At 41.6% G+C, this 288,358-nt stretch overlaps 2 protein-coding genes and 1 pseudogene across 2 annotated transcripts; 1 reads left to right on the top strand and 2 right to left on the bottom strand.

The window, feature by feature from the left end:
- Positions 1-5,437: 5,437 nt before the first annotated feature.
- Positions 5,438-156,706, bottom strand: STON2 (stonin 2). Its single transcript, XM_030848686.2, has 7 exons — positions 156,586-156,706; positions 122,137-122,422; positions 120,012-120,296; positions 94,545-94,739; positions 20,027-21,865; positions 14,164-14,366; positions 5,438-12,542 (listed from the first exon to the last, which is right to left on the bottom strand). Exons 2-7 carry the CDS (start codon positions 122,222-122,224, stop codon positions 12,459-12,461), a joined length of 2,694 nt encoding a protein of 897 aa, XP_030704546.1. The 5' UTR covers positions 122,225-122,422; positions 156,586-156,706; the 3' UTR covers positions 5,438-12,458.
- Positions 132,921-134,057, top strand: LOC115848198 (core histone macro-H2A.1-like; annotated as a pseudogene).
- A 28,979-nt stretch (positions 156,707-185,685) lies between the features above and the next one.
- Positions 185,686-242,440, bottom strand: SEL1L (SEL1L adaptor subunit of SYVN1 ubiquitin ligase). The gene is made up of 21 exons (XM_030848700.2): positions 242,261-242,440; positions 237,033-237,070; positions 235,923-236,154; positions 219,563-219,730; positions 217,853-217,958; positions 216,891-217,053; positions 214,074-214,127; positions 213,924-213,983; positions 211,589-211,670; positions 211,070-211,224; positions 207,567-207,623; positions 205,175-205,243; positions 202,404-202,481; positions 201,289-201,351; positions 199,890-199,977; positions 199,418-199,566; positions 198,386-198,551; positions 197,783-197,857; positions 196,521-196,693; positions 192,752-192,880; positions 185,686-189,910 (listed from the first exon to the last, which is right to left on the bottom strand). The coding sequence occupies exons 1-21, from the start codon at positions 242,328-242,330 to the stop codon at positions 189,701-189,703; spliced, it is 2,385 nt and encodes a 794-aa protein (XP_030704560.1). The 5' UTR covers positions 242,331-242,440; the 3' UTR covers positions 185,686-189,700.
- Between the last annotated feature and the right edge of the window lie 45,918 nt (positions 242,441-288,358).

A 288,358-nucleotide genomic window follows, 5' to 3' on the forward strand; every position in this document is an offset into this window, starting at 1 on the left:
CACAACTCAGATTTCTGCCCTACCATGTGTGGCCAACCCGCTGGCGCACTCCCAGAACTCGTAGAGGTGGCGCCAAGTCATCTGAGAGAAAGAGGTTTTTATGGGTGCCCCCTTCCTTCCTTCCACACTCCTTAATAAAGGTGCTTCACTTCTATGGTGGGCCCAGGCTTCCGCATACACCCCTGGTTGCGGCCTGTACCATGCTCCAGCCCCTTCAGGCTGTCTCCACACGGCCAACCCCAGTCCTCTCCTCAGGTCTGTGCTCTTAAGCCCGAGTTTCAGCACCCAGCCGCCACCCACACCAGTGGACACACGTCTCAGGCTCAGGAGCATAGGGCAAGGGCCCAGATCATCTGTGCAGGTCTCTCTCTGTTCTGCCTGCCACAAACCGACTGCTGCGTTCTCCTCCAAGCCTCTGAAACTCCCTCTCGGTCCAGCTGACGTCCCCACCAGTGAAGGAGCTTCCCAGGGTGCAGGAACATTTCCTGTTTCACAGCTCCCTCCCAGGAGTGCAAGTCCTTTCCTGATTTCTTTTTTTTTTTTTTCTTTCTTTCACTCTACCTGGTTACGTGGAGATCTTTCTTGTGATTTGGGGTATTTGAGAAATTCTGCCAGTGTTCACTAGGTATTCTGTGAGAATGGTTCCAGATATAGATGTATTATTGATGTATTTGTGGGAGGAAGTGAGCTCCACACATCCTTCTTTTTTTTTTTCCCCTCCCTCCCACTCTTAATCTACCTCCCTCTGCCAGACATTCATTTATCTGCTTTTTGTCACTGTGGATTAAATTGCAGTTCCTAGAGTTTTATATAAATTGGAATCATATACTATATTCTCTCTTTGAGAGAACAGCATAAATATATTTTAGATTTTTTTTAAATTTTATTTATTTTTATACAGCAGGTTCTTATTAGTTATCTATTATATATATATTATAATGTATACATGTCAATCCCAATCTCCCAATTCATACCACCACCACCACCACCACCACCCTGCTGCCTTCCCCTACTTGGTGTCCATACATTTGTTCTCTACATCTGTGTCTCAATTTCTGCCCTGCAAACCGGTACCAATGCCCTGTACCATTTTTCTAGATTCCACATATATGCGTTAATATACGATATTTGTTTTTCTCTTTCTGACTTACTTCACTCTGTATGACAGTCTCTAGATTCATCCACGTCTCTACAGATGACCAAATTTCATTCCTTTTTATGGCTGAGTAATATTCCATTGTATATATGTACCACATCTTCTTTATCCATTCATCTGTCGATGGGCATTTAGGTTGCTTCTGTGACCTGGCTATTGTAAATAGTGCTTCAGTGAACATTGGGGTGCATGTGTGTTTTTGAGTTATGTTTTTCTCTGGGTATATGCCCAGGAGTGGAATTGCTGGGTCATATGGTAATTCTGTTTTTAGTTTTTTAAGGAACCTCCATACTGTTCTCCATAGTGGCTGTATCAATTTACATTCCCACCAACAGTGCAAGAGGGTTCCCTTTTCTCCACACCCCCTCCAGCATTTGTTGTTTGTAGATTTTCTGATGATGCCCATTCTAACTGGTGTGAGGTGATACCTCATTGTAGTTTTTATTTGCATTTCTCTAATAATTAGTGATGTTGCGCAGCTTTTCATATGCTTCTTGGCCATCTGTATGTCTTCTTTGGAGAAATGTCTATTTAGGTCTTCTGCCCATTTTTGGATTGGGTTGTTTGTTTTTTTAATATTGAGCTGCATGAGCTGCTTGTATATTTTGGAGATTAATCCTTTGTCAGTTGTTCCATTTGAAAATATTTTCTCCCATTCTGAGGGTTGTCTTTTTGTCTTATTTGTGGTTTCCTTTGGTTTGCAAAAGCTTTTGTTTCGTTAGGTTCCATTTGTTTATTTTTGGTTTTTTGTTGTTGTTTTGTTTTTTTGCAGTACGCGGGCCTCTCACTGTTGTGGCCTCTCCCGTTGCGGAGCACAGGCTCCGGACGCCCAGGCTCAGTGGCCATGGCTCACGGGCCTAGCCGCTCCGCGGCATGTGGAATCCTCCCGGACCAGGGCACGAACCCGTGTCCCCTGCATCAGCAGGAGGACTCTCAACCACTGCGCCACCAGGGAAGCCCTATTTTTGTTTTTATTTCCATTACTCTACAAGATGAATCAAAAAAGATCTTGCTGTGATTTATGTCAAAGTGTGTTCTTCCTATGTTTTCCTCTAAGAATTTTATAGCGTCTGGTCTTACATTTAGTTCTTTAATCCATTTTGAGCTTCCTTTTGTGTATGGTGTTAGGGAGTGTTCTAATTTCATTCTTTTACATGTAGCTAGCTGTCCAGTTTTCCCAGCACCACTTATTGAAGAGACTGTCTTATTGCTTTTGGTGCCTTTTGGCCACATGCTGAGAAAGCCAGTTCTCTATTGCTTTTTTTTTTTTTGCGGTACGCGGGCCTCTCACTGTTGTGGCCTCTCCCACTGCGGAGCACAGGCTCTGGACGCGCAGGCTCCAGACACGCAGGCTCAACGGCCATGGCTCATGGGCCCAGCCGCTCCACGGCATGTGGGATCTTCCCAGACCGGGGCACGAACCCATGTCCCCTGCATCGGCAGGCGGACCCTCAACCACTGCGCCACCAGGGAAGCCCTCTATTGCTTTTTAATGAGGATAAACCTAATAAATATAAAACATTAAAAGGCAGCACACAAGTGATAAAGGCAGTAGAAGAGATGTACAATAGGGGTTTGTTCAAAAGAGTTCAATACGGGAAGAAATAACTGGAGACTGTCCCAGTCTCTGAGGTACGTCCCTTTCTGTGCCACTGCCGCCAGATTAGTCTAGGCTGTCAGGACTTTATGCCTATTAGTGAAAAGAAGAGAGGGGAGGAGAGCAAGAGGGAGATGATAGAAAATCTTGACCCCTGGGGTGTGTTCTTGACAGGTGGAGAATAGATTTTATCCTGTTCTTTTCTGTTGACCTAGACTGTGCTGAGGAGGGAAGTACATGTATTTTGATTTTAACTCCTTTTGAAAAATATTATCTGTAACTTTGACCCCACTAGAGAAAAATTGTGAGTTTTTGTAAGTTCTTTTCTGGAGAGCTAAGATATAATTCTCTTCAGTTTGGAAAGATACTTCAGTGGGTCCATAACAGGATGTGATAGAGTGGAACTGAAAATTGCTTTGCATAATAAAGTGAAGTACAATGGAGACATTATACTTCTATTCAAGTTATTTGGTCTGCCATTCCACTCAGTGGGTCTGTGAGGCAGATAAAAGATGCTGTCAAGACTGAAACAGTCAATTCATGTTGGTAAAACTCAGGGAATAATTGTGTGACTCATTTTTATGACTTCCCCACATTGACCATGCACTGGAAGGCATTGTTCAGGTGGCCGGCATTTTTGGTGGTGATGACTCCTGTTGGTATCCTCAATGAAGAAATTGAAAAGTTAATTGAGGGTCATGGAACGACTTTCATTAAAGAAGACTGACACCGTAGTCTGCTTTATTTTATAGACAGTTTAAGTGATTTTCAAGAGTGTTCAAGAGTGTTGAACTTTAGAACTTAATTCTCATTTAAGGTGGGATTTTTAAGAAGAGTTTTGAGTTTTCCCTTGGCAGTGAGACAGTGGTTTGGGGACTTGAGGGATTGGTTCCATTTACTCAGGCTAGAGCTGAGCAAGAAAGATGTTTAATAAGGACTTCCTCCGTGGGGTGTGGGTAATGAACTTTAAAAACAGGGATATCTGATATTCAGTTTTAAGTTCTTTTCCTGTTTTGTGCTGTAAATACTCACCATTGATTGCTAACCTTCAGTAAACATTGGTTGTACCACCAGCCTTGAGTTATTAGTGCCTTGCAGAATGGAGAGAGGGGGCTGCCTTCATTAAATAAGATAATGCATCTAAAATACTTACTACAGGTCGCTGCACCAGAGTATAAGCACTACCTAAGTGTTAGGTCATATTATTATGCTTTGGGAATACAGAAAGCTGCCCAGCGTGGAGAAATACAGAGGAGGCAGTCGGAGGTGATCAGAGGGGAGCTGGGTTGGGAGTTTAGAATAAGAGCTGACAAATGACACTGAGGACATTTCAATCCTCATCCTCACTTCCCCTCATTCTCAACTCCCCCTCCCCCAAATCCTGAGGAACATTAGGGAGCATACTTAGCTTCAAACAGTTACTTGAGTAGTTATTCCACTTGGATATTAAAAGGAAAGGGGGACCTTAGAGGCTAAAACCTTGTGATAATGTGGGACCTAGACAATTAAGTCTCAAAACTTGTTCAAGAGGACTCTGGGCAGATACGGATGGAAGAATAGGGGGAAGGAGTAGAATATTCTTCAGAATCCACAACTTAAGAAAATATTATGCTCTTGTTTGGCTTTTAACACTATTGTGCACCTGATAACAGTTACTAGTATCAGTTAATTTTGTACCAACTAGGCTATAAAATTCTGTGTGTTCAGGATAGAGTTCTCTCAATGGCGGGGGACCACTGAACTGGCCTGAGTTATCCCCTTGTAGATAACTGTACTTTGCAATGTCTATGGTCTGTCTGAACTAAACAAAACACAAAGCTCTGTTTCTTTCTTGTTTACTCCAAAAAACCTTTGTTTTCTTGCGTTTAATCTTTTCCCTAGACCAAAATACCCTGCACATTGTAGACAGATTAGTCTTTCTAGAATAATGCTATATTGCCCAGATTCTGAAGTGGCTTCATAGCATTTATTAGATTGAGTCCACGCTCAACCTGGAGGCCAGCTCTTCCACAGCATGGCCTCACTGTCACTCTTACCTGTTGATGTGCATGAACCCCTCACCCAGGTCAGGCTCACCTGCTAATCCAACCACTTTACACCTGCCTCTTCCCAACCCCAAACTCCCTTCCTCTTGCCACTGAGCTAAATTTTACCCCCACCTCCAGATCTCACTGAAAAACCATCTTTCTTGTGAAAATCTCCCAAGTATTCTAGTCCATATTGATTTTTTTTCTGTCTATGTTGACATTGGTCTCTTGGATTCATCAATCAGTTGAACAGTTATTTGTTGAGTGCTGACAGTATGGCCAAGAACGTAATGCAAATACTGTTATTGATTATGTGCTCTGTTACATTTCTAACTTACTTATATGTGTATGTACTTACTGCCAAAAACAAACCACCTTAGGAACTGTTTGTTTTCTCACAGAATTAGACCCAAAATATCAATGCAATAAATATATCTTGAATTGACTGAAGTATATTCATGATAAACTTAACTAGGATACAGGTCACTTGTTAACTTGTCAGCTTATGATCACTAACTGTATTAACAGGGTGATGAATCTTCTTAATAATAAATATTTTTTATTATGCTTGACCTCATTAAATCTTGCATAGTGACAGATATTGTTTTAAAATTTTTATTAACAGCTCTTTTTCCTAGCTCAAAAAAGGTATTACAGATGATAATCAGCAGAACAAGTAAAAACAAAACCTCACCTCTATAGAGTTAGCCAGTGTGTAGACTTTATTACATAGGCACATTTTTTTTAAGTAAGCTGTTTTTAACATAAAATAAATCACATAGTACAAGCAGTTACATTGAATGAGGACAGATGATGAAGGAAGGAAAAGCCAAGCCTTGGATCAGCTGAATCATTCACTGGATCTTGGGTCCCTCCATCCTGACACATTGAAATGCTCTATGAGCATTACAAAAATGGAGAGTGAGGAGGGGGTGCTTTTTTAGCGCTCCCTGGCTTAAAACACTGATTGATTTTGTTTCATTTCTTGAATATGGTAAACTTTCTCCAGGTTCTCTTGGCAGGTTGACTGACACAAAGGTTAAATGCATGCTGACTTAGGGTCAGAGGAGTTCATATTCTTTCCTCTGTCACCCCAGTACTTCAAAACCCTTAGATGCTTTGGTCCAACAGGTTGCTGTCAGGATCTGATTGCACATCTGCTTTCCCAGAACCGCTCCCATTGGAAACCACGTGTGGGTGCTGACCCTGAAGCACACAGAGGCCAGACAGCGGTGCTTAAGGCTTCAGTCACAGTGCGGCTAGATGGTGTCCACAGCCAGCACTGAGGGTTTGATCTGAGGCAGAAGGTGGGACTGAACAGGAAGAGGATGCTAAAATTCCTTTACTTTGTCTGGCTGGAATTGAGCCATTATATTTGAGCAACTCTTAGTATAGGAATCTAAAATCAAACTAACACATACCACGAAAGAGATGCTCTTTTGTAGCTTGTACACATTTTTTAAAAATAATTACATTTTCATGTTACTAAGAGACTGTGAGGATAGGGAGGACTGACCCTTTCATCTCCTTTTGCCATAACTGTGTTACAGATAGTCCCAGAATGTTTACTAAGTTTGTTTTCCCCCTCGATTTCTGCAGTCTTTTGTATAAAAGGATATATCTGTAAATTGTTGATCATCCCGACATAGCCCCTTGGAGGGTTAGACCGACTTCTGCTTCAGGTAGTACCCAAATCCTATCAGTTCCTCTTCACCTTCACACCACTGTTGTGCTGGGTGATGCCAGAGGAACTTCCAGAGCAGTGTTCCAACTGATCTTCACCGTCCTTTTGATCCTCCATGTTTATCTGTGTTTTGAAGGCAACTACAAAATAGAGGACTGCAGGGTTGTCTGGGCAGATGGTAAAGGATAGAGACATTAAAAGAGAAAAGATGGGCCAGCTGCTTTTCCCAGTATTCAAATTTTAAACTTCTTGGTTCTTAAGATTATATGAAGAGTCCTATTGATATGAAGTATCACTGACAGTGGCACCAAAGACAGTTTGTAAAATAATCCGTAACACTGGAGTTGGAAAGGATCTGAGGGAACAATCAGTCCAGCGTCCTCACTTTTTTAGCTGAGGTTTCTGAAGCCCAACTGGGAAAATTGCAAGTGACTTAACATGATGATTGTCTTCATGACTGTGTCCTTTAAAGATTCAGAGAAACCCCAATTCTCCCTTGATAAAGGGCACGCCCACCAATGTCTTTACATCAACAGTCTTCCGTGTCCTTGTGTTTGGCCTTAGCTCCCTTTAGGGAAGCTGGTTACTGGGACAGCACCTTGACCAAATACTTATTGAACTGAATTAATTCTGTTGTTTATCCCTGCTAGGCAATCTTTTATTATTCCTGGAGCTCCTTACATTTAAGGCCTCTAGTTCAAGTATTTTTTTTTATTTATTTATTTTTTGCGGTACGCAGGCCTCTCACTGTCGTGGCCCCTCCCGTTGCGGAGCACAGGCTCCGGACGCGCAGGCTCATTAGCCATGGCTCACGGGCCCAGCTGCTCCGCGGCAAGTAGGATCTTCCCGGACCGGGGCAAGAACCCGTGTCCCCTGCATCAGCAGGCGGACTCTCAACCACTGCGCCACCAGGGAAGCCCCTAGTTCAAGTATTCTGAGGTTTGGTGGCCAGTGCTGTATTTGTCATTTCTCTATATTTTTTCATATTGCCATTCTGTTTTTTGATTCTGTTCTTTTATAGCTTTTCTTTACATGCAGTTATTATTTGCCTCTCTCCAGGCGCTACCAAACACATTGCTATGGATAGTTTCTGCCTTTACAGGCCTGGAATTGCAAATTCAGAGATACTTTTTTTTTCCCCCCAATTGTTAAAAGGACTAGACTCTAAATCAGGTTTGCTAAGGCACAGTATAAGAAATGTAAAAATTCCATATTCCTACTTTAGTTAATACATGGGAAAATACTACTGACACACACATTTATTTTCTACATTTATGTCTCTTTCACTTTTAATTCTTTAAATACATAAATATGAGTCGCAATGTCCAAAGCAAGTTTCATTTAAAAAGAACATAATTAAATGGTAGAGAGATGGTGACTTGTAGGGAATTGGCACTTAGACATTGGTAATGACAGTATGTTTAGAAGGTGAAAATGCTATGACTAATTTTATATAAGAGCTGTCATGTTTTGAATGACACTTGTTAGTGAAATGTTAAGAGATAATTCCTTTACTAGATAATATTTTTTGTGGATTTAGCTTTTTGGTCAGTTTTGTTTGAATTTCCTGTTGCATTCTTAACATCACCTAAACTCTAGATATGCTAGAATTAACTTATAATCATTCGTAGAAGAGTTAAAGTTACCATTCCCACCTAGGAAAAATTTTAAAAGTAGGCTAAATGGCAGTGCTTCCTAGTCAAATCAACTTAATATTTTAAAGATTTTTAAGAAAAATTTCCGATCATTCTCTCTTTTCCCACCACGAAACTTATTATGAGATTTAAAGCAGCTCTGAAATCATGATGTCACTTCACACGTTTCAGCCTTACTACCCCAGGCCTCCATCTTTCTTACTATGGTGACAAAATAAATGCACAGTAACATTGGCCAGTGGTTAATGTTGGGGAAAACAAAGACCTAGCACACCAAGACTGTCCATGTACTCTATTAAATGCTTTCTTCTCCCTCTCACCATTCGAATGGTCAAGGCTTAGGCTCACAGAGCTGTCTGACTTGCAAGAACAAAACTGAATCAATAATCTGGACTGTGACAGCATCTGTGCTACTGTTATCTTTGGGCACAAAAATGTTTTTCAATATGAATAAGATATACTGTAGTTTAAGTTCAGATGCACATTAAGTGCTTAAGTGCTGACAGTTATCACTAGTTGACAGTGGAGGCAAGGAAAGAAAAATTATTTAAGTTCTCCAGGAAATAGAAGCATGCTTGTGTGCTTTAATGTGTTTGATGATAAGTAAGGTTAGGTAGCCTTAGAGTCTAAGCATCAGTATTCATTCAGCAAACATTTATTGAATACCTAAGTAATTTTCCTTTATTTCATTAATATCTGTTTATCCTATCAGCACAGGATTTAAGGTAGCTGAAACTTATTATATTCCAAACTAACTTGGTGGTAGGTACTAGAAACAAAGAATAAGAGCCATTTCTTGTCTCCATGGATCACATTTCTTGGGAATATGAATTTCTAGGGAAATAAGCTCCTGCCCTCATCTACAGGATTTGAAAGGAAATTACTCTAATTTCAAATAAGAAATATTTTACATTAAAAGAATGTTCTTGGGAATTCCCTGGCAGTCCAGTGGTTAGAACTCGGCGCTTTCAATGCAGTCGCCTGAGTTCAATCCCTCATCAGAGAACTGAGATCCCGCAAGCCATGCAGCACAGCCAAAAAGAAAAGAAATGTTCTCATGGGTTATGAGCCCTGCCAATAATGCAGGAGGGTTGCATGGGGTGGGGGGTGGTGGGGAGAAGAAAATAGAAGAGAAAAAAAAACTGCACGGATTATATTTCATATGAGTAAAACGCACAATTTTGATAAGGCATAACTAGTATATTTACAAGAGTGGCAAAGGGAGTTTAATGGTACACCCACAAAGTACCTCATAGTCTCGTTTGATATATCATGAGTACATTTCTCATCCTCCTTTACTATAAAGTCAAAAAAGGAAGTCACCAGTCTCAAAAAAAAAAGCACAGCTCTTAATATCATGGGACATCTAATTTATATCCTAATAGTAATAGTAAGACTATGTATTGGTAAAATGAACTCACTTCTAATATTTTCACATTACTGATAACATAGACAAGGATTATTTGTGGCCACACACACAAAATCCAAGTCCAGGGTGGCAAACTTAGAATCTGCATATCAAAAAGGTATTTGCCCAACAGTGTTTTCTATGTAGGCTATTAACAAAACTACATAGAAACTACGTCTAAAAATATATAGTATTATATTTCCCACCCCGCTAAATGCTACCCATAATCAACTTCCAAAAAACAGTAGAGGGAAAACAAATCTGATGAAATCAAGGTGGTAGGTTTTTAAAAATGAATGATAATATGATTGCTGAATGTAGATAGCATGGAAGGGATTTCCCCATCCCTTGGTTTAAAAAAAAATGTCCAGGTGAAAGTACAAAGGCAATGAGAAATAACCAACAGGAAAAAAGCGTCCAACCACCGATACACATGTGATGCTAGCAGGTGAAGCAGAGATCTTGAGAGGGTGCACAGGTGCTAACCTTGGGTAAAGAAGGTGCTAGAATGACCTTCACCTTGCCAACACTTCAACCCATTTCAATGTTTCTATAAGGAATCTCATGTGCTTTTAGCACAACAGGGGAAGGGCTAGGCCTTGGAGTCCTCAGTTGACAAAGACCTCTAGGGGACTCCACTGTATTTCAAAGAGCATGAAAAACCACTTATCAAACTAAAAACGGAGTCCTAATACTGTTGAAACGAAACCTATATGTAGAAGGGATCTTGTTAAGAATCTAGCCCAAATCCAATCTAAGAGTCCCTTTCATAGCATTTAGGATGGGTTATTTTAGCCTTTGGGCATTTGCAGCAACTGGAAGTTTTACTGTTTGAGTCCATTCCTCTTTAGAACAACTCATTACAAAGTTCTTTCTTATATTGAAGCAAACATCTGTCATCTATAAAGCTCCTCTTTTTGCCCTTTGAAGCAACACAGGAAAAGTCCAATTCCTCTCCCCTTTTATAGCTCAACAGAGATTTCAAGGCAGCTATTGTATCATTCCCTCTTTTTCCCTTTCCAGCTATACCTTCTGTTCTTCAGAGGAAGTATTCCCCTATTCCATGTATAATCACACTCTCCACAACCCTGGCCACCTGACTGGACACAATCAATTTATTAACATCTCTCTTAAAATGTGGTTCCCAGAACTGAATGCAGCCCTTCATCCAGATGTGGGCTGACCAGTGCAGCATGCAGGACTCCCTAGACTTCTGTTACCACAGGCTGAATGCATTAGTTTTGTGAATAGCTATGATATACTCCCGATTCAAAACTGAGCTCATTTCCCCAAGAAAACATTTTATACAAAAACTGCTGTGAAACCAGGACTTTCCAACACCCTTCCCATTAACACACACAGGTAAACACACACATCCGTACACACATAGGTACCCCATTTTGTACTTAGTGGGCTGCATTTAAGAAACTCAGAATATAGAGTTTCTCACTAATGCCTATTTAATTTCATCCTTTTAGTTTCAGTCTTATGTTCAGGTATTTCAAAAAATTACAATGATTTCTATATCCTAATGTCAATACATAGAATTCAGTGAATATTCATGGAATGAACTAATCCCGAATCTGCCAGTCAACAGACTAGTTATATGTCTATTTCTATGTCATCTACAAATCGGATAACCCTTACTCTATTCTTCATGGGAGAAACAGGAAGGCAGGTTAAAGCTGCTTTAAATTGTTGAGCTCGTATCCTCTTTGGGATGCAGAGGTACAGAATGTGAGCTGGAACAGATGAAGAGAAAGAATATTGAGTGTCCTAGATTCTTGGAATCAGGATTTAGTGTTCCCAACATTAGAAAAATACGGCTTTCCCTCATCTCTACCCTAGAGTCTTCTGCCTTTTAGATCTATTACAATACTGTGATTATCAAACTCTGAATTTTTAGGAAAAGCTCATACAAGCTCAGTTTTGAATGGCTTTTAAAATGATCTTTTCAACTTATATTTCCTGTAAAGTTTGAGTTAAAGAGACACGCAGCTGTCTATTGGCTATGAGGTATAAAAATAGTTCCCAAATGCCCCTGACAAATGCCTGAGATACATGTATCCATCTGTTTCAGGAATCAAACATGGCCTATACTTTTCAGTGTGAATTTGGAAATTCACTGAGATTTAAGCTGTCTCCTGAATTGAAGATAATCTTACAATGAATGTTCTTTTTCCCCAGAATGAAGAAAAGTAAGCTCAATTTTGCTTTCCTTTCAATAGCCACTCTTCGCAGAATGTGGGGCTACTCACAGAATTTAGAAGTGTCCTCTTGTGCCTTTTTTCCATTGTCTACTGTGACTCAGGGTGATGAACCCTGGGACTGATGCCTTAGAAAGATGGAAAAAGTGTTTCAGTCAACACTATCTAGAACCAGGAGGGAAGCATCTCAAAAACTTCTGTTGCACAGTGTTAACATTTGAAGAATGGAGACACCTATGAAAGGTCTAGCAGACCCAAAGAGGAAATCGGTTTTGTACCTTTTCTCAACTTTTTCTAAGGGGAGTGACAGGGATGGAGTCTTAGTTAATTAACTTCTCAAGATTCTTTTCCAGAAACTGATGTAAGTAACAGATGAACATCGGAAGGAAATCACGCCAACAATGATGTTGGGAGTTTCTTTTCCTGACTTTATCAGTCACAAACCATACCCAAGTGCTGTGAGATAAGCAGAGTGGAGAGGAGGCTTAATTATACAGTAAGCTCCAAAAAGTCAGGTGATGCAGGTGCTTCAGGCATGATCAGAGCCTCTCCAAAGCAAGCACCTTAGGGCTTCCTGTTAGAATACAGGTAACTACAAACAGGGAGGTCCAATACACTGTTCCCAACGTGGAGTAGCCATGGTAGGCAGTGCCTTGAACTTCAGCTATTCAGGAAGACATCCTGTCGTGATGCTTAGGTCAGGGCCCCCTGCAGTAGGGCTTCGTCACTGGACCCCACACTCCTTGGGATTTTCCATTTCATCTCCTTCAAAGTCTGGCTTCAAACTCTTTTTTTGCTCAATTTCCACCTGTCAAGAATAAAAGTTGGAGAGAAATATCAGAAGAAATATCAGAAAAACATCCCAACAAATAAATAAACCGAAAGAGAAAAGCTCACTAGGTTCTTTGAGAGTCCTTGTAATTTGGTTAATGTTCTGGGCTTTAGTCACACCAAGCTACTGGCCATGTGTATATTATGGCTCTGTCTTTGCACATGCCCTTTGCTTGGTCTGGAATTCCTCTCCCTCTCAGTCCACCTGGAAAATTCTTATTCTTTGCCTTACACAGATACTCAAAGGTCACCTCTTCTGTGAAGCTATTCTTGACTCACCAGGTAGAGTCAGGTGCTCCTCTGTGTATATTCCCACTACACCCTGGACCCGCTACACCACAGACTTCGTAGGACAGGGCAGGCCCTTGTTCACTATTGTACGCCTATAATATGGGCCTACAGCAGGCAATCACAAAGGTTTATCAAATGAATGAATTCCTTTGCAGCTGGCTCTTTACACTCTCCGTTATTTTATCCCTTTAAAAAGTCTCCAAATGGATAGGTATTGTAGTGTTTACGGTTCTGCCTATATCTTTTGGAAAATACTGTAGCTGTAACTGTAAAGAGATTAATAAATTAATCTTGCCTTGAGAGTGATATACCTCATCTGAAGCCTTTGATAAATCAGGCAGGGAATCCTTTGAGCTGAAGGAGTTTCATAATTAAAGCCGCTCTTCTCAATACCACTTGGATATTTATGACGAGGGAAACAATTCAAGACAGAACAGTTGACTAGGGTCATGTTTGAGGAAAGTGCTGGGTTCTTTCCTGGCCACAAGATGGAGTATTTGTTCTTTTTGGTAGTTTAATGTTTTAAATCACACAAGTAAGGAAATATTTAAAGAACAATTAAATGATCATATAAATCTAAGGATGCTCTTACGAATAGAAAATTATTAAACCACTTTGCCAAATCCTTCTTCAGTAACCCCCTGTTTTCCGTCTTTGGCATATAATCTCCTATTGAATTTCTAACTACTCAGGATACAATACTATTTGTGTCGGAAATCTCCAACTTCATTTCCTCCTTCACAGCCCTGATCCTGTTACTATTATAGAAGCTTGCCTGGCTTTTGAGTTTGTCCAGTTATAGCCCAGTGACCAGGTTGTATGACTTGGTATATGTCATACTTCACTATGACATACTGTCATACATAGTGTCATACTTCACTATGTAAACTTCATTCAGATCCACTTCATCAACACCTGGAGCTGAAATATATGCTTTGGGTTAGCATTTTCCTGACCCTCTCTCCACTTCCAAACTCACTCCCCTGCACATAAATTATATGACAAATGAGTAATAATAATCCCATTACCCCATTACTCTGTTGTTGTTCATGACGACTGAAAGACATTATATACTCCTCCTTCATCAGCCTGTACTTCTCTTTCCAACCTTTCTCTTGCCTGCTAGAGAGATTATTCATTTAACTCAGAGCAGACTCAACCACAGCTATGCATGGTAAACCGCCTGCAAGGTGGTAGGAGAATACCCTGCACCCTGGGCAGGCACTGCTAAAAGGAATGAGAAGGGGGAGGGCATGGGGGTGCACAGACAGACTTGGAAACATGAGCCAGATGCCTCCCGAGGCTACCTTGTAGCTGTAGTGTGCAGAATAATTGACCCACTTCCTGACGTCGGTCTTGTCTTCCACGGAGATGGATCTTACGGCAGCTTTGGAGGCAGAAGTTGTAGGCATGCTGAACTCGACGTTAATGTGATTGGCAAATCTGGAAGGCACTTCCCGGTCAGAGCCAAGTTCAAGATGGCAGAAGAAACAGTGTGGGTGACCAGAAGCTATGAAAGAAAGACAAAGAATCTAGGGTTCAGGTTCTTTGGGGAGGAAGTGGAAGAGCCTCAATAACAAACAAAAGGAGGCCTGGCAGTCTTTAAGAGCATCCAACTGTGAGCAGAGAATCTGCCTCGGCAGAAATCACACTGCATGTGCTTCAGACCCTTTGACATAACATCTGACTACAGTAGCCTGGTATCCTAGCAATAAAACCCATGACCTGAGAAATGGAGTGCTTTCTGCCTGCTCAGGTCAGAGTGCTGTGTGAACACAGTGTAAATACTATGAAATAGAGGTTGTATATTGGCAGAAAGGAATAAAAGAGATCAGCACTTAGCACCTAATAAAACATCAAAGACGGCCACCTGGAGCAAAATCATCAATTTCCTTCGGAAGATGAATTTTCTTAATAGCATTTGATTTTTTTTTTTTTTTTTTTTTTTTTTTTTTTGCGGTATGCAGTCCTCCCACTGTTGTGGCCTCTCCCGCTGCGGAGCACAGGCTCCGGACGCGCAGGCCCAGCAGCCGTGGCTCACGGGCCCAGCCGCTCCGCGGCATGTGGGATCTTCCCAGACCAGGGCACGAACCCATGTCCCCAGCATCGGCAGGCGGACTCTCAACCACTGCGCCACCAGGGAGGCCCAGCATTTGATATTTTTTTTTAAATGCTTTTGGCATGTTTTTTTGGTGAACAGCATATAAAAATGACAAAGCCCTTAGAAACAGCACATATGCTTTAGGGAAGCACGTGGAACGCTGGAGAGAATACAGACTAATAGTCAGGATACCTGGGTTTGACCTGCAGTTCTCCTAAGTGCAGAGATCCCACACCCAAGTCCTTTTTGTTCTCTCCAGGCCTCAATTCCTCATGTGTGAAGTGGCGAGTTGGGCGGGGGTGGAAAAGGGTAGGCTGGATAATGCCAGGCATCGTCCCTTACCGCTATTTAACTCTATAAATCTATGGCTAGTTCTACTGTATTTGGAAGGCAAACTTACGGTCTGATTTTCATTTGAGGATTGTTATTAGATTATTTAAGGGAAAAGAGTCAGAACTTAGTTCTATGACGATCACCACCGCAGCATCGTCCTCGCTCATCAGATGTAACAGGAAACGTTTGTTGATAACTCTAAGCCAAGTACTGTGCTTTATGCAGATTCTCTCACTTCTCTCTCTTCATAACAGTCCCGAGGTCATAATTATTACGCTGCACGAATGAGGAAACTAAGGCTTCAGGAGGTAAGGTCAACTGCCTAAGGTCATAGCTAGAAAGTGGCAGAGCCAAGAACTGGACCCAGCAGTCTGACTCCCAGATGTTCTTAACCCGTTTGTCTGAGTCATAACCTCACAGTCCTCAAACCTCAAGACAGGTTTGCAGGGTGACAGGGGTGGAGAAAAAGGAAGCTGTAAGAAACCCATAAAGCAACTCACTGTGGATAAACCATGTGACTCTGGCTTCATTATGTAACTGAAACAGCCCTTAGTTATCCCGAGTTTCCCCAAATAAACAGTTCCAATTTCCTTTATTGGTCTGGGCAGGACTTTTTAATCTCGGAGCCTGAGGACATACACACCCGCTCTCCAAGGAAAACATAACAGACTGAAGTATTTGTTTTGCTCTGTTTCACAAATGTAACATATTTCAATGGGTCTTTCTAAAGAGTAATACTTTGGAAAATTAATTGAAAAAATTGCAGTTTTTTAGGAAAGGAATTTAAGATATATGTAGTAGTAAAAAATACATTATTTGAAAATGAATCCGATTTTTTAAAATTGTGTACCACAGATGTAATTATATAGCTGTCACTTACTGAACACTTATTACAGGCCAGAGACTGTGCTAAACACTTAAAAACATTACTAATTCCTTTCTTAATGAGCTAGGTGTTAATAACCCTATTTTATAAAAGAGGAAACTTGAGATTTCTCTGAAAGGTTTAAGTAAATTGCCTGAGGTCACACAGCCATTAACTTGTAGTACTGGGAATAAAACTCATTATCTAACTGACTCCAAATTATGTCCTACACTCCTCTCAATAGATTGCTATAGATTTAGATCATTACAAAGTATTTAGAGGAGTTTCTTAATTTAATTCAATAGCAACCTGAACAACAGTTTTATCTAATTACCCTTATTTACACATGGTTGGAACACTGAAAATCATAACTTTCCACAAAACTGACCCCCCTCTTCTCACCCCACCAAAGCATATTCACAGAAAATTCTATGAAAGCAACATTCTCTCTTGAGTTCTAGCATCAGCTAATGCATGTGTAGGGCTAGTGGACAGATAGGGAAGTACAATTTTGAAAGCTAATACAATTTAATTCATGTTAATGAACTAATGAGCTCACATTATGTCATCTTCCTTGATGAAGCTGAGAAAATTTAATATTAAAATTCAGATTTCTATTTTCCATAGAAGGGGAATCATATTAGAATTGTTTTCCCTTCACCTGATCTAATGAGAACTGGAATTCCAGCAAAGAAAGCTACCTATGCAGAACAGAATGTTTTGTTTCCTGGCAGACAATCTGGGAAAGCACAGAAACTTGTTCTGGTGCCTTCTAGGATTAAAGGAAAGCTCTTGGGATTAGGACGGGAGGGGTCCTGGGAGAGCACAGATAGAGGGACCCTGCTGGTGGGAGCCATGTTGGAATCCAATGGCAGCTTGTTAGCCTTTTGATGGCTTGACTGGGATAAGCCTGCTGTGGCTGCAGACTTGAGGTGCCGACAAAGCCCAGGATGCCAGCCTGCTGGCCCATGCTGCCCTGCAGTCTGACCATCCTACCTGTTGGGGCTAGGGTTGCAGGGCCACTGCAGGTGGGAGCAGATGTGCAGAGGTTCAGTCCTTTTTCACTGTAAGTAGAGGTGTGAGGATTATGAAAAATGGCCTATGAAAGGCACCTTCCCAAAGCTATCTCAAGACTAAGAAGAGCTCAGAAAAGGGACAGTTACTAACAGATCATCGTCAATTCTCTGGCTTCATGGATGGAGCAGTGGATGGGGAGGGCAGGGGTGGGCACAGAGAATACCAGCAATGGTAAGAACTTGCATTCTGACTGGAATTCAGATCCTGTACATCTCAAGTTTCCAGAAAAAGGGTGCTATTAATTTCCTGAACTGACACAGAAATATACCATTGGCCAGAAGTAGAAATAAGAAGCTCTTGGGGGGATTTCATGTCTAAAAATACACAACCATGACAGCAAAAGCAGTAATTGAGTGGGGGGTAGGTTTACGTGAGAAATATCCCCAAATATCCTTATGCTGTCCTTATGTATTTTAAAAATCATTCACAAATAAGGTTCCAGTAATCTAGAAATACATATGTAGTATAAAGGCTGCATTTACTTGGCCTTGAGCCTACTTAACACTACCCCGCTGGGAAGCATTAAGGAAAGTGGTTGCTGAGGACTATTTATTCCATGCCCTGCATCTGCTCCCTTTTTATTCTGGTAACAATCTTTTTTTTTTTTTTTTTTTTCTTTTTTCTTCCTCTTCGAGAAATACTCTTCCCCAGCACTGCATGTCATCTTGGTGGTCATGTCAGTCAAAATGCCCTGTCCTCCCTTTTACTCTTGGGAAGTGGCACAAGGACAGAAAATGGCCTGTGATGGTTTGTCCCAAAGGCTGCAGCCTGAGGAGACATCCACAGTTCCTGCTATCAAGAGCTATCCTTTCTGAAGCCTGTTTCTTCCTTCAGTTCTGTGAGCTACCTGTATCTTTCCAACAATTTATTTCTTTTTGCTAAAAGAAGCCAGTCAGTCTCTGCTGCTTATAAAGCCCCTCACATGGTACTTTTAAATATTTGAGAGAAAGAACTTTGAAACAAATGGGGTATGTGTGTACACACTGAGAAAACTGAAAATCTCTGTCCTCATAGTGGAAGTAACTTTGAGTTTGTGTCTGTTTTGTGTCATCTACTAAGAGGCAGCTGTGGTATGGAGAAAAAAGACCCCTGGATGTGATGAGTCACGTCACTCCCGGTCCTTAATTTTCTCATCTGTGGAATGGAGAGGTTTGACTAAGTTATCCCCAAGGTCCTTTCGAGCTCGAAAATCCAATTATTCCATAATGAAGTGATCTGAATACATGCTTAGTAAATTGCAGAGCTAAAAATTCCAGTAAGCATAAACCTGAGGTCTTTTCTCATGTCAAGCCTCTTGCGGGTTAAACAGTAATTTTCCCCGTTACCTCAGTTCTCTTCTCAAGGGCATCCGTGCCAAAGGAAAATTGAGGGTTTCTCCTTTCTGCCATCAATTCACATCGGCCTCATGGCTGAGGCAGAAATCACAGTGCTATCACCAGGAGAATACAGTGCTGATTTTAGGGAAATGAATAAGCAAGCTCAGAGAGGAAGACTTTATGTTAAGAATTCTGTCAGTTTAGAAATAGGGGGTGGCAAATCCAGCCTCAAACACAGAGGTCCAATTGTCTTTTCGGTTTGCACTGCTACACCCAGTGTCTGACAAGAAAGCCCTGGTGTGTGTCCACTGCCTGGCCTGCCTAGGGAGTTGGCCAGATCGTATTGCTTCTTGGCTTCACGTTGTTTTACATTTAGGGTAACACAGCCACTCCACACTCAGAACAGGAAATGAAGACTCCAATCATACTGTTAGGATTTAATAGTGAGAATGGAAAAAAGAATATCTGCATAAGAGAAAGACTTTAACCAACAGTTTTTCCAAACCTCTCTCTTTCTTTCTTTTTCTTTTCTTTTTTTTTTTTTTCTGGCCCAAATACCCACTTTTTTAACAGATGAGCGAAGTTTATTATAAACAAGAAAAGTGATTTAAAGGGTCACAGGATCATGGGCTTATTGCCTACCACTGGGGTCACCCAGACTTACTCTAAGAAACAAAGCTATTAGAGCTGGTTTGATTACTCCTTAGTTTTGTCATTTCACCAAATCTCACTGGACCCATGAGGAAAGTCATTGCCTTCAGGCTCACTCAAGCACAGAAGCACCCCTGCTAGCTGGGAGCAGGCCAGCTAGGGCTGGTAAACTGTCTCCTTTGTTTAAATTAAACATCCCTTCCCTTACTTTCTGTCCTTTTGGATTTCAGTCCTTTTGGACCTTCATGTCCTGGCTGGATCTTCAGTCTGATCAGAAGCCCCTTCCTCATCTCCAGATCCTGGCTCTGAACTTGGGATGTTATGATTGACAGGCCTTGCACAGGGTGACTGGAATCATAGATCTAACTCTTGGCCTGTACTGTACACATGATTGGCCATAAACTGGCTCTTTTACCTATAATTGGGGCAACAGACATCTCTTCAAAGCCCAGAAGCCTTCTAGGATCTGGAAAAGGATAGCTTCCAACACCAGATAAAACTTTAATGAGTCAGAAAAGAATACAGAATCATAAGCTGCCTTGGAAATCTGCTTAGCAGCCCAGCTGAGAAGAATAATGCATAGTTTTATGGAAGAACTGTGATAGTAAGAGAGTACAAAGATGGAGTGAACTGGGTCATGCATGTTTGTTAAGTACTTTGCTCAAATATTTTTGTTTTTCTGGTCCCCCATTCCCCCATCCCTCCCCATCATCATTCCTATCACATAACAAAAACCAGCACTTCATAGGGAAAGAGAATGTGGAACTTTGATCCCAGCTCTTTCACAACCATGTGGCAGTTTTCACAGAAGAGAAAGCTCTGCCTACCTGAGTTTTTGTCAGGCAGTCGGTTTATCCTCCACACAATGGAGTTGAAGGCATGCTCATACTTCGCAGTTCCCAGAGTTACTCTCATGACAGGCTCAGAGCCAGACAAGCTAGTTGAGCCAAAACTTGCCCCCCGGTTCACTTTGGCTTTCAGAGACTTTTCCCCCAGGACACTTTCCCTGCGGAAGTTTTTCACCCACTCACTGGGCACAGGGTAGCGAACCATCACATTCTCACAGGGAACCTGAGTGAGAGGATCACAGTTAGAGGAGAAGCCAGATGACATCCTCAGCCAGCTCTGCACCTCCACCTCTGCCCCACTGATGCTTGCCACAGTCCTGAGTGTGAATGGCAAGGTCTTCTCGGCAAATACTGTCCTGAACCTCATTAGCTCAAGTCGGCAGGCGTCCAAAGGGTTGAACAGAATAACCCGTGAGCTGTTGAATACATCCTCATCCACACACCTGTGAAAATGGCACTCATGGAGCTTGATCCACTTTGTGGTGGTGGTGGGCATGATGTCTTGCCGGGAAACGATTTCGTTCCCTTTGACGAGGACATCATTGAGACCCAAGCGGCACTCGGCAAGGCCAGAGAGGAAACTCAGGATGTGGACCCGTGTCAAGACACGGTGCTGGAGAATCTGGTTGTCTCCTTTGCTCACAAGGCCAGAGAATTCATCTCGGACATCCACTGCAATCTCCTCTTCAAGGTAGTTCAAGCCAACTGTGCACAAGTCCATTGACAACACCGGCAGGTCCATGAGACGGTCCTGAACTGCACGGATGAAGCTCAGGAAGTCATCGTAATTGGTGGTGCCCAGCTTAATCACTTGTTCCCTCTCGGCCACGTGGGCCACGGCAGGTTTAGGCTGGTATTTCTTCTTCTCCTTGTAGGTGACGCGGTCTATCCGCAAGCTGTGGATCCTGCCGTTCTCATCATAGTTTTGGAGCCGGGGCTCTGAAATCTCATGGCAGATCTCCAGCTTGAACTCACGGAATGGCTTTTCTAAGCCCTTCTCATAATACAGCTGCAGATACCCACTGTCTGTCAGTTTGATGTAGATGGGTCCCCAGTGCCTAGAGGACATGATGTTCTTCTTCTCAGGGATCCTAAGCATCATGGGCCAACCATCCTTGGGCTGGGACAGTGCGGAACCTGGTGGGTGGTCATCTAGTTCAATCCAGGCTATTGGGTCATCATCAGGGAGTGTTGTACTCCCTAAGTGATCGGGATCCTCAAGTTGGAGTCGTTTGAGTTTTTCAACAGCATCACAGTGTGACTGGTTTTTGCTTGAATCATCAAAACTGATGGCATCCTTGTAGATGACAATGAGAGAATCTCTTTGGCTTTTGCCTGTGGTACCAGACATGGAATTGTCTTGGGAGCGCCTCTCCTGCTCCTCAAAGAAAGCGCGGAAAGGGTTTATAGGGGAGGGTTGTACATCCTGTAGAGTCTCATTCAGAAAAGGATTGGTTGCCCTCCAAAGAGGAGCCTCAGGCACGGAAGGCGGACGGTTTAAGGAGGAAATGTCCAGCTTCTGAACTTTGGAGAAGTTCATCAAAGTGCTCTTGGGACGTTCCCTCTTCTTAAATGACCCAGTTGAGTTACAAGGTACATCTGGGGTCACAGATGCAAGAGGTGGTGTTTTCGGCTTCAGAGGAGAGGTGATTGGTGGCAAAGGGCTGCTGACTTCATTGTCATCAAAAGTGACCCAGCTAGGGAAACGAGCAGAGGTCACTAGAGTGGCGGGGTGTCCGTTCATAGCTGGACTGCTGGCCTGCCAGTTGATGGCCTCCATCTCTACCTCTTCATCTTCCTGAAGAGAGGAAGAATTGTCTAAAAGGAAAAGGAGAACATATGAAGGGCTGCTATTCAGGACCTCTAGAGGTATAGGAATGAGGGATGACTAGAATTTTATATGGAATCCAGTAAATTCCAAAGCATTTCATTACTTGTCCTCAAGTGTTTCGTCTGGGCACAGCTCTCACAGTTTTGTAATAAGCAGTAAGAATACAAATGTCAATACAGAAGCACTGATAGGACCCAGGTCCCTTGCAATTTAACTCTTATACATTCTCCCTTTATTTTATCGAAGTTTCTGGAATAGATTTTTTTTCTTGACTCTAAAGTATGTATTCTTATATTTTTAAACATTGAAAACTACCTCCTACATAAAATGATACAAAGCTGATCTCATTGAACAAAATAAGCCATATGCTCTAAGTGATAATATGATTGCAAATAATGTAATCAGAGAGATTTTTACCCAAATGTGGTAAATAAATATTAAAGACAAAATGTTAACATCCTTAATATGAAATAAATTTACACAAGTGAATAACAAAAATACAAAAACTTGAAATACAGGCAAAGGACATATACAGACAACCCAGGAAAGAGAAAGGAAAAATGTCTAATAACCATGTAGAAAATGTTCCGTCTCACTAGTAATAAGAAAAACGTAAATTAAACCCCAAAAATCAGTGAAGATTTTTAAAGTTTTAGTATTCGATGAGGGTAAAGGTGCTATAATATGAACAGTAAATAGACCCTTAATGGGACCGTAAGTTGCTACAAACTCTCTGAAAATGGTTTGGCAATTTGTATTAAGGGTCTTACAAATATTCATGAACAATGACTTAGTAATCTCACCCTAAGGAAATAAATCCAAATTAGGAACCAAGTTTTGGGTGAACGTTAAAAAACTGAGGCATACAATGGAATAACAAGCAGCCATTAAAATGTTTACAAGTTCGTATAACATGAGAAAATGCTCCTGACATTAATCTCTTCTTTTTTCTCTAAAATACTTTTCCATCTTGGGGTTTAATTTATGGGAAAAAAAAAAAGATTATTACAAATAAAACTCCACCCTAGCAGGGCCTTCGAGGAAGGAGATACAGGAGTTGAGTTTCGATGCAGGAAGACCCAGACCTTTTCAGTAAAGATGCTGTGTGTCTGCTGGGGTTATAGGAAGGAGGAGGAAATGAGGCCTTTATAAAGCAAGGAGTGGATTCTGAGGAAGGAATGGCACAGAAAACAAATCTGTATCTGGCATATAGTAAATGCTCAGTGAAGAACTGTTAATTGAATGAGTGAGAAAAGAAACTTTGCTTTGGAGCAGTTCTATTCTCTCTGTCTCTGGAGGAATGTGTATGGGGATCTCTGCTGCCATTCCACCCACTGTTTTTACTGCCAGAAATTTGGAATCAAAGAGAAATGAATACTCAAATGGTTAAGTCAAATAGTTGGCTTTTCTTACCATCCTGCTAAATCTTCACAAATATCATATCCAACCACACCAAATGAGCAATGTCACATATAATTAAACATGTAATTACACATGGATGGGATGGCTGCCTCTCATCCATCTCTCAAAGTATATTTATTCAAACAAATAGCAATTACCTCTACTGAAAACATCAGTTTGAAAATATAAGCTAAATGCATGCATGAGTGAGCATACATACATACCCACATTCGCCCCAGAAATATAATGAGCAAAAAGTATTTTCTATATATGCAGCATCACAAAAGAATTTAAAAGCATTATAAAATGAAAGATGAGACTCTCCTTCAAATTAATCATTAATCCACTTTTGTAAATGCATAAGTGATTTATTTTCTAGAAAATGAAGGGAAAAGGGTCAGAAAACAATCCAGGTTTGTAGGACTTATATTTTATTACTACTACAACTGCTGCTGCTGCTGTTGTAATGAAGCCTAAAGGGAACAATGTGGCCCTGAGTAAAATACAATCACTTCCTTGGAACAGTAACTAATCCTCCCTAGAGAACTGGCAAAAGGGGTGTATCGCAAAATGCATCACTTTTTAATGAAGCAGCTCTATGGAGCTTTTGTAAGCAGTATTTCCACCCAGACAGTCTGGTATTGACCCACCCCTTGTGCCAGGGATATCCTTTTTGCCTTGGAGCTCATTACTACTCCCTAGTTCAAAACGTGCCCTAAGTCCTTTTCCTTTGGAGGGTGGCTTTCTGCCAAAGCTGTTTATTCTTGCTGCTAAAGGATTCTCTTCTGTTGGGAGACTTGCCCCCAAAATAGCACTTCTCATCTTCCTCTCCCAAACCAAAAAAAGGGGGGAAAAAGGCCTCTGTCTCCACTGAAGATAATTTTCTTACAATAAATTTGTTTTTAAGCCAAGTTACTTGAGATCACACCAAGTCCTACACAGTTGTGAAGCATTTGACTCTTAATACAATTTAAATGAAGTATCTTTAAATTTGGGGGGAAATTTTTTGAATTAAATTAATTTCTAGAGATTCTACATTCTCTTAGACAGCCATCAAAAAGTTTCAAAAGACTTATAAAGTCTCTCCTTTGGCATTTTCATCTTCCATGATTACAACCTGTTTTAAAAATCCATCCTTTGGGATGATAGTGGGGTATAGGTCAAATTTCTGAAAATGAGAATTTGTTTTTCTACAAAATCATTTATAAAGAAAAAATATCTTAATAAAGACACTTTTATAGGGCTTCCTTGGTGGCTCAGTGGTTGAGAATCCGCCTGCCAATGCAGGGGACACGGGTTCGATCCCTGGTCCGGGAAGATCCCACATGCCGCGGAGCAACTAAGCCCGTGCACCACAGCTACTGAGCCTGCGCTCTAGAGCCCGCGAGCCACAACTACTGAGCCCGCCCCATGACTACTGAAGCACAGCCAAAAAAAAAAAAAAGACACTTTTATAGATGAACAGCAAAAGTGATCCATAGTTCATATAGGTCATAGTGGTTCATATTTTCATATGAAAATAAAGCATTTCTTGAGGTGAACCTAAGGAGCGCCAAATAGTACTTTAAAAAATTATCCCCTGTTAACACTGACTTCCCTATTTGTGAGTTCTAATTTTTTTTTTCATTTATCACTGGCTGAAGGACATCCTCAATTGTTTTTATAAAGGTTAAGTCATATATTTTCTGAACCTCTTTTTATTAAAGAATGGTCTTTGAGACTTTCACGTATAAAAAAAATGACAATCTGTATGTAAAATTTCTTGGGGAAAATATTTGTATAAGACAAAAATTCGACCTCTTTAATATATAATGACAGTGTATCCTTAATAAAAATGATACACCCTCACAATAAAATAGGATGAAAACAGACTATTCACTAATGAAGAAATATAAATATCTAATAACTCTTTGGAAAAAAGAGTTTAAACTTATAAAAGAATAAATACAGGACTTCCCTGGTGGTCCAGTGGTAAAGAATCCGCCTTCCAATGCAGGGGATGCGGTTTGATCCCTGGTCGGGGAACTAAGATCCCACATGCTGCAGGGCAACTATGCCCGTGCACCTCAACTAGAGAGCCCAAGTGCTACAAACTACAGAGTCCATGTGCTCTGGAGCCTACATTCCACAACTGGAGAGAGAGAAGCCCGCGCGCTACGACGAAAGATCCCACGTGCCACAACTAAGACCCAATGCAGCCAAAAATAAATTAAATTAAAAATAAATTAATTAATTAAGTAAACATTCTTTTTGGCGGTACGCGGGCCTCTCACTGCTGCGGCCTCTCCCGTTGCGGAGCACAGGCTCCGGACACGCAGGCCCAGCGGCCATGGCTCATGGGCCCAGCCGCTCCACGGCATGTGGGATCCTCCCGGACCGGGGCACGAACCCGTGTCCCCTGCATCGGCAGGCGGACTCCCAACCACTGTGCCACCAGGGAAGCCCTAAACATTTTTTTAAAAAAAAGAATAAATACAATTCTCCCTGTGTCAGAGAGACAAAGACTTAGAAAGAATAATAATCATTACTGGTGACACATGGAAATTTACACTCTATAATGTAAGTGTTAAAAAGAAATCTTTCTGGAAGGCAATTTGAAAATTTGTACAAAAGTCTCAAAAAACATAATCCAAGAATTCTACTTATAGGCTTTATCTAAGGAAAGAACAAGACAGACATGTAATGATGTATATAGTGGTATGTTTATCATAGCAGTGTTTGTATCATGGAAAAATTGGAAACAAATGTCCAATAATGGGAGATTGGTTAAATGGAATCTCATGCATCAATCAAGACAATGCTGTTGATGATGTTAATTCACTGGAAGCTGATCATGATATATATTGTTGAGTGAATAACAAGAGCCTACAGTGTGGAGTCAGACTGCCTGGGTTTCAATTCCGTGTCTGCAGCTTATTAGCTATGTGACTGGGCAAGTTGTTTAATTTCTCTGCGTCTCAGCTTTCCCACCTATGAAACTAGAAGAATATTAAATCCTACCTAACAGGGTTGCTGTGAAAATTTAATACAGATGTTAGAATTGTATTTGGCAAATAATAAACGTTCAGTAGATGTTAGCTGCTATAACTACTGCTGCTGTTGCTACTGCTGCTAGAATGATACACATTCATGATATAAAGTGTATATATGTACTAAAAAGCTTTTTGATGTGACAACAAATGTCTCATGTGGGGTAAGAGGTGATTTTTAAAATTCTAAATCTGTATTCTTTTTAAAAAAATGCTGTATTGCTTACAAAATAAAGAAATATTAAAAGGTCAAAACCTATCTTTATTCCTCCCACTGATTGACCTTAGAGCAAGAAAGCCAACAGCTTCACTGTAGTCCATGTGGATAATGCAGCAGTTAGATCTTTTCTAAGACACTTATGACTGGTGTGGCTGGTAAGGGAAACAATAAGGGGGAAAAAAGTCTGGCAAATATCTCCACTAAGAAATCGGCAAAAACTAATGATCTTTAGACCAACATTAACTATCATCCACAATTCCGTTTGACTGACTTATTAAAATATAATCAAAACACCAGCATCATTTTAATTACTCTCTCTTCCATATTGCTTTTAGTATTATGAGTTGGCCTCTGCCGAATAAAAGCCATGGATGAAGATTAGGTTCTTATTCTACATCACAGGGAGAATTTCCAGTACCTAAGAGCTTCCTTAATGCCTTTACTGATGCAAACTAAAGAGAAATGGTGGATTCTTTTAATGTTAGACCACTATCTTTTTTTTTTTTTTTTTTTTTTTTTGCGGTACGCGGGCCTCTCACTGTTGTGGCCTCTCCCGTTGTAGAGCACAGGCTCCGGACACGCAGGCTCAGCTGCCATGGCTCACGGGCCCAGCCGCTCCGCGGCATGTGGGATCTTCCCGGACCGGGGCACAAACCCATGTCCCCTGCATCGGCTGGCGGACTCTCAACCACTGTGCCACCAGGGAAGCCCGACCACTATCTATTTTAAATACCACAAAGATTAAATTAATTGATTACAACGGCAATCAAAACCACCAAACTGAAGAAAAAGTAAGCACTATGGGGAAAAAAATCAGATTCTATGATATTTTGAATACAGCAGACAGTCTGCCATCTTCCTCCCCCATTTGTTAACCTAATTTGTTAAACGCAATGACAAGTGCAAAAAACTTATTGAGAGCTGTTCGCTGGAATTTACGAGCAATGGCAAGAACAAATATTCTCAGATTACTGTGGTTTTCTCAACATGAGATAACAGTCACTGTTGCAAGAGAGTATATACACTGTATGACCAGACTCAGATGCACAGTAGGCACTTAAATATTTGTGTAGTAATCTGCAAAGCAAGAGGAGGAACACAGAATTTTCAGGCTTGAAGAGATTTTAGAAATAATAAAACTCGACCCCTTCATTTTGCTGAGAAGACCAAGGCTCAGCGAGTTTAATTCAACTGCCCAAGATGAAATGAAAAGTCAAGTCCCACTTTTAATATTCATTAACTGGTAATTTCTTAAAGCTTGTTCATTAGATTAAAATCCGATTAACTTACCTTTGAGATTGGCAAGAGTCATCTTGACACACAACTTTTTAGGAGCCGTTGTTCAGTGGTAGAAAAGAAGTTAACTAAACAGGATTGACATTTATACAGGGAAGCCTCTGGGCATAAAGTCTTCCCCTGATAATGTGAATGTGTATGGGTGAGAGAAAGGAGTTACTCATTTGAACCTTATCAAGGGAGCTTCTAACTTGGATAAAGTAAGCTGAGACCTGCTTAATCATCACAATACACTGATAAAAAGGAGAGTCAGAGGGTCTGAGTCTATTTATCTGTCCTTCCGCATTGTCGTGGAGAGGGGATGCTTTGATGCTGGTCAGAGATATCCCCAAAGTGAAGAAGTCAATTCATCAAACTACCACTTAACCACTACTTGACAGAATCCCTATCAAGAACATTTTACACTGCATTCTGGGTTTTATTTGCTAAGAGGACCTAAGAAGCTGTACTGAGCACCTTCAAATGACTGGTCCAGCTCACCCTGCCAGCTCCCTCCCTGCTTATCGAGACTGACCTAATACATTTCATCACCCTTTTTTTTTCCTCTCATAAAAGCAAGCATCAGACTTTAAGTTTGATGAATGGCCCAGGAACATCCCCAATATCTTGTGTTCCAAGTCTGTTCTAAATTTTTAAAATCTGGTTCTAAACTTTTGCCTGTTTTACCATTGCCCATTTCCCCATGGCTTCTTCAATATTCAACCTTTGGATCCCTGCTTTTGGCTTCTTCCTCTAACAACTGAACTTCCACTCAACTGGCTTACTGGTTTCCCTGGCTTAAGTTGCCTTTCTGATATCAGCTTCTTATGTTGTCTTAGATGAAGGCTCTATTCTCCCACCTGGGCAGAGATCCCACTGTAACCCCTTGCTGTTGTCTGACAGGCACAACTTCAGTTCCCCAGCAGAGGTCATAGGCAAGGGGCAGGGCTGGATTCCAATATCTACGGTAAATTGAAAAACTGGCAATCCATTTAATAAATTAATCTCTTAACATTTTATATATCAGGGCATCTCAGAGGCTTAACTAGTGATGATACCTGCTGACCTAACCTAACCTGTGTTTTATTTATTTTTTATTGCCATAGCAAAAAGCCCCCTGCATTTCCTTCCCATCCTAAACTATTTTCCGAGCCCACCAAAGAGGAGTAAACAAAGAGGAGTTTCTAGGGTCTGAGCCCTTTTGGATGGACTGTGAAACTCTCTGCTTAATGGCCCGTCAAACTCTTCTATGATGTGACAAGAGTGGAAAGGGCTCTTTTGGTTCAGGAGCTTAAAAGAGAAGGGAGTAGCATCCAGATGTTACTGTCAGGGAGAGCGTATGGTAGAGGCAAGGGAAAAAAGGGGTCTTCATCCTGACTCTGATCTGAGCATAGTTCTTATGCCTAGGAAGTGCCAGCGCTGGGGACCAGGAAAACGACTGCCTGGAGGGGCACTGGGTAAGTTCCTAGAAACAGTGGCAAGCTTACGGTGCTCGTGCCCTTACTGTGACCGGGACAGGTCACGCCCCGGGACTGCCTGTCCCACTGCCACAGTGGAAGTCTCACTTGCGTGTGCCCCCAGGTCCTTACTCACTGTTCACCTGGTCACCATGTGAGGACACACCGCAGCAACAAGCCAGGATACTTGTAAGCTCCAAGGAACCACTGGACCCCTAAGCGGGTGAGGGAACAGACAAGGTCCTGGACTTGAGTGAAGAACTAGGGTGAATCAGTATGCCCTAAATTAGGGTTAAAAGGGACTAAACCGTGCATGCTGTTACATTTGGTCAGAGATCTCAGTTTTTGTTTGTTTGTTTGTTTTTTGCGGTACGCGAGCCTCTCACTGTTGTGGCCTCTCCCGCTGCGGAGCACAGGCTCCAGACGTGCAGGCTCAGCGGCCATGGCTCACGGGCCCAGCCGCTCTGCGGCATGTGGGATCTTCCCGGACCGGGGCACGAACCCGTGTCCCCTGCATCGGCAGGTGGACTCTCAACCACTGTGCCACCAGGGAAGCCCAGAGATCTCAGTTTTTAAGAGCCTCATCACTCTTACATGAACAGGTAAAATCAGGTTTCACGTTTGGCAGGATGATCCCCAAATCCTGGAACTTCTGAGGAAGGTAAAGACACATCTTACTACTTTTACCATTTCTTAACTGCAATAGTAAGAAACAGAGAAAAGGACCAGACTTATGAAGGATTAGGGAGCACCCAAGGATAAGGGCTTGACTGTCCTCCTGGTTATGTTGGTGAGTAACAGAAAACAGAACTATGCCTCAGAGAGCATGTCAAAGCGGCCAAATGGAATTCACCTAGAGGTTTCAGTCTCACCAATGGCTTTGTCATCTCCCTCTCTGCTCCCTTCAATACACGGGTCTACTTTTAACTGGTACTAATGTCCTGCCAATCAGTCTATGCCCCTACAGAGCTGGGACTCATCATCCTCTTTACATATAATACTTCTAACTCTGACGTCCACTGCACGGGTCATGGAGCACCTGCACCATGGGCATGGACCCCTGCCTACTTATTCTGGGGGTGGACCTTGGGAGTCTCACCTAACCCCGATGAACTTACACACTTTTAGCACACACAGCAATGCCTTCTTTCCCTTCACTGTTCTGAAGCAGTTACAGGCAGAGCCATTCTACTGTAGACCAGATTCAAAGTCTGATCATTTTGAACCTTAGCGATGGGAAGTGCTACTTCTCCGCAGCTGATTCTGTAAATTTGGTCAGGCGGCAAAGAAACAGCGCTGGGGACTCTCATGCATTATTACATTTGCTTGTATACATGTGTATTTATTGGGAATGAGAAGAGCAGGCATTCTGACTGAGTCTGTATCAGGCCTATCTTCCATTTGTTAACTTGGCTAGGCTATAACACACCTTGCAGGAGGAATTCAAAAGGTCTGTTGAGATGGGGGTATAGTCAGCTGGGCTAAGGTCACCCATAGAAAGGTTAGGGGCAGTTCTTGCAAGCTGAAAGGATCCGTACAAATGATCTCCTTTCACCTATATTACCCAAAGCTCACTGCTCTTTATGTGGATTTTCCAGCAATGGCAACAAAAACAAAATAACCAAACAGCTCCTGTATGCCGTAAGCCACTTCTTTTCTATTGAATTTCGAGTAGGTAATTTGATTTCATTTCAGTACTTGTCCAGCTCCCTTTTAGTTACCAAGATCAAAGGAGACATTCTTACAGACTGACAGTAGGTGCACTTTATAAACTGTAAACATACCAAGTTAAAATAACCTAGTAGGAAAACAACTAATTTCTAGCATGACAACAGATTTATTCTAGCAGGTAGAGATCTCTTTGTACTCCTGAACCTGTCGAGTTTTTCAGAAGAACTCATAAGGCAAACAGAGTGAAAAGCTATTTCCAGATGATTCATACACAGACTCAGTACTTCTGCTCACTTGCTCCAGGACCCTCACCATCCAGCATATATACACCAGTGTCTCCTGGGTGGACACAAGGCCCATAATAGAAAAGACAGCTTAAAAGTGGCTTGTACTAATGCTGGCTTGAGCTCCAGGCCCCATGCTTGTCTTCACCACCTATTTTGTGCCACTGCAGGCAGCAGAGGGGAAAGCTTGGACTTGGGCTCTGGAGTCAGATTGACCTGGCCCTGCTTCAGAAAACTGTGTGATCTTGGGCACATTACTTAACCCTCTCTAAACTTCATATTTATCACCTCTTAAGGGGGAATAATAACAGTACCCACTTTGTAGAGTTGTTGTGAGGGTAACAGAGATCGTTAAAGGACATTGAATTTGATTAACACGTAGCACAATAAATGTTAGCTATCACAATAAAAAATATGTAAATATTATTATTATTTCAGAATTCTTAAGGAAGCAAAAAAGAGGAGAGAGGGGAAGAAGTGGGAGAAAAAAATGCCTTTGAAGTTTCATTAGAATCAAGGGAAAGTGGGACGGAGAAAGAAAGAAGAATGTTTGTCTCAGGTTATGAGTCCATGAATCCAAATCTTTCCATAATTATTGCAAAGGCTTGGGAATTACAAGAGATGTAAGAGTCTGCGTTCGTGAAGTCACTGTGATTATAACAAAACAGCACTAGAATCTACCACCTAACAGAAGTGCTAAGTCATGAGTACACTTTGGTCAAGACAGGACATGCAACTTTCTATTACCCCTAAGAATTGCCTTTGTAATTGCTGGGCAGGTCTAAGATGTTATAGTATTCCAGAGAAGCAGTCCCCAAAGGAGAGCAGCACACCCAAGGAGTTACAGGATGATCCCCTGGGGTGGAGGGAGAAAATATCAGAACTTCTATTTTTGTTGACTTTTTTAAAATTAATTTTTATTGGAGTATAGTTGCTTTACAATGTTGTGTTAGTTTCTACTGTACAGCAAAGTGAATCAGCTATATGTGTGTGTGTGTGTGTGTGTATATATATATATATATATATATATATATATATCCCCTCTTTTCTGGATTGTTGACTTTTTAACCCATCCTTTAAACATTTCTAACTTTTGTTTATATGTTAGAAACCATATACTAAAATACTTGCTTGTAATTTATAAATATATTTATAATATAGTATATTTATAAACATACAAATATTAGAGGCTCACGATCAAACCTTTGGAGAATCACGACCAAACATTTGGAGAAGGCTAGTTCAGTGCACTAGGCATATTTCAAATACTCAGCATGGGTGCACACACACACAAAGCTATCACCTCTTCCCTGTCCTCTGTAAGAGTTGGCCATTGTAACCAGAAAAATGGCCGTGGTTGTCAGTCCAAAGGGAAAGGTGCTTTGGCAAATAAGAAGGATCTATTACTCCCTTAAACTCTCCCATGATTTGGGCAATAATTGACTCTTACATGCTCCAGCTCCCTGGTGGCCATGCTAACAACCTATCCTGGCCTTTCCTTGTTGCTTTGAATCTAGCTAAGCATGACTTGACCACCACCCACCTTGCTCTCTAGAAAGTTTTAAAACCAGTCTTCCAATTCTGCAAAAATTATAAAACTGACCTAAACAAATAACTATTGGAGTTGCTGCCAGGGCCAAGGATTATGCGACCTCACTATCACAACAAAGGTCTTTTGATGTCCCTTTCTTGGTTATACTCTTGGTGTCCAATAAATACATAGCAATGGAAGGAAGAGGGCCTGTCTGTGAGATCTTGACTCATGCCAGGGTCATCACTAGCTTTATAGCAAATATCTATTGAATTAAATGCTTTAACTCTCCTATTGCTCAAATAACAGGTTGAAACTGTTACTTTTGCTTTCAATAAGTCTTAGAGGAAAAGTCAACCCACACGATTCAGAGGGGAAGAACAAAGTCGATACAGCAAACAATATACAGGGAAGGAATACTGTATTACCTTCCCTGCATCCCTCCCCTGCTCCTTGGGGTAACAGCATCACAGCTGAACTTTTCTCCTCTCATGCATGTCTTTCTGAAGTGTCAGTGAAGGTGCCCCACCCAGGATGCATATGACCCAAGAAAAGTCAGATTCTTGTTGGAAATTTTGAATGGACTAACTCAAGTGCAAAAAAGTGGTGGGAGCTGAGTTATTGACATGGAGGCACCCTGAAGAGTCTGCACATAGGTCCTTGCTGACTTGAGCCTGAAGGATGCTAAGGTTCCCAGCCATCTGTGGGAGACGGCAAAAATGGCCACAGATTCTTCCTTTCTCTATCCATGCTCTTGGGCAGTCCCCCACACCCCCGCCACATTGACTCTGACCTAGCGCATGTGATTACATTGACTCTGAGCTACAGCATGTGATTTGCTTTAGTCAAGATCAAATACACCACTAGCAGAAACTTGAAAAGTGCTTGCATGCTGCGGCTTGCCCTCTTTTGCTCTACTTGGAACCCCGAGACCATCATTCAAACAAGCCTACAGGGAGATGAGTGACCACATGGAGAAGTAAGGCGCCCTAGCCAACCAGGCAGCTGATCACAGACGCACGAGTGAACGCCTAAGGAGATCAGCTCAGCCTAGTATAGACGGGGAATCGCTCAAGCGTGCCCAGATTGCTGATTTGCAGCATCTTGAGCTAATAAACAAAGGGTTGTTTAGGGGGGCCACTAGTTTTCAGGGTGGTTTGTAACACAGTAAAAGCTGATACACCAACTTCCTGAAGCTTGAGTGCTCAGCTTTTCTTCTGATTCTGTAAACAACTATATCCTTAAAATAAATTCCTGTCACTTAAAGGTAGTACAGTTGGCTTCTGTTCCTTGCAATCCAAGCTCCTTAGCAACCAGGCAGAAGACCTTCCAAACTCGTCTGGCTATTGAGCAAAAATATTTCCATTTTATTGCTCCTCTTTACCCTCCCTTGCTCTTTTCACAAGGAAATAGAACAGTATTCTTCTTGCTTATATAATACAAGACACTTACTTCAAACTCTGTAAGTTTGAAAGGAAGGAATTTTAAGACTCTCATCCCTAGAATTGTCATCTTTGGCCCAGGTCACCCTAGGCATAAACAGGTAGGAAGTGGATAGGCCCTGAGTGCATTGTCAAGTGGTCAAGAGTACGGACTCCAGCTTCAGGCTGGCTCATATCCTGGCTACTCCTTCTCGCTCTGTGACCTTGGGCAAGTTACTTAATGCAGGCTTCAGTTCCCTCAACTCTAAAATGGAGATAATAATAGTACTTACCTCTTAAGTTGTGGTGAGGACTGAGTTAATGTATTTAACGTTTGCATAGCAAACATTATATAAATATTTAATAGTGTTATTATCACAATTATTCCTTAGAGTCCAGGTACCCTTGGGGAAGATTTTGAAAAGAGACATTTGGCATTGTGGGAACTTTGATGAAGCCACAGAACAGAAGGTTTTATTTCTAGTCCTGGCTCTGCCGAAAACCCCCTGTGGTCTTGGGTAAGTCTCTCTGTGCCATTTCCCCATTTAACATGGGATAATCATAATCCCCATTCTAGTTTGGAAGCAAATATGAAATAACACATGTAAGCATGCTTCTAAACATTCAGAAGTGCTCAACCACTGTTTGGTAAGGCCTGTGATTACTTTTCACATAGTGAGGTAGTTTTAGCTTCCAAGTGAGTCCTACAATTCTTCACGCTGTGTGAGTGGGTCTGAGGTGGGCAGTTATTGCATTTTAGAGATAGAAGACCATAAAAATGCAGAAAGCAGTCTTGGAATAAAGACTTCTTTACAAAGATATTAAACCAAAACTTGTGTGTTGAGAGGCCATGGCCTTTTCAAAAGTCTCCCAGAAACTGTTAAGTGTTTCTAAGAAGGGAAATGAAATCAAGTAACTAGAGAACAGAGGAAAGTAGAAGGACAAGAACACTTTCATACCTTTATACATCCTGCACTGACAGATGTCCTTTAATTGACTTGCTCCCCAACTGTCCCAGGGACCAAGGTTGAGTGTTCTTTGCCTCAGCTGGGGACAACTCAAGGTTTAAGGCCCACAGAACGTAATGTACTCCCATGTGAGTTCATTTTAAGACAAACCATTTTCATGAATGTTCCAGTCACCAAGTTCTAAAGTAAATAAATTTTGTTTCTATAATACAAAGAAGGTAAAACTTTTTGATAATTTTAAGAAAGAAGTTGTATTTTAGAAAACTTGGATGGTGCAGAAACACAGACAATTAAAAGCACCTGAATCTTGCTGCCACCTGAGATGACTGATGTCACCATCATAGTGTGCTTCCTTCAAGCTCTCTCACTCTGCACATAACACATTCACGAACACACACCTCTCTACAAAGTAGGGATTATTCTGCATATGCAGTTTTAGGGCCTGGGTGTTTTGGCTTAATGTTCTCAGATGAGAATTTTCATGGGACACCATTCAAAACAAGTAAGTGCCGGTAATTGTTGGCAGGATCTGACGGAGCTGTTAGTATGAGCATTATGTTTGCTAAAAGAGTTTGGACTGCAGAGCATGAAAATATATTAATTGCAGTTCATATATTCAATGTCTAGCCGCCTCAGGGGGGATATGCAGAAATTCCATATCAGGGGGGATATGCAGTAAAGTAATAAGAAAGTATGACACCGGATGAAGGATGATCAATGCTGATGATTTGTTTCATGAAGTAAATTTGACTCCTGTTGACATTTAAAGTCAGGGACTGCAGTAGACAGGGATGAGGTAATGGGATTAGGACTTCTATCTCCAAACCTAAAGCTTCTTGCCCCACTGTGACACACAGAGATGTTGACAAACATGCTGCCTTCCATTCTGTAAAAACAGTAACCTTTGTGTCCTCACTGAGGGCCTTTCCTGGGGGTCATAATGAATCTCTTCTGCAGCTGGACACACAGCCGGCTGATCAGTACACGTGGTTACTTGTTGCCTCTTCTTCTTTGCATATATGACAGAAGTCAAGTGAAGGACATAAAGCCAGAAGCATCAGCCCACCTCTAAGCCAGAACCTCAGTTACATCATAGGGTGGGGCGCACAACCTAAAACACGGAGGTTTGCTGCCTCAAAGACTTTTTAAAAGCATGCCATATAGCATAGGAATTGCCATCCTATCTTTAAGAGCAGACTGTGGTAAATACACTAGTCAGCATGGATTAAATAAAGGTTGTTAGCAAATAAAGAATAAATAGTCCCAAAAATATTTAAAGAGGAAGAATGTACTCTAAATCCTTAAGATTTCTGATTAAGATTAAGAGGGGTTAGGAGTGTGTATGAGGAGATAGGTACAAACTGTCTTTAGAATCAGGGTGAAACTGAGTCAGGGAAAGAGATCTTTATGGTGTTAGTTTTTCTTCAAAGCATTTAATTTGGGATTGGATTATCTAACCCTACAGAGCCCATAGGGACTTTTGGAGTGTGTCTGGAGTACTCTGGTGATTTCAGGAGTAGACTTTGGGTTTTAGGGCAGGAGAGGTTGCTGGAAGGAGAGAGGATAATAGCTCACCATGGCCACCACCTCCAAGACAACAGCAGTGGCAAAGCTGACACTCACCAGTCATGTATCACATGTCATGTATCACCTGTCAGGTGCTCTGCCTAGGCCTGTACCAAAACCATCTCATTTGATCCTGGAGACACCTACATGAGGTAGCTCCTACCATTATCCCTATTCTATTGATGGGGACACAGGCATAGAGGTTAGATGACTAAATCAATGTCACAGACAAGCAAGTGGTGGTGTTAGGATCTAAACCCTGGAGGTTCGAATTCACAACCCTCAGCTTGACCCCTCCCGTATACTGCAGCTCAGTGTCTTTAGAACTATCTGATCTTGAACAAGTAACCCAATTTCTGTCTCAGTTTCCTCGCTTTTAAAGAGGATAATAATAATCTAGTCTATCTACCACAGTACGGTTGTGAGGGTCAAATGAGACACGTGAATGCATGCGATTGCCATTTGTAGAATATGGCATGCTCTACAGTTTAAATTATTTTTATTATTACAGATGAAAGGAAGAGAAAGAGAGTACTGATTTCTTCATTTTGAGGGTTTGGGTTTTTTATTTTGGCTTAGTATAAAAGTTTTAATTTTAACAATCAACATAAGGCAATGAAAATAACTGATATGCACTAGTAGGTACATTAAGTATTGATAAAAAGCAGAAAACACTCCCTGTATCAGGAACCTGTGATTAAGAAAGAAAAAAAAAAAAACAGTGATTATTTTGACAGGACAGTGACTTAGAATAGCTCCTTGTGGGGCTTGGTAGCTCTGGTGATAAATCTCCTCTAACTGCTGGCGGACAAGTGACACTTCCCTTTCCGGAAATGGAAATGAACTCTCAAGGATTTGTGACTCTCCAGATAATGACTTCCTGCTCCACAAAAACAAAGCCCAGCCGCTGAAATAACAACCTATCTCTGGTCCCTACTCAACATCCTAGGGCTGCCATTCTTAGTCTGGTCTGAAGGAGGCTTCTCCAGCTCCAGGCCTCTAAAGCCTCACTATTCCAGAGATAGACAAAAATGCCAGAATTTAAAAGCCAAGGTTAGAAAGAGTTACCTCTGGGCAAAGTCACGCTGCACTCAGACTTGATCTGTTGGAAGTCATTCAACTCCCAAGCAGGCCTGGAGTCCCTGGTCCATACCTCTATCAGGCACACAGCACACACAGGCAGGATCCCTTTGTGTTTATTTTCCAAATATGGCCAGTAAGTTCCTAGAGAAGAGAAGCTACATAAAAGCCTTTTGAACTGAATTGCACTAGGGACTTCATCTAGGAACCCAATGTTGGGACAGAGGGAAAAATGAGCCTCTCCTGAAATTAAATGATAAAAGGATCAACAAAGAAGAGTTTAGTCATCCACCATTAAATGGTTTGTGAATGTGCTGCTCTCAGAGATTTAGGAAACACCTAAAACCAATCAAAGGTGACTTGGATATAATTTCAGAAAGATTTGATAGGAGTGAGTCTAAAGTCTACTATTCATAATCTAATTACATAGAAGTTTAAAAACTTTTTTTTTAAACACAAATAATCCATGTCCATTGACGAAAATTTACAAAATACAGAAAAGTGAAAAAAATAATAAAAAGCACCCAAAGTTCCACATTTACCACCAAAATATGAGACATCTCTGCTGTTATGAAGGTTGATGAAGGAGAAAATGAAAATAACAGCCAGGAGTGTTCAAAAGTTAACTGTCATGTGACACTAAACCATGTATAGTACTGGGATCTGGTGGTCACTTTCATATACATGCCTGGACTTCTGTCCTCTTAGGCAACCCCTCTTCACCTCTCAGGAATATTATGAAAGTTATCCATACATGCACAGAATAGTGTTGTACAAGAATATACTGTGACACCATCTCAAAAAATTAAGAAAAGGTATCTAGTAAAATTTAATACCCATTAGTAATAAAAACTTTCAGCATACTAGGAATGGAAGAGAACTCTTCAGTCTGATAAAGGGCATGTATCGCAAAAAGCTCAGCTAACATCATAATGGTGAAATATTGAATGCTTTCATCCAAGCCCACCACTCTATTCCATACTGTACTAGAGTCCTTAGGCATCGCAACAAGGTAATGAAAGGGAATAAAAGAAGCTATATGAATGGCCATATAACACATGAAAAGGTGCTCAACATCATTAGATACCAGGGAAGGGTAGATGAAGCTACAATGAGATACTACACATCCACTAGAATGGCTTAGAAAGTGTGATAACAGAACACCACTACAGTGATAAACATAAGTGAATTAGTTACACATGCAGCAGCATAATGAATCATTAAACCACCATCTGAATCTTAAGAGTCCTATCACACCGTCGCTCACCTTGGTTTCATTCATTCATTTAATCTCATACCAACACTATAAAGTAGATACTGTTATCCCTCTTTTAATAATGAAAAAGATTCATAGAGGAAAAGTAATCTCCAAGATTATATTAGTTCATTCAATATTTACTGAGCACATACTGTTTGCCGACAGGCAGTGGAGCATGTGCTGAGGATATAATGTTAGCAAAACTAGACCCAGTCCTTCCTCTACACAATACTGCCAGGTAATATGATGGGCCTGTCATGAAAAAAAAAATAAGACCATCACTACCTTTAAGTTCAGAGTCCAGCTGTACACCAGAATCTAACACAACATCAACTATAATTAGAAAAAAAAATTTTTTTAAAGAAGTTCAGAATCTAGCAGAAGAAACTGGCAGATAACAATTTACCGTGCAGTAAAAGCAATTACAAATTAACACAAAGTGTTCTTACAGGTATATGCAAAGTGCTGTGTGTACTCAAAAAGGGAAATGACTGATAATTTTGCAGAGTTGATGGAAGCCAACCTGGCAAACATTTGAGCTGGTAATGTAACAACAGACAGAATGCCTTCAGGCACTGAGGTAGAGTGGAAGGACCTGATTTGTAACTAAATACACCTGGCTAAGATGCCTGCTCAGGATTTACATTTGTGAAATGTGAATACCCAACAACTTGAAGGGGTGTTGTGAGAACTGGAAATAATACCTGTAAAGATCCAAGCACATGCAGAAGACACTCACTTCACAGTAGCTTGTAGTTTTGGAACAAATCACTGGTGACAGTCATCTTGCTAATATACATCCCCTGCTGTAAATTTGTGTCAATCCCAGAAAGTCTCACCTCTCAATACAAGAATATGATTCACTTTCTGAGGCCGAAAAGCTTAAGACTATATCTTAAACCCATGGCAATCTGCTGGCTTTTGACCTTTCTCCTCATCTGAACATGACCTGAGCCCCAATATATGAGACTGTGGGTAAAGTAGAGTTGGCTGTCTCAGTTAGACTGGCTTATGGAAGGTTAGAGGCTGGGACCCAGAAACATTCGGACCAGTGGCAGTAGCAGCCACTCTGCACTGTGCCTCTTTGCACAAAACCGCTCAGAACATGCACTTTATCAGCTGTCTCCTCTGTGCCCAGCTCACAGCAACGCTCACTTTAATCTGCATCAGATACCCATATCGGTCTACAAATTTCCGGAACAGGGGTTAGCAATAAGTATTAAATTAATCTGAGAGAGACAGCCCAGTAAGGGAAGGACCAAAATGGCAGAACTTTCTCGATACACAGAGGCTCTTCCCGTGGTGCCTGCATTTTAATATAGATAATGCAATAGGCCCGGTACCCTTCCTGGTGGCACAGCGCACAGGTTAGTGCGGCTGAACACTGAGGCATTTTCAAAACAAGAGCTCAGAAGTTGTTTGCAAGGCTGACCAGCTCTTTATTGACATTTCCAGTCAGAATGGAATAATTACAGCAAGAGCGACCAGAGTGCCGACCTCTCCTAACCACATGGGTTTATATGTGCACAGCTGACTGACAAACTAACGCAGAAGGGTGTCTGCATGGTTTAATCATCAGGGCAAACACTGCAGACGACTCTACAAGGAGCACGGCACACGGAGAGAGAGCGGGCTCGCACTGCGTCACAGGGCACAGCGGCTGTGGGCGGCGCTGGGCAAATTACATAGAGCTCTCCAAGCCTCAGCTTCCTCGCCTATAAAGTGGGATCATGCCCTGCAGGATGCTGTGAGAGTTACATCATGTAGACAGGTGCCTGGCACAGCGCCTTGTGGGTAGTGGACACCTAGTAAATGGTCATTTCTGTTACTTAACTAATGTAAGGCATGGTCATCTATAGTTTGGGGGGAGTCAAGGGAAAGATATATGCTAAGAGTGGATTGTTTTGTTGGATAGAGGCCATGTTAAATGGCTTTTAGCCTGTGTACATGGAGTTCAGTGAAGGGTGTGTGTGTGTGTCTGTGTGTGAGAGAGACAGAGAGAGAGACAGAGAGAGAGAGAGAGAATATGAGAATATGTACTAAGTGAGTGGAGGATATCAGAAGAGAAGGGAAAAAAAGCTTTGAGAAGAAACACGGACGTCTTGTTCCTAGACCATAAGCTATTTGAAGGCAAGGCCTCTGCTTTATTTTATTTCACTTTCAGCCCTGTTTTTAGTCACTGTTCCATGCTCCATTAGAATCTACCATAACGCCTGACACCCAGCAGGCACTCGGTAAACATTTCCCGGACCAGGCGCTGCACTCTCACTGGCAGGTGTGGCTGTGACTAAACACAGGAAAAGGAAGCCAGCGGTGGTGGTGAGGGACACTTGCCAAGCGGCGGCTCTGACACGCAGAAGTGCCCTTTGTCCCAGCAGCTGAGTCACTGTACCACCGCACTGGAGCACTGTGACAGGTTCCATTCACAACAACAATAATGACATGAGGTCATTCCCCCAACAAAGCAATAAACCCCAGATGGAGGCTCCAAATCCTAACACAGGTCACCCTCTACGCTAATGAGCAGATCAGGCGCATTAAATGCTTTACCGGTCCACTCTGGACTAGGTGTTCCGTATACACTGTTCCCATTAATCCTCAGGACAGCCCTATGGGAGGTAATAGTGATAGCTGATAGGTAAGAAAATGAAATTCACAGGGGTTAAGTAACTGGCCTGAGGTCAAATACTTCACCAGATTTCAAACCAATGCCCTTTTCACATACTTGAAGTAGAAGACACATACAGAAAGGTGTGCATAAGTGTATAACTAAATAAATTTTCACAAACTGAGCACATTCATGTAACCACCGCCCAGATAGGAAACAAGTCCCCTGTACTCCTTTCTCATCGCTCCCTGGCTCCAATGGTAGCCAATACACTCACAATTCTATATGAGTTTTACCCAGAACACTCGACGACAATCTCTCCTCCCACTGAATCCTTAGGTTTTTCTTATGTGTACCACCCATCTGGAATTTCCCAATACTCTCTTGTAGTGTCAACTATTTGTTCCTTTACGTATCTTGTCTTTTTAATTATTACTATAAATTCCTTGAGGCCAGGGTTTTTATACTTTTTTACATCCCCCTAGCACATCTAGTATGAAGCAATTACTCCAAAATACATGTACCTGTTATTTTCTGCTTTCTACACACATCTGATGCTATTTTAAGCACTTTACCTGATTTCATTTAATCCTCCCAAAAACCCAATCATCTCCCTTTTACATATGACAAAACTGAGGCATAAAGAAGTAACTGGCCCAAGGTCACACAGGGAGGGATGGAGTAAGGTTCAAACTCAGGCATCATTACTCCAGGGCATGCATGGATTGGAGGCCTCTCATGATTTTGTCCCCTTTTCATAAATTGTGTCCTAAAGTATAAAACACATGTAGAAAGAAAACCACATAAATCACACATTTAAAGTTCAACAAGTTTTCACAAAGTGAAGACACTTAGTAACTCACACCTAGATCAAGAGACAACATGGCCAACAGCCCGGAAGACCCCTTCACGCCCCATCCCAGTCACTAAATACCCCCCCAGGGTACCCACTGTCCTGATTCCTAACACCATATATTAGTTTACCTGTTTTTAAACTATATAAATGAATCATACAGTATGTCCTCTTTATATTCACGAGTCATTCATTCTGTTGCATGTGGTATGATTAATGTGTATTGTGGTATTGTATTCAATTGTGTGAATGTGACATAATTTATCCATTCTGGTGTTATTAGACAGTTGATAGATTCTAGATTTGCATAACTGTAGCTAGTGCTTCTGTGAACATTCTTAATGTCTTTTGGCATATGCATGTATTTTTCTTGGGTACATACCCAGGAGTGGAACTGTTCTGTCCTTGAGTATGCAAAGTGACCACACCAGTTTACATTCTCATTTGCAGTGTTTGAGAGTTCTGGTTGCTCTACATCTTTGCCACTTGATATTGTCCATTCTTTTCAGTTTAGCTATGCTGGTGGATGTGTAGTTGCATCATATTGTGGCTTTAATTGGGCTTTCACTGACGACAAATGATGGTGTACACCTTTTCATATGTTTATTGGCCATTTGGATATCCTCTCTGTGAAGTACCTTTTCAAGGCTTTTGCTGATTGAGTGATCTGCTGTTTTGTAGAAGTTGATTTGTAGAAGTTCTTTATATATTCTGGATATGAGTTTTTTGTCAGATGTATCTATTGTACATATCCTCTTTCACGCTGTGGCTTACCTTTAACACTCTCTTTTTTTTTTTTTTTTTTTTTTTTTTTTTTGCTGTACGCGGGCCTCTCACTGTTGTAACCTCTCCCGTTGCGGAGCACAGGCTCCAGACGCGCAGGCTCAGCGGCCATGGCTCACGGGCCCAGCCGCTCTGCAGCATGTGGGATCCTCCCAGACCGGGGCACGAACCTGTGTCCCCTGCATTGGCAGGTGGACTCTCAACCACCGCGCCACCAGGGAAGCCCACCTTTAACTCTCTTAATAGTATCTACTGATTAACAGGCAATCTTAATGGAATCTAATTTATCAGGGTTTTTTTCCCTTTATAGTTAGTACTTTTGGGGTCTTGTTTAACATGTGCTTTTTTTTTAGGGATTGCCTCATTAGAGATTCCCTAGTGGGACTAAGCAGTCAAGCTTCCCTGCCTTCCTGGAGCCACATGAGCTAAGCTAAGCCACTGCAAAGCTCTTTCCCTGGAATTCGACTCTTTTGAAAATAAAATTGAAGATGGTTACCATTCACTCATGACAATGGTAGCACTGGAAGAAACCATCTGCAAGTCCTTGTCAAAGACCCAAATGCTGTTCTAGCTCCTGTCCTTTCTGCGGCTGGCTTTTCGGTTTGATTTCTTAGCCTTTCCTTCAATTCTGTGAGCACACCCTCCTCCCCAATCCCCATATCCTTTCAATAAACCCTCCTTTTTTATTTCTAATTAGCCAGAATCTACTTCTGTTGTTTGCAAACAAAAAAATCCTATCGATTCCTTTCTTCGCTCTCTCTCTTTTTACATATGGCACTAAGCACAGAAGTATAGCTTGATCCGTTTCACACACTTTCATGATTCCAGTATAATTTTTGAAAGCTATGAGCTTTCTGGCATCCCAGAGCTGGCTCTGCCTTGACACTCACCACATTAGGAAAAACAATGGCATTTTCAACTCATTGGCTCTTAGGGAAATGAAGAAGGGGAAATCTAGCTAAAACTGGACATTCTCCAGTAAAGCTGACAATAAAAAGGTACAATAGGGCATGAACCCCTTAACAAATTATCAAGCAAAGGCAGCTCTGTAGCTGTGCCTAAGCATGATAATTACTATCTCTTCTAGCTGGTAGGTATAATAACGAGCATTGATAATTTAAATGGAAGAGCAAACGATACTTTGGGTGGAATATTGTTTGAATAAGGAGCACTTCTAAAAACCAAATTTATCCTGAAAAGCCAATCTACAGAAACACTGTTAAAACTGGAAGGGTGGGGTTTCCCTGGTGGCGCAGTGGTTGAGAGTCCGCCTGCCAATGCAGGAGACGCGGGTTCGTGCCCCGGTCCGGGAAGATCCCACGTGCCGCGTTGCGGCTGGGCCCGTGAGCCATGGCCGCTGAGCCTGCGCGTCCGGAGCCTGTGCTCCGCAATGGCAGAGGCCACAACAGTGAGAGGCCCGCATAACGCAAAAACAAAAACAAAAAAAAAACTGGAAGGGTGGGCTTCCCTGGTGGCGCAGTGGTTGAGAGTCCGCCTGCCGATGCAGGGGACAGAGGTTCGTGCCCCGGTCCGGGAGGATCCCACGTGCCACGGAGCGGCTGGGCCCGTGAGCCATGGCTGCTGAGCCTGCACGTCCGGAGCCTGTGCTCCACAACGGGAGAGGCCACAACAGTGAGAGGCCCGCGTACCACACATACACAAACACAAAAAAACTGGAAGGGTGTCTGGGGAATCATCTCAGCGATTGCTCTCTTAGACAGTTCACATTTCACAAAACATGAGCACAGGCCAACATTAACAAGAGAGATTTTAAAAAAACAAACAGGGACTTCCCTGTTGGCACAGGGGGCCCGGGTTCGATCCCTGGTCAGGGAACTAGATCCCACATACACGCCACAACTAAGAGTTCGCATGACACAACTAAGGAGCTGGCCTGCCACAACTAAGCCTGGCGCAACCAAATAAATAAATAAATGTTAAAAACATAAATTTTTTTTTAATTTAAAGTAAAAAAAAGAAATAGAAGTTATAACTACAAATGAGTCTAAAATGGTAAGCCATACACATATTGCACTGAAGTAATTATAACATTAGGCATTCCAGATTACATCTTTGGGCAGTGTTTTCAGAACCTGCAGTGCTGTCTTCAGCGTGACCCAAGTGGTGGCAAAGCTTTATTCCTCGAGGTCAACGGGTTTGATTTTTCAAAACAGTCAAAACTCACTTGGAGTCAAAGCTGTTGAGTAAATTTCTATAAATTTATTTCCTTTTTTAAAAAAAGAGACAATGCAACATAGCAGTTAAGAGTACTGACTTTAAGGGCTTCCCTGGTGGCGCAGTGGTTGAGAGTCCGCCTGCCGGTGCAGGGGGCACAGGTTCGTGCCCCAGTCCGGGAGGATCCCACACGCTGTGGAGCGGCTAGGCCTGTGAGCCATGGCCGCTGAGCCTGCGCATCTGGAGCCTGTGCTCCGCAACGGAGAGGCCACAACAGTGAGAAGCCCACGTACCGCAAAAAAAAAAAAAAAGAGTACTGACTTTTAGAGAAATCTGGATTCTGACACTTGCTGATGTGTGATCTTGAATACAAAACAGTCTATCTGAGCCTCAATTTCTTTATGCATCAGAAGGGACTAACAAGCAACAAGGATATACTCCATAGCACAGGGATATATAGCCATTATTTTGTAATAACTCTAAATAGAGTATAATCTATAAAAATATTGAATCACCATGGTGTACACCTGAAACTAATATAACGTTGTAAATCAACTATACTTCAATAAAAAATAAGAGCGGGGGGGCTAGCAGTCTATCTGATAGGTGTGGCTGGTAAATTAGATAATGTAACTGAAGCTATTATATCTTTAACTTCTATTATTATGACTAAGGAAGGAGAATGACTTTTGTTTATGGAATGTGAATTGGTTCTGAAAGGGCTTCCCGAAAAGTTGTTTACAACTTTTATGCATTAGCATAGTCATTTGTGAGTGTCAAGACTTAAACTGTCTCTGGATTTATGCAATCCAGCTCAGACCCAGAAATTATTTTTAAAAGGACTCTGAGCACACAAAACACAATCAGAGTCCATGTACTAAAGCTGGGATATTTATTCACAGGTGGCTTCTTGGTGACCGACAAGGCCTAGCCACTCATGCTCTAATTCTAAGTTCATCTCTAGCAACTCGTGGGAGGTGAAGCGGGCCGTGAAGACAGGTTAACTGTGGTGAAGGGAAAAATGAAAGAACTGATGGAGGAAACAGAAATTCTCAAGGGACAACCAGATTCACCCAGAGACATGTTTTACCCAAGGACGTATAAAGTGAGGGTCTCTGGGAGGATTAGGGACAAAAAGGCTGATTTAATAAGCAAAAATCAGAATTTCAAAGTTCAGAAGGGCTGGTTTCTAGCGTAGTGCTAGCCAGGTAGAACAGGCTGGTCTTCTGGTAGAAAAACTTTATTTGGTTCAGCAACTGGATAAGCAACCTTTCCTTGGTGTTTGCTTAAAATTTTGCTCTGCTCTGCTTCTGTGGGAACAGAAACAGGTCATCAAAACACCCACAAAATTTTGTTACCTTGACCCCTGAGCCTTAGGGTCCTTATCAATAAAATGAGGAAACTCATGCCTACCTCACAGTACTATGCAAGTTAAATGAGATCTCATAAAAAGCATTTATTACAGTGTCTGGCACATAGCAGTTGCCTGATAAATACAAATTACTATTATTATTGGCTTTATACAAAAAGATGCCAAATATTTGGAGCTGAACTATGAGGAAGATAATAATCCATAGACTGAGAGAAAAATTAGTTCTAGTCTGGATAATTCTAGAATTTTCTGAATCCTGAATTTTAAGCAATTGCTATTATAGCTTCAATGTATATTTTCTTAAAATACATTCTCTATACCTTTTTATCTATCTACATATGTCATACAATTTTACTTCGTTAAAAGAACAAAATAATCACTTAATCAATTATCCTTGAGAAAATCTATTCATAAATATCTGGGTCTTATGCTCTGCAGATCTGACACTTTCTTGAAGTTGCAGGGCTGGAGGATGACGTTCCACTGTGGAACCATCAATCCCCTGGACCATGTGTGAAGCTCAGGGATCTGGCTCTGCTTTGATCATGACTGTATCTAAGGGCACAGGGTTTGTGGAGGAGATATCCTTCAGAGGGAAAAACAGGAACTGTTCACTTTGTCATCACTGCCTCTTTCACATAATAGGTAAATGTAAATTTCCTACAGAGAGTCAGGGATAATGTGCCAAAGACAGGAAGAGACTGGGTGAAAGGTGTCATCTTGTTTGAGAATCCCCCACTGATGACCACCCTCACATTTCAAAACGATGGCTCTCAAATCATTTTATGTCCATGGTCACTTTGAAAGAGTGATAAACCAAGAGGCCACATATTCAGGGCCTGAATTACGGCTGGAAGACCTGTCCTTCTGCCACTTGGAGAATCCATTTAATACCCATAGGCCTCAATTTCCACATCTGTAAAGTGAAGGGTTTGCATTAGATGATCCTGAATTTGTCTTGTCTTTAAAACCCTATAATTCATATCCATTCTTCTTCTTTTTTATTGTGAAAGAGAACAGTGTAAGCCACCTCTCTTCGACTAGAACAAAGGATATGACATTGCTTTGATGAGATCACAAATAAAAGAAATGATAAAATATGAATTCATGTTAAAGATAAAAATATACAGTGCCATCCTGCAGTCATTACCAGAGAGCTGTCTGCTCACCGTGTGATGTGCCTGCTTGTCATATGCTCTTTCTCTCTCATCTATGGCAATGATGGAAAAATAGCTGTGAACCCTCAAAAAGGGTCATTCAATACCAACTTAGGAACTGTCAAGACTAACCAGAGCTGCAGACAGATAGAGCACCTCTGTGGTCAACAGGTGAGCAATGGCAGCCTCAGGGGCAGGTGGTGAGGTTTAAGTTATATAGGACTGAGAAGTCTAACTGGCCTCTAAATAGCTAATTATCCAGGTGTTATTCATGAGCTAATCATGGATAACATTTATTGAGTACTTACTATATGCCTGGCCTTAAAGCCATGTGCTGTACATATGTATGTGTGGGTGTGTGTATACACACACCCACACATACATATAATCTAAATATTTGATTATCACCCCTATTTTGTGGGCCAGGAAACTAGGGCTACAGAAGCTCAGGGTCCTGGCCATGCTGCTCAACCAAATTGTATTGACAGCTCTTTCACAGTGAAGATGAACAGGAAATCTATTTCCTTTCCCCTGTGCCTTTTTTCCTGGTCCAGTAATTCACATCCTTTCCTCTCAGGCCTGAAAGGTCCCGAGAGACTGGATGGCTTGGGAAGTTTGATACTTGATCTACTCTTTTTTTTTTTGGTTGCACTGGGTCTTAGTTGCAGCAGGCAGGCTGCTTAGCTGAGGCAGGCAGGCTCCTTAGTTGTGGCTCGCAATCTCCTTAGTTGCGGTTCCAGGGCTCCTTAGATGTGGCTCACTGGATCCTTAGTTGCAGCACTTGGGTGGGCTCCTTAGTTGCAGCATGTGGGCTCCTTGGTTGTGGCATGTGAACTCTTAGTTGTGGCACACGTGTGGGATCTAGTTCCCTGACCAGGGATTGAACCAGGGCCTCCTGTGTTGGGAGCGCAGAATCTTTTTTTTTTCTTGCGGTATGCGGGCCTCTCACTGTTGTGGCCTCTCTCGTTGCAGAGCACAGGCTCCGGACGTGCAGGCTCAGCGGCCATGGCTCACGGGCCCAGCCGCTCCGCGGCATGTGGGATCTTCCCGGACCAGGACACGAACCCGTGTCCCCTGCATCGGCAGGCGGACTCTCAAACACTGCGCCACCAGGGAAGCCCGGGAGCGCAGAGTCTTATCCACTGCGCCACCAGGGAAGTCCCACTCTTTAACTTTTTAAAAGTGTTTTCCTCTAAGTACCAAATGATTCGGCGACTACCTCTGTCTCCCATGATCAAGTCAACTGGTAGCACTGATATCCCTAGAGTGCTTGTTATGTGTCAGGGATTAGTGTATGCATTTGGGTGGAACAGCAAGTGCATGTAAAGTACTTGGGGAACAGAAGAAAGCAAGCTTGTAACTGAGATACCACTTCTTGGAAGATAGAGCTGAATTTGTATTGCTTTACATATTGCACCTAGTTTTATACCAATCAATCAACAGTTAAAGAAGTAGAACAGCATACTGGACAGAGCAGCAGAATAGGAGAGAGTGGAAGAACATGGGCATAGGTCTCCATCACCCCCATTCCTGCCCAACCATCTCTGCTCTGCTCTCCTTCCCTCCCCCAATACCGGGATAAAACCCTGATACTGAGAAGCACCAAATGTCAAGGGGTGTTTCTAATTCTGGAGGGGCAAAGGAGAAAAAGCTGAAATATCTCTTCATGGAATTAAAAACAATAATAATTTTTAAATCATACTATGTGCCAGGCACAGTGAAAAAACTTTTTTTAGTTGATCTTATTTGCCTCTCACAAGAATCCTATGAGGGCGATACTATTATCAATGCCACATAAAAGAGGAAGAAAATGGGGCACCCAGAGGTTAAATAAAATGCCCAAGGTGTCCAGTTAGGAAGCGGCAGAGCTGAGACTGAAGAGAGGCTGAAAACACCAAAACTGAAAACAAGGGGTTTGCTTTGTAAAGAATTTTGTTAAAGTGGTATTTGTTCCTGGCAGCTCTAGAAAAAGGCAAATCCCTAGGAAACCAAGAGATTCCTTATAGCCAACCTTCTCTGGAACTAACTAGCCAGGAGACATCAGATAGGAAAGCACCATAACCCACAGATAATCTTTGTTGTGTCTATTTTTGGTAAATGAAGGAGTGGCCAATTTATATCGCCCTGTGAGACACACGAGCCTGACGGCTTGGCTGCTTGTTATATCCCAACACAGTTATTTCCTGGTCTTTGGCCAGCACAGCATATACCATATTATCTCCGCCTAAGTCCGTGAATGAGCAAAATGGATGTGTGTGTGTGTGTGTGTGTGTGTGTAGGATTTATGCAGTGTAGGCACAAAGCCACAGGCACTCCTTGCATTCTCGGCGCACATTCCTTCCTCCCCATAAAGAAGAGAGATCATGTGATTGTTTTAGTCATTCTTCTCTTCCTGAAACGGCTTTGGGACAGATACAGTCTGGCTGGGGTTTAAGCTCCCAACTGGACCAAGCATAAAGGCAGGCTACTGACACCCTCTGTGTCTGTGGGTGTTGGTGAGAAAAGGAAGCAGGGACAACTCTGCAGGAAAAGGCTGTCCTTTGCCATTAAAGCTGAACTCTCAAGGGAGAGGATCAGAAGAGAAACTTTACCTGTCTCACCCACCCATATGCTCTCTCTATACCTGTTCTCAAGATAAACGGAGGCTGCTTTGGCTTTTTGAAGCTCCTGATTTCATGCTTTCTACTGAAACTTAATCAGTAAAACTCCCTGAAGCCGCCTCCCCTACAAACTGCAAATTCACTGAGACCAAAAGGAGTTGTATCTTCTAATTCCATCTCTTCCCACCCCCAATGCCTCCTGTACCTGGCCGAGGAGCATCCATCACACCTCCAACCTAAGGAATTCCTGCTCTTCCCTCCCGGCGTCCTCTAGACTAGGCTTGCTGTTTCAAATCAAATTGCCCCTGGCTGTTTAATCATGTAGTAGCTAGCTCTGGTTTCATGATGCATTGGCCTGTATTGATCATAACTGTATTGGTCTACAAGAACCTGCCAATCCTTTTGAAAATTAGTACCTTTCTGGTTTTTAAGGCAAAGAGATTTCTGGAGTCCAGTCATCTTTTCGTGTATTTATAATTACCTTTTGGTGGCAACCTCTTTGTACCATCACTCAACACTTCGGGTAAGAATTCTGCTTAAGAAACTTGTCCTTGCTTGTGAAGCCTGGCAGTCAAAAAAGAAAGACACTTACTGGCAAATTAAATAAAAAGACACAGCCCAGGGGCTTCCCTGGTGGCGCAGTGGTTGAGAGTCCACCTGCCGATGCAGGGGACACGGGTTCGTGCCCCGGTCCGGGAAGATCCCACATGCCGCGGAGCGACTGGGCCCGTGAGTCATGGCCGCTGAGCCTGCGCGTCCGGAGCCTGTGCTCCGCAACGGGAGAGGACACAGCAGTGAGGCCCCCATACCGCAAAAAAAAAAAAAAAAAAAAGACAGCCCATGTTTTCACTGCTCTTCTTACCTTCACCTCTTCTTCCTCCTCATCTCTTTCTCCCTCCCTCTCTCTCTTTCTTTCCTTCTTTTTTGGTCCACCACTTCCATTCTTTATACTGTCTTCTAAAATCTCCTTCCAAGGCCTTGCTCCATTTCATGGATGGTGACACAAGAGGCTAATCAGTCCAATCAAGGAAAATGAAAACCTATCGAATGATCAGATCAATGACCAGAACCCAGGGTTTTTGGTTTCGTTTTAATTTCTTGAAGCATAGTTTGGGTGTGGAGTGGGATGGTAGAGAATAAAAACAGGGAGAGCAAATCTGAAGACCCTTGAGGGCAGAGACTGTGATATAATCACCTTGCACTCTCCATAGAGCCTAAGTCAGCCACACAACAGTGTTTAGTGAGTGGCTTCAATATACAGAACCAGTGGTGACCAAAACAGACTGGGTGTTTGCCTCAGAGAGCCCTCAGACTCATGATGAGAGAGAAAATTAACTGAAAAAAAGAAAGAAAGGGAGAAATAGATCACTACAAACTTTGATAAGTGTGGTGAAAGAAAAGAACACACTATCAGGGAACATATGCCCAGTCCTGATCTAGCCTGGGGGTGAGAGTAGGCTCCCTTGAGGAAGGGACACTGAAACAGAGATACAAAGTCTGAGGAGCAGTTAAGGGAGTTGCAAATTATAAGACGGTCGACAAAGCAAAGGGCTTTCCTACTTCTGAAACAACTGGAGTACCACTTTTTTTGTGTGGGGGAGAGACATGAAAGAAATCTTAGGAATGTCATCCAAATCTTTCATTTTAACATGTAATAGAATTCAAATCCTCGTATGAGCTGCCGAAGGCCACTCCACCTAGGACTAGACCCTGGGCTCCTGGCTCCCAGCCCAGAGCTCCCTGGAGCACGCTGTGGACTACACGGCAACAAGAATGGCATTTCAGTGACCACAATGGACTTAAAAGCAGTGACGGATGGGACTCTGAGACATAAAGATAGAGGGCTTATCCCATATTCAAATGGTATGTAATGGGCTGGGGATAAAAGGTTTTTAAAATTGAACTTTTAGGGCTTCCCTGGTGGCTCAGTGGTTGAGAGTCCGCCTGCCGATGCAGAGGACACGGGTTCGTGACCCGGTCCAGGAGGATCCCACATGCCGCGGAGCGGCTGGGTCCATGAGCCATGGCCGCTGAGCCTGCGCGTCCAGAGCCTGTGCTCCACAATGGGAGAGGCCACAACAGTGAGAGGCCCGCGTACAGCAAAAAAAAAAATTTAACTTTTAATAAAAAGAACTCAGCACTGCTTCTGAAGAATGGCTTGATATTGTGCAAGGTTTTTTTGACCAAAAGTTATTTGTAAATCAGGAACAAGGAGTGAGCCAGGCAGATTTCCCCATCTGCATGCAAAGTGAAAACAAGATGTAGAAGTGATAACAGCAATGGGGCAATGTGATAAATCAATCCAAAGTTGATATTTAAGGTCTAGTGATTTCATCCATTAGCCCAGTGAGAACTACAATTAGCACTAAACTCAATCACCACCCCTGAGATGACAAGCGGCAGCCCTGAGTGACAGACGGAGCATTTTTTAAGTGCCTGTGAAGCCTCGTGGGAAGTCAACACCACCTAAGCGCCTTTCTCAGCAGTTTCCCTATTTTCTTTCCTCTCTGTGACACCACTACACCAAGGAAAAACTAACACTGCCACTTCTCTTTCTCAGTTACTTTGTCCTTCCTTCACTTCCAAATGCTGTGGGGTGAGGATCTCTCTCAGAAGAGAGGTCTCATGAAGAAGGGAGAAAAAGATTCTACTGAGTACAGATTAAATGTCAATTCCTTCCCCTCCTCACACCTCTTCAGGGGACAAAAGATTGGAAATGTTCCAATCAAAACAAGATCTCTCTCTGCCTTTCCATGATTCTTAGCCCCTGCTTTGTGTTGGCCTCTTTGTTCCTGCAAAGAAGCTGCTTCATTGAAACATCACAGAAAAAAAACAGTTGTCCCCCAGACAATGAAGTCGCCTGCACACAGGCATCTCCAAAATAGGCAGGCCACAATGCCGGCAGAATTCTCAACCTGTTGCTATAGTAGCAGAAAGAATGTGATTCCAGCAGCTCTGCAGAGATTCATATCCAAATCCCACTAGCTCCCAAAGAGAACATTAACCCTTCGCTGTCCCTTTTCAGGGGCAGAACCACCTGGGACGAATCCTTAATTATTCTAGGAGCTGGATATTGTAGTCTTAATATTCACTCACTCATTCATTCATCCAACAGCCATTCATTTAGATTCTGTTATGCTGGTTCCTAGGTTTTCAGTGGCAAACAATGCAAACATGGCCCTTGGTGTTAAGAGGAGGAATAAGATATTAAACCACTGCTCAAATAACAATATACTATGCAACATCAGTGTTACATGGGAGGCACCAGTTTTCAGCAAAGCCATCACCAGAATGGAAACAACCTACCCAAGAAAACCAGCTTATACATTAGTTGCAGCAGACAACTGCAATTATTTGATTGTTTACATGTGTTCATTTGACAAAAATACCACTAGTAATGTATATTCCAATCACATTATGCCTCCTACAAAGCATTGGTTTAAATGAGCTATTTAATCAAATCAGTTTTCCACATAAAATAGAAACAGGATTGTTTGTTGAAGAACATAGCAAGCAGTTGCTGACTTGTCACCAGGGAACAGAAATAGCAGGTTAGGGCTCAGAAAATACATGAAAGAAGCAAAGTCCTGAGAACCCTGGGAGGACTTCTAAACAGCCTTCACCCCAATTTATTTCTCTGGTCAAGAGAGAGTAACAAAGAAACCTCAGGAAATACAATTTAGAAATGACCTGTAATCCAGCCTACTCTCCCTAACTTTGTGGTGTAAAATCTCATGTTATTGAATACCTTCCTGCTAGACTTCCTTGTTTCCCATGGAGCACAAATACTAGGAAGGCAGGTTATCTTAGGAGGATGAACTCGGTAGGTAATGATATCCTCATATGCTTTTTGTGAAACAAGGCAGCATCGATCGGATTGCCAAGCAAAAGCTGAAAAACCAAGAAGACAGGTAACTAATTTCGATTGGCTAGTAAGATGCAGTCTCAGGGAAGTCACATAAACCTTTGTACCTCAGTTTCCTCAAAGGTAAATTTGATATACCACATAGATCCAAAGGCACATGGATCAACAGCAATACCTGAAATAAAGTACTCTGTTATCATTCTTAGTAGCGCTGTAAAACTGGGTTTCTGCCCTGAGAACCTCAATCATCTTTTAGAACACTGGCTTCAACCAGAGGCACAGGGTACAAGCCTTTCACGAAACACATCAGGGAAAATGGGCCATCAGGAAGGGATATTCACCCAAATCTCTTTTAACCACTGCAACACTGGAGCAGGGTTTGGGACGTAAGGAAAAGAATGGTGCATGCCAATCCACTTCTACAAGGATCAAGTCTTTGGCCACCCTAGTCATGCACTGACAGTGAACCCTGAGGGGAATTCAGAATGGAGAAAAACAGGAAGCATTCTGTGCTTTGGATATACTGGCCCCTATATAGTTAAGATGCATATTTAAGAAAAGTATTTAATGACCCCAGATTCTTGCATCTTCCCATAAATAGAAAACCACTAAAATCATTAATTTGAGATGTCTGTTCTTTGTGATTAGCAGTAATCTTTGGATGTTCGACTACAAGTTTTTTTCCAGGAAAAGAAGTCATATATATCCTGGCTCCTCCCTCACCTCTTCAGAGCAGTTCCTCAGAGCTATCTGAGAGGCTGCCTCCCAAGCTATAGTCCTCAGTAAGGTCCCCAAATAAAACTTAACTCACAACTTTTACATTGTGCATTTTCACTTCAGTCAAAAAGGAAAAGGTCCCAAGTGTTCAGACTAGATGGAAACTGGTTTCTGTTTGCCTGAGAAAAAAGTGATGATAGCAAAGGGATATGGTGTGATGTATCAATAACTCCACCCAAATAATGCCCATCCTGGAAATACACAGCCAAGCCCAGTGACCCAAACCCTTGACATTTTGGAGGACAGAGCAAGAATGGAAATGGAAGCATTTTGTTGGAACTCCAGTGCCATTTCTGTATCTATCAAGTCTGAAGTACCTGCAGGAATTGTTTTCCCTTTAAAATTCCACTGGCTAGATCATAGTAGCAAAGAGTCTGATGCTTACTTCCTCATTACAAGGAACAGGCTAGTTTCAGAAGATGGACACTTTCTGCCTTTTGGTTACTCTGGGATCTACCTATGGTTTCACCAGCTTTTCTAAGCAGGAAAAAGTACAACCCCCCTCATATGCCACTCCCCCACTATGGAATCTTACTTTTAATAGCCCTAATTCTTCACCCCTCTCAGTATCCATGTCCTTTGCCACATGACTTTACAGTTTCTCCCTGCAAACATATATTTCCCTGACCTTTGACAATGGTCTTGGCCACGTGACTTGCTTTGGCCAACAGGATGTTAACAGATTAATGACACAACCAGAGGACTGAAATGAGTTTGCTCATTGTGGCTTGTGCTCTTGTATCTCTGCCATCAACCATGACAAGAACATGCCCAAGCTAACAGCTGGTCCCAGGGGGAGGATGAGGGACATGTGGAGTAAAGCCATCCCCGAGTAAGTCCAGTCAAGACCAGGTGATTCTCCCCACCCCAACCTACAGTCATGGGGGTTAATAAAAGCATATTATGGGATGCCACTGAGATTTTGTGGTTGCTTGTAACTCAGCATTAGTGTATTGACAACTAACTGATACATCCACCATAGCAAAAATTAATCTGTAATTTATTAATTAAAACACTGTTTGCTTTTTTTTTGCTTTGTTTTCTTAACACATAACAAGAAACGGATCTCTGATTTTTGCCCCCATTACACGACAAGGTCCTCAAAGCAGGGTCCTATGACATCCCTAATGCCCAAGATTTATTCATGGAGTCCATACCATGTTCTAAATCCCAGGAGATGCAATGATGAACGATACACAATTCCAGCCACCATCAGTCTGCACCTGTGACTTTTTTCCGATCTAAGACCAGGTCAATGTGCTTTAGCTCAAAGGTGATTATAAAGTTTACTTATGCAGCTGGAAGTACACCAAGTCAGTAGTGAACTCTGAACCACTTGAGTGTTCTTTGCCTAAGTACAGGTGAACTGGAATCATAACCTCTTTCAGTAATGGAAGGAATTGACAAGACCATTGGATTATTGGTTTTCAATCTTAGCCAATCACCAGAGCGTTCTAAATTATAGATTCCTGGTTCCCATCTATAGATATTTAGTTGAATACTCTGGCGCAAGGCCCAGGTGTCTGTGTTGTTAAAAAGGTCTCAAAGTAATGCCGATAATGATAAGCACTGGGACCCCACCCATGCACCCACCTAATAGAACCTCTCCATCCAATGACTGAATCTCTTATGTTGAGTTGCACTAAGCATTTGTGATGACATTAAAAGACCCAAAAGTGACCACAGAGGGACTATTTCCAGATGACCACATGTATCCATTACTTACTGTTAGCATGATAACCCATTCCAGAACTCAGTAGCTTGAAACAATAAGCACTAATTATTGCTCAAGAGTCTATGGAGCTGGATCAGTTTGTCTGATCTCTGCTGGATCCACTCATGTGTCTAAGGTCAGATAGCTGGTCTAGGACTGCTTCACTCACATGTCTGGTAGAAGACCACTATCAGCTGGGGTGACAAGGGTCTTAGCGCCACAGAAAGCGAGTCCAGGAGTTGTCCCTATGGTGACTAGACTGGATTCCAAGGGAGCAAGCAAAGGTATACAAGGCCATTTAAGGCCTAGGCTGGGCTGAGGTGGCTAGTGCACCACAGCTAGCCGGGAGGGAGGCCAGGAAAAAGTCTGGACCTGCCTAAGAGGCAAGAGACCACTGTTTTGGGGTGCACGAGGACAGGGGATTCAGAGCACTGCCTAAGTGAGTTCCAGAGAAGGGCACGAGCTGCGGCTATCAGCTCGGACGCCAGAGACGGCCATGAGACACTAAGGCTGCTGCTGAAGCCACCTAGAACCCTGTGTGCAAGCACAGGTCACTCTCCACACCGCCCCTCCCAGGAGCCTGTGCAGCCTGCCACTGCCAGGTCCCGTGATCCAGGCACAACTTCCCCGGGAGAACACACGGTGTGCCTCAGGCTGTTGCAATGTCATGTTGGCCTCTGCAGCCGCAGGCTCACCCCGCATCCATACCCCTCCCTCCCCCTGGCCTGAATGAGCCAGAGCCCCCGAATCAGCTGCTACTTTAACTCCGTCCTGTCTGAGCAAAGAACAGGCACCATCAGGTGACCTACACGCAGAGGCAGGGCCAAATCCACAGCTGAACCCCAGGAGTTGTGCGAACAAAGAAGAGAAAGGGAAATTTCCCCCAGCAGCCTCAGGAGCAGTGGATTAAATCTCCACAATCAACTTGATATACCCAGCATCTGTGGAATACCTGAATAGACAACAAATCATCCCAAAATTGAGGCAGTGAACTTTGGGAGCAACTGTAGACTTGGGGTTTGCTGTCTGCATCTAATTTATTTCTGGTCTTATGTTTCTCTTAGTTTAGTATTTAGAGGATATTATCATTGGTAACTTTGTTTATTAATTTGGTTGCTCTCTTCCCTTTTTTTATATATATAGATATATATTATTTTTTGCTTTTTCTCTTTTTGTGAGTGTGTATGTGTATGCTTCTTTGTGTGAATTTGTCTGTATAGCTTTGCCTTTACCATTTGTCTTAGGGTTCTGTCTGCCCATTTTTTGTTTCCTTATTTTAGTATAGTTTTTAGCACTTGTTATCATTGGTGGATTTATTTTTTGGTTTGGTTGCTCTCTTCTTTCTTTCTTTTCTTTTTTAAATTACTTTTCTAAAAATTTTTTATTTTAATAACTTTATTTTATTTTATTTTTTTCCTCCCTTTTCTTCTGAGCCATGTGGCTGACAGGATTTTCGTGCTCCAGCCAGGTGTCAGGCCTGTGCCTCTCAGATGGCAGAGCCAAGTTCAGGGCATTGGTCCACCAGAGACCTCCCAGCTCCACGTAACATCAAATGGCGAAAGCTCTCCCAGAGATCTCCATCTCAACGCTAAGACCCAGCTCCACTCAATCACCAGCAAGCTAGAGTGCGGGACACCCTACGCCAAACAACTAGCAAGACAGGAACACAACCACACCCATTAGCAGAGAGGCTGCCTAATATCATAATAAGATCACAGACACCCCAAAACACACCACTGGATGTGGTGCTGCCTACCAGGAACACAAGATCCAGCCTCATCCACCAGAACACAGGCACCACTCCCCTCCACCAGGAAGCCTACACAACCCACTGAACCAACCTCACCCACTGGGGGCAGACACCAAAAATAACGCGAACTACGAACCTGCAGCCTGTGAAAAGGAGACCCCAAACACAGTAAGTTAAGCAAAATGAGAAGACAGAGAAACACACAGCAGATGAAGGAGCAAGGTAAAAACCCACCAGACCAAACAAATGAAGAGGAAACAGGCAGTCTACCTGAAAAAGAATTCAGAGTAATGACAGTAAAGATGATCCAAAATCTTGGAAATAGAATGGAGAAAATACAAGAAATGTTTAACAAGGGCCTAGAAGAACTAAAGAGAAAACAAACAATGATGAACAACACAATAAATGAATTAAGACTTCTCTAAAAGAAATCAATAGGAGAATAACAGATAAGTGACCTGGAAGATATAATAGTGGAAATAACTACCGCACAGCCGAATAAAGAAAAAAGAATGAAAAGAATTGAGGACAGTCTCAGAGACCTCTGGGACAACATTAAACACACCAACATTCGAATTATAGTGGTCCCAGAAGAAGAAGAGAAAAAGAAACGGACTGTGAAAATATTTGAAGACATTATAGTTGAAAACTTCCCTAATATGGGAAAGGAAAGGAAAGGAAAGGAAATAGTCAATCAAGTCCAGGAAGCGCACAGAGTCCCATACAGGATAAATCCAAGGAGAAACATGCCAAGACACATATTAACGTTAACAGCTGATCTTTCAGCAGAAACTGTGCAAGCCAGAAGGGAGTGGCAGGACATATTGAAAGTGATGAAAGGGAAAAACCTACAACCAAGATTACTCTACCCAGCAAGGATCTCATTCAGATTCAATGGAGAAATTAAAACCTTTACAGACAAGCAAAAGCTAAGAGAATTCAGCACCACCAAGCCAGCTTTACAGCAAATGCTAAAGGAACTTCTCTAGGCAGGAAACACAAGAGAAGGAAAAGATCTACAATAACCAACCCAAAACAATTAAGAAAATGGTAATAGGAACATGCATATCAATAGCTACCTTAAATGTAAATGGCTTAAATGCTCCAACCAAAAGACATAGACTGGCTGAATGGATATAAAAGCAAGACCCATACATATGCTGTCTACAGAGACCCACTTCAGACCTAGGGACACATACAGACTGAAAGTGAGGGGATGGAAAAAGATATTCCATGCAAATGAAAATCAAAAGAAAGCTGGAGTAGCAATTCTCATATCAGACAAAATAGACTTTAAAATAAAGACTATTTCAAGAGACAAAAGAAGGACACTACATAATGATCAAGGGATCAATCCAAGAGGAACATATAACAATTGTAAATATTTATGCACCCAACATAGGAGCACCTCAATACGTAAGGCAAATGCTAACAGCCATAAAAGGGGAAATGGACAGTAACAAAATCATAGTAGGGGACGTTAACAACCCACTTTCTTCAATGGACAGATCATCCAAAATGAAAATAAATAAGAAAACACAAGCTTTAAATGATACATTAAACAAAATGGACTTAATGGATATTAACAGGGCATTCCATCCAAAATCAACAGAATACACTTTCCTCTCAAGTGCTCATGGAACATTCTCCAGGATAGATCATATCTTGTGTCACAAATCAAGCCTTGGTAAACTTAAGAAAACTGAAATCATATCAAGTATCTTTTCCAACCACAACGCTACAAGACTAGATATCAATTACAGGAAAAAATCTGTAAAAAATACAAACACATGGAGGCTAAACAATACACTACTAAATAACCAAGAGATCACTGAAGAAATCAAAGAGGAAATCAAAAAATATCTAAAACAAATGACAATGAAAACACGATGACCCAAAACTTATGGGATGCAGCAAAAGCAGTTCTAAGAGGGACGTTCATAGCAATACAACTCTACCTCAAGAAACACGAAACAGGGCTTCCCTGGTGGCGCAGTGGTTGAGAGTCCGCCTGCCGATGCAGGGGACACGGGTTCGTGCCCCGGCCCGGGAAGATCCCACATGCTGTGGAGCGGCTGGGCCCATGAGCCATGGCCGCTGAGCCTGCGCGTCCGGAGCCTGTGCTCCGCAACGGGAGAGGCCACAGCAGTGAGAGGCCGCATACTGCAAAAAGAAAAAAAAAAAAGAAACAAGAAACATCACAAATAAACAACGTAACCTTACAGCTAAAGCAATTAGAGAAAGAACAACAAAAAAGCCCCAAAGTTACCAGAAGGAAAGAAATAATAAAGATCAGATCAGAAATAAATGAAAAAGAAATGAAGGAAACAATAGCAAAGATCAATAAAACTAAAAGCTGGTTCTTTGAGAAGATAAACAAAATTGATAAACCATTAGCCAGACCATCAAGGAAAAAAGGGAGAAGACTCAAATCAATAGAATTAGAAATGAAAAAGGAAAAGCAACAACTGACACTGCAGAAATACAAAGGATCATGAGAGATTACTACAAGCAACTATATGCCAATAAAATGGACAACCTGGAAGAAATGGACAAATTCTTAGAAAAGCACAACCTTCCGAGACTGAATCAGGAAGAAACAGAATATATGAACAGACCAATCACAAGCACTGAAATTGAGACTGTGATTAAAAATCTTCCAACCAACAAAAGCCCAGGACCAGATGGCATCAACGACGAATTCTATCAAACATTTAGAGAAGAGCTAACACCTATCCTTCTGAAACTCTTCCAAAATATAACACAGGAAGGAACACTCCCAAACTCATTCTATGAGGCCACCATCACGCTGATACCAAAACCAGACAAAGATGTCACAAAGAAAGAAAACTACAGGCCAATATCACCAATGAACATAGATGCAAAAATCCTCAACAAAATACTAGCAAACAGAATCCAACAGCACATTAAAAAGATCATACACCATGATCAAGTGGGGTTTATCCCAAGAATGCAACGATTCTTCAATATATGCACATGAATCAATTTGATAAACCATATTAAAAAACTGAAGGAGAAAAACCATATGATCATCTCAATAGATGCAGTAAAAGCTCTCAACAAAATTCAACAACCATTTATGATAAAAACCCTTCAGAAAGTAGGCATAGAGGGAACTTACCTCAACATAATAAAGGCCATATATGACAAACCCACAGCCAACATCATTCTCAATGGCAAAAAACTGAAACCATTTCCTTTAACATCAGGAACAAGACAAGGTTGTCCTCTCTCACCACTTTTATTCACCATAGTTTTGAAAGTTTTAGCCACAGCAACCAGAGAAGAAAAACAAATAAAAGGAATCCAAATCAGAAAACAAGAAGAAAAGCTGTCACTGTTTGCAGATGATATGATACTATACATAGAAAATCCTAAAGATGCTACCAGAAAACTACTAGAGCTGATCAATGCACTTGGTAAAGCAGCAGGATACAAAATTAATGCACAGAAATCTCTTGCATTCCTATACACTAATGATGAAAAGTCTGAAAGAAATTTAGGAAACATTCCCATTTACTAATGCAACAAAAAGAATAAAATACCTAGGAATAAACCTACCTAGGGAGACAAAAGACCTGTATGCAGAAAACTAGAAGACACTGATGAAAGAAATTAAAGATGATACAAACAGATGGAGACATATACCATGTTCTTGGATTGGAAGAATCAACATTGTGAAAATGACTACACTACCCAAAGCAATCTACAGATTCAATGCAATCCCTATCAAACTACCAATGGCATTTTTCACAGAACTAGAACAAAAAATTTCACAATTTGTATGGAAACAGAAAAGACCCCGAATATCCAAAGCTATCTTGAGAAAGAAAAACGGAGCTGGAGGAACCGGGCTCCCAGACTTCAGACTATACTACAAAGCTACAGTAATCAAGACAGTATGGTACTGGCACAAAAACAGAAATATAGATCAATGGAACAGGATAGAAAGCCCAGAGATAAACCCACACACATATGGTCACCTTATTTTTGATAAAGGAGGCAAGAATATACAATGGAGAAAAGACAGTCTCTTCAATAAGTGGTGTTGGGAAAACTGGACAGCTACATGTAAAAGAATGAAATTAGAACACTCCCTAACACCATACACAAAAATAAACTCAAAATGGATTAAAGACCTAAATGAAAGGCCAGACACTATAAAATTCTTAGAGGAAAACAGAGGCAGAACACTCTATGACATAAATCACAGCAAGATCCTTTTTGACCCACCTCCTAGAGAAATGGAAATAAAAACAAAAAAAAATGTGACTTAATGAAACTTAAAAGATTTTGTACAGCAAAGGAAACCATAAACAAGACAAAAAGACAACCCTCAGAATGGGAGAAAATATTTGCAACTGAAGCAACTGACAAAGGATTAATCTCCAAAATTTACAAGCAGCTCATGCAGCTCAATAACAAAAAAACAAACAACCCAATCCAAAAATGGGCAGAAGACCTAAATAGACATTTCTCCAAAGAAGATATGCAGACTGCCAACAAACACATGAAAAAATGCTCAACATCATTAATCATTAGAGAAATGCAAATGAAAACTACAATGAGGCAGGAGCTCACACCAGTCAGAATGGCCATCAACAAAAACCCTACAAACAATAAATGCTGGAGAGGGTGTGGAGAAAAGGGAACCCTCTTGCACTGTTGGTGGGAATGTAAATTGATACAGCCACTATGGAGAACAGTATGGAGGTTCCTTAAAAAACTAAAAATAGAACTAGCACACAACCCAGCAATCCCACTCCTGGGCATATACTCTGAGAAAACCATAATTCAGAAAGAGTCATGTACCACAATGTTCACTGCAGCTCTATTTATAATAGCTAGGACATGGAAGCAACCTAAGTGTCCACTGACAGATGATTGGATAAAGAAGATGTGGCACATATATACAATGGAATATTACTCAGCCATAAAAAGAAATGAAATTGAGTTATTTGTAGTGAGGTGGATGGACCTAGAGTCTGTCATACAGAGTGAAGTAAGTCAGAGAGAGAAAAACAAATACCGTATGCTAACATATTATATATATGGAATCTAAAAAAAAAAGGTTCTGTAGAACAGAGGGGCAGGACAGGAACGAAGACGCAGACATAGTGTATGGACTTGTGGACACGGGAAGGGGGAAGGGTAAGCTGGGACTAAGTGAGAGAGTGGCATGGCCATATATACACTACCAAACGTAAAATAGCTAGTGGGAAGCCGCTGCATAGCACAGGGAGATCAGCTGGGTGCTTTGTGATCACCTAGAGGGGTGGGATAGGGCGGGTGGGAGGCAGGGAGATGCAAGAGGGAAGAGATATAGGGACATATTTGTATGTATAACTGATTCACTTTGTTATAAAGCGGAAACTAACACACCATGGTAAAGCAATTATACTCTAATAAAGATGTTTTTAAAAAAAAAAAAAACACCTAGGCTGGGGACCAGTACACAAGCACACCTTTACTTCTGCACATTCTATTGGCCAAAGTAAGTTATGAGGCCAAGCACAGATTCAAGGGCTGGGGAAACAGACTCCACTTCTTGGTAAGAGAAGCTACAAAATCACATCACAAGGGTCTAGATTCAAAGAGGGAAATAATTGGGGCCATTTTTTCAATCAATTTACTATACAACCTAGTGGAAGAAAAATATCGGCTCCAGCCAAATGTGATTTCTACGTGTGGGCCAAAGTTTTCACCCTAAGCTCACAAAGTTATAAAATTCTCAGGTTGGCATTTCATCTGATATTCCTCATTTCTACTCCTGCCTGGGCGCGCGCGCGCGCGCACACACACACACACACACACACACATCTTAATCCTCACGATCTTGGTCTCAAACTAAAGCAAAAGAAATCTATTAGCACATTTTATTTTATCCTTTGATGTTTTTAAAGATGATGCTAGATGACACGCCACCCTTACGAGGATTTGTTTTAGGGCAGGTCTCTCTGTGATGTCTCTTCCGGGCTGAGGATATGCCTACAGATGAAAGGTGACTGAATGATTACCAGGGCTACATCCTCCAAGGGACCCCAAACCATTAACACGAGGAGAAGCAACGACGCAGAAGAAATATGACAGAAAAAAGATAACACAAAAGTAGCAAATAGTCTTGAGGAGCAGGAAGCTGGAGCTCACTGAAGATTACAGGCTGAGGCTAATTATATTTTTGCCACCAGCTGCTGGCAAAGCCCTCTTCGTTCCACTTCCCTACTTCATCACCCTTGCCCTGACTGTGACTGTTGAGGAAATGCACTAAACTACAGTGGCTGAATCCACAACTATCTTCCTTGCCCCAGGCCCTAAGATGTATGCAGTCTGGCTGGGATGTAGCAGCAGCTATTATAGCATCCCTACTAAGGTGCTGCTTTCTGTGTTTTGGGAAAATCACCATGACCTTTTGGTTAACTCCCCTTGAATTCTCTAAATACCTACTTGTGAGGTCTGGGACAGCAGGAGGTGGTAGAGAAAAGAGCTGCAGAAACCAGAAAACACAGGCTGGCAGAGAAGTGGCCAGGGCTGGGTAGTGCCTGAAGGCTCTTTAGAGAGTGTAGGAGAAAGCAGACTCTGCTCAAATGCAAAGCTGTCTCAAGTGCACGGTTTGGTTCCCGTTTAATACAGCCAGTTTTCACTCTGCTTGGTAGGTTCACTGCTTCAAAGACTAAGAAACAGGAGTGGATGAAAAACACAAGGAAATAAAAAGAAATGATAAATTTACCATAAAGATGCCTCAGAAAAGCCAGGTTCAAGAAGATACTGCACTTATTTTAGTTTATGTAGAAATTCCAGGAAGTTCTGAAAACATTTAGAACAGGCCCTCTATAGGAAGAAATGTTGCCTACACTCTTCAGAACTTTATTCTCTTCCTAAGCACTGGATCTGGGAGAGGAGAAGGTTTGGCAAGAATGGCGATGTTTTTATACTGTAATGCTTAGGATCCAAAGCGCAAGTGCCTGTGAGACCCAGAGTGGCTATCAGTACTGTTAACTCCACAGGTGGCCTGAAGCTGCGTCTGTTTGTTTTTCAATCATCACTGAAAAGAGTCACAAATTGAAACCCTGCATCTCTAGGTAAAATCATCATGAGGGTTCCCACCCCCATCTCTTGCTCACTTGGCAACAAAATAAGTGGCGTTCCTGGACGTCTTCTAATGAGCTGGCTGATTGGGCCACAGTCAATCTATGCTTTTGATTCACTAGCCAAGGGGAATCCAGAGCTGTAAGAAAGCAAACTACTGGCATTATCACCACAGGAACAGTGATAATGACAATGATGAAGAATTACTGATTTCTGCTCAGCAAAAGCCACCCTGTACTTTCCTGAAACTTAGAAGAGAGGTATGCTATCTAAGAAGGGGACAGTCACCCTGCCTGTGCCCCTTCCCACTTCAATACACACATACCACGACTTCATACCCTCTGGGTACAGTACTTTTCAGGGCTATTGTTTACTGCTGCTCTAAAAACCTAGACATGTGAAGTACAGGTTGCTCCTTATAGAGAATCCTTCAGTTGCCTGCAGAGCAGTGCCAAGAAAGAACCTGGGCTGCCTCTGCAGATACCTGGGCACTGGCCAAACTTGCACATGTGTCTTGTAAGTGCCTCCAGTCTGGGCAATTTCTGTTACAGCTTCCCAGGCCGTGCTCCTACAAAATCGCTTAGTGCATCATCTTCACTCTCTAATGACCATGTAATTCCTCATGGCTGTTAAAAAATAGGGCCGTCTCAAATATACAGTACTATACTGGTATAGTAGCAAATTCACGTGACACATACACAAATGCTGTCTTTCCTGTGACATTTTTCTTGAAATCTCCTTAGATATTAAAGTTTGGGTGAGGCCAGGACGCAGAGGCAACAGTTTTATTCCTTCACATGCCAGTGCAATCAACGGCTTGTGTTTAGAATAAATATTTGAGACTCAGAAGCCTGTTAACAATGCAGCGCTTGATTGCTCTGAATTACTCTCACCCACAGCAATCAGGGGAGAAGTCCTTGGCACCAGCTCCATGCAAAAAACCTGCTTCCCAGCCTCCTCCATCTGCCTTCTGACTCTCTCTTCAAAGAATTCTCCACACACCACACAAAGGTCTCAGTTTTCTCCGTTAAATGCCACATGAATCCCACATTGAACATCTGACTTCTTTCTTCCCAGAGCACCACAGATTTAATTCAATACTTCCATGTTCCTGTATATTTAATGGAACCAACTTATCTTTTAACTCTTTGACTCAAACCCTTCTGCTGGTATCTTTCATTGGACACTGAAAATAGGGTTTTCTGTTGACTAGTTTTAGTTTTGAGACAAAATGTCATCTTGGTCTATTTTAAAGCTATGGTAACAATTAAGCTACTTTTCAATTAGTCAGAGGTGCCCATGTATTAAAATGCTCACAATTCTTACCACTTTTCCTTCTCCAAAACCCATTTGGTAAGCAATGTAATTTTTTTTCCTATGGGGCTAAAGGGTAAACTATACTAACCAGAGGTAATTAGAAGGTTAAATTTTGCTCAAGGCCAGGCTATCAGATTACAAGTTCTAATAAACCCCGCTGGGAGAAGAGGTGCCTTTGTCTTGGGACCACTGAGAACTAGCCAATCAACAAAACAAAACGCCTTCAATTCTATCAGAAACTCTCCCATCTAAACACAATGGAAAAGGAAAGCCAACACCAAAGCAAATAAAATGAAGTGGTTCCACTGCTGGCAGCCCTTACCGTGAGGGGCAAAAACCCCCTGTGGACCCTGGCCGGGGCTCTGGCTCCTCCTGGGGTGGGGGAAGGGTGGCGAGGGGTCCAGGACTTGGGTGCAGGTAGAGGTATGCTCCATGCATGCTTGAACAGGACTCGCGGCCTGCCTGCCTGCCTGCCTGTCTGCCACTCAGTTCTCCAGTCTGGGTGGGAAGGGCCAAGATGGAAAAAAAAAAATGCGCAGGTTACTCACTGGCCTTCCCAGGCGGGGCACACCCAGGAGGAGAGAGAGGCCAGGCGCAGATAGGCAGATTCTTCAGAGATCTTGCTTCCGATTCCTTTTGTTAATACTTCCTGAACTTTCAACTCAATCTGCACAAGCGTGGGTACTTTGGGGAGGCAAATAACACTTGGGAAATTAGATTCCAAGAGCTCAATGCAAAAGGTTACTTTGAAAAGGCCATGCTTTCCTGCACATACTTTTACATTTAACCCTGAAATTTGTTTCCACTGTTTTTGAGCATTAATCCTGGCACAGAAAATGAGAGTAACAGGCAACCTTGGTGCTGGGCCTGGAATGACCCGGAGCAGGCAAACCCAGATGCAATTTAGAGAATGAATTTTTCTATCAGGCACATTCTTGAAATAGGTATCTGAAAATCAAGATTTTAGAAATGGACTCACATTGAAAATGCAAGAACTTGTTACCTGAGAGCCTGGCCTTTGATAAATCCTGAAATGAAGCCTTTCATAAATGGAGGGAATCCTTCAGTAATTTGTTTTGGTAAATGTGGGTGTTCATGAACAAAGGCACAGCAGTATTACAATAGAAGGAGATAGAGAGATGGAGAAGGGTGAGGAGAACTAACACCTATTAGAACCAGGTACTTATCTCATTTATTCCTGAAAACATCCTCAGGAATTCCTCTTCCTCTTTCACAGGTGAGCACGCTGAGACCCAGAGGTTAGGTAACCTAGCTAGAGCTCAGGCAGCTAGTGAATGGAAAACCCAGGATTTGGACCCAGGTGTGTCTGAATCTAAGACCCAGCATCATCCCACTGGACCACCAGGCACCTCTCCCACCATTCCTGAAGAAATACTCACCTTTCTTCTACTCGCAGTTGACAGAAGGCTAAGTCACCTTTTCTTAAATTTTTATACCATTTCCAAAACTGCTGTGCCATGAAATGTAATTCTGCAGGATACTAATAGGTGTAATAAAGGTGAAAAAAAAAATGTGCTGTGCAGGTTTCTTTACTGTAGCTCCTCACAACCTTTAATATGCTAATATATATATTATGAATCTCCTAGCTCCAGACTTAGAGTGTCATGTTTCCTTTCCCAAAGGTTGTCTACTTGGGACAAGGAGATCTTCTGGGTTTGGGAAACACTTACAGAAATGGGTTACTGTTGGACTCTTCTCCCCCTTTGCTCTACTCTGAATGTTGATGTCCTCCCAAAACTCCCATGCTGGAACCCAGTTCCCACTGTGATGGCGTTAGGAGGTGGGGCCTTTGGAACATGATTAAGTAATGAGGGTGGAGCTCTCATGAATGGCATTAGTGCTCTTATAAAGGAGCCCTTCCACCACGTGAGGATACAACAAGGAGGACCCTTACCTGATCTCAGACTTCCAGCCCCCAGAATTATGAGAAATAACTTATTTCTGTTGTTTATATAATAAGTCACCCAGTCTGTGGTATTTTGTTATAGCAGCCTGAACAGACTAACACACCTTCCTTTTTCTTTTTTTTTTTAAATTTTTTAAACATAAAAAAACTCATGACAGTTTCAAATAGTATATAAGGATATAAAATAAAAAATAAAAATCTACCTATTCTAGCAATCATTCCCATTCCCCAGGGGTAACCACTGTTAAGAATTTTTTATGTACCCGCTTCAGAAATGTTTGTGTTTGTAAAGCATATATGAATACCCTTTTAAAAATAACACAACTGGGATTAAAGTATAACCAGGGTGTGTTATTTGGCACTTTTTTTTTTAACTTAATAATGTATTTGGGATTTTCCATATCAGCATATAGAATTGCTACTAGCAAGTCAGAGTCAAAAAAAGTAAAAGGTAGATCTATAATATAGGATTACTGCTTTACTAAAGGGTCCCCTACGTGGGTCACAGGATGCTTGGTGACTCAGTGTCAGAATGCCTGGATTCCCTTCCCAGCTCTGTCTAACCCCACACTTGACCCTTGTGTACAGGATGGAGAGGACCCCTAGACCTAAGCCACACTACCAGCCATTGTGAGGATCAACAACGATGATGACAATGACACCACAGCAACCACTCGAGCATATTTTTTGTACATATTAATTCGATGAAGCCTTACTTGCAACAATCCTTTGAAGATGTGCTATTATTATCCCCATTTTCAGATTGAGTGAGCCATCTCAGAGTGCACACCCAGCACTCTGAGTGCACAGTAAGTGCCTGAAGTTCTATCAACAAAGTAAACATGATGTCAGCAACCCCAATCTTTGCCACGATATATTCCTCAAAGTAGCACTAGAAAGTGGGGGCCATTTTCCCTTAGGATAATGTATTGATAATTGGGGGTTCTGTTCCAACACCTGACCTTGGCTTCCTATAAATTCCAGACATAATAAGATCTTGTAAAACAGAGATACAAATCTCATTTAAAATAGCAGAATGATGTTCCATGCCTCAGAGTTTTTGAGAGATTAGTCCCTACAACCCTTCCTTTTTACTGATTAATGAAATAACATCCAGAAAATGTGTGGGTCACTTCTGGGCACATACCCTGTTACATTGTCTCAGTCATGAAACAATTTTTAAATGTGCACACATTTGAACCCCATATGACTACACAAGGGACTCCAACATATTCTATACGTCCATCGTATCACAGAATATATTGTATCACAAACCTGACATAATATTAGTACACAAGTTAGAACAAGCATTAAATATTTAATTAGAAATAGCTTTTCTTGCCTCCTTAGAATTTAAAAGGTCATCTGAGAAATGATTTGACTGACTCATTTCTCTTAGAAAAACTGTCTAGGGAAAAAGGGAATCAATACCTTCTTACCCTCTCAATACATTTTCCTAAAAAAGCCAGAGACCTTCCACATCAGTCCACCAGGTTTTTTCCCCCTAACATAGTTGCAGAATACCTCTATAGTTTGGGAAATCACGCAGGGTCTTAGCTTGGTTTGGGGTGCCCATGCTTTGACCTGGTCCTCCTGCCAATCTCTCTCTCTCTTTTTGCTCCCCATCCTTCTTCCCCAGCAAGGAAAGCCTTGAAGGTGAGGTAAGTCACAGAGGGGCCAACTGAGAGAAGGGAGGAAGAGGAGAGACTCGCATTCCCTTAATGTGGTTACAGTTGACTGCATGCTATGCATTTCACCCTAAGGGTTAAAAAAAAAAAAAAAGGACGGAGGATCTAACTCCTTCCCTCTTCCGCTTTGACTCCCACCCCCAGTGCTAGAAGATAGATTTCAGCACAGCACCTAGAAGATGGTAGGAGCTTACTCAAGTGGGGGGTATTTGTCCCCTCTCCTGCCCTCTAATTTAGCATAACCTTCATGTCCAGTGCATTGTTTCTTACTCTCAATTATATTCAGCAACGACTGTCCATCCAGAAAGAAGTCAGGTAGCGCAGCCCTGCTCCGACAAAGGCACACGTTTAAAAGAAATGCTTGCTTTGGCTGCTGTGAGATCAGGAGTAAGGAAGGAACAGCAGTGCTTAACGGCATCCGAGACAGGGCTGGGGTGCCAGCTCCGCTACGTATGTTCTGGTCAACTCACAGGTCGGAACTCCAGCTTCCTGGTCTCTCGAGTGACGATAATATCATCTACCTCACTGGCTGTGATTGACGATTAACTGAAAGAAGTATGTGAAACATTCTTTAAAGGGCAGAGTTCCAGGTAACAGCATGAATATCAGTAGTGACCATCACTGCTCTCAGCTCTAAATGTGCTGGCGGTAGAGCATGACAATTGCTTTAAAAGAGGAACTAAGTTGTTTCTGCTGTTCCTGATCACCCAGCCCATAGCCTACTCAGCTGCTGTTCCCAGAGCAGGTCCATCAGAATACTAACTAGTAGGTGAACACAATTCCAGCAGAAAATGGACCAGCTTATTTTTCATATGGACAGAGATTTTTTTCCTTCATTCCTCTTGTTTTATCAGACCCTCTGAACTACTTCCTTTTAGCAATAATTATAAAACGTTTTTTAAAATTTTTTGTTATGGAAATTTTCAAACATATATAAAAGTGGAGAGAAAGGTGTAACAAACCTCCACGTACGTATCACCAGCTTATCAATGCATTCAAACCTTGTTTCACCTATATCCCTACCCACTCTGCATTATTTTGAAGCAAGTTCCCAGTATCACATCATTTTATCCAAAAACATTTCCGCATGTATCTCCAAAAGAAAAGGATTCTGTTTATAAGCGTAACAAAAATATTACAGCAAAAAAACTATAATTACTTAATATTATCCAATATCTAGTAAGTATTAAAATTTCTCAAAGATTTTTTTTTGCACTTGGTTCAAATCAATTCTGCAATTAGTTGATAAGTGTTGTCTTTTTTAATATAAAAGTTCTTTTTTCATCTTTTTTTTTCTTTCTATTTATTAGTTGAAGAACCTGGTTCTTTTGTCATATAGTTTGTCCCACAATCCACATTTTAATTATGTTGTGATTTAACAAGTTCTCTGCCCCCCGTGTTTCCATGAATTCATAGTTAGATCTAGAGGCTTGATGAAATTCATATTGGATTTCTGGATAGAACAGCAAATTGATAGGTGGTATTGTGTACTTCCATCAGGAGGCAACTCATATCGATTACCTCTGATTTTGTGCGCTTAGCAGCCATTGAGAATCAGTGCCTAGGTATTATTTCATAGGGATTGGAAAATGGTGATTTTCTCCCATTACTTTTTCATTTATTAATTGGGATGCTATTATTATTATTAAAGGTTTATATTTGCCTGAAATGAAAGCATATATTTCCCACTTCTGCTTTTGGCCATGAGGTTTTATGTTAGTATATCAGAGTTCCTTTCTATCTACATATTTTATTAAAATCTATTATACTGAATCTATTATACTGAAAAGATGATCAAGTTAAAAAAAAAAACTACTCAATTAGATTTCTGGGGAAAACAACTGGGAAACATCATCCAGAAATCTTCACTCCAAGGGTAGAGAAAGACGGGTCCACAGCACATCATTCAGATTCATACTTGATTCTTACGAGCTCTATGATTTTGGTCAAAGTTTAACATTTTGACACCCAGTTTTCTCATCTATAAAATAGGGATACAATACCTACTTTGTGGTTTCTGTGAGGATTCATGATAAAGTATGCAAAGAGCCTGTTCCAGTGTCCAAAAAATGAGTAGATGCTCAATAAAATGTAGTTACTACTAGTTGCAGCACTGTTTCCTCCAGACCTAGTTGCTTAATAAATGCTGGGTGAATAAATAAAGGGACGCTGGGTTTACTTTGTCCCAAGCTGATGATGGCTTTAAGATGCTGGAGACATAGAAGTGAACAAAACAAAGTCTCTGCTCATGAATTTACATTTAATCGTATAAAGGAATGGAAATGGGCATTATTTGTTCCAGGATAATAATTATTCCAGTTGGCTATTTTGAAAATAAGTACTGTTGGTGACCCACAGGGTTGGGGCAAGAGAGAACAGGATCAACTCAATTACATCACTAGAGACGTAAGAAGGAATCAATATTCTCCATAAGAACGATAAATCAGTACTATTATTACATTTGACTTGGCCTGCGGTACACTGAAGGCTCACCTAGCGTACTGGGTTCAACTGTATCTTCCCAAAAGGTAGGCTGATGTCCTAACCCCCAGAACCTGTGAATATGACCTTATGCGGAAATACAGTCTTTGCAAACGTAATCTATTTAAGATAAGGTCATACCAGATTAGAGTGGGCTCTAAATCCAATCACTGGTGTCCTTATAAGGGACAGGGAGACACAGAGATACACGGGGAAGACCATGTGGGGATGGACTCAGAGATTGACGTTATGCTGCCATAAACCCAGAAATGCCAAGGATTGCCAATGCCACCAGATACTAGAAGAGGCAAGAAAGGATTCTTCCCCACAGGCTTGTGAGAGCGCACGGCCCTCCTGACACACTGACTTCGGATTTCTAGCCTCCAGAACTATGAGAGAATAAATTTCCCTTGTTTTAGGCCACCCAGTTCATGGTAACTTTTTCGGGCAGCTCTAGGAAGCTAATACATCCAGTGAACCCATACCAAAGATCTGGACCAGTCAGCCTACTTGCGGCTCAAACTGTTTAGTGGGATAAAGAGAGCAAAGGTGAGGGGGGGCCGTCCTAGACAGGAGAAGTTGAATCAGTTTTAGTTCATCTTACATCAACTAGGCCCATGACGCACTCTTCAAAGCTGTGCAAGTACCAACAGGTAAGCCTGCTTTACCTGAAAAGCAGGTAAACAGAAGCCACAGAACTTGTTGGCACTGATACCTTAGGAATGAGAATGTTCTTTGAGAAGTTTGGCGGGGGAAACAGTGACATCCTCTTCTACGGGGTAAAGGAGAAACATTAACACTGCCCAGACGCAGTGGGAGAAACATTCTACCCTAGGCACCTACCTCTCTACATTTATTGTATCTCAGGAAGGCTCGATGGCCTAACGGAAAAGCTGCTAAGCACTCCCCTAGTTACCTAGCCATGCTGAGCCTCTGCTACTGCCCCCCTCACACTATGAGAAGAGGTCAACACAATAATGCAGTAAAGAACTCAGCCTGTGAGAGGTGCTGGGCTGGCACCCTCTGTAACGTCACTGTCTAGATACCTGGTATAGGAACTAGTGGTATGGCCATTCACAGACATCCACTCAGCCCCTTTTCCGTGCCGGGGAACCGGGCTGGACGCTGAAGAGACTAAGAATGAGCTACACTTTTTGATAAATTAATTGCGTTAGGGATGTGGGATTGGGGATGGCTCCTTTTTTATGTTTCCCTTAAAATGTCTTTTAATTTTATAATAATATTTTATAATGAAATACTTAAAATTAAAACTCTGATCTAATTTAAAAAAAAAGACGTGGGAAAAGCTGCCACACGTGTATGTGTCTATACGCATGTAGTTTATATATATACGTATATATCCACACACACACACACACACACACACATTGCTCAATCTTCCCACAAGGCACAGCACTAGGTACCTCAGGAGACGGGTACCCTCACCAATCTCCAATTTACCCTCACCCCCATTGCACTAACACTGGGTCAGTAGCACATGATTTAGCACAGAATTGGTGGCTAATTATTTCAGGTGTGCTAGTTTTATTTTCCCAGGTTAGTTCCCCCAGGGCAGGAATTACCTCCTTTCACACCATCTGTTAGCACCCACTCAAAAGCCCACCATGCCCCAGGATTAGCTGGCCTTACAAACTAGACGATGCAATAGACTTCTCTGGACCTTTCTGGAAAACAAGCCATAACAAGTTGCCTAGTGATTATGTTAAGGCAAGGAAGGAAGCAGAAGAGAGTATGACTAAGAGTTCTGCTCACATTTAGGGTCTGCTTCTTCATTTCCTATTGGTTTGCCCTGAAATGGCACCACCAAGACCACAGGGCAAAACATGGCAAGAGCCACCTGTGAGGCACCAGCACCTGAAAAAGAGATGTATGTGTATGTGTGTGTGTGTGTGTGTGTGTGCGCGTGTGTACACTGCCATGTGTATAATACTGGAAGGCTAGAGCAAATAAAAGGCCTCTGGAACTTTATTGTTCCTTCACGACTGCCACAAATGCTTTGGATGCTTGCTGGAAGCAACCAGGATAATTTAGCCCCTCCCATCTTAGGAAATGTGGACAGGAGTACTATGTGCAAGCCACTGTGCTAAGTACTTTAGATCTGCTCCTCTACTTACTCCATTCAGAGGCTCTCACCTCAGGGAGCACTAACCCTGTTTCAGGGGTTGGGAAGCTGCCTAGAAAGGGCAGAGCTGGTATGCATTTCCTGTCTTGGTGACCCCAGCATAGATTATCTGCGTGACCACAGTTCCACCCTACTGGGAGGGAGGGGAGAGAAAAGTATTAAATAAAGTTGTTAGTCCCTAGCCCTTTTTCTCCCCTACTTGCATCCATCACTCACCAGTATGAGCAATGAACTCTGACCAGAGACCCTCAAATGATGCCACAAAGCTGCCTCTATGCATCTCTCTATGCTTGGACAGAGGAGAAAAAGATGACCTCGTTGAAGCTGCTGAATGAGGGTTAAAAGCTGCATCCTCCCTCCTCTCCACACAGAGCAGCTAATCGAGGTCACAGCCATAGAAACCAAACAAAAGGCTCCCAGGAGCCCACACATCCTCGCCTCACTGCTGCCAGCCACTGTGGGAAGGGAAAAGGGAGCGCCCGCCCTCCTTCATTCCTCAACAACTTAATGAAGATTTGGCCTGTCATCTTCCCAGGGAACAAACCCCGTGGCTGTCTGAGATTGATTTTTATTCTCAAACAACACAGCAGATCCTCCTTTAAAACCAAAAGTCAGCAATAAAATGGATCATAAACATGTGTATGGGGTTATAACCCCCCAACTACTCTAAAGTGGCTGGATTTCTCCCAGCCCCCCAGGTCTGTCAAAACGAAATTCCTGAGCAAGTTCCCCATGTCACCACTGGGGACGGCGAGGTTGGTGGAGTCCATGGCTCTCACAGGGCTGCTGCCACAAACAGCTCTCTTAGGCCACATCCCCTGTGGTCTCAAAGTAATGGGCGTATTTGTCTGATATCATTTATTAGCAAATGAGGATATCCAGCTGGCTTTGCAGATTTGAGATGATTCTGAAAAGAGTCACATTTACACTCTAAAATGTCCAAGATTCTAAGCACATAAATGACAAAAAAAAAGTACTTTGTATACATCATAAGCAAGCACTATTTTTTAATCCAGCAAAGAAAACTGAACCATTGCCTTGTTAGACTTATTTTATTTATGCGCTTTAAAATCGCTCTTCTGGGGATATAAATTCCAAGAAAAAAGTCATCATTATTCGAAAATTAAACATATTTTACTGTTGAGGTCTCCAAATGGGCGTGAGTATATTAAACCTACCTCAGCGCCTTGAACTTCTTTTGTCACCTTTGTAGAACTAAGCTGAATTGTAAACTGTTTCTGAGACTGAGGATATTTAGCTCTTTTCAAATAAGGAAGAAGATGTCATAAACCCAATAAAGATTGGGTTTATTCTTTATAGATCCAAGGCGTGGTGATAATAACTATAATAACAATTATCATTATACTGGAAGAACTGACATCTATTAAGCACACCTACAGTATCAAGCAGTTTTCTAAGAACATTAAATACATTTCTCATTCACCTTACCAATCCTATGAAATTACTACTATGATTGTTCTAATTTTGTAGACAAAGAAACTGAAGATCAGAAAAGTTAAGTGTTTTCTACAAGGTCAAACTGCTAATAAGTATGGAAGCCCGTGTTCAAACCAGGCAGTTAGTTGCCAAAGGACTAGTGGGTAGATAGTAAACATGGCTTGAACATGGAATGGGCTGCCTCTCTAGTGACTGCATCCTTCAAAGTTAGGTATTCAGGCAGGAACTGCCATACTAAGGACTCATATACACATTATTATTTATAAAATAGATAACTAATAAGGACCTACTATATAGCACAGGGAACTCTACTCGATACTCTGTAATGACCTATATGGGAAAAGAATCTTAAAAAGAGTGCATATATGTACATGTATAACTGATTCACTATCTGTACACCTGAAACTAACACAACACTATAAATCAACTATACTCCAATAAATAATTTTTTAAAAAGAGCTTCACTTGGGACCTTGGCAAACTACCTTTTCTGGTCCCCGGTGATGCTCAGTCCTTCAGATTCCATGATACTGAGCTACTTAGTATCAATACGATTTTATTTTCCAGATTTGAACAGATTCTCTAGTTCCATTTTCCCACATTTATCAGGAAGTTCGTAGATCATTCAAAAAGCAGAGAATCCGTTTGTCGTCACACATGATATTCACATTTCTGTCTAAAGAAAAGAGCTGGGTTTGCACACCTGTTCCCAAATGACTTCCCTTTCTTCTTCTTGGAAGCAGATGGTAAAATATGTCTTGGTCAAAGTTTCTGTTCTAAAGCCAAGAGGCTCATCAGTGAGAAGGATGCTACACAGCACCTGCAGCTCACTCTACTCTTAAGCAAGCCCCAGTTAGAATGGATGTCAAGGTTCAGGCGTGGCAGTGAGGCCAGAGACGATTCCATCAAACCAGCCAGCCAGCCTTTGGGAAGTGACTGTGCCACCTCCAGGGTGTTAGTAGTTGGCCAAATCCGATACCCACTTCCTTTCTGCTGAAAGTGTGCATCTAAGAAGCATCTATAAAGGAGAAGTGAAATATTCGATTTGTTGAAAGACTGCTTATTTTGTCTGGCCTGACTACGTTTTTCCTTCACTTCACTTACTTAAATATTAGGCCACATTTCAAATCCCACCACACACTATGGAGCTTTCAAAACAAAGAACTTGGGGAAGGTGCTAATTTCATCATCCAGGCTTGGAATAATTTAGAATCTTGACCGACTTTCTAGAACCTCTAAAACAGTGACAACCACCACCTATTATTATTATGAGGGCCGACAGCTAGGATTTTAGGCCTCAAGCAAGCTCTTCATACCTTCCTCTCTTTCTACTTCCACGTCTTTCTCAACTTTGCCAAAACACCCTCCCTGGGCACCTGGAAGGAAAGAGGGACATATCTTGTTTATCAGGAGCTGAAGCACTTTGGCTGATGTTACTTCCACAAGCGAGGCTGGCACAAGGAACCACTGGCAAGCCTAAGTCAGAAATAATGCAGAAGGAAGACGGGGAAGGGGCAAGACACGTGGAGTGGGAACACCCTACAGCAACGGGTGCCCCATCCCAGCGAGCCAGGCAGCTCTTCTGAACAAAGACTTGCTGCCGATTTTTTTTTTTTTTGCGGTACGTGGGCCTCTCACTGTTGTGGCCTCTCCCGTTGCGGAGCACAGGCTCCGGACGTGCAGGCTCAGCGGCCATGGCTCACGGGCCCAGCTGCTCTGCGGCATGTGGGATCTTCCCGGACCGGGGCACGAACCCGTGTCCCCTGCATCGGCAGGCGGACTCTCAACCACTGCACCACCAGGGAAGCCCTTGCTGCCGATTTTAGGTACAAGAGTCAGCACTAACGACAGTGACCCATTCTCTGCATGAAGACTGACCAGAGACACTCTCCAAGACACTACCCAATAACCATCTGTGTGCTAATGGAATGGAAAGGAAAAAGGAAGAGAGAAGGAACTAGAAGAAAGAAAAAGGGAGGGGGAAGAGGTCTCACTACAAGCCCTAATCATGTCCCTCTTCACCACAAACGCTTCCTATCATATGCATCTAACAAGATGTGCAGAGATGGTCTAGAGAGATGGATGGAACAGGACAGGAAGGTGCTGAGTGAGGAATATCCACTGCTTCACCTCTCAAGAGCTGTTTCTAATTTTGGTTCTGTGGATACAGCTAGACTGTCAGTCATGCTGGAGAGACTGAAGGGAGAGACAAAGGTCTAAATTAAAGGAAGACCAGGAATTCATACCACGGCTATGGGTTCTGCAAGTTTCATAAATAATACTCTTGGATTTACTATGGAGTCAGTCCTGCCAAAATTTACAAGGGGATGTGTAACCTAGTTGAGGAAAGTCATCAAAAAATGTCAGCATGAGAGGAAGCAAGATCAAAATAAATTATTTGTTAAGAGTATTATTTGTTAATGGAGCATATTTAGGAGAAAGAGAATTTGGGGGTGGTGAAGAGAGACAGATACACAATATGCAAGGCAGATATTGAAAGAGCAAGGTTCTTGAAGAGGCAATAGGATTAATTCAAGACTTTTTGGTTTTCAGTAGAGCTCAGGGGCACAGAGGTTACACATATGTGGTAGGGGTTACTCAGGATTGAGAACTGGCCAAAGGGATATAGTGGCAAGTCAAAGAGCTAAAGATTCTAAGGCTGTTGGTAGAACACTGAAGAAAATTACCCTTGGGGTCCAGGCTGGGTAGGAAGGAAAGTGAAGCCAGAAGATCACTGAGAGAAGTTCCAGGCAGCAGTGAGACCCAAAGTTTGGCATGCCACTGGAAAGCTGAGAGGGCAACTGCCCATAATACCTGCCCTCTACATAGTATTCATGGTTTAGAAGTTAACTTGACCATGCATACCTCATTTTATTCCTCAACAAACCCTGGGAGGTAGTTACATCGAGTAGGTATCATTACGGCCATGTTCCAGATGAAGAAACTGAGGCTGAGAGGCACAAGTGATTTCCCAAAATCTTATCACTGCTAAGTGGGAGAGTGAGGCCTCCAAATGAGCTCTTCTGACTACTAGTCCAATGCTCGTTCCACTAGCCGAGGACTCCACATCACTGGAAATAACATTAAGGGGAGGATGGGCTTGGAGAAGACAGTCAAGGGCCAGAGTCAGCAATGCACATGCACAACCTGGGCAGAGGATGGTGGAAGTGGACATGGAGGTTTATTTAAAATTGTGGAACAGTGGCAGCTCCATAATGACATGAAAGCAACCAGGGGGAAAGGAGATGATGCCAGTCCTTCCAAGGTTGAGGAAATTAGAGCCACAGGGAAGGGAAGCCAGATGACTTTAGGACAAGAGAGTATAAGGAGAACAATGTACAGGTAGAGGACGTAGAGTATTTTCTCACCATCAACAAGAGTTTGAAAGATACAAGATGGCTCAGGTTGGAATGAGTGAATGAATGAAAGGCAAAGGAGCAGGGCAAAGGGGCTCTGGCCTCAGATGAATGATGAGCGACAGCAAGGATGAGGGAGACCATGGGTCAAGAGGGGGTGGGGCTGTAACAGTGACAGGAAAGGAGTAGCTGCTACAGAAGCTGTGGAACATTCCCAAGGTTCCAAGTCCTAGTCCCAGGGTTCTAACTGGAATATTAGTGTGAGGATGTGAACATCACTGTGAGCTTTAGATGAGACAATGTGTATAAAAGTACCTGATGGTACCTGGCAAATAGCAGGTGCTTGAAACCTTTGGTTGAAACTGAAGTTAAGTCATGTGGGCTTCGGGAAATTTTCTCCTCACTGTTGACTTTTGTCTTTCAGCCAAATACTTACTGTATACTATTACAGCAACGTGTTTGAGGTCATCTAATAATGAATCAGACATTGACACTGCTTTTAGCCTCAAGGCACACTGATAGAGACTACAGTGTACTCTGATGGTGAATATTCACTTGTTCAGCAAATAATTATTGAGCATCTATTATGTGCCAGGCACTTGGTGATGCACCAGTGACAACAGAAAGTCCCTGTGAACAAGGAGTTCATGTGGACAAAATAGACAATTAGAAACAGACAAATATTATCAAGTGGGGTTAAGTGCAATGGAAAACACAAAGCAGGGTAGGGAGATAGAGAGTAAATAGGGCACAGAAGGCCCTGTGTCAGATGGGGTGATCTGGGAAGGCCTCCATGAGGAGGTGACAACTGAGCAGAGACCTGAATGGAGTAAGGGAGTGAGATGGGTGACAGTCTTGAAGAACAGTCTTCCAGACAGAGGGAATAGCAAGAGAAAAAGCCCTGAAGCAAAGAACAGCACATGAGCCAGTTCTGAATGAATATGATAAAGCAGAAGGTAGTAAGTGATACAGTGAAGCTGCTGTGGTAGACAAGTTACTTCCGCCTTGGGGTGTTGGTGTATTTGGGGAGAGCATGATGAGGAATCAAGGCAGGCTTCCTGGAGGTACTGGCATCTGAGATGGACCATGATGGAGGAACTATTTGGACCCATGGCAAAGAACACTGTCAATCAAAGCCCAAAAGGAGAAAAGCAAAGGAGGTGCGTGGGGGACAAAGAACCGTTTGGTTTGGATGGACAGCACATCTGATAGAGGGAAGTGGTTGACAATCAGGAAGGAAAGGTAAGATAAGACCAAAATGTGGAGGGAGGGAGAAAGGGCAGAAGGGAAGGAAACATACAATTTTTGAACTATCCATCAGGCGTGGGGATAGGTACTTTATATGATTTCACTTAGTTATTATTTATTTCAGTAAATAAAAATTTCTTCCATTAAACAAAATAAATATTTCTTTTAGTAAGTAGCTCCTAATACACATTGCCAAGCTCATGCTAAAGATGATGAACTGAAGCTAGGTTAAACCCAAGAGTGAGCCATGGATACCACAGTAAGGAGGTTAGAGTTTAAGCAGGGAAGTCATGGAAGGTTTGTGGACACAGGAGGGACACAGGCAGCACTGTGCCACCCTGGGATGAACACAGTGTGGAGTAAGGTTCCAGGGTCGGGGACAAGCAAATGATGGTACAGACCTCAGACTACCAACTGACGGGATTAACTGTCTTGTTTCTTTTGTACAGTCGGCCTTTTTGCATCCAAGGATGAGAAACAGCGGATATGGAGCACAGACTGTATTCATTATATTACGTCATTTTACACAAGGGACTTGAGCATCTGCAGATTTTGGTATCCACAGGGGCTCCTGTGGTCCCTGCAGATACCAAGGGATGACTGTATTCCCAAGGTCACGTGGCACAGTGATTGGTCTATATTAGGTTGCCAGTACTTGATTAATAGCCCACCCAATTTGAAGTTCAGAAACAAGAAAAGCACAGCACCTGATCAATCTAGTCCTTCTTTTCTTGGGACTCATGTTCCATATGAGAGACTTGGGGCTATTCTTTCAGACCTGCCCAAAGAAGGCTTTTCTTAGACTTTTCAAACTGTAAGGCAAAGTATCAAGAAGGTCCTCAATCTTTGAAAAGCTGGATTTGTTTGTTTTTTCAAATAAAGCAAATTGTGGTGTAACAATACAATAAAACACTACTCATCAGTAGAAAGGGATGAATTTATGCAACATGGATGAATCCCAAATAATAATGTTGAGTGAAAGAAGCCAAATTACAGAACCTACTGTATGATTCCATTTATACAAGATTCTTAAAATCTCAAGCAAATCTTTGTAGGCAGAGTAGTGGGTGCCTGGGGCAGGAGATGGGGGGGTAGTGAGAAAGGAGGATTACAAATAGATAGCAGGAACTTTCGGTGGAAGATACATTCATTATCTTGATTCTAGCGATGACTTCACGGATGTAGACATGTTTCAAAGCTCATCACACTGTACCCTTTAAAAGTGTTTCGTTTATTGTGTGTCTATTATACCTCAGTAAAGCTGGAGGAAAAACATAATGGTCTACAGATCTTAAACAGGGTCCCTATAATCAGGGGGGATAAACACTACAGATTTCTATACGTTTTGTGGCACAGCCTCTTGTGTTCATGAACATTTGTGTTCTCTGCTTTCCAGGCATGTAACAAGGCCACATTTTCCAGCCTCTTTGACAGGAAGGCATGGCCAGGCCCTGCGTTCTGGCCAACAGATTGTGCACGTCCACTTCCCACCCACCACCTGAACAGAGGAGACTCTGAGCACAGCAATGGGTCCCTGAACTCTGGAGCACAGCACCCTGTCGCCACCCTGCACTCACAGTCGAGTGGATGAGAAATAAACTTGAACTGTGCTAATCCACTGAAATCCTGGAGTTGTTAAAGCAGTTAGCCGCCTATGTATAATTTGTATAAGGACATTATATAAATTATTTCAATATTATTAATATCAATATATAATATAAAGTATATTAAATATATGAGGTATAATATAAAGTATATTAAATATATGAGGTATAATATAAAGTATTGATATGTCATTAGCATCTGTATTTTACAATACATATTCATATATTAATTGGTATATTAATATGCCTAATACTGATATTAGTATTGGTAGTAGAACAGAGGACAAATCATTGAAAATTAATAAGCCTTAGTTTCCTCCTCTGTGAAAAGGCAGGATATTTTTCTCCTTATCTCACAGGCTATAATAAAGAGTGAATAAAATTATGTATGTATTTGAAAGCTTTTTGAAAACAAGTGTGTTTTTACCTACAATAGAATTACCTTAACTGCCATTAAAAATGTCCATATTTGATATCCTTAGGCCAAGTTCATAGTATTACTTCCAGCAAGGACCAGATGACTTTTCTTTGTTCCAACTCAGAAAGACTCTCAGCTCTAGCAAGTGCCTCATATTTGATATAATCTGAGCAGACATGACCTGCAAACCATTCATAGGGATAATTCTTTCTGGTACAAGATGGGAAATGGATAGGTAGATACATTCAAATGTAAATTCACAAATAATGGATACCTTTAAAAATAAAAATACTATCTGCTCTTCTTCACATTAGGGACTTTATTTATATTCTCTCATTTTATAAATTTTTTACCAAGATGTGGCCCTGAATTCTATTTCTGGAGGGTCAAAAAAAGAGTGAAGCAAGGTAGATGTATTGATAACCCAAACCATCACTACTGGAAAAGGAGCCTCAAAGCGCACTGAATGTTAGCAATTCAGGAACGGAAACGCGAGCAACTGGGAGTGCAGAGGGCACATACCTGCCCAGTCACACAACTCCAGTCAACCCGCGGGATTTCATCCAGGCTCTTCTGGGTAGCCCTACCATACATACGATAACAAAAAGTTCTGCCAATACCATATTTAAAGGTATACAGATATATTTTGTTTTTTACAGATTGAAGGTGTGTGGTGACCCTGAATCTAGCAAGTCTATCGGCGCCATTTTTTCCAATAGCATTTGCTCATTTCATGTCTCTGTGTCACGTTTTGGTAGTTCTTACAATATCTCAAACTTTTTCATTATTACATTTGTCATGGTGATCTGTGATCAGTGATTTTTGAAGTTACTATTATAACTGTGGTAGAAAGGGCAAGAGAACTAGAATTAGAAGTGGAGCCTGAAGATGTCATTGAATTGCTGCAATCTCATAATAAAACCTTAACAGATGAGGAGTTGCTTCCTACAGATGAGCAAAGAAAGTGGTTTCTTGAGATGGAAACTATTCTTGGTGAAGGTGCTGTGAAGACGGTTGAAATGACAACACATTTGCGATAATGTATTTAATGACAACAGCATTCAGAATATTGCATAAATTTAGTTGATGAAGCAGTGGCAGGGTTTGAGAGGATTGACTCCCGTTTTGAAAGAAGTTCTACAGTGGGTAAAATGCTATCAAACAGCACTGCATGCTGCAGAGAAATCATTCCTGAAAGGAAGAGTCAACCAATGTAGCAGACTTCATGGCTGTCTTGCTTTAAGAAGTTGCCACAGCAACCCATCCTTCAGCAACCACCATCCTGATCAGTCAGCATCAAGGCAAGACCCTCCACCAGCAAAAAGATCACAATTCGCTGAAGGCTCAGATGATGGTTCGCATTTTTTAGCAACAAAGCTTTTTTTTAATTTTATTTATTTATTTTTGGCTGCGTTGGGTCTTTGTTGCTGCACGCAGGCTTTCTCTAGTTGTGGCGAGCGGGGGCTACTGTTGGTTGCAGTGCACAGGCTTCTCATTGCAGTGACTTCTCTTGTTGCAGAGCACAGGGTCTAGGTGCTCGGGCTTCAGTAATTGTGGCACATGGGCTCCGTCGCTGTGGCTCGTGGGCTCTAGAGCGCAGGCTCGGTAGTTGTGGCACACAGACTCAGTTCCCCGGTGGCATGTGGGATCTTCCTGGACCAGGGCTCGAACCCATGTCCCCTGCATTGGCAGGCGGATTCTTAACCACTGCTCCACCAGGGAAGCCTCCAGAGGATTTTTAAATTAAGGTATCTATCCTGTTTTTTAGACATAATGCTATTGCACACATAACATACTAGAGTGCGAACATAACTTTTATAGGTACTGGGAAACCAAACACTTTGCCTGACTCGCTTTATTGCAATATTCACTTTGTTGCAGTGGTCTGGAAGGGAAGCTGAAATGTCTCCGAGGTCTGCCTGTACAATCTTCTTTCCTTAGACACCAGTACTGAGGGGTTAAGGAAGGATGACAAAATCCTGGAGTTGAAAACAAAGATGAACAGCTCCCAACTGGTTGCTTTCTAAATGCGTAGTGCAAGCAGCAGACGCTCAGTGTGAGGGAGGTGGGGCACCGGACCGAAATATGCCGAAGTGGAAAGTGCCTCCACGGTCCCAGCATCCTCTTTGGGAAAAGGACAATTACTTGGCAAAGGGAAAGCGGCAAGTCTCCCGGGATACATTCCGGCTCAAACTAATGATGTGTTGCTTGAGGCAACCAATTTGTCCAAACAAACCAATTCTGAAGAGGAGGAGGGGCGAGGCACCTCATGAAAGTAAACCTGGCATGGGCTCCCTACCCCCATCCAGCCCTCCCCCTCCCTCCACCCTCCCTCCCTCCTCTTCTCAGGGAAGCTTTTCTTCCTGATTCTAATTCTGCAGAAAAATGCCATAGACACAAGTGGTTTCACAAAGCATGCTGAGTGAGCCCACCCTTCAGTCAATGAGAACAGAAAGAATAAAAGAAACTGCCTTTCTGTAAAGGCAGTTTACAGAAACTAGCCAAGGACATAAAGGAGAACCTCTTCGGAGTTCCACTTGGCCGTTTTTCCACAACTTAAAAGAATTTTCCTCCCATTGACTAAGTCCTAGCTCTAAAACATGAGGAATTCTGAAAACCGTATTATATCGCTATCATCATAATGACTACTCCTTATTTTATTCCAGAAACTTTATGTTCCAGGTCTCCCTGAACCCTCAAAATAAACCTGCAAGCTCAATTATCATTATTATTTCCATTCTACAGTTGAGGAAACTAAAGGTCACTGAGGTTAAATAATCTGCCGAAGGTCACGGAGCAGGGGAGTAGCAGGAGTGGTCTTTGGTCTGTCAAACTCAGAAGATCATGGCTTTCCATCACTCTATATCTACTTCCTGCAAAGAGTAAGCAACTAGCATCCTGCCAGCGAAAAATCACAAGTATATGACAGCAATGTTTGAAACAATGGCCTCCCCCACAAAGCAAACAGGCCAGCACTCAACCCCCAAACAAACAGGCCAGCCCCCAAACAAACACATATAGCACAGAAGAAATTTTAAAATGCTCTAGTAACGTATTTAATTTTCTAAGTGGAAGTATTTTCATTCTCACCGAGCTGAGGTCCCTGTGCTATACATCATGTTCCCACTAGCTATCTATCTTACACATGGTAATGTATTTATGTCAAGCCTAATCTTCCAATTTGTCCCGCCCTCCCCTTCCCACCCTGTGTCCACATGTCCGTCCTCTTAAACTCCGCCCTGTAGGACTGGGTGCAGTGAAGTGGTCCTTGCAGAGAGCTCAGCCACAGGACGGGCAGAGCTGCACAGCGTCAACAAGCCTGGACATCAATCCTAATTGTGTCCCTTAACTAATGTGTGGCTCTGGGCATTGGTGTTGTCATCTATAAAAGGAAGATCATAACACTACAAAGACCACCACAGAAAGTAATGAATAAAAGGCACTACAGTTGTCACCTCCTCTTCAGGACTAGTGCATTAGCAATTCTAAAAGGAACTTGCAAAATCTCTGGTTGGAGGTCACAGGTTTTTTTATTAAGTACTTCTAAAATATCTAGTTTAGATAATCTGTATGGAGCACAGCATCTTAAACTCTACCACTCTTTCTCATATCTTGGTCTACATAGATGGTTCAATAATCACAAGGACCTATTTCAATATCACAGAAAAGCTTTCCCCAAATCACCTTCTTTGCACTCTCTGAGCTAAATAAATAGGAAAGGAAAATATGGCTGCTTTGGTCAAAGAATATATAGGGTAAGTGAAATTCTGAGATACCCAGACAGAGAGAGAACCCCCCACTGCACCCACACACATACGTCAATTGTTTTTTAGAAAATTTAAAAGACTATAGTAAAACCCAAATAAGAACAGGAAAACAAAATGAATGGACACGACTGGATAAATGGCTAACATGTGAAAACACAGGAAAGAAGTCTTATTTACACACTGGCTGCACCTATCTGTTCCCTTTTAGTTCTTCCCTGTCATGAAGTTACATTTCAATTAGCAAATACACTTAAGCCTAGGTAACTGGAGAACAGGATTGGGAACAAGGGTCTTCTAGCCCTATATCAGAATAGTTAATTTATTCCACAAATGTCCACTGCGTAAGTTCAACGTGCCAGGCAGTGTTCTGGGAATATAAAATGAATATGATGTGGTTCCTGCTTCCAAGAAGGCCTCAGTGTAGTGGGGACTCCTGAACAAGTCACTGCCACCCAATGAGATAAACTCATGAGGGAGGTTTGTACATAGCTCCCGGGATGCAGAGAAAGCAGCGCTGGGCCCCCAGAAGGTTCTCTATAACTGCTGCCCACAACTTACTCCATTCACAAACACCAGCCTCTCATTACCAGGCACCAGGCAGGGAAACTGAGGAGAGAGGCTTGGACTGAATCCCAACACTACCCTTTCAGTTGTGTGACTTTGGCCAAATCATTTAATCTCCTTAGCTGTGTTTCTGCTTCTACAAAATGGGGTAGTAATATCTACTCTTAAGATTATGAAGATTAAATGTGTATGTGCATGTGTGTAACACATTCCTAGCATACAGATGTTCCATAGCTAAAAACTATTTTTTAAGTTATATATAATGATCCTTTTAACAGCAAAAATTTGTAGGTTATCCGTTCTTCATAGACAGATGTCATACACTTCACTCTTTTCTGTATTTGCAACGACTGGCAAAATACCAGTTTTACTCAATAAAAATTTGTGTTTCTGAGAAACTTTTGAACCTCTTTGAAAAGAAATTTTCAAAGAGAGCAATCATTAGAGTTTTAAAATACTGATTTAAATCCAAAATGTAGGGCTTCCCTGGTGGCGCAGTGGTTGAGAGTCCGCCTGCCGATGCAGGGGACACGGGTTTGTGCCCTGGTCAGGGAGGATCCCACGTGCCGCGGAGCGGCTGGGCCCGTGGGCCATGGCCGCTGAGCCTGCGCGTCCGGAGCTTGTGCTCCGCAACGGGAGAGGCCACAGCAGTGAAAGACCCGCATACCGCAAAAACAAAAAAAAATCCAAAATGTACAACTTAATGGGAACAACAATATCAAGGATCCTGGGGCATCCTAATAACAGAAATGGGGCCAAATTTCTATTTGTTAATGAAAGAGAAAAAGATGTAATTTGTTTTAAAAATATGTTCTACTGTTCTTCGATTTTGAGGAGGGCACTATTACTCAGGAGGGATACAAATTATCACTGAAATTCATAGTTAGACAAAAGAATTTTTAAAATAAGTTAGCTCATTTTGTTTTCCAAGCAAAATATATTCAAGGTGAAAAAGAATCATAAAATACAAATGTGCCTTAAGAATAACAAGAATCCCCTGTAGCCCCATCATGCACAATGATAATTACTGTTTACTGGGAATCTGGGCCCCCTGGTCTAGTGTTCTACCAGCTGCAGCAGGATTACGACAAAACAGGCAACAGAGAAACGTGTTACATCTTGTAAAGAGGCACACAGCCCCGGTGATGTTCTCATTCTATCCTTAACCAATCATGACAACAGAAACTTTCTAAGCATATAAAAAGTGCTTGTCACAAAAATTGAACTCCCGAGTCCATAGGTTTCTACCCATCATAAACACTTGTTTCTGGGGGGGGGGGGGGAAGAAGAGGCCCAAATCCCTGGGGATCTCCTACTGCTCTGGCAGAATTCCATTGTGATCAGTTAAATGCAAATAAATCAAGAACATCTGGTCTACATTTGTTTTAAAGCCCACGAGGGTTTAAATACAAAGAACGTTTGGCAAAATGTATTCCTGAGTCTATTGAATTAGAATTTTCAAAAAAGGCCAAGAGGTATAGCAGAGCATGAGACAAAGTAGAGTTACCTTTGTAAATCCAGGAAAGTTTGTCAAAATATTTCTTTCTGGTTTCTCTGGTTTCCCAACACTTTAGCAATGGCATGCACTTCCAACTCAAATTTGCTAATTTATGTATGTTTGGGTTTCTATACCTTGAGATCTGACCAGGTAACCAGATAGGCACTATGGGTTAATGAAAGACTAAAATGATTTGTAGATGTATATAAATATATATATGTGTGTATGTGTATATAAATATATATGTGTCTGTGTGTGTATATATACACACACACATATAAATATAAATTATACATATACATAGATACATACATAAATACCATATCATTTCAGGACTTTTCAAAATCTTTAATAAGCTAATACATGTTACAAATCTCCAGCAAAGGTGGCAGGGGGACTTCCCTGGTGGTCCAGTGGTTATGAATCCGCCTTCCAATGCAGAGGACATGGGTTCGATCCCTGGTCAGGGAACTAAGATTCCCACGTGCTGCATGGCAACTAAGCCTGTGCCCCACAACTACTGAGCCCACGTGCCGCAACTAGAGAGCCCACATGCCGCAAACTACAGAGCCCATGCGCCACAACTACAGAGCCCACGTGCTCTGGAAACCTCGTGCCACAACCAGAGAGAAGCCCGCACACCACAACAAAGAGCCTGCACACAGCAACGAAAGATCCCATATGCCGCAACTAAGACCTGACGCAGCCGAAAATTAAAAAATAAAATAAATACTTTTTAAAAAAACAAAGGTGGCAGGTCATGACCTAACTCGTTGGCCCCAGCATCCTGGCTTTTCTTAGGCGGCTGCATGGGACACACTTGGGAGAAATGCTGGACTCTTACACCCAAATGGGATACAGATGTCTGGGATGCAGATGACTCTCACCACCTGGAATCCCACTCCTTTCATGCAAGGATCCATTCAACAGACAACTATTAAACACCTGCTATGTGCTTCACCCAGCATCAAGTTTCTCAGTTTGCATATACACCTGAGCATTGTCATCCCACACGTAAACCGACACCTTTCTTATGCATAAAAGAAACCCAGGGGCTTCCCTGGTGGCGCAGTGGTTGAGAGTCCACCTGCCGATGAAGGGGACACGGGTTCGTGCCCCGGTCCGGGAAGATCCCACATGCCGCAGAGCGGCTGGGCCCGTGAGCCATGGCCGCTGAGCCTGCGCGTCCAGAGCCTGTGCAACCAAAATGGAGGCCCACTACTTAACAGCAGCTTGTGCTACTGTAAACATTTTTGTGTTTTCTCTTCTCTTGGTTGCAATGGACTTCCAAGGCAGAAGGCTTATTTTTATTCCTTCGACCCTCTTACCATTTATCAACTCAGGTAAAACTAAGGGCATTACAGAGCTACTGTATGTGATGACAGGGTGTGCCTGTCATCTAGGGAAAGGGGACCCTGGGGAGACAGGGGGTGCTATTAGGGATCTTGCCTAGTCCCACTTTTGCCATTTGCACTGGAAAGCCAAACCCCAGAGCAAACCTCTACACTGCTCTCCAGCTCTGCCCACACCCCGTGATTTAACCAAGGTGAGGGGATTGGGGATTTATTTGCCTTCCTCCTGCTAATTATCCCCTTAGTGAGAAAACGAGAAGAAAGTGTAGGCTGATCACAGAGTCCTTCCCTGCACAATTATGCTGGGAATCGGGATTGCCCTGTGGGGATGCCAGCTTCTTGCAGGACTCCTGCCGCAAAGGACAGCGAGGAGGTACGGCTTGCTGTGGCCTCGTACAGAGCAACAGAGCCAGGCAGACAGGCCGGGCCTGGGCCACCATAATCCCGCTCCACACAGGAGATGAATCGCGGAGCATCTGCCCCAGCCGCATCTGCAGGGAAACCCCTGGGCTGGCGGGGCAACTTCTCTTCACCCTCTTCTTCCCTCCGCAATGCTAAAGGACATGGGGGTCGAGAGTGGGCAGATAAATGACAGAAGTCTCCCCAAGGAAGGTCCTCCCAAGGACCCCCAAGCCCTCAGCACAGGAACCCATCATCCTGAAACCCCACAGCGTCTCTCCACTTACCCCGGCTCACTGCTGAGGACCGCAAAGCCCCTCTCTGATCCCATCCCACAACGCGTATGGTTTACAGTCCTCTTTGGGGCAATAAAGGAGTAGGCAATAATTACCCTCATTTCCCATGCTAAAGGGAAATAAGGCACAGGGCTATTCAATTAGGATTGTTTTTTTACTCCTAGGGCGCTGTACGAAACACCTCTGCACACACCCTGTTGCCCTGCCTGTGCAGGGGTGCCCAGCCCCATTTCACAGATGAGGAAGAGAAGCTCCAGGGAGGGGAGACAGAGGTGGATGAGAATCTGCTCCCCAGCCTGAGGGATTCAGTTTACCCTGACTGAAACACCCAGCCTCAAAGTAGGGCTCTCCCAGAGGCTGGCCAGTGCCACAGGCCCGGTGCTGGGCAGAGGATGGGTAGCCACCTGGCTGGGGGCACTCTTCCATGTTTATCAATTTCTTTGAAGCTCTCAATACCTCAACTGAAAGCATCTGTAAATTCCCCATTGCTGGGGTAGATGGGTAAGTGCCACAGGCTTCGAAAATACTTGGTCGTCCTCCTAAACCTTGTTTTTCCTTATCTTCCTTCTATCCTGGGACCCAGGATGAGTTAAAGGCTTTTCAAAGCCAGAACTCCACCCTGTTGGCACCGGTCAGGTATATATATGTATTTCCTCTATACCTATCTGTACAGCAGGTCTGGAAGGTAACAGCAAACTGACAACATGATGACTCTGGCACTGCCAGGTTTGGGAGCCACTGGAAAAGGCTTTGGAACTTTAACTAAGACACAGATTTGTCCATTCCTTAGCGGTGTTCTCTTAGACAAGTCTCTTAACCTTCTACAGACTCAGGGTCAACTAGGATATGAGAATGATGCCTGCCAGCAGGATTCTTGTGAAGGCAGAGATAATCCACATCTGACACACAGCACACACTCAGTAAGTCCTGGCTATGATTATTACTACTTCTGCAAAAGAGGACGGTTGCTAAAAGGCCACACATCTAGCCTCCCTGTAGCTGCAGAAACCGCCTCCTGCTGAAGGAGGGAACCGAGAGCATCACTCAACATTCTCTAGTCCTGGTTTTGCATTTGTGTCTCTGGAGTGACCCCAGCCTGCAGGACATTTAGTTCCTGGTAGGGACCAAAGTGTGTTGGCTATTCTCCATTTGCTTCACCACCACCCCTCACTACAAAGCCATTCTCCACCTCTCTACACCTGCTCTGTGGCCTGGTGGCTGACTGCTGTGGGCTGCCTCACCAGGGCTCCATGCCCTTTGGTTTCCGACAAGATCTGCTGATGCGAAGACCAACACAAGATCTGGGTAGTTATTCTCCCCACTTTGCCAAGTCTCTGGCAGTGGTGTTGCTCTTTCTATAGCCATAGCACCTGTGGGGCAGCCCCTCTTCCATGAATCTAGGTCTTGTTGCCTCTGTAAGCAGTTCTTTCATTAAACTCTCTTCAGATAAACCCCTCTGAGGGCACCATCTGCTTCCTGCTAGGACCCTGACCAAAACAACACAGGGCAGGAGGCTTTCTCAATGAAAAGGGAGATACTAAACATAATTATAAGCTTTGGGGACAGCTTAACAATGTCCAGTTCAGGCTACGACTCTGATCTTCATCATTTGAACCTCTAGGAATTAAAGCAATTTTCACCTAAGTAAAGAGGCCACCAAAAAGAACAGCCTGAGCCTAGAGATCTTGACTTTTGCTGCAGTGAGGAGCCCACCTCTACTTCTCTAAAGCAATAAGAACCCTGGGGCAGGAGAGAGAAGAAATCACATCCTTGACGATCATTCATTCTGTGTCAGGCATTATGTTAAGACGTTGTACATAAACTGTCTCACTTGGAGTGAGTAATAATTTGGCTGAGGTAAGAACTATTATTACGGCCATTTTTCAGATGAGGAAACTGAGTCGTAAAGATACTAAGAATCTTGCCCAAGGTCACAATGGCAGAAGGAGGATCTGAACCTGAGCAGTCTGACTCCAGCGTCTGTGTGCTCTTAGCCTCCTCCACGGGAAGGCTTGGCAAAGAGGTTGAGGGCAAGGAGATGCAAACGGGAGGCAAGCACCACCTCTCTTCCTCACCACCTCAGCTTGTGACTTCCCATCCACAATATGCTCCCATCCATGAAATGCTCCCCAGGGTGGAGAGGGGGGTATGAGGGCATATTTCAGCTGCTGATCAAGATCATCCGTCACAGAGCATCAACCAGAACTGAGTGTGTCAGTGCAAACAAAATGCAATAAAGAACTGTGGCTTGTGAAGAGAGAGAGAGAAACCATCGTAAACTAGGATTCCTTGCAATATTATCAAATACCAAACCAAATCCTGTCTCAACCCTTTAGTCTGCAAGAGGGATCACTCTTACTTGTAGAACCTCCCAGTAGCACACACCGTGAGGACAAATGTTACCCAAGTTTGAAAATGATCCAGAAACAAATTCCTAAAGCACACCTTTGAGAAGGAAAAACAGATATTGTTGGACACACTGGGTAAATTCATCTACAGAGAAACCATCAGTAACTCTATCACTTTCAAAGGAAAGCAATCCCTTGGGCCAAATAACCAAAACACTAACCACACACAACATCTTCCCAATGCTGCCCTAAACCCAACCCATAATACAGTGCTTGCTGACAGGCCCATATTCTACCTGCAAAGCCAGCCAGCATTCCACCCTACACCTACCGGAAATGTAATAAATGAGAACATGGGATGTTATACACTAGTGCATAGCTCAATCCAGGCACAAAAGAAAAAACAGAACTGCGAAATGATCTGTACTCTGGACACAGTGGCTGCATCCTGATTCTCATTCTACTTCACATAACATTTCCTTTTTCTCTGCTTAAATGTAACCTCCCTCTTGCTGAATAGGGAAGGTGCGTGGGTGGTAGGATGAAAGATTCAGCCTTGTTCATATTACACATAGTTTGGTTAACCAAGGAGAAAATAAATTGACAGGGAACCGTACTTGTACAGAACAGTCAGAAAACAGCCCCTTAAGATACACTGACAAATGGTTTCTCAGTATTGATAACCTTGCCAACCAACCAGCCAATCTGTGTGCATGTTTTTTCCCAGTGCAATTTTGAACCACTCAGGATTCTAGCTTTTTGACTGGATGACTATGCCTGAACTCATTCTGCAAACAAAGCTGGCTGCAGAGATTTGATGAGTGGCAACAGGTCACCAAAAGTGATTTGCAGAGCCCTCTGGCTTGGGGCTCCATCTTACCAGTCGAGTCGGCCCTGGAAGCCAGGCCACTCTGCTCCTCAGCACTGATGAGCTGCAGGCCTGTGTACGAAGGGCCAAAACTAGGACTACTGGTGTCTTCAGAATGTGTGGTCCAGCTGCTCTCGGAGGGCAGAGGGCATCTCCTCAGGGAGCTGAAGGAAGGGCACGTCCAGCAGGGCATGGTCAATGATATGGCTGGGGACAGACGGAAAACCAAAAACATACAGTATAAATAGTTGTACTTTGTTTATCTTTAGTGCTTGTCTGACTTTGATGTTATGAAAGTCAGGCAAGCACTAAAACAACACAAGCACTATGAAATCTCAACAGCCGTACAAGGCAAGGAAGTGTCACTCATGATATAGACAGGGAAAACTAATTGACTGAGACCCCACAGTGAGTCAGTATCAAAACCGGTACTACAATTAAGGTCTAATGACCCTCAAATCAAAGGTAAGCTCACCAAAGAATATGAGTGATTTTAGGCTCTACTTTTTTTTTTCTTTTTTGGCTGCATTGGGTCTTTGTTGCTGCCCATGGGCTTTCTCTAGTTGTGGCGAACGGGGGCTACTCTTTGTTGCGGTGCGTGGGCTTCTCATTGCAGTGGCTTCTCTTCTTGCGGAGCACGGACTATAGGCGCGCAGGCTCAGTAGTTGTGGCACACAGGCTTAGTTGCTCCGCAGCATGTGGGATCTCCCCAGACCAGGGCTCAAACCTGTGTCCCCTGCATTGGCAGGAGGATTCTTAACCACTGTGCCACCTGCGAAGTCCCTAGGCTCTACTTTTATTTCTAAACCTAGGTTTCGGTTTCATTCAGACCTAAACTACATGCAGTTTTACCCTTACCCTTACATTTCCTCCATTTTTAGTGGCACACCAACACTCTCAAGAAAACTTACCGATTTGCACTGCAAAATTAGAGCTAAATTGGATTACGGGATAAGAATGTGAATATAGATGTATTTGCATATGAATGTGATATGTCTCCGCTTGCCTTGAGTTTGACTGTAACTGGAGACTCTGTAGACTTTTACATATACAAATTCAGATCTACTAGGACTGCTGACCTGGCATACAATGAAAAATATCTTTAAGGGGGAAGTGCACAGGGCTTGGCTTTATCTCTGTAACCTTGAGCACCAAAGTTGGCAAAAAACACTTCGGAAAGTTTCTTTTTTTAAAATCAAGTTTCCTAATGTTCCTAATTTGTCTTTGGTTAATTGCCTATCACATGGTTTCTCCACCGTGTTGCATAAGAATCTGATCGCAAATTTACTGACAAGTACTGAAAACAAGTGCTGAAAAGAGTGTAGACAGGGAAGGAAGAATTAAAAAAAAAGAAAGAAACTAGCAATTATTGAGTACCCATGAAATGTCAGACACTCGTACAAATGTTATCTCATCTTGCCCATGGGTCCTGAGAGTTAGACAGTGGTCTTCCTTTACACAGGGGGTAACAGACTCAAAGAGGTTAAGTAGCTTGTCCAAAAACATAGAGTCAGTCAGGCCTCCTGGCTGGAGAATCCAAATTATGGTGTTGGGCTCAGAAACAGGAAGAGATACTGAGATTTAAGAGGAAAATGAATAAATAAATAGCAATATCTGTGACATGGTGTAAATATGAAACTACAGAGAATTTTCATTTTATTTTCTTAGGCATTTATAAAACATAGAGATCTTTTCTCTATCTGGAATGCTTATGGCTCACACCCCATTTTCCGTAAAAATGTGACCTTCTCCTAGCTATTCTCTCCAAAGATGCAAGTCCCCTTCTCTGCTTTATTTCTCCTTAACGTTATCTCTAACAGCCTATATGTCCCATGTCTTCCTCGCTAGAATTCAAGCTCCTTGGGGGCAAGGATTTTGGTTCATTATTGTTCACTCTTCTGCCCTGAAGGCCAGAAGGATTTGCTACCCCAAAATATGCCTTTTTGGCATAAGGATTATTTTAGGTTTATTATATTTTAGAAACAGCTGATGAGGGAGAAGCTCTGAAAAGTCAGTGAAAGTTACCCTATTGTAAGGGACATTTACATTTATAAGGGAAATCTCCATTTGTAAAGCTGTCTCTCTGTACCAGGAATAGGAGGAGGTCCAAATCTCTAGAGACCCTTTTCCAGCAGAGAAGGCCTGGACTTAAATCTGCAAAACAACCTTACCCTTGTTTACCAGGGTAACCTGGTAACTTACCCAAACTGGCCTATTCCCTCCCCCAACATCCTCTTTTGTCTTTAGCTGGTATTTAAGGTGGTGGTTTGGGCCATTTCAGGGAGCTATTCATTTTTTTTCTGGGTACCTCCTATGTATATAGGAGTATACATGTTTATTAAACTTCTGGGGAGCTGCTCAGAGCTACGTCCCAGGGACTTGGGACTGCAGGCAGCAGTGTGGCAGACAGGGTCTTGGTGCTCCAGCTGGGTGTCAGGCCTGTGCCGCTGAAGTGGGACAGCCGAGTTCAGGACAGTAGTCCACCAGAGACCTCCTGGCTTCACATAATATCAAACAGGGAAAGCTCTCCCAGAGATCTCCATCTCAACGCTAAGACCCAACTTCACTCAATGACCAGCAAGCTACAGTGCTGGACACCCTATGCCAACCAACTAGCAAGACAGGAACACAACCACACCCATTAGCAGAGAGGCTGCCTAAAATCATAAGGTCACAGACACCCCAAAACACACCAATGGATGCGGTCCTGCCCACCAGAAAGACGAGATCCAGCCTCATCCACCAGAACACAGGCACGAGTCCCCTCCACCAGGAATCCTACACAACCCACTGAACCAACCTCACCCACTGGGGGCAGACACCAAAAACAATGGGAACTACAAACCTGCAGCCTGCGAAAAGGAGACCCCAAACACAGTAAGTTAAGCAAAATGAGAAGACAGAGAAACACACAGCAGAGGAAGGAGTAAGGTAAAAACCCACCAGGGGCTTCCCTGGTGGCACAGTGGTCGAGAGTCCACCTGCCGATGCAGGAGACACGGGTTCGTGCCCTGGTCCGGGAAGATCTCACGTGCCGCGGAGCGGCTGGCCCCGTGAGCCACGGCCACTGAGCCTGCGCGTCCGGAGCCTGTGCTCTGCAACGGAAGAGGCCACAACAGTGAAAGGCCCGCGTACCACAAAAAAAAAAAAAAAAACCAGACCTAACAAATGAAGAGGAAATAGGCAGTCTAACTGAAAAAGAATTCAGAGTAATGATAGTAAAGATGATCCAAAATCTTGGATATAAAATGGAAAAAATACAAGAAATGTTTAACAAGGACCTAGAAGAACTAACGAGGAAACAAACAACGATGAACAACACAATAAATGAAATTAAAAATTCTCTAGAAGGAATCAATAGGGGAATAACGGATAAATGACCTAGAAGATATAATAGTGGAAATAACTATCACAGAGCAGAATAAACAATGAAAAGAATTGAGGACAGTCTCAGAGACCTCTGGGACAACATTAAATGCACCAACATTTGAATTATAGCAGTCCCAGAAGAAGAAGAGAAAAAGAAAGGAACTGAGAAAATATTTGAAGAGATTATAGTTGAAAACTTCCCTAATACAGTAAAATAAATAGTCAATCAAGTCCAGGAAGCACAGAGAGTCCCATACAGGATAAATCCAAGGAGAAACAGGCCAACACACATATTAATCAAACTATCAAAAATTAAAATACAAAGAAAAAATATTAAAAGCAGCAAAGGAAAAACAACAAACAACATACAAGGGAATCACCATAAGGTTAGCAGCTGATCTTCCAGCAGAAACTGTGCAAGCCAGAAGGGAGTGGCAGGACATATTTAAAGTGATAAAAGGGGAAAACTTACAACCAAAATTACTCTACCCAGCAAGGATCTCATTCAGATTCAACAGAGAAATTAAAACCTTTACAGACAAGCAAAAGCGAAGAGAATTCAGCACCACCAAGCCAGCTTTACAGCAAATGCTAAAGGAACTTCTCTAGGTAGGAAACACAAGAGAAGGAAAAGACCTACAATAACAAACCCAAAACAATTAAGAAAATGGTAATAGGAACATGCATATCAAAAGCTACCTTAAATGTAGCTATTTACTTACAATGGCTTAAATGCTCCAACCAAAAGACATAAACTGGCTGAATGGATATAAAAACAAGACCCATACATATGCTGTCTACAAGAGACTCACTTCAGACCTAGGGACACACACAGACTGAAAGTGAGGGGATGGAAAAAGTTATTGCATGCAAACGGAAATCAAAAGAAAGCTGGAGTAGCAATTCTCATATCAGACAAAATAGACTTTATTTTTGTTTTTGTTTTTGCGGTACGCGGGCCTCTCACTGTTGTGGCCTCTCCCGTTGCGGAGCACAGGCTCCAGATGCGCAGACCCAGCCACTGCGCGGCATGAGGGATCTTCCCAGACCAGGGCACGAACCCGTGTCCCCTGCATCGGCAGGCGGACACTCAACCACTGCACCACCAGGGAAGCCCCAAAATAGACTTTAAAATAAAGACTACTACAAGAGACAAAGAAGGACACTACATAATGATCAAGGGATCAACCCAAGAAGAACATAGAACAATTATAAATATTTACGCACCCAACATAGGAGCACCTCAATACATAAGGCAAATGCTAACAGCCATAAAAGGGGAAATCAACAGTAACACAATCATACTAGGGGACTTTAACACCCCACTTTCACCAATGGACAGATCATCCAAAATGAAAATAAATAAGGAAACACAAGCTTTAAATAATACATTAAACAAGATGGACTTAATGGATATTAACAGGACATTCCATCCAAAATCAACAGAATACACTTTCTTCTCAAGTGCTCATGGAACATTCTCCAGGATAGATCATATCTTGGGTCACAAATCAAGCCTTGGTAAACTTAAGAAAACTGAAATCATATCAAGTATCTTTTCCAACCACAACGCTAAGAGACTAGATATCATTTACTGGAAAAAAATCTGTAAAAAATACAAACACATGGAGGCTAAACAATACACTACTAAATAACCAAGAGATCACTGAAGAATTCAAAGAGGAAATCAAAAAATACCTAGAAACAAATGACAATGAAAATATGATGACCCAAAACCTATGGGATGCAGCAAAAGCAGTTCTAAGAGGGAAGTTTATAGCAATATAATCCTACCTCAAGAAACAAGAAACATCTCAAATAAACAACCTAACCTTACACCTAAAGCAATTAGAGAAAGAAGAACAAAAAACCCCAAAGTTAGAAGAAGGAAAGAAATCATAAAGATCAGATCAGAAAGAAATGAAGGGAACAGTAGCAAATGTCAATAAAATTAAAAGCTGGTTCTTTGAGAAGGTAAACAAAATTGATAAACCATTAGCCAGACTCATCAAGAAAAAAAGAGAGACTATTCAAATCAGTAGAATTAGAAATGAAAAAGGAGAAGTAACAACTGACACTGCAGAAATACAAACGATCACGAGAGATTACTACAAGCAACTATATGCCAATAAAATGGACAACCTGGAAGAAATGGACAAATTCTTAGAAAAGCACAACCTTCCAAGACTGAAACAGGAAGAAATAGAAAATATAAACAGACCAATCACAAGCACTAAAATTGAGACTGTGATTAAAAATCTTCCAACAAACAAAAGCCCAGGACCAGATGACGTCAACGACAAATTCTATCAAACATTTAGAGAAGAGCTAACACCTATTCTTCTCAAACTCTTCCAAAATATAACAGAGGGAGGAACACTCCCAAACTCATTCTACAAGGCCACCATCACGCTGATACCAAAACCAGACAAAGATGCCACAAAGAAAACTACTGGCCGATAGCACTGATGAACATAGATGCAAAAATCCTCAACAAAATACTAGCAAACAGAATCCAACAGCACATTAAAAGGATCATACACCATGATCAAGTGGGGTTTATCCCAGGAATGCAAGGATTCTTCAACATATGCAAACCAATCAATGTGATACACCATATTAACAAATCAAAGGAGAAAAACCGTATGATCATCTCAATAGATGCAGAAAAAGCTTTTGACAAAATTCAACATCCATTTATGATAAAAACCCTCCAGAAAGTAGGCATAGAGGGAACTTACCTCAACATAATAAAAGCATATATGACAAACCCACAGCCACCATCATTCTCAATGGTGAAAAACTGAAACCATTTCCTCTAAGATCATGAACAAGACAAGGCTGTCCACTCTCACCACTATTATTCAACATAACTTGGAAGTTTTAGCCAGAGCAATCAGAGAAGAAATACAAATAAAAGTAATCCAAATCGGAAAACAAGAGGTGTCACTGTTTTGCAGATGATATGATACTATACATAGAGAACCCTAAAGATGCTACCAGATAATTACTAGAGCTAATCAATGAATTTGGTAAAGTAGCAGGATACAAAATTAATGCACAGAAATCTCTTGCATTCCTATAAACTAATGATGAAAAATCTGAAAGAGAAATTAAGGAAACACTCCCACTTATCACTGCAACAAAAAGAATATAATACCTAGGAATAAACCTACCTAGGGAGACAAAAGACCTGTATACAGAAAACTATAACACACTGATGAAAGAAATTAAAGATGATACAAACAGATGGAGACATATACCATGTTCTTGGATTGGAAGAATCAACACTGTGAAAATGACTCTTCTACACAAAGCAATCTACAGATTCAACACAATCCCTATCAAACTACCAATGGCACTTTTCACAGAACTAGAACAAAAAAATTTCACAATTTGTATGGAAACACAAAAGACCCCAAATAGCCAAAGCTATCTTGGGAAAGAAAAATGGAGCTGGAGGAACCAGGCTCCCAGACTTCAGACTATACTACAAAGCTACAGTAATCAAGATAGTATGGTACTGGCCCCAAAACAGAAATATAGATCAATGGAACAGGACAGAAAGCCCAGAGATAAACCCACACACATATGGTCACTTTATTTTTGATAAAGGAGGCAAGAATATACAATGGAGAAAAGACAGTCTCTTCAATAAGTGGTGTTGGGAAAAACTGGACAGCTACATGTAAAAGAATGAAATTAGAACACTCCCTAACACCACACACAAAAATAAACTCAAAATGGATTAAAGACCTAAATTTAAGGCCAAACACTATAAAACTCTTAGAGGAAAACAGAGGCAGAACACTCTATGACATAAATCACAGCAAGATCCTTTTTGACCCACCTTGTAGAGAAATGGAAATAAAAAGAAAAATAAACAAATGGGACCTATGAAACTTAAAGTTTTTGCACAGCAAAGGAAAACATAAAGAAGACGAAAAGACAACCCTCAGAATGGGAGAAAATATTTGCAACTGAAGCAACTGACAAAGGATTACTCTCCAAAATTTACAAGCAGCTCATGCAGCTCAATATCAAAGAAACAAACAACCCAATCGAAAAGTGGGCAGAAGAGCTAAATAGACATTTCTCCAAAGAAGATGTACACATTGCCAACAAACACGTGAAAGGATGCTCAACTCCACTCATCATTAGAGAAATGCAAATCAAAACTACAGTGAGGTATCACCTCATACCAGTCAAAATGGCCATCGTCAAAAAATCTACAAATAAATGCTGGTGAGGGTGTGGAGAAAAGGGAACCCTCTTGCACTGTTGATGGGAATGTAAATTGACACAGACACTATGGAGGACAGTATGGAGGTTCCTTAAAAAACTAAAAATAGAACTACCACATGACCCAGCAATCACACTACTGAGCATATACCCTTAGAAGACCATAATTCAAAAAAAGTCATATACCACAATGTTCACTGCAGCACTATTTACAAAGCCAGGACATGGAAGCAACCTAAGTGTCCATCGACAGATGAATGGATAAAGATGTGGCACATATATACAATGGAATATTACTCAGCCATAAAAAGAAACAAAATTGAGTTATTTGTAGTGAGGTAGATGGACCTAGAGTCTGTCATACAGAGTGAAGTAAGTCAGACAGAGAGAAACAAATACTGTACGCTAACACATACATATGGAATCTAAAAAAAAAAAAGGTTCTGAAGAACATAGGGGCAGGACAGGAATAAAGATGCAGACGTAGAGAATGGACTTGAGGCCACAGGGAGTGGGAAAGGTAAGCTGGGAGAAAGTGAGAGAGTGGCATGGACATATATACACTCCCAAATGTAAAACAGATAGCTAGTGGGAAGCAGCCACATAGCACAGGGAGATCAGCTCGGTGCTTTGTGACCATCTAGAGGGGTGGGATAGGAAGGATGGGAGGGAGATGCAAGACGGAGGAGATGTGGGGATATATGTATATGTATAGCTGATTCACTTTGTTATGCAGCAGAAACTAACACACCATGGAAAAGCAATTATATTCCAATAAAGACGTTAAAAAAAAAAACTTGTTTTTCTCTTGTTAATTTTTTATCACAGGGGCTTCTCAGCTAAGAACCTAGAAGGGTAGAGGAAAAATTATTGTTCCTTCCCTTCAAATCCCCATTTCTAGACTAGTGCCTGGTGTAAAGTAGGCGCTCAGTAAGGATTTGTTGGTTATGTCCATAACAGTCTATACACAGATATTCTATATTAAATACAGACTGTTAAAATAAAATTCCCACACAAACATAGGGGAAAAAATCAAAACACTGAAAATAAAAAGAAGAAACAACCAAGAAAAAAAACAAAAGCAAAGGGAATTCCCTGGGAGTCCAGTGGTTAGGACTCAGTGCTTTCACTACTGGGTCCTGGCTTTGATCCCTAGTCGGGGAACTAAGATTGTGCAAGCTGCATAGCACAGCCAATAATAATAATAATAAACAATTTTTTAAAAAACCAAAGCTGAACTTGTAAAAGCTTATCACAGGATTGCCATTTCCTACAGTATCATGGATTAGACACTTAACTATTATGGAAATAAAAGTAAAATATTAGGTAAAATGTTAACAACAATATTTACAATACATTACAGGGTACGCAAGAAAGTAAAGAGTTATCAGAGGCCGAGTGAAAGCTGGAACCCAGAAATGGTAAGCAGAGCACACAGCCTGATTTTTATACCCTGAGGATTTTGTACAAACCAGGGAGACTCCTAAATTTGAATTTTTTCAATCTCTTGTGAAGAAGGTGTAGGGGAACAGAATTTGCCACCCTAAAATATGTCTCTGTGGCATATTAATTGTCTTAAACTGATCATTGTCTAAGAAACAGCAGACATGAGAAGTACTCTGAAAACCAAGTTAGAGTTACCCTTTTGTAAAAAAAATTTCCATTTGTAAGGGAAATCTTATTTGTAAGGGTTTGTCCCTCATGCTGTACCTCATACCAAGAGGAGGATGACCAAATCTCCAGAAACTCTTATCAGTGGAGAAGGTTTGGACTTAAATCTGCATCATAATCAGCCTTGTTTACTCTGCTTTTCCTGGTCATCTCCCACCAAAGACTCTCACCACCCTCAACATCCTCTTTCGTCTTTAGCTAAGGATGGTATATAAGATGAGGGCTTCAGCCATTAAGACGAGTTACTCAGTTTTTCTGGGTCTCTCCCATGTATACGTGTCATTAATCAAAATCGTTTGATTTTCTCCCGTTAATCTGTCTCATGTTAATTTAATTCTTAGACCAGTCTGAAGAACCTAGAAGGGTAGAGGAAAATTTCTTCCTCCCTGACAAGGCAAAGGGAAAAAAACCTAGGACTTACCCAAGATGGAAAATCTAACAGAAGATCTGGCGCCTAAAGCTAGAATTCTCAAAGGGCTCAGTTAAAGGGTAAATTAGGAATAACCCCCACTAGTAACCCCACGCTAAGGGTGCAAGATAGAGGGGGGAAAAAAAATCTGAGATTTTATAACCACAAGCTGTCCCATATAGGGGTTTGCAGCTAAAACTACTTGTGTGGCCAGAAAAACTTCCAGTCTGAGAACCTGGTCGAAGTATTTCCACTTTGATAGTGGAAAGAGGGTAGAGTGAGAAGGTCCCACAGACATCTAATCTGAGTTCCTAAAGAGAAGAGAGAGAGAATGAAGGCAATATCTGAAAAAATGCTGGCTGAGAATTTCCCAGAATTTATGAAAGATTTTATTTGTCAGATTAAAAAATCACAAAGTATCTCAAGGAGGGTAACCAAAAATAACTCCATAAGTAGATATCAAAACTATATAAGACTGGGGCTTCCCTGGTGGCGCAGTGGTTGAGAGTCCGCCTGCCGATGCAGGGGACACGGGTTTGTGCCCCGGTCCGGGAAGATCCCACATGCCGCGGAGCCATGGCCGCTGAGCCTGCGCATCCGGAGCCTGCGCTTCTGGAGCCTGTGCTCCGCAATGGGAGAGGCCACAACAGTGAGAGGCCCGCGAACCGCAAAAACAAAAAAAACAAAAAAATAACTATATAAGACTGAAACCAAGCAGGACCCTATGGGGCTCCTGGGCACAGAAGCCTTTCAGTGTCCCCCATTTCCTGTTTGTAGGGAATAGATTCCAGCCTCCATGACCTTCCCTGAGTTCCACAGGGCAGATTCGAATGGTTGCTAATCAGGGAAGGGAGGGGTTGCAGAGACAAGGGAGGAACAGTCCAGAAACAGTAGTGCAGCCTTGGGGCAGGGATACACATAAACATATCTTTGAGCTCTTTACAGAACTAAACCCCCCAACAAATGGAAGACTTAGCATTCTTCATTTCCAATTAAAGGAACCAGAGAAACTCTTCAAGAGACCACCTGAGACCAGATTAAAGGGGTGCAGGCCCTGCGCACACCCTGATCCTTATCAGCAGCCCTGCCCTTGAATCATTGCTGTAAGTCGTCACCAAATCCCCCCAGGTTGGGACACACAGTTTTTGAGGGGCACAAGCCCACTGTGTCCCCCTTTGCCTGGAAAAGCAATAAAGCTATTCTTTTCTACTTCACCCCAAACTCTGTTTCTGAAATTCGATTTGGCACTGGTGCACAGAGGCTGAGTTTTCGACAGCAAGACCAAAGACATACAGAAGATCTTAAGAGCTAGCAAAGAGAAAATAAGATTACCAGTCTTATTCCTATTCCCCAGTTTTACACATGGTACGTGTCTGTGTTGTATTTATTTCTATGTAATGTTATCAACGTGTAGGTTTATGTATCCACACTACAGTCAAGATACACAACAGCTCCACCACCACAAGGATCCTGCCTGTTGCCCTTTTATATTCAATCCCACCTCTTCCCCTCATGCCCTGTTCCTAAACCCCTGGCAACCACTAATTTGTTTTTCATTTCTATAATTTTGTCATTTCGAGAATGCTTTATAAATGGAATCATGCAGTACGTAACCTGTTACAATTGGCTTTTATCACGCAGCATAACGCCTTTGACATTCACTGACGTTGCTGAACATATCAATACTTCATTCCTTTTAACTGCTGAGCAGTATTCCATAGTATGGATGTACTACAGTTAGTTTCACCATTCACCTGCTAAAGGACATCTGGGCTGTTTCCAGTTCTTGGCTATTATAAATAAAGGTCTATGAACATTCATGTACAGGTTTTTGTATGAACATAAGTTTCCATTTCACTGGGATAAATGCCCAAGAGTACAACTGCTGAGTTACATGGTAATTGCATGTTTAGTTTTATAAGAACCTACCAAACTGTTTTCCAAAGTTGTACCATTTTACATTCCCACCAGCACCATTTTACATTCCCACCAGCATACATGAGTGCCTCCTTATTTTCTTAACAGGGTCTTTTGCAAAGCAAAAGTATTAAAAGTTTTAAAAGTCTTTAACCAGCAAGAAAACAAGAGAGCATCTATAACAACAACAAAAAATATGAAGCATATATAGTAATAAATTTAACAGAAGATAGGCAAGGCCCCAGAGGAGATATTTGTAAAGTGTATTAACAGACCATAGGGAAGACCTTATTAGATGGAGAGATATACTATATTTAGGGACTGAAAGAATTAATGAGGTAAAGATGTTAATTCTCCCTAAATTGGATTATAGAGTTTTGCCTCTCAATCACAATCCTAGCATGGTTTTTTCCTCATATTAAGCAGAATACACTATTTAGATATGAATGAAATCAAATGTTTAATAATATAAATATATTTGTAAATATATATTAAAATAAATAAAACAACAGAAATAATATTGGGAAAATACTACTATATGGAAAAAAATGAAATTAGACTCCTACTTCACACCATACAGAAAAATCAGTTCTAAGTGGACTGACTGTCAAAGTGTGAAAGGCTACATAAGATGCATTTTAGAAGGCATATAGCTTAATATGGTCATGACTCTGGGGTAGGGGAAGATTTCCTTTACCAAGACAAAGAAAGTACCAAGCATACAAGAAAAATAAACAAATTTCATATAATTAAAATTAAGAACTTTTCACTAAAAGGCACCACAAAGAGTCAAAAGACCACCCACACGGTAGGAGATAATATCTGCCACACATCATATCCACAAGGAACTCCTAGAAATCAGCAAGAAAAAGGAAAATACCCTCAACAAAAAAATATGCCACTAGGCATTTTATGAAAGAAAAAATCTAAATGAAAAAAAAAGTAAAGAAAAGGAAAAAAAAAGAAACTCAACCTCATTAGTAATCTAGGAAATGCAGATTAAAACCACATGAGATACCATTACTCTTCCCCCTTCCCTCTCTCCCTGCCTCCCTGTGACAAAAATAGTGCAACGTGACTATCCCAGTGCAGGCGGGGAAGTGGAGCCGCAGCATTTTTCATATGTGGCTGATAGAAGAGTAAACTGGAACCACTGTAGTAAAAGAGTTGATGTTAAAGTTATCTGAGAAAGTGGAAAATAAACACACTCTGCAGCATAGCAATTCCCCTCCAACTTTTTTTTATACAAGAGAATCACTTGCACTTGTTCACCAGGATAGGAATGCTCATAGAAAAGACAAAAAGTATGCTCATAGAAGCATGTTCGTTTTTTTTGTTTTTTGGTTTTTTTTTTTTGCAGTACGCGGGCCTCTCACTGTTGTGGCCTCTCCAGTTGCGGAGCACAGGCTCTGGACGCGCAGGCTCAGCAGCCATGGCTCACGGGCCCAGCCGCTCCGCGGCATGTGGGATCTTCCCGGACCGGGGCACGAACCCGTGTCCCCTGCATCGGCAGGTGGACTCTCAACCACTGCGCCACCAGGGAAGCCCAGAAGCACGTTCTTAATTGCGGAAAAGTAGAAATAACTTTAATATCCATCGCTCATAGAATGGGTAAATGAATTGTGGAATATTACTAAGAAGGAATACATTGCAATAAACACTAAAGGAACTATACCTACAGGTAATAACATGGAAAAATCTCACAAATAATGTTGTGTAAAAGGAGCAAGCCACAGAATAATACATGCAGTATTACTCCACTTACATAAGGTTCAAAAACAGGGAATTCACTTATGTCATTCTCGATGCATGTGTAGGTAGGAAAGCTGTTAAGAAAAGTAAAGCAGGGACTTCCCTGGTGGCACAGTGGTTAAGATTCCTCACTCCCAATACAGGGAGCCCCAGTTCAATCCCTGGTGAGGGAACTAGATCCCACATGCATGCTGCAACTAAGAGTTTGCATGCCACAACTAAGAACCCTGCTTGCTGCAACTAAGACCAGGTGCAACCAAATAAATAAATATTTTTTCAAAAAGAAGTAAAGCAGTTATCACAAAACCAGGAAGTGGGTGACAGAGGAGGGAGGGAAGAGGATGTCTGGAAAAAGGATGTCATGATCAGCAGGGAAATATGCAGCTTCTGGGTGACGACAGTGTTCTATTTATTAAACTGGGTGGTGGGTTGTACTGTCGTCCTTTTAATTTAATACACATTTTAAATATGTTCCTTTGTGTTTATTTGGTAGATAATAAAGCTTATTAAGACCACATATCAAAAGACTAATTATTCAAGAAAGGAAGCTATTTTAACTATTTGTATTTTCACATTAGCTCTTTACATTTCTTAGATAAAACTCCAAAGTTTCCCTTGAAAGAGAAACTAAGAATAATGCAGCTGGGAGAGGCAAAGTCCCTACATCCTACAAACTGTTCTCATTTGGTCTCATACACTTTATTTATCAGCTTAGAAATCCTGGATAAATCATTTTACTTAGGTTCTGAATTGACTATCCTCAGGCCACAAGATCAGTTGAACGGTGAGAGAAAGTACTGGGTCTGGAGCTGACTCTTCTCCCAGGGACCAGACCTCCGACAGCCTGGCCGGCGGAACAGCAGGCTGCTATCATCACGATGCTTCAGAGCCACATCCACCCCTCAAGGAATAAAGTGAAAAACAGACAGAAATCTGCCTTCTCTCCTTTCCTATGAGGTTGTGCACAAGGACTCTGGATCCAGACTGCCTGGTTCACATTCAGCCCTGTAGCCTGGGACAAGTTACTTAATACATCTGTTCTTCTGTGTTTTCACCTGTAAAATGGAGCTGAAAACAGTGCCCGTCTCATAAAGGGATTAGGCTAATACTGACAGAGCACTTGGAAAAATGCTTGGCACAAAGGAAGTACTCAAAAAGGGTTAAGTGGTCGTTATTACTTCCAGACATAAACTTATGTCCAAATCTACTTGAAATCTTGACGTAGATCTCTAACTTTACAAGTCAGAAACTAAGTTCCTACTATCCCTTCCACACCAGCTCCTTCACCCTTTCAGATGTTCAGAATGAAACCTTGATTCTTCTTACATTTGGTCCATCCCAGCTTCTGTTAGTCCTACCTTCAAAATATACCTGGAATCCAATCACTTCCCACCATCTTCAAGCTACCACCCTGGTCCAAGATACCATCCTCTCCTGGATCATCACAGTGGCTGTCCCCTGGTTTTCTGTCCTCTCAGTCCGCTCTCAACATAGCAGCCACACAGTCTTAATAGAATTATCTGTGCAAGCCTAGTGGGATCACACCACAGCTCTGGCTCAACACCCTCCCACAGCTTCCCATCTCACCCACAGTAAAGGTGAGAATGTCCTCATTGTGTTTTCAAGGACCTACGTGGTCTGAGACCCCTCAACTTCTCTGTCTCATCTTCTTCTCGAACTTCTCCCTAATTCACTCCACTCCAATCACATCCCACGAACACGGCCACCTTCCCAGAGTCCCGTCACTTGCTGTTCCTTCCTCCTAGAAGGCTCCTTCCCTGATTTCTGCAAGGCTCACTCCTCACTCCCCTCAAGTCTTTGCTCAAAAGTTACTGCTCAGAGAGTCATGCCCTGACCTTCTGTAAAATTTCACATCCTCCCTCACGCTATTCCCTTTCTTTGCCTCATTGTTCTCTTCTTCCCACTTACATTATCTAACACACTTACATTGCATCTACTTCGTGATCGTGTTTCTGGTGTGGCTTCCCCAGCAGAATGGATGCTCCATGAGGCAGGAATATCCCACTGTATCCCCGGTGCCTTGAACAGTGACTGGTAAATAGTGGGGGCTCAAAGCGCCATTGATTGAATAAATAATAAACTTACAAGTTGTCAGCTGAAACAATACAGCAAATACTGTTCTCTCTTTTTATACTTTGGAATCCTGGGTAGACTAAAACTTCAAATACTTATATACATTTTGATGTCATGTCCTTTATTTATACTTGGATGTTTACTCACTAGGGCTAAGTGATTTTTCCAATGCCGTAAACATGCCCATCCATGAATACAAAATAGATCTAATTCGACTCTTCATTTGTGTCTTTCACGCTATTTCATAGCTGGCAATACAAAGCAGCTGCCCCAGGACTGGCTCAGAAGAGCGCCTGCTCACGCCAGAAGGCTTCATGGGTAACAGATTGCCCGACCGCTGGATTAACTTCAGCTTGGGGAGAACAGGGACGGTGTCCAACTTTCTCATAATTGCATTCCCAGCACCTAAATATTCTTTGCATGAATGAACCAGTTAATTAATGCATGCTTGGGCAGCTTATTGTGTTTTGTGTCCCACACTGAGGGTGAGGGTGAGATAGGCCACACGGCTCCCTGGGTGAGCTAGCATATTCTCTGGAAGAGGAGAATTCTGGAGTTTTAATAAAATACGTATATGTTATGTTAGGCGTATATGTTGTATGTGTATATATGTAAGTGTACATGTTATATGTGCATATATGTAAATGTATGTGTATGAGTACATGTTACATGTGTATGTCTGTGTATGTGTGTGTCTACATGTATGTATGTGGTATGTTTATACATACACTATGTGCATAACAGTGGAAAATCAAAAACTGATAACAACCAGCTGATAAGAGAATGGCATGATGGAGAAGAGGCTGTTATAGTTTGCTTATTAAAAAAAAAAAAAATTCACTTCACTGAGGAAGCCATCCTTCAAGTTCTACTAGCCGCTCACTGCCCACATAAACAATAATGTTTCTGCTCTAGATTTCATGTACATCTTTCACCTTTTCCTTCATTAATCCAATAAATCAAAGTGAGCGGCTACTAAGGTCCATGCACCGTACTCTGGGATAAAGAGTAAGTGAGAGAGACAAAGTCCCTTTCCTCTAGTGGGGAAGAGAGACAGTAAACATATAAGCATACAACCTAATTTCAGGTAGAGACATGGGCTGTAGAGACACATAAAGCCAGAAAAAGCAGAGAAACCAGGCTTCCTGATTCCTAGCCTAGTGCTTCTTCCTCAGGTGAGTGGCTTTCCAGCTCTCTCTCTCCCTTTTTTTTAAACCCCAAATATTTCTTTCTTCAAACGAAATCATTTAAGACGTCCAACATGTGAAACAAGCATGGCTGGAACAGCTCTAGTTGAAAATGGGGTGAGTGAGGGGTTTTCGATAGCTCAGCTACCCCCTCCCCAAGGGCAGCTGGGCCCTGAACGTTGTCTGAGGAGGGACCCCCCAAAACACTGCTCCCAGAGCACCCAGTCTCACCCAGAACACAGAGAAACTCCCTGTTCCATCAAAAAGGGACACTTCCCACCCAGAAGGGATGCAAGTTCATTTTTATTTTATTTTTTTAAAATATTTATCTATCTATCTAAAAAAAAAGAAAAAGCAGGGAGTTGGTGAACGGAGGTGATGCTGAGCAGAGCTCTGAGTGAAAATGTAGGGGAAGAGCTTTAAAGGCTGAGGGGACAGTAAGAGCAGAAACGCACTTTGGGGAACAGCAGGAGAGGTGACAGTTGGAGCAGAGTGGAGCTCAGTGGAGAGGGGCAGAGAGGTGGCAGACCCCTGAGGAAGAAGGGCTCTGTTAAATTCATTCCTGAGTGCATCATGGTCTGAGATGGATTCCAGAAAGGTCATTAATTACATTTAAAGGCAGAGAAGAATAATTTAAGGTATTAAAAGAAAATAAGACCTCCTCTGTTGAGGAGAGAAATATATATGCATGTCAAATGCAGGGCGTCTGGTCTCTGTATTCACCAAATGGCTGGGATCTTATCCCACCCCCATCCACCACTCACCCACCCGCCCCCAGTAGCCAGAATGAAAAACATAACAGAAATTAACCAATGGCCTAGTCTTCGTCAGGATTAAGTCTCTCAGCTGTCACCCCTGCCTCCCTCTTAAATGGCTGACGGCATCTCTGGTCCTCCCCCAAACAAGTGGCTCTTTCTCTGGTCCCAAATAATTAGCTTCCCCAGACACAATGGGAAGGCCTCAGTCCAAGTTGTGAGGGAAGACATTTGAAGGACAAGCGAATACTAGTGTTTTGCTTGGGCTGTGAGACAAATGTTCCGGAAATCAAATTTTTTTTATGTTTGTAATTATGCATATCCTGCAGTATCTGCATAATGGGTCCAATTCAGCCTTGGCCTTGCCACAAAACTGCCACGTCCCTGGAAGGTCAGCGCATAACATGACGAGTGAACAGGAAGCCTCATGTTGATAATAGTGCCTTAATTTTTTTTTGTTTTGTTTTAATTTGGGGATGACCTTTGCTCTGTCAGTCAATTTGCATGCATTTGCAAACATATTCTAAGCACACCCATACACTTGTAAAATGCACATCTGTGAAATCAGCCTTGGGTCTGAGATAATCTTTGTAAAGAATTTAGGTGACAGGGAAGCTAACTACTACATTCTTCCTGGTGCACGGTAGAATTTTAAAGTCAGAGCAGACAAAATACTAAGTTAGGAAAGCTTTGTGCAACGAGGCAACCTCAGAAACACTATTGCTAAAGGACCCAATGTGAATAAAACACACTTGGGTTTAGGTTCGTTCTCAAAAATATTTCTTTAAGAGAACAATATAAAGATTCAATTTTGATTTGAACAGATCCACCATAAGGTTTAAAAAAAAAAAAGAAACAAAAAACTTTGGTTCTGCTCACGGTTTAACAGAATATCTGTGCACTTAGTTCAGAGTTTGGCAAACAAGTTTTCAGTTAAGTTTTTTGACATTTTTCACCATGTAACCCAGATCGTTCACACAGCATCTTCAAACTGGAGGTGTGAACAGTATTCTTGTGCTAATTTAAGTCCAAAGTTTAAGTGTTTGACAGTTAAGAGTCTAATAAAAATCTTTCAAAAGAGGATATTTATCAACACAGCCTGAGCCAAAGTGGTCCTGTTAAGTCAGATATGTGAATTCCACATTTGGCCTTCACCAAATTTCAGGGGTCTTAATGGAAGAAACAATTTTTACAAAAGAATCAAAAGGCATGATTTTATATGCTCTCTCATTCCTAGTATCCTCAGGTCCAAAGAACTGGTGGCAGCTCTCTTTCCTATATATGTAGTTATAGAAAGGCTCTGTCACTCAGTTGATTTTATTCATATTTTTCTGAGGGAGATCAGGTAGCTCCTTTTTTCCCAGACCAACCATGAGGGCACTTATTCACTTCAAACCCTGCCCTAGTTGAAGTCCAAAAGAAAGTTGTTCCCTTGATGGATTTAAGCATCTCTGGAGTTGTTTTCCCCTCTAGCTGTTACTCCTGGCTATCCAGTCACCCTTGGTATGTGTCAGTGAACAATAAAAAGTAGCCAGGTCACCAGGGTGGGGACTAGCTACTCCCTGGCTTCTCTAAGTTCCCTGTGCACCTTCTGGCATTTAATGCCACAAAAACAAGAGATTTAACACTAATGACAGTCTCTTTGTCCCTTACTCCCCATGCCTACAGCCTCCTGCATTTTAATGAAGGCAAATTGCACATTCCCCTTCCAGGCTGAAATCCAATGCCCCCTTGACTTTATTCTTAGGTGGCACAACTTAAAAGATAAATTATTTTGTGGGGTTTTTTGGTGTTTTGTTTTGTTTTGCTTTTCTTCTGTCAAGAAAACTGTGGAGGAGTGGAGGAATGGGGACTGGGGGAGGGGAAAGGAGTATCCCAGATAACATTTCTCTACCTAGGCACTCCTGCATGTGTGATCATTTCTTTCCCAACTTCTCTTTGCAAGCCAGGATGTTAAGGTATGAAAAAAGCTGGCTGAGTAAGGCTCCACTTTTTGCTTCCAGGAATCCAGACTAGGAATGTCACTAATCAGTCTTCCTTTGTTGTCTTCCCACCTATTTCTCTGAGGCCACGATGATTTTCTCATAAAAGGAACTCATAGAGAGGCTGCATGGGATGAGTCCAAGATACACATTTTTCCCTTTCTCCTGACACAAAGACATCTGACCAGAGGGTGCTAGGCATTTGCTAGAAGCAAATAGGACAAACGTGAGGAAAATGGGAATAAACTGAGAAACTGTAACTCCGTTATAGGAAAGAGTCCGTTTGTTTGGGTGATACTTATGTGACTGGGAAGACGGCTGAAGCCGAAAATCAGTTTCCATGGAACCTTTGTTCTGGCTGAACTTCACCACCTGCATGCATGGTGGTGTAAACTTTAAAAAGTTTGTAAAGGGCTGCAAACTTTGGAGATGACGCATAGCGGCTAGCACAGAACATCTGCTTGGTAAATGGCCTGCACTATTAGAGATGCTGCACTATTAGAGATGCTCCACTAGCCCAGATTGACTCATTCTCAGTCTGGTTCCATTTTAAGATTTTGGAGACGTGATATATTAACTGTGGCTGCTATACCAAAAACCCGGTGGCTTTAAACAACAGGAGTTTATTCTCTCCTAGTTCTGGAAGCCAGAAGTCTGAAATCAGAATCACTGGGCCAAAATTAAGATGTCAACAGGGTAATGCTCCCTCCAGAAGCGCTAGGGGAGAATTCATTCCTTGCATCTTCCAGCTTCTGGTGGCTGCTGGCATTCCTTGGCTGTGGCCTCATGACTCCAATCTTCAGGGCCAGCATCTTCAAATCCCTTTCTGTTCGGTCTTCTCATTGCCTTCTCTGTGTGGGCAAATTCTCCCTCTATCTCCCTCTTACATATGTGATTGTATTTAGGACACACCCAGATAATCCAGGATTATCTCCCTATCTCAAAATCCTTAACATAATCAATCTGCAAAGATACTTTCTACAAATAAGATAATGTTTACAGGTTGGGGGGGGGGCCTAGGACCTGATGTCTTTGGGGGCCATTATTCGGCCTGCCACACCAGGAAAACTTAGCATTATCCAAAGAATAGAGCAGGGAGCGGTGACTGCAAGAAGTCTCAGGCTGTCTCTATCACCATGAAGATACTTGCTGTCCACACTGCGCTAGTTTGGTGTAATGCCTGCAGTTAACGTATGTGATATCATTGACACAGCACAGGTATCCAAATCTTTTGGATTCAAATTTTTAAAATCTGAGCTGCTCAACAGCCTCCAGGATGGAACTGCCTGCATTTTCTGTGTTGAGTGACCTGAAGCCTAGTTTCTCCCGCTTACCACCTGGCCTTAGCTCTACCAACCACTCACTCTTCCTTATTGTTAAACACAGTCTGTGTGAGGAAACCCATGAGGGAGCTGGCCTAGTTGGTGAGGCTAGTTTGGGTAAGAGGGATGTACCCGGTGGTCCTTTATTTGGGGGGGTTCCTTGATGGGCAGTTGGGTACCAGCAGGAGAGTTGAGATAGAAGCCTTGGATTTATTACCATTTTCTTTACCGCCCTGATGCTCTGCAGAGTCCTCTATGATTCTTGGGTCCCTGGGTTAGAAACACTTGCTGAGGTGGGGCTGACCCTACACATTGGGCCTCACGTCTGCTGGGAAACCAGCCAACAGGCTCTTCCTGCAGCAGAGGGCTCCATCTCCACAGAGCTGAGTTAAATGTTCATACGTGGAAACAGATGGAACTAGTAATGAACGTTTGGGCAGTTTTCAGGCCACAATTATGCTTTCACACATTTGGAAGTTGTCATTTCTTGATTTGTTCTCTAGTGATATCAATGAATCCCATATCCTTAGTGCAGTGCAAGGCTGGCACTAGGGCGAGGCAAGTGAGGCACTCACCTTGGGCGCAAAATTTAAAAGGGTACCAAAAAACTTAGTAATCAAATAACATTTTAAATACAATATTTAAAAAATATAAAATCAGCAAACTGTGGCCCACAGGCTAACTACCTATTTTTGTACATAGAATTTTACTGGAACCAGGGCTAGGATTAGGGTGCAGGGTGGCAGTCATGAAGGTATTGGTTGAATTTTGTCTTTAAAGTGCTGATATTTTGTTCATCAAGGGTTTTTTTTGCATTGTTTTGACTTTCTCAAATAATCTTTAAGTAATTTTGATTTTTAAATTTAATTTTTAAATTAAAATATTTTTCAAACCCAGTTTTTTTCAAGACAGCCATTTTTCTTCAAGACAACCATTATATCTTGGTATGGAACACAAGTGTTTTATGCATATTTCCCAATTTGTCACAGAAAATATTAAAAAGATGTACTTAAGAATCCAGATTTAGGGCTTCCCTGGTGGCACAGTGGTTAAGAATCCACCTGCCAATTCAGGGGACACGGGTTCGAGCCCTGGTCCGGAAGATCCCACGTGCTGCGGAGCAACTAAGCCCGTGCACCACAACTACTGAGCCTGCTCTTTAGAGCCTGCGAGCCACAACTACTGAAGCCCCGCATGCTCTGCAACAAGAGAAGCCACCGCAATGAGAAGCCCGCGCACCACAATGAAGAGTAGCCCCGGCTCGCCGCAACTAGAGAAAGCCTGCATGCAGCAACAAAGACCCAACGCAGCCAAAAAGAAAGAAATAAAATAAATACATTTATTTTAAAAAAAAGAATCCAGATTTAATAAAATTAATAATCTTTACTACTTCATGAAGGATATTATGTGAAATTGACTTTTTTTTTTTACTATGTGTACACAGTGGCCATAAGTTTTACTTGCCATTACTTTTACACCATTAATGCAAATGCCAATACAGTAAAAAAAGACCAAAAAAATCTTAGAATTATTATGAAAATACTTTTGGTCCCACACACCCCTTGAGAGGGTCTTGGGAAACTCCAGAGATCTATAGACCACACTTTGAAAACTACTGCCTTAAAGGATAAGGTTTTAATGATTTAAAGGTTAAAACCATTAAAGTTCAAAACCATTATCAATAACAAGCTAAAATCCTCAGTCAGATGGGGGCAACATAAGTATGACTAACTCCAAAGTTAGTTTTGCAAAAATAAGTGGTGAAGAATTAAAGCAAATTGATCCATCTGTCATATAAACAGTTCTAAGCAATTAGGAGATCTTTGAAACTAAAGGTAAGGTATGAACAATATGTAAAAGAATCTGAATGCCTTGAATATAATCAGTGATCTGAAAGCAGGGCCATTTAAGGGCAACCCATCCCTGGCCTCCCCTGCCTCCGGGGAATGAGGAGGCAGAGGAAACTATAGCAATAACAGGAAGATTAAGGCACACATACCACACACAGCATCCCTAGGCTGTTCAAAGATCCTGGGGCCAGTCTGCCTGGTAGTAAAGCTCTCTCCTGCCACTTCCTAGCATACAACTGTGGGCAAATTCCCAAACCACTATCTGTCTCAGTCTTCTCATGTGTAATATGAATATAATATTAAATATACCTTCCTCATATGATCGTTGTAGAGAGTTCATGAGATGACATAAAGCACCGAGCACAGTGTCTGAGAGAATAAGTATTTAATGAATGTAACTTACTGAAAACAAGCATACTTCTGTACTGATTCATTGCCCTGTGTTCAGTAACTTTCCCTCAAATGCACAAATGCTTAATTAGCCAGCCCACTGTCTTACTGTGTTAGGTGTTCAGTAAAGGTTACGTCCTCCCTCCAGCCAGACTGGGAAGCCTGTCTGGACCCGTCATTTCATCCATGCTGCTTTGAGTGTCATGGCTTTCTCACCAACAATTCACTGAGAAATCTGATGCTTAAATGTGAAAAAGTGTATCAATGTGCAAATTGTTATGTAAAAATGGAAATGTTTGTTATACAGTAGAATTATGCCTTATATTTTCTTAAAATTATTTTTATTGATGTTGAAAACACGTTTGAAAAGCAAAGGAATTGTTTTTAAACATCAAAGCTAGCAAAACATTTAACCCACCAACAGAAAAACATCAACCTGGCTTTGCTAAGAGATCTCTGTGGTAGACAAAATAATGCTCCCCTACAAAGATGTCCACATCCTAATCCCCAGAACCTGTGACTATGTCCTTTTACATGGCAAAGGAGACTTTGCAGATGTGATTCAGTTAAAAACCCTGAGATGGGGAAATTATCCTGGATTATCCTTGTGGGCCCAGTGTAATCACAAGGGTCCTTAAAAACAGAAGAGGAAATAGACATTTCACCAAAGAAGACATACAGATGGTCAAGAAGCATGTGAAAAGATGCTCAACATCACTAATTATCAGAGAAATGCAAATCAAAACTACAATGAGGTATCACCTCACACCAGTCAGCAGTCAGAATGGCCATTATCAAAAAATCTACAAACAATAAATGCTGGAGAGGGTATGGAGAAAAGGGAACCCTCTTGCACTGCTGGTGGGAATGTAAATTGATACAACCACTATGGAGAACAGTATGGGGGTTCCTTAAAAAACTACAAATAGAACTACCATATGACCCAGCAATCCCACTACTGGGCATATACCCTGAGAAAATCATAATTCAAAAAGAGACATGTACCACAATGTTCACTGCAGCACTATTTACAATAGCCAGGTCATGGAACCAACCTAAATGTCCATCAACAGATGAATGGGTAAAGATGTGGCCTGTATATACAATGGAATATTACTCAGCCATAAAACGAAATGAAATTGAGTTATTTGTAGTGAGATAGATGGACCTAGAGTCTGTCATACAGAGTGAAGTAAGTCAGAAAGAGAAAAACAAATACCGTATGCTAATGCATATATATGGAATAAAAAAAAAATGGTACTGATGAACCTAGTGGCAGGCAGGGCAGGAATAAAGATGTAGACATAGAGAATGGACTTGAGGACACAGTGGGGGAGGGGGAAGCTGGGGTGAAGTGAGAGTGGCATGGACATATATACTCTACCAAATGTAAAATAGATAGCTAGTGGCAAGCAGCAGCATAGCACAGGGAGATCAGGTCCGTTCTTTGCGACGACCTAGAGGGATGGGATAGGGCGGGTGGGAGGGAGGCTCAAGAGGGAGGGGATATGGGGATGTATGTGTGTGCATGTGGCTGATTCACTTTGTTGTGTAACAGAGGCTAGTGCAGTCTTATGAAGCAGTTATACTCCAATACAGATTTAAAAAAAAAAAAAAAAACGAAGAAGAAAGCAGAAGTCAGGCAGGGGAAGATTTGACTATAGAAGAAAGGCACAGAGAGATGCAATATTGCTGGCTTTGGAGACTGAGGAAGAGGCCACATGCCAAGAAATGTGGGCAGCCTCTAGAAGCTAGAAAGGGCAAGGACACAGATTCTCCCCTAGAGCCTCCTGAAAGGAATGCAGACCCACCAACACCTTGATTTTAGCTCAGTGACACCCATGCTGGACTTCCGAACTACAGAATTTTAAGATAATAAAGTTGTGTTGGTTAAGCCACTAAGTTTGTAGTAATTTGTTACAGCAGCAAATAGAAAACTAATACAGTCCCAAAGGTTATCCCAATCACCCTTGGTATGCTTCAGTGCACAATAAAATAAGTAGCCAGGTCACCAGGCTAGGAACTAATCATTCCCTTGGCTTCACTCAGCTTCCCAGTGCAGCTTCTGGCCATTTAAATGCCACAAAGTAAGAGACTGACCATTAATGACAGTTCCCGCCCCTTAAGATTTGGATTCTAAAGGTCTGGGACACAAGAACATCTATGTATAACTGGTGACTCTATTAGAGATGGTTGGTGGTCCACACTTTGAGAGACATTCATTTTACTCACAGGAGCTTACAATTTAGGTGCTAAGTAAATAGAATTCTAGTCCATAATAGATGAATAAATATGCATACTTCCAAAGAGAAATTAACAGCCAGGGCAAGGGTAAAAGGCTGGAAATGGCCCAGAACACATAAATCCTTCCACATGCTTATGTTAATAAAAACGTGTCACAGAATTAAGCCAGATGAGATCTCTGTCTGCTCCCTCCAGTGCTTCAGGGCTCTGGAGCAGACAAAACAGAGTGCTGGCAGCCCTGCAGACCTCTCACGAAAAAGCGTCCCTGGTGAGCACAGCCCCCCACCTGTCCTACCTGTCCCACCTGCTTCTTTATGAGGTGGTAATGTGCTGGCCCAGGGTGGGTCATCTTCAAACTGAACCCAGCTGCTGATGGCTGAAGCCAGGTCAGGTGGAGGCTGCTCAGGGCTCAGGGGAGGGGAGGCCGCTTCAGAGATGAGGCCCGTCTTTTCAGAAGAGTCATCGTGCTCTGAGGGGGAAAGGTCCTGAGAGCCTCCATCCACCACACGGTTCTCCCCAGAAGAGATCTCGGACTGGTCTGAGGAAGACGATGGTCCTGGGAGGTGCTCTTCAGTGCCCCCTGAAACAGATACCAGAAACTACCATCACATCATGCGAGGAAGGCCACTCTTTAGAACTGTCTCGTGGAGGAAAAACAAAGGACAGGCAAGCAGTGATCAAAGGACTCACCATTACAGGGTGTGAGGGCAGAAAAACAGCCATGCCCACCTGCCTCTATGCTTAAAGAGTGTTTACCTTAAAATGTATAAAAACTATACCCTAGGATGTCCATAGCAGTCTCCATGCAGGCTGAGACTGGGAGTCTTGTTCACTATTCTTATCCTACCATCTACTCCAGTGCTTAGGGGTCACAAACAAAATTCCTACAGAGGCCGAGCAACAGATAGAACTAGGTCGAATTAGAAAAGCGAAAGGCAATGGGGAATGGTGGAGACTGTGGCTCAACAGGAGAGCTTCTGTCTGGACTAAAAACATTCAAATTCAAACTCTGCGCAGTCCAAACAACACACATCTGCGGGCCACCATGTGCAAACCCTGCACTAATGACCAGCTAAATATGGCACAGAGGCCCTTCCTCTAGCTTTTGTATCACTGCATTGGTCCTGGAACATTTAATAGCCTTCAAAAATTTGTTTTTAAATAACAGAACTAGATCCCAATTGTGGTGGTGATTACACAAATCTATACGTGTGTTAAAATTCATCAACTGTAGACCAAAAATGGTCAATTTTACTGTAGGAAAATGTTTAAAAAATAAAAGTACTGATGCGAAACTCCTTTCTCCCATCACTAGCCAAACAAACAGGTCTACCTGAATGTAATTATTTAGATAAGCGCTGTCCTAAAAAAGTAAAAGGTGGGCCATATATGAATTTTAAATTTTCTAGTAGCCACATTTTAAAACTAAAAAGAAACAGGCAGAACTACTTTAATAATACGTATTTCATCTCAGCATGCTGAAAATGTGTAATATCAACATGTAATTGATAAAAGCTGTTAATAACACATTTAACTTTTACTAGGTCCTCGAAATTCAGTGTGGGTATTTCACATTTATAGCGCATCTCAATTCAGACGAGCCACATTTCAAAGACTCGACAGCCACAGGGCTACCGTATTGGACAGCACAACTGTAAACTCACACTTTCCAGGTGCTGTAAACGAAGCTGGGACGATTTCAGGTGGCAGTAGCAGCGGCCGTGGAACAGAAGCAGCTGAGGTGGTTCTGTAAATAGCTCCCGCATCCCACCTTGACCTTCATCCCTGAGCACAGTTCCCCAGAAGTCAATCTAGCCACCTTCATCATGATCACGGGTGACAATTATGAGCCCTTTCCATGTGCCAGTCACTGCTGTAAGTACTTTACATGTTCATTCATTTAATCCTCACAACCACCCTGAGGTAGGTACTGTGATTACCCATACTGCACAGATGAACCACCACCCAGGGAGGTTAAATCAATTATCCACCCAAGGACACATCACTCATCCATAATGGAGCCAGGATTTGAGCCCAAGGGATCTGGCTCCAGCTCCTGTCACTCTTGACAATTATGCTTTAAAAATTGAGACCATCCGAATTGCTGTTGGGAATAATAACCGAAAAGACTGAGCATAAAGTACTTTGGAAATAGGAAGTTAATGTTCATTGGAAGAAAGCAGCGAATATACTTTTGGTGTTTCCTGGTCCTTGTTTGGGGCCCTAGGTTCTAAGATGTTTCCTCCAGGCTTCTAAGTGGAAGAATCTGGACCTGAAGAAAGTGACAAACTGGCTCTGTTTTCCGTATCAAGATCCATCCCCCCCCCCCCCCCCGCAAAAGAATGATGAAATAGAAGCCATAACAAGCAGGTGTGGTTCTTTGCTAATCTTTTCACTTAGGCGATGGAAGTTCTCCTTACCCTCAGGAGGGACAGGAAAGAGCGGCTCCTCATTGAAAGAGACCCACTCCGACTGGTGGGTAGCGATCACATGGTCCAAGGTCGTCATGCTAGGAAGGTGCTGGTCATCTTCACACTGCTGGCCTCAGGCAGACCCCAGAGCAATGCCTGGGGTGGGGGGGGGTGGGGGTCTGGTAGCACAGTGGACTTGGGCCTGGGGTCTGTTATGGGGGTCTCGCGGAGAGTGGCACTCAGAACGTAGACAGATTAGCCTCTCTTGCCTTTGGTTAATCTGCCAAGTGGAAATCTGTTTAAAAAATAAAAAGTAAAAGGGATAACCATCACATTATAACCAATCCACTCAGGTCTTGAGCTTTCAACACTGCCCACAAGGAGGTCTGGGTCGTTTCCAACCTATTTACCTTTCTCTATCCCTGTCTTGCCTTCACTTCTCTTACAGAAATATCTGCTTTTAGCATCAAGATCTCTGTATGTGCCTTCAAATCAGACATAAATAATCACGCAGATTTTAGCAATTAGATTCTCCAATTTTCCCAGTTACTATATTTTGGAAATACTTTTATCTATAAGGCCATCATTGTAGAACAAATATTAAAATTTTTCAAAGTGCTTTCACTTTCCTTTACCAGATGGCAAAATAAAAGCATGTTCTTTCCTATTAAATCAGTGTGGTTTTTTGCCTTAGGCAGGTAGCTCTTTGCAAGCCTGATTTAAATCTTTGGCAGAAACCCAACCATCTCCAGATGGTATCTCCAAGCATGATTTACCAATCAAGAAAAACAGAAAAGGAGTCATCTTATTCATTTGGAGTAAGGGGGTAGGGCATATTTACTTTAGTGGAAAATGTGAGTTAAAGAAACATGTTTTCACTCTAGGACAGTTTGAATTAGTATGTAAAAGTCTAGCCTTTACTCACATTGCAATTATGTTCCATGTAAGGATACTTAATAGACTCATAATATTGCTTGTACAATTAATGTCTTTTTACAACTGGAACCTAACTCTTGATCTTATAATGAATTAGTAAAATCTGAATTAATGTTTCCACATAAGGGCTACTATCCACCTTGAACAGCATCAGTTCTTATTAACTGAATACTCACAATATTCACTTTAGTCTAGAATAATTTAACTTATAGCCTTCTAGCTGGTGCACAATAAAAAGAAAACATTGAAATTTTACTACAGTTATTATCTGCAGTAAATAATCTATGCTAACGATAAAGAGAATAGAAACATTTAATAGCTTTTGTTTTGGTAATTAAAACAATTAGTTTTGTTGCATGATACTTCCTAAAAACAAGTAATGTTTCCCACAGAATCTATAATTTTCAGAAACCTATTTTCATATCATACTTTGACTGAATAGCCATTGTAGTTGGGTAAGAATTATTATAATTCTTTCACAGAGGAAGAAATCTGGGCTGAGAGGAGTTAAGTGACTTATCCAACACTTTTGCTGTTTCAAAGCCTTTGTTTGGTGCCCTAAGATTCTAAGATGTTTCTCCCAAGTTTCTAAGTGGAAGAATTCACACATCCTAGGATAGTGACAAATGGACTCTTTTTATTCCATAGTAAGAGACCACCAAAAAAATGATCAAGTAGAGGTCATAACAAGCAGGTACACACCTGCACCAAGCTAGGAAGTAATAGATGCAACACTTGAGCCCAGGCCTTCTGATGCCGAAACACTCTAATCTTTGGGTCATAGCCACAAAGAAAAATACTAGAGAATATATATAGACTACCACCAACTAAAGTACTTTACAGACATTAATGACAATGGAACCATAATGAAATGATCAGTGAAACTGCTCACTGGAAATCTGCCAGGGAATCCAAGCTGTGCGCAGAATGGAAAGTCCAGAAACCTCTCTTCCAAGTTCCTCTCCTAAGATCCTTACCAATCACAGGACCAGACATGTGCTAAAAGCCTGGAGAGTGAGTGCTCCAAACCAGATCTCACCAGAGAACCAGGCAGGGCCCACGGACCCAAAGAGCTGATTCCAGTGGGCTTCTCCCATTAAGCCTTTCTCAAGCCCGTCAAATGTTAGCATCAATGTGGCAATGGCTGCAGGCCAAGAAAAGACAGTAAAATTGAAGAGTCAGATTCCCCCTCTCCCAACAACAGCAGCATGCAAACCAGTTCCAACAACCACCACAAAGCCACAATACTACAAGTCCACGTGCTGACATTTGCAGCATCATAGCTCAATGGGGAAAACATCCTGCCCATCCCATGATGATGAATCCAGCGAAATTCACGGATGAGTGTGGGTGGATGAGGGGAAGGGGAAGGAGAGAAGGAAAAGGGTGAAAATAATGGAGAAAATATCTAGAAATTTTAGAGCTCCAAGATTTTAAAGGCCAGTAGTCCAGCTCTCAAGTTTTACAGATGGAAAAAAAAAAAACCCAAAAAAACTGAGGCCTAAGGAAATCAGGCATAGTAACAACAGAGATTGAAATGAGCTCGGGAGTTCCACTGTCTGGATTTGAGTACTGTACGGTCTTTAAGCCTCAGCTCACCCCTCTGCAGCAAAACTCATGTCATAATTTTAAGGATTAAATAAGATAACATACACCAAGTGCTTAGTACTGGGACTGAAAAACCCTATGTAACAATGATGACGATCATAGCAGGCGAGCTTACAGAGGGCTTACTGTATGCCAGGCCCCAATCCAAGCTCTTTATAAATGTCAACTGTGGTCATTGCTACCATAGGTAAATGCCTCACACAAAGGTACACTGTTTGCCAGTCGAAGTCTTGGGACCAGAACACAAATTTCACAAAACCACCCCATTTCTGTCACTTACACATTCTGATTTTAGTGATTTCCCTTTTCAGTGCTTTTTCGAGCAGTTCTCCCAGATGCTAAACGGAGTCACGCACTCAACTTCCTCTTTATAGATGCAAGCGCTTTCTGGCTGAGGAACCAAGACTACTACTCAGACGTATGAACAAAAGAAGAGCCCCCAAGATTTATCTACCCTTCCTCAACTTGCCCATCCCAGATCCAGACATGGCTGGTTACAGACCATGAAAAGTCTCAAGAAAGGCTGGGGGAACAAATTTATCACGAGGAACCGCCTATCATAACCCTGTGAAATGGATTCTAGGTGTTTGCCATGAAACAGCTATATCCAGTGAACCTTGAGATGCCTGACCCTGAAGAGTGCTGGGCGAGCAGCTGGAAGCCCTCAGAGGAACCTGATCATTGTGAGGCTACGTTCACAACGGAATTGGTTTCTCTGTAAAAACCTCACCCCGTTTTTAGAACATGAATCATAAAGTGAGGCTTAGAATCACCACAAGCGAGCAGTGACTCACTATCAGTAGCAGTGCTGACCAAGAGACACTAAAAATCTCACTAAAGTCTCTGGGCTGCCATTCCAGAGAGAAGCTTCTTCCTCGGCTTCCCTTACACACTAAAATGGGGCGGGGGTGGGGGTGGCGGGTGGAGAATGCAGTTGACTGATAAGATGGGAGTCCGAGAAATAGTTCTGCCTTATGCCAATCTTCTAATATGCATTCAGGAGCCCTAGGTGTCCAGAAACGTATCTGGCACCCTTGGGATACTGAGCGATCAAGCAGCTTGCAATCTAGCTGTGGAGATGAAGATGCTCAGGACAGCAAACACAACAAATCTGGGAACAACTGCTTGCTGGAAGACACACCAGAAATGCCGTGACAGTATGGTCATAGATCTGCAAGGGCTGGAACCATAAGGGACTAAGCAGGTTTTTGGATTTGAAGGACATCCTTGGTTCTGAAACACTGGAAGGGAAGAGTAAGGACATCCTTGGGACAGGGGTTAGTCTAAGTGACAATTAAGAATCAGACCTTCATGGGACTTGTTTTTGGACCAGTAAAGAGGTCAGTCTGATGACTGCTGAGGTATCTACTGGGGAAATGTGGGGAGAATGGACTGATGGACCTTAACAGCTGAGGAGAAGAGTTCAGTGGGAAATGGGAAGTTGGTGAAAGTCTACGAGCAGACAGTGACCCAAGAGATGTGCTTATGGGAGATAAACATTCCTCAGACTGTACCGAGCAGGAATTTGGTGATGGAAGCTATCAGCCACAACAGGACCCTAATGTGTCGCACAGAGCCAGGGGCCAGCATCATCAGGAACGTGTACTGGGTACTCTGTGCTGGACCCATTCTAGGACCTGACTGAGACAGCATCACTAGCCTCTAGTAGCTTACAGTAGAATGCAGGGAGGTATGACAGTGATATAATAACACAATAGGCTCTTTAACCTATTGTGACAAGTTAGCCATCAAAACAATGACAGCAACCTTATAGAGAGTTAGGGTGTTAAGAGACTACCGAAGGCTTGAGCAGTAGGTGGTCATGAGCTGCATCTTAAATGGGAAGGGAGAGCTCTGAGAAAATGAGCAGAGGGGCAAAGGCATTCGAGGAAGAAGGAGCAGAAATGGCATGTCTAGTTCACAGTGAGTTACGCTGTTTATCTGAAGAGGGTGGGAGTGAGTTGAGTGCACTGGAAAAGGAGGGGTTGGGACAGTGACAGTTCTCAATTTTAGAATGAGTTTGAACTCCTGAAACTACCCTTTCCGTTCCCACAGCCATTGCCTTGGTTCAGCCCCTCAATGTCTCTCATTCAGACAATTACTAGTCTATTACCTCTCTCCCTGCCTTCAGCATTATCCCCTCTAACCTATTATCCAAACTATTATGCCAGCGTGGTCTGCTTAAAACCTGAAGATGCCCATGCCACAGCTCTGCTTAAAAAGTCCTCAGTGGCTCCTTTCTTCCTGTGTTAGCCAGAGTCAGTTTTTGTTGTTTGCAATGAAGAACTCTGATACACGGTACCCTTCCTTGACTCCCACTAATCCCACTTGTTCCTTATCCACCATGTCTTCTGTATGCTGGTAGTATCTTACCTACTCTCATTTATCAAATGATAATGAACCTGTTTGCTAATAGGGCTATCATGTCAATTAGCCTGTGAGCTCCCTGAGGAAAGGGACTGGATTTTGTTCTTGTGGATATCTCCAACTCTTTGACTAGGGTCTGGCATTTAGTAAATGTTTATTGAGTAAATAGCTGAATGAATGAATGAAAGAATGGACAAATTAACTTGTTTTACCACATAGTAGGTAGCTTCTTCAGGTCTTCTGAGCTGGCAAATGTTTTAGAAAGGTTAATTTAAACACCATGTAGGACTTTCCTGGTGGTGCAGTGGTTAAGCATCCGCTTGCCAATGCAAGGGACACAGGTTTGGGCCCTGGTCCAGGAAGATCCCACATGCAGCGGAGCAACTAAGCCCATGCGCCGCAACTACTGAGTTGGCACTCTAGAGCCCGTAAGCCACAACTACTGAGCCCGTGTGCCACAGCTACTGAAGCCCACATGCCTAGAGCCCGTGCTCAGCAACAGGAGAAGCCACGGCAATGAGAAGCCCGCACAACGCAACAAAGAGTAGCCCCCACTCGCCACAACTAGAGAAAGCCCGCGCGCAGCAACAAAGACCCAACGCAGCCAAAAATAAATAAATACATTTTTTAAAAAAATAAAAAATAAATAAACACTATGTATAAGATAGCTTGGGAAACAACCTGGATACAGGGCAACTTGTCCATTCCCCTTTCTCTTCGATCTAACACTGTGCTATTCAATTCCAACAGCAGCCACTAGACACAGGTAACTATTAAAATGTGGTTAGTCCAAACTAAATTAAATTCTTTTATAGTTTCTATTTCTCTGCTGAGATGCCTTTATATTCACTCATTCTGACAATATTTTCCTTTAGTTCTTTGAACATATTTATAATAGTTTCTTTAAAAGCTTTGTCTGCCAAATCCAACATCTGGACCATTTGGGGATTAGTTTCTATTGACTTTTTTTTTTTTTTTTTTTACTATGGGTAATATTTTCCTGTTTCTTTGCATACCTAACAATTGTTTAGGATACATGAAGACATTCTAGATTTGATCTTCCTCTGCAGAGTTGATTTTTGCCAGAAGTCAAACTGTCTGCCCACCTTGATCTTGCATAGGCTTGCATAAACTTGGTCTTCCACTTTGTTGGATGAATCTTTGCAAAGTCAAAGATGTTCCCCAACCTCCTCTAACTACCGCAGGACTCAACTTCCAAACTCAATTTCCCTTGCAATTTTTCTTGACAGCACTTGGCTCTAAGCTTTGTTAGGGTAGATTTAAAGTAGGCCTTACTCTAGGGCAAGTGTTGGCAAACTATAGCAATGAACTAAGTCTGGCCCTCTGCCTTTTTTGTTTGTTTGTTTGCGGTACGCGGGCCTCTCACTGTTGTGGCCTCTCCCGTTGCGGAGCACAGGCTCCGGACGTGCAGACTCAGCGGCCACGGCTCACAGGCCCAGCCGCTCCGCGGCATGTGGGATCTTCCTGGACCGGGGCACGAACCCGCGTCCCCTGCCTCGGCAGGCTGACTCTCAACCACTGCGCCACCAGGGAAGCCCTGCCTTTTTTTGTTAAAAAAAAAAAAGTGACACTGGAACAAAACCATGCCCATTCATTTACATGTTGTCTTTGGATGCTTTTGATCTACAATAGCAGAGTTGAGTAGGTATGAGAAATATTGAATGGTTCACAGGGCTTAAAATAATTACCATCTAGCCCTTTATATTAAAAAAAAAAGAAATTTACCAACCCTGCTTGAAAGCATAGACTTTTGTCCCTAAGACACAGATTTTCTGTGTCTCTTCTGGATGCTTGGGATATTATTAAGGTGTTAAAAGGTTTTTCCACTGTTTCTGGGCTGGACCACCAGTGTCCCTCAGTATCAGCTGCTTGACCTTTAGTATCTCTGTCCAATTCTCAACCCTGGAGCCGCCATTTTTGGTAAATCTCATATAGTTTCGACCTGTTCATGGGCACTCTAGCCTGGCCCAGGACTCCCTGGGTATACCCAGAGAGTGTACCCAGGGAGTCCTCTTCCCCCCCAGCCCTATGCAACCCTCTCCTCTCTAGTGCACTGCCCTGTGGATTCTAGCTGCTTCAATTGCCCCAAACTCAGATCTGTGTTTCCTTAGTTCAGCAGGAGTGCTGTGCTCAGCTGAGACTCTAGCATACTCCGCTGCAATCAGGAAACCCTCCCCTGGAAGACAGCCAAGGTGAGCATCAGACTCACCTCATGAGTTTTCCTTCACTCAGGACGGAAATACTGTGCTTTCTGTTGACCAATACCTGAAAACAGTTACCTGATACATTTTGCCTGGTTTTGTGGTTGTTTACTGCAGAAGGACCAGTTTGTTAACCAGTTATAGCAAGAACTGAAAGTCCTCCCCTGAAACATTCCTTACTGACTTGTGCTCATTTTTAAAAAAAGAAAAAGACACTAGTGCAGATCATCTATACTAGGGTGATTTTATACTGATGTCCTGGAAATATTAATAAGAAGTTTTACAGAACATTTATAAATCATATGAGAAGGAAAGGAGGGTTTCATATAGCCATATGGATTAAATCCATCCTTTCAGAGCTGGGACAATGTTCTATTTTGTTAGGTTAGCTATGCTATAAAATATCATAAAATAATTCTTGCTTGGTTAGAGGTTATTTAAATCTGAGAATTTAGTGATCTTCCTTCTATATCTCTTTGTCATATGTATTCAACTAGACAGTTACTTTAAAAATCTCCGCATCCACTTGTTGGGTTTTGAGGTTACTGACAAATGCTATCCAGCCTGCTATCAAGGGTTTATGCAAATACATCTTAATCTAGATCCTGGTGCCAATTCCAAACTCCAAAGTAAAGCCTCAAATTTTTCCTGGTCAAGGAAAAGCAACTAAAGGTCAAAAGGAAAACTGAGAAGAAAGGAAGAATGGGAAAAAATAAGACTGTGTGAATTCTTTGTATTTCTTTAGAACTTTCTTTTAAAATAAGACATTCAACAAATTTACACTGAGCATCTACTAAGCACTCAGAATTGTGCTCAGTACAGTCATACAAAATAATACCAAGCATGGTTTTACACTCTGCAGCCTCTGTCACAGTGGGCCACAGAAATCACAAAAGTTAGGGCTTCCCTGGTGGCGCAGTGGTTGAGAATCTGCCTGCTAATGCAAAGGACACGGGTTCGAGCCCTGGTCTGGGAGGATCCCACATGGCGCAGAGCAACTAGGCCCGTGAGCCACAACTACTGAGCCTGCGCATCTGGAGCCTGTGCTCCGCAACAAGAGAGGCCACCATAGTGAGAGGCCCGCGCACAGCGATGAAGAGTGGCCCCCGCTTGCCACAACTAGAGAAAGCCCTCGCACAGAAACGAAGACGCAACACAGCAAAAATTAATTAATTAATAAACTCCTACCCCCAACATCTTTAAAAAAAAAAAAAAAGAAGAAGAAATCACAAAAGTTTAGTCAGGAAGTTAAAGTAACAATGTTGCTTGCTTCATAAATTCTCAGAATAAGCAGAAGCCTGGAAGGCCTGATTACCCTGTGACAAAGACCTAAATCAGATTAAGGACTTGGAACACTGCTTCTTTTCCTTCTTCTTTAAAATTCTTTTCCTTTGTGAAAGAACAGAGTTCATGTTAGATAGATAATTATTCTATCATGTGATTTTTCTTCAAAATAAACAATCTTGATGGCTGTGCTATCCAACAACTTCATGGCCCAACATTCAGAGTCAAGGGTCTATGTCACACTTGACTTGCAAAACAGGTTGCCTCTGATCTCGGTGCATTCCTGAGGCAGTGACCCGTAATGACATCCCTAGGTAGCTGAACAGTATGTCACATTCAGTGAATAACCCTGGTAGGAGGTCAAGCTTTAAAGTTTGTGGAATACTTTCTAGCACCTTGAACTCTTAGAAGATGGCTTACTCCATCTTGTAAACTCATCTCAGCTTACTTCAGTTTTACATCTGGAATAGAGATACTAATATCTCCCTGTATGAAAGTAGGAAGTTGGTGTGGATAATTTCCTTTCATCTATATTTTAGATGTTCTATCATGAGACTGTCAGTTTCCTAGGAGTCTATAGGAGTGTGTGGGTTCCAATGGCCATATTTCCTAAGCATAACCCTAAAACTTTCCAAGAAGCTTAACAAAATATTGTTATTATATTTCTTTGAAGCTGTCATAGATTGTAAACTGCATCTAATTTCAGAGATTATAAAATATTAAAAATTGTATATATACATACATATATTTCTTAGAATCCATGAAATACATTCTTATTTTTATACCAAATACTTACCAAAAACCACAATTAGTATATATTTCCAGGATGCAAAGAAACTCATGGGTAATTTCAATCCATTTTTATAATAACACTGAGATAAGTAAAGCAGAAATTTCTCTCACTTGATAGGTAAGGGAACTGGCTCAGAGAGGTTGCTTGACTAGTCTAAGGTCACACAGCTAACCATGACAGAGGTGGGACAGGATTACAAGTCTCTTGACTCTAAATTCTGCATTTTTTCCACTATACCACATTCTACCTTCCAGAGAACAGGTATAACAGATATGTTAGCTACATCATCAACATCCATTTCCTCTTATCATCCAGCACTGGAGGATAGGTCATTATTGGTTGAGTCAATCACAATAATTCCTATTCCTGCTTTCCCAGCCTCCCTTGAACCTTTGGGTGGCCACTTGGCTAAGTTCCGGCCAATGAGACATAAATGGAAGTATGGTCAGAAATAAAGCTCTGAGAAGTGTTTTTTATCTATGTTCTGTTTTGCATTCCCAATGAAGATAACAGATATTACTCATGCTGTCCTAATCCTACTCATGTTCTCTTTTTTTCCTGCCTTGAATACAGTCATGATGGCTGGCTGGAGCTACTATAACCACAAGGAAAGGCTAAGAGAATCACAGAGTCATTGATCCTGATGTCACTGAGCCACTGAACCAGATCAATAATCACTCATCTCTATATATATTGTTATGTGAAAAAAAAATTTTGGTTTAAGTTATTATAATCAAGTTTTCTGATACTTACAGGCAAATGCAATTCTAATAAAATAAGAGAGAGAAATTGTGGCAAGCAAAATTCTATGATGACTCCCATAATCTCCACACCCTGGTGTTACTATTGTGATTATGTCATAGTACATGGCAAAAGGGATTTTGCAGATACAATTAAGGTTACTAATCAATTGACCTTAAGATAGGGTGACTATCCATGCAAGCTTAAGCTAATCAACAAGCCCTTTAAAAGGAGAGAGTTTTCTCTGGCTGGTAGCAGAAGAGGAAGTCAGAGAGATTCAAAGTGTGAAAGGAAGGTTCCCCACTGCTGAGATGGAGGCCACAGGGCAAGGATCTGAGGGCAGCCTCTAGGAGCTGAGAGTGGTACCCAACTGAGAGCCAGAAAGATAAAGGAGACAACAATCCTACAACCACAAAAAACTGAATTCTCTCAACAAAAGTCACAAGCTTAGAGGAGATCCTGAGTTCCAGGTGAGAACACAGTGACCAACCCTTAATTTCAGCCTGTCACATACTGGGCAGAGGATCCACCCAGGCTGTGCCAGTGCTACAGTTTAAAAATGGGACAAAAGATACAAGATGCGGTTAAGGTTCTCGGAAGAGAGGATGCGGTTAAGAAGGCACATCTTGGGGCCCAACCTGGACTTATTGAATCAATTCTGGGAGTGGATTTCAGGAATCTGCATTTCAGCAAGCTCTTCGGAGGAAAGGTCAAGTGAAGACAAGTGGCCGTGTGCTCTATAAGAGAGCTTTTACCAGAAACTGAACTGTACCAGAACCTTGATCTTGGACTCTCCAGCCTCCAGAACTTGTGTTTACTGATCCATCTCCAGGGCCACCGCCATGTCCAGCCGGGGTGAGAAGAAGTCCACTAAAAGTCCCGGTCCGCCAAGTCAGAAGTCATCTTCCCTGTGGGCCGGATGCTGCGGTACATCAAGAAAGGCCACCCCGAGTACAGGATCGGAGTGGGCGCGCCTGTGTACATGGCCGCCGTCCTGGAGTACCTGACAGCGGAGATTCTGGAGCTGGCTGGCAATGCAGCAAGAGACAAGAAGGGCCGGGTCACGCCCCGGCACATCCTGCTGGCCGTGGCCAATGATGAAGAGCTGAATCAGCTGCTAAAAGGAGTCACCATCGCCAGCGGGGGAGTGTTACCAAACATCCATCCAGAGTTGCTAGCGAAGAAACAAGGATCCAAAGGGAAGTCGGAAGCCATCATCACACCACCCCCAGCCAAAAAGGCCAAGTCTCCGTCCCAGAAGAAGCCCGTGTCTAAGAAAGCAGGGGGCAAGAACAGGGCCTGGAAATCCAAGAAGCAGGGAGCAGTCAGCAAGGCAGCCAGCGCTGACAGCACGACCGAGGGCACACCCGCCGATGGCTTCACTGTGCTCTCCACCAAGAGCCTCTTCCTCGGCCAGAAGCCAAACCTTATTCACAGTGAAATCAGTAATTTAGCCGGCTTTGAGGTGGAGGCCATAATCAATCCTACCAATGCTGACATTGACCTTAAAGAGGAACTAGGAAACACGCTGGAGAAGAAGGGTGGCAAGGAGTTTGTGGAAGCTGTTCTGGAACTCCGGAAAAAGAACGGGCCCTTGGAATTAGCTGGAGCCGCTGTCAGCGCAGGCCATGGCCTGCCCGCCAAGTTTGTGATCCACTGTAACAGTCCCATCTGGGGTGCAGTGTGAGGAACTTCTGGAAAAGACACTGAAGAACTGCTTGGCCCTGGCGGATGACAAGAAGCTGAAGTCCATCGCCTTTCCATCCATCGGCAGTGGCAGAACGGTTTTCCGAAGCAGATGGCAGCTCAGCTGAGCCTGAGGGCCATCTCCAGTTACTTCATGTCAACAACGTCCTCTTCCATCAAAACGGTGTATTTTGTGCTTTTTGACAGCAAGAGTATAGGCATCTACGTGCAGGAAATGGCCAAGCTGGTCGCCAGTTAGGCTGAGGAACTGCAGAACCAGCCCGCACCGTGCCCCCGCCTCCAATTTGAAAGAAAGAAAAGAAAAAGAAAAAAAAAAAAAAGATTCCCTTCACTCCTAGTGGGAGGCAGGAACCCTTTCATTTTTTTCAGTTTTGCTCATCTAGGGAAAATAAGGTTTTGGTTTCCAGTTTAATTGTTTTTGACCTTCTAAAATGTTTTTACGTTAGCACTGATAGTTGACATTACTGTTGTTAAGCACTGTGTTCCAGACCGTGTCTGACTTTAGTGTAACCTAGGAGATTTTATAGTTTTATTTTAATGAACTCCTGCTTGACGCAGAGCAGCAGGGAGAGCAGTGTCTTCTACGTGGGGCAGAGTTCAGGAAGCCCATTTTGTAACCGTGTGTCGTGTGCTTTATTGTATACCCAGTGGCATTCTTTTTACTATAATGTTCCTTTTTTTCCCCTCAAGAAGAAAAATCATGAATTTGCATCAGACTTAATTTTTGTTTACTTTTTGTCTTAATGATGGATTTGAAAATGAAAGATTTAAAAGGCAGAACAGAATCTGTTGTCCTTAATTATATTTGCAATTTGGAATTCGTGGGAATTGATTTAGTAAAATGTTAAACTGTTAAAAAAAAAATGGGAGAATTAATTCTAGAGCTCAGAATCTCAAGGGCCTGGGCATAGCCTTCTTTAGACAATTTCCAAACATGGATAAGGGACTGAATTTCAACAAAAATCAACTATTGCCCATAGTATGGAGTAAATTAAAAAACAATACAGTAGCAAAATACCACTAAACTTTACATGTAGCACTTTGGAACATATTACATGGATTTCTCTCTCTAGAAAGTTTAATTTCTTTTTCTGCCTTGCTTACTAAGGCCACTGCAAAATTAGCTTGCCTTTCCAGAGACAAGGAGCAAAGCTGAAAGGGTGATCATTTTCAGTGCAAAATGTTAAACGACAATTTTGGGTGCCTTTCCTTTGAAAATCAGGAGGCCAACAAACATTCAACCAGTTTTCTGGAGAAGGAATGATGATATCATGCCAATGACTCTTCAATTAGGGATGTTAGCATTTTGGAAGGTGTCAGAGGTGGGATGAAGGAAGAATGAGCACAAAGGAAGGAAAGTAAAAGTAGAACCAATTGTGGAATCACCAAACTCTTTCTAAAAATAGGATATGTAGGTACTTCCATGGTGGTACAGTGGTTAAGAATTCACCCTCCAACACAGGGGACTTGGGTTTGATCCCTGGTCAGGGAACTAGATCCCACATGCTGCAACTAAGGAGCACACATGCCGCAACTAAGACCTGGTGCAACAAGGATAAATTAAATAAATAAAAATTAAAAATAAATGTTTCCAAAAAATCAAATAAATAAAATAGGATATGTATTAATTCATCCAACAAATTGTTAGTAAAGGCCTGTTAGATATTCGGGTTACAAAATAGATAGATACAGACCCTGCCTTCAAGGGGTTTCTGTCCAAGAGGGGAAAACAGGGACGGGACAAGTCAACTATAAACAAATAAGAATCCTGCAAATCAATAAATGGTTCAGACAAGGAATAGCAAGGGATCCTATAATATATAGGGTGATAGGAGCTCTCTCTGAAGAGGTTACATTTAACTACTACCTGAAGGATGAGAAGACCCAGACCATGACAAGAAGTAGAGTGTATTCATGGTAGAAAAGACCAAAGACACAAAGAGTCTGAGATGGGAAAAAATTAACAAGAAGAAAAAAAAAGAAAAAACTTGAACTGAGCATAGAGGGAGCAAGGAGGATGGGGCATGGGATAAGGTTGCAAAGGTAGTTCAGTTTATGAACTATGTAGATATGGGGTCTTGTGAGCCAGATTTAGATGTTTAGATTTCATTCTAAGCACAATGAAAAGCCAATGAAGGATTTAAAGCAGAGTAACAAAATTCAATTTGCCTCTTTAGAAGCTGAGTGGAAAACAGATTGGAAGAGGAAAGAATGGAAGCAAAGAGAACAATTAGGAAGCTACTGTACTAGTTGAGACAAAAGACAATGAAACAACTAAAGTATCCATCAACAGATGAATGGATAAACAAAATGGGGTATATACATATAATGGAATTCAGTCTTAAATAGGAAGGAAATTCTGACATATGCTATAACACGGATGAACCTTGAGGACATGTGCTAAGTGAAATAAGCCTGTCACAAAAGGACAAATATTATACTATTCCACTTATATGAGGTACCTAGAGTAGTTGGATTCATAGCAACAGAAAGTAGAATGGTGGCTGCCAGGGGCTGGAGTGGGGTGGGGAGAAAGGGAGCTATTATTTAATGGGTACAGAGTTTCAGTTTTGAAAGACGAAAAGTGCTCTGGAGATGGATGGTGGTGATGATTGCACAACAATGTGAATGTACCTAATTCCACAGAACAATACACTTAAAAAAGGTTAAATGATACATTTTTTGTTATATATATTTTAACACTATGACGCTCCAGCCAAGCCCTAGGACCCTGTGACTCCAAATGGACAGAAAAGAGAAGGGAGCCCAAGTTCGGGAGAGCTGCCATGCTCTGTCCCTCAATACAAGGGCATGTAGGAGCCAGAGGTCCTGGACCAAGCAGGCCACTCTATAGCTAGCTGCTTAGAAAAAGGTTGGAAATGCGGCTTTTCTCTATGAGATTCTTTGAATCTCAGGCTTGGGTGGAAAAAATGAAAATGCTGCTAAACAACTCAGTAAATACAGAAACAAATGTCCTTGGTGATAACTCTATCAGCAGGAGAGGGGCAAGTACCAGGCATTCCATAACAAGGGCAGGAATTTCCTGAAACCACAGACAATTTTACAATTTTGAATAATTGTTAAGCGAGATAATGTGGGTGAGAGTGCTCTGTAGACTGCAGAGCATGATTCAAAAAGTAAGCTCTGCATATTTTTGTCAATCAAGGAGAATGTGGAAAGGGATAGGGGCCCAGAAAACAAAGTCTGGCGCTTTGCAGACTCTCCTGGGGCCACCAACCATTCTTCCCCATGGTTGGTCAGGGAAGCAAAGGCACAGGGAAGGGAGCAGCTGCAGTGCCTCTTGCTTTCTAACAGTGATGCCCACGGCCCTATCTCCTACCTCCTTGCCCTGGACCCAAGGACTACGTATGTGCAGGCTCACCTTTGTCATCTCACGGATCATCTCCTTTGTTCCTCCCACCATCCTTCTGAGGTAGGTACTCTTAGTACTAATCAAAAAATTTCATTTTTGAGATGACAAAGCTGAGTAAAGAGAAGTTAAGTAACTCACTCAAGGCCAGAGAGCTAGTAAATGGCAGTGCTGGGATCCCAACCAAAACTGCTCTGACTTTGTAGACTTTTCTCAAACAATTCATAGACTCATTCAACCAACCAACCAACAAGAAATAAGAGCTTAAAATGTTAGACTTTCCTGGCAGTGCAGTGGTTAAGAATCCGCCTGCCAATGCAGGGTACACAGGTCGAGCCCTGGTCCGGGAAGATTCCACATGCCGCAGAGCAACTAAGCTCTTGCATCACAACTACTGAGCCTGCGCTCTAGAGCCCGCGAGCCACAACTACTGAGCCCGTGTGCCACAGCTACTGAAGCCCACGTGCCTAGAGCCCGTGCTCCGTAACAAGAGAAGCCACTGCAATGAGAAGCCCACGCACCGCAACGAAGAGTAGGCCCCACTCACCACAACTAGAGAAAGCCCGCGCACAGCAACGATGACCCAACACAGCCAAAAACAACACAAATAAATAAATATTTTTTTAAAAAAAGCTTACTATGTTCCAAGTCCTGACTCTGTGCTAGACGTTAGGTATAGAGAAGTAGATAATACAGAATCCAGAAAGGTCAATTAGCCAATGGCCTCATACTCACAAAGGACTTTAAATACTAATAAAAATGAAAGCACATGTTTCTTCACAGAAATACAGTGAAAGGATTGAAAGATGTGCCTCCAACCTTAAATACATGTCCCATTACCAAACCACCCTTCACAGAGAGTTTAATGAGTATCATTTATAGCTCCTATAGTTACCTTGTATGTAGCAAAATTATATTACAATGTGGGTTTCTATGTGTATGAGTATACATTGAACATTTGAATTTCGTTCATGCAAATATACAAAAAAGGTCCTAATACTTTTCTAACCCTGTCTTAGAAGTTTTTCAGTCTTTACTGAGAACCTCAGAAACAGGAAGGAATATTGGTCTTTCTCCCCTATGTCAAAGAGGTCCTGAACTTGAAATAACCCAGGGGTTACTATGGAGGACCACCAAAGGTCACAGGAGTGGGATGCGGTCACCCAGGGAGGCTTCTTGCAAGAGGCTATACCTAGCCTAGGTCTTAGGAAAATGAACAGCACAAGCTCTGCAGTCAGGCAGGCCAGGTCCCCCCGTCGTTAACTGTAAACATGGGCATGTCTCAAACTCTCTAAACCTGAATTTCACCTAGTATTGATAGTTTCCGAGATTCCTGTAAGGATGAAAGAAGATGCTGCATGTCAGACTTTCAGCACAGTGAATACTATAAGTGCTCCATTAATGTTACGTAGCACCGTTATTATTTCCACTAATAAAGGGTGAGTAGGAGAAACAAGGCACGAACTTGCTGATTTCATTCCTGTGGTCCTGACATTCAGGAAGTGAAAGTGGAGGAAGGGGGAAATCTTAGAAATTTGGGGAAAAAAGGAAGTAGTGGTGTGAGTTTCAGCCTGAGACAGGAAACAGCCTGCTCAGCTGGATGTGGGCCACTCGTTGGCCTGGAAAGGTCTAGTGAAAGAAGGTACCATAGGCAGGACACCACGTTGGGCGGCTTTGGGACCTCATTTATGTGGTCACCTATGTGAGTGGTGTCTATGCAGTGTGAATCGCACAACCTGTGTAGCAGAAGGCAGCAACCTTCCCAGATGGGCGCTCGAAGGGTCCCTGAACAGAAGACTCCGCTGCGAGAGACACCAGGCAGGGTGTTCCGCTGCTGGTGTGTCCAGATCAGCTGGGCTGTCTCAGTTCATGGCGGGGCAGCAGTATTACCCGCACTGCCACCAACCTCTTTGGACCTTATGCAAACCCTACTTAAAGGAGTCCAGCTGGGACAACAGAATGTGGGATTATTGCAATTTACAGCACAGCTACAGGAACACGGAACTTTCATTTTAGAAGCTCCGGCCAATGGTCCCTATACCAAGAATAACAAGGATTAGAGGAAATAGAGCTCTAGGCCATAGATCTCAAGCTCGATGGGTGGCTCTATAATAAAGTGAGCTCAATATGGATTTGTGTAGAAAAACACAGAGCTTTATTCCCCCCAGGTAGATGACAAAGAGGAAAACTATATCCCTATCCTTCTTTTGTGGAAATGAAACTTTCCTCCTGGGCTGAACTGCCAACTCCTCTTTAGTCTTTCTACTGCCGTGTTCAGCATCCCTACTGCCCAGAAGCCCTCCCCAGCACTCCATCCCCTCCCAAATAACACTCCCACAGCGCAGTGCTGCACAACTCTGGGTGGCGCCATTCACGCACGAAGCAATGGGGACCCTGCCCCTTATCTGACTGCTGCCCTACGGGTGTAAATTCCAGCAGCCCTGAAATAGCACACGCCCTCCCACCTCAACATCCACACTTTAGAAAAAGAAAGGAAATGTCGAATGTTCAGGAGGAAACCTCCACTGGGAAAGAAGATGAAAGTAACTGGCTATGGCCATAAGAATCCTTGGGCTTATTCTTCACTCACCAGTGAAGCAACAGTGATAGGAAATAATAATTAAGCCTGGGTAATCAGGAGAATGGCAGCTGAACTGAGGGCAGAGAAGGTCCCAGTAAATAGCCTAGGGAAATTAGGAGTGTGGAATTAATTGGGACTGGGGGTGGGAAATGAGGTAATTTAGGATACGTTGAGATTCAAGGATTGTGAAACCAGAAGGTAGGTGTAGAAGATGTAGATTTGGGGCCTAGAGAAAAATTAGGGGTAAAAAGTTAGATTTTAGAGTCATTTTAAAAATGAAGATATATGAAGCCAAGGGAGTGAATAGGTTATCAATGGAGGAAGTAAAAAGACAAAAAAGACGTCTGACTCTTGGATTGTGTGGTGAGAGGAAGTAAAGCGGGGGCGGGGGGTGCAGAGTGTCCGTCAGATGGTTAGAGAAAAAACAGAGGCCTCTAGGATCATGAAGTCAAGAGAGAATTTTCAAGGTAAGTTTCTCTAGTGTTAAATGCTGTAAAGAGACATTTATGGGGCATGGATGGTCACTGCTGACCCTTAAGAAAGTTAACTGGAGTGGTGGCTCCTTGAGGGATGGTCCATGCCCTTTCTCACAGTACTGCCAAAGCTCCAGGCCGGCTACACAGAAGGAAAGCAACAAGCATTTGTGGAATAAAGTAAGGCAGCTAGACTGGAAGCCCGATTGCAAGGAGTTAATAATATACCACGATCGGACTTCCCTGGTGGCACAGTGGTTAAGAATCTACCTGCCAATGCAAGGGACATGGATTCATGCCCTGGCCCGGGAAGATCCCACATGCCGCGGAGCAACTAAGCCCATGCGCCACAACTACTGAGCCTGTGCTTTAGAGCCCACGAACCACAACCACCGAGCCCGAGTGCCACAACTACTACAGCCCACGTGCCTACAACCTGTGCTCCACAACAAGAGAAGCCACCGCCATGAGAAGCCCGCGCACCACAACGAAGAGTAGCCCCAGCTCACCGCAACTAGAGAAAGCCCGCATGCAGCAACGAAGACCCAACACAGCCAAAAATAAATAAATAAATAAATATTTTAAAATAATAATAATAATAATATACCATGATCACAGTTTAAAGTTTTACGACTCTTAATAGAGCTTTTGTAAAAAGAAGGCAAAAAATATCAGCGTACACATTGTTAATCCCGATTACAAGCATCTATGGAGGAAGTACTTTTCTATTTACTTGGCACAAACTGAAACTTGCCTCAGGGAGGGGGAAGCTCTTTCCTGGGATCTTCCCTGGCATGAATTCTCTGAATGACCATAACAAAATTGCAAAACTTTTCCGCTTTAGTTTCCACAAATTTATTAATTGGGGATTGATATAAATTTACTGAAAATACCTGGAAGGTGAGAAACAGACTTAACTGGTCTCAGACTCTATGTGGTTCTCACATGTTCTCCAACAAAATATCTAGCAGGTAAACACTACTTCCATGGAAGCTTTTTACCAGGCCCTCCCACCTGTTTTAGCAAGATTAAAACTAGGACTGAGACTTACCAAGAAAACACCTCTTAAAAACCCAATAAAACCTAAGAACTACAAAATCTCACCTTAAATTTGTTTTCTATATAGAGATGAACACTCTCTTATTCTCAAGTTGTATTTTAAAAATAGATAGTAACTATAGCAAATATCTTTTGACTGCTTACTCTGTAAGACACTGTGCTGAGGGCCTTACATGCATAATCTTATCTAGGCTTTACACAGTTTATAACAGTGCTATTATTAATGTCTACTTTTCAGATAAGAAAACCAAGGCTTGGATCTTTCTCAAGGCCACACAAGTAGTAACTGGAGCTAGACTTTAAACCCAGAATATATCACAAATCCTCATAAGGATCAATTTTCATAGATGTATAATATTCCACGGCATCACTGACATTTAAAGATACATGTTTGTTTGTTTTTTTAATTAGAAAGATCTCTTCAAATAAGAAATCATGGAACAGATGGCCAGCCTGCACAGGAATGAGGTCACAGGTTCCAAATGATGGATCTTGTTCTACTAATTAACCCATCTTCCCCGTTCCCCTAAATGAGGGGGTCCAATGCAGCATGGACAAGGAAGGATAAAGGGTACATGACTGCAGGCTCAGACTCCCAGCTAAGGCATGACAGATCCATACACTAGAGACCACCTGGCCTGTGGTGTTCCTTTCTCTTCTACCTTTATTGGCCCATTTTTCTAGAGAAATGGTGGTAGTTTGAATGTATGTTAGGCTGGATTCCTCAGAAAATAAGAGCCTGAGACCAAGCTTCTATGCCAGGGCTTTAGAGCACTCCCAGGGAAGCAAAAGTGAGGGAAGAAGAGAAATGAGGCAGCAAAAGCAAATGTACGACGGAGTGGGACTGGCTGTGACTTCACAAGAATCATAGCTTCGTGCTCGGTCACACGGGACGTCCCCAGAGAGGCTGTTAGGAACCGCAGCATCTCAAAAGCTTCCATCGGAGGAAATGGTGCTAGCAGAGGGAATGAATCTGCCAGCTCCTGCCTGTTTCTTGTTCCCCATTAGTCAAAGTTCACTCCATGGTGACCCAACTTCCCCACACGATTGGGATGTATCATCTGGTCCCTTTGGCAGCAGATGGGGAGGCCAGATCCCATACCCTGCAGGGTGGTTCTTCATTTGAGTCCAGAAGTGGTGGGAGGAACCCCAGCATGGCCTTGGATGGCAGGATGGTAGAGACCAGTAGAGCTGGGCACCACTGCATCTAAGAGACAGGTGGGGCTAAGAGAATCTGAGGTGGTACCTAAGCAGAAGCCAACACAGGAAGGTTAAACCTAGGCAGGAATCAATGCTGGTATGCAATCCCACATACACAGAACACAGAGAAGATGATCTATAGGTCTTTTTGAACTCTGGGCTATTTGTGCTCATTGAGTTTCTGCAGGTGTCATAGGACGTCACCCATTAATTTCTTCACCCATTCAATAGCATTTATTCAGCAGCTCCTATTGCTAGGCATATTCTAGTGAAATCCTAGGGATAGAGAGAGGGCTAAGACCCAGACCCTGCCTGGCAGAGGGAGACAGGCAAACAAAAGATGATCACAATACAGTGTGATCAGAGCTACCCCAGGGGAACCCAGCAGTGCCATGAGCACACAGAGGAGTCGCACCTCGCCCAGTCTTGGGGTCAGCGAAGAATAACTGAGGGAAGATGATACCTGGGCAGAGGCTTGAAAGGTGAACAGAAAGTAGAGGCAGGGGGAAAGGACTTGCAGTAATGGCATCTATAAGAACAAAACAGGACAATACAATATGGTCAATTAGAGGGTGCCATTTTACTTAGCCCTGTTTAAATGGATTGTGTTAACATGCAAAGCCACTGTTTGTTACCAAAAAAGGGTGCACAACGGACATCCCTGGCTCTTACATTCATCCCCAGACCTCCCTCCTACCTAACCCCCCGCCGAACATCACCCATCACTGACCCCAGCTCCCAAAGTATGCATCAGGGATGGGTTAGGATCTGGAGATAAGGCATGGTATGAGGGGAGATGGGGCTGAGAAATGAGGTTCAAGTTCAGAGATTCAGGGTTAGTGTTAGAAAAGGGGTGAGAGGTGGGGAGGGGGTGATGCAGAGCTGAAGTGATGGTATCTGTTTTGTACATGACTTAGAACCTTGAAGTGTATGATTTTTAATAAGTCCCCCACTCCAAACAGCTGTAATAAAGTGTAATGTGTTCATACAAAGTCTCGGAGATGAATAAAAACTTGATGTGTTTTCTGAACTATAGATAATTCAGTTTGACTGAAGTAATGAGTCAGATGGAGAGTAGTAAGAGAAGAGGCTGGCAAGACTGGGAGTCAGGTCAGACAGAGCCTTGCAGGCCATGCCAAGAAGGCTGGGTTTTGCCATAAAGGCAATGGAGATCAATTAAACAATTTTAAATGAGGAAATAACATGACTCAGTTGTATTTTACAAAGATCATTCTGGAAGCAATGAGGAAGGTGGACTGGAGGGTGGGAAGACCAGCTAGTAATTATAGTGATCAGGCATTGCAAGCTGAGGGATAAAAAGGGGGGATGTTTTTTATGAGCCATTTAAGATGTAAGATCATCAAGACATGGGGAGAAAGTCTATTTGGGGCTCATTTAGATTGAGGGAGTAGTGGTGGGTGGATAAAAAGGATCCTGGAAAACTGGATAGATTTTTGTGCTATTCACCAAGATGAGGACTTTAGGGGGAAGAATACTTGAGGGGTGGTAGGGATATGATGAGTTCAATTTTAGACCTGATGAGTTTGATGGGCGTACGGGACAACCACATTGAGATGTCTATGGGTCCTGTTCAATAGACAGGTTGAGAGCTCAGAAGAATTGAGATGAGCGTTCATCACACAGACTGACAGGTCACCCAGAGAGAATGTATAATATGAGGAGAAGCAAGAACCAAGGGTGGGAAGATCAACATTTACATGCTGGACTCAGGATAAACAGCCCGGCAGGAGTTCACTATAGATGCCTTCTCCTGTCACATTGTGGAGGCCAGGGCCAAAGTCAACCTCCCAATTGCAGGGAAACTCAACCCGGTTCGCTTAGAATCAAGAGGAAGACCAGGTAAAAGAGACATTAGTGTTCACTTCAGCTAGTGAACTCTTCAGGTAATACAGAGTTCAGGGAGCTCTGTAGGCTCCAGGATAAGACACAGAGAGGGAGAAGAACAGGAAGCATTCGACAGAAGCACAGGAGTCGTACATTTCTGGATTTCCAGCTTTCCAGCACTGGAGGAAGTAAAACCTTCCTCATCTTTCTGCAGCAGGGGCTTCACCTAAGATGTTTTACACACTGGTACTTCCACTACACATGCAATTCATCCATCAGGAAGGGGTCTCTAGTTAGGGCCAAGGCCAGGATACACTCTGGGCCTCCCCTCAGAACTTCTTAACCATTGTTGTTTTTTTTTTTTTGAAGTATGACTCTCTGGATTTATTTGAGATATAAATTAAGTCTTCATCTCTGGGTAAAAAACACATACATGCAACATTCTGTTTAATTTCAGGACATCTTTCCTAAGGTCCCTCCATGAATGCCCTAGGGATCTCCATACTCCCTGCTAAAAGCTCCACCCTAGAACAATTTATCTAGCTCATGTCACTTTCAGACCTTTCCAAACTAAGCAAAATCATTCCAGAGGAGCACAGCAGAAGGAAGCCAGGCACTGTGGCTTCTACTGACCCTGAACTGATAATTCCTTATTTCCATTTTCAGTAATGCAGAGGATATCTCCTTCCCTTTTCTAAGAATCCCTCCCCTCCCTCTTGCCCCAGCAAAACAGACACACAGGCATAAAACCAAAACAGCCCAGCCAAACACTAAAAACTCAGGCTACCGCAGTGGGCCTCACAGGCTGCAGCTACAGCCGGGCCCTGGGCTGATTGCAACGTTATTCCTGTGAAGCAGGCCCCTCACAAACAAGAGACCTCCCAGTTCACACTGCTGACGAAGGCAGGGGTACGTGAGCGTCTCCAATGGCCAGAGACAGCGGCAAGGAACAGGGCACACAGGGTGGGTCTCACACAGTGTGAAAGTTGAAGAAGTATCTGTTCACTGAGGGCTGGCCCTGCTTTTGTAGAGCAGGTCTTGGGTTTTGATGGGTGACATTCACTGTTGACACCTGGCACATTTTACAGATTGTAAATAGAGAGAGCAGATATGTTAAGTATTATGACTTGTAGACAAAATAATCCTCACATTATAAAACGTGAGCAACTTAGCACCTTGAAATGGTGACAACACACCCATCTCCACACTCCTAGTGTATTTCCTTCTTTTAAATTTATTTTTCTAATTTTTATTTATCTACCTACCTACTTATTTATTTATTATAAAAGGAATACAATCTCACTAAACAAAATTCGGAAAATATAGAAAACCAGTATAACCACTGGTGTACTTCTGAAATGATATGATTTCTAAAAATTCCCTTTGCATGTACCTTTTCAGCTTCCCAGGGACACTTCTATTGTTTAAGGGTAAAGAGTTCCTTTGGGTTGCGGGGGGGGGGGGGGGGGGGGGGCAGGGAGAGGCTGTCACCACAGACAAATGGGACAGAATCCTTTGACCTTGTGACTGCCTGGGCTCTCACCTCATGGCTAAGAATTATTTATTCTATTGTTTTTTCCAAGTTGACGGAAATTTCCCACAGTTTATGCCTATTCTCCTTACTTCCTCAACCTGAAAGACCAGAGAGAAAAATGTAATCACTGCAAACTCTTGCCTATTAATTCTTCTGCTTTGGTTATTTCTAATGTTTTCTTTCAGTCCTCACACCACCCACCTCCATCTGGAGAAGGTTTCTCAAAAATTCTAGCAGAGATTTAGACACCAACCACAACGTTACATATATTTGGTCCCGTCACCACTAATAGTAGTATTTCTTTTGGTAGACGTCTCGCTGACAGTAACTCTTGCAAAACAGAAAAGCCACAAATTCGTTGCATATAAACCACATATGCAAACACGGCAGACATTCTAATTAGAGAATTGAGAGACAAGACTTCAGAATTTCATTCGCCATATCTCTTGGTTCTTACTGAGCTTTGAGAGTGAGACGTTTTAAAAAAATTCAGAATTGTATTATTTGCTGAGTGAAAACCCAGTGTCTTAGATGCATTTTCCAACCAAGTGTAAAAGTCGAATTTAAAACAGTCGGGAGGATCAGTTCATTTATTGGAAAAGAGTGAGAACTTTCTTACCCGGCTCATAGTGGTAAAGAGCACGTATGAGGTTAGCATATATAATACTGAAACACTGACACTGCCAGGGATATCCATTTTTTTCCGTGTTTCTGTTTTCAGGTCTCTGAAGGCTTGTGCGTCTGTGATTCACATACCAGTTGCCACATCTACAGGCCAGATCTGATCTTTGGATGCAGTGTTTCAATTACAGAGGAAGTATAAGTGGCTGACATGTAAAATTTATTGCAGTACCCCCTTGACCTCACTCTTTTATTTTTAATAAAAAGAAGGAAGGAAAATAGCAGCAGTGTGGGTTAAATTAAAATGTGTTTTCCACCTCAGGCAAAATTCAAAGGGCTTTAAAAATTCCTCACTTCTCACACATTGGCACGAACAGGGAGAATTTCACAGTGATAAAGCGATTAACAGCTTCATAGCATTAATACAGCTGCACTTACTGAGCCCTCAAATCTCTGAGATGGGCATTTTTACTACCAGTTCCCATCTCAAGATAAGGAAACAGAGTGTCAGAGGGTAAGTAGCTTGCCCAAGGGCACAAAGCTAGGATGAGGTCAACTGGTATCTGATCAGAGTCTACTGACTCTGAAGTCCAAGCATTAACAGAACTCAGATGATAAACTAGCCAAAGAAAACACCAGCATTAAGTAGGTCCACCCTTCATTTCACACTTGCAAATCGAAGGAAAGAACAAACTAGAAAACTGGAAACAGCCTGACTCTTCCACTGGAGCTGGAATACCCCCTGGTTCAGCCCTCGGACTCTTCTTTGTCTGCTTCCATTCCTTCACGATGGCTTTGGATGCCATCTCTAGCTAGATGGAATAAACCACCACATAGAGGTTTCCAGCCCTGACTTCTCCCCTGACACCACTGATGCCCACAGAGCACCTTTACTTCAATGTCCAACAGGCCTCTCAAACTTAACATATCCAAAATTGAACTACTCTCTGTCTCCCAAAACCACTCCAGCAGAAGCCTTCCCCACCCAGGATGATGGCAGCTCTATCTCTCCAATAGCTCTGGGGAAAAAAAAAAAATCAAGTCATCCTGAACTTCCCTCTTCCTCTTACACTGTTTCTCTCATGTTCATTTCACAAAAAGGCAGTTTACAAACATATTTCTCATATGATTCTTTAAAATGGCAAACTCCACTAGTACAATTAATAATTATTTCATTTGCATGTAACTCATCATGAGTACCTTTACTAAAGCAGTCAGGTGAGCTTTATTCATCGTAGACAATGGAGCTTTATCCACTGTCTACCTACAAACAATGATGTTCACCTACTACTTCGTTTTTTATGTGTTATTTGATAAACACGTATGTAACACCTCCTATCTGCCAGCCGTTGATCTCAAAGTGCTTTACAACTCACTTAACTAACTCATGCACTCCTCAAAAGAACCCTATAAAGTAGGTACTATTATTAACCCATTTATTTAGATAAAGAAACTGAGGCACACAGAAGTTAAATAATGCCCAAGACCACACAATTCAAACCCCGACAGTCTGGCTCCAGAGTCCGCATAAATGAACCTACCATGTTATCTGGCTTTCTTATGGCCAGGACCTACCTCTGCCAAGTGCCCAGCCAGGACTGGCTGTACGTTCTCTGTCCTCTTCACAGGAGAGAAGCAACCAAATGACAGGGATCAGAGCCCCTAGTCCCATGAGCACAGTGCTATGCGTGATGGATGGTGCAGCTAGAGGAGCTGCTGCAGACACACCCGCCCACCTATGCCAATCAGGCTGATGTGAGTGACAGAGACACGCAGAATTTACGCTAACAGATCCCCACTCCCCAACTCACCCCCTTTCTGGATGATACTTTAGAACAAAAAATTTAAGGAGGACGAGATAGGGAAAAGAAGAGAAGGAAGTGTGCTTCAACAGCCCTGCTGATAGTGTGAACTGAGGGAGCAAAAACAAGGGCCGTTTCCTCCCACAGGGATCTCCGTGGGTGTGGTCAGAGTGCACAGACAGCCCCTGTTAACTCTTCCCAGCACTTTTCCTTTTGTTTCCAGATACAGTACAATAGTGACTAAGGGCACAGTTTCTAGAGCTAAGTGATTAAAAGAGGGTGCAAAGTCCAGGTCCACTACAACCTTTGACAAACTACCAACTCCAGCCTCTGCTTGTCTCGTCTGTGAACTGAGATCCCACTCTTCCCAACCGTACAGAGCTGAGACAGAAATTAAGTGAGATAATACGGAGTGAACTGCTAGCAAAGGACCTGGAATTAGTAAAACTCAATGAATAATAGCTATTGATAGTGATTTTGATAATTTTGATTAAAAAAGTTTTTCACACCTTTCAACTGCTCAGAGTCTGAAGTGGAGGGAGATGGAGGGACAAGGAGTAATGTCAAAAAAAATACTTTATGTTTGGGACTTCCCTGTTGGCGCAGTGGTTAAGAATCCACCTGCCAATGCAGGAGACACAGGTTCAAGCCCTGGTCCGGGAAGATCCCACGTGCCACGGAGCAACTAAGCCCGTGCACCACAACTACTGAGCCTGAGCTCTAGAGCTCGTGAGCCACAACTACAGAACCTGCGTGCCACAGCTACTGAAGCCCGCGCACCTAGAGCCCGTGCTCCACAACAAAAGAAGCCACCACAATGAGAAGCCTGTGCACCACAACGAAGAGAAGCCCCCACATGACACAACTCGAGAAAGCCCGTGCGCAGCAACGAAGACACAACGCAACCAAAAATAAATTAATTAACTTTTTAAAAAAATTCTTTATGTTTGGCAAAGATACAAGTCAAACTGTATTTCTGACAGCTCTGGGTTCACGAAACAGACAACATTTAAACAATGTATAACTGAATAAGCTATGGATCACCCCAGCCTTATCCACTTAACCACGGTATTATAATTTCCCTCTTTTAAAAACTTACGTCAGGAAAGACAGACAAACATATTCAGTTTCTAAAGCAAACAGAAATAAAATCTGTTTTCATTTAAAGCATCTCACTTTTTTTTTTTTAAAAGCAATTAGCTAACTTCAAAAGGCAGCCAATGGAGTGATTCTATCCTGCTGGTAAGGGTCTGGTGTCTCACTTCAAAGTTCAAGCAGATTGAAAGCCACTGATAGTCCTGCTATACTGGTTGGCATTTGGCATGAAAAGTGCTGAGATTGCTGTTTCATTCAGATGGGAGTGTTTGCACAGACCCACAGCACTGAAATGGTACTTTCTTACAGTGAGAGCCAGGATTAAGCCTGAAAGAGAAGGGTGTAATTATCTCATCCCCAGATTAAAATTAACGAGGACCTCTTGGGGTTACAGTTGAGGGCCTCCATGGGCTACAATAATAGATGGAGAAAATCTTAACTAAATGTCAAGGACCCAAGTTCTTAGAGCCACCATCCCTATGGAGATCTGCAAAGCAAATGACGCTGGGAACCACCAAATGTCAGGGAGGTGGGATCCAGGGATGTGGACGTGCCAGGGTATTCTTGCATGACTTTAAACAAGTCACTTGACTTTCCCAAGTCATTTTGCAAGTGGAGAGAGACCAACCACCTGCCAGTTTGACAGAGTTTATGATAGGATTAGATTGTATTGATAAAGTGGTGCGTCATCCTTAGCTCCAAAGTGCTTTCCTACTAATAAAATGAAATGTTAAGAAGGTCAAATGAGAGTCCAGTGTTACTCATCTTCTAATGAATCAAATGGCTTAATTTGTCAGGAGCTGTAAGCCGTCAGAATATTCGTTTTTGTTTTTGTTTTTCTTTTGCGGTACGCGGGCCTCTCACTGTTGTGGCGCGGGCCTCTCATTACTGTGGCCTCTCCTGTTGCGGAGCACAGGCTCCGGACGTGCAGTCTCAGCGGCCACGGCTCACGGGCCCAGCCGCTCCGCAGCATGTGGGATCTTCCCGGACCGGGGCACGAACCCGTGTTCCCTGCATCGGCAGGTGGACTCTCAACCACTGCACCACCAGGGAAGCCCCCGTCAGAATATTTGGATTAGATGGTCCGAGGGCGCTCAAGAAAGGAAGACCTCAAGAAGCTCAGGCTTCCCTTCTCCTCTCTTACTTGACCCCTTCACTCCAGATACAGAAGTCGAATCACAGTCCTAAACAAGCCTGTGCTGACCAGCAGAGCCACAGATCACTTAGGTCCATTCCCTAAACCCCAATGCTCCACCCAAATGCTACTTCTACCTCCGATCTAGTGCGACTGCTCCTCCATGAGCCTTCCCGTCCAGGACAACCTCAGAAAGATCCCATCTCTGGATTCACAGCATGCATACCCCCTTTTATTATATGCCTACTCTTGGCCTCACTGTTACGTACCTATTATTAATTTTGCGTAAATATTATGCCTTTTCTCTCTCAGATTAGAGGCCGTGTCAGAGGACTAAGTACTACACTTTTCTGAATTCCTCATGATGTCTTCCTCGGAGCCTTGCACCTAGAAGATGCTCAATGCCATTCACATGAAGCCACCTTCCAAAGATTTTACTGGGCCATTAGCAATCTGCCAAGTAGCTTCACACTCCTCATTGTGACTAAATATTGTAAAGAACATTGACCATCTGTTACCTGTTGGTGAGGCCACCTCAGTGCACACAAGTCTGCGTTGGTGCAGGGCTGGCTGAAGTGACAGAGGTGTACACAATGGACAAAAGATTCATGGGACTTAGAGTTTTCAATCCTGCCCTTCTTTTATCTGTCTATAGAATTTTGGTTGTTTCTATCTACGTTATTATATTTCAGAAAGACAACAATAGCACTGGAAATCTACCACCAGAAATTGCTAGACATTGAATATATATATGGTATACATTATAGCATTTATTCAAATAAACATAGAGTATACTAGTTATCTAGTTATTTAATATGTATGTTACTTAAACATCAAATTTCTGGATAAATGCTAAGCAACAGTGAATAGTAACACTTTCTAATGACTATGATCAGTGTTTTAAGTCCCTCCTGGCTAGTTTAAGTGTCCCTTTCCTCACTGGCTCTCACTCATGTCTAGGGTTTTGTTTGCTACATCTTTTGAAACTTTAGACCAAGTTTCCTGGAGACCTGAGATTGAGGGAACTGCAGGAGTTCACCGTACAGTTGACCAAGAGAAGGTAGCACTAAGGCCAACCCTGCAGGAAGAGGCGAAACAGCTGGCCTTCCAAAATTACCTGGACAGGGAAACAGACAGATCTGACCAACAGAGTTGGCCTCAGGCCTGCTGGACAGAGGTTATGGTTCCAAGCTTTCACATCCCCCCTCTGGAGGTACCCAGAATCCTGGGGAATTCTCCCGTCTCCAAGAGCACACCGTTAAGGTGTCATTTGTCTGTCAAATCTCTATTAGGGGGCTTCTCTGGTGGTACAGTGGTTAAGAATCTGCCTGCCAATGCAAGGGACACGGGTTCGAGCCCTGGTGCGGGAAGATCCCACATGCCGCGGAGCAACCAAGTCCATGCACCACAACTACTGAGCCTGCACTCTAGAGCCCATGAGCCACAACTACTGAGCCCACGCGCTACAACTACTGAAGCCCGCAAGCCTAGAGCCCACGCTCCGCAACAGGAGAAGCCACCGCAATGAGAAGCCCGCGCACCTCAACGAAGAGTAGCCCCCGCTCACCGCAACTAGAGAAAGCCCGCAGGCAGCAATGAAGACCCAATGCAGCCAAAAACTAAATAAATAAAATAAATAAATTTATTTTAAAAAAATCTCTATTAGGAAAAGTATCTTTTCAAATCTCACTCACTTCGCATTATAGCTTAGGCCCACCATGACATTTCTTACTTTATACAAATTTAATAGGCATAGAATTTCCAGTATATTCAACACCCCAATGGACCATTTTACACTCATGCCACCTTGAAACAAATACTGTAACCCGCTAGCTAGCACTCAAAATGTTGACCCTGAAAGTATTTCATTCATTCACATGGTGTCTGTTGGGCAGGCATATCACTGATTATCTAGACCCCAGTAGAGTTCAAACTTTTGTCACATCCAAGATTGAGAAAAATACAGCAAAAAGAAAACAAACCCTCACGATGCTTTATTTCTTCTGTCACGTTGTACACGCCAACATATTTTCTCCTTAACGTCTGATCTTGGAAGGCTCTCTCATTACAGGAATGCTCTCTCATTACAGGAGCAGTGAGTCACAGATAAGGGAACTGTCACAACTTGCGCCAGCCATTAGTATAAGCCAAACCATGGATGACTTTGGGTTCTCAGGGGGTTATTTATCTAGGGGGGTTGATCACAATTTGCATGATCATACGGTACAGATGTTTATTCGTGAACGTGACCTCAAGAGAAGAGAGCAATTTCTTGGTCTGACTACTTTAAAATTCAGCCAAATGTCCACCCAGTGGGCCAACCCAGCTCCAAAAGATATCAGAACTGGGATGACAAGCAGTGAGATGGATCAGGGTGGGAAATACACTGGCCGACTTGAGTGCAAGGTCTGGAACCAGGCAATGTGCTCGCTGACAGGGAGTCAGGGCAGAATCACAAGGGAGGGGATAAAGCAGCACTTGCACACTTCTTACCTCTCAGAATCTGAGCTTTTTTCATTTCCTCACTGTGAGAATTGCATCTGCAATTCAATATACACCTAGAGACTCAGTCACTCTTACAGACCCCACTGTTTGTGGCCAGAGCCAGCCTTCAGCAAAACTGCCACAGGGATTATGCTGGGACCTTCCAGATTTTTTTCCTCCTTCCATTCTATTCCGGCCTTTCCCTCAACTATGTCTTAATTTCTCCCTTTAATTCAGTGGTTTTCAAAGTGTGGTCTCTGGACCAGCAGCAGCAATATCACCTGAGCACCCCTCAGAAATGCTTGTTCCCAGGCCTACTGGTTCAGAGATTCTGGGGGTGGGGCCCAGAAATCTGTGTTTTTTCAAGCCCTTTAGGTGATTCTAATGCACCCTAAACTTTGAGAACAGCTGCTTTAGGTGACAATTATAAAATAAGGACTTTAAGATGAGAGAGACATCCATTTTAGGAGAAAACTTGTTAAGAAGACAAGCCACCCAAGTGCCAAATGAGCCACTTCTAGGAGTGGACTCAAGTCATGTGACAGATAGTGAGAGATCTGAGGCTGCTGTGTTAGTCCGAGCCCTCATCATCTCTTACCTGTAAGTCTCACCTATTTCATTCTTCCCACTTTGCTACGAGAGATGTGTGCTCAGCCTGAACATTTGATCATACCAAACCCCAACTTAAAATCCTTCAGCATAACACAACATTGTAAATCAACTATACTTCAATTAAACAATTAAAAAAAAAAAAGAAAAACCTTCAGCGGCTGTTCCCTGCCCATAGGATAAAGTCCCAAAACCCTGGCACACAACCCAGGGCCCTGCAACATCTGCCTCTAGGACACCTTCCTGGTCTTGTTTCCTTCTGCACTTTCCCTCCTAATCAGCTCTGCCTCACGGGTTTGCAGGAGGCTTACGAGTCCCCATACCACTGACATCAGTTTTGGCCATGTGACTTACCTTGGCCAACAGCATGAGAACTACTACTTCTAAGCAGACATTAAGTACTATAATAGTTCTGTTCCGTCATGTTCTCTTTTTCTCCCTTTCCCATAAACAAGATTAGTATTGTCCCAGAAACAGGCTGTTTCTTAAGCCTTAATAGACCCCCAGATAAAGACAGATGAGAAGTAGAACCGAGAGTGACCTACCCTGGACACACAGCATATGTGAGAAATAAACTTTGGTGGTTGTAAGCCACTGAGATTTGGGGGATATTTGTTTATTTTGCCTAAGATGACTATTATAGCACTTCTGATATCCCATATCCTCTCTATCTGGACTTCTCCCCTCTGCCCTACCCTTCCTTCTAATCCCACCTCAACTCTGTTTGCACAAGAGAACTGCTCATTAGTCTACACTCAGCTCAAGTGTATGCCCTCAGTAAAGTCTTTTTTTTTTTTTTTTCTTTCCCAGGTACAGCTGATCATTCTCACCTTGCGGACCTCCTCTGCATGCTACAGATCTATAACTACATGCCCGGAACGGTGCTAGGAGCTTTCTATTCATTAGCACCATCCTTAGAACTCGTCCAAAAAAAATGTTTTTTTGAGTCCTCATTTTACAACGTGAGAGACTTTGGCTCAGATAAACAAAGCAACTTGTCCAAGTTTCCCAGCCATCAGCCACAGAGACAGAGTTCTCACCAGGGGTGGGTCTGGCTCTGAACTCAGCAATCTTTCCCCTGCCCCACGCGTCTCTCTCCCTCCTCCAGCACGAAGCTTTCAAATCCTCCCACTCAGGTGAAGAGAGTAGGTCCCCTCATCAACACCTGAAAAGGCTGCTGAATTAATCTGACACTTGAAAGATTTGCATCTGGAAGTGGGCTTCTTACCCTCTGAGAAGATAATCACTATCTCTAAGTGGATGTATTTATTCTAAGCCTCCTGGCAAATGCGCTGGAGACCCTAGGAGAACTGGGGCCCTTTGTCTGTGCCCTTTCCCCACGTCCCAGGTTATGCGGGTAATGTGCTGGAAAAGACAGGTTCCCACTAACATCACCCTAGAGAATTTTTAGTAAGGTCCTTTTGGGTTTGTTAGAGGGTAGGAAGCAAGTAAGTAGCAGAGGGCTCAGAAATCCAGCAAGTCTGATACACATTGATACTTTAGCTTTTAAAAAGACAAATTCATGGAGTGAAACGTTTATCTGACTTTTCAAATTAAACAAGGAAAGTGACACAGTGGCAAAGAACTGAACCAGACCACCTAGGTAGAAAACGGGGGAAAAAAATCGCCTAAAGTGGGAAGTGCAACTTTGGGTTTCTATGAGCTGCTGGCATTCTGTTGTGTGGTTGGGCTGTTTGTTCTTTTCTTCTCTCTCTCTCCTTTTAAACTTTACTTGTTTAAGGGAGGAGTAGGAAGTATAAGAACCTTCACAGTTTCCCCCCAAATCAGCGATATTAATGAAAGATTGAACAAAGTACCATGATATTCTTTTCACAGAACATTCATACCATTTTTTTCAAATGTTACAAAGTTTTCTGATACTAATTGGAATCCATTTATCTCTCTCACCATTCCAATGAAGGTTTTTGGTTTTTTTTTTAATCCCAGGACCTTTAAATGATACCATCCTTAACATTATTAACAGTATTTTTCCCTTTCAAGTGTAAAAAGCTGTTCGGAGCTCCAAATAGTCACTGGGCCGGTTTGGACACGTCTGATTTACTCTTTAAAAGACCATCCACTCCGTGTAATAAATCCTAAGAGCCAGCGTTTATTGAGTACTTAGCGCTGTCCTGAGTGTTTTTCAGCATTGGCTCATTTACTCCTCAAAACAACTCTATCAGGCAGGTAAAAGCATTGTCGTGCTTTACAGATTAGAAGAGTGAGGCACACAGAGCACGAAGGACCTGCCTAAGAGAAAAAGAGACAGGCAGAAGCCACCAGCTGCACAAGAGCACAGTTAATGATTCACTCACAGCCCTCGGGCAGCTCCTTTTAGTAGAGGCTGCAACACACGGACACACACACACACACCACATCAACTCTCTTCATCTCAGTGAGAGGCCGGTGTCCTGCAAATTGCTTGGCAACGCGAGGAGGAAACTCCATCCAAAGCCCGGGTCCGCCGGGTCCAGGCCGCCTCTGGGCGCTGTCCAGCGGGCAGCGCGCCTGAGAGGCCAGGCTGGGGTCCTGTCTCCGGACAGCCCGAAGGTGGGGCAGAATGCCAAACCGGGATTTCTGGCGCAGGGGGACGGGGGGGGGGGTGTTGGGGGAGAAAAGCACCGTCCGCAAGTACACCTGTTGTCGCCTCCCTTACTCAAGCCAATGAAGACGTCGCGGGGACTCAGATCTCGGGGAAGACGCCCACTGGCAAACAGCGTCTGTGTATGAGTGTGGGTGTCGCAGGTGTCTTGTCCACCCCCGCCCGCCTTAGGCCGACTCACCTCACTCCCTCTCACCCCTGGACGGCGGCGGCTGGTGGAAACGCGTCTCCCGGGGTCTCCGGCCGAGGTAGGCGTCAGGGCGCTAGGGGCTCGGGCAGCGCCAGCGGCGCTAGGACCTAGCGGCCAAGTCGCCCCCCGCCCGCTCCACCTGCGGGGCCCCTCTCCCCGGGCACGCTCACCCTCCCCGTGCGGGGCGCGGGCTCGGTTACCTGTGACGCCGCCCGCAGGTTCCAGAGAGTCGGCTGGAAGGTCGCCTCGGCAAAGCGGGCTGCGCTGGCCCAGGGCTCCAGTCCGCAGTGAGGCTCTCGCCGCCCTCCCTCCCAGTCAGCCCCGCCGCCCGCTTCACAGTCTGAGCTCGCTCTGCGCCCGCCAGCTCCCGGCGCCGCTCCCGCCGCTCCTGATTGGCCGCAGCTCGCGCCCGAGCTGCGCCCTGATTGGGCAGCCGGGAGCAGGGGCGGTGGGGCGGGCCGGGCGCCGACCGGACCTGCTCCCGGCGACCCTCGCACAGCAGCCTCGCATCTCCGGTGCACCCAGATGTCCCAATCCAGACGCTGAAACCGGGATCCTTCCCCTCCGCGCGAGTGGAGTCCAGGCACGGGGCGGAGCAGAAAGCGTTGTTGCAAAGTAGCAGGGGGATGGCAGGGAGTGGAGATCGCCTAGGAGTCTCTCCCACACCGCGTGTCAAGGCAGGACGGTAGAGATCATTGCTTCTCCGGTGTCGCTCCTACATTTGACTTCACGTTCATTTAATACTTTTACTATAAAAAGGGCGTAGGACGCAGGGCAGTAGCTTATAAACAGTGGGTGCCAAATTGTGTTCGTGGACCCAAATCGTACTTGACAAGCAATCTTTTGTGGTGCAACCAGAGCTTGCGAAGAGTAAGCGACTTGTCCAAGGTCCTAATCACGTTAACAAGTTATTAAGGACGAGAAGGACGACTAGATCTTCCTTTACAAGGAATTTATACCTAGCTAGGGAGATGAGCCTGAATAATAATAATAACAATAACAACAACAACATCAACCCTAACGTTTCCGTGACGCATATTATTTGCCAGTCACTTTTCCAAATATTTTACATATATTAATTCAGAAATACAGGAAACATCTGTCATAAGGATGTCCACATGTCCCGTGTGGACAAGTGACATCAGCTCTGAGTATGGAGAGATTTTCATCTGGAAGACACACTCAGTAACTCCACACTGCGATGCAGAGGCACAAGTTAGAATGGAGAGGAATTGTTGGGAATAAAATTATTTCCATCTTCATTTCTTCTTGCATTTCATAGTCTTTAGTCCTCCCAACATTTTCTCCCACCTGCAATGAACCTTTCTAAAGACTAAAAACAACTACTGTAAATCAGGGTGCTCCCAGAACTTTGTTCTACCGCTCAGAAAAGGACGCCCCCGCAAAACACCCAGATAGACAATGAGTAGAAATAAATAGCAGTTTCTATTTCAGGAACTTTGACTTCGGTTGCAGTAATGTCTTCCTGACAGCAAGTATGTAACCATTTTCCTGCAGGTATTTCCCCCAGTTCTAGCTTCCTATGTTGACAGAACCCTTGAGTGAGAAATTTCGTTTGATAAAGAAGATAAAAGACCCTAGTGAAAACCAGCTTGACCCATTCTAAACAGCCTGATTTTTGCCCTCGCGTGAGCTGAAAGACATTTACTTTGAGGAGCCCAAGACTCCTGGAGGAAATTAGCTCCGTTTTCTCCAGTTTATATCAATGGACAATCAATTCACTTTATATTGAAAAGATGTACTGGGCATAGGTGAAGCCTAAGCCTCACCTGGTAAAAACCTGAGGGCACAACAGACCGTACGAGGAAGTTTCTTTCACCAGCATCCCTCCCCAAGCATCAGTTCCTCACTTTCCATGGCTGTGGCTTTTGCCAAAGCAGAAATTCCATTTGGATTGGTCATACTGTCACTCCAAAGAAAGGCTACTTCAGGCAAAGAACTAGGCTGACCCAAGACGATTTCTTAAATGGATCAACCCTGGTATCATCACACTAAACTCAGCCCTCTGGAAGGATAAGTGGAAGAAGAATCTGGATTCCATCACATTCACTCTGGAATCTTCCTGTGGGCAGAAACCCTTTATGTAACCATCTATGCCCTGTGTCATCTAGCAGAATGCTTTGTTTAGTTCTAATTCCTGTGTGGCACTTCTTCCCTGGCGACTTCTACTTAGCACTAGAGACTCAACTAATGTAGCTCTTCCTCCATGAGGCCTTCGCTAACTCTCCCAGGCAAAGGTAGTCATCCCCCTACCTGTGTTATATCCTCACTACAGCATTCTAGTTCCCATGGCTGTCAGGCAATGGAAAGTAATAGGTATTCAATAAACATGAACTGATTGGCTAAAATTGCTGACAGGTTAATAGGGTAGTATTAAGGAGACTGGGGCCACATCCCTATCCTGGTCAACAGGGCATCCTGCAGTTCCAAACTGAATGGATATTTAATGTGAGTCAAAGTGATCATCCAACCCAACAGTGAGTAGGGAGTTTCTGTATGTCAAGCACTATCAGGTAAAGAAAATAATAGTTCTCTCTTAAATATATGCAAAATGAAATGGTGCAGCTGATTTAGAAAACAATTTGACAGTTCCTCAAAGAATTAAACATAGAGTTACCATATGACCCAGTAATTTTGCTCCTAGGTATATACTCAAGAGAATTTAAAACATATGTGCACACAAAAATGTGAACACAGATGTTCATGGCAGCATTATTCATAATAGCTGAAAAGTGCAAACACCCCAATGTTTATCAACTGATGAATGGATAAACAAAATGTGGTGCCTCCGTATGATGGAATATTATACAGCTATAAAAAGGAATGAATACTGATACAGTACATGTTACAACATGGAAGAACCTTGGAAACACTGCGCTAAGTGAAATAAGCCAGACACAAAAGCCCACATACTGTATGATCCCATTTAGATGACATTTCCAGAATGGGCAAATTTATAGAGACACAAAGCAGATTAGTTGTTGCCAAGGAGCCAGGGGAAGGAGAAATGAGGAGTGACTGCTTCATGGATCTGGGGTTTCCTTTTGTGGTGATGAAAATATTCTGGAATTAGATAATGGTTATGGTTGCACAACTTTGTGAATATACTAAAAATCACTTGAATTGTTATTTTTTTTTATGTTTGGCTGCATTGGGTCTTCATTGCGGTGTGCGGGCTTCTCATTGTTGTGGCTTCTCTTGCTGCAGAGCATGGGCTGTAGGTGCATGGGCTTCGGTAGTTGTGGCGCACGGGCTTAGTTGCTCTGCGGCATGTGGGATCTTCCCGGACCAGGGCTCGAACCTGTGTCTCCTGCATTGGCAAGAGGATTCTTAACCACTGCGCCACCAAGGAAGTCCCTGAATTGTTTTTTTAAAAAAGTCCACACCATGCATTCTGAGGGTGCAGAAACTGTCAATGAAGGAAATGTCAGTCAAATCCTAAAGTGTAGTAGCTAAAAGTATAAAAGTGTGGAGAAACAGAAAAGCCAGTGAAAAACAGCTAAAAGTCAGATTGTCTTCCCCTCACGCTCTAGCTTTCCACAGCCCAGAGGAGATTTACTCCTTAGATCTGTATTGTCCAAATGAACATTCTATGGTAATGGACATGTTCTCTATCTGAGCTATTTATTATGAAAGCCACTAGGCACATGTGGCTATTGGATACTTGCAATGTGGTTAGTGCGACTGAAGAACTGAATTTTAAATTGTGTTTAAATAGCTACCTGTGGCTAGTGGCTACTTTACTGACAGGGTAGCGTTTGCTGGTTTAGAGGGCTAGAGCCATCTTCACTGGCAGTTTGGAACAACACTGGAAGGCATCGGAGGGGGAGAGTCTATGTCTTTATGTCCCAAAGCCCAGCCCAACAATATACCCACTAGAAATCCTTCAATACCATCTCACTCCTCCCAACCTCCTCCCTTCTGTGAACTCAATGAACTTCAGTCAAAATACAGTGTTTAGTTTTGTCTTTATGGCAAGGTGCTTCCATTCAATAAATATTTATGGACCAAGCGCCCTGTGGAATTCTGGGAAGAGAAAGGTATGTAGACAATGTCAGCCAAGTTCCCAAGGGTTGTTCTTGACAAGGCTGAAAGGATGAAGGGACAAGAGAAATCCCTTACAAGGACCTGGTTCCTTTCCTCCTTCCCTCCAACATTTCCTACTCATACATACACATACTCTTCCAAGTGGGAAATCTTGCTATTAAGATGTTGAAGTGGGGCTCCCCTGGTGGCGCAGTGGTTGAGAGTCCGCCTGCCAATGCAGGGTACACGGGTTCGTGCCCCGGTCCGGAAAGATCCCACGTGCCGCGGAGCGACTGGGCCCGTGAGCCATGGCCGCTGAGCCTGGGCGTCCGGAGCCTGTGCTCCGCAACGGAAGAGGCCGCAACAGTGAGAGGCCCGCGTACCGCCAAAAAAAAAAAAAGATGCTGAAGTGATGCGAAGAATCTTTATTTAGATTTCCTGTTTCCCACTCAAGCCTTTTAACGTCCTTAACTCCCTCAATACACCTTCTAGTTCATGTTGCTCTTTCCCTTCTGTGAACTCTCTTTGAATTTGAAATCAATAGAACGTAATGACTTTCTAAGTGTTCTTCTGTAACGTGGTGTCCCCACCGCAAGATTCATTTGTTACACAAATGTTTATTGAACTCCTGCTTATTTCTGTGCCAGAATAGTCCTAGGGACCATGGATGAAAAGAAAGACAGGGTCACTGGGCAGCTTAGCGCCTAGTGAAAAGACCCACAAAGAAACTGTTCTACAGAGTTTGGCTTAGATGTGTAAGAAGGTTTACTGAAAGCACAGGGCAAGGAACAAATGAGTATACATAGAGAAATCAGGGAAAGTTTCTCAAAGGAGGTGACATTTGAACTGAAGAAATTTGAAAGATGAATAAGAGTTTTTAAAACATTTTTTTAAAGTAAGATGTTATTCTTTTTAATTGAGGTATAATTGACTTATATTAGTCTCAAGTGCACAACATAATGATCCAATGTTTGTATATATTGTGAAATGATTATCACTTTTTAAAATGTAAGATGCTATTTTTTTCTTTACAACTTAAAAAAATTTTTCACTTATTTATACTGTCCACCTCCCAAAGTTGGATTTGAGGCAGTATGTCAAGAAAAGCTCTGGGGACCAATGTTTGAAAGAATGCATTAACATCAAAGTCCAGCTCAACATCTGTGACAATGGTTTGCACTGCTAACAAGGGTATTAACTGGACAGTCACTCTGGCTGCCCTCAAGGCTTAATCCTGAGAGCAAAACAAAATAAATATGTCTCTCTGATCTCAAGAAGTTTAAAATGTCTCACCTGTACTATTGCAATACACTTCTCGTTGGTCTCTTGTGTTTAATCTTATTTTCTTCTATTCCAGTGTATCCTAAATTTCAGTCATCTGTGTCCCACCATCTGTCACCCTTCTTGCAGATGTACCTCATTCTCCATGTATCAACTGTGATATTATATACTTAACTGTTTCTTTAAACTGGCTCTCATTTTGCTCAACTTTATTGAAGGGCAATTTTTATATCATTGTCATCAGTGGAATACCAGTATCAGTTGCCATAAATAGAACATTGACCACAAAAATAGTACAATGAAAATAAAACCATGTTATCTAATCTTAGCTGGATACTGTTGGCTGCTGAAAGTTCTGAGTTTGAGGCCCTGCTTTTTCTTTGCTAAACACTGCTCTGATCCATTCCTCTCAGAGCTATCAGAATGATCTAACATGTAAATGCTATCATTTCTCTCTCTCTTATCCAAAACCCTTCAGTGGCTCTTCATTGCCAGGTCTTCTCTTGAACTCCAGGTTCTATTCACTACATTCCTAGAATGCGATCTTTCAATGTCAACCACACCCCTGCCTGCCACGTACTGCCCAGAGGGGAGGACAGGATGGATGAGAAGAACAATCTCATTCACTCGACGAATGTCCATCCCTCGTCGATACAACTTAAGATTGATCAGGGAGAGCACGATGTCACCACACTGATAGAGACAAGAGAGGACATCAACCAGAGAAGCCTGTTGGCATTGTGGAGCAATGGGCTGGAAAGCCCCAGAAGGAAATAGGGATGATCACCCTGGAGGACGGGCGGGGAACCCATGGAGAGGAGGGGGTCCCTGCCCTGGGTGCCCGCACAGAGTAGAGAATGCCTCAGATAGACCAGAGGCAGCACCATAGTTGGAATATTGCCAGTCAAGACCAATGCAGGGGCCCACAGGTGCAGCTCAAGTCAAATTTCGGCAGTGAACTGTCAGTGGCCCAGAGCCCTGAACTTATCCTGCGTATGATTTGAGTGAGACATCCAAAATCAGTACACCAGGACCATTCTGGCAGCCCATCTTGTGCAATCCTGCAAAAGAAATAGTGCACAGGCCAGTGAAGCAATCCATGCTCCAGGCCAGCCTCCTGGATGGAGCACCCAGCCACAGGGTACCAAAAATCCCGGCCGTATGAATCTAAGAGCTCCTTGGGGCTCTGATCAATTCCATGTGCACATAGGGAGTCCAAGAGTGCTTACAAGGGGAGAAGTAGGGACAGGTGGGGACTGACCCAGGCTCAGGGTACCCCGCCCAGATAGCACTTTCAGCCCCAACCAGTCTCAGGCACAAAACTGAAAAATTGTGAGGAAGGCATTCCAAAACACAGGACCCTGAGGCCTGGAGCCTGGGTCAGCACCCCATTTGCCCGGTCTAAGGACGGTACTGCCAGTAGTATACCTACTTTTCACTGTTGAGGTTGAAAAAGTCATATAGTGGACTAGTTTTCCAGCCTTGCTTGTAGCTAGGGATGGCCATGTGGCTTAGTTCTAGCCAATGAGATATAAGGGGAAGTTTACCAGATGGGGAGGAGGGAATGTTTGAGAAAGATTTTCCTCCTTGATATAAATGAAAGCCTCTTTTTCAGCCCAGCCTACTTTCTTCCTTCTTTTAATATGCTTTTCTAAAGATGAGATACCTGGAGCTGTGGCAACCTCCTTGTGTTCACAAGGCAACAAACCTAAAATAAAGCCAAAAAGCCAAGGACTAAAAAGCAGAAAGAAAGAGCCTAGCTCCTTTTGCTGTCATGGAGCATCATACCTTGGGACTTCCAAGACCTGGTTGGAAGATGTGTCATTCTACCATGATCAGGTTGCTGAGACTCAAATGAGACTATACACCTGGGAATCCTTCATAATCTACATGATTGCATAGAGATATTAGTTATTTTTATTAGTCCCATTTGACAGATAGGAAAGCTAAAAAAGAGGAAAATTAAATGACCCTCCAAGATAAAGAGGCACCATGGGATTTTTGTTGAGAGGGAGAACTGATTTCAGACAGCTTGGGATTGACATCCAGTTCTGCCACCTCCTTGGTGTCATCCTGGGTTGGTTCCTGAGCCTCAGTTCCATATTTATAAAGTGGGGATAATAATATACCTACATCAGAGGGTTTAGGGGAACATTAAATGAGGAGATGCCTATATAGAATTTAGCACTGTGCCTGGCACATAGTAGGTGCTCGACAAATACTTAATCTTATTATTATTTTACTACACAGATACTTGTAGCAGAGCTACAGATCTCCTGGATCTCAGCCTTGCTCTGCATTAAAAGTGAGTTATGAGAAAACATTGTTAAAGGGAGATTGCCAGAGGCTGCAGTGGTCTGTCAAAATATCTGGCATTTGAGAGGCAATACAGCAGGTGGGCAAGAGCACAGAGTTGGGAGCCCGGAGGCTTGGGTGTGAATCTTGGCTAGGTCACTTAACAGTTGTAAGACCCTTGACAAGTTATTTAGCCTCTCTGCGCCACAGTTTCTTCACCTCTAAAATGGGTTCTTGTGTGGAGTGAATGAGTTAATGTGTATCAGGTGTTTAGGGTGGTGGCTGGCACATAGTGTTAGGAATTACTATATACTATTCATATTATTATTTTGAATTATTTAAAAAATTCAAAATAAAGTTTGTTCTTGAAAATCCAATGGGCTTTTATTTCAAGATGATTGGGCGGGGGGGAAGAGCACAAAGATACATCTGATGTCTTTGTGGCTTTACCTGTGCTGGCCCCTTTGCCTAAAACCCTCCCTTTTTTGGCCCATAAAACCACTACATATTCTCCACTCCCCCAGGGCCAAGGCTTACTCTCTCATGCTCCTGTCCCTCAAATAGGACTCATCTCTCCTTTTTACTCATCTGTGTATTTCCCGATGTCCTCAGTAAATATTTCTTCAATGGAAAGGTGAAAGAGAGTAAGGGGGATGATTTGAACCTCTTGTAGTTTGCAGACAAATACAGAACCATAGTTCATACTGGAACTTGTGTCTCCCTCTCAAAAGATGAAGGGATTGTCAGAGGACTCAGGCAGGTGGGCCCTCTCAACACTAGGAGGAAAAAACACCAAGAATAACAATCTAATCTTTAATGGGAAAGAGCTCCAGCCCCCATAGCCCCATCCTCCAGGGTTGAGGAGAAGCCATATGGTAGGTAGAGTGAGCCAGAGTGGGCTGTGGACCCCGGAGAGCCTCTGTCTGAATCCCATTTCTGTCATTCAACAGCTATTTGAATGACATCTCTAAGCCTATCTTCTCACCTATAAAATGAGAGTAATACCAGCCTCCAGGGGTAATTTTGATGATGAAATGAGACAATAGTGCAATGCCTGGAACTTAGAAAATGCTTACTGTTTGTTAAGCGAATGAAGAGGGCTATAAAAAGCCAGTACCATTGTTGGATGAAGCCGTGCTGTCTCTGAAAGTACAGCATTGCTGAATGTTGTCCACTACTTGTCCTTATGATGTACCATTCCCCAAATCGTCCTGGAGGCCTTCACACAGCTTCTCATACTCTCCATCTGAGGTTGATCTGCTATTGAGGAGCCCAGGCAGGCGGAGATTTGGCAACCCCCTTCCCCAAACCCTTCTCCTCTCCAGCTGGCACAGAAACACTCCACATTTGCAGCTTACATGGCAATTACGAGAACCTACTCCCTTATACTGTTTTTCTTTTCCTAACGATGGAGCAATCACATGATTTCAACAGGAAAAACAACTCTGGAATTGGACACTGTCTGGATTGAACCATGGACTTTCTGGTCCCCATGTCTGAGCCCCTGGAAAGAAAAGACATTCAGTGCTGGTGGGATGGGGCATGAGCTGGACAAGAAGCATGGCCAGCACATACTCATAGCAGGCTGGCCAACTGGGCAGGTTGCATTTCAGGACGAAAATCAGTACGATCCTAACAAACTCGGAGCTCGTATTTACTGCTGCTAAGGACCAGCACTTTATAGGCATCGTCAAGCTTAATCATCACAACAACCCTGAGAAGCATTTCTTATCTTCATTGTATCCATGCGGAGAATGTGGCTCAGAGAGGTTAAGGAGGTCTCTCAGGGGCACACAGGAGGCAGGAGCTTTGCTAGTATTCCATTCCTTTTGCAAGGCCCCAGAGCCTGTGTATCTTTTAGCCCCTGCCTACAGCAAAACTTCCAAACCCTCAGGTGCACACAAGTCTCCCGGGACCCTGTGGAAATGCAGATTCTGATTCACTAGGTCTGGGGTGAAGCCTGGGACTCTGCATTTCTAACAAAATTCCCAGGGCTGCTGCAGATCCAGGGACTTTTTTTGCAAGGGTTAGACCAGTGGTCTCAACCTTGGCTGCATATTGGATCACCTGGGAGCCTTCAAAATGCTGATGCCCAGACCTCATCCTAGAGTTTCGGATTTTGTAGATCTGGGGTGCAGCCCCGGCAGAGGAGTTCTAAATCTTCCCAGTGAATGAATGTGTCACCAGGGCTGAGGCCGCAGTTCTGGAGGGAAGACGCCAGGTCACCCTGTGCTCCCCTTTCCCAACCGCAGAGGCGTCTAGGGCTGGGCTTTGAGGTCGTCCTTGAAGAGGCCTCTCGCAGCAAACTCCCAGCCTAGGAAGAGGCCAGAGCCACCACCTGTTTCCTTGAAATAGTTCGCAGCTGTGCCGGGTGACCTCACAGGCTCGGCTCTGCCACGGGCCAAGCTGCGAACTGGAAAGCTCTCTTCCTAAGTCATTGATTCAAGTCCCTGCAGGCTCCTCCCTGTGTCCGGGCAGCCGAGGGGGAAGAGCGGGGGGCGGGGGGGGGGAGCTGGACTGGGGAGCCCGGAAAGGACCTGCCCCACCCAGGGACCCCACGATGGGCCGCCCCCAGAGCTGCCTCGCCTGGGCTGTGAGCGCGCCTGACAGCCTCCGTCAGCCTCCCTCCCCAGCACTTGGGAACAATGATGAAATGACAAGTCCTTCTTCTCCCTTTAAATGATGTGTAAACAAACAACTACTGAAGTATGTAAGTAAACATGGAAAATCCGTCTTCTCTTCCTCTTCCACTTCCCCGAGACAACCACAGGTAACAGTCTGGGGGCTTATCCTTCCAAATCTTTTTCTATGCATAAATACGTCTTTGTACACACATACACACATGTAAATACTATTTTATAAACTAAAGTCATCATGTAATATTATTCCAAACACTGTCATGGATATCTTTTCCATGTAGTTACATATACTTATAAATTATTTTAGTGTGTCTCAATGTTTCAAACATCTGAACTCAGAATCTCTTGAGGGCATTATTTAAACATAGAGATTGAGAATCAGAATAAGTGTCTCAGATGGCTTTTTTTTTTAATTTTAAATTTTTGAAAATTTGAGATATAATTTCCATATAACATTGTATTCATTTTAGGTATATATCTCCAGTGGTTCTTATGGAAAATGTCTTGCTTTTTAGCAGTCACACATGTCTTATATAAGAATGTATCATCATTTATTAGCCAGACCCTAGTTATTGAACATCTAGGTTGTTTTCAGCTCTTTTCTTCATGTTATAAACAATACTACAAACAAACACACATTGTACAGGTACCTACGTGTGTATTTCTGTAGGATAGTTTGTGGAAGAGCTAAGTCCCAGGTGTACCTGGAACTTCTTTTCCCTCTAAGAGGAAATGGAAATATAATGTGAGTCAGAGACATCATTTAAAGTTTTTAGTAGTCAAATTCATTATAGTAATATATTTTTGTTCAAGCTGATATATCAACAATATTATCATCTCAACATATAATAAAAAATTATTAATGAAATATTTTACAGCTTTTAATGCTAAATCTTGAAAACTGGTGTAAAGTTTTGTACTTTACAGCACACCTCACCTCAGACTAGCCACATTTCAAGCGTTCAATAGTCACATGGGGCAAATGGTATTATATTGGACAGCGCAGATCTAGAACCTTTCTTCTTTTCTTTCTTCCTCCCTTCCTTCCTTCCTTCCTCCCTCCCTCCCTCTCTTTCTCTCTCTTTCTTTCTTTCAAACTTTTCTTTTACTTGGGAGGTATTTATAGGAGACAAGGAGAAAACAATTGTGGAGCAGTTACAATCTATTTGTCCCTAAAGGAGCACTCAATACCTGTTATTGTTAACTGCTCACAAAGAAGCGCGGTGGAGAGAGAGGTGAGAGTTTTGCAGAGGATTAAGCTGAATGATACTTTAGGTTAAAGACATTTTCTCTTCAGAACAACTCTATGAGGAAGACAGGGTGTGGGTTATTTCAGTTTGAGGTTAATAATTTGCCAAGATCACACAGCCAACAAACAGAAAGGCAGAACTAGAATCATGTCTTTTCTTTTATCCCACAGATGTCTCCAACACAGTTAAAGTCCATCCTTACATTAATGGTGCATGGAGAGCTGTCAACAAATTAGTTGAATTATTAGAAGTCACATGGTCAGTCCAACCTAAACAGTTTGCCATTTTGTACTCTGGTTAAAAACATGTGCACTGATGCCTCCTGGTGGAAATTAGAGTTTTTGCAAGCTTCAGGTAAATGCATTTGTGCATCCCTTGTTCATTAACTGTATTTGTACACAAAAGTATGAGAATTACATGGAGGTCCTTGAAATTTAAAAAAAAAAAAACATACTGAGAAAAAGCTGGAAATCACTGCAGGAGATTCTTGCATCTCAGCCTGTCTGAGGGAGAGTCGCAAACAGATCCTAGTTTAGGTTCTGCTTCAGGTGTCTTTTTCTTAATTGAGGTAGAGTTGAAATAACATTGTATATGTTTCAGGTGTACAAAATAGTGATTCGACATTTGTATATATTGTGAAATGATTACCACAATATGCCTAGTTAATATCCATCACCGTATACAGTGATCCTTTTCTCTTTCTCCCCCAAACTACACAGCCTTAGTGAGGCTGTCAATCAAGTGCCCTGCCCTATCCTGGCTGAGGGGTCAGCTTAGAGATGTGAATCATCTCCGACAGTTGTGCTAACAGGTTCAATCAGCTGGACTACTAGAGCTGCCTGCAACTTCCGCTTTTGTGTGATTCTGAGACTTACCCCATACCCTCATGATAAATTCCTTTTTTTAATTATTTCCAGAATAAATCTAAAAGATAATATATACATTTTAATTTAATTCTGCTTCACTTTGGAAATTTGAACAAGTTCTCATAAGCATCAAAGGAATGGAAGACTTTCACTTGCTAAATGTACAGCTAGCTCTTTTTCCCTGGAAGGCAAAATGACGACCAACAACTAATTTGATCAAAATTGAGGTATAATTGCCATATAACATTGTATTCATTTTAGATATATGATATCTCCAGTAGTTCTTATGCAAAATGTCTTGCTTCTTAGTAGTCTCACATGTCTCATATAAGAATGTATCATCATTTATTAGCCAGACCCCAGTTATTGAACAAAATTGTCTTCAGAAGAAGTTTGACTACAGTTTGGTAATCTCTAAATGTTTGGGGCACCAGCTGTTAGGTGAGGATGTAGAGAGGCCCTTCGTGAAGAAAGTGAAACAGCTTCAAACTGGTGCCTGTTCAAGCTGGAAGACTAGAAGTTCAGCCTCCTGGTGCTGAAGCCCCACATCGAAAGCCCTTCAGTCATTAATCATGACTGCAGCAGGCTGGCCTGGGTGACTGGGTCCTCCATCACCCAAGAGAGACCCACAGAAGTCTGCTGCCCCTCTAACTCTAGGCCCTCAACACCACTATGATCCCTCCCTTCTTATCAGCCCTATGCTCATGACCCACCATAAAGCCCACTGACCCCAACACCTCAACAGGAAGGGCCACATCCCATCCTTCACCCACAGATCTTCAGATTTCATCCCCACTCTTGGCATCAACCAGAGTCCTTTAACAAAACCTAAGGTGGCAGCACTGAGTTATCTCTGAAGGTCATATTTGTAAGCATTGAAAAATTGAATATTGATGAACTAATGGTGAAAATATAATTATCAGCACAATGACATCACCACTGTTGACTGCTAACTGCTGTGAACATGCTACTATTCTCACAGTGTTTCCACACCTGATGAAAAGTATGTCAGTGATCCTCCGTGTTTTTTTTATTTTTATTGATGATTCAGTGCAAGTTAATCATCACCAGAATGCCCTGGCAGTGACTTTTGGACTAAAGCCACGGGTTCTATCAGGAGTGGAACCAGTGCTGAGTCCATGAGTCCTCATTGAATACTTGTTGGTGGCAACCTGATGACTAAATATAGACAAGAGCTTAATGAAGCGTCATCCAACTGGGTAACAACCTTAATGATAGAAAGGGAAGGACCCAGGAAACTGAATATGTAAAGGGTTCCTTATTGACTTATGCTTCTCCATTTCCAGAAAATGAGTCATTAAAGGCAGGAATGTTTGGGGGAAGTTTTGGTCACAGGGTATTCACCAGACTGGACAAGGATGCTTTGCCCAAGGACAGAAGTTACTGTGGCAGGTGTGAAAAGGCATTACAGAAACCACAGTGGGGGTAATCAACCCACAGCTATGCGGGAGTTACCTGAGTGCTTGAGTAGTGAGACGAAAAAGGGAAGTCCGGGAAGTTCCATTTTCGAGGTCCACCAGAATTTTCTTCCAATCATGGAGGTGTTATGGAAAACCCTGTGGTGATAAAACCTCAGTCCAATGTTGTAGAAACAGAACATGGAGGCAGAAGCCACTTGCTCGTCTCTCAGGTGCTTAAATCCTGCTAACGAGAGACTCCTTCAGTTGGTGATATGAAAGTGAAACACGACTGATTTGACTAGTACCAATATTTTAAGAAGATACATCAAAAAACATAAACACTAACTTTACAGTCAGATTTTTTTACTCTTAATTTAACCTTTGAACAGGCAACACAATGACATGGTTCAGGGTACACAGTCAAAAGTTTATTTCCCATCTCTGTCACTCAGCTTTCTTCCCTTTAAGCCCACCAGTGTCACTAGTGCAACATATATCTTTTCTGTCATAATTTAGGTGCATACAGATACGTATTCTTCCTCTCTGCTTTTAAAAGCATGACACCATTTTGTTAATGTTCCGATCCTTGCATTTTTTTTACTTAATATGTTTTGGAGATCTTATAGTAGTACATAGAAGGACTCCTTTGGGTGTGTGTGTGCGTGTCTACATAGCATCATATTCTTTGGGCGTAGCATAATCCTTACTGATGGATATCAGGTGATTTCCAGTCTTCTGCTATGATTATCAACAGTGTTGAAATCCCTTCCGCTGTGCATTCTCAGTGAGAATCATATTGCCTTCAAAATTGGTTGAAAATGGGTTCTTGGCAGGGGCAAAGAAATCTTTCTCTTTTTATTTATAAAGCACAGCAATACATACAGTACATAAACACATATTCATCATACAGTTGGATATGGAGGGTGGGCCATGAAAGACTTGAGCATCCACAAATTTTGGTATCAGTGGTGGGTCCTGGAACCAATGCCGCGTAGATACCAAGGGATGACTGTATCAGTGGTATTAAAATTGCATGAGGGCAGGAGTGTGCAATTAGGGAAAAAATACCTAAAATGATTCCTTAGGAAGCCAGCAATGAAAAAAAGTGGAGAAACCCTAACACTGCATTAGTTCAATCCCCACTGTCAACAGGATACAGGATGCGAGACTGGCTCAGACCTGGCACATCCCCTGGAAATGTGCACATTAATGTCGGAGCAAAGTCGGGATGCTGGAAGCAAGAGGAAAGGGTGACTGTCAGAGATCCCCCAGGGCTTGTGGTCTTGAGACTCCGGCTTCTGGTGGGGTGGTGGTGGGCGTCTTACCAGGAGCATGGGGACCCTGGGAGCCTCCCTCAGACTCTGCTGCCCTGTGTGACCTAGGACAGGGGTTGAATGAGTGAACGTAGCCTTCCAGTGACAACCTTGCCTTTTTCTTGACTTACTCAGAAATGCTTGAAATATTAACAAAGTTTTCTCTTGATTTTAGAGCCTCTATCTACATTTTAAAAAACCCTCACAAACGTCTTCACTCAATAAAAGTCCATTCCTTCCTCCCCACTCATTTACTCGTTTGGCAGCAATGATGGTTTATTTTTATTTATTTATGTTTTGGCCGTGTCACGTGGCTTGCGGGATCTCAGTTCCCTGACCAGGGATTGAACCCTGGACATGGCAGTGAAAGCACCGAATTCTAACCACTAGAGTACCAGGAGACTCCCAGCAATGATGGTTATTCTAAACCATCATTATTCTTCTTCATTATTATTCTTAACCTCCCTTGAATGTAAATAATTACAGTTGACAATCTTTAAGGACAAGAGGCATGAGGGAGTAAAGCATTTTCTAAGAGAGTAGAACCCACATGCCCTCCACCACTACCCCACACCCCGCCCGGAAAAAAAAGATAAATTTGTGAGATGATGTGTGTGCTAAGTAACTCGGTGGGGGGCAATCCTTTGCCCCTTGTGTACGTATAACAAATCATCATGATATACACTTTAAATATCTTTAAATATTTCATATGGCAATGATACCTCAATAAAGTTGAAACTTTTTAAGAAAGCCCTCAAATTAAAAAAATAAAATTACTAGGGGTCCTTTTCTGGCTCAGGGTTGGTTAACACACAAGTGTTTTATCCCTGAAGACCTATGGGGCTCGCATAGCTCCCTGTCGCTTTTGGAATCCCTTTCTGTGGCTCACAGGGGACAAGGAGGCCAGGTCCCTCACCACACCCAGCTGCTTCCTTTCACACTGCTCATCAGACTTGTTTTCTTCCTTCAAAAGATTGCCAACCCTGCCTGGACTTCCTGGGGCTGAGCCCGCTTCCTTTGTCTGTTCTCATCATTCACCAGGACAGAGCCAGGGTGGAGGTTTTGGCCGGCTAGGCAGATCCCTCAGGGCACAAGGGACAAGAAAATGTCACTGAAATGCCAGAACCACCCTTGAAATACAACCAGATGAAGAAAACTGCATTTACAAGAGTTCCTCTCAGGAAAAGTACAGATGTGATTGGCAAAGGGCTGCTTCAGGTGTGTCTGGAGAAAGGGGCAGAACCACGGGGCTGCTCCAGAAGCCCTGCTGGCTGCCAGCTGCCTTCCAGGAATTGGGTCTCGTTAACATGGAACTTTTGTTTCCTGTGGGAGGTATGCATGTTCAGGGCCAGAGCTGAACTGCTCAGGGCAGCTGCTCTGCCTCCTCACCTTCCACCCTGTTCTGTAAGGGAATTCGAACAAATATTTAAACTATTAGCTTGTTAGCCTCCCCAGGGCACTCAGATGTCTGGGTCCAGCCCAAATCAGTTTTTGTATTTTCTAAGATATCCTTTCTTTCTTGTTGGAAATGTACATTTCAAAAGAAAAATAAATAAATAAATAAAAACCAAAAAAGTCTTGTAGCCATAAAGGAAAATGACAAATTTGACTACATCACAAAAAATTACGCATGACCAAAACCACCAAGACCACAGTCAAACACACATCAGACTGGGAGAGCACAGCCATTCCTCTTACAGAAAGAGGTTAATTTCCTTAATACATAAAAGCTCATTGACATCAATAAGAATCAACAATCTGATAGGAAAAGTGAGAAAACAACATGAGTATCAGTTCACAGGAAAAGAGCTGCATGTGACTTCTCGTACACGGAGGATAATCTAACCTCACTCACAGAAGAAATGCAAACTAAAGAAACACTGGAGACTCTTGTTGGAAAAATAGGATCACTGTACACAGCAGATATTCCCGTGGCTCATTTCTGCAGTAGAGACTCTTCCTATGCACACCATCCGTGTCCCACATCAAGTGCCTGCTTCTCTCTGCTTCTCATGGGTGTGGAAGAACAAGACTGCAAGACGAGAGACCAGGAGGTCTGGGGAAGCATCTCATGGATGGACCTATGGGGGCAGATCTTTGTTTCTCAGGTCTTTGCACTCAACAACCCGGGAGACAGGATGACTTGTCAGGTTGCTGTCAGACAACCTCTGTCCTCCTCTCTCAGTGCTTTAAACAAACAGACAGACAGACAAACACACACTATGTACCAGCAGTGCACAGAGGCAGCATTGATGATGCTAAATAGAGGCCCAGATGATAAACACAATGATTTTGGAGGCTGGAAAAATGACTGGGTTGGAGGGTCAAGGAACACTTTCAGTGTGCCCCAAGAACCAGATATATGGATGCGAGGGGGCCTCAGTTTGAGAACCTAAACTGTATTTACTGAGAATCAGACTTGTCTCAGGATCTTCAGAGGAAAGAACGCACTGTGAGTTAGCAGTCAAAGTATATGTCCCAAAGACAACAGGCTAGAGGTGGACGAGGGGACAAGTTTAAGAAGAGCCGTTGGGTCTGGACCTCAGTGTGTGTTCCTATGATGCGGCTTCCTGCAGGAGTTGCGGGGCCGAGGTGAGGTGACGGTGCTGCTCCAGGAAACTTTCTCTCCAGTGGGGCGCACTGGCTACGGGGATGCTGCTTTGGGACGGGGCGGAGGGACACATTCTCCACCGGCGCACCTCAAGGCTCGTCGGCGCAGGGGCCCACGTCACACAAAAGAAATCTCACCCACGGGTGATGTTATTCTAGTTAGCAGAGGATCCTAAGGCCACTTCTGAGCCTGCCTGGGGACTCTAGGAACTAACTGGAAGGAATTTGAGATGGTCCAAGGTTCTCACAGAAAGGGTGGAGCTGGAGCCAAAGAAATAGCCTTTTTGTTACTGTCAACGTAATCAAATTTTTAGCTCAAGTGTGACAGTGTCTGGGGAAACACAGGACTCGCTAGATGGGAGAGAGGTAGAGAAGAAAGAAACGCCAGGTTGTGGGACTCCAGGGCAGCAAGCTTGGGGAAGCCTTTAGCCTGTAATGGGGAGCCATGGAGGGTTCTTGATCATGTTTGTTGCAGATTGTTTAGGGAAGATTAGTTTGGGGTACAGGAGATCGTGGGGGAGGGGTGCAGAAATGGCATGGAGACTGCTACTGATGGGACTGGAAGATCTTAAGCAACATGATAACAGCAGAAATGAAGAGGCTGGACGACCTGAGACAGAGTGCGGAGGAAGCGTCTGTTTTCATATGGGGGTATTCTCTCTGCCTCCAGCCCCTGCCTCTCCTTTCCTGGCTGAGTCCAACTTGTCCCATGCACTCTAACTCCTCTTTCAGGAAGTCCGCCCTGACTACTACCTCCCTTCCCCAGCCGGGAGGGGTGGGGTCCCCTTGTGCGCCCCACCTGGCCTCCCCTCCGCCATCCCCCTCAGCCATTGGGTTGTAAGTGTGGCCTGGTCCATCCCCTCTCTAGGCTGTGTGTCTCTTAAGAGCAGTGAGCTTGAATATTTATTGGTATATTGTGTGCCCAGCCCACAGGTTCTTTGTACTTATGGAGCTAGAAAAGAGGGAGGAGTCTAAAATGCATTTCTCTGAGGAAAAAAATTTCATCGTTTCCACTTGTATTTTACTTCTGTCTTTTTTGTTACATCTTAATTTTTCCTCATGTCATCTTAAAATTTAAAGGTAGCACTGATGTGTATGCAGCATAAGTGTAGGGCAGCGATTCTCAGCTTAAAAAAAAATGGCTATTCCCATAAGGAACATTGTTTAGATTTTGTTTTTTCCTTGGTTGTCTTTTCCCTCCCTGCCCCTCCGCGAATAAAGGTTTAGTACCACAGATATCCTGCATATCTATTTATGTACTGTGGTCCTTTGGAGGGTGACAAATCATTGCAGTATCTAAGATTTTTTCAGGAATTCCCTGCCCCCCTCTAAAAACCAATTTTCTCTTCCTTGGGGGCCATATAAGCCCCTTTGAGAATGTGTGGTATAGGCTGACTGTATTCATTTTCTAGGACTGTTGTAACAAATGAACACAACTTGGTGGTTTAAAACAACAGAAATTTACTCTCTCACAGTCCTGGGGCCCAAGGTCCAAAATCAAGGGGTGCTCCCTCCAGAGGCTCTGGGGGAGAATCCTTCCTTGCCTCTTCCAGCCTCTGTCGGCACCAGGTGTTCGTTGGCTTGTGGCTGCATCCTCACAGGGACTCTCTTCTCTGTGTCTTCCCTCCTTCTGTCTGAGTCAAATTTCCCTCTGCCTTTCTCTTACAAGGACAGCTGTCGTTGGATTTAGGGCCTGCCCCTATAATCCAGAATATCTCATCTCGAGATCCTTAACTTTTTCCAGACAAAGCCACATTCACAGGTGCCAGGGTTAAGACATGAAAATGTCTTTGGGGGCGCCACCATTGGACCCCCTACAATGACTAAAATATTTGAGGTGGCAGGGGACATCGTGTCAGTGACACAAGAAAGCTTGGTGTGCATTTCAGAACTCACACTGCTGGTCCAGTGTACTTATTAAAGTTTTGTGATGCTTCTAGCAGTTACAATGATGTTATTGTGGAAATCCAGGGAGCAGACCCCTCTCAGATCTGGCCTATTCCCAGAAAAGACTTTTTTCTCCTTCATCTTCCCTCAGATGTAGCCATTTGGCGCCCTCTAGTGGAACCTGTGGGAACTTGCGGTAACTACAAACTTACTTTTCAGAGGAAACTATTCACAGATCCAAAATGGTTAGCTGGGTGAGACATATGATAGAAATGAAACAGCAACAAACATAACTTGGAGCGTCTATATTATAACCCAGTACAATTTACCGCCCACCCTCGAGAGAAGTGATGCCAGGCAGAGTCGGAGGAGATGCCTGCGTGTGGATTAGGGTTCTCCTGGGTCCTGCCGGGCCCTTTACGCAAAGAAAACTAATCGAGGGAGGCTACCTGCAGGAAGGAAATAGAATGAAAATGGCCGGGTATCTCTCCCGTAAATATCCCAAGAAAGGAGCGAGGCACTTTCAGTCATAAAGAGATATTTGAAAACTTCTTAGTCGTCAGTTTTTCGTAACAATATTACTTGGAAAGACTTCTGCAAAAACCCTAAGTGAATCCCCTAGCTATATTCTTTCCCAGTTTTTCATCACAGTGTTTTCATGACGGCATCCATCTATTGGATGAAGAAAGATTTGTGTGGAAAGGCTCGTTTCCCGGGTAACTGCATACACGCGGACACTTTGATACAGCACCAGCCGTCCAGCCATCCTCACCGCCCGGCCCCCTGCAGTCTGAGTGCTTCTCCTTCCTGGCACAGGATCATGGACATAATAAGCATCCAGGCAGTACTGAGTGGAACTGCCACTCAGAGGTTTTCTTGGTTTCTTTTCAGTGGTGGCTTATGTACTAATGTTTTCTGCTTTTCAATCTGCAAAGGGCTTTGTCACTTCCGCGAGCTGCCTCTGGTGTAGAGCTCTCCTGCCCCTGTTTCTGGGGAACAGCCGCTCCCCTGTGGGGTGGGAGTTGTTACTCGCGGGCCCTCCGTGGGCCACGCACGAAAGCGACTTCCAGATGTACTTTCCTCTTGCTCGCCTTAGAACTGTTTCCCAGCAGGGATTTCCCCTCCCTGCGTGGGGATGGGAACAATAGGTCAGGGAGATCACGGAAATCTTACACCAAGCGGGTATATCACACAGTAACAAACCCTTCAAGTACCTCTGCATTTAGGTAGGTTTTCTCAAGAGCTGACTCTGGATCTTAACTGTTTTTATAATGTTGCTTTTAAGTCCATCCACTAATTCAAACATCAATCAAATCGACGGGTGTGTCAGGCATCATGCCAAGCTCTGGGTGTACACTGGTGAATAGGACAGAAATGGTGTCTGTCCTCCAGGGATTTACGAACAGGGAGACCAAGATTAAACAAATAGTGTAAATAATCAATGATAAGAAGTGCTATAAAGGAAAAATACCGAGGGCTGCCTAACAGGTGCACCTGATTTAATGCAGGGACAGGCAAGTCTGAGCAGAGATAGGAGGAAAGTGGGCGGGGCCAAGGGGCAGAGGGGAGGCAGGAAGGCAGTTTGGAGACTTGAACAAAGCCGGTATGATGAATGCAGCACATGCACATAATCCTCCATTAGCTCTAATTAATCTTTTCACTACCTCAGCTGTTTCAGGTAAATGGATGAGGGAGGTCTTGTTCTAAATTTATAGACAGATTGGGCTGGCGCAGTTGGGGTTAACTTAGAAGCACTGAAATCATGGAGACAGCTTTGGTCTTCAAAATCTCCTGGAGGGGCTTCCTTGGTGGCACAATTGTTAAGAATCTGCCTGCCAATGCAGGGGACACGGGTTCGAGCCCTGGTCCAGGAAGATCCCACATGCCGCGGAGCAACTAAGCCCGTGCGCCACAACTACTGAGCCTGTGCTCTAGAGCCCGCGAGCCACCACTGCTGAGCTCATGTGCCACAACTACTGAAGCCCGTGCGCCTAGAGCCCGTGCTCCACAACAAGAGAAGCCACCACAGTGAGAAGCCCGTGCACCACAACAAAGAGTAGCCTCCGTTCTCAGCAACTAGAGAAAACCTGTGTGCAGCAGCGAAGACCCAATGCAGCCAAAAATTAAATAAATGAATAAATTAATTAATTTTTTAAAAAAGCTCCTGGAGTCCATTTTAAATTTTTGTTGTTGTTGTTGAGGCCATTTTTTTTTTTTTTTTTTTTTTGCGGTACGTGGGCCTCTCACTGTTGTGGCCTCTCCTGTTGTGGAGCACAGGCTCCAGACGCGCAGGCTCAGAGGCCATGGCTCACGGGCCTAGCCGCTCCGCGGCATGTGGGATCTTCCCGGACCGGGGCACGAACCCGTGTCCCCTGCATCGGCAGGCGGACTCTCAACCACTGCGTCACCAGGGAAGCCCGAGGCCATTTTTTAATGAAGTCCTTGAGGATGGGGCTGATGTCTGATTCATTGTGTCGCCCTTGGATTCTCACAATTTATAGCAGGAGTTGTATACGGAGAAGTTATCTAGAAGCAAGTCAAACACTGATGATTTTCATAACCAATGGGCTGTTTTTTAACTTCTAAGGTTGCTGATGTCATGAAGGAAAACGAAATGTGATTGTGGCAGCCTGTCTCCAAGATGGACACTGTTGTTTCCTTCCCTCCCAGTCTACCTATGCCTATCCTCCACCGGAAGGCTTCCTCTGCCCACACCACTTGAATCTGGGCCGGCCTAAGTGACTTGCTGACTCGTAGAGGGCAGTGCAGATGACGTCTGGGGCTCCCAAGGCCAGGTCCCAAGAAGCCTTGCAGCAACACCAGGGCTCTTATAATTCTTACTTTGGAGCAATTTTATGGACCCTGAGAGGGCGAGTGCCCAGCTGTTTTGGGCATCTCAGCCCAGGCACCAGACATGAGTTGAAGGAGCTGTCTTGGATTTTCTGGCCCTGGAACACGTCAAACAGGAAAAGGCTTAGGCCCCAGCCATGTGGCTTCTCAAGCCAGCCCAGCAGAGGCCCTAGACATGGTGGAGCAGAGTTGAGCCAACATTGGTGTGCTCTAGGTGGTCTTCATGCCTTTGTAAAAAGTTAATAAACCGAAGCCTCAATTAAATAGGAGACCAGAAGGGGATGCTCTCATGGCCTGAAACAACAGGGGAGCCCAGTGGGAAGAAGAAAGACTTCTTTCCTGGCAAGGATTTTGCCAATGAAAAAACGATGGACTCTATGTTTACTATAGCCTCCCCGACTTCCTTTTCCCCTCTGTAGGAGAGCTCTCCTCCCCTCCCTGTTCAGGGGACTTGCACTTGCCTTGCCATGGTTGCAGACCCCAAATTACAACTCTCTCCTGATCCCAAATAAACCCATTTTTGCTGCAGAAATAACTGGCAGTCTATTTGTTTTAGGTTAACATTTTGGTGGCCCATATGGGGACCAGAGAAGACCCCTGAAGACCATATGGCCCCAGGGCTGGTGAGCAAACAGGTGTGGTACCCACAGTCGAGCCCATTGTGCTCACTGCTTTTCTTGCCAACCTTGGAATTTGAAGGTCTTTCTTTCTCCTGGATGTGAGTTTCTGCCCCCTTTGTGTTTGAAGCTCTCCAGGCTTTATTCGGGATCTGTTTTAAGGTTTAGTCCTTTCTGGTTAAGACCTGGTTTTGTATGCAAATACTCATTGGCACTTCAGTCTGATTTTGAGATCAGATGGTTTCAACAGAAACTGGCTGAGAAGTGTCAGCCCCATCCTGTGAAACAGGGGCTGTTCTATGGCAACAGGCTGGAAAACCTTTGGCCTGGTTCCTCTGGGACCAACCTGTTCCTTAGAACTGGCTGGTATTAGGCCTGCAAGCTATTCAAGCTGCAAGATGTTTGAGATACTTGAACTGTTTAAGCCGTTTGAATTGAGTTATTTGAGCTGTTTAAGCTGTTTGAAACTTATTCTAGAGAAAAACCTCTGAGAAATGGGATCCCAGTTACCTAAATATTTTGAGGGTGCCCCTGACCCCAGGAACTCTGGCTGATTTTATGTTTAAAAAATCCACAGTTTATCCTCACGTGCATTTCTAACTAAATGGACCAACCTGACCAAAGGCAATTTAAAATATCAATGGCCATTATGGGGAACTTTTGACATCCCCAAACTTAAATTTCTTAAAAACAAACTAGACCACAATAGCTCTAAAATTTCCGGAACTCAGTAGAGCAACATATTTTGATTGGTATTTTGAGACTTCCCAAGTGTTATCAGGAGCCTAAAATTGCCTCTCTGCAAAATAAGATTTTAAGATTAACTGAGGCAAACGGACTTAAAGAAAGATAAGATGGCTCCCGAAGCCTCAGGCTCTTCCTTGGTTCCACCTCTGGTCCATCTTCCTCCGCCCTTCCTACGCTGCCTTCCCCCCTCTAGACCCTCAGGTTCCCCATACTAATTCTCTTGCCAAACTTCCCTGTTTCTCCAAAACTCTGCCTGATCCCTTTTCCTCTGAATGTATCAGAACCTTTCCCTTTAAAATGAAGACTTCTGAGGATCCAGAGGTTAAACCTTTAATTTCTATATTCCCTGGACTAAAGCTGAGCTGTGAGCCATAGTCAAGGATTTTCCCAAAGTAGCGGAAATCCTCACAGATTTGCTGAGGAATTTAATATAGCCATTCAAACTTATCAACCTGGTTTTTCTGACTTATATACCAGCTAGTTCATAGGCTTGTCAGTGAAGGCCAGGCCCAGCATTAGATGACAACTGCTAATTGGGAACATCCTGAAAGGTCTCTAGAATTACAACCAGGAGACCAGCCTACTAACTTACATGATCAGGCTCGGGCAATCCCTAGGTGACTTCATCGAGCAATTCATAGGGCTTTTCCAAAGCCTGTGGATTGGAACAAAATTCAGTCTTGCACAAAAAAATCTGAACATGTTCACGATTATTACAACTGGCTTTGCATTTGTATTTTAATTAATTAATTTTGGGCTGCGTTGGATCTTCACTGGGGCGCGTGGGCTTCTCATTGCGGTGGCCTCTCCTGCTGCGGAGCACGGGCTCTAGGCGTGCTGGCTTCAGTAGTTGTGGCTCGCGGGCTCCAGAGTGCAGGCTCAGTAGTTGTGGCCCACGGACTTAGTTGCTCCGTGGCATGTGGGATCCTCCCGGACCAGGGCTCGAACCCGTGTCCCCTGCATTGGCAGGCAGACTCTCAACCACTGCGCCACCAGGGAACAATCGGCTTTCCATTATTTTTAAAGAAAATTCTAGTCTTCCTTCAGATCCTGATTCCATCCTGGTAGCTTTTAACTCTAACTTTATTAATGGGCTGAACTAGGATCTTTCCCTTCTAGTAAAAAGGACCAAGATGGAATGGGAAACGATGTCTACTCTAGACTTGGTTACTCTGCCAAACCAGCTCTCTCCCACTCTCCCACCTGAAAGGGAGACTGACAGAATTCTTAATCTTCATCTCCAACAAATGAAGGCTCCTAAATGAAACCCAAAGTCTCCTAAGCTTTTGCTATTATTGCAAAGAGCCAGAACATTGGAAAAGAGATTGTTACAAATTTAAGTACTGAGGCACCTTCAGCCCGTTCACTAGCATTTGTGACATCCTCCCGATTCTCAGTGACGGGGCTCCACAGAACTACAGGAACTCTTCCCAATCCTCCCTCTTAATCAGATTGAAGAAACATTTCCCCTGATTGGGAATGAAGTTTTTCCAGTCCTGACACTGGAGCCACACTCTCGGTGCTCAGCCCCACTACTATATGGGATCATTTCCTTAATTTCTCTTTCTGATCTTTCGTTGTTAGTGTATAGGAAGGCAAGAGATTTCTATGCATTAATTTTGTATCCTGCAACTTTACCAGATTCATTGATGAGCTCTAGTAGTTTTCTGGTAGCATCTTTAGGATTTTCTATGTGTAGTGTCATCTGCAAACAGTGACAGTTTTACTTCTTTTCCAACATGGATTACTTTTCAACCCCACTACTATAAAGCAGCCCCCTCCTTGGAGTACTAAAATGGTTCAGGGAATTTCCTGGCAGTCCAGTGATTAGGACTCAGCACTTTCACTGCCGTGGCCCCGGGTTCAATCCCTGGTCAGAGAATTAAGATCCCACAAGCTGCATGGCGTGGCAAAAAAAAAAAAAAAAAAAAACCCAACAACAAAAACCTAGTTCAAATACTGGGGATCTCTAATGAACCTTAAGAGGTTTCAGTCTCTAAAGCTATTCTCTTTCGTTTAGGCCCTTTGAGAGGTACACACCCTTTTCTCCTTAGTTTCTCTTCCCCTATCCATTTACTACACTGAGATTTGTTAGGGAAGTATCATGCTGGCATTTCTTTCTCCCAAAAGGATAAAATAATTCTAGAACTTGATAATAGCCATCAAAGCAGCCAACCAGTGAACTCAATGACCCTTTGACATCTCTGGACCCTCGCTCCATCTCTGACGCTACTAGACTGATTCTGGAAACACAGATAATTTGTCCCTATTGAATCAGCTACCACACTCCTTGTGGGCAAAATCTCCAACTGATATGGGCAAATTTTGCAGTCCACCTCCCATCAAGATTCAAATAGATCCTTCAAAATTTCTTCCCAGAATTAATCAATATCCTATAAAGAAAGAAGCCCTTCAAGGCATAAACCCTGTAACAGATTACAAGGCTCAAGGCCTCATAATCCATTGGACTCCCCCTTGTAATACTCTGCTCTCCTTCTCAAGTCTCTTCACAGGAAGACAGCCTCCACTTCCTAGAGCTTTTAGCCTTAAAGGGATATAAGGTCACCAAAGAAAAATTGCAGTTTGCTCAAACCCAGGTTTGATATTTAGGGCATCTGATATCAGAACAGGAAGTACACCTACATCCAGATGGACTTCATGGTGATCTAAGTTTTCCAAAACCCCAAACTGAGTGTCAACTGCGAGGTTCTCTCAGGCTAGCTGGTTATTGAAAAAAATGTCTACTCAATTGCTTTTGGCATTTAAAACCTCCGAGGGCTGGCAAGACCTTAATGACCATCCAGTGCAAGCAGCCTCTTGATAAAATGAGCGGTTTGCCCAAGACCATCCACTCACCGTGAGGACTAGAGCCCAGTCCAGAGCTTTTCTCCCCTTGCTACAGCATCCTTCCTTTCTTCCTTTGTATTTCAGCGCCATTCACTGGGGGTAGGACTGATCCCTAATCGCTTTTATGAAGGGATTAGGCAACTCAGGAGGGTCAACGTGAGAACCTGTCGGGAATGCAAGACCCAACTATAGGCCATGGAGGTTGTGTATAGGTCCATCCCTGTGCATCTGTCCAATTTGTCATCATGACTCTGGCACTGGAATAGTGACTCGTAATTAAAAAGCCCCTTTCATTAGTGGCAATAGGTCTACTGGGATGCAGTGTAGTTTTTCTGTAGCTAAGGCTGGGGTTTCATCCCAGTTCACAGGCCTTTCTTCTACTTCACTGCTTTAAGGTATAAATGTCCAGTTCCTAGCTTAGTTCACTGTGCCCGGTGAGACCTAATAGGTTCCTTCTTTGGTTTAGTGAACTTGAGTACAAAAAGCATTAGTTATGCAGTTTTAATTACTTTTAAGCCTTAAATGAGTGATGAAATATAAATACCAATTAACACATCTAAGGCTTCTTCAATTACTTTTTTCCTTGCCTTTGAAATAATAAAGGCTGTTGTTCACAGCTCCAGTGTGGACAGTTCCATTTACAGCATTTATTTCATCTAGAGTCAAAATAGGGACTATAGGGAAACCAGTGTGCTGTTCTCACCTCTGTCCTGGCAGTAAATTTCCATGCATCGTGTAAGATGCTACCAGCCAAACAACACTGTCCAAATAGTATGCAAAAGCAAATAGCATCTGTATAGGTTGAAGAAAATTCAAGTAAATTCTTTACTAGTACAAGGGAAACAAGACCAGCTGGATGATTCCCTCTACTTCCTCCCCCTCCTCTCTTGCACAATCGGGATTAGTTTCTATTTGTTTTCATTTAGAACAAAAAGAGCCAATTAATCAAATTTTCCTAAGGAAAAAAAAATTTAGGCAATGCATGGGTGAAGAGTGGGGAAACCCAGATGCACAAACTCTGAAACTCACAGCTGTGCTTTCACATCTTGAAATAAATGTTTCCAAGAATGGAGGCTTCCGTTGTTCACATTTAAATCTTGAATCATGTAAAACTCAGTGATAACTTCAAAGTCAGAATCCTTGTTTAGGATACTTAAATCTCATATCTAATACTTAGAAGACTTATGAGGAATTCTTTTCAATCCTGAGAGGCTAAATAAGAGTTCTATTGGGAGGTAGAGAGAGGGCAAAAGGAAACTGGACTGAGCAAAACCAGAAAATATTTATATGAATGTTCTCAAGTCAATTAACTGACCATATTCGACTCAACTTACATAAGAAAAAAATCACGTGGGGTTTTTGTAAGTGGGACTTAATACACAATTCAGCATTAACACTAGGTCATGTTTAAAATAAATTAATCCAGACTGAAAACATTTGGCCACTAGGAAAACTAGAGTTTTTGCTCAAGGTTGTTCAATCTGATGGCTTTCTAAGTAGTGGTGGAAATGACATGGGAAGAAATATACAAGATCCATTAATGCAGAAGCATCTCCTTTTGAACTGGTAGATCCTAAAGCCCTTTTTCACTTGACTCTTCAAGTATTTGGAAAATATCCAAAAAGTAAAAAAATCTTCCTTCTGTTTTTTTTTGTAGTTTCTACTACAGAAACAATTTCTAATTTTTAACTTGCATATATTTATGTATATGTCGTGACACAGTATAAGCAAATTTCAAGGTTAGTGTAGCCAATCCAAATTAGTGTCATAAAGGTAAAAGGGAGAAGCTGCTTCTCATCAAGTTGCATCCAGTGAAGACCAAGGACTCATTTTAATGACTTGTCAGAAAGGGGCTAACTGGTAAATAGGCATCACACCCAACTCCAGGTTGAATGATCAAACTGCTGATGTTATAGCTCTGATGTCCAACTTCCTCAAAACTTTTATTTTAGTCAAGGTCAAAGTCATCTTGGGTGGCTGACTATGCTCCCAGAAGTAAAATTTGAGACCCAATTTCTCCACTTGCCACAACCTGCATCATCCAAACTTTTTCAAGGATCTGATGCTTCTAAGATGAACATTTTAGCTCGATTTCTTTTGAGTTGGCTGCTAGGAAGTTAGGGCCAGATTTGTAGCCTGGTTCTAACATGCATTTTGTGTACAAAGTTCACTCCTGATTTAATACTGTTTTCTCCTTTGTTTCCCCTTTACTTACTTATCCTAAGTAAATTTCGTCGTGTTGCACCGTTATGTAGCTCTGCAAGCCCTCCTAAAAACCTTCTGGGAAAAGACAATGCATAAACAACCTTTAGCTAAGTTTTACCATAATCAGGATAAAAGTGAATACGCATACTAAATATCACAGGCTGATTCAGGTCAAAGATCTGAGATTTAAAAAGGGAAACATGTCTTAGCAAATTCATATTCTGCAGGATAAAATTCAACTTATAGAAATCTGAATTTCAATAGTTAAAATTAAATGTAAGATGGATTCAAACTGCCCCTAATCAATGCTTTCTAGAAGTTTCTGAATTTCCAAAATGGTTCATGAAAAAATTGAATGATTCAGGTTTTAAAAAAAGTCTGCCTGGAGAGGTGCCTGGCCATGGTACGTTATAGCATACAGGATAACCAGAGGTGGAATCTTTATTTCACAGGTTTCAAGATACAGTACAAAACGAATCTGTACATCTCTCTATTAACAGGATTTGTTTACACAATTATATTACACTTCACCAGCCTTTATATTGAATTTAATTAAATACAAAATAAATTTACAAAAAGTCTACCATGGTGCTCTTTCCCATGCCAGCTTACGGTCTTTTAAAACGTCTCCTAAATATTGATAGTGGTTACACCTTGATCGTATCAGTATTATGATTTTTTTTTTAATCAAAGAGAATAGTGTCATCTTGTTATTCCAAACAGGAAAGCCGGTGCATGAGACGTGACTCCCTGCACACAACCGAGACATCCTTCTCACGCGCACATCAGGTTTTTACTTGTGCAAATAGTCACTTTAAAAATACAAATCATTTTTACTTGGAATATTTTCAATTCTCTTGAAATACCAAGTGGAAGGAGAGATGTAGCTTCTTTTCGAGGACTACTACACATTTAAAAATCAGGTAGTGCCTCTGACAATATGATATTCAGAAATTTTGTATTTTCATTTACATTTGAGAGCAATGACTAATGAAAAGTATTTTCGTGAAAATAGAAGTTTCTTCTGCTTTATTTCTTGCACAGTTGTAGTCATAATATTGTATAACATAATTAAATTCACTTTCAAAACAAACACTACCTGTTATTGGGACAAATGTAGCCCACGTTGCTCTTCTTGGTAGGTAAAGGGGCTATTTCTCTGAAGCACTTTTTGTTTTGAAATGTGCATGTGAAATGTTAGTCCAAACCTCTGAAAAAGGTTTTCTGCAGATGTAGCTAGACAATATAATACACATGCTACACACATGAAGAGCTGTGGTCTTCATTTATAGGCTTGCATGCATACTTCCAAACACTGGTTTGAAGAACAAACATGAGGAGCAAAGAAAGGGAGAAAAAAAAAGCTTATACAAAATACTTAAGTTTCCTGGAGGCAACAGCAGCTCCTTAATTAAATAAAGCAACAGATCATGGCCAGATCACCAGCAGAAGTTTCTACAACTTCCCAATGGTACAGAGATAAAATGGCTTAGCAGTAAAACTCTCACAAATTAACCTTATATGCACAAAATAACCTTATATGCAAAGGGTAACACATCCTCAACAGTATTAAGATTAATGACTCACAAGTTCATCTAAATGCTAAATAATAATGAATTCTGAAAAAAAGAAACCTTTTGGTTTAATTTTTCTGTGCCATTGGATATTAACCAAAAATAAGATAAGCCTTACCCAGAATACAGAAACAAAAGCTCCAAAAACAAAAAGGAAAAAAAAAACAAACCAAGTCCCAAACCCCAATGCTACCTTTGTTAACATAAAACAAAAAGCAAAACAGATAGTCTCAAGACTCTGGAACAGTTGACTAACCAAGAAACCAAATGCACAAGAGAATAGAAGCTAAGTAGAGTACTATTGTCATCACCTTGGAAGGCAGGAAGACAGACTATAAAAGGGATCGGGAGAGAAGGGCTACCACGGAGAAATGAAGCCGTACTCTGCTAGCTCTAAATTCTAACATTAAAACTCCTGAATCCTGGAGTTAGTTTAATGTCACTGACATTAACTAGCTTTAGTTACTGTCATTTTATTCAAATGGATGCCATTTGATTAGGTAGGTATTGAGCATTATTTTAGGAGAAACACCAAACCCAGTTCCTATTTGCTTAGGTATCATGTCTCTTGTACAGAATGAAAAAGGGAACAAAGTATTTTGAGACAGTCTTTAAATGAAGCCATAGGAACGAAGTTATTTTAAATTTACCATTCAAATTTCCAGTAGCAAATGACCCAGGGTAAAACAGGAGGTGGACAAAAGCCAAGAAAAAGATCTATTTGGGAGATTAATAAAAAGGACATGGCTAGTGGTACACTACCGGGAAGTTATTGCCTGGAGAACAAGACCACGCTTTCCCATCTGCCTCTGGGTAGTGCACACTGCTTTAAGAAATGTTTTTTCAAAGTACTAACAGAGGGAAGTAAAGATAGAGATAAGAATGCTGCTAAAGGAAAAATTAGGTGGATGGTAGAAAAATACGGAAGTTTAGTTGTTCAAGTTTTAAATAAATTAAAACAGTTCCTTCGAAATGAAGCGTGGCTGCTACTGTGGATCATACTTATTTTGAAGGTTGGGGGAGAACGGGCAGGGGTGAAGACACCAACATACTGTACCGACTGTACTCAAATCTCTAATGTAAGAGATCAAACAAGTCTTAATATTTACATGAGCTGCCCAAAGCAACATGACACTTCTGAGGGTAAAATTTCTTACCTTTCAGATCTGCATTTATACATATGGTTCTCGCTGTCATCACCTCTTCCTATTAGAAGCAATTATCTAGGAGGAAAGTTTGCTTACCAGGTTTCTCATAATACTCTAAACACCAAAAAAGCACACTACTTCACATTTAGAGCCTTCATGTTCATTACAGACTAATTCACTCTAGTTCTAAATACAATCTCTACTTCAAAAACCAAAGTCTTACAACTCTTCAAGTTTTCTGGCAGATAAGGGGTTATGGAAAAAGAGTATAAAGATTAATATAAACAGATGAGGTCAGCAGGCACAGAAAGCCTGCTCACACACTAAGAGAGCCTCAGACCAGATACAGGCTGGTGAACGCTGCCATCCGACAACAAAAAGGAATACAATTTGGTTGAAGTTTCAATTTTTTCATTTGTGGTATGTGACCTTCTCTGTTTTCTTTGTTGTTGCTGTCGTTGTTGTTTTCTGTAGTACTTAACCAGACAATTCTGAAGTGTAATAGCCTTGATTTTCCTGATGTTAACAGTGGGAGGGTGGTGAATACGAAAGCTAAGCAAGTGGTTGATCTTCTAATGTAACATCAAACTGCAGAAATAAAAGTCTCCCTGAACAGTACAAACAGGCTTTGGCTTTCCTCAACCACTGATTTTAATGCATCTCAGATTCTCTGAGTGTTAGTATTGTAATGGTAGTCACTGTATGCCATAGCTTGGCAACAATATTTCATATTTTACAAATTCAGGAGGGTGGTCTGTTCTTTTGCAATAAGAAATGCAAAGTAAAATAAATCCTGGTAACAAATGCTTCAACTTTTGGGAAAGTGTGTCTGTGATCCTGGTACCCCACTCAGAGTTCTTCAATATTGTTTTCTAATCTCTCCCCTTTAGTCCATCCTCTGGCTTCCAGATAAAGGCTCTGTATACTCAAAACAAGCAAGCAAATTACATTGAGTAATTTGGGGCAAGTTCACGTGTTAGCTCAAGAAGTCAGTTCACAATGTTTTCTATATATTCCATTCCAAGGAAATGAAGTTCACATAAAACTCTTTAACATGGCCTTTCAGTCTTTGAAGGAGAGAAGTATGGTATAAAGTATGACACTCACCAACAGTAAGAAACCTCCCAACCTTGCCTTTTAAAGTAATAAATATGCTGAATATGTATACTTGCATGTGGCCTGGTAAAAGTTCCTCGGTTATCGCAGTTCTGAAACACTTTGAAGACTTTTTTTTTTTTTTTAACTTAAAAGGCAGTTCTATTTTCAGACTTTCAAACATGTTAAGGTTAAATCTGCAACTAACTGGGTTTTCCTTTTTACATCGATCAGTTTTTAGTGTCGACGCATGAGACCTTAAAGATGGTTGACAGAACTTATGCACATTGAAAGAATGACCAAAAGGACCCAAGAAAGATAGCTGGACACAGCAGACATTACCTTGAGTGTCTCACATGTTTCCAGGAAAAAAAAAGGGGGGGCAGGGGAGCCACTGAGAGTTGTTATTCCATACGGCACTGAAACGGACATTCAACTCAGTTTAGGTAAGAGTTACTTATCCCTGAAAATAAAGGCATCAGATTCTAAGCAGCTTTAGGAATTCAATGCTTCCTTGTGCCTCTTCCAGGAGGTGGCCACTGATCCAAAGTCCTAAATCAAATGCAAGTGTTCTTGGTAAACGATTTCCTTGTTTGTCACTGGTCAAGGCTGGCCGCCGTGGGTCACTGTGGTGGCTGCTGCTCGGGCGGCCCCTCCTGCTGTGGTGGTGCTGGCCGTGGCCCGGGAGGCCTGGGGACAGGCATGTCCTGGTGCTGCCTCTGCCTGTAAGCGATAACTGTCCCCAACAGCAATGCGATGATGGTCATGAGGTAAAGGTCCCACTCAGGTCCCAAAAGCTGGTCCATATCAAGCTGGGTGAACAGATCTCGAAGCTTAATGAGAAAAGTATAAAAATCATTATGATCATTAAAATATAATAGAAGGAGCTAGGAAAGTTACATCACAGATTAGAGATAAATACAGAATTTATTAAATCAATTGGTTTTAGTAACATTTTGCAATGTGTTCCAAAAAAAAGGGTTTTACTAAACTCAGAACTACCATATGACCCAGCAATTCCACTCCTGGGTATATATCCGAAAAAACAGAAACACTAATTCTAAAAGATACATGCACCCCAATGTTCATAGCAGCATTATTCATAATTGTCAAGATGTGGAAGCAACCTAAGTGTCCATCAACAGATGAATGGATAAAGAAGATGTGGTACATATATACACAATGGAACATTACTCAGCCATAATAAAGAATGAAATTTTGCCATCTGCAGCAAAATGGATGGACTCGGAGGGCATTATGTTAAGTGAAATAAGTCAGACAGAGAAAGACAAATAGTGTACGATATCACTTATATGCAGAATCTAAAAAATACAACAAACTAGCGAATATAACAAAACAGAAGCAGGATCAGATATAGAGAACAAACTAGTGGTCATCAGTGGGGAGAGGGAAGAGGCGGAGGGGCAATATAGGGGTAGGAGACTAAGAGGTACAAACTATTAGGTATAAAATAAGCTACAAGGATATATCATACAACATGGGAATTATAGCCACTATTTTATAACTGTAAATGGAGTATAACCTATAAAAATTGTGAATCACTATATTGTACACCTGTAACTCTATATAGTATTGTATATCAACTATACTTCAATTAAAAAAATAAAACCCACCAGACTTTAACAAAGAATCCAATCTAATAAAATTAAGGATAAAACAAGACAAAAATATAAAGACAATGAGTTCAACTGAAAAAAAAATTTTTAAAAGCCTGAAACTCAAAATAATGTCTGAGGACCAGAGCTATGGTTCCTTTCCATCAGTAACCTAATGCACTGATTTCCAACCATTTTTCACAGGAAATATTTGAAACAAACACTGGGGACAATGGAGGATGAAGGGGGGGCGGAAATCAGTATCTTGGCACACCTCACCTATAACCTATTTCTAGTGTTGACACACTAGCTAAAAAGCTCTCTTCTAATGAAAGCAGGGCTATTTTACTACTTCTCTCATGTAACTGAAGATGACAGGAATTCAGAAATTTAATAGCTGAACAAATAATGCTTTTTAGTTAGGATTTAACTAAATATTTAACAACTGAAATTGAACTTAAAAGTTATTTTCTTCATCTATGATATTTTAATTGTTTTAATGTCACTTAAGTTATTCCTGGTATTTTCTGACTGATGCTTACCCACAAAGAAAGTAAATATGGGGCATAATCCTTTATGTTTAAATAAAATTACATTTAAAAGGTCCCCATAATATAATATTTGTAGGTACAGGTGCTAAAATTTTTCTGGAAAAAAAATTATAACAAACTATTAACTGTGTTCCCTGGGGTGGGACCCGCAATAGGAGACTTTGTTTTTCTGTATTTTTTGACTTTCTCACCATCAATACTTATTACTCCTTTTTTTTTTTTTTTTAAGTTGGAATATCTAGGTGGTAGGATTACCGGGCATTTTATTGTCTTCTTGAAACTTCTGTATAAAACACAACAACTTAACATGGTGTATTACATGACCAAATCCTAGACTGTAATCAGTAGTTTATTAGTGATAAAAACTGTGAGAGACAAGAGTCTGAAATAGTCCTGAGAAAGAAAGAGCAGGCGGCCACACTGTTAGCTTTTCAGTTAAAGGAACAAGGATCCTTTGAGTTAACGGAGCGTACAGCATACCCTGGCTCACGCTATTGAACAATTATAAATTTGACATTACAAATGTATAAGCAATCAAGAGGACAGAGGCCAACATCTCCAGCCCTCTGGAGCCCTATACGTGGAGGACCTCAGTGCACGTGCTAGGGCTGCAAAAGGGAGGAGTTGTCGAATTTCTCTTTATAGATGCTGAAGCAGCATGGACTAAATTTACATCTGTGTAACAAAGAGGGAATGCCCCTTCCGGAATCTAGTGCTGAAATGGTGCATCAACTTGTTCTACAAGATATTAACAAAAGGTTGAAACATCATCCTTTTCTGGTCTGGCGTGAATTAAAGTTAAATAGCCCTTCTTTCTGCATACATTTTAGGACTTTCAGAGTTAAATGCTGCACCAGTGAATCCATTAGGAGGAACGATAGGTACTGTAAACAAAACAGAAAACTGGAGAACCCAAGAGCACCAACATTGTGTTGGTAACTAGAGTTGGTAGTTTTGAAGAGAATGGGTAACCCACCCATCTCCTAGCAAAGTTCTAACATTAAGCATATTTAAATAATTCAAGGTATTTTTAGAAAATATAGTTTCAGTGGTATTTTTAACATGTTCCACTATCAGAAGAATCTGAAGTACAAGAGCCTGGACAGGTTCTCAGGTTCTACTTCTTTTCATGTCTTAAATTCTCTTTTTAAGGGGCTGGTCTGAGTCACTGCTAGGCAGTCATCTGATTTAATGTTTACTGGAATTAGTTAACTACTATTTCAAATTGCCATGGTTTAGTCTCAGTTTTCCCTAAACCAGGAAACATCTGCACCAATGAAAAATACTTTAGCACTGGGAACCACTGTCAAATGTTACCTGGGAACTGTTAAGTGCTTTGTGGCTATACTCATCCCTCACCTGATGAGGTCCCTTCATCTGGGAAGAAGGAAAGAGACCAGACACTTGCAGGTCCTTCCTCCCCTCCCCCAACTTTGCAAAAACGAAACTGTGGACTGAGAAGGTTACATCATTTGTATTCTAGTTAAAAGAGACATGGACCACTTACATTTGTTTCCCGTATGTACTGCAAGAAATAGACAATACCCAATTTGCAGAGTGCTAGGAAGACTGGTACTTGTGCATCTGGGCTGGCTTCCGCTGCCATGTCATAAAAACGTTTTGCAAGGTGAATATCCTATAATACGGGTAGTAAACCAAAGTTCATTTCTTGTTAAACTAAGTAAAAATAATTACTATTTATATATTAGGAAAGTTTATTTTACCTTTCAAGTTTCATTTTAAAATTTCCCTTACCTAAAGAAAAAAACCCAAGCTTTAATTAGGTAAAATTTGTTTAATTATCTAACTGCTTAATTTTGAAAAACTTAGTTGAAAAATTTAAAAGTTAACTTGTGTTCCCCTGATCTGACATCCCACTTGCTGTGCAGATACGGTGGACACAGCTATATACCTATGCATAACACTGTTAACCTGGAGACTTCCAGGGGTGACCTGTAAGTCTCAAGTTAATATTTTCCTACTTATAACCAGTCAGTGTAAGCAATTCCTGGTTTCAGTCTGCAACAGTGATCTTCAAACTGGGGTAGACATACTCAAAGTTTTCCAAGGGGTGCATGCATGGACAGCGATAAGGGACTTGCATTCTGTGTTTTCCTGTCTTAGATGTATTTCTATAAAGGGCAAAACAAGTCATTACTAATTTTGGCCCAGGTTGGAGTGCTCTGCATTTAGATAAGTGGTAGAATGGGATGGTGGGAGGTGCAAAATTCTCATTTAACAACCTCACTTCTCCCATCCCCTGACTACTGTCAAAGAATACCAAACTCATAGGTAAGAATTCCATGAGACATGGGAAAGAAAGGCTAAACATTAAGACTGACTTTTTCTACATATTTAAATATAAGCAGTTACTTTCAGCTGTTCTCCATACTTGTCCCTAAGGTGAATCCTTTTAGTTAAAAAGAAGAGCACCTTCAAATAAAAGTAACAGCATGGTCAGTGTCTTTGACTTTTTAAAAAATGTAACAAATTTTATTTGTAGTAATATTTCAGAAGACTGCCCTGCATCTCTCTCATCCTCAAGCACACACACATATTGATATCTACACTGTTATATTTAGGATATTAAGCCAAAGAGAGATTCATGAAAACGGAAAAGTATATTTTTCAAGATTCATGATAACGGAAAAGTATATTTTTCAAGATCATGCATCAAACTTTATGTGATCTGCAGACTCTGTGTGGATGATTCAATAGGGTAATTAAATCTTATCTATCAATCAAATCCTGAATTATTTATTCCAATTATAACCAATCCTCATCTTGTTTAATACTTAATATTTTTCTATCTATACTGGATGCTGGACTGATTAGCTTTTAGAGTATGAGTATCTCTTTTATTTAAAAAAACAGAAAACATAAGAAAAGGTGATCATAATGTCTTATAAAAACGAATGAAATTATTCTGATTTTTATACATGATTAATTATTCTTAAAAGCTGAATCCCAGGGTTCCCTCCCCTAATGCTAATCAAAGGAATTCTATCCCTTTTATCATAGTCTTTATTCATAAGAATTTGTATAAGCTTTACATTACAAATTAAATTATGAGAAAAGCACACTGATTAATTTTCTTGTTTTCTTGTCTTACAGCCTATTATAAAAACAGACTGTTATATTACTTTAATTCTGATTGTCTTTAGCAAATTATTACTAAGCGTATAAAAACCATAACTTACAGGTAATCTTTACATTAGGCATCAAACCCATATTACTTTTATTTGAATTAACAAAGTCAGACTTTCTGATAGAAACTAAGTCTGATTTGGCTGACTGATCTGACAATGCAGGGAGGCTTCAACAACTATGTTACATGGCAGAGATTGTCCATGAACTGAACGCACTCAGCCTGCAGCTCCAGATTCTTGATAAAACTATATTCAAGTATCTTATATTAATATAAATGTAAAATATCAAAACTTACATATTGGAATTAAAATACTCAAGTGTAATAAAATAAAAAAGCACTTTGACAAAAAACAGTGCATTAACAAAATGAAATGAACAACCTTCTAGATTTAAAAGCACATAAGGTCACAAAGTGTCTCTAAGTGACTGAATGAGCAAGGAGTATCATTAGCTATTGATAAGCCTTGGGAAAGCCTTTTAGACATCACTCCCAGAAACTGAGAAAGTATGAGTCCAGTGATCAGGGAACACCTCCTTTTGCAAGTCTCTAGTTTCCAAATCTTTGCTTTCAACAGAACTGAACAGAGGCTTAACCAAGTTATCAAGTGACAGATCATTAGAAATAATTTTAATGACAGATCAGTCTGATTTTTGGCATATGTTATGGACTAAATGTTTGTGTATCCCCAAAATTCATATGTGAAACCCTACTCCCTAATGTGATGGTATGAGGAAGTGAGGCCTTTGAGAGGTAATTAGGACTGGATGAGGTCATAAGGGTAGAGCGCTCATGAACGGAATTAGTGTCCTTATCAGAATCCCTAAAGAGCTTGCTGCTTCTCTCTCGCTCTTTCCTCTTGAGAGGACACAGAAGAGGGCCTTCACCAGACACCAAATCTGCTGGCACCTTGATCTTCAACTTCCCGGTCTCCAGAACTGTGAGAAATAAATGCCTGTCGTTCAAGCCACTGCGCTATAGTATTGTCACTGCAGCCCAAACTACCAGGACAGCATACAACTCTAAAGCAGTTTAAAGAATTAAGTGACCTTACTATAATAAAATTCTTCCCATTCCCATATACTTATTTATGCGAACAAGGTTCCAGTCATATATTTATAAAATGAAAACAAGAATTAATGGTAAACCTGTTCCATGATACTTAGGCTAATTTTTAAAAATGCTCTATTTATCTCATTAAAAGATACATTTTCAATAATTACCACAAAAAGTAAAATTTTATCAAATTTATAATATCATGAAGTTGATGAGAACAATAGTATATTAATAACTGACCAACTATGGCTAATAATATCTCAAGAATTTTTCTTAATACTTAAGAGCCTATAATCACAGGAAATAAAATTCAAATTTGAATTTATACACTTTTTTGTTTCAGATAAGCATGATCAGTGATCAGTACATTACACTGGTATACAATTCTGTGGGAATAATGGACTAAAATATAAATTCAGGGAGAAAAGGAAAAGATACTATTTTCATTTAACGAATTTGCTGTGTATTTTTAAAAAATTAATAATGGGGTTATCAAATTATTTTGGTACTTAAAGTAATTTAGTCATTTTATTTATAAAAATGTTAGTGTTTAAAATAGCTAGGACTTAGACCCTTTGAAACTTATGATGAGATATTTTAAATGTCAAATTAAAAATGTGCAAGAGGATACACAGTTTTTCAAAATTATTTTAAGGGTACACAGGCAAAAACTTAAGACCGTGGGTCTAAAGAATGTTAGACTTCATTAGGAAGGTAAAAGAATGAATATATTAAATTCATTTCAAAATAATCTAGAAATGATAGAATTTGGCTATTGATGGACAGTTTCTCAAACAGCAGTTATCAACAGAGGCAGCACTGCTTTTCCATTTTCATGAATCTATCTTTGGCTTAATATCCTAAATATAACAGTGTAGATATCAATATGTGTGTGTGCTCGAGGATGAGAGAGATGCAGGGCAGTCTTCTGAAATATTACAAAACTGTCTCTTAAGTTAGCACCTAAAATCTGAGCACATTCTAAAGCAAACCTATTTCCTATAAAAATGAAGATGTTTCCCCCCAAATCACAATTACATTATCCATACATTTGTTTCAAAGTCACACTCACCTGTTTAATGCCTAGTCCTTTCTCATGCATATATCCCAGGTTAAACATAGCTTGTGCACTGTGCTGCTGCTCAGATGCTAGGCGATAATGAATAAACGCCGTCTCATAATCTACGTCAGTGCCAAATCCATAGAAATGGTAGTCTCCAAGCTTAATTCTAGCCACAGTATAGCCTGAAACAAAAGGTAAATGCAAAACCGCCAATAAATAAGGTGTGTTGAAAACAGACCAAACTCTTATTTCTCCTCCTGCTAACATGTTTATATAAAATAAATGTTAATTTGTAACACACGAACTTTGTAACAAATTCTTCAGCCAACATAGAAATTCGGTAAAAATTTAACTAGAAGGGTTGCTTTTCCGAAGAAGGCTTTTGTAATAGTCAGGGAGAGGTAAAACAAAGTGGGTGTAATCTCTATTTCACTAATAATACTCCTCAGATGATCAATCACTCTACTCTGTCATTTAACATTTTAAAATAATTCAACTGGGGACTTCCCTGGTGGCGCAGTGATTAGGAGTCCGCCTGCCGGTGCAGGGGACATGGGTTTGATCCCTGGTCCAGGAAGATCCCACATGCCGCAGAGCAACTAAGCTCGTGCGCCACAACTACTGAAGCCTGCATGCCTAGAGCCCACGAACCACAAGAGAAGCCACCCAATGAGAAGCCCGTGCACGGCAAAGATGAGAAGCCCCTGCTCACAGCAACTAGAGAAAGCCCACACGCAGTAACAAAGACCCAAGGCAGCCAAAAATAAATAAATAAAATAAATAAATTTATTTAAAAAATAATAAAATAAAATAATTCAACTGGACCATTGTTTAGGCTTGGAGAAAGGGACAGGCAGACGATGTTGATAGTAGTATGTGTGAGAAAGAACTATTCAAATAAAAAGGAGTGGGGAAAGGCTGAAATCTTAGGTTTTACACCTATAGTCTATTACACGTTCTATTCAGTTCTCATTTAATACAACATACTAGCCTCCAACTAAAAACCAAAGAGTAAAGCATAGTATGATATAAATGTCCAGTACGATAGAAACCTTGCAGTTCAACTTAGAAACCCTGGGACTGGAACTTCCATTTTAAGAATGAATACCAATCATGAAAGCAAACAAGTTAAGCTATAGTTAGTATCTCTGCTTAATTTTAAAGTGGTGAATGACATGATTTAATCTTTATGTGAGATTAAAAACAAACAAAAAACAATAAAGAAAGGTCCCTGGGTAAAATTCTTATCCTAGAATTAACCAACCACTCACCTTGTGAGGCGGCCCGGTTCCAGTGTAGCAAAGCTCTGGGATAAGTTTCATTCTCACCTACGATGGTTGCTTCTCCTACAAGGAAAGTTGAAATACAAATCAGGTGTTTAAGGAAAGGCCCTAGACTTTTAGGCTTTATCTGCAAACCAGGGTGGATACATGGAGCATAATTTAAATAAGTACTGGGATATAACAAATATTAAATGAAAAAACTATTGAAATTAAACAAGTATGGGAATAAAATACTGAGTTCAAAGGAATCATTGCATTCAGGGCAACACTACTTCCTGAGACATATTTTCACCACAGAACCAATAACGAGATTACTGAAACACTAGAGATCTACATACCACTGGAAAAGCAATGTTTCTGCATCTGCTGTAGTTTGAAAAATGTATTTACTGAAAGCAGTTAATTTTATGATGGACGTCAAATCCATTTCTATTGTCAACTGTATAAAACTAACTTTGATGGCTTAGAGATCTGAGGTAAAATAGCTTGAGCATGTGTGCTGTTATGTTCTAGTTATAATAATAGAGAAGTATCTTTGTGGCTTTCCTTTTTAAACAGGTTAACCCAAGGCAGGACTAAAATGAACCTTACTCTGATCGAGAATGAAGGCTGCATTGCTTTGTGCCACTTCATAGCCTTGCTCCGCCAGCAGGAGGTACTGGATCACTGCGGCATTGTAGTCACCATCTTTATAGCTGTTATAGGCAGTCATGAGCCTCTCAGACCACCGGCCCCGTTCACATACATTCTTAAACAACTAAAAAAACAGGAAAAAATAATCAATACAAAATTAAGAAAGATATGTTGGAAAATCATTTTTGCACTTTGGCTATAAGCAATTGTTAAGCTTGCTCTCTCAATCAATCTCTGGCAGTTTTACTAAGTATATATATAAAAGTCTGGGATATTTATTTGAAGCTTTCACCTAGTCTTTAGAACAGGTTTATAAAAATAACAGCAAACAATTACATACCATTTACTCTGGCCAGGCACTATCCTAGTGATTTATGTATAGTATGTATATTGACTCACTTACTCCTCCCATGAGGGACCACTCTCTTATGAGGTAAGTCCTAGTAACAAACAGCTTCATTTTACAAGCGAGGAAACTGAAGCATAGAGTGGTTTAGAAACTTTGCTAAGCGTTTCACAATGTCCTTCTAAAGTGCCAATTACGAGAAAGCTAACAACGTTCACTTAACATACACTTTTTGATGCTGACCATGTCTCAGATACTGTCTTAGGTGTTAGACTGTAGACAATAATATCTGCCCTTATAAATGCTGATTCCAGGAGGGAGAGACAAATGGAATAAGTGTGATTCTAACACACAGACCCTCAGAGCCTTCTTTCAGTATACCAGTGCTAGTTGGCTAAGTCTGTTTCTACTCTAGAAGAAATCATGCAAAGAAAACCAGAATTAAAACAGTAGGATTGGGGGTGGGGCAGGAGGGAGGTCCAAGAGGAAGGGGATATATGTATACATATAGCTGATTCACTGTTATACAGCGGAAACTAACACAACATTGTAAAGCGATTATACTCCAATAAAAAAATAAAACAGCAGACTTTCCTACGGGGCAAATTAATTTCCTACATACAGGTTGGTAGAAAAGCCCTTACCTCCACTGCGGTGTGACATGATCGCATTACACCTGTGCCGCTGGCATGCATCTGAGCTAGGTTATAGAAAGCCAAGATATGGCCTCCCTGAGAAGCTAAATTAAAATACTTCAAGGCCTGTTTATAATCCCTCTTGACTCCAATGCCATCTGTAAGGAAAATTACACGAGAGGTTAGGAATAGTCTTAAATAAGATTTAGCTGAAGCGTCAGAGAAGCCTTACATAGGAATAAAACTAAATGAAATTCAGAATTCTTACTCTGGAAAGATGTGAATCTTATTAATATAGATTTGTACATCAATACAGATTAATATACTCTACAATGAAACACAAGATGCACACATCATTGTATTGGGAGAACATTAATCAGCTAGAAATTCGATAGCTCTCACTTCCATATCATAGTGGCATCTAGAGGAAAATAGGTAATTTAGATTTGGTGTGTCCATCATTAATTCCAACGTTACTTACTATAGTACATGGAGCCAAGCTGTAGCTGCCCATCCACCCAGCCTTGTTCAGCAGCTTTCTGGAAATACTTCAGTGCCAGATCATAATTCTGTAGAAAAAGAGGTCATATGATCACATGGTAAGAAAGTTCAAATGGCTGATATACTCAGAAGTCAGGAGATTCATTCATAAAAAGAATTAACAAGGCATACAGAAAATATTCTTAAAATCATTAAAAGGATGACCTTCTAATTTTTTATAATACAAAGACGGTAATATTTTTTAAGTCATCAGGGATTAACATTTAGGACTGTTAAAAAAAGCAAATATACTCTTTTGTGAAACAATTTGCATGTCTGCTCTCAGAAAGCATAAACAACACTAGTAGAACAGCCGGCCAGAAATTAAGAAACAGTCATCGTATCTTTTCGATTAACCAACTAACCCTTTTAAACCTCAATATTTCTAATATTAAATAAGAAAAATTCTCTCCTTATTTGTTCTTTCCTGGGTAGCTTATCAAACATTATATGATTATTATATTTCAAATATCAGACATATCCCCAAAGAAAAATTAAAACAAAGGTCACTACTGGATTTCAGTACCCTAAAATGACTAGAAGGAATAAAAATGAGACCACATTACTGTCTTTTGTGCTAGGAAATACGTACAGATTAGAATTCTATACCTAGCTCTTAGTTTCGGGCCCAAATTAAAAGAACGTATTGCTTGGAGAGACCACACAGAGATGAGGATCCAGGAGCATCCAACGTGAGCAAGTAGCACAGAAGAATGAAGAGCAATGGCCCAGGAAAACCAAGACAGCCCCCGGGAACAAAGAGTTCAAGTAAGGTAGAACCAAAAAACGTCCTGTGGGGCTGACACTGAGGAGGTTACTGGTGAGCTATGTAGAGCAGTTACATGAGGTAAAAGCCTGACTGTTGAGAGCTGAAGAGTGAATGGTAGCAGCTCACACAGTTCATTCTCTGGGGAAACGTGGCTTTGCAGGAAAGGGCTGGAGAGAAGAGAGGTGGTAGCTAGAAGGGCAAGGGGTAGAACAGAAAGCTTTTCTCCCTCTACATGGGAGGACTTAAGAATTTTCTTAGGCTTGGGTGAAGAAATAGCAGGGAGATATTTAAGTCTGGGAGAGATGGCAGAGTAGGTGGGGTAGAGAGCATAGATGGAACAATGAGAAACAGCTTCATACCTTAAGGAGAAGGTGCCAGAGACACAGCTATTCTAAGAAGGCAGCTGCTATGGTGGGATGGGGTAAGGGGTGGTAGGGAACCAAACTCAGAGTTTCAGCTTTGCTTATAATGAAACGGCCTCACCTGGGCTGACTGGGAGCTAGTTAAGGAATACTTCCCTATCTCACCAGCTGACGGCTCATTAAAGTCAGACGTCAGATTGAAGACTTACAACTTGAACTCCTCTCCCGTAGAGGTAAGCCATTCCAAGCCCACTCTGTCCAACTGGGTTGCCCTGCCAATCAGAGACAAAGTGAAAGATTCATTACAAAATAGGCAAGAATAAATGACTGCAAAAGAAATAATTTACAAGCATATTCAAAACATGTTTTAGTACTTTTCAATTTAAAACTAAATTTTCTCCTTCCCATCAGACTAAACATGATACTGAGTTTTAGAGATTTGACTTTCAGTAATTGCTGAAAAAGAGTAAATAGTAAATTCACTTACAATTAACTTTTGGTGACTTACCTTATGACTATCTGTTTCATGAATTTATGATATAAAACATGACATGCATTTAATCTTTTCAAAATTAAAAGTAGGTCATTGTTTTTCTTTTTGGTAGTTTTTCACTGGTAACTTCCCACCCCAATAAAGAAGATGCTGCCATGGGGCAGAATCAACGAATTAATATTGGGATCAGGTGGCAAGGATATGCTTAAGACTGTTGGAATGTTGTGGAGCAAAGACAATCATTGTTTTGAGACCGAAAAGAGAAAAATCTAGTATTCACCTAAACTCAGAAGGACAGAGCCATCTTTAAAAAAAGTGTCACAGTGCCCCTTTGGGAAACACTCCACTGACATTTGGGACTACAGTAACATGTACTAGTTGACAAAGAGGTCAGTGTACACACTGGAGCCAGAGGATCTTAAATATTCATAGGCAGCTTTCTCTGGGCCAAAGAAAGCCTAACTTATGTATCATGGTTATCAAAACCACCCAGTCATGTAAGCTTTAAACCTCAAGTTGCAACACAAATAGGATAAATTATATAACACCCAATTCCATTACTAAAATCATTATTTCCCTGATCAGGAAACTTCTCAATGAAATTGAAACAGAGAATTAATATTCAATAATCCAGTCCCTAAAAAAAATACATACTGCTTTTCACCGAGTAGGTTTTTTCTAGCCAATTCATCCATATGAATCATACTTACATAAGCACTTCCAATAATTCATGAAGTCGATTATGACTAACCCCCTTAACATAATAAACTTTCTTATGAAAATAATAGTAATATGGTACACATTTCAATATACTGAGTCATGAAGTCTTACCATGTCAGCAGCTTTTTTAAAGTAGTGAAGAGCTGTCTCATTACTCTGAGGTACAATATCACTTCCCTCTGAATACATCTGAAAAACAGACCCCAATTTCAATATGAGCTGTAACCTTCTCTCCAATTACATTCTTCTCCTATCTCAGCTCATTCTGGGTTTTCTTAGATTTCATGGAATCTTTCAAAAAAGTTTAAAATTCCCCACAAGATATTTTAGAATTAAAAGCAAAACCTTAAAAGTAGACATTTTTTATATATTCTATGTCATGTCAAATTAATGACTTATCTATAAACATGAATATATAAAATCAGTTCACTGATCAAACTCAAAAGAAGAAATCTTTTTTATTAACTACAGTTATTTTATTTTATTTTTGAAACATCTTTATTGGAGTATAATTGCACTACAATGTTGTGTTAATTTCTGCTGTATGACAAAGTGAATCAGCTATATGTATACATATATCCCCATATTCCTCCCTCTTGCGTCTCCCTCGCTCCCACCCTCCCTATCCCACCCCTGTAGGTGGTCACAAAGTACTGAGCTAATCCCTGTGCTATGCAGCTGCTTCCCACTAGCTATTTTACATCTGGTAGTGTATATATGTCCATGCCACTCTCTCACTTCGTCCCAGCTTACCCTTCCCCCTCCCCATGTCCTCAAGTCCATTCTCTACGTCTGCATCTTTATTCCTGTCCTGCCCCTAGGTTCATCAGAACCATTTTTGTTTTCTTAGATTCCATATACATGTGTTAGCATACGGTATTTGTTTTTCTCTTTCTGACTCACTTCACTCTGTATGACAGACTCTAGGTCCATCCACCTCGCTACAAATAACTCAATTTCATTCCTTTTTATGGCTGAGTAATATTCCATTGCATATATGTGCTACATCTTCTTTATCCATTCATCTGTCGACGGACACTTAGGTTGCTTCCACGTCCTGGCTATTGTAAACAGCACTGCAATGAACATTGTGGTACATGTCTCTTTTTGAATTATGGTTTTCTCAGGGTATATGCCCAGTAATGGGATTGCTGGCTCATATGGTAGTTCTATTTTTAATTTTTTAAGGAACCTCCATACTGTTCTTCATAGTGGCTGTATCAATTTACATTCCCACCAACAGTTCAAAAGAGTTCCCTTTACTCCATACCCTCTCCAGCATTTATTGTTTGTAGATTTTTTGATGATGGCCATTCTGACTGGTGTGAGGTGATACCTCATTGTAGTTCTGATTTGCATTTCTCTAACGATTAGTGATGTTGAGCATCCTTTCACGTGTCAAAAGAAGAAATCTTAAACCCTGAGACAAATCTTTCTTCTCATTCTGTCCCAGCGCAAATGGTTGAACAATTGCTTGGGATAAGCGATTAAACGAGGAAAAGAAGAGCCGATAGCAATGTCCACCTTCCTTTCTCCTCTACCACTGCTTTCCCCATGATAAGATGCAGGGTATGTCTTAAATTCAGGAAAGGAAATAACTAAAAGGTTATCTTAAAAGGTTTCAAGCACTGAATGTCTATATAGTACCAGGTACGGGAACTGACAAAAGGGCCAGGAGAAAGGAAAACTGAATGACCAGTAGTACTGTTTTTATCAATGTAAGTATTAAGGAAATAAGTAAAGAAAATCTTTTTTTGAGATAAGGAAAATTAGTAAATCAGAGCAAGAATCGAGAGGGCTGAAATGAAAAGTTGTTAAATGCTAACAAAAATAGATAGGCAGTGACTTCCCTGGTGGCACAGTGGTTAAGAATCCACCTGCCAATGAAGGGGACACGGGTTCGAGCCCTGGTCTGGGAAGATCCCACATGTCGCAGAGCAACTAAGCCCGTGAGCCATAACTACTGAGCCCACGTGCCACAACTACTGAAGCCCACGTGCCTAGAGCCCATGCTCCGCAACAAGAGAAGCCACCGCAATGAGAAGCCCGTGCACCGCAAGGAAGAGTAGCCCCCGCTCGCCACAACTAGAGAAAGCCCACGCACAGCAACAAAGACCCAACACAGCCATAAAGAAATAAATGAAAAAAAAAAATAGGCAATACCAATTTCTATGCTGTAACAGGAAGTCTAAATGTAAAGTTCTCAGGTCCCAAATTACTAGCTGTGGCAAATACTGGTTAGATCTTCTCTTTGTAAAAGCTTTTGAGATATAGTCTATCTGAGCCTCCTAACCTTAGGACTTGGCTATAGATGAAAATATCCATTGGTTTATAATGTGTTAATTTTCAAAATAATGAAAAAAGGAAGTTTTGAGGTTATGCCATGACATATGGAATCTATTCATTAAGTATCTAGACTTAAAGGTTCCCTTGCTTGAGAAAAGAACTGCATTGAGACGTGGGTGATGGCTATCATATTTAAGACAATTAAAAGGTTTGCAGACACATTTCAACACACTCTAAATGTCTCTTATTCAGCATGAAAGTAAACAGGTAATTATGACAGACTTAGCAAAAAACTGCACAGCATAAAGAATAAATTCCTTATTACTGTGTATAATACACAGAAAGTAGGGGTGCAGACAGTGATAGCTAACTTCGATGGAGAATTAACATACTGACAAGCAAATGCTATGTTACCTTTAAGTTACTTAAGAAAATGCCTCAGAATAGCACTTATCTTAAGACAAGATATCATACGCTTGTATTGGAAATTTTATTTCCAGCTTATATTTGGTAAATTGTAGACGATGAATACAATACGTGCTTACTATGTGAACACCTCTTGCTATTACAGAAAATGTTCACAGGATGTACAGTACCTTTCCCAAGAAGGCCATGGCATGAGAATTGCCAGCATTAGCTGCTAAATTGAAGTAGTCAAATGCTCTCTGTGAGAAAGGAATTTATGAAAATTATTAGTTGTTAATAGAACCTGCCCTTGGCTTTTAACCAAAATAATTACCACACGAACATTTTAAAAAATCTTGTTATACTGCAGTATATCTCAGTTTAAGTAAATGACAACACAACGTCTCCTGGATGTCTGAGGTACCCACCCCACTTCCCTCTCATATCCAATCCATCACTAAGTCCTATTTCTTTCACCACCAAATACTGACACATCTTGAATCCATCTACCATCCTCCATTCCCATAATTCTAGTGTAAGCTGCATTATCTCTCAGCAGAACTTCTGGAATGCTCCCCTCCCTGATCTTTCTGCTTTTATTCTTGGGGTCATCCAAAGCAACTGTTCTTAAATCTCAACATGCTGGTCCTTCCAGCCCCTTGAAGTGCTGCAGGGAATACACTGACGTGACCAGACACTGTTTATCTCAGTACTGTTTCACCTTGTTCCCTGCACTCTGGGTACACCAGCCATGTTCCTTCCTGCCTCAGGACCTATACACATGCTGTTCTTTTTGGCCTGGAATGATCGTATTACCTCCAAGGTTCAACTTAAATGTCATCCACATCTCTTCAGAGACAAGTGCCACCTCCCCCTCATTAACCTATCATTGGACTCATTAATTCTCCTTTGTAACAATAACCACAATTTATTACATATTTGTTAGTGTGATCATTTAAAAATTACCTAATGCTTCTATTAAACTTGAAGCTCTGTAAAGGTAAGGACCAAGGGTAAGGTCCAGCATTGTATCCTGAATGCCTTGCAGTGAATGGGACCGGTGGTACTCAAATATTAGTTGAATTCATGCAATTATATATTGGGAATTCCTTTTCTTCTGTGAAAATTTATCACTGTGTAATTGTTTCACAGGTAGGCAGCATACACCACCAAGAATATCCCAAAACTTGTTGTGTAATGGTATGTAGCAAATTCTTAACCAGAATTCTGTTCTCTCACCTGACACTTTTTTACTAACCAGTTCATCTGATGCTTCACTGGCCGAATGACATGTAATTTTAATGACCTAAAGACACTTAAAGTTGTCAAAATGCTGTTTGAATAATAGTTTTAAAAAGCATCAATATTTGGTATAGTTTTAGTGATAAATGTATTTTGTTACAAATTAATTCTTAAAGTTGATATAATATAGTGCTTGAAATAACCTTAATCAGAATACTTAACTGGTGTGGTAGAAAAACAGTTTCATTAGTTTGAAGAACATTTATTGAGAACTTAATATTATACATGCTAGGCACTGCCAGGTGCTGGGAATGAAGTGGCAAACAAGGCAGACATAGTTCATGCTGTTTTGGACCTTATATTCTAGCAGGGGAAACAATTACATAATTAACTAATTTATAATGGACAAAGGCCACAGGGAATACAGATTTTCAGAAGTCATAACTGTGGTCCATGACCTATTCTTGAAGTGGGGTTGTGGTCAGTGGAGACATTCAGGGGAAGAGATCCTGGAATTGAGTTCTGGAGAATGACTAGGATTGTTATGTGAATAAAGGAGGTGGGATAATAACATTCACTCTCGTCAGAGGGACTGGCCTTCCAGAAGTCCGGAGACAGGGAGGTTCTTAATATTTTCAAAGACCTGAGAAAAGGTCCGTGTGCCTGTGACTCAGAAAGCAAGGGGCTGGTGAGGTAAATAGAGACTGGTACAAGGCCTTGGAGGTCATGTTAAAGGTTTTGGTTTCCAAGCTACTAGAAATCACAGACCACTCAAGAGAGTTTTAAGCAATGGAGCTGCACGATCAGATGCACAGTTTACAAAGACAGGCTATTGCTTAGGAAATGCAGGCGGGTAATTATTCACACAAGTGATACGTATATTGATGGCAACAAGGGAAGAGACGAGCGATACACAGGACAAAAAGCAGACCGAAGTTGGTGAGTGGATATGGATCTGACCACTATAGTTGTACACTCCTAATTTCTCACAAACTCAACACTGAATTTTCCTCAGTTCTAGGAAATATTTTCCAATAGGAGTTTTCTAAGACATACTTCTATCACAATACCTATAGAAAACCAAGACACTGTTGATGCATTTTCGGCCGTATTGAGAACTAGGTTTTGGAATTAATGAAACCTTTCCCATCACTACGAGGTATGATCACATTTTTGTTCCTCAGTTTCCTCAGGGGTTAGATCTTGAAAGCTCATTTGTGATGTTACCAACATCCATTAATCACAAAGCTTGATACTGTCACTGACTTAGCAAGAAATATATCTGGAGCATCATTTCTTGCTACAATATGAAATGTAAAGCCCTAAGAACAGGAAGGTTACCTGATGGTTTTGTTCTACTCCACGGCCTCCGTGCAGATGCAGCTGTCCCAGACCAACCTGAAAATGAAAAAGGAGGCAAGAGTAAATGGCAGCACCTGCCTCTGGCATGTAATGAAATTAGACCAACAAGAAACCATTTGGTCACAAAAAAAGGTTTCTGTTCACAACACAGAAAATTAAACATTTAGTCTTAATTCCCTAAGATATTACTCTAACTTACATTTTTTGTTTGTTTTAAAGACTCTTTTGATGTGGACAATTTTTTTTTTTTTTTTTTTCGGTATGCGGGCCTCTCACTGTTGTGGCCTCTCCCGTTGCGGAGCACAGGCTCCAGACGAGCAGGCTCAAGCGGCTATGGCTAACGGGCCCAGCCTCTCCGCGGCATGTGGGATCTTCCCGGACCGGGGCATGAACCCGTGTCCCCTGCATCGGCAAGCGGACTCTCAACCACTGCGCCACCAGGGAAGCCCGATGTGGACAATTTTTAAGTCTTTACTGAATTTGTTACAACATTGCTTCTGTTTTATGTTTTGGTTTTTTGGCTGAGATGCATGTGGGATCTTAGCTCCCCAACCAGGGACTGAACCCACACCCCTTGCACTGGAAGGCGAAGTCTTAACCACTGGACCGCCAGGGAAGTTCATATCCTACATTTAAAAAAAAACTAAAAATGTCCGCTTTTAGTTGCAAAGTATCCTGAAATAGAGGTGAAATAAAGGCATTTCCACACAAACTAAAGAAAAGTTCAAATCTTTTGAACTCAAGAGTATTCTTTAAGAGGGAAAATTATCCTGGGAAACTTGGAGATGCAGTAAGAAATAAAGAACAAGAGAAATGTAAATTTGTGAGTAAATCTAAATTGGATGGACTATATAAAATAATAGTATCTTGTGGGGTTCAAAAACATATAGGATTAAAACACAGACAAACTCAAACCAAAATAGGGTAAGAAAGGAGAGAAAAAGGAACTTGGAAAAGCAAAATAAAAGTGAGATAGAAAATTGAAACTCAAATATATCACTAATTACTCTACTTAAAAGACTGAATGGATGAAGAAAAATGAACAAAACTAGTCATATGATGCTTGCAAGAGACATACCTTAAACATTAGAAGGTTGAAAGTACAAGATAGAAAAGATATTCTGGGTAAATACTAACCAAAAAAAAGTAGTGTAGCTATGCCAGTTATCAGGCAAAATACAACTAAAGTAAAAAATATTTCTGGAGATAAAAGAGGTCATTTCATGATACAAAAGTTAGCTCAACAGAAAGATAACAATATTAAGTTACGCATCCACATGGCTTAAAATCTATAAATCAAAACTGATGAAACTAAAAGGAGAAAGAGACAAATCCACAATCAGAGTGGAAAATTTCAGCAATATTGTCTCAGCATTTGACAGAAAAAGCAGCCAAATTCAGTAGGGATTCAAAAGATTTGAACAGTAGGATTAAGAAACACGACAGTTGACACATATCAAACACTACACCCAACGACTGTAGAAATTCACATTGTCTTTAGCCCACAGAATATTTGCCCAAACTGACCAAGATGGGGCATCAAGCAAGTTTCAAGAACTCTAACAACTGAAGTCATACAGAGCATATACTGACTACAGTAGATTAAGCCAGATATCAACAACAAAAAAGGTAAGCAGAAAATTCCCATGTACAGTTGTCCCTTGGCATCCATGGGGGACTGGTTCCAGGAACCCCACAGATACCAAAATCTGTAGATGCCAAGTCCCTTATATAAAACGGCATAGTATGTGCACGTAACCCATGTACAACCTCCCGTACACGTTAAATCATTTCTAGATTACTTATAATACTTAATGTAAATTCTACGTAAATAGTTGTCAATACAATGTAAATACTACGTAAATAGCTGTCAGTGTGTGACAAAGTTTGCTTTTTGGAACTTTCTGAAAAAAAAAATTGTTTTCAAATTTTTTGATCCACAGTTAGTTGAATCTTTGGATGCAGAACCTGCTGTTACAAAGGGCTGACTGTATGTGGAAACTAAGCAATTCATTTCTAAATTACACCCGGGTCAAAAGAAATCACGATGAAAATTAGAGCTAAATATAATGAAAATATGATAGTGGGAGAATGTATTATACTAGCTATCAAGTTCTATAAAGCTACGAAAATTTGAGACAGTATTTGCACAAGACATGTACAAGAAAATGCAGAGCATTATTTGTAACAGCCCAAATCTGGGAAGAATAAAATGGATAAATTGTGGTAGTTTCATACAATGAAATACTATATAGCAATGCAAATGAATGAATTACAGCTATGTGAAAACACATGGATTGATTTCACAAAAACATAATGCTGAGTAAAAGAAGTTGATACCAAAAAAATGCTGTATGATTTATTTTTACGTAAGACTCCTTCAAAAACAGGCCAAACCAATCTATGGTGTTAGACGCAAGCTCAGTGGTTACCTACAGGCAAGAGGAAAGAGTTAGGGAAGAAGAGTTCCAAAGAGGGGCTTCTAGGGTCCTAGTTACACCACACAAGAGGCTCCCTTGCTGATAATTCATTGAGCTGTACTTCAGTTTTGTGTACTTTTCTGTATTCATGTCATAACTCAGTAAGTAAAAAAAAAGAAAATGATATACTATACCATACACTTTTTTCTTTAACTTGAGATTTTCACTTAATACACTGAAATCAGCTTTCTACATTAAGTAGTATTCTGCATAATTTTTAATGACCGCATAGAATTCCATTATATTGGAGTGTCATATTTGAGCCAATTCCCTATTGTTAAGCATTTAGAGTGTTTTGAATTTTAATTGGTGTCATATAAAAGAAAGATGTATAATCAGAAGAGACAACTTTATTTTAATTTCCATGAGCTAAGATACGGCTAAAGTTTTTTTCTTTTTTAAAAAAATATTCCCTTCTATTAGTCTGAAAATTAACTGTTCTTAAAACAGTTCTTAACTGTTCTTAAAATGGAGAACTTCAGTGAAGTTCTCCTTTTTATTTTAATATCATCAAAATAACCAATGAAACAGCATATTATACATGATACTTTGATGTACTGAATATATCATACAGTTTACATTAAACAAGCCTACTTCTGTCCTTGACCTTGAGAAAATTATAGTCTAAGATAAGGAAAGGAAACAGGGATAGCTCTGAAGAGCATCTGAAATTCCAAATGTGCCAGAGACTTTTTGTTTGGGGGGGTGACAGTTTCCATCCTGGGTGACCCCCGGAAGAGCCTTCATCACCACCGCAACGCCGCTCCATTTAAGCAGCAGTTTCCAAATGGGGTGCACAGCGGAGTCTCCCCGGCCAGCTTTCATGGAACCATCAATATGCCTGGGCCACATCCCAGGTGAGTCCAAAGGGAAGGTCGTGAGAGTGTGGTAATCATGTAGCTAATAATAGCTCCGTGAAAATGTTATAGATATAAGTGCTTGCCCCCAGAGGCTGTCGCATACAAGGCAGTAAGATCTCGCGGGAGATGTTTAAACACATACCTGTGCTTGCACATCACCTTTTTCAGCTAAGAACTGGTAATACTGAATCAAATCTTCTTCAAGCATTCCACTGTTCATTCCTGGATTTTCCACCTCGTCAGGCAGCCGTATTCTCTGTACTACTGAGCCTCCCGTCAGTGAGATATCACTAGCAACTGAAATGTGGACAAAGTAATGATGGGGATGAAAGTCAGAGGGACTGTCCCACAGGGGGAAGTACAATTCCAGCTGCCAAATGCTGACAGACACTATGTTAAAGGAAATTGTTTCCACAGTGGTCTATAGAGTACAAAATAGTAATCTAAATTCAGGGTTTTTTTTCCCCACATAATATTAAGAAGTGGAACCCAAAGCAAATTTTTGAAAAGTACTTCTTAATCAACTAGTGTAAAGATGATTCTACTTGAGAGAAACAGTCACAGTATTTCAAGTAGTACAATGAAAATAGATGTATTTAAAATTAATTCTGTTTGGATTCTTTTTTGGTTTTGGTAAGGTGAAAGGTAAAAAGGTATATACCATGATTAGCAACAAGACGATAATGAGTCAGTGCAGATTCACAGCTCTGGAGGACCCCAATGCCAGCCCAGTATCGGTAACCCTGTAATACAACTTCAGGTGAGAAGAAGGCAGTTTCACATGCTTCAGTGGCATTCTTGTGGGAACAAATAAAGCTAACTACAGGCAGAATGTAATTTTGCTGTCCTTTGATCCAAGTACTTGGCTACATCATTTATCCTGAGTTTTACGTTGAGGTAACTTATTCAGCAACTTCAACAGCCAGGCTAAGAACTAGGAAATAAATAATAAAGTTCCAAGAGCAATCAAAATAGATGCCATCAACTTTATGTAATGCAGTGTGCCCATTTACCTATAAGAGGAAATTGCTTGGGCTCTTAGAATAGATTTCAATTTTACTTCAGATACAATTTTAACAAAAACAGGTTAATCTTCCAAAGTAGCTCTTAAAGAAGGAACAAATTAGCAAAATAGGGAAGACAAGAGACTACTAGAACAGGCACAGTAATACCAGCAATAAATGACTTCAGAATAAGGGGGAAGATAGCTAATTATAAAGAGCATAAGACAGAGCTCTCTGGAGCCATTTAGCACAGACTCAAATAGCTTTACCAATTTTAACAATCCTTAGGGAATGACTGTATAATAACATGTATTTTTTTTTTAACTTTTTAAAAAAAATAAATTTATTTATTTTTGGCTGCGTTGGGTCTTCATTGCTGCGCACAGGCTCTCTCTAGTTGCGGAGAGCGGGGGCTATTCTTTGTTGCAGTGCGTGGGCTTCTCATTGTGGTGGCTTCTCTTGTTGCGCAGGATGGGTTCTAGGTGCATGGGCTTCAGTAGTTGTGGCTTGCGGGCTCTAGAGCGCAGGCTCAGTAGTTGTGGCGCAAGGGCTTAGTTGCTCCGCGGCATGTGGGATCTTCCCGGACCAGGGCTCGAACCCATTTCCCCTGCATTGGCAGGTGGATTCTTAACCACTGCACCACCAGGGAAGACCCATAACATGTATAATATTGATACTTAATGTTCTTGTTTTGTAGCCACCATTTAAGGAGATTGATAAGTAGTTTAAAAAGATTTGTGTCAAAAATATCTAATATTTCTTGAAAATTCATCTAAAAATAACTTTTCAATTACTGTTTGAGGAATAAACGTTCCTGGAGATTAAACAAACAAGTGAAAAAGACTTCAAAATTAGTAAGGAGTGTTTCAGAAACCTAGAGCAACACCCTTGTTTTTCACTTACTGAAACTCCTTCAGCAGTTTCCCTCTGTAACAGGACTAAGCCCAAGCTCCCTGGTGTGATGTACAGCTGTTTACATGAATCCTGTCTACCTGTCCTGTTGACAGACTACCTGGCATTCTATTTTCCAACGTTTTAGTTGCTCCTTTCTTCAGAAGTATCTCCTTCCAATGCCAGTATGGGTGAGGTGCCTTTTAGGTGATTCCCTGACATTCTCATGCTGTATTGTAACGACCTCCTTACTCACGTCTCCCTTTCTACATTAAAAGTTTGTTGTGCGATAGTATTATATCTTACTGATCTTTGGAATTCTAATGACAAGTATTCAGTAAATATTTTTGGAATACACATAGGGAAAATTATCCAGGATCTACCCAATTGGCCAGAAAACTAGATTTTCCTTCTTTGTTAAGTGTCATAATCCCATCAATGACCAGGCCTAAAGACCCCTCCAGATTTTGGACTGGTTTCTCTGCTTTCAGTCTCATTTCTGCTCAATCTATTCTTTACATTCCTGCACGAACTTACATATTCATTTGGAACAGTAATATGGGTCAGAGGTCATGTGGACTCACCCAAAGTCAATTTATAAAGTAGAAGGCAGATTAAACACCTCAGCAAAAAAAAAATGTGGTGGAAAGATTCTATATTTTAACACTAAGCCGTTTAAGTGATCAACACTATCAGGTAATACATAAGAAATACTCTGTAATGAACTTTATAGGACACTGGTTATTTGTATATTTAGTCCTTCATCTATTTAAATGTAAAATCTGTCATAACCCAATCTAAAAAATGATTCTGACAAACAATTCCAACTTATAGAAAACTGAAAAAGAACCATTTATCAGATTTCTATTTTAAGGGAAATCAGCCAAACTAATCATTTTAAAGACAAACTGTGGACTCTACCAATTTTCATCCACACGTAGATTCAACTGCTGTATCCATTAACAAGAAGCTGAAGGACATTCAATTGAAATTGGGTCTTAATGAATATAAGTAAATTTCAATCATGAAATCTAGAAAAGTTGCGGCCACTTGTAAACCAACTATTCAATATTATTAGCCTTCAATTTAAATCTTACTTACCAAAACCATGTGGGCTATTAGGTTGCCCCCAAGAGCTCCGAAAGTATAATAAACAAGGGCCTGTGAAAGAACAAAAGATGCTTAACTCAACATAGTTACATATTTACCCAATTCAAATTATAATATACAATAAAGTTTTAATAATATTACCTTTGCCTGACTTGAATTAACACCAAGTCCAGAAGCATAGAGAAAGCCAAGAGCCTGAAACAAAATGATAAAAGGCAGACAGTTTTATGAACCATGAAAAGATGCAAGAATCTTTAAATGCTAAAAGATTTGAACAGTTGCAAATATGCACAGCTGTGGAATTAAAAAGCCTCAGAAATGCATTCAAGGTTTTACAAATTACACAATGAAATATAACTTTAAGCAACTAAAAAAGCTTAGCTTGAAGATTAAAGACAATTTAATAAAACATCAACTAGAAAACTGAAGCTGAACACATTTAAATATGACCTTTACTTGATTCTTGATGAACAGCTATTATGAAAACAAAATGTCTCCTATACCATTACATCAACATATTATCTATGTGAAGGGTGATACACAATGATAGTGGGTAAGAGATTACTAAATAAGCTATTGCAGGAATAAAAAGAGGCAGCAAGGGGCTAAGTTGAAGGGATCAAGGGAGAAAGGTCACTTTACAACACTAGAGCATACACAGTTTTCTTAAAAAATCCCAACCAACCAAACAATGTATTGGTAAGGTTCTACCCTCTGCCCTCTGAGGATTATCCCTGATGACATGAAAGCATAAGCTAAAGTTGTAAACGCAGGTGCTATTCTCATCAAAAGCCACGAGCTCTTCTACATTTCCCAGCCTCCCTTGAAGTTAGGTAGGGCCACTGCCTGGGATGTGACCAGAGGGGATGCAAGCCATTTTCAAACCTGGCCCTTAAAAACATCCCAGAGAATCCTCCAGTCCTCCCTTCTCCCTTCATGATGGCTTGGAAGCCCCATGTTCCAGATGGTATATAGCTACATGACGGAAGCAGCCCCTGACCCTGAGTCACCATATGAAGAGTAACTCAGGCAGGAGAGCTGCATGGGATCTGGCATAAACAAGAAATAACTCCTTGCTGTGTGAAGCCACTGTGATGTGGTGCTTTGCTTCATCAGCTAGAATTAATTATGGTGGAGAGAGTGCTTTGCAGTGTATAAAGCACTGTGGCATTGTAAGGTTCTATTATTAGAGGGAAAAGATGCCTTAAAAGTAAAACCATTCCTCAGAACAGAATGTGTCTGAAGATAAAGAATATATGTGTGAATTTTACATAACCTGATTTATGTAAAAAGGGAAAAAAAGCTTTGAAAACAAAGGGGAGCAATTAAGATATAACCTGTTTATAAACCAAAACCAAGACTACATAAGAGTTGCATACTGATCAGGTTATCAGTCCTGTGGAAAACAATGGTCCAAATGCCTTTACTGTTTATAGTCTGAAAACAGACTTCCTCTGTGACTAGAAATTCTGTGTTATCTTTAAGCAAATCCCACACCATCGATAAATCTTTATTATTGAAGGCATTTTTTTTTAAGTGGGCAAAACACCTTTGTAAGTAGGACACAAAACCCAGAAACCATAAAAGAAAAAATGAATAAATTCAACTAAAGTTGCTTATTTTACATGAAAAAACGTATAAACAAAATTAAAAGACAATATAAAGAATATAGATAAACAGCCAGATGCAGAGGTACAAAGGGCGAGGTCCGTAAGAGTCCTGAGCGCAGGAGCTTCTGTCCCCATGGAGTTGGAGTGTACCACCTCCTGCCACATGGATGTATTCACCAACCTGGAGGCTCTCCAAACCCCAGAGTTGAGGGATTTTTATGGAGGCTTCTTCACATAGGTATAATTGATTAGTAACTCAATCCCCAGCCCCTTTCCCTTCCCTCTATTGAGGGCATTTTAAATAAACGTGGCCCCTAAATCCAGGCATCAATCCTACCATTACTAGTGGGGAGTCAAGCAGATATTATGTATCAACTGGCTCAAAGGGCAATATGGCATCAGAACATCTGCTACACAGTAGCCTAACTAAAAACATTTTACTTGAGTTCATCAGCCTTTAGCTGTGTCATTCAGTTTTAGGAAACACAGATGATGAAGAAACAAACTAAAGGACACCATGAGGAAACAAATAGACAAACTGAGGCAGAACATTCTGTAGAAAAACTGGCCCTATCTCTAACACAGAAAAAAAAAAGAAAGGTGCGGGCTATGCTAGAAGTAGCGACCAAATATAAGTATAGTCCTGGACCAAATACTGATTTGGACAAAACAGATGTAAAGAAAATGTTTTCGCTCAACACCGTACGAATATGGTATGGGTGTTATATGATGTAAAAGTTTACTGGAATTGGAAGAGCTAAAGGCTATTGATTGAAAAGAGCAAGTTATGGAACAGTAGGCAATGACATTTTATTTTAATAAAGAATTTACACGAAGAGAAACGTCTAGAAGGGAGGGTATGCATGGACTAACATATTACCAGTGCCTATGTCTGGGAGGTACATATGTGATGTTCACTTTCTTAGCTTTTTTAGTTTGTATTTCTAGTTTCCTTATAAAGGACATGTACTGCTTCTGTAACAAAATATCTTTTTACAAAAACACCAAGATTAACAGGAGCTGGAGCACCTGACCTTAGGAAAAAAAAATACAACGGTGAGTAATTTCAGATAAAAAACAATTACCTTCGTTTAATTCTCTGAAGATTTAAGTTGGAAAACTACAAATATAATTTTGGCAAGATGCAATTGCAAAAACGCCTTAAGTGACTATAAATGTTCTCAAACTAAGGAAAAAGACTGTCCAAGAAGACTGGGAAAATGATCTGCCACAAAATTAATATTTACAGTTTTACTTGTTAAAGGAAGTCAGGGCAAAGAAGAGTACCACGCTGTTAAAATAAACCAGTGCTGTATGCGGAGAGATCCTCCACGGAAAGTATACTTACAGTTTGTCCCTTGGGAGAACCTTCCTCAGTCAGTTTCTCAAACATCTCTTTAGCTGCCTGGATATTCTGTGTCAGGTAATCACCAAACAAAAGAGCATAGGACACTCTCTCCAGGGCCTTGGTATGGTTCATGCTTGCTGCCTTTTGAAGATACCGATATGCTCTTTAAACAGAAGTAATGAAAAAACAAATTAGCAATATTTTGGAGCTGCCATTTTTTTCAAGATCTCCTAAAATGCAGCTTAATTTCCTTATTCTATAGAAGCCCTCTGATATTTTATTTTTACTAAAGTAGCGTTATTTACAAAACTTACTTTTGTTTTTACATAAGGTACCAGTTCTGTTATTGCAATATCTTGGAATTCTAATTACACTAATAGTAATCCTAAAAAATTCGATTAAAAAAGTTAACTAGATTTGCAATGTGAGAACTATAATATGGTGTCCGGTAAATAATCTAATGAATGATATAATCACCATAACTGTCTTCTTTGCACAGACTATAACAAAAATCAGCTGAAATTAAAGGGACATAAAATGTTACAGGACAATCACTTGTTTTATGTTCTTTCATTCCTAAATTCTAGACTTTGCAAGAAAATTACAAAGCAAAACCAAAAAATCAGAAAACACCTGACAGCAATTGCTTGTTTGTTTTATGTCACTTTGAATTCTGGATACTGTATGTATTCCTGGCTCTGAGAAATTACTATAACTTAATCAAATATTGCCATTTGCTCACTGTTCATTCTTGTGACTGGTTTTAGGACCTTTTTACCCCAACAAGCTAAAATCTGATAAAAGTAATGCCCCTAATATTCATATATCATATTGAGTTTTCTTGTAATGCAACTTAAGAAATCCTTTGTCTCTGGCAGTACATTAAATTTAAAAAGTACTTATCCATTTATCTCAGTAATGGCCTATCTCAGGGTAAGAATGGAGTTGGCTGTGCTACCTACTCTCTTTTTTGGCTTTTCTTATTGCTTCCATTGAGGATTTTCATCCCAGTCTGGTACATCATTTCCGCTTCCTGCATTTGCCGTCTTTTGGCAGCCTCTTCTTCAGCTAAAAATAAAATTTACATTTTGAATTTACATGGATAATTCTGCACCAATTATTTATCAAACATCAGTATGTATTCTTTCTTTTGGGTAGTCATGCAAACATAATCCATGATCTTTCACCATTTTCAAGTCTGACTCTAAAGACACATGGTTTTCAGTGTGGCCTTTATCTGACAAAAGATAAGGCAGGAAAATCATTGAAATCACTTTCTTTCAGAGAAAGCAATATCAACCTGCTTTTGGAGGGTACTTTTCTGCTAGTAATTCTAACTTTTTATATAATTCAACTAAAATTTCAGTAGGAGCTTATGATTATATATGCCAAGGTCAGCTAAAATCAGGACAGTAAAAAACAGAAAAATACTGTTGTAGTCAAAGAACACTTCAGTCTCACCTGAAATGCTGTATATTTTACAAGGAGAAAGTATTTGATTAATTACATAACAAAAATTAGTAAAAAAATTGATTTTTATTAACTACAGATCCTGATTAATTAGTGTTCAAGTTCTCTACTTTTTTTCCTATGCACTAATACAACCCTGAAAATCACAGAATTATTGCAGATTTCTCAAAAATTATTTTGTTACTGTAATATAGCATTTAACAGAAATATAGAACTCACCAAGAGACATCTGAGTATTTCATGAGGACTAATATTTACAGGAACAGAAGTGAGCTGTTCTTGCAATATAAAAACAAAATCTGATGTGTTAAACTGGAGTACTTAATCATACTGGCCTACATCCAAAGACGGACTGTAAGACATATTCTAGGAAAGCCTAAATAGTCTATCAGAGCCATTATTCTGAAAATGTCATTTGGTATCAAATGAGGTATATTCAAGGTTTTCCGTTGTTTTTTATTAGTTAGAAAGTTTTTCCCAAAAACACAGCTTGCTTGAATTTAGAAGTCAGTCCCTTCGTACTGACATGAACACTTAGGACAGTTAAATATACTATATTTGTCAAATGTTACCTTAGCACAGTGCATTTCGCTCAAGTATTTAGGAAAGGTATGATCTATCTTTCTTTTTTTTTTTTTTTTTTTTTTTGGTGGTACACGGGCCTCTCACTGTTGTGGCCTCTCCTGTTGCGGAGCACAGGCTCCAGACATGCAGGCTCAGCGGCCATGGCTCATGGGCCCAGCCGCTCTGCGGCATGTGGGATCCTCCCGGACTGGGGCGTGAACCCATGTCCCTTGCATCGGCAGGCAGACTCTCAACCACTGTGCCACCAGGGAAGCCCTATCTTTCTTTTAACCACTATTAATTAGCCTTCACCATAATGTTCTATTTCCTTTATTGCCAAAAATGTTTCACATTAATTAATTTAGCAGCCTGCCTGAGAGTTTCAGAACAACCCGTGCACACCAATGGAAAACCACCTCTAAATAAGGCACAAATGTGATAAGCCGCTTGAGTGACGGCCTGGAAGTAAGTACACTGCACGCTTCCTGCGCTGACGTCCAGGCTTTAAGTCAACAACCTCGTCATCGACGTTGACCATTTCTCACAAAGGTGGAAAATGGACGGCTACGAAAAGGCCTTTAAACTGTTGCCTGAGACACAAAACAATGTGGATGTGCCGCCTACTGAGCAATACTTACTTTCACAAAAGCCCCACTTTTCATCTGCCTTGTAGTCATAGGTTGTAGCACACCACAGTCTGCCATCTTCCCTCCCATCTGAGGTACATTCATCATATTCCTTATCCAGGAACAGAAAAGGGAAGTGACAGGGCTCCCCGTGTGCTGTGCCTTCAATGGCGGTCAAAGCTGGAAAGAAAAAAAAAAAATCTAAACATGAACAGCACCTCTGGTATTCATGGATTTAACACTGTCAATTTCAACTATGAGAATCCAAAGACACAGATACATGATTTGTAATGGGGAACATAAAAGACCCGGCACTGATTTTGTTCAGGGACGACGTGAAGGTGAGTCAACTTATTGAGCATGGCTAGCTGACTACCCAGCTCTATATCTAGGTTAGAATTTTGGAAGGTCTTGAGATAATAACCTTAGAATATCAAAAGTCTACTGAAAACAGCTGCCCAACCAGTGAGCAAAAAATAAGGCAAATGCAACCGAATCAATTCCACTGCTCAGCACAACTCTCCTTTTTTTCCTATCTGAATGCTGTAAGTCAATTTCTTCAATAATATAAAGTTACACAGGGAAAATGCTCCCCCAGGCAAAGTTAATCACTCACATACTCCTCTGTGATCCCCCAGCATTTTATTAGAGTACTGATCACACTCACTGAGCTTCTTTCTTTACAATACTCTAGCTCCCACTAGACTTTGAGCTTGTTAAGGGTAAAAACCATATCTCTGGGCTTCCCTGGTGGCGCAGTGGTTGAGAGTCCACCTGCCGATGCAGGGGACATGGGCTCGTGCCCCGGTCCGGGAAGATCCCACATGCCGTGGAGCAGCTAGGCCCGTGAGCCATGGCCACTGAGCCTGCACGTCTGGAGCCTGTGCTCCGCAACGGGAGAGGCCATAACAGTGAGAGGCCCACGTACCGCCAAAAAAAAAAAAAAAAAAAAAAAACCATATCTCTTATTTGTTCTGTAAGTTCTTTCCAAGTATCTCCTAGGTGCTGGGAATTATGCCAGGTGCTGGAAATGACGTGGAGCAGAGGTCTCTGCTACATGGAACTTACTGCCTAGCAAGGAAGAGAGACATTAAACACAAGTATGATTGATGTTATGGAAAGGAAAGCTCCCCGTCAGGAACTGCAGTTTACACTGAACCTCATGGATGTCTAGGAAGAGGTGGTGGATGAAATGCTTTGGGGTGGGGTAGGGGGACAAGCATTGTAGACAAAGGGAAAAGTACGCGTTAAGAATCAAATGAAAGACAGCATGGCATATTAGAGAAAATAAGGTTCATTATCTCACAACATGTAGTGTGAGTGTCAAAGTGGACAAGAGAAGAAGCTAAAGAAGCACAAAGAAGCCAGACTAGGGAGGTCCTGACAAGTCTTACTAACTCAATTTGGATTTTATCCTGAGAACAATGGAAACTCAAGAGTTTAAAGTAGGAATGACATGCGCATACTTATACTTTACTCAGAGAGGGGACAATGGAATGCCAGGCTGGATGCAAGGTGACTGGTTTAAAGGTTGTGATAGTGGTCTAATCGAGAGGTAATGGTAGCCTGAAGAGGACAATGAAATGAAAAAAGTGGATGTACTCAAGTGATGCTAAGGAAGTAGATATGGTACTACTTACTGACTAGATGTGCAGATGAGAGGAGAGAGGAATCAAGGAAGGCTCCCAGGTATTAGGCTTCAGGAAGTGAGTAGGTGGTTGTCCTTACTAAGATAGAGAACACTAAAGGAGGAGTAGGTTACTGGGTAGGGATGAAATGGATCAGGAGAGAGACAAGTTAAGCTTTGCTCCTGCTACGTTCAAGGTAGCTAACAAAAAATAAAACAAGTGAAATGTCTTAGACATCTTTTCAGCTGTAGCCAAAAAGAAAGTTCTCCAGTTTACAGATATATTTGAAGGCAAGAGTATGCATAAGAATGCCAATTAAGAGGTATATGAGAATACCAAAGGGCCAGGCCTGAGCCTAGGCTCCAACCATACGGTAAGTATGAGTACATATATGCCAACGTTCATTTTGCTTTTACATGGAGAATTTAATTAGGCAGCAGAGCTTAGTAAGTAACAGCATAGGTTCTGGAGTCAGAACACCTGACTCAAACCCTACTGATTATTAGCTGTGAACTTTGAGTAAGTTATTTAATCTCTCTCCTTACCCATAAAATTATTTGGAGATAACCTCCTTATCTACAAATAGGGATAACAGTCCTTGCTGCATAGAGTTACTCACAAAGATGAACTGAAATAATACGTGTAAGGGACTCATCATGGTGCTTGCCACGTAAGGCGGTAAGAGTCTAGGAGATGGCAATTGCTATTTTATTCCTGGCACTTCTGCTCTGAAAGGCTAGAAAATGTATGCTCTTTCTTTCCTGTGTAAAGAAGAATACATTCTAAGACTAATTTGAAAATTATTTTCAGTAAGTTATGAAAGGCAAACAAATTCAAAATGGTTTACCACCAGATAAATGTCATTCATCATCCTGGTAATCACTGACCAGAGGCAAATAACTTTTTCACCTTTGATTTGTCCACTTTTTAAGAAATGATCTTTAATGCAACATATAAGCAAAGCATCCTTTATCAACAACCTCAGAGGCATCACTTTGACTACATAATCTGAAAAAGGCGCTCCCATGCACTGCTACTAGATTCAAATTTGCTTTGGAAAGATAATATCTGTACAACTGCAGTTTGTAAACTTGAATTTCAACTTAAATAACATACAGTGGTTTAAAGTATATTTGATTTTTCCCTATGATAACAGAAATTTCTGTTTTAAAAGTAAATAAGAATTGTCATAAGAATTCTAATTTGCCAGAACTTATATTTTCTAAGTGGTTCAAATACAGGAAAGCATTCGTTTTCATGTGATGGAACAATACAGCAGAAAAGAAACTGGAGAGAACCCAAAGGTTTTTAGCAACAAAAGGTTTTAACCTACTACGGAGTCAGCACTAGTTTTAACCTACTACTGAGTCAGCACTAACTTAAGCAGGAAGAACTCCTAGGGTACACCTGCTTTATCAATTTAGTAAAACCGAAATATCTTGGTCAAAATAATGTGTTTATTATTAAGTTAGTGGAAAGAAAATTTGTATCTCTCAGCTATCTTCTCCAAGCAAAATCACCACAGGGAAACTGCTGTTACCTTTTAAACTTATTTTAAAGTCTTCCAAAAGGTACTGACTAGGACTTGCTGGTTTCAAGTCAATAATCTCAAGTTGATATTCCTCACAATAGCGTTGATTTCAGTTAATTTTCTTCCATGGAGAAATTCTCTAAGAATTTTGAAGCTATTATTTTAAAAACAGCCATGAAAACAGTACCAGTTTTAAAAACAATGGTAATCACTGCTCTGGCATAATGAGGCTGACTGAATATGCAATTTGAGTTAATGATAGCCAGTAATCAAATGTGACACTTAAAATGAAAGGGAAAAAAATGTGTTAAGTCAACTCTGCACCTTCATGTAAAAATGACATAGTATCACAATCTATTTAGACCTTGAGAGTAAGATATTTAACTTAACGGTATTTGAGAACTTATAATAATGAACAGACTGCTGCTCTATATTTAAACTAGTAGAAATTTGCTCTTGCAAAGTCAATTAGCATCATTTAGGAAAGCTAGAAAGGTTTTTAACAACCCCCCACCCCCCTGCTCCCGCCCCAAACCCTACCTGAACCTGTAATCCTTCAGCGCTGGCCAGAATATAGGTAAATGGGAACTTCCATACTGTTGGCAGGAGTGTAGAGGGGCATTCAATAATATCTGTTAGAATTGAAAAGCTCCATACACCTTTCAATCCCATTTTTTCACTTCTGGGATGTTTACTTAATAGAAGTGCTCCCACGAAGATAAAAAGAGGTATGTCCAAGAGAGCATTTGTGCATCATCATAATTTTAAAAACATAAAGCCAAAAAGAACTCAAAGGTTATGATAAGTAGGTTGGTTAAATCAACTACAGTGCAGGAGTTACAGAGAAACCTGGGCATCAACACAGATGGTATCAAAGGTCACTAGAGAATGGTGTAGACAGAGCAGAAGATAAAGGCTGTGTCTTGGGGGCAACCTTACGTTTCAACATCAGGCAGGTTCCGAGGAACCACAGCCAAGTGAAGAAAGCATCTTCAGAGAAAGGAAAAAAATACATGAGGGGTCGGTAAGGTAAGGACCAAGAACTGACCAGGTATTCAGCAATTAGAATGCGCCTGGAGGAGAGTGGCTTTAGTGGTCTGGAGGGGACCAGGGCCTCGTCACACTCCGATTAGAGAATGGAAAGAGAGGAAGCAAAATCAGTGAATAGAGACAACTCTTCCAAAGAATAATGCTATGAAGGGGAGTAGAGGAGTAAGGTGGTTGTCGGAGGGGCACTGGGGGCCAAGTCTTGGTTTTTCTAATGTTCAGATATTATAGCATGTTTGAACGTTGGTGGAAAGAATTCAAGAGTGTGGGCAAAGACTGTCGTTTGCCATTCAGTAAACAAAGAATGCTGTCTGCCATAGAGCCACCAGCCACTGCAGCTGCATCCCCAACAGTGCACCCTGAGGGGAATTCAGGATGGAGAAAAACAGGATACTGGCTCTATATAGTTAAGATGCATATCTAAGGAATAATTTCAATGAGCCCAGACTCTTGCATCTTCCCAAACATAGAAAAGCACTAAAATCATTAACTTGAGATGTCTGATTTTTGTGATTAGCAGTAATATTTTGATGTCTGACTACATGCATTTTTTTCTTCCCAGCAAAAACTATATATCCTGGCTCCTCCCTTATCTCTTAGGAGCAGGTCCTCAGAGCTATCTGAGAGGCTGTCTCCCACCATACAGTCCTCAGTAAGGTCCCCGAATAAAACATAATTTGCAACTTTTAGGTTGTATGTTTTTCTTCAGTTGCCAAGAGAAAACAATGTAAATGTGGCTAGAATGTTGCTATTGGTACTGAATTAAATGTCCTGGAATACAAATACTCATCTTTTCCTCATTTTTAATTGTAAGATCAAAACAAAACAAAAACATCAACCTCTTGATCCATACAGATAAAGTCAAGGGATTTAGCTCTCAAATTCCTCATTTTAAGAGCATTTACACTCTGTTAAAGACTGATAGCATATCTATAAGTTTAGATGGGTATTCTGTTAATAAGACGACTATTTAATCATGCTGCTTGTTTGAAGCAATTTTGTACTTCCAAATATACAGCAGTAAGTAGCATTTTACTCAAATATATTTAGAGTCAAAAATATACTTATAGTCGGGCTTCCCTGGTGGCGCAGTGGTTGAGAGTCCGCCTGCCGATACAGGGGACACGGGTTCGTGCCCCGGTCCGGGAAGATCCCACATGCCATGGAGCGGCTAGGCCTGTGAGCCATGGCCGCTGAGCCGGCGCGTCTGGAGCCTGTGCTCCGCAACAGGAGAGGCCACAACAGTGAGAGGCCCACGTACCACCAAAAAAAAAATATATATATATATATATATATGTATATATATATATATACACACTTATAGTCAAAAATTATATTTATAGTCAAATGTATTTATAGTCAAAAATTGAAACACATTTAACGTTAAAAAGGTACCAACCTCAAGATAACTGTCATATAGTGTTCAGCAATTTTAGTAAACACAAAGATAAAAACTCAATCAACCAACCAATTAACATCAAACTTCCTAAAGTACTACAGACGGAACACAAATAACAGATGATTTGAAGCAAACCATACTTGAGATAAAGCAAATGGTATAGGCCAAATAAAGAGGTATTTACCGTTGACTGAGAAATATGGTATAGTAATCTTCTAGAGAAAATAACAATTTTATGTTATTTGCTACAAGAAGACTGTTTTCACCCAAGGTTGAGAATTGCTAACTAGAGTTGAGAAATTACATTAATGAAGGACAGACATGCAGACTATACTAAGGAAGGCACTGCTTTAAGGATTAAGATGTATTTTTCAGAAAACTAATGAAATGTAGTCACCTAGAGAATGAACAAAAACATTAAGATCAGAGTTCATATAAGCTCAGTTCTCTCTGTGAAAATAATCATTCAAAAGAAGAAAGCACTGGCCCATGTGCCCAGAAGAAAGTGACAAAAGCTTCACGACACTTAGGTGACAGGCAGTCAGAAACTAGAGCGAAACTTGCTCAGGAAAACTGCTGCTTAAGAACAGTGAGTTTGGGGACTTTCTGGTGGTCCAGTGAGTAAGACTCCACACTCCCAATGCAGGGGACCAGGGTTCGATGCCTAATCCCACATGCATGCCGCAACTAAAGATCCTGTGTGCTACAACTAAGACCCGATGCAGCCAAAATAAATAAATAAATACTAAAACAAAAGAAAACAGTGAGTTTCACTAAATAATGGCTGTAAAGGCATTTTGAGTTCAAAAGCCCTGGTGGGGTGCTTTTCCACAAGGATGGTCTCCCAAAGGCGTTTCTTTCCACAAATAATTTCTTGTACAACCAAACAAAAGAAACAATGATAAAAGAAAGCTCTACATTATAGACCTGTTGTAGGTTATGGCCTATGTTTCCTTAACCATTTATCTTCTGTTTAGTCAGAGTACTAAGGTTTGTTTATTCCTTTCCACCCCCCCGCCTTGCATGTGACAATGAAGCAAAAATGCTATCCTATTACTCAACCAACTTTCTTACTTCAGAACCCAATTTTAAGCATGTTTAATTAAGTTTAAGCTCAGTGCCATTCAAAACAGACCAAGATGCTGATTTTTTTTTTTTAAGACTATTAGGGTAGTGTGTTTATTGTAGAAAAGACAATCCAAGCAATGGGAAAGTATACAAAATTAAAGAAAAATCACTGTCATCTTTAGTTACCACTGAAAATTATCTTTCTCCAAAGGTAATGACTGTTCCTAGAAAAGAGGTTCATTTTTCTTTTCAAGTGCAAATGTGGGGAAACAAATGGCCTTCTTTCCCATAAGGGACCTGTGATGGTTAACTCTTGTGTATAAACTTAGCTGGGCCACAGCATCCAGATGTTTGGTCAAACACAACGCTGGGTTTCTGTGATGGTGTTTTTTGGATGAGATTAACATTTAAATCATGGACTTTGAGTAAAGCACATTACCCTCCACAATGTGGGTGAGCCTCAATCAATCAGTTAAAGGCCTAACAGAACAAGAGCAAGAAGGAATTCTGCCAGCAGAGGGCCTTCAGTTCTATTGATATTTCTCTGCAGCACCCTGAGCAATAGAGGATCAATGGGGCGAGAGCTGGTTCCTTATACGGGGTGAGGGTAGGGGTGTGTCCAGGGGCTGGGCCGGAGCGGTGGCTTAGGTGGTCTGCCCACCCCTATATGGTGGCGTGTGCAGGAGGCATGAGCAGTGCCCTGCTTTTGCTCCCGACCCCCTGCTTTTGCTCCAGGCTCTTCAAAAGTGGCTCTTCAAAAGTGGCAGTTGGGTTTTTTGGTCTGTTATCTTTTGTCCATAATTTTGCCCCGCTGTCACACGCACACAGTTATTTTTAGTCCCATACAGTTTCTATATATTTGTTGCTTGAGGAGAGATGTGTCCAGGGGCAAGCACTGCAGCACTGCAGCAAAGGGTCCCGGGTCCCAGGCTTCTCTCAATACTAAGTGAATTATTTACAATGTGACATTTTCACTTATCACTGACATTCCTTCAGGTGGAGCCAGTGTAAACTGGCTAACAATTCGTAACCCCTTCCTCACCTCTGTGGGGCTGGGGATGGTCAAGTGATAGTTTTGGCAGTTCTACTAGTGACTTCCGAGGGAGGCTGCTGCTCCTCTGATGCAGGTACCACTTCTTCCTGCGGACCTAGGACCTGGAGATACAGCTACCACCAGGTGTGACCGGCTGGGACAAACATGACGATGAAGTCAATTTACTAAGGAGACTGAACAGGAGAGAGAGGAGCTGGAATCCTTGATGGAACAAGCCCTGAACCACCTTATCTATGGAGTTCTGGTTATGTGAGCCAAATAAACCTCTGCTGCTGCCACTGGTTGATGGATTTTCTGTTATTTGCCAACAAAACTTGTTCCTTTTAAAATGACTATTGAGTATTCTGTAACAGGGGAATACCACAGTGTAATCATTCCCCTCTTGGTGGCCTTTCATTCATTCCTTTTCAACAAATGTTTACTGAGGTGATATGCAGAAAACAGTTAACACAACAGACATGACTGCTATCCTTTGAAAGGTTGGCCCTTGGCTGGCATCTGGGAACTTAGACTCTGGGAGCGTTCCTGCCACCCTAACCCTAGTGGCTCACTGTACCTAAACTGCTTGTACAAACCATGTGGTTCATGCTCAACATCTGCTTTCCTTCTGGGAGTCTGCAATTTTGGTAGATTCCAGGCGGACAGTGATTATATGACTAGTCTCCACTAAAACTCCAGGCACTGGGTCACTAATGAGCTTCCCTGGAAGACATTTCACATGTGTTGTCACTTGTGCTAGGGGAATTAAGTGCATCCTGTGTGACTCCACTGGGAGAGGACCCTTGGGAAACTTGTACCTTGTTTCCTTTGGACCTCATCCCACGCTGATTTTGCTTTGTATCCTTTCACTACAATAAATCATAGCTGTGAGTACAACTATATCCTGAGTCCTCCCAGCAAATCATTGAACCCAGGGGTGGTCTAGGGGGTCTCCCAATATCAACTGGCATCAGAAGTGGGGTTCCCTAAACCAACCCTGACTCACTAATAGACGGTGAAATTTTGGGAAAAGAAGAATAAGGGGCCCGGTGTGATGTATCTTTGGTGCCCAGCTGATTATGGGGTTATCCATGGTATGCAGCAGTAGCTGATCTGCTGTATGTTATGAGAGGTAAAAGTTACCTGTGGAATCTGAAAATGATAGATCCAACTCCTGGAGAGTAGGCCTGCTGCATCCCACACTGCTTCTGGCCATGCTGGCTAAAGTGATGCCTTTGGGTTTTGCTCTCTCCTCCATGGGAGGAAAAAGGGGCCCCAAATGCCCGAAGGTGAAAAGGCCAAAAATGTTAAAAGTCTGCATTCTGCTCTTCTCCAAGTGGGCTGGAGGTGGGGTTTAAATCAGGTCCCAGGGCTGGAGCAATATTTTAGATAAAACAAAACAACAAAAGAAAAAGGGAGGGAGGTCACACCACAGCAGTTTTTTCAGCCTAGCTGCTGCTGCAGTACCTCCTCCACTCCCCTTCCTCCCCTGCATTCCAGCCTGGATCTTCCCTGGCAGCTGCAATGCTAACACTGCAAACACTGAACATATTGCTAGGAGTTTAAGTAAATTTGCAATGAGGAAAAAAGAAAAAAGGAAAATTTTTTAGTGACTTTATATTTTGTGGTTAAGACACCTGGATGTATGGTAAAAATGGATATAAAATGTTAAATGCTTGTAACTGCATACATGCCAGAGGAATCATCCTGATCAAGGGAAGCTGCAAAAAAAGAAATGTGTTAGTGGGACACAACTTCCTTGCATTTTGCCGCCAGTGGGCGGGTTGGAATTTAAACTCTCTGAGTATTGGAAACAGAACAAGTCTCTGTAACTGATGAGTTTTGCTATGGAAGATATGAATTTTTGCTTGTTGGAGCCTCTGGAAAAAGGGAGGCAATAAGAAAGAAAGGTGACCTACAGATGGAGATCTACTTTTAGAGTTCTAAAAAGCAGGTTTTAGTTGGCTAATGAGAGCTTGTGAAAGTGGAGGTCTGTCCCTTAGAGACCGATGTGCATACTTGTGAAGGGGTCGATTTGGACTTGAAGAATGACAAAACCAGACGGTCATAGGAAAGCCTTATCTGCCACTTGGCCTTTCTGGCCTGTAGCATCTAGGCTTTGCTGCTGAAGAAAAGTCTCTGACTTTTTTTAAACTCCTGAATTCACAGATCCTAACTGCCTGTATCTGATTCTAAGCTGAGGCCTGATATTGTCTGGTGTAAGCTTCCAACCTAAGTGGGAGCTGTGTTGAACTGAAAACAGGCATAGGCTCATAAATAAAACTCATACTCTGTGACCTCTGCACATTAGGCCACCTCGCTGTGGGGTCTACCCTATGAGGACATCATAGCTGCTCAGCTGCACCGTCTGGGTCCCATACAAATCCCAGCAGGAAAGGACTTGTTCTTTGATGGGACCATCTGAAATCAAGCTGCTGACTGCCTGTATAGTGCTGACACAGAGCCTGACCACATTCTTAACTTGTGGCTATAGCTGAAAGCTGCAATTTGGGAGAGGGTACATCACAGCAACTGTGACCTCTGATCACTCCTGACAGGCTGAGCCGACTCCAACCCCCTCTAGAGCATGTCTAACTGAGGTCAACTCCCTGTGCCTGTGTCTCCTGAAGAGCAGCCATTCGCAACGATGGACTACACCTCTGACTCTTCTTCCCTCACCTCTCTCCTGCTGCACACGCCTGAGTGCAAGCTGATTAGTCATGCAGCCATCCTCAGAAAGGGGCTGATCTTTTCTAGGCTGTTCACCAGATAAAGTCACCAGAGTGAAAGGGGTGGGAGGTTATGTAAAACTATTTTGAAATTTTTTGAAAATTTAGGAGTTTTGTCCTGATCGATTCGTGAAAATGACGTTTTTTCCGGTTTGGCTGTATAAAGGGGATTTTCTATGAAGATGTTTTGCACCTCTTTTACAGAACCCCTCCAGATGAAAGGTCTGGATGAGAGTAGGGGATGACTGTAAAAACATAAAATTATGAATGTTGAGTGGAAAACACTGATTTTAGAACAACCAAGGGAAATAAACCAAAACCCCTGCAGCTGGAAAGGCACAAGAGAGGGGAGAGGGCATTATGATCTTTGTTCTTCGAAATTACTTCTGCAAGCTTCTTCCTTTTCCTTAAGGAAAACTCTCTGTGCACCCCTCCAAGCTGTTGAGAGCGCTCTGAGTTCAGACAGCTGAGCTATGATCATACCCGGCAGCGCTGACTGAGGCGGCAGGATCTGACCCAACCCCTGCACTTTTCATGCAGAAAACCTCCCGATGCTGACCACACTCACGAGGTGGATGAACTGTTGTCACAGGCAACAAAACTGTTTGGAACTGATTGGCAGTCCCCCTGAAACCAAGCACTGAACTAAATTTTTTGGATTGGACTGGGATCCCTAGGATAAGATACACACAGTGGGCAGCCACATCATACTGCCTAATTTATGTCTTGCTCGGGGTGCCCAACGATTGTAAACTTTCCGTTTCTTGGGAATCCCCAAAAATTCCTTCTGGGATTGTACTTCTGTATGTGTACCCTGACTATCACGACACTGCCTTAGCCCTGGAAGGCTTTCAACTCAGCTTTAACTTACTGGCCAGACTTGTACTGGGCCTGAACTGATGCTTAGAGCCAGGTAAAAAAGGTTAAAACAGAAACTTAAGGAGGAAGCTACCTGTCTAAGATAGACCTTTATGATTAATGGGATTTCTTATTTGGCTAAGACACGTGAAGAGCACAACTGAAATCAATACTGCAGGTTGGTCTCACTCTGCTGTCTGGGTCATATTGATAATAATTTTGCTGTGAAGACAACCTGGCCAATGACCAAAGAGGTATGCCACGTAGAGTAGAGTGAAAATAGCAGGCCTAAACTTCTATCCTTGAAAAGGCCTGCTTACAAGGCTGGCCCTTGGCTTGTGTCTGGGAACTTAAGATTTTGGAAGAGTTCCCACTACCCTAACTGTTATGAGTGACTCACCTCAACTGTACAAAAAATATGATTTATGCTGAACACGTGCTTTCCTTCTGGGAGTCTGCAATTTTGGTATGTGCTAGGCACAGAGAACCTATATGACTAGCCCTCTATAAAAACTCTGGTACTAGGTCTCTAAGGAGTTTCCCTGGTAGACATTTCACACGTGTTGTCACAACTTTTTGCTGGGTAAATTAAACACATACCGTGTGACTCTTCTGGGAGAAGATCCTTGCAAGCTTGCATCTGGCGTCTCCCAGACTCACCCCATGCACCATTCCCTTTGCTGATTTTGCTTTGTACTCTTATTCTGTAATAAATCATAGCTGTAAATACGACTATACGCTGAGTCCTGTGAGTCTTTCTAGAGAATCATCGAGCCCGGGGGTGTGGTCTTGGGGACTGGGAATAAGTGTGAAATGTTCAAACGAACAGCAGAAAGCAAGTGTGACTGGAGTCCTGTGAGTGACAGATGAGGTCAGAGAGGAGAGGCTTGATCACATAAAGCCTTGTTTGGATTTTATTCTGAACATGACAGGAAGCCACTGGTGGCTTGTGAACAGGAAGTAGGATCAGTCTGCCTGCTGTTAGATAACTGGCATCAGGGGAAAGGGTGAAAACAGGGACACTGGATAAGAACTCCTTACATACAAGAGATTCATAACTACCCTTGGGTGGTTCAGGAACTACTTTAGAAAAGAGAAACCTAAGTTTATCTTTAAGGATGAGCAGAAAGGCGATACATGGATTTGGGCAAGGGGGTGAGGAAGGCATCCTAAGCAGTGGGGTGAACTTGTATATGCCTCTGAAGAAGGGTGATGGGTTTAGCATCGCTGGAAAAGGGCAAATGGGGGGAAGCTTTGGGAGATGAAGTCACAGAAGATGGCGGCCACATGCACCCAGAGGCTTTGTGAATCTTGCTAAGAGGCAAGCACTTCATCTCATAGGCAAATGGAAAATAATGGGGGTTGTAAATAGGGGAGTTATAGGATCAAATTTGGGTTTTAGGAAGATCAATATGCAGAGACATGGGTAAGAGGCTGACAAAGGAAGCAAGTCTAGAAGTAACTGTCATATAACCCAGGTCTAATGTAGCTGGGAGTACACAAAAAGTCATGCATATGCAACTTATATGTATGTACATAAGCCTTTTCGTGTATTAATAATACATTAAAAACAAGTTTGAATAAAAAAAAAGCAATTATTGAAAAACTAAAACAAGTGAATCTGAATGTTTATAAAGTTGTTGGTATGACCACACAGAACATTACTGAAATTATTTTAAAACACATCATATTATTGATACAAATCACTAGTAAAATAAATACTAAGAACAAAAAGAACCACAAAGAAATCTTAAACTGCATTCGGTGGTTAGTGGTAAGGTTGCCATTGTTATTTTGAAATGATATATACTTTATTTGTTTGATTAAAGTAATATAACAATGTTGTTAGGTACCATGATTTTCAGCATCAGGGCAAGGAGACCCAAACATAAAAGAAAGAAGCAAAAATCCTGATGGGTGGAAAGGACTAACAGCAGACTTGAAATCCACTCTCTCTTTTTACTGCCCAAGAAACAGAGAGACAGAGAGGTGACGTGATCAAATCATCTGAGACATGCTAACAAGAGGCCTTCTGGCAAATGCACTCAAGGTATTTACCACCAGGAGAGTCCTTACTTGTGCACTGCTTTACCAGGTTGGACCTGGTTTGTCCAGACTGTTCACTGTACATAAACCTAGGATGTAAGTATTTATCAGGCGTGACTTCCTAGAAAATACCACACAAGCCATGCAGTTATCAGGGAATAAACTGGAGATGTTTCATAACCGAAATAGCTCCCTTTTGTGGAAGTGACACTCCATATCAATCACTCAAAAGGCCTCATATATTAAAAACATATGTTAAAGTAAGCCAGAGCGCACCTTAACTGAGGTTAAGACAGGACCTGGAAGCAGCTCTGGCAGCCACAGATCTGTGACTTGTGTCTTGTGATAATTATATCTTTGAAAATATTAGTCAAGTTTGATAGTGGGTAGGATCTCTGATTCTTGTGAGTTTGTCACTCTGACCCTCTGTGTTATCTCACTTGTAATATTTAATTTGAACTAGAATAATCAATATCAATGTTATATTTCCTAACCTTACCCACCAAAAAGGCCTATTAGTAATGACAATTCAGTTGCAATGCATATCCTTGGTGTCTAGATTACAGTATCTAAAATAAATACAATTTCCCACTAAAAGGAATATGGATTCCCTGGAGAAATGTCTGAGATTCATTTTGGGGTAAGGAAAAGTATAAGATGAATTTGGGACATCTTGTCCCGCTTAAAAAGGAAGAAGTTTAAAAGTTACCTACGATTAGTCAAAAGGACAAAGGAATGAACTTAAAGGGACTCTCAAGAGCCAAAAATGCAATAATGTGAGCAATAAAAAAGCATGATTGCAAAAGAGTAAAGCCTAGCTGTATAAAACCCATGGATTTGTAATGATGCTCAAAAGCAAAGCAAAACGAACAGAAAACATATTCACTGGTCTCTTTTGGAGGTCGTTAGGGCACCAAATCATTATCTGAAAATATTTCAAGGGAAAGAATCAAGCATTTATCTTGCTGTGTGGATTATATTTCTGGGTAACCAAATAGTTGATGAGGGAAAGTTCTTTAGAAAAGAACTCCTGATAACAAATGCAGGAGGAATGATAAGTTAACAAGTCATTATTTTGAAACTCCTAATGAAATAATGCATCCAGACAACAAACGAAATGGTTCCCAAAAGCTCTGCGTGAAAGGTCAATGAGGAACTTTTGAATGGCTGGGTCAGGCTGACACCACCCAACCTTGCTGACCAATCACTAGGAGTGGGACAATCAGATACTATGTAACTCCCAGGTAATGCAATGGGAAGCATACAACACTAACTATAAATATTATCGATTAAAAAATAGAACTAAATCTACCCAGGCCTTCGGAGCCAACTTCCAGTTCATAGACTAGACAGCAGATAGTGGAACAAGTTCAATTACATTACTAGCATATGACCAGCTAGATCTAGAATGAGGGAAATCCTATGGCACAAAGGATATTCTTTCTTTAACACATAAAATGACACTTAAAAACAAGGAAGGGAAAATTGTTACAGGTTAAGAGAAACCTAACATCTTCGTGTGGACACCGACTGACAGAAACCAATTCCAAAAAGACATTTGAAACAAGTGGGAAAACTAAACGGAATCTGGGTACTGGGTGATAAAGGAATAATAGCTAATTTCGTGGGTGTTATAATACTATTGTATTTTTCATTTTGTTGAAAAAAAATTCTTACTTTTAGAGATATGTACGCAGGTAAAACAATGTGGAATTTCTTAATAATCTAGGGGAAAAAAAGTAAATGGATATGGAGTGGCAAAGATGAAACAAGAACAAGAGTGTTGATGGCTGTTGAAGCTGGGTGACGGTGCGTACATGGGGGTCATTACACCCTCTACTTTTGTACTTGTTTGGAAGTCTCCCTAACAAAAAAGAAAGGAATGAAAATAAATATTTGGCAAAAATTAAAAATGGTAATATACACTTGGCTGAGGTACAGGAAAAGGAACAGACTTACTTTTCTGCAGAACAGTTTAGCAATATGACTCAAATGTCTTTTCAAATTTTATACTTTACTTTTAAGAACTAACTCTAAGGAAATTTTCATAGATGTGTACAAAGGTATACTTAAAATGGTCTCCCAGCAAAAAAAAATATTATGGTATATTTACATGTAAAATTTTTTATAGCCATTAACCATTAAATTGTAAAAGAATATTAAATAATATGGGAAAATGTTCAAGACAAACTGTTAAGTGCAAAACGCAGGCTGTAAAATAGTATATACATTTTGAACCAGTTTAGTCTTCTTGAAACCATACATCTAGAAAAAAAGCCTGAAAGAGTATTCTCCACTATGTTGACAGCTGTTATTTCTACTTGATGGGATTAAGGTACTTTTAATCAAAGAAAAAAATGGTTTCTCTTTTTTTTGTATAAAATATTTGTAATAAAAATTATATTTTTAAAAGGTAAAACGTGGATCAATTCTCGAGATTGGCTAATAACAGAATAAGCAGATATGGCAGCGATCTTTGAAATAATAAACCAAATGACAGATGGGTGGTGGGACAGGGCAGAGTGGACACATTAATAACTGATTTTTAAAAGAATAGGTATTTAGCACACTCTACTGTGAGAAAGATCAAGCTGTAAGTTTAAAAATTAGAGTGTCAAGAAAGCAAAAGTTAGAAGAGGATTAAAGTTTTTATGTAACTTTAGGATAAACAACTAAATCAAATTACCTAGGATGACTGAAAAGATTATTGTAGTAAAAATCCTAACACAGTTCTGAAAATAACCAAAGCAGCAAGTTAGACAACACTTCCTGTCTGAGTTTCTATTTTCTGTACCACTCTGACAGACTGTTACATACTGGAGTCCAAAAAGAAATGTTCGAATACTAATATAATACAAATGCAATTGTGACCATCAAATTCAGCTTCTGTAACTTATCCTGTAAAATTATACGCTATACATTATATGTGGTGAATATCAGTAAAATAGGACTACTGCACCTTCTATACTGGCTTTAAAATTTCAGTTGCCTCCTTCCTAAATAAGGCAAAAGTAAACAAAATGTCCAGACTACCTGGTTTCCGTACTTTCATTGGCTCTTCATAGTCCTTGTTTTCTGGATTTGCAGATTCTAGAAAGCTGATTTCTTCTGTGACAGTTTCCCCTTCTTGGCTTCTGAGGCCATCTTCCTCTTCTTGAATAGGTGATTCCAATTCTGATTCTTCTGAATCAAGGAATATCTGACCAGCGACTACTCTGCCTGCTGGGCTATGGTCCTCTACCGACTCATCTGACGGCAAAGAAGTCTGACAATATAAAGTATTTTTAGTTTCCACTACTAACAAGACTCCCTCCAACCTAATTTGACCATTTCTTTCACTAATCCAGATACACCTCCTTCAGTTCCTTGAATGTGTCATACTCATTCGCCTCTATACACTTTGGCATGTGTCCATCACATGCCTTCATCACCTGCCTAAAACTGACTCTTCGGATTTCAACTTAGATGTTACCTCCCCACAAGAAGCTTTCCTTAAATTCCCCAAGTCTAGGTTAGGGTCTCCCCCTACTTGCTCCCAATATATCTTATACTTCCCTGTATGACAGCCCTGTACTATAACCTCCTGTTTCTTACCTACATTCCTTCCAATCTAGAGATCAGGGATCATAACTGATCGGTCTCTTTGAAGATGTAATAATCAGCCTTATTCATTCAATCAACCAAGTAAGTGCATTAACAGATTTTTTTTAATTGATAAGTGTAAACAAATGGCAGAGGTTAAATCTTCAAATTAAAAAACTAAAAAAAGAAAGAATAAAATCAATCTCTCATTAGGCAGTAAAAAATGTAACTGCCTTCAGGCTCTTCAACACACACACACACACACACACACACACACGCACACACACACACACACACACACGCACACACACACACACCACATTTAAGTTGGAATTAAATCTAGTAACCAACACTCTTAGAAATATTATTCTCTCTCCTATAGGTCAGTGATTTTTCCTCCCAGAAGAACTAATATTGGCAGTAGCTATCTTTCTTTTCCTTTTTTAAAAAAATATAGTTCTGTTGCTCAGAAGATGCAGATTTCACATCTTTTTGAAGACACATCATTCATGCTTTTAAATTGCGCATCAAATACTGGTCAATGTAAATTTGAGTACACACCTTGGAATCTAAGGTTTCATCCTGGTTGCCTTCTTCATCTGTAAAGAAATTTTAAGACAATTTAGTCATCTTTCTTGTTTGGAAATTGCAGGTATGTTAAATGAAAGCATTTGATAACACAACAAATAATAAGACACTGGATAAATAAATCTATAATTATCTAAAAATTGGTTGTATTCAACAACTGTTCAGAAAAGATTAAGTGAAAGGAGAAAAGGGCGTTGGGGGTGGTATTTTTTTTCTCTTTATTCAGGAAAGACATTAGCTTCATCTGGTACACAGGTAGGAAGACCAAGACCACCACCACCAAAACCAGACATTTCTTCAGATGCCATCCAGTTCTTTTGTTATAGTTAGTCCACTACTGAGAATGAGTTGCTAAATTTATAAAAATAGAGCCCTGATTTTGCGGTTCGGGATTCTACCCATTCTTCTCCTCAGCTCAGAATCTGGAGTTACTCTAGCTTATTTTAGTGATAACTAGCATTTTATTGTTCACTAAGACTACTAAAGATGGACATTAAGAATTATTATTATCTGACAGCAGAGTGGCCAAAGATAGTTAGAATTTGTGTTCGACTTTACTGAAGACATAACCAGATATGCATTAAAAAGTAGCATCACACTATCATGTATTTACTCACAAGAGATCTATTTATTAAGAAATCAATAGCTTATATCAAATAAATAATAAATCCAGCCACTATTTACATCTTTCTTCCAAATTCATATTGGCTGTTTTGGTTTTGTCCAATTACATTAAGTTTCCTTCTATTATTCTTTCTGCATTTCTCTGCTACTTCTATTCTGGCTGCTTGCTATTCTTTTTCCTGCTCTTATATAAACACATTCAACAACCCAACGGCCATTCACAAATATTTGATCTTTGTATTCCAAGCCAGTTAAAAAAACAACTGTCAGATGATCTCTAAGTTTCCTTCTTACTATTAAAATTACCTGATTTTATCCAGGTGTAAGCTTCAGTACTGCCAGCTCCGTAAATTATGTGAGAAATTAACCAGTAGACAAAATGCTATAAGACCATGTGATTTTTTTACTAGAAAATTTGGCGTTATGGTTGCCATTTATCTTTACTTCATATGGTTAGATCCTAAATATGATTGGTAACTTGTAACTCCAAAATACAACAAAAACATGTTTTGGAGTTTGTGTTACCAAAGTACTGAGCCAACTTTAAGAAGTATAATCAACTCATTATGTACCAAATACCCAACTCTATTTCACAGTATTTGTTTCTTTTGAATATCTGAGAAAAATCAGTCTACAGGTGAGGTTGTGCCATATATAAAGTGCTGTAAATTCAAAGAAAACTTAAATTATAGCTATTTTCACACTCACTACTTTTAGATTACCTTCCAAATATTTTATTTCTGGTGGGTGGGGAGGAGAAGGGTATAGCATGTATTAGTCCCACAGTGCCCATAACGTTTAGGTAGTGATGTCAATTAATGAACAATCATCCTTCATGCTCACTTCTTCACAGTTATTACCCAAAGCCCAAGTTCTAACATATGGTTCAAAGTCCATTCTCAGCAGATCTTTGGATAAAGGAAAAAAAATTCATCTCTAATAACAAAGTTGTATGTGTGAATGTATTTAATTAGTCATAAACATTAGCTAGTTAATAAATCAAGAGCAGACATTAAATGTGAAATGTATAGGGTATATCCCCAAATACTGAAACTTTAGATTAGTTGGAACTCAAATCACTAATCACTCAACTGAGTACCTTGTCACAATAGTTCACATATGTAGCTAATAAGTAAATAATATAGATGCCTATAAATAAATTTTAAGACATGTACATTTGAGACACTACAAGCTGTTAGGCATTAGAGTAGCAAAATGTGTTTCTGAACTCCCAGAGACATGGGAACTTGTGACATCGGGGTTACTCTGTATGAATGGCATCATGCTTCTCTTTCTTTTCTCTCCACGAACTAGGAATATATACTCAGGTTACTGGTAAATAAGAGCTTTCCTTCTCATTTACTAAACTGGGAAAGCATACTCCAGATGGTAATCTTAAAGCAAAGGTATTTTCTCTTTGAAACTAATATGTCCATTCACATAACACTTTAAAGAAGTTTCTTATAAGCTAGAGACTTACGACAGGCAGTCAGGTAAGGATTAAAAATACTGAAGTTACACATAAATAAAAAGAATATAGTAATGCTTTTATCAGAACACATACATCAAGCAACAAGAAAAATGCAAAAGGAGTCAATGAAGAGCTATGGATTTCTCTCAAGAGTATCATATCCAAAATACCATGGTTTACATTACTTTGGTAATCATACCCCTTCCTTTGAAAGAGACCAATTTTCATTTTTATTATATCAGCTAACAAAACGGCAAAACACCAGGGATACTCTTTCAGGGAAAAGTGGTCATTACAAATTCATTTTCCATCTTGGCATGTAAATTAAACAGACTGATATATCTTCAAACACAGAAAGTCTTACAAGTTTAGTGAAAAGAGACCAGATATCCTGTCTTTGGCTTTGCCATTGAATCTGTGCAGATCCTAGGATACTGCTGATTCCCAATTACTCCAAATCCAAGGCCTGGAGAGCCAGGCTCAAAACCTGGCTTCATTACATGTTAACATTGCACACACGGTTCAATATAGCAAGTTTGCTCAGCCTCCTCTTCCTCAAGTGTCAAAAGGGAATAATATCATCTGCCTTGTTGACTCTCAACAAAGTTTTAAGGAACAAAAGAACAGTGAAATGAAACATATTCTGCAATCTGAAATCTACTCTTTAAATACATGGTGTTAATTAATATAACTGTTACCTGAGATACCTAGCAATGGACCTAACTGACAAGACTCTTTATGCCATATTATTTGGCATAAAGAAAAAAAGTAAACCATTTTAACCAGTAAGACACTTCCTGTCAAAAACAAGAAAACATGTGAGAAAAGTTAAAGCATTTTTCATTATTATCTTGAGAAAATGAGAGTAGTATCTTTTAAATCTCCTCCTTTAAATTTATCTATTCACAAGGAAAAGAAAACATTTCTAATAAAAGTATTATACTTTTACATGCCTTTAAGACAAGATATTAGATAACAGCTAGTAACAATGATAGGATCAAGATTCCCTTTGTTGGCTGATCAAATTCTACCTGGCAATAAATGCAACTTGCTCTGGGTAACCACCAACACTCAAACATTATGTCAACACAAAATTATGACCCAAAACTTGATTTTTAAATAGGAGTAAATCTTTAAAATAAAAATGAGGCTGATATCCTGTATAAATAAGCAATTTAATGAATAAAAAAGTCAACTGAAAATCCATGTACTCAACTTATAAAACTTTATCTCACAAGTGTTTTATGATATTTGCACTTCACGTGAGAACAGCAGTGCCTTTATTACTGATCAGCATGCACATCTATATAGTTTTAGTTCTGGCTGAGTAAGATTTTCGCCTCTCCCAGAGAAACGTTTTGGCAGTTTAACTATGATGGAAATCAGAACAGATGTTTTGTGAACATAGTCCTTTGAGTACATCAACACAACCCAAAGATTTAACACTTCAGTATTAACAGTCTTCTATTATAATATATGGAGAATCCCAACTGTTGACTAAAAAACTTCTTCAAGCATCATCTCCACTGACATGATGCTTTAGATATGTGCAATCTAGTCAAAGGAAGATGCAGGAAAATGTTTACATGCTTTAATTTTCTTTAAGTTCTGCAAATTGAATTCAGAGGGATATGCACCATGTTCTTTAATTAGTAGTTCTTACACTTTAGGGTGAAGAATCACTTGTGGAGCTTTTTGAACTACAGATACCCCAACCTGTTCCAGACCTAAAACTGCATTTTTAACAAACCCTTAAGAGGAATTCTGATGCAGGTGGTTCATGGTCCATCAGGTACTCTACAGTACTGATTTCATACTTCCTTTGATCAAATAACTGCTAGCAGTGGCTTCAGGAGTTACACAGAGTTTTAAAGATTTGGTCAGGAACACAAATCAACACTAGAAGGCGGGGGGCGGACCTCAGAGCATGATGTTGGCAGTAAAGTAACTGGCATATGCTTGTTGCTTTTGAAATGGTATCTTAAACCACACTATGGATAGAATTTTAGGTTTAGACCTCTTATTTTAGAAGCGGAATGACATTACAGCATTGACTTACAACTAGGACGGATAATTTGAGGATTCAGATAACCATCTGGGAAATTTTCTGTTGGGGAAAAAAAAAAAAGAGTTGACATTTATACCCTGCCTTGTTCCAAAAAAAATTTAAAGCCACAGAACTGCTGTTTTGTTAACTGAAACTGATTAAAATTCAAAAGCTTTATTGTACTGATTGTTTTTTTAACCAATACTCAGAAACACTAAATGCTTCTTTACCAACACTCTCAAAATAGACGTTTTCAGATGTAGGTGGATTAAACTATTAAAAAAGAAATGATAATTTTCAGAGCCAGGGTATAAATCAGCTAACTGGAAAATCAAATCAAAAGCATATGAGTTTCTCTATCTATGTAAAAAGTTAAATCTAGATGCTATCCAGTTTACATTTATAAGAACCAAGATTTTTTTTCAAAAATCATAAAATTACTGTCAGCAAACATGGGGCGGCTCAGAAACACTGTGACACAGTAAAAAATACTTTCTTAAGAATATTTCTTTAAAAGGGGTACGGAGTAGGCACATTTACATGAAAAGTCTTCATTTTTTAAATAAAGAGGGCAATCTCAGGTGCTAAGCAAACCCACCAAACCACTGTCAACATCCTGGTTTTGATGGACCTGGCTCTGCCCAGACAACCCCAGGTGTACCAATTACTTAACTTACAAATCCCAAAGCCAAAGTTTCAAAACCGATACAGCACATAATCTACATGAGAGTCGTGGAAGCTCCGGAAGGGCTCCTGTGTCACTGTGGGTCTAAGCCAGCTGTCAGGATTCATTCTCATGGAGTCACTACTCCTTCGGGAGGAGTCGTGTAAAGTTTGTGAAGTGAGGAGAGGTGTGAGCAGGGGGACCGCCCCTTCTTTTCCTCCCCTCTCAAGCTCCCCTAAACACCCGCTCTGACCCAAGCCAACCGAAGCCCAAGAAATGACAGCGAGTGACAGGCTACTGCGAGGTGTGAGCTGGAGCCCCCCCGGCCCTGGCCCGGGATGGAGGCCGGGGGGGCGGTGGCTCCTGGCCTCCAGTCCGAGGGGGTGGATACTGACCCGAGGAGGCGGAGGCCGAGCCCAGCAGCACCGCACAGAGCAGGAACGTCAGCCCAACCCAGACCCGCATCCTGCTCTCAGGGCCGCTACCACCCGCTGGAGCTGTCGCTTTCTCCTCTGCCACCACCAACTCAGCCGCCGCCACCGCCGCCGCCTCGCTGCTGCTCTTCCTGCTCTGGTTTCCTTCCTCCGCCCCTTCCCAGGCCTCCCTGCCCTAGCATTCAGCCAATCCCCGCCCGCCGTCGTACGCTCCTCGCCCAATCGCCGCGGCCTTCCCGCCCACCTTATTGCCCCGCCCCTAGGGTCAAGACTTGGCCAATCATTACGCGAGATTCTCACACCGGCTTTCCCGGTTGGACCACGGCCTCACCGACATGGCCCCAGCTAATTGGTAGCTCCTGTGTTTAATCATCCCGGAATCAGAGCATGAGTCCAGGGTTGGACGAAAAGTTACCCAGGACTACAATTCCCACAATGGACTTCAAGGGCCTCTCTCTGTGTGTGCTCTTGGGAAACGTAGTCCATCATGGGGCAATATTTAAAAGTGCAGGTGGTTGTAGAAGTTAAGAGAACTTAGCTAACACCTGGGCTAGACACCAACTCCAGGCCGTGAACTCACAGGTTTTTTTTTTTTTTTTGAGCCAAATAAATATCAAGAAACACACATTATAAGGTTAAGAGTTTGTAATATGTTAAGCTCTTCCTCTTTGTTTTGTTTAGAAAATTTGAATTGGACATAGTGGTATCAGCACTGAGGAAAAATACAACAGCTAGACTGAATTCGAGGTACTTTTTTTAACGTAAACGAAACAGTACCATATATACGGAAACCAGGATGGAACTCACTACTGGTCCCCCTTTCCCCTACAAAACAAGAGGAAATAAACCCCACCCAGTACAGACTATGTCAATGCTAGTATTCATTTTTACGACATCCACCAGATAATAATAATCTGGAAAAAGGAGTAAACAGTCTTCACAAAACCCTTCCAAACATTTGTCCTCATCCCTCTCCTTTTGTAAGTTACATTGTTTTCTTCTTCATTGACTACCTAGGTCTTACATTGACTAGGTTCAAGAGTCAAATGGTGTATTTGGAGATAAAGGTGACAGATTGCATTGTAGAAGTGGAAATAGTCTTGTGTATTAAGTACTAACTCCAGGCATGCTCCAACTAGGTAGCAGAGCAGTGGCTTAGTGTTCCTACCCTTTCATCAAATTGTCATTCTGCTTTCCCTAGTATTCACCCACAGTCAGCTCTTAGGTCTACAACCTAGACATTCTGAGTTCAGGATTTTGGCAAAGTCCACACTGGCCACATATCTTCATACCATCTGTGTTCCATCTTCTTTGCGGAAGAGTCCTCTTTTCCAGGAAGAGGATAAAAAACTATTGTCAACATTCACATTGGAGAGGATGAAGGAAAAATATTGTCCCATGAAAGAGTTCTCTTTTCTACTACTACCACACTCATCTCTATTTTTGTCATTAACAATGCTTCCTCAGAGTTCCTCTCATTTTAAATCATAGAGTAAAATCTAGTATAGCATGTGACCATTTTTCTCTTTCTCACTGAAAACTTCCTTACTGACCCTCATTTTCCCTTACCTTCTTGATGCACCTGAGTTCTAGCCATACTCACCAACACCATTCTCTCTTCACTGTAAACTAAACTGCATACTATGGCCAGATGAATTTTCCTTAAACACTGCTTTCATCTTCTTTTTCAAAAATTTTTAATGGCTGCCTTAAAACTGACAGTTCTACTTTCTTGTGGGAAGTATTGGGGAAGAAACTTCTGCCCTCCATAAGAGAAACAGTGATTATCTGACTGATAAGATTGAGGAAGTTTCACTGTTTGGTTGAGACCCAATTTCTTTTTTCATCTTTTTCTTTACTGAGTGCTTCTTACATTCAAAGCCCTGTGCTAGGTGCTGCAATGACAAATTTTCAGCTTCTCTTTTACTACTTTCCCAGTTTCCACATTCACACTCTCTTGCCTTCTCATGGGCTCCCCTACCCTCTCCCCACTGCCCTTGCTTCTTCTTCTTCTTAGCCACAACCCTGGCATCTTCCCAACTTCACTTCCATGTCATCTTGGCTGAGTCTTCTCTGTCCAGGCCAGTCCTCATTAATCCTCATTTCTCTAAGTGTCTACAGAACAGTCACAAACTTGCCTTTTAAGTGGGTGGTAGCTTGCTGAGGCCAAAGACAACTATGCAATTCAATGTATAGGAATATAGCATTGGACTTGTCACCTACTAGCACTAGATAATTATTTGTTGATTAATGAATACACCTTACCAATAAAGTGTTTTTAAACTATTTTCAAAGCACATGCTGTCTACCATAGTTTAATCTTAAAAAAATCTACCATACTTTTATCTTAGAGGAAATATTAAGGAGCGCTTGCACCCCTATTATACAGGAAATTTACTTCACTCCTCTTACCTCATCTGAAAAATGGGTATGTTAATAATACCCTCTTCACCAGGACACGAGGTCTGTTGTGAAGTTCGAGATATACAGGGAGGAAAAAGTGCTTTCTTCATTATAGAATTGTCTACAAATATTCTTTCTTTTTTTTTCCCCCACATTTCAATTGACAAGTTTTATTTTATTGTTGACAAAAAATCAGTATTTCCCAAATTGGTCCTGTTATAAACATTACAGGAATGCTTGTTAAAATACAGACTCCCAGCCCTCTTTTTCTGGGTCTGGGGCCTAGGTTTAATCATATCCGCATGTAATTCTTTTTTTTTTTTTAACATCTTTACTAAAGTATAATTGCTTTACATTGTTGTGTTAGTTTCTGCTGTATAACAAAGCGAATCAGCTATATGTATACATATATCCCCATGTCCCCTCCCTCTTGCGTCTCCCTCCCACCCTCCCTATCCCACCCCTCTAGGTGGTCATAAAGCACTGAGCTGATCTCCCTGTGCTATGCGGCTGCTTCCCACTAGCTATCTATTTTACATTTGGTAGTGTACATATGTCAATGCCACTCTGTCACTTCGTCCCAGGTTGCCCTTCCCCCTCCCGGTGTCCTCAAGTCCATTCTCTACATCTGCATCTTTATTCCTGTCCTGCCCCTAGGTTCTTCAGAACCACTTTTTTTTTTAGATTCCATATATGTGTGTTAGCATATGGTATTTGTTTTTCTCTTTCTGACTTACTTCACTCTGAACGACAGACTACTAACATTATTTCTTATTGATTCTTTGTTTGAAGCAAAGGAGCAAAGCAAATTAAAAATTTATTTTTATTAAGACTAATAAAGTTAGCTTTATTCCCTTAATTTGAAAAAGATTTAGAGCTGCTAAAGCTATTGTCTTTAGCCAGCAATGAGTAATTGACATGTTCTGAGACCTTGACTCCCTGGGGGAAATTCCAAGTCTCCAGAGCAGATCTAGAATATGGCGTGGGAAAGCCAGGTTTATTTTGTCAGCCTACTACATTGCATTTTGATTAATTAGTGAAAAGGTTGTGAATTCTCCATGGCCTTATCCAGTCTGAGCATACACTCCTCAAGGCTTCCTGCCAACATTCCCAGTTAAAGTTGTGTACTCAATTCAATTTGTACAAAATGTTAGTATTATTTAATTCATAGACTTTTTTTTAACTGTTTGCTCAGCTGTCTGTACTCTGTTCTACTTGTTCATATCAGTGTTCTAGGTCATTGTCACAGATTTCCGAGTTGCAGAAAACCTGTTTGCTCTGCATTACAACACAGCATAGGACCAAATAGAGGTAGATAATAAGTGCCTTTTTATGCAGTTGACATTGATGTGACCTTATTCCATTGAAATGAATCAAACAATCAGCAAATATTGAGAACCTCCTGAAAGTGTTGAGGACGTGAATCCAGCTTGTTCTTCGTTTAAGGATGGTGAGATAACCCTCAGAGCCTTTTCCCAAGAATGGAGTGATTGTCACCAACTCTAGTTGAGTATCCTTGCCTGTGCTATTCTTAGAGATCTATTTGAGTTGGCAATGTGTGAAGGCTGCCAGCACTTGCATGAACATATCTGCCAGGGCAGGATAAGGGCGAGACAGGGAGCAGGATATTTTCCCCGCAGGGATTGGAGAAGAATGTACAGTACTTTCTTTGAGGTAGATGAGGTGAATTAAAGTCATTATTTTTATGTTTCTTTTTCATGGATAAATGAAAATATAAAACCTTGCACCATATTGTGAGATAGAACCTGGCATCTCTTTGTGTACATTCCACGCTCCTTGAGTAAACAGACAATGTTTTTATATCTTATCGTATACCTAGAATTCCAGGATTGTATATGACAGGTAGATAATTTAGTAATCAAAATAAACAAGCTTTGAATATTCCAGTCACTTCCTATGGTTATAATTAAGTCTTGTAAAAGTCAGGATGTGGATCCCAGATTACGGAGAAGTGTATTTGATATACTACCTAAGTTTGCGGTAATAGAATGGATGGGGTCGTGTGTATGAGTGTAAGGCTCTATTTACCAAGTGTCATCCTGAAGTGACATTTACTTTGGAGATGTGTATTCTTTCTGAGCAGTGTTGACTCCCACCAGATAAAGGAAAAGCCAGGATACCTTTATGCCCTGAATAGATGGACAGGCATCTTTTGACCTGACTTTTTCATAGATTTAACTACCAGTTCTGGAGAAAGACTGGATTAAAACTAAATTTCAATAAGAATTTGATTAAGTGAATCTTAGAAAATGGAGATAAACTGCTGGGAGCTCCCATTAGATTCAGAATACTTAACTCCTGCGTAGATGGCAGTGTGTTTCATTTGTGAATGTTGGATTAGGGACATTATATTCACAGGATAATCCTTCCTTTCTTCCTTCATTGATTCAACACATATTTTGGGGGCACAGTCAATGTCTTCCAGCCAAAGACCACCAGGAATACACCAGTAGTTGAACACATTAGGTTTAGTACTTGTGGCAATGAGGAAGAACACACACACTCTAGGGTGTTTCAGGAAGGGGGCTTTAAATAGAACCTGTTATAGGACTTGGGCTTTGGTTGTGTTATTTGTGGGAGGATCCAGGAAAGCCAGTTTTGCTCTGGATTGGATGCTATTAGAAATACCCCTGATTTCTATGATTTCGTAGAAATCAATCAATAAATCTTGTCTTAAGGGAGAGGAGACTAGAAGGAGGATAAAACTGTCATTGGTGAAGAAGTAGCCATTGCTCATTTTGGCCAAGAGAGGAAGTGTTGTATTTTGTGGGTGGTCCAGGGAACTTGTTTTTGTCTGTGCTTAGGTAAAATTATGAAACGGCCTTGCTTTGTCTCATTTTACCTTGGTCTCAGAGTAACCTGTCTGTGGTTGGTATTCTGTGACATTGTTTATGTCCAGCAGGAGAATAACATGGCCTGGGTGTGGATGCCAGGCCAGCTGCTGGATGTCACGGGCTGCTCTTTGTTTACCTTTCTCAGCACCTCCTGTGAGGCTCTTGTTGCTTGGGATTTAGCAATCCACAAAACACACAAAAGTCATGGAGTTTACATTCTAGCCAGGGGGAGAAAAAACAATACAATAAATAAGTAAATTATGATCTATTAGAAGCTCATAAGTGCTCTAGAGAAAAAACATAAAGCCAGGGAAGAGAATAAGGATACTAATGGGAGGGTTGGGACCATTTAAATTTAAAGTAGGGAAGTCAGGAAAGGCTTCCCTGTAATGCACACATTTGAACAAAGACTTAAATTGATGAGGAAGTGAATCATGAAGATGTGAGAGTGAAGAGTCTTCCGGGAATAAACAGCAGGAACCAAATGAAGGTTCCAAGGGAAAACCTTACCTGTTAGGGTCTAAGAACAGAAGGGAGGCCTGTGGCTGCAGAAGAGGGTGAAGGAAGGCATAGCAGGCGAGGAGAAGCAGGGGATGTCAGAGAAGAGATTGGGGCCAGAAGGTTTAGGGATTTGGGGTCAATATTAAACGGTAATCAGAATGCGATTTTTTAATATTCTGAGACTGGCTATCTTGAAGTGTGGCTTGAGTAATGGCCTGGAGATTTCCCCTCTGCTGCACCAGAATGACCCAATTAATTACACAAACGTCTTTATTAATTGTTTGGACATAATGCTAAAGTAACCAATTAAAACAATTGTACTCAAAAGTTTGATTCAGAGGAAGTTTATACACTGGTTAGGAATTGAGATAGATAAGTGCAAAATAGCCATTATCAAGAGAAGGATCTTCAAGTAAGGATTTTTAAAATATTCAAATAATATTGTAAATGAAAATCCCTTGGAAGTAAAATAGGGTTTTTCATCATTTCCTATACTTGAATAGGCTCCCACCTATACCGGATTGACTTCATATAAATCCAACTCAAAGGGGTGCATTGACAAAAAAGAAATATGAGTTATATATATTAAAATATACATTAATAAATATATATCCATATATGCATGAAAAATGTGTGTATACACAGGCACACATGTATGTAATGAAAACAACTGAGAATAAATTGCAGACATGATGCCTCTTTATCCCTAAATATGTTAGTGTGTATTTTCTGAAAACAAAGAATTCTCTAACATAATCACAGAACTGTTACCAAAGTTAGGAATTTAGCACTGATTCAAATACTGTTATCTAATCTACTGACGTTATTTGGGTTGCCCCAATTTGTCACAATGATGTGTCTTTTTTTTTTTTTTGCGGTACGTGTGCCTCTCACTGTTGTGGCCTCTCCCATTGCGGAGCACAGGCTCCGGACGCGCAGGCTCAGCGGCCGTAGCTCACGGGCCCAGCCACTCTGCGGCATGTGGGATCTTCCCGGACCGGGGCACGAACCCGTGTCCCCTGCCTTGACAGGCGGCCTCTCAACCACTGCACCACCAGGGAAGCCCCCAATGATGTCTTTTTTAACAAAGGAAAATCCAAGATCGTGAGGTGTATCCAGTTTGTCATGTCTCATTAATATCCTTTAACCTGGAACAGTTCCTGAGGCTGTGTGTGTGTGTGTGTGTGTGTGTGTGTGTGTGTGTGTTCCTGAACCTCACTATATTGACATTTTTAAAGTGTATAACATGTTATTTCACAGAATGTGCCCTAATTTCAGTTTGTGTCATGATTAGATTCAGGTTATGCACGTTTGGCAAGAACACCTCAGAAGTGATGTTAAATTCTTCTCAGTGCATCACATCAGGAGCCAAGTGCTATTGGTTAGTCCAAATCCTGGCAGTGATCATTTTAATCAGTTGTTAAGGAGGGATGTTTCCACTATATTTACCTTTTATAATTAATACATGTCTTGTAGAGGATACTTTGAGACTATGTCAACATCTCATCATCCCTCAAACATTCACCCACTAGTTTTACCATGTGTATTCATGATTCTTGCCTGAACCTATAATGAACATGATGGTTGCCAAATGGTTATTTTCTAATTCCATCTTTATTTCTACATTTTTTATTAGCTTTCTCGTGTAGGCAGAGCTTTCTCTTCTTATTTATTTATTTAATTAATTTACATTGGTGCAAATTCATAGATTCTTTATTCAATAGTTTATAATCTTCACTATCATTATATTTTGAGGTTCAGATCATCTTATATTTGGCCAGTGGGTGCTCCTTCAAACTGAGTCCTGTATCTTTCTGACATGTCCCCATCATTATTTGAGCATCCCCTTACATTTTGAACTATTTATATATTTTCTGCTTTTCCTAACCCAGCCCTGGAATCAGCCATTTCTCCAAGGAAGCCTGCTTTCTTTCAGTGGAGAATGGTGTTTACATTCCAGGAATACTCATTGCTACTGTGGGTTTAATGCTTCCAAAATCTCTTAGTGGATTGAGTTGGGGAGTGTGTGTGTGCGTGTGTGTGCGTGTGCGTGTGTGTGTGTCTACATATGCATATAAACATGTGCATACATATGAATGCATACACACACCCATAATATACATGTGCACAGCCACACACATCTATATCCATTTCTATATCTATTTATCTCTTTATATTAAAACCTCTGAGGAAATGAATGAATGAATCATAGAGAAAATAGAAGAAAATATTTGCAGTATATATATATATATTTATTTTTTTGGGGGGGGTATGCGGGCCTCTCACTGTTGTGGCCTCTCCCGTTGCGGAGCACAGGCTCTGGACTGCAGGCTCAGTGGCCATGGCTCACGGGCCCAGCCGCTCCGCGGCATGTGGGATCTTCCTGGACCGGGGCACGAACCCATGTCCCCTGCATCGGCAGGCAGACTCTCAACCACTGCACCACCAGGGAAGCCCCTGCAGTACATATATTTTAAAGAGAATACAACTGGTGGGGCTGTAAAGGCTTTCAACTGTTGAGTAAAATTTTTCTTATACGTTGAAACATACACCTACTGTATAACTCAGGAGTTTCATTCTTAAGTATGTACTCAAGAGAGATGAGATCATGTCCACAAAATGTCTTGTGCAAAAATGTTCATAGTAGCTATATTCACAATAGGGAAGATCTTACAATAACTTAAAATGTCCACCTTCTGGTGAATGGATAAACAAGCGGTAGTATATTTATACAATGGAATATTACTCAGCAAAAAAAAAGAAAAGAAAAAGGAAAGATGACTGGTTTGTACACATCATGGATGAATCACAAAAACATTATGGTGAGTGAAAGAAACCAGACACAAAAGAGAGTACCTTGTTTATGATTCCATTCTATGGAGCTTGAGAACAGGTGAAACTAATTTATAGTGACAGCACTCAGAATAGCAGCTGCTTCTGGTGAGGGTAGGTAGGGCCGCTGGAAAGAGGCAAGAGGGACATTTTGGATGGTGCAATCTTCAGTAGTCTGATTAGTGTGTGGTTCACATGAGTATATCTATTTGTCAGAATTCATAGAACCATGCCCTTAACATCCATGCATTTTACTGTATGGAATGATACCTTGGGGCAGGCAAAATAATGACCCCCGCCAAAGGTGTTCATGTCCTAATCCCCAAACCAGGGAATATGTCACCTTGTAAGGCAGCGGTCCCCAACGTTTTTGGCACCAAGGACCAGTTTTGTGGAAGACAATTTCTCCACGGGGGGTGGGGGCATGGTGCAGGCAGTAATGCAAGTGATAGGGAGCCATGAGGAGCCATGGGGAGAGGCAGATGAAGCTTCGCTCCCTCGCCGCCGCTCATCTCCTGCCGTGCAGCCCGGTTCCTAACAGGCCACAGACTGGTATCGGTCCACCGCGCAGGGGTTGGGGACCCCCGTTACAAGGCATAGGACTTTGCTGATGTGGTTAAGGCTCTTGAGATGGGGAGATTCTCCTGGATTATCCAGATGGTCCTAAACATAATCGCAAGCATCCTTACAAGAGGGAGGCAGGAGGCTCCAAGTCAGAAAGAGAAGAAGTGATGATGGAGGCAGAGGTTGGAGGGATGCTGTTGCTGAAAGGGGGTCGTGAGGAATGCAGACAGCCTCTAGAAGCCTCTAGAAGCTGGAAAGGCAAGGAATGGGTTATCCCTTAGAAGCTCCAGAAGGAACACAGCCCTGCCAACTTGGCGATTTTAGCCTTTGAAGGCCTATTTTTGGACTTCTGACATCCAGAACTGTAAGAGAATAAATTTGTGTTCTAAGGCACTACATTTGTGGTAACTCGTGATAGCAGTAATAGGAAACTAATATACGCCTCATTTTAAAATATAGTAAAAAAAAAACACTTCTTAAAAAAGTAGTCTCATGTGCTACTAAGAAAAAAGCCGTGTTGTAGGACAGACCTGGGTCCTACTCTGGATTGTGTCATCTGCCAGCTCAGCCAGGGAACTTTGTCAATTTATGGAACCTCCCTGAGGCTCAGTTTCTTAATCTACAAAGTCAGAATCACTACACTTGCCTTACTTCTCAGACCTGTCATGAAAATTAAAAGCAATAAAATAAGAAAGGATTCTGTCAACAGAAGACCAAAGAGTAAGGTCTTATTATTGTCAGACTTTTATCCAGCACATATGCATTAATGACCAATTGTGGTCGGGCAGTTTGAATTCTACCTCTTGTGTGAAAGGTAACTAGAGGAGAGGGGCAAAGGTCATGGGGAGAACTTCTTATCAGGCTGTCCTTGTTCATGTTTTTAAAAATAACTTTTTATTTTGAAATACTTTGACTCATAAGACATTGCAAATATGTACCTATTCATTTTCAAAGGGTGCTTATTATTTCTCTCTATTTATTCCACTCCTACTGACAATCTGGACAGATCTTAGGTTTGCTGAGTTCCTAATCGTAGTAACTAAGCTTTGCTGTGCACTCGCAGTGTCCCTAGCACTGTGGTAGCACTTTACATATGCAGTTGTCATTTAAGCTTGATGTTAATAGTAATATGAGGAAGGTACTTCAATTTTCCCTATTTTGTAGACAGAGAAACTGAGGCATAGAAATGTTTAGTAACTTCCCCAAGCTGAGTGTGGGCACCAGTATTTCAACCTGGAGACTGATTTCAGAGACCAAGAATGAAGAGGAAGAAGGCGTCCATCCTTGTATCACAGAATCATTTAGAGACATTTCTATATTTTGTACACAAATATACATGCAAAAGGAGTGCATGTACACATACGAGGGAGTGGTTTTTGTGCTAAGTCAAGGAATAAAGGAAAAAAAGGATTTATGATAAAGAAAGAGAGGGGAGGAAAAAGTTGGAGACCGTCTGGAAACTGTGAACATTTTTAGCAATTTTTTAAAAGCACCGATTAGGTGGCGACTAAGAAAGAGGGCGACCTGGGTCTTCTGTCCTTGAGCAGTGTCACTAAAGGTACCAGAAACCATTTTTAGTTATTTATGGATTCTCCAGAAGACCTTGGGAGTTTAGCCAGGGAGTAGGCAGGACAGGTACCTCCAGTAATGAGAGCCAGGTCCCTACGTCAACTCCTCCATGCTAATTAGCCAGGCCTCCACCATTTTCCTCATCAGTATTTCTCACTTGTCAGGCTTAAGAATGGAGTTCATAGTTTAATAACAATTAAATTCATCTCCAAGTCCTGGCAATTCTTGTCCCCTAATGTTTCTTGAAAGTTCTACTTTCTTGTCTATTTCCATAGTCACCATCCTAGTCATAACCCTTATTACTTCATGTCACATAAACTTGCTGATGGGACCATCATCAGATTCATTTTCCTCAAACTCTCTCACTGAAAAACTTACAAAGTTTTCCTATAACCATGGGTAATGAGTTAAAATTTCCCCATGTGACCACCAAACACCTTTTTTTCTCTCCTGTCCTCTACAACTCCAATTTTATATATTCCCCCCTAACATATATGTATTAGGGCAGCTTGGGCTGCCATACAGAATACCATAGACTGGGTGGCTTAAAGAACAGAATTTATATCTCACAGTTCTGAAGGCTGGAAGTCTGAGATCAAGGTGCCAGCATGGTTGTATTCTGGTGAGAGCTTTCTTGCAAACAGATGTCTTTTTGCTGTGTCCTCACAAGGCACGGAGAGTGAGTGAGTGTGCCCTCAGATTCTGATGTCTCTTTTTATAAGGACACTAAATGTATCACAGGACCCCACCCTCATGACCTCATCTAATCACCTCCCAACGGCTCCATCTCCAAATACCATCACATTGGGGGGTCTAAGGCTTCAACATATGAATTTGGGGGGAGGGTGCATGCAATTCAGCCCACGGCACATACATTCTGCTTCAGGTGCAATTATACTGCTTGGGCACTCCCGCACTTTCCTGTATCTGTCCTCTAGCTAGACTGCTTGCACTTATTTCCTGATTGTCTTAAGACCTTTCCAAAAACCAATTCTAGATTCGAAGAAGCGTACATCCAGTTTAATCCGTCTTTTGTTGGACTTTTTCCCTTTTCATAAAATATTCCTTTGTGCTATTTTAGTTTGTATGTATTTGATCTTAAGGATTTTGTTACATATTTTATTCCAAAATTATAATTGGGTTGTAGTGAGGCAAGTGCCGCGTCTTGCAGAATAAATAGCGTTATAAAGAGAATCTCCTTATTATGAAAAGATTTTGAAAACCTAACTAATGGGCTACTTATCTCTAGCACTACAAGACGCCATTACCAGCAAGACAGGAGAAAAGCACAGTAACTGAGAGTTTATTGTGGCAAGATTTAGAATCATAGAATTTTCAAGCTTTTGTCTCTCACATTACATATTTTAAAAACCTCATGCCTTAAGAAGTGACTTGTTTAAGATCATATAGCGGGTTAATGATGGTGATATAGACCCTGATCGCTTTGTTTCCAGCCTAAAGTTTATTTATTAAAATGTATGTTTTTCATTGGCTGTTGTATTAGTTTTCTATTGCTGATCAACAAATTTAGCAGATTAAAAACACATTTATCATCTCATAGTTTCCATGGGTCAGGAGTCCCGGCACAGTTTAAATGAGTCCTCTGATTAGGGTCTCACAAGGTTGCAACTGAGGGGTCTCAGACCTAGGTTCCTTCTCTGAGCTCATGTGGATATTGGCAGAGTTCATCTCTTTGAAGCGATAAAACCCATGGCAACAAACTCACTGCTTCTTCAAGGCCAGCAGAAAGAGAGTCTGTTGCTTCAAATCTTTGGACGGTAAACTGTCTTTTAAAGGGCTCATCTGATTAGGTCAGGCCCTCCCTGGATAACCTGTCTTTTGATTAACTCAAAGTCAACAGACTAGGGACCTTATATTTGTAAAAATCCCTTCACTTCTGCCATATAATGTAACCTAATAATGGGAGTGACATCCATCAGAATTAAAGGTCTGTCCTCCACTCTAAGTCAGGGTATGTACACTGTGTTAATTTTTAAAAATTAGGAAAAACACCTACAGAGAAAACAAAGTCACTTCTTGTTTGATTTCCTAAACTAAACATCATATTGATGTATCAATATTTCTTTCTAGTCATTTGTCCCTATTGCTGTTCCCTGTGCATTTTAGGGTTTTTTGTTTTTTGTTTTTCACTTTAAAAATAAAGTCATACAGTGTACACAACTAAATTTGATACTTTATTCATTTGGTATTACTTTGTAAGAATTTTTTCATGTTGTTATATATTTCCCCTCCCCCCCAAAGACATACTGTTTTCCTCTACTAAAAATATCTTTTCAGTGGGGGAAAAATGAGAAATATAGATAAGCAAAAAAGGAAAACAAGTCAACTGAAATTGCAAGATTTAGAAGTCGCATTGTTTAGGAAAAATATTTTGATAACTCTTTGAGGTGTAAGATGGAATCCTGAGTTTCAGGATGTTGGAGGATGTTAAGATTTTAGAGAAGGGGAAAACTACTTTGAAGCTAGAGGGGAAGAATATGGAGCTCCTGGGATTGTGGGAGGGGGGAGTGAAGAGCAAAGGGAGGAAAAAAGGAGAAGCAGAACAGATGATGGTGTGCCAGGCACTGTGCAGCCTGACTGTCCACGCCCCTCTCCCCAGCTCAGTCTGCATTACGTCTGCTAAGACTTAGAAATCTTGGTATGGGGCTTGCCTGGTGGCACAGTGGTTAAGAATCCACCTGCCAATGCAGGGGACATGGGTTCGAGCCCTGGTCCTGGAAGATCCCACATGCCATGGAGCAACTAAGCCCGTGAGCCACAACTACTGAGCCTACATGCCACAACTACTGAAGCCCGCACACCTAGAGCCCGTGCTCCGCAACAAGAGAAGCCACCGCAATGAGAAGCCCGTGCACTGCAACAAAGAAAGCCTGCGCACAGCAACAAAGACCCAACGCAGCCAAAAATAAATAAATTTAAAAAATAAAATAAATTTTAAAAATGCAGTAAAAAGGAATCTTTTTTTTTTTTTTAAAGAGAGTAATAGGAAATGATGGATAGGTATTTTTTAAAAAAAAGAAAGAATTCTTGGTATGAAGGACTTGTTGTAAGGCAGGGTTTCTCAACCTTGGGATGACTGGCATTTGGGGACTGGATAATTCATGAGGGCTCCAGGTATTGAAGGGAGTTTAGGATCATCGCTGACTTCTACCCACTAGATACTAGTAACAGCCCCACCTCTCAGTTGTGACAGCTAAAAGTATATGTAGACGTTGTCAAATATCCCACCGTGGGCGAAATCAGCCCAGCTGAGGACCGTTGTTGTAACGGAAATGGTAGAAGGGGCTAAGCTCCGTGTTGGGTGATTACGTTGACTTTGTGATATGCCAACTTGCTTAAGCTGAACTGCCTTCCCAGAATTCCTCTTCCTGTACGTTTCTAGTTAGGGTGGGTCCCAAGACTTTTGTGGGGGATTCAGAGGGCAGAAGGGAAGCAGCAGCTCACACAGGCTGTAGAGCCCACACACGTTCTTGCTGATCTGCTGACTCACCCCATTGGTGTGAAGCAGCAGCTAGACCTGCAGCTGCTTTACTTCCTTGACTCCTCCTTCAGCATCTCCAACTCCAGGTATGTTAAGCTGAATGGAGAACGGCTCTGGCTTCTGTAGGACACTGATGTCCCTGTATTAGTCTGCTAGGGCTGCCATAACAAAGTACCGCAGACGGGTGGCTGAAACAACAGAGATATAATTTCTCACAATTCTGAAGGTTAGAAGTCTGAGATCAAGGAGCTGGCAGGGCTCGTTTCCTCTGAGGCCTGTTGATGGAATCTTCTCTCCATGTCTTCACATCATCACCCCTCTGGGTGTGTTTGTGTTCTAATTTCTTCTTCTTAGGAGGATACCAGCTGTATTGGATTAGGGCCCACCCTAACGACCTAATTTTAACTTACTTAACTCTTTAAAGATTTTATCTTTATATACAGTTATATTGAGATACTGGGGTATATTAGGGTTTTGTAGAAAAACATAAACAATAGGTCTCTCTATCTATCTATCTTCCTATTTATATTTATAATACATATTTATGTGATCTATCTATCTATCTATCTATCTATCATAACAAATAGAGGATAAGAAGTCCCAGGATCTACCATCTGCAAGCTGGAGACCCAGGAATATCAGTGGTATAATCCCAGTCGGAGTCTGAAGGTCTGAGAACTTGGGGAGCTGAGTCCAAGGAAGGGAAGGAGAAGACTGATGTTCCAGCTAATGCAGGCAGGGGAAGGGAATAAATCCTCCTTTCCTCTACTATTTGTTTTATTTAGCCCCCCAGCAGATTGGGTGATGCTCACCCATGTTGGGGAGGGCAATCTGCTTTACTGACTCCATCCATCCAAATGTTAATCTTATGCGGAAACACCCTTACCGACACACCCAGAAATAATGTTTAATCTGGGCACCTCGTGGTCCAGTCAAGTTTATAAAATTAAAAAATTAAATAATAAAAATAAAATGAAAAATTTAAAAATTAAATTTAAAAATTAAAATAAAATTAATCACCACATGGAAGTTAGGACGTGGGACATACATCTATATAACACCACATGGGAGTTATATATGTATATATGGAATATCACTCAGCCATAAAAAAGCATGAAATTCTGCCATTTGCAGCAACATGGATAGACCTAGAAAATATCATGCTTTGTGAAATGTCAGACAGAGAAAGACAAACACTGTATGATGTCAGTTACATGTGGAATCCAAAAGATAATACAAATGAATGTATATGCAAAGCAGAAACGACTCACAGATAGAACAAACAAATTAGTGGATACCAGTGGGGAGAGGGGAGGGGGGCAAAGTAGGGGTATGGGATTAAGAGATACAAATTACTACATATAAAATAGGTAAGCAACAAGGATGTATTATATACCATAGGGAATTTATAGCCATTATCTTGTAATAACTTTTAATGGAATATAATCTGTAAAAATACTGAATCATTATGCTGTACACCTGAAGGTAATATAACATTGTAAATCAACTATACTTCAATAAAAAGTGGCTACCCACTCTGCCTCCTGATGTTCCGTGATGGACCCCAAACCAGGCCAAGATTTGGAAAAGCACAATTCAAACGTGCCATTTCTACATAGAACTAGAAAGGTCTGACTTGAGCGTCTTGAGTATAAAATAAGGGCACAATTTCTTTTCTTCCCCAGTCTTATTGAGAAATAACTGACATACATCACTGTATAAGTTTATAAGGCACACAGCATGATGGTTTATAAGGCACACAGCATGATGGTTTATAAGGCATACAGCATGATGGTTTATAAGGCACACAGCATGATGGTTTGATTTATATATATCGTGAAATTGTTAGCACAATAGGTTTAGTTAACATCTATCATATCATATAGATAGAATACAAAGAAAAGAAAGAAGCGATTTTTTAAATTTATAAATGTTATAAGAGATTAAGATTTAAAACCTCACCTCTTCTTCCTCATCCTCTCCCCCAAATTTTATCATGCTTTTAATTATATCAATAATTAGCGCTTGCATCATTGTAACGATGTAAACATTGTTCACCGCAGAACCCATTAGAATACTGAGATTACATGTCCTTTCTATTTTTTTAAATTGAAGTATAACTTACAACACTATTTTAGTTCCAGGTGCACACTATAGTGAGTTGATATTTCCATACATTACAAAATGATCACCACGATACCTCTGTCTACCACACAAAGTTATAATATTATTGACCGTCCTTCCCATGCTGTACCTGTCACCCCCAAAGGGCACAGTTTCTTAAATATTTAAAGTACAGTAATTCTAAGCTCTTATCTGCTATCATTAGCATAAACCCATTTTCTTTTTCTGGCGTTCTTTTCTTCAAAGTCAGCGTGGATAGCTTTCTAAAGTACTAACTGATGTGCTATTTCTCAGCCGCCAGGAATAGCTGTTATCCTTCCTTATTTGAAAACTAAAGGAAAGAGCATCCACAGCTGTGGAAACAATTCACCCCGTGAAACAGAGATGCCAGGTTCTTGATTTCTGTCACTCTAAAGTGGAGCAGGATGGATTTTCATATGACACAAAGGGAGTTTATTTTTCTATTCCAGGAATAGGAAGGAAGAGAGAGAGGCAAAAGGATCCCCAGTCTGCAGCAGCAGAGCTGATGAACTGCAGAGAGGGGACGAAGACGGGTGCTCTGCAAGACCCATCCCCTCCCCACTCACGGACCTGTCGTGGGGTGTGTGTGTGTGTGTGTGTGTGTGTGCGTGTGTGCGCGCGCGCGCGCGCGCGCACGTGCACGCACTGACAGGAGTCATGAGGAATGTCCAGGACAGGAGGAAAATTCCTACCTCGAATTTGAAATTCCTTGGGTGTGAAATAAAGAGATTTTGTAGCTCACTTTCTACCCGGTCCTTTGGAGACATTGTCTTCCTCTATTTGGGATGCTATAACAAAATACCACAAACTGGGTGGCTTATAATCAACAGAAATTTATTTCTCACAGTTGGTTCTGATGAGGACCTTCTTCCAGGTTGCAGACTACAGACTTCTTGTGGTATCCACACATGGCAGAGAGCAAAGAGAAAGTAAGCTCTCTGGGGACCCTTATGGGGGCACCAATCCCATTCATGAGGGCTCTGTCCTCATGACCTCATCCAAACCTAATCACCTCCCTAAGGCCTCACCTCCTCATACCATAACATTGGGAGTAGGGTTTCAACAAATGAATTTGGGGGGGACACAAACATTGTCCATAAGAGATGTTAACCTTATAGTGTCTCCTCATGTCACCAGGCATAGAGAAGCTGTGAAAATGGGGACATGGAATGTCTAGTCACAGGAGGGTCAAGAGTGTGGTTTGGAGAGGCTCTGAATGTTCTTAGGTACCTGAGGAGAGAGAGTGGAGCATGAGAGCCGGTAGGCGTGTTGCTGGGAGCCGGGAGGGTGGCTGAAGTCCCATCGAATCTTCTACGTCACAGCGCCAAGCTGTGAGCCAGGTCAGCAGGGAGAGGTCAGAGGCAGTGCTGGGCTGAGAGGACAGTGGGGGGAGATCAGGGACCAGGACTACTGCCTCGCCTTCGTGCCACTTTGTGATTTAAACTTTGTGTGCGGGTCAGTAGATCTTAGATTGGTTCAATTTTAAAGTGAAGGTGAAAAAACCTAAACCAAAGCAACAAAAAACATTTGCTTTATGAGACTGAAGGAAACCTAACCCCAAAAAGACTAAATTGTCTGCCATCAGAGAGGTGCCTGGCACAAAGATCAGAAATTAAAATGAGTAGTATTGCATTTTATTCACTGCCGTGACTCTGGAAATACACACCTGGTACAACCTCAGTCACCCTTACAATCCTCACAGCGACCTGAAAATCATATGTGTGGTTGTTTTGCTGCCTGCTCCCTTCTAGGGGAGCAGGAACTCAGACCTGCCCTCCAAGGTCGGAGTCCAAACTGCCCACCTGCGGACTGCGCTGCCTGCCTGCTGCTCTTGATGGTCTCATGCGCCACCTTGTGGCCATCACTTGATATGGCGCCCGCTCAAGGTCGGAGGCAGGAAGGTCCTTCCCTCAGTGCCTTTAAGGTCAGAGGCTGCTTGGAGGGAAAATGGTCTTAGGCTCCAGGAGTTACAGATCTTGGTGACATACACATGACTGTTTCCCACAAAGCATGTCCATGGCATCAGGATGGCGGAGGCAGAACGGTGCCAGAATCAATACCCTGCTCTGCCCAGACTAGGCGTCTCCTAGGACTACCTGAGCCCTGGCTGACGGTCACAAGCCTACCTTCCTCTCTCTCTGCGGTGTCTTCTTAGGTTCTCCTTTCCAGCTAAGAGGCCTCATTTGAGGCCATTTTGTCCTTCAGACGTGTTCTATTATATTTTTTAAAAAAATAAACTTTTAACCTTAGAATGGTTTTAGATTTACAGAAAAGTTGCAAATGTAGTACAGAGTTCCCATATGCTCCACACCCAGTTTCCCCTATTGTTAATGCGTTCTTACATTGATGTAGTACCCTTGTCACAATGAATGAACCAGCACTGATACATTATTATTAACTAAAGTCCATACTCTATTCAGCTTTCCCTAGTTTTCAACCTCATGTCCTTCTGTTCCAGGATCCCATCCAGGACACCGTATTGCATTTAATCATATCTCTTTAGGCTCCTCCTGGCTAGGAGAGTTTCTCAGATCTTCCTTCTTTTTTATTTGTTTATTTATTTTTTTTTGAGATTGACAATTTTGAGGGATCCCGGCAGGGTATTTTGTAGAATGTCTCTAAATTAGGATTTGTCTGACGGTTTTCTCATGATTAGACTGGGATTATGGGTTTTGTAAAAAAGATCACAGAGGTGAAGGGTTCCTCTTACAACATTAGGTCAGGGGTACATACAATCAATAGACTTATCACTGCTGAGGCTGACCTTGATCACCTGGCTGAGGTAATGTTTGCCAGAGTGCCCCACTGTAAGGTTACTCTTTTTTTCTCCCTTCTGTACTGTACTCTTAGGAAGAAAATCTCTGTATGAAGCCTTTTTGTTACTTTTGAATCTCAATGAAAAGATCCTGTGTCTCCAGCAGCGATTCTGTTTTCCAGGGTCCTTCCATAAGCAATTTATTATTTGTGGTTCAAGGAACATTAAAAAATAATATTTGGACCCATTTTCATGTATAACTATCCTCTGAAGGCTATTGTCTTGCAAAGACAAGATACTACGCTGGATACCACAGTAGTGGGGGAGGAAGCCTTCACCTGCCATGCTGAGCTGGTGTCACGCTTGTGTTCCTCCGATGAGGGGCGCAAACGGACACACCTGCCAGACCTGTGCCCCGCGTTTCAGAGCTCAGGGGTGAGTACAAATGGAGGCCTATACTCTGTGTTTCCAATGAACTAAAACTTATAAATTAAGCAAACCAACTGTTGAATCCGCCTGCCAAAACAAATGCCCCCCACAAAAAATGTGCAAAGCTACAGATTTAAATAACTGCGACTCGGCAAATATCAGACAGCTGAATTTAATTACTATCACTCAGGCCTGGGTGTTCTGTTGATGGTCATGTTTGGGTGAGTCATAAGGACATATGTAAGTTACCAATTACACATTTATTCTAAAATTTTAATTTTTCTCGCCTTGATTTCAGCGATATCTCTACTTAGGTTGTTTAATCAAGATTTTTCAAAAAATTTCTGCTCTATTAAGGAGTGCCAAATTACGTAATCTTTCTGGAGGCATTGACGTTCTTAGATAGCTTTTTTCTCCAAATTGGAGAAACCACTTTGCTGAGGCTATAGCAATTTGAATGGCCAATAAAGTTTTTAAAGCACTACTTAAATTCAGAAACATACAGCAAATATTATATAACATGTTCAAATATTGTGATAGGGTTGCATGTGGTAAATTGTATTTATATTACAGAAAATATTACATATTTTAATTCATTATACAATTGCTATTTTTATACCATAATTTATTTTTTAAAAAATATTTTTATTTGTTTTTGGCTTTGTTGCTGTGCACGGGCTTTCTCTAGTTGCGGCGAGCAGGGGCTACTCTACATTGCGGTGTGCGGGCTTCTCATTGCGGTGGCTTCTCTTGTTGCAGAGCAAGGGCTCTAGGTGCGCAGCCTTCAGTAGTTGTGCCGTGTGGGCTCAGTAGTTGTGGCTCACAGGCTTAGTGGCTCTGCGGCATGTGGGATCTTCCTGGACCAGGGCTCGAACCCGTGTTCCCTGAATTGGCAGGCGGATTCTTAACGACTGTGCCACCAGGGAAGTCCCATGTACCATACTTTAAATTGTTCCCTAGAGTAGTATCTAGATCCATTCATGGATCTTCTTTCAAACTTTTCAATGCTGAGGTATTATAAAGAGAACTTAAAAATAGTAGTTAGATATTCAATTTGTTAAAAATCTCTCTTCAGTTAGCAATATACCCTGATCCGTGATTTGCCAGAGATAGGCTTTCTAAAATTTGTTTGGGAAATATTTATACATAATCATGAAAACATTTTCATTTTTTCTAAATTCTTTATATTTTATTAGAATATCACTTTGTTGCATATTTTACATCAGTTTCTTCCAATTTGGAAAAATATTCTCTAAAATTAAAAATATATATAGTTTAATAGCTTTTTAAAAATATTTATTTATATATTTGGCTACACCGGGTCTTAGTTGTGGCACGTGGGATCTTCGTTGCGGCCCTCGGGATCTTTAGTTGCGGCATGTCGGATCTAGTTCCCTGACCAGGGATCGAAGCTGGGCACTGGGCCACCAGGGAAGTCCCTTAACACAGGGGTCCCCAACCCCTGGGCCATGGACTGTATCCGTGGCCTGTTAGGAACCAGGCCGCACAGCAGGAGGTGAGTGGCGCGCGAGCAAGCAAAGCTCACCGTCGCTCCCCGTTGCTCCCATTACTGCCTGAACTTCCATGAAACCGGTCCCTGGTGCCAAAAACGTTGGGGACTGCTGCCTTAATGGCTTTTGAAGTGGAATATTATAGTAGATCTATTTTGTTTCTTCTTTAAAATTAAGCAATGGGGCTTCCCTGGTGGTGCAGTGGTTGGGGGTCCGCCTGCCAATTCAGGGGACGCGGGTTCGTGCCCTGGTCCGGGGGGATCCCACATGCTGCGGGGCGGCTGGGCGGATGGGCCGTGGCCGCTGGGCCTGCGCGTCCGGGGCTTGTGCTCCGCGGTGGGAGGGGCCGCAGCGGTGAGAGGCCCGTGTACTGCAAAAAAAAAAAAAAAAAAAAAGTAAGCAATGGATCATGCCAAATAAATACAGATAGCACAAATTCAAAATTAATTTTATTTTTGATGATTATTCACTTTTTATTTGGGTATACGATTTTGCTGAACTCTCCTAGTACATCTTAGATCTTCTCTAAGTGGAATTAGTTGCTTTAACAGAATGTAGCACACACCTCATTATGAGTCAAATTTTGGTATAGGGTCAAATATCATGTTCCATCATGGTAATCCATCTTTGGGCAGATCCAGAAACCCTGCATTTCATCTCTGGAACTGTTCCAAAGACTAGCATTCCTATTGGTGCAGATAAGCCCATTTCACCAGCAATAAATTCCAACTATGTTCGTGTGGAACATAGCACAAACAAATGCTTCTGGACTTTTGGTAAAAATCCTGGCTTACTCATCTTTTTGTTTGCCAGCCATGTCAGTGAGATTCGGCAAGCCTTTAAGCTTTTCTCATCAATCTCTTAAGTCAACACCTAAAATTGCAAGTTATTTTCTCAGTTTTTCAGTAAAGTCTAAACGTATTTTCACAACTGCTGTAAAACCAGTGAGATATATACATTTTGACTTGTTTTCCTTTTCTGGTAGTTCAACAATACATGTAATGAATATACATTTTTTTTATTTGAATTTTGATGCTTGTACAACCTGACTGAACTGAGTAATAATAACTTTTTAAACTTTATGTATGTTTTCTTTCTTCACCTCATTACCCCTGAAATAAGTGGCCTCATTTTCTGTCCTCGAGAGTGATCATTTACTTCATTATGTTTATCTGCATTTTATTTTTGTTTATTTTAGCACCAAAAATTGAAACCATCTGTACTAAACATTTTCCATTGTTTTCTGTAAATACTATGCTTATAGTGAGCCAAAAAGCATCATTATGCCTGGCAAATTCTGGATACATAACATCATCCTTTTAAGAACATCACGGTAAGGGTCTCAACTGGCACTGCTTATGTTTATTGAATATTATCGATTGTTCTTTATTCATCCCTTTCTTCAGTGCTATAATTGCATTTATTTGCTTTCTGTGTGCACATTATGTTTTGTGATACGTAATTGTATCTTTATTTGATAAAGAATATGAGGTTGTAGGAACTTCATCTGACCTATCCATATTGTGAATTGATGAGAAAAATCTGCTAATTAAAAAGAAAAATAGCAATTAAATTTTCATTAGAGAATATATAATAAATTGGTCAGGAATTTTATGTGAGTCATGCTTGACAGAAATTTGCCCTGTTTTTTGGTTTTCAGTTTTAAAATATTTACGTAATGTGTTGAGTTCCACTTTCATATATTTTATTAATATTTCTATCATGATCTCAATGACCTAAAGCATTAGGCAATAGAACCCAAAGTGTGTATAATTTAGACATATTTTCATCTAAAATATGTATGTAAATAAATTTAAAAATAAAAATTTTACGTATATTTTCAAAAAGTATTTTTCTTTTGAAGTATTCAAAATTATGTTAAAATTAAAGGTGATGTGTAAATTATAATTAATGAATATGAACTTTTAATAAAAATGAAAGTTAAAACATTTTAATATAATTTTTCTTAAAATTTAATTAAATTACATTAAATATTTTATAAAAATAAAACTATTTGCAATTCCAGCATTCAGGGTCTATATAGTTGCCAATGTAAAGCGTCACACGTGTTATATTTAAACCTATTTCTACAAAATTTAAGAGTAATTGCAAAATGTCCCTTCATTACCATTTGCAACTGCTATGAACATCGTGAAGTTTTTGAGACTCTTCAGAAATGTGAATTGGAATAGGAAATACATCAGGAAAAACAAATGCTTGGCACTACTGGGAAATGATAGTTTATTTCGAAAGAATCTGTCTCAGTTCCTTCAGACTGCTATAACAAAATACCATTAATTGAGTGACTTATAAAGAGCAGAAATTTGTTGCTTACAGTTCTGTAGGCTGGAAGTCCACGATCAGGGTGCTAGCATGGTTGGGTTCTGGTAAGAACCCTCTTTTGGGTTGTAGACTGCCAGCTTCTTCTTGTATCCTCACGGGACAGGAAGGGGTTAGGATTTCAAAGTATGAATTTTAGGGGAATGCAAAACATTCAGACCATAGCAGAATCTATTACCTTTATGCTGAGAGGGAAAAGTTATTTTGTGGTCTCTTTCCAAAGCAGTATCTACACTTCCTACATTGGCCGCAGAGCAATACATCTGGACACAACTACCTTCTGTTTCAAGGGTTTAGAGCAAGAGATATGCAGAATCATTTTTCCAGCCTGGATGGCGGTAGTTATGAATGATGTTTATGTTGCAGGTTGCACTGAGCCTGAGTACATTCTTGGTGCTTGCACATGCCTCTGTGTGTGAGTGTGTGTGTGTGTGTGTGTGTGTGTATACCCTAAGACATACGGTCCAGGGCAGCTCTCATTTTGCTCAAAGAGCAGTACCGACACCTGATATCAGACATTAAAGCAGTGTGGGTAGAAGAATAGATTCAGAGTTAAGAATTCATTTTGTCTTTTTTTTTTTTAAATTAAAGTATCGTTAGTTAAATACAAAGATGGTTTTAAATTCTTATAAGGGAATGGCCCCAAAACATACAAACAAAACTAAAAAATCCATGCAAAAACCCCACCAGAGAACTCCAAAGCATTATGTGAATTTTTGTCGAGATGATCACACTTTTTTCCCCAGACTACCTATTGTTTTTTACAGCCCAAAGTGCACATGTAATCCAAAAACGATTCATCCGAAAATGAAAAAGATCTTGTGCATAATATCAACAGGTTGTGGTTTCCCTGTGTGAGATAATAGAAAATAGATATATTCGTCTTTGCCTCTGGTTTCTGACACAGGGCTCCTGAACGCTTGTAATTTGCTGGGTGATAGGACAGTCTTTTTTCTAATGAGATGACTCTTGGGCTCCTGGATGGGGGCTGGTCACCAGAAAGATAAAGCCATGATCAGGAGCTTGGAAGTTTCAGCCTCAATCCCCGCCCCCTCCATTCTTTAGAGAGGGGAGAGGGGCTAGAAATTGAGTTACTGATTGATTATGCCTACTTGATGAAGTGTCCATAAAAATCCCCAAAGTACAGGGCTGGGGAGCTTCCATGTTGGTGAACTCACGGAGGTGCTGGGACAGTGATGCCTGGAGAGGGCATGGAAGCCCTGCCCCTTCCCCACGTTCCTTGCCCTGTGCATCTCCTCCATCTGGATGTTCATGTGTCCATATCCTTTTATAATAAACTGGTAGACAGTAAGTAAACAGTTTTTTTGAGTTCTGTGAACTGTTCTAGCAAATTAATCCAACCCGAGAAGGGGCTCCAGGGAACCTCCAATTTGTAGCTGATTGGTCAGAACCACAAGTGACCACCTGGACTTGAGATTGGCATCTGAAGTTGAGGGGGAGGCAGTCTTGTGGGACTGAGCCCTTAACCTGTGGGATCTGATGCTATCTCCAGGTAGAGAGTGACTGAATTGAGTTAAATTGTAGGACACCCAGCTGAGGTCGGGGAAAAACGCCACACATCTGGTGTCTGAAGGGCTGTGAGCATGGTCATGTGAGAGTAAAGAAGAAACACAGGAGGACTGAGGTACTTTTTATACACTCTGTTATTCTCCATGGCGCTTATCCCAATGCGTAATTAGTTTAAAATTTTTATGTTATCTGTTTAACATTTGTTTTCCTTGTTGGGGTTTGAGGAAGATAATAAATCCTACCTCATTACTTCTCTGGGTTCAGAATCAATTAAGAAATAAAACACAGAAGACAGACAGGGATAAAAACATCAGTGTTGTTACTGATGACACTGCCTTGACAACTCCACTTGCTGCTGATGTTCATGAATCATTCAAAGGGAGATGCCTGAGTTTTTACAAGTTTAACTGGGTCCTTGGAGGATATATGCAATACTCACAATCCCCCACTCCCCACTTCTTTCAGGAGATACTGTAAACATTTCCAGAGATTAAAACAATTAATTTCAATCTCTTTTAACAACAACAACAACAACACAAAAGGCCATATGGCTTGCTGGGAGCAGAACTGCAAGAGGAATGGGGCGGGGGGGGGGAAGGGATAACTTGGGAGATTGGGATTGACATATACGCACTACTATATATAAAATAGATAGCTAATAAGAACCTACTGTATAGCACAGGGAACTCTATTCAGTACTCTGTAATGACCTATGTGGGAATAGAATCTAAAAAAGAGTGGATACATGTATATGTATAACTGACTCACTTTGCTGTACACCTGAAACTAATACAACATTGTAAATCAACTATACTCCAATTAGAAAAATTTTTTAAAAAAACAGTACTCTAAATTCAAATTGTGTGATTATCCAATACACAGTACAGTCTCAAGGACAAATGCTATTTCAGTTTCTAGCTCTGTTACTTACTCAGTCTGAGTTTGGGGTCATGTTCTCAAGCATGCAGACTCAAGTTCTTCATACGCACAATTAGAATATTAACATCTAGAAGAAAAAAATGAAATAGGAATATGACGTAAGCAAGTTGTCCACTAAGCAGACTGTGGTGTGCAGAGACAGCTCAGAAAGCATATATCAGTCTAGAAACATGTTTAGAAACCCATCTCCTACTATTAAATGTATATGAATGTATTTTATGTCCGAACAATATGAATTCTGTTTCCACAGATGGTTAACCTGTGTAAGGCATATTTTTTTATTCAATATATGTGACATATTATATTTACTGAAAAAAAAAAAGTATTGCAACAGGAAGGACTTACACGTTGGCAGCACCAACTGCCCAGCAGGACTGGGTCGCGGAGGGGAACGCACGGCACCTGCCTGCGCGCCTGCGCAGCCACGAAGGCGGGGAACGGGGACTCTTTCCGACGTGTTCGCTGGTGTTGGTTGGTTCGCAGCCTGGCGAGTTCTCTGGGTGAAGTCTGAAACTGGCTCCTGTACGTGGAGGGCAAGGAGAGACTGAAGAAAGAGGCAGGCACTCCAGATTGGTAGGTGGCAGGTTTAATAAGCAAGGAAACTTACATACGAGGCTTGTCTTGGGCGGCCCCAAGACGAGTCGATTCTGCCCCCGCCGGCCAGAATCGGAAAAGTTAATATAGAGGCCTTAACAAGGTTCAGTGGTGCATTCTGTCCAGATGGCCAACACAGCACCTTACTCTCTCAAGGCTGCATCCTTGAAAACAGCTCCCAGTGTGGGGCCACAGGGCAGAAGGTACAGAGGAGGGTTGGGAATCTCTTATTGCCCCAGTCCAACGGGTGGGTCAACCGGTGGTCACGTCCTCTCAATAACCTCCTCCAAACCGGGTCCTTCTTTCTATCATGTTGGGCTGGGGGTGATGGAGATGGATATTTAGGGTAAGGTGTCGGGGTTGGGGGGGAATCACCAAGATTCCAGAGTTCTGAGCCTGCTGTCATCCTAGGATCTCTGGTTTAAATGAGAGACGCCAATTTTCACTCCTCTTGAAAAGATGGCTTGCTTGAGAGAGGTAGGTAGGTAGGTAGGTAGGTAGTGAGGTTGTGTGAGGTCACCAGGGGTCTTGAACTGGGAGGGAGAGAAGAAGGGAGCGAATTCAATGAAATTGGGGTAGCTCAGAATGAATGTTCAGACAGAGTAGAAATGTTATATGTTCTTGGAAGGTGGGTAAGCAAAGCCAGGTTGTTGCTTAGAGTGAGATGGATGGACGGGGAAGGATCAGCCGTGTCTGAGCCCTGGAGGTGACCAGGTGGAGGTGAACCTGGTTGTGGAAGGTAAATTAAGGTGAGGAGGTATAGGAAGACACAGGGGCTTGCCTGGCATATAGATTTCAGCTTCCCGCCACCCCCGCCCCCAATTGAAACGCTGTTACCTCTAATGAAACTGAAGTCAGGATCCTGCAGCTCATTTGAAGGGTTGCTGCTAGTGGCAAAAACTAACAAGTTTGTGCTCAAAGGGGAGCTGAGTAAAAAGCCATGGCTAAAGGAATGTAAAGAAACTTGCCAGTTAGGCTTGGAGGCCAGGCCGCCTTGCAGAAGAGCATTGCATGTGTTTGAATTTTAAGAAACACTGGTTTGAATTCAAGGTTATGTGGAGTTTTGAGTGACTGCTCAGTATGGTTTACTTAAAAGACATATCTGCACACAAACCAAAATGACCTGTATAAAGCTCAGGCAGTGACTATATGTGTATGCTAGTCTATACACATCGGGCATCCCAGCCATTCCTTATTTAGTCATCCAGTTTTACATTAGATACCATTTTTACTAGGGCTACCATAGGAAATTGAATAAATCCAACCACGGGGACAAAGTGGCCTTCAAAAATGTAGGTAGTAGCCAAGCAAATTTTACATGTCTTGTGCAGTTTTGCAAGGAAGTAGGTAAGAAGGTGGAAATGTGTTTGCCAATCTGCAGCTGCTGAAGCATTTGATTTTAAAGGCTAAGGGGGTGACCTAGGATGGCAAGTTTCTTTCACTTTTTTTTAAAGGAAAGTTTAGGGCCATATTGATCCTGTGGTATCATCGAATTCCGCCTTCTCATTTTAGAAAAGATAACAGACCCACAGAGAGTCAGAGTTTTGCTAAAGATAATAAGACCTTGCTAGCAGTCAAGCAGGATCTGGTAATCTGAAGGCATCGTGCTCTGATAAGACTGGATGTCTGTGGGGTTTACGTGACTTGCTGGGCAGCAGGGTCTCCTGAGGGTGCCCTCAAATCCCTCTGCCTGCTTGTCCCCATGCATAGGCCTTGTGGAAGCCTCCTGTTCCCCTGACACCCCCGGGGATGACTTAGGAGAGCCTCTAGGAGGATGAATGAATCCTGCGTGTGTACTTCCTGCCCCCACTGTGTGACCTCTGGCTGCCTGCCGTGGCGAGCTAGTTAAGAGAACACAGAGGCTTTAGGGCTATTTTCTTTCCTTAGTAATCTCTCAGGAAGCTTCATTTGTATGCAATCTCTCAGGAAGTCTCGTTTGTATGCAGTGACACTGGAGGAAAGGGAGGGTTCAGCTTTGGAAGCTGGGACATTGGATTTGAGGAGGGGAAGGTCAGTGCCTCCTGCAGTTGCGCAGCTGAGTCTGCAAGACTGACCTCCTTGCCTGTCCCCTTCTCATGACCACTCCTCAGGCAGGAATATCCTCTTTAGGGTTTAACTCACTACCAAAGCCACCTCCTCACTCCTGCTCTGCCACACTTTGGAGGCCTTTCAGCCTTCGGAAAGATGCTTACCTACTGTGCGCCCCCTCCCTTTAAATAGAAGAGAAAGACACAGCCAGGGAGGTCAAAGGAGTGATGCTGAAGAGAGAGTGTAAATCAGTGATGTCAGCTTTCCTTCCCTGTCAAACGCAACCCCGGAGCTATGTTCAGCTAGTACACATAGCATTATTCAACAGATCTTGGCTGATTGAAAATAAATTTGCGGGTAAAAAAAAGAAGATTGAGATTTCAGAACACGGTGGGAGTATGTTTAACATTGATTCTCTGATCTCAGAGAAAAGAAAACAAAGGCAATTTTCCTGTGACTTTTTAAAAAATTAATTAATTTAGTTTTGGCTGCATTGGGTCTTTGTTGCTGCGCGTGGGCTTTCTCTAGTCGTGGTGAGCGGGGGCTACTCTCCGTTGTGGTGCACATGCCTCTCATTGCAGTGGCTTCTCTTGTTGCGGAGCATCAGCTGTAGGCACACAGGCTTCAGGAGTTGTGGCTCGTGGGCTCTAGACCGCAGGCTCAGTAGTTGTGGTGCACGGGCTTAGCTGCTCCGCGGCATGTGGGATCTTCCCAGACCAGGGCTCGAACCCGTGTCCCCTGCATTGACAGGCAGATTCTTAACCACTGCGCCACCAGGGAAGCCCTAATTTTCTTCTAATTGCAATCAGAATATCTTGGAGATGAAAGGACTCTTAGTGATTATTCAGTTTCCTTGTTGTTTTACAAATAGGGATTTAATGACTTGTATTTCTCGCTCTCTGAACCTTGCTTACATAACCTGTACTCATATAGTTTCATTTTTGAATTGAATAGAACATCTGTTGGATAGATACCCTAACACTTCTTCCCTCACATTTCCCATTCCTTGCTCATGCTTCCTGAATGTCTGGCTGTCGAGTGGCTCATTAAGCTGGGAAGCAGGCAGTGGCTTTGGGGTCTTTATGCTTTAATCCTGAGTCTTGTCATGGGCTCATGACTTCTGAAGCAGGCCCCTCAACAGTTACAAAAACTGCCTGAGGTTCAGATTTACAAACACTGACAATTTTACCAGGGCTGTTTTGATGAGTGCAGTTAAAAAACACAATGCAAGTTCCCCCACCCCTACCCTTCCCCTTTTAAAGTGCTATTACATGCTACAAACTGTTAAGTAATGTAGATAATCTAGGATGTTAATAACCAAGGTCTGTCCTCCAGAACTACACAGCAAATAGGTGCAGGATTGAGGTCCAGTTCCAGCTCATGGCGATGTGAAGTGAAGGCAGCAAAGTGGCTATGAGGCTTGAGACACATCACCCAAGCTTCACCAAAGCCTGAACTGTATTTGGCCCATAGTAGTTTCTTAATGAATGCTTGTTGAATGATAAATTTGTGTGTTTATAAAAAGACGGGGCTTAAATGCTTTAAAATAATGAGCTAAAAAATATATCAGAACATGTCAACTTTGCCCTGCTTGAGCATACTCAGATGATATGTGTGCATGGCAGGCAATCAACACGTGATATATATATATATATATATATATAAATTATATCTGTGTATATATATGTGTATGTGTGTGTATACATATAAAATACTGCTGTTGCAAAGCTACAACTGCTGCTACTGTTATTCATCCACCCAACAAATATTTTGTGAGTATCCACTATCTGTAGGATGCTGGAGCTACAACTATGAACGACGATCATTTGTATGATGTAGTGGAAAGCGTATGGGCTTTGGAATCAGACACACCTGGGTCTGAATCCTAGCTCTTTCACTTACTACCTCCAGAGTGAACTGGGCTTGCTCACTTCTCTGAGCCTTAGTTTTCTCATCTGTAATGTGGGGATATTAGTAGCATCCTTGAAAGTAGGGCTGTTATGAAGACTAAATGAAGTAAATAACATCTGTTAAGTTTACAGAGTCACAGAATGTGGTCAGTATAGGAAGTTTTTCTACGGAAATGTTTCAGATGCTGTGGCCTTTCGCCACGAGAGGGCGGCATAACCACAGTGTTTGGAACTCGCCTTTCTCACCACACAGATGGCTTTCAGCCTTGAACACAGCGTTACCCTCGTACTGTGAGTTTAATGCAACATTTAAAGGCTTAAACAGCTTAGTATAATACTTTAAAAGTGGCAGGTGCTAACCTCCAGGCTTCTATTCAACTGGGTATCGATAGGAATGATCAATTAAGTGTTCCACATTTCCAGATGTTGAGAATATTTTTGCAATTAGGATTCGGCTGGATCTGACTTTTTGAGTCTTAAAAATTAGACTGTGTTATCTAAAAGCATCAGGCTGTCTGTGGGTATATTCAGAATTTCATGGGGAGTTGGCCCAGCTGTTCAACCCGGGCCTCCTGGCAGTCATTTGAAGTTTGTACAAATTCTTTACTCTGTATAAGACAATCTTTTATTCAACAGATATTTATTGAATACCTACTATGTATCAGACGCTGTTCTAGGTGTTGAATATTCAGCAGGAGGTTAAAAAAAAAGACAAATCAAGACATCATCACTGTTAGTAATATATGAGATTTATCAAATTCCTAAATGAAAGTAACAAATAGGAAAGAAGCGGCACAATAATAGGGCAGGGCTACCCATTCTCACCCCTGGATCTGGAACTATTGTAGGTCCCTAGGAATGGCCCAGCGCTGGCCCTCGCCCATGGCTGAGGCTGGACTTTGCCAATGTGATGTCCCAGCAGGGAACATGCATATCAGTGATTCTAAACCTTTGTGCCATGACACACAGGTGTGTTACTAAGAATTATAAAGAGTACACAAGAGGAGATTTGCTATTACCATGAATCTCAGCCTGGAAATCAGGGAGCAAAAGCTGTAGCTTGCTGTATCCTCCTATGAGTCATTCTAATTTTATTTTGTTCCCTGATTGTGTTAGGAGGGCGGAAACTTCATCTCAGTCAGTTCATGGCTCTAATTCTGCGTTGGGTGGTGCAGCAGGGGGTGATGTGAAGACACTGGTGAGTTGCTGGGGGCGGTCTTTCAAGTCATTGATGTCATCTGGGCCGAAGGTGTCTGTTTAGAAGTCCATGACTCATCTGGTGCTTGGTTATCAGTTCGCTCAGGTTGACAAGGAGACATCCATCCTCTCTCCCATAAGTTTCAGACTCATTAGCTCATTCTACTACCTCCTGTGCCTCTAGGGGCACAGGAATTAATCTTTCACACTCTGTGAGGCCGCAGTAGCCCTGTCTAGCTGTCCCGGAAACACCAGGTAGCCTTTTCTTCTTTGCGTCTTGCTGCCTCCTCCAAAGGTTCTTCCCTGAGAATGGGGATCCTCTTTCCTGCTCCCAGATGCCTCGTCTCACACCTCCCTGGGATTTTAGTGCCTCCCTGGGGTTAAAGTGCCCCTTTCTCAGCATTCCTGGCTTCTAGGATCTCATTGCTTCCCCGGTACACTATTTCAAGCTTAAAAATTCTTTTAAGTCTAGGATTGGGAGAAATCCTTGCTCTTTTATCCATGATTTCTCTCTAAAAACTGATATCCCAAATTCTCTGTTTCACCTAAATTCCTAGTCTTATGCAAAAACCCAAATCTAGAATGAATCTTAAAGGCTGCAGGATTTTCCCCTTGCTGTGACTCTCTACCTCCCTTCTTACTCCAAAATAAGCACAGGCTAAACTTGCTGCTTGGGTGTGGGGAGAAGGATAGAAGGGTGAAAGGAAATACAGGGAAAAAATATCGGTCAGTATTTCAAATACATTATCCTGCCACACCAATAATAAAGCACCCGCATTTGTGAATGATTTATCCTTTTTATAAATTGGAGTAGTTTCAAGGTTATCCTATAACAACTTCCATGCTATTGTTCCTTTGGATTTCAGCTCAATCATTTCTTCCTCAGGGAAGGGTCTTCTGACCTGCCCTCATCTATGCTTTCACAGCACGATTTTTCTCCCTCTCATAATACTTACTCTCATTTAAAAGAATTATGACAAAGTACACATGACAGAATTTGCCATCTTAACCATTTTTTAGTGTACAGTTCGGGGGCATTAAGGACATTCACATCGTTGCGTCACCATCACCACCAATCTGTCCACAGAATTCCTTTCATTTTATAAAATTGAGATAGTTTTAAGTTATTTGTGTGATTCTTTGATTAGTGTCTGTGTACTCCACTAGGCTCTAAGCTCCATAAGGGCTCAGACTATGCCCCGTTGTCCTCATTGCTATTTTAGTCTCTGGTACAGTGTATACCACAGAGTAGTTGCTCAACTGGTCCTTACTGAATGAGTGGGTGGCTCTCACTTGTTCTACTTATATGCATTCTTTTTTTTTTTAATATCTTTATTGGGGTATAATTGCTTTACAATGGTGTGTTAGTTTCTGCTATATAACAAAGTGAATCAGTTATACATATACATATGTTCCCATATCTCTTCCCTCTTGCGTCTCCCTCCCTCCCACCCTCCCTATCCCACCCCTCCAGGCGGTCACAAAGCACAGAGCCCATATCCCTGTGCCATGCGGCTACTTCCCACTAGCTATCTACCTTACGTTTGTTAGTGTGTACATGTCCATGACTCTCTCTCGCCCTGTCACAGCTCACCCTTCCCCCTCCCCATATCCTCAAGTCCGTTCTCCAGTAGGTCTGTGTCTTTATTCCTGTCTTACCCCTAGGTTCTTCATGACATTTTTTTTTTCTTAAATTCCATATATATGTGTTAGCATACGGTATTTGTCTTTTTCTTTCTGACTTACTTCACTCTGTATGACAGACTCTAGGTCTATCCACCTCATTACAAATAGCTCAATTTCGTTTCATTTTATGGCTAATATTCCATTGTATATATGTGCCACATCTTCTTTATCCATTCATCCGATGATAGGCACTTAGGTTGTTTCCATCTCCGGGCTATTGTAAATAGAGCTGCAATGAACATTTTGGTACAAGACTCTTTTTGAATTTTGGTTTTCTTAGGGTATATGCCCAGTAGTGGGATTGCTGGGTCATATGGTAGTTCTATTTGTAGTTTTTTAAGGAACCTCCGTACTGTTCTCCATAGTAGATGAACCAATTCACATTCCCACCAGCAGTGCAAGAGTATTCCCTTTTCTCCACACCCTCTCCAGCATTTATTGTTTCTAGATTTTTTGATGATGGCCATTCTGACTGGTGTGAGATGATATCTCATTGTAGTTTTGATTTGCATTTCTCTAATGATTAATGATGTTGAGCATTCTTTCATGTGTTTGTTGGCAGTCTGTATATCTTCTTTGGAGAAATGTCTGTTTAGGTCTTCTGCCCAGTTTTGGATTGGGTTGTTTGTTTTTTTGTTATCGAGCTGCATGAGCTGCTTGTAAATTTTGGAGATTAATCCTTTGTCAGTTGCTTCATTTGCAAATATTTTCTCCCATTCTGAGGGTTGTCTTTTGGTCTTGTTTATGGTTTCCTTTGCTGTGCAAAAGCTTTGAAGTTTCATTAGGTCCCATTTGTTTATTTTTGTTTTTATTTCCATTTCCCTAGGTGGGTCAAAAAGGATCTTGCTGTGATTTATGTCATAGAGTGTTCTGCCTATGTTTTCCTCTAAGAGTTTGAAAGTTTCTGGCCTTACATTTAGGTCTTTAATCCATTTTGAGCTTATTTTTGTGTATGGTGTTAGGGAGTGATCTAATCTCATACTTTTACATGTACCTGTCCAGTTTTCCCAGCACAACTTATTGAAGAGACTGTCCTTTCTCCACTGTACATTCCTGCCACCTTTATCAAAGATAAGGTGTCCATATGTGCGTGGGTTTATCTCTGGGCTTTCTATCCTCTTCCATTGATCTATATTTCTGTTTTTGTGCCAGTACCATACTGTCTTGATTACTGTAGCTTTGTAGTATAGTCTGAAGTCAGGGAGCCTGATTCCTCCAGCTCCATTTTTCGTTCTCAAGATTGCCTTGGCTATTCGGGATCTTTTGTGTTTCCATACAAATTGTAAAATTTTTTGTTCTAGTTCTGTGAAAAATGCCAGTGGTAGTTTGATAGGGATTGCATTGAATCTATAGATTGCTTTGGGTAGTAGAGTCATTTTCATAATGTTGATTCTTCCAATCCAAGAACATGGTATATCTCTACATCTATTTGTATCATCTTTAATTTCTTTCATCAGTGTCTTATAATTTTCTGCATACAGGTCTTTTGTCTCCTTAGGTAGGTTTATTCCTAGATATGTTATTCTTTTTGTTGCAATGGTAAATGGGAGTGTTTTCTTGATTTCACTTTCAGATTTTTTCATCATTAGTGTATAGGAATGCCGGAGTTTTCTGTGCATTAATTTTGTATCCTGCTACTTTACCAAATTCATTGATTAGCTCTAGTAGTTTTCTGGTGGCATCTTTAGGATTCTCTATGTATAGTATCATGTCATCTGCAAACAGTGACAGCTTTACTTCTTCTTTTCCGATTTGGATTCCTTTTGCTTCCTTTTCTTCTCTGATTGCTGTGGCTAAAACTTCCAAAACTATGTTGAATAAGAGTGGTGAGAGTGGGCAACCTTGTCTTCTTCCTGGTCTTAGTGGGAATGCTTTCAGTTTTACACCATTGAGGATGATGTTGGCTGTGGGCTTGTCATATATGGCCTTTATTATGTTGAGGAAAGTTCCCTCTATGCCTACTTTCTGCAGGTTTTTATCATAAATGGGTGTTGAATTTTGTCAAAAGCTTTCTCTGCATCTATTGAGATGATCATATGGTTTTTCTCCTTCAATTTGTTAATATGGTTTATCACATTGATAGATTTGCGTATATTGAAGAATCCTTTCATTCCTGGAAGAAACCCCACTTGATCATGGTGTATGATCCTTTTAATGTGCTGTTGGATTCTGTTTGCTAGTATTTTGTTGAGGATTTTTGCATCTGTGTTCATCAGTGATATTGGCCTGTAGTTTTCTTTCTTTGTGACATCCTTGTCTGGTTTTGGTATCAAGGTGATGGTGGCCTCGTAGAAGGAATTTGGGAGTGTTCCTCCCTCTGCTATGTTTTGGAAGAGTTTGAGAAGGATAGGTGTTAGCTCTTCTCTAAATGTTTGATAGAATTCGCCCTGGTCCTGGGCTTTTGTTTGTTGGAAGATTTTTAATCACAGTTTCAATTTCAGTGCTTGTGATTGGTCTGTTCATATTTTCTATTTCTTCCTGATTCAGTCTTCGCAGTTTGTGCATTTCTAGGAATTTGTCCATTTCTTCCAGATTGTCCATTTTATTGGCATAGAGTTGCTTGTAGTAATCTCTCGTGATATTTTGTATTTCTGCAGTGTCAGTTGTTACTTCTCCTTTTTCATTTCTAATTCTATTGATTTGAGTCTTCTCCCTCTTTTTCTTCATGAGTCTGGCTAATGGTTTATCTATTTTGTTATTTTCTCAAAGAACCAGCTTTTAGTTTTATTGATCTTTGCTATTGTTTTCTTCATTTCTTTTTCATTTATTTCTGATCTGATCTTTATGATTTCTTTCCTTCTGCTAACTTTGGGTTTTTTTTGTTCTTCTTTCTCTAATTGCTTGAGGTGCAAGGTTAGGTTGTTTATTCGAGATATTTCCTGCTGCTTAAGGTGGGCTTGTATTGCTATAAACTTCCCTCTTAGAACTGCTTTTGCTGCATCCCATAGGTTTTGGGTCGTCTTGTCTCCATTGTCATTTGTTTCTAGGTATTTTTTGTTTCCTCTTTGATTTCTTCAGTGATCACTTCATTATTAAGTAGTGTATTGTTTAGCCTCAATGTGTTTGTATTTTTTACAGATCTTTTCCTGTAATTGATATCTAGTCTCATGGTGTTGTTGGAAAAGATACTTGATACAATTTTAATTTTCTTAAATTTACCAAGACTTGATTTGTGACCCAAGATATGATCTATCCTGGAGAATGTTCCATGAGCACTTGAGAAAAATGTGTATTCTGTTGTTTTTGGATGGAATGTCCTATAAATATCAATTAAGTCCATCTTGTTTAATGTATCATTTAAAGCTTGTGTTTCCTTATTTATTTTCATTTTGGATGATCTGTCCATTGGTGAAAGTGGGGTGTTGAAGTCCCCTACTATGAATGTGTTACTGTCGACTTCCCCGTTTATGGCTGTTAGTTTTTGCCTTATGTATTGAGGTGCTCCTATGTTGGGTGCATAAATATTTACAATTGTTATATCTTCTTCTTGGATCGATCCTTTGATCATTATGTAGTGTCCTTCTTTGTCTCTTCTAATAGTCTTTATTTTAAAGTCTATTTTGTCTGGTATGAGAATTGCTACTCCAGCTTTCTTTTGGATGCCATTTGCATGGAATATCTTTTTCCATCCCCTTACTTTCAGTCTGTATGTGTCTCTAGGTCTGAAGTGGGTCTCTTGTAGACAGCATATATATGGGTCTTGTTTTTGTATCCATTCAGCCAATCTGTGTCTTTTGGTGGGAGCATTTAGTCCATTTACATTTAAGGTAATTATAGATATGTATTTTCCTATTCCCATTTTCTTAATTGTTTTGGGTTCATTATTATAGGTCTTTTCCTTCTCTTGTGTTTCTTATCTAGAGGAGTTCCTTTAGCATTTGTTGTAAAGCTGGTTTGGTGGTTCTGAACTCTCTCAGCTTTTGCTTGTCTGTAAAGGTTTTAATTTCTCCATCAAATCTGAATGAGATCCTTGCTGGGTAGAGTAATCTTGGTTGCAGGTTTTTCTCCTTCATCACTTTCAGTATGTCCTGCCACTCCCTTCTGGCTTACAGAGTTTCTGCTGAGAGATCAGCTGTTAACCTTATGGGGATTCCCTTGTGTGTTATTTGTTGTTTTTCTCTTTCCGCTTTTAATATGCTTTCTTTGTATTTAATTTTTGACAGTTTGATTAATATGTGTCTTGGCATATTTCTCCTTGGATTTATTCTGTATGGGACTCTCTGTGCTTCCTGGACTTGATTAACTATTTCCTTTCCCATATTAGGGAAGTTTTCAACTATAATCTCTTCAAATATTTTCTCAGACCTTTTCTTTTTCTCTTCTTCTTCTGGAACCCCTATAATTCGAATGTTGGTGTGTTTAATGTTGTCCCAGAGGTCTCTGAGACTGTCCTCAGTTCTTTTCATTCTTTTTTCTTTATTCTGCTCTGCAGTAGTTATTTCCACTATTTTATCTTCCAGGTCACTTATCCATTCTTCTGCCTCAGTTATTCTGCTATTGATCCATGTAGAGTATTTTTAATTTCATTTATTGTGTTGTTCATCGTTGCTTGTTTCATCTTTATTTCTTCTAGGTCCTTGTTAAATGTTTCTTGCATTTGTCCATTCTATTTCCAAGATTTTGGATCATCTTTACTATCATTATTCTGAATTCTTTTTCAGGTATACTGCCTATTTCCTCTTCATTTGTTAGGTCTGATGCGTTTTTATCTTGTTCCTTCATCTGCTGTGTGTTTTTCTGTCTTCTCATTTTGCTTCTCTTACTGTGTTTGGGGTCTCCTTTTTGCAGGCTGCAGCAGGTTCGTAGTTCCCGTTGTTTTTGATGTCTGTCCCCAGTGGCTAAGGTTGGTTCAGTGGGTTGTGTAGGCTTCCTGGTGGAGGGGACTAGTGCCTGTGTTGTGGTGGATGAGGCTGGATCTTGTCTCTCTAGTGGGCAGGTTCACTTCTGGTGGTGTGTTTTGGGGTGTCTGTGGCCTTATTATGATTTTAGGCAGCCTCTCTGCTAATGGGTGGGATTGTGTTCCTGTCTTGCTAGTTGTTTGGCATAGGTTTTCCAGCACTGTAGCTTGCTGGTCGTTGAGTGAAGCTGGGTGCTGGTGTTAAGATGGAGGTCTCTGGGAGATTTTCGCCGTTTGATATTATGTGGAGCTGGGAGGTCTCTTGTGGACCAGTGTCCTGAAGTTGGCTCTCCCACCTCAGAGGCACAGCATTGACTCCTGAATGCAGCACCAAGAACCTTTCATCCACATGGGTCAGAATAAAAGGGAGAAAAAGTAGAGAAAATTAGTAGAAGTAGGAAGAAAGAATGAAAGAAAGAAAGGAGGGAAGGAAGGAAGGAAGGAAGGAAGAAAGGAAAAGAAGGAAAGAAGCAAGAAGGAAAGAAAGGAGGGAGGGAGGGAGGAAGGAAGGAAGGAAGGTAGGAGGGAAGGAAGGAAAAAAGACAGAAAGAAGAAGATACAATAAAATAAAATAAAGTATAATAAAGTTATTGAATTAAAAAATAATTATTTAGAGAAAAAAAGGGACGGATAGAACCTTAGGACAAATGGTGGAAGCAAAGCTATACAGACAAAATCTTACACAGTAGCATACACATACACCCTCACAAAAAGAGGTAAAGGGGAAAAAAATCATAAATCTTGCTCTCAAAGTCCACCTCCTCAATTTGGGGTGATTTGTTGTCTAAAGGAGGGAAGGAAGGAAGGAAGGAAGGAAGGAAGGAAAGAAAGAAAGAAAGAAAGAAAGAAAAAAGAAAGAAAGAAAGAAAGAAAAGTAAAGTATAATAGAGTTTTTAAAATTAATTATTAAGAAAAAATTAAAAAAAAAAAAAACATTGGACGGATAGAACCCTAGGACAAATGGTGGAAGCAAAGGTATACAGACAAGATCTCACACAGAAGCATACACATACACACTCACAAAAAGAGGAAAAGGGGAAAATATCATAGATCTTGCTCTCGAAGCCCACCTCCTCAATTTGGGATGATTCGTTGTCTATTCAGGTATTCCACAGATACAGGTACATCAACTTGATTGTGGAGCTTTAATCCGCTGCTCCTGAGGCTGCTGGGAGAGATTTCCCTTTCTCTTCTTTGTTCTCACAGCTCACAGGGACTCAGCTTTGGATTTGGCCCCGCCTCTGCGTGTAGGTCGCTGGAGGGCGTCTGTTTTTTGCTCAGACAGGACGGGGTTAAAGGAGCTGCTGATTCGGGGGCTCTGCTCACTCAGGCCGGGGGGAGGGAGGGGCACGGAGTGCGGGGTGGGCCTGCGGTGGCAGGGGCCGGCATGACGTTGCACCAGCCTGAGGCCCGCCGTGCGTTCTCCCTGGGAAGTTGTCCCTGGACCCCGGGAACCTGGAAGTGGCGGGCTGCACAGGCTCCCCGGAAGAGGGGTATGGATAGTGACCTGTGCTTGCACACAGGCCCCTTGGTGGCGGCAGCAGCAGCCTTAGCATCCCCCGCCCGTTTCTGGGGTCTGCGCTTTTAGCCATGGCTCGTGCACGTCTCTGGGGTCCACGCTTTTAGCCGCGGCTCGCACTCGTCTCTGGAGTTCCTTTAAGCAGCGCTCTTAAACCCCTCTCCTCGCGCAGCAGGAAACAAAGAGGGAAGGAAAAGTCTCTTGCCTCTTCAGCAGGTGCAGACTTTTTCCCGGACTCCCTCCCGACTAGCTGTGGTGCACTAACCCCTTCAGGCTGTGTTCGAGCCACCAACCCCAGTCCTCTCCCGGCGCTCCGACCGAAGCCCAGCCCGAGCCTCAGCTCGCAGCCCCGCCCGCCCTGGCGGGTGAGCAGACAAGCCTCTTGGGCTGGTGAGTGCCGGTCGGCACCGATCCTCTGTGCGGGAATCTCTCCGCTTTGCCCTCCGCACCCCTGTTGCTGTGCTCTCCTCCACGGCTTTGAATCTCCCCCTTCCATCTCCCGCAGTCTCCACTGCGAAGGGGCTTCCTAGTGTGTGGAAACCTTTCCTCCTTCACAGCTCCCTACCACTGGTGCAGGTGCCGTCCCTATTCTCTTGTCTGTTTTTTCTTTTTTTTCTTTTGCCCTACCCAGGTACGTGGGTAGTTTCTTGCCTTTTGGGAGGTCTGAGGTCTTCTGCCAGCATTCAGTAGGTGTTCTGTAGGAGTTGTTCCACGTGTAGATGTATTTCTGGTGTATCTGTGGGGAGGAATGTGATCTCCGCATCTTACTCTTCCACCATCTTCCCAGCACCCCCACCTATATGCATTCTTGAGTAGGAAAGGAGGGAGGTACAGCTAGTGTGCCAGAAATTTCTCACAACTCTGAGTGAACGTGGGCATGTGTTGTACAATTTCACATCTTCTAGGATAATTTGAAGACTTTGGGTTAACGTGGCAGACTCAAACTGCATCTTTCCCCTGAAATCTAATGAAATAAAGAAAAATCATAAACAGTAACCAAAGGAGGAAAGAGATATAGTTATAAGATTATAGGTATATAGTATCTATCTCTCTATATATAGATAACATTTATCTATATAATTATCTAGCTATCTAGTTATAGACTTACAGATATAAGATACAATAACTTTAACAATAACTTTAAAAAACTAGTCTTGGGCTTCCCGGGTGGTGCGGTGGTTGAGAGTCCGCCTGCTGATGCAGGGGACACGGGTTTGTGCCCTGGTCCAGGAGGATCCCATGTGCCGCGGAGCGGCTGGGCCCGTGAGCCATGGCCGCTGAGCCTGCGCGTCCGGAGCCTGTGCTCCGCAATGGGAGAGGCCACAGCAGTGAGTGGCCCGCGTACCGCAAAACAAACAAACAAGCAAACAAACAAAAAACCTAGTCTTTATGGAAAGACTCAGAATGCCCAGACTCTCCAGAAGCTAGACTGGTGAGACAACAAAATTCTGAGAATTCTCACTGATAGCTCCAAATTTGTAGAGAAGCCAACTGAGCAAACTGACCTTTATTTTTCTTCATCTGACTGAGGAATAGTGGAATGGATACTGAAAGAAAGCAATGAGTGGGGGTAGCTCCACGGTCAGGCATGGAATTGGAGAAGCCTGCTGAAGCCCATGGTCACCTGGTGAAACCCAGGGTCACCCAGCAATGGGAGTGAGATACACACATTGCCATGTGCGTGAAATCGGGTAAGGTGACCCTTTGTGCAGTACAGATATCAAATAGTGGAAGAGAGAGCAGGATTAGGTTTTCCAACCAAATATGCCCTGCTCACCATCTCAGGTGAGTTCTTCCATCTGAGTCTTGGACAGGAAACTAGAAGTCTCAGATGCAGTGCAAAGAGAGTCAAGCAGTCAGCCCACTGCATCGTCAGATAGAAAGCCTGCTCAGGGCTGTCAAGCATAAGCAAAATATAAATAGCATGGCAGCAATGCAAACCTACTACAACAAAAGAAACAACAAGCAAACCACAAACCAAAGCAAGCAAGCAAGAAGTATAATACACAGACTTCATTTTAGAAGAAAACATAACTCAAGAAACAGAAGAAAATTCTTTGCAGTCACTTTATGTTATAGAACAGTTTGTTATAAGAGAATAAATATAATCAGTCAAGAACTTAAAGATAATAAAACAATAGAGTAAAATCAGAGAGTTATGGAAGAGCTATGGAATTAAGTTCAAGAACTAAATAATGTCACTATAGAACTAATAACTGGTAACAGCAACGAACAAAATTTAAACATTGCTGAAATTTGAATTATTAACCCAGAAGAAAGGCTTGAGACAATCTTGGTAAATGTAATTAAGAAAACAAACATTAAAGCAAGTAAATTGGGGACTTCACTGGTGGTCCAGTGGTTAAGACTTTGCCTTCCAGTGCAGGGGGTGCAGGTTCAACCTCTGGTCAGGGAGCTAAGATCCCACATGCCTCCGGGCCAAGAAACCAAAACATAAAGCAGAAGCAATATTGTAACAAATTCAGTAAAGACTTTAAAAATGTTCCACATCAAAAAAAAAAAAATCTTAAAAAAAAGCAAGTAAATTGAAGCTAATAGATATAAAATGCAAAAAAATTCAACATAAAAGTATTGGGTGTCTCTGAAGTGTTCAGGGAGATAATGAAGAAAATGTTCTCTAAATTGAAGACAAAACTGAGTCTGCAAATCCAAAGGTCATACTGTATTCTAGGAAAATTAGAAGCATAAAGCTCAACACTAAGACATATTTTAGTGAAGAAGGTGAAATTCAATGATAAAGAAATAATTCTGTAGGAATCTAAAGAGAAAAAGCAAGTCCTCTACAAGGAGAAAAAAACCACCGGTTGGTCTCAGATTTCTCCACAACAGTATTTAATGGCAGAAGACAATGGAACCAGACCTCTAAAATCCTGACGGGGAAATATTTGACCTTGGACTCTTTTACCTATCTAAGATGACGTTCAGGTGCAAAGGGACTTTGAAACACAAAAGAACTTAACAGCACCTCTAGGAACTTCTTGGAAAAAAACTACATGCAAGTAAAGCCAGCCATTTAATGTATGAATCAAAATACAGAATACAGGAATGTTAGAAGCCCTGGTAAATATTGGTGGTGAAAACTGAATTCATGTAAATGTAGAATTAATACTAATTAACTATGGGACATACAGGTAAAGAACAAATGTAAATGTTATAAACATAGACCATGTAAAAATAATAATATAACTAGCAAATATCAAGAAGAGGGGGAAAGAAGAGGAAGAAATGTAGAAATAACAGAGTGAAGAGAAACTCTACCGAAATATGCAGCCTTAATAAAGACTGCAATTCCCTGATGTTTTTAATAAATTCATTTCTTAAGAGAGACCTTTAAAATAATTTTTTTTGAGAAAACATTTGTTTGATGTTAAATAACTCCTTCTATTTCACCATAGTTTCCTTTACTTTTGTAAAATGAAAGTAAATTTGAAACTAATACTTTTTAATGAAAAATTCATATATTAAAAATAAGCTCACTTTAATAAACACATTTCCCCTTTTTCTCTTTTTCATTCATCTATCTTTCCTTCTTTCTGTATTTATGCCTAGAAAGGCACGTGTGATCATTTTAACTTAATACTAACAGTTATTCCTGGCTATGGGATTTGGATTTTTTTTTTACCTTTGGCTTTGTGATTTTTCTGCATTCTTTCCATTTTTCTAATAGGTATGTACCATTTTTATCAAAATGAGTGATTTTTATTTAAAAACCAAAGAAAAGAGTGGAAATCAATATGATGTGTTAACAGTGGTTAATTCTGGGTGGGTGGAAATTGGATGATTATTAGGCTTTTCTTTGTAATTTTCTATATTTTTTTAATTTTAAAAAAATTTGAAGAAAGAAAAATAAGAAGGATAAGTTGAGAATATCTGCTTTTTATCAACTGATTAGCAATCATGCGAGTGTCATTTGTGGCCTGCCATAAATTCAAGGACAGGTTGATAGGACTGGCTGGCCAGAATGGGTTGTAGGATCCGTCATAGTAAGCCACAGGATGACAGGCTGGCGTGGCAAACGGCCACTCTTGGGTGGTCCAGGAGAAAGGTGACAGCGTCTGGGTATTAGGAGTCTTTTTCAAGGCATTGGGAGAATCATAGAAATTTCAAGAGAACAGACAGACCTATTCATCATTGCATATACTTAAATATGCCATGACTCAATTTTCCCCTTGAAGTGTAACACCTAGTAAAGTCTGGGAACACTCATAGGTGTTAATTTTTTCATTGACTTTGTAATTGAATTTTATTCTACTTATTAAGTGTTCATCACAGGGGGAAATATATCAATGAAAACTGGTGAAACAATAAAAGTTTTATACCAAAAATAAGAGCAGATTGATTTTGTTTTATTAATAGGAAGAGGATAGGATGCCCAGACAATAGGTAAAACATAAAACTAGTGTGGCTAAAAAGTAGCTGCACATTATAATGTCCGTAACCATGCTGGTCTGACCCTTCCCTTGGTGCTCTAAGACAGGCAGGCACAGTAAAGTTGAAAGAGCATGAAGTTTAAAGTCAAATTGCTGCTCTTCTACCTACAGTTGCCTTCTCTAGGAAGTGGAGATCCTATGGCCAGCTTGGTTGGGTTTGATTCAGATGACCTATGTGTAAAGAGCAATGAACAGTTCAAGGGAGGTAATTGCTATTGGAGCACATGATGAGCAGGGCAAACCTCTTCCTCTTCTCTGGAATGACCACCGACTAGCCGTTGCCTGAAAAATGTGCTCTCTTTTCCTTACTGCTGTCTTTATTTCAAATTGACCAATTACCGACCCACGCAGGGAGTCCACTGGGGCACCTGCAAACTTAAACATGAATTAAACTTTATTCAGAGGGAGAGGTGGGATGTTCTAGCCCTGATGCTGTAAGAGACGAACATGTGCGTGAGGCCCATGTCTTATCTTGGGTACCGGAGAGCTGGAGGGAGCGCAGAGGTGAGTTGGCTCAGCATTCCTCACTTTCTAGGTAAAGACTGTGACCCAGAGGGGAGAAGGCTTGCTTCACATATTGCTGATTAGTCGTGATGCTGTGATAAAAGGACTCAGCATCCTGACTTAGCATAAGCACCTCTACTTTGGGCCAACAGGGGAGTTTGAATGGAAGGACTGGCTTATAAGGAAGTGCGGAAGCTTAGAAACTAGACTGGGGAAAAAGGGTTGACCCTCAACACCCCTGGCCTAGCCTGTGGGCCCTCCATGAGGTTGCTGTAATTCCAGCAGCCTGCATGTCCTTGTGGGAAAATGGTCATTTCCTTGTTGCCAGGAAGCATTGCTGTCTTTTCCCCTCTCCTCGGTTCACCTGCTGATCAGCACATTGTCCAATTCCAGAAGCACCGCTGGTCAATAACTGTTCTCTGTGATGTGTCCATGGAATAGACTTGAACGTGGGCGTTCCTGAGCCTTGAGAAGACCACGTGGAGGAACAAAGCCAGAGATGGCACCTGGAATGCTCCTGGACACAGAGCAAGGAGCCAAGGGCAGGGTGTGGTCAGCAGTGAGGGAGTTGAGAGCAGTACAGTCAGAAAAAAGGTGGGTCCCTGACATAAGTGTTGAGGTCTCACCTGTGGGTTTGTTTCAAGACCCTGGGAGTGAGAGCGTTGGTGATGAGGTACTGCAGGGTATAAGCAGTTAGTTCATAGAGGCTTCAGGGCAGGCAGGTCTTTAGCCTGCAGTTGGTGGATTTGACCGACCGCGATTCCCTCATGTGGGACTGAAAGTCTGTGTCTTGGAAGTTTGCGCTTCTTTTGAGACAAGCCCCTTGCAGACGCTCTGACAGGACTGGGCTGAGATTTGTGCTTTGCCCCATTTTTATCTTAAGGCCCACCTGCCCTCTTCTCTGCTCACTCTTTTCCTTTCTCCAGGGTCTTCCCATTTGCAAAATCGAGAAAGCACACGTTTAGAAATTCCAGGAGAATGGAACAAAGATACTTTATGAAAAGGAGACATGATCTCATAGAAGAGGGCTGTTTATTTACTCCAGCCCTGGAGAAGTTCATTCTAAGGGCACAATTTTGAAGCTGATGACACCTGTGAGGGAGCTGGGTGCTTAAAGTAAATTGGGAATAAAAAATGCTCACTGCCTCGAGGCCCTAAAATCTAAAGGAACTAGCACAAATTTAAAGACAGACTCTCAAAGTTACTCTTTCCTCCCCACTGGCTTTAATTGCTATTTTTGTTGTTTTTTTTTTCTGAACTTCTTTTTATATTTGGAGAGAGGAGGAACATGTTCTTGGGGATTTGGGAGAATTGGGTTAAAGTTGATAACTCTAGACATCAGGTATTAGTAATGGCTCTCAGAGAAAGTTGGTCAGAGCAGAAGAAGGTGGGTATGGA

The sequence above is a fragment of the Globicephala melas genome, chromosome 2 (genome assembly GCF_963455315.2).
Source record: "Globicephala melas chromosome 2, mGloMel1.2, whole genome shotgun sequence".
NCBI lineage: Eukaryota > Metazoa > Chordata > Mammalia > Artiodactyla > Delphinidae > Globicephala > Globicephala melas.

Bases quoted from the DNA above. Each gene is read 5' to 3' on its own strand.
- STON2 (XM_030848686.2), bottom strand. From the start codon at position 122,224: ATGACGACCTTGGACCATGTGATCGCTACCCACCAGTCGGAGTGGGTC. The intron at 21,866-94,544 runs GTAAGATGGAGC...TTTTCCTTTTAG, and splicing joins TTCCAGGGCCGACTCGACTG to ACAATTCTTCCTCTCTTCAG. The intron at 12,543-14,163 runs GTAGCCTCGGGA...TATTCTTGACAG, and splicing joins CTGCACACTACAGCTACAAG to GTGGAAATTGAGCAAAAAAA.
- SEL1L (XM_030848700.2), bottom strand. From the start codon at position 242,330: ATGCGGGTCTGGGTTGGGCTGACGTTCCTGCTCTGTGCGGTGCTGCTG. The intron at 219,731-235,922 runs GTAGTCTGGACA...TTTTCTTTCCAG, and splicing joins AATGAAAGTACGGAAACCAG to CTTTGACCGCCATTGAAGGC. The intron at 199,567-199,889 runs GTAAGTAACGTT...TTTTCCTTACAG, and splicing joins GCTTGGCTCCATGTACTATA to ATGGCATTGGAGTCAAGAGG.